Source organism: Mus musculus, chromosome 4, assembly GCF_000001635.26.
Source record: "Mus musculus strain C57BL/6J chromosome 4, GRCm38.p6 C57BL/6J".
NCBI lineage: Eukaryota > Metazoa > Chordata > Mammalia > Rodentia > Muridae > Mus > Mus musculus.
The window spans coordinates 3638625-3897179 of NC_000070.6; the positions used below are offsets into that span (position 1 = coordinate 3638625).

A 258555-nucleotide genomic window follows, 5' to 3' on the forward strand; every position below is an offset into this window, starting at 1 on the left:
TGACTGGATTCTTAGGTGAAGGTCCAGTGACCTCATCTAGCTCCTTCTTTTGAAGAGATACTAACTTTTAACAATTCCAGCTCTAATTATTTTAAGCAAGCATATCTAGAGTTATTATTTAGAGATTTCAGACAGGTTTTGTTTTATTTTGTAACTAGTTTGTGTGTGTGAAGACAGAGGAAGACAACCGGAAAAGCTTAATAAGTATTCTTTATCTTATATAGACCTTAAGTTGTGGAATAATATAAGTATCTGTAACCATTAAACTGAAAACTATAAAAACCAGGCATCTACAGGAACTCTAGACAATATTGGCATCTTTACAGATTTTTATTTTTCTTTATAGATTTTTAACCATATGCAATAAGCTTACAAATCTTAAGGTATAGAGAGTATGTATTTAAGCCTTTTGAAAGCACTTAGTGTGTTCTCTTGGGCTAGGTTTTGTTTTCTCTCTTTGTCCTAGATTCAGATGGCCTTCTAGCCTAGGACAAAGATTTTGGAGAAAATGTTTAAACAACCCTGCTTGGGTCGGGAGAGGGAGGCCATACCCCAACTCCAGAGCCAGCTTTTCAATAAAGTACAACAGCGTAAAATAATATTTAAATATTAACCATACCTCAAAGATGCCTGAATCCCTGAAAAGTTGAATTCAGTGACCAGAGGGGAAGACCAGAGCAAGTAGAATACAAAGAAAGATTAGAAATAAGTAGTTCTGGGTGTGGGCCAGCTGTGGCAGTGCTGTGAGAAACAGCCCATAGAACAAGGACCTACCAGCTTACATATTATGGGAGTGTGCATCACGCCAGTCCAGCTGAAGGGCAAGAGTACAACCAGGGCTCTACGGACAGAGACAGGAGTCAGCTGGGAGATAGATTAATTAGGAAAAAGATAAATTCTTGAGGAGCACAGCAAGGAAAAAGAATTGCAAACAGTAGGGCACAGAGAAATGCCTGCTGTGCCTGCAGAGCTTAAACAGCAGACTTTAGTGAAAGAGACATGGGGCAAGCTTGTAGGAGAAACTCTAGAGCAGGACGAACTAGTGTAATGGCAGCCAGCAACAGTCTGTCTCATGAAAACCCTGAAGATGCAACGCGCAGCTCGGGCAATTCGACTGTGCTCAGGTCTATTGCCATCTTTGCAACGAAGCTTGAAAACACAAATCTAACAGACAGCAGAGAACAACAGCAAAAGCTGGTGAAACAACACGATTGGGGGTGAGGGAGACAAAAACCCAAAACCACAGATGAACTCAGACATGTGATGGCTACCTTCACTCACACACCCAAACCAGGAGGATAGCACGCTGTGCCCTCTGCCCCAGAGCCTGGGTCTACCATTTCATCAGATCTTGCCTTTTGTCTCTCCAAATGTCTGGACTCCAAAATAGAACAGGCCAACTTCCCATATGTCCCAGCTTCAGAAGCCTGTTGGCCAGTATTTTTTACTTTCAATTTGCTTTTCATTTGCAAATTTGGATCTGTCGAAGCCTGAGCTCTCTGGGGCCTAAGAAGGCCACTTGTGACTTGCTCCTTGTGGGCTCTGTTCCCAACCCTTAACTCTGACTCTAGGGTCTCCCTGGAATCTTGCTGGAGGCCTCCAAATGTTATGGCATTGTGACCCATGAGAAAAGACCATAGACTCAATCCAATTATAATCAAAAGATTTATTGATTAGCAGCTAGCCCGTGGGGGATGGGGGTGGGGGTGGGGGACAATCTCTAAGCCAAATTTGAGATTGCCTTGGAAGAGGGGTGTGAAGAAGGACTTTTAAAGGGACTTTTAAAGGGAAAAAAATCACACAGAGCAAGACCTTTAATATCTATGTAAGCAAGCAAAAACTGTTCTGTTCTGCCAAGTTAAATGGTTAAGGCAACTCAAAACAATCTTTGAGTATTTGCATAAGCAAGTAACAGAAGCAAAAAAAAGCAGGTTAGTCATATCATAACAAGTGGATAGTCATGGCTGTACACTTGGGGCGGGGGGGGGGGGGTACTGAGTTAGGGTTACAGGGAATTTATTTTCCAGAGACTGGAGTCAAAGTCAAATAGTTGGTGGGAACCAAGATGGTTGATGTACTGACTAGTTTTGTGTCAACTTGACACAGCTGGAGTTATCACAGAGAAAGGAGCTTTAGTTGAGGAAATGCCTCCATGAGATCCAACTGTAAGGCATTTTCTCAATTAGTGATCAAGGGGGAAAGGCCCCTTGTGAGTGGGACTATCTCTGGGCTGGTAGTCTTGGTTCTATAAGAGAGCAGGCTGAGCAAGCCAGGTGAAGCAAGCCAGTAAAGAACATCCCTTCATGGCCTCTGCATCAGCTCCTGCTTCCTGACCTGCTTGAGTTCCAGTCCTGACTTCCTTTGGTGATGAACAGCAATGTGGAAAGTGTAAGCTGAATAAACCCTTTCCTCCCCAACTTGCTTCTTGGTCATGATGTTTGTGCAGGAATAAAGACATAAAATGGAAATTCTTTAGCCATAACAGTTTGTCTTTTTCTTTTTTTTATTACATATTTTCCTCAATTACATTTCCAATGCTATCCCAAAAGTCCCCCATACCCTCCCCCCCCACTTCCCTACCCACTCATTCCCATTTTTTTTGGCCCTGGCGTTCCCCTGTACTGGGACATATACAGTTTGCATGTCCAATGGGCCTCTCTTTCCAGTGATGGCCGACTAGATCATCTTTTGATACATATGCAGCTAGAGTCAAGAGCTCCGGGGTACTGGTTAGTTCATAATGTTGTTGCACCTATAGGGTTGCAGATCTCTTTAGCTCCTTGGGTACTTTCTCTAGCTTCTCCATTGGGAGCCCTGTGATCCATCCAATAGTTGACTGTGAGCATCCACCAGAAGCTGGAAAGAACCCAGATGCCCCTCAACAGAAGAATGGATACAGAAAATGTGGTACATTTACACAATGGAGTACTACTCAGCTATTAAAAAGAATGAATTTATGAAATTCCTAGCCAAATGGATGGACCTGAAGGGCATCATCCTGAGTGAGGTAACACATTCACAAAGGAACTCACACAATATGTACTCACTGATAAGTAGATATTAGCCCAAAACCTAGGATACCCAAGATATAAGATACAATTTGCTAAACACATGAAACTCAAGAAGAATGAAGACTGAAGTGTGGACACTATGCCCCTCCTTAGAATTGGGAACAGTTTGTCTTTTTCTTTCCCTCTTTCATTTTTTTTTCTTGACAGTATCATGATTTAAGTGTGAAATGTTCCCACTGGTTCATGTGTTTTGAATATTTAGACCCCAACTGGTAATGCTGTTGCAGGGAGGGGAGGAAGGGAGGTGATGGTTGTAGAACCTTTGGGAGGTAGAATTTAGTAGAAGGAAGTAGGTTGTTTAGGAACAGGCCTTAAGGGGTAGAGCCCCGTGCCACTCGCTAATCCAAGGATAGACCACCATACACTTCCACCACCACAGGAGCCCAGACCAAATTGTCTTCCTCAGAGTAACACATTCTGTCCTATGGAATCATGAAATAAACCTTTCTTTCCCCTCCAGTTCATGATGTTCGAGTTTTACCACAGCAGTGAGAAAAATAATTAATGCAGACATCATCTTACTGTATAGCCAGGCTTAAAATTACTTAACTTTAAGAACTCAATGGTAGAGCCGGGCGTGGTGGTGCACGCCTTTATAATCCCAGCACTTGGGAGGCAGAGGCAGGCGGATTTCTGAGTTCGAGGCCAGCCTGGTCTACAAAGTGAGTTCCAGGACAGCCAGGGCTATAAAGAGAAACCCTGTCTCAAAAAAAAAACAAACAAAAAAAAAAACAAAAAAAAAACAAAAAAAAAAAACAAAAAAAGAACTCAAGGGTAGAGAATACAGGCATTCAACCCATTTCCAATCTTCTCTTACTATCTGAGTCACATTGTAGACAGATTGAAGACTTTTTTTTTTTTTTTTTTTTTTTTTTTGGTTTTTCGAGACAGGGTTTCTCTGTGTAGCCCTGGCTATCCTAGAACTCCCTCTGTAGACCAGGCTGGCCTCAAACTCAGAAATTCGCCTGCCTCTGCCTCCCAAGTGCTGGGATTAAAGGCCTAAACCACCATGCCTGGCTCAGATTGAAGACTCTTAAACATCTTGAAAATAAGTAGATGTCAAAAGCAAAGTTGCCTTGGGGTGTTTTCATCTACACTGTGGCTTGGCATTCCTTAATTTACAACATACAGTATATATATATATATATATAGTTTTGTGTGAGGGCTCTGCATTAGTCATGAAATTCATCTTTTGATGGATTTGTAATATGCTGCCATTAATGGGAAAAAGTAAGACACACCCAGAAATCATATTCCTCATCTCCAACCCCACCTTCATCCTCTCTGCTCATAGCTGCCTTTGGTGAGCAGTGTCTACTTCATACTCCCATTGCCACCATGGTCCGCTTCGTTGCCTCGCTGCCTTGCTGCGTGCCTAAAGCAATGGAGCTGGCTAGCCGTGGACTGTGAGCCTGTCAGATAAAAGTATGCATTCCTTCCTTAAACTATTTCTCTCAGACTTGTCCCAGTTACCAAAAGAAGAAAAAAGAAAAGAAAAAAGTGTCTCCCCACCACTAATCAAACTAATGCACTGCTCTTCTTTACCAAAAGAACAGTTTTTTTGTTGTTGTTTTATTTTGGCTTTGGGGTGTGTGTGTGTGTGTGTGTGTGTGTGTGTGAGAGAGAGAGAGAGAGAGAGAGAGAGAGAGGGAGGGAGAGAGAGAGAGAGAGAGAGAGAGAGAGAGAGAGAGAGAGAGAGAACATGCAGATGTGTGTGTGGGAGGCAGGGGGTTGCTGTTTTGATTTTTGAGATAGGGTTTCTCTGTAGCCCTGGCTGTCTTGGAACTCTCTTTCTCTCTGTCTCTCTGTCTGTCTCCCCCGCCTCTCTCTCTCTCTCTCGACCAGGCTGACCTCAAACCAGAGATCCACCTGCCACTGCCTCCCAATTGCTGGGTTTAAAGGCATGCGCCACCACACCCAGCAGAAAATAACTCTGTCTTAATGAATCCCCATTCTTTGTCCTGATACCCTCCTTTTCCACAGGACCTCAATCGTGAACTCCATGAGGGTTTTTGCACATGAAGAACAAGACAGGCAGAATCTCTAAAAGGAAGATAAGGGGAGTGAGCAGACCATGCAGATGGCTTCTATCACAGCCTCAGTTCTTATTAATTTTCTGCTCATAAGCACATATGAAACACTAGACTGTTCCACTTACATACATGACCTAAAGAAGTCAAGTTCATAGAAATAGAAAGTAGAATAGTTATTACCAGGGCTCAGTGAGGTGGAGAGGAAGAAACTGTCACTTCAGGAATTCACACTGAGGTGGTGAAAAAGTTCTAGAGATAAATTGGCTGCATAATTGTATACTTAATGCCAATAAATTTTACATTTTAAAGTAAAATATTATTTTTCAGTAAAAAAAATCACACACACGCACACAGATAAATTCAAATTCAAATTCATGATGGTTCTATGATCTCTGACCTTATGATGATGGAAAGCAGTACACTCTGTAGAAACCATGCTTCAGATGTCATGTCGGGGTCTGCTCGGGAGCTAGTGACAAAGCACCGTGATACTTCTCTCTGTGGTAGACATGGACACTGAGCCGCAGCTCTCACTCACCCACGCAATATGGGGGTGCGGGTCTAGCCCTAAGCACATTGCATTTCTGAAATAGAATGTACCTAGGCAGGTCACTTATGTTTAACTTATGATGTTTTCTGTGTTCAAAGGGGTTTATCAGAACATGTGCATATCATAAACAAAGAAACATCTATGTATGCAAATATGTCCATATATATAAACATTCGTTTTCAAGTGTATAATCATTGTTTTAAGACAGTTATGAGCTGCTATGTGAGTGCTGGGAATTGAACTCAGGCCCTCTGTAAGAGCAGCCAGTACTCTTAAACACTGAGCTGCCTCTCCAGTACTAATCATTGTTTTTAAATGAGGTTTCACTGTGCTGTCCAGATTGGCTTTAAAAGTCCGAGTTCAAGTGTTTTTTGTGCCTTAGCTTCTGGGTAGCTGGCACTACAGCTGAAGACACTATGTGCCTTATGGCTACAATTTGTAACACGGCTTTACCTGCATCACACCCTCATTAAGTGACCTTGTCAACTCAGCCTTGACCTTTACAAGGGACAAACTTAGAGGCAAGCTGTCATTAGGCTCAATGACTAAGTTCTGTGGGACTGACGCCGCTAGTGGAAGATTGTAGTAACTACAGCCAGTGACCATGGCCTACTTTCCTTGATTCACTTGACACTCACAGACCAATATGAATGAAATCAGTGACATTTGTATAGTTTCGCAGGTCACAAAACTAAGGTTGGAATATTAAGTTATTTGTCCAAGTTTGAAGCACTGGAAAGTGGGGTAGCAGAGATTAGAACCTAGGCTGTCTTCAGAGCTACTGCACTCTTCTGCTCCAATAAGGCTAAACACATTGGGGACCCCGTACCTTAGACCTGTGTCTTCACTGATTCATTTGAAAAGTGAAGGTAACACTGATATACCATTAGATATAAGAAAGAAAGAGGGGTTGATGATAGCTGTCAGAGTGTTAATAACAAACCTTGCATTCCATTACTAAAATAAAAATGCATTGTGTTCATCCCTACTTTGGCAAATGAATCAGTTAGAGGCTAGGAAATAAGCATTTTTTCCTTTATTCTCATTAAATTTTGTTATCTTTGTAATCACATTGTTTTAACCAGAAACAAATGTGCTGGTGCTAGGGCTGAGTACTACAGAGGTTGGTTATTAATTAATTAACTAACTAATTAATTAATTATCTCTGTTTTTATTTTATAGCGTTATGCCAGATACCCACTGTAGCACTCAGCTAAACTGTCAGCCCCAAATAACAATCTGATTCAGTTTGGGCACAAACTAATTGTAGACAAGCCACCTGATGCCGCTGCCATGTTTTACTTGGGAATATTTTGTAAAGAAACAGGTTAAGACTCTAGCTCTAGGAAGCCTAGAACTCAGTATGTAGCCAGACTTCCTGTCATTGATGTTGACTTGCTGGGGCTATAAGCATGTGCAACTATGTGCCTAGCTACATTCTTCTTATGAAATGTAAACAGCCATTCCTGCATCACTAAACAATCAGGAAGCTCAGTGAAGAGTTGCTAGTATAATGGCTAAAAAGAAATTCCTAGAGCCACTCGCACTGTGTTTAAAGCTGGCTTCTCCCTGATCCCAGTGAAATGAAAATGGACATAGTTCAGAGTCTCTGAGGGGTCGGGAGCTCTTTGCAGACCCTCAAAAATTAAGAACTATTTGGAGCATGCTACCAATAGTGATGCTATGGTGCTGTTAAAGTGTTAAGAAGGAAATGTAAATTCTGATTTCTGCTACTTCACAAACAGTACTTTCAAGAAGTGCGATGCAGATGAGTCCCGTGGTGAGTAATCCCAGCCTGTAATTACATGCCTGTAATCCCAGCACATGGTGAGTGTCCCAGTCAGGGTTACAATTGTTAGTATGAAACACCACAACCAAAAGGGGCAGAATGGGCTTATTCAGCTTACACTTCTGCATCATAGTTCACGATTGAAGGAAGTCGGGACAGATACTCAAACATGGCTGGAACCTGGAGGCAGGAGTTCATGCAGAGCCCATGGAGGGGTGCTGCTTACTGACTTGCCCCCATGGCTTGGTCAGCCTGCTTTTTTTTTTTTTTTTGAGACAGGGTTTCTCTGTATAGCCCTGGCTGTCCTGAACTCACTTTGTAGATCAGGGTGGCTTCAAACTCAGAAATCCACCTGCCTCTGCCTCCCAAGTGCTGGGATTAAAGGCGAGTACCACTACGCCTGGCCAGCCTGCTTTCTTATAGAATCCAGGACCACCAGTACAGGGATGACACCAATCACCATGCACTGGGCCCTCCCCCATCAACCTCAAATTTTAAAAATTGCCTTACAGCCAGATCTTATGGGAACATTTTCTCAATTACAGTTCTCTTCTTTCAGATGCCTCTAGCTTGTGACAAATTGATACAAAACTAGGCAGCATAGTGGGCTGAAAGCAAAAAGATGGTGACTTCCCTGTTAGCCTGGGCTACACAAGGAATTCCAGCCAACTTGATCCTGCCTCAAAAAATAAATAAAAGAAGGAAGAAGGGAAAGAAGAAAAGAAGGAAGCAGGGAGGGAGGAAGGAACAAAGGAAGGAAGGGAAAGGAGGGAGAAGAGGAAGTAGAAAGTCGTCCATAATTCAGGCCTCTTGCAGGAAGTTTGTTGGATTCTGCCACACAGGATAGAAGCATACCCAGACAGTGACCAGGTGGAGCCTTCAATAGAAATAGGAAAATGGGCTCATCAATGTAAGCTGTTACTTTTCCGTTTTTTTTTTTTTTTACCAGAAAAGCCTGGCCAAATGGAAGGATATCATGTGCTTGTGGTGCACACGATGGAAGCCAAGGTACCATGTGCTATGCTTTCTGCCTTTTGTCTAGTTAGCATTGTACAGAGGTGGTTTGGTTTGGTTTGTTTATGTTGTCACCCTGGTTGGAAACCCTCATGCAACAGGTGGCAGTGCAAGCCCACAAGCCAGCATTTCCTGATGAACTCGAGCCACTGCCAGTCTCTAGAAACCCTTGGAAGATGAGTCGTCACCCTTAGCTGCTGTACCGCATCTAACTTCCCTCTTACTGAGCAGCTGATTTTCAGTTTCCTGTAATTCTAACCAGAGGGCAATGTATGTGAACTTTTCCAATTCTAGTAACAAGTTAGCAAATGACAGCCTAGAAGCCATGGCTCACCATTTGCCTTCTTAGTGTGGTCTGCTTGCTAAGAATGATTTAACAGACCATCCAGGGCTACATAGAGAGACCTTGCCTCAAAACAAACAAACACCAAAAAGACTTAGGTAAATGCTCACTGCAGTACTCTTCTGAATAAAGAATTAAACATTTGAGGAAAGCAAATTTTTAAGTAGATTGTGACATATACGCAGAAGAAACACTGCACATACCCATGCTAAAGAGAGGTTATAGAGCCCAGTGTCAATGCTTTCTGCAGCCCAAAGCTGGTAGACATGATTTGTTGACATTGATCTGTGAGTTCCTCTTTTCAAGACTACTTTCTCTATAATAAGGTTCATCACACTAAGTTACCCTCAATGTCTTCTGCCCCTTGGCTTAGTGTTTGTTATATACATGTGATGGTACAATGGCATGGGCTAGTCATAGTCAATAGACTCCAAAACGGCTTATGGGTATAGCTCAAGGGAGAGCCTTTGATTTGTGGGAACAGGTATCTAGATCTGATGTCCAGCACTGTAAGGAAAAGAAAGTTTGCACAGAAGCTGAATACAGTGGAACATTGTCATCTCAGCTTTCAGAAGAGCATGAAGTTCCACATCATCTATTGATACATAGTGCATCTCAGACAAAAATAAGTCAACCATACAAAGAAGTCATAGTGGTAGACCCCCAACTCTGCCAGGGCACAGCCATCATCATGATCAGGGCTGTGACAGAGCACAGCTCTGTGTAGGTCTCCAACTTTGTGGTATTTTATAATAGTCCTAGAAAACAGAATAATTAAATCATGCTCTGGGGAGAGAGCCCTTCTCCTCGGTTCATTTATCATGGCCATGAACATCTCTTAAGGTCTTCTGACATGTTTGTCATCTGTTTTTCTTGAGGATACTTCAGCTTAAACCTATTTATCTCGGAGTCAGATGTGAAACCTGTTGGATGTTTGTTGATCTAATTTAATAACAAGCTATATACTAGGGACTATGAAAAGGAGGAAGTAAGAAAAAAGAGGGGGAAATTAGCCTGGGGTAGACACTGATGTTGCTGTTGAGTGATTGGTCTAGTTTATAGTTAAGGAAAGACCCAGTGGTACTCCAAGGGTTTGAAAGTAACTTTCATGAACCAATCACATTCACTTTTTGCAACAGCCTGGAAGATGAGCACTAGAAGTGACTACATTTTTGTTCATGGAGAAAGCAAGCTCAGGGCTGTCCCATCACCTTAAGGGTATTCACAACCAGGAGGACCCAGAGCCAGGGTCATGCTGCCATCACTGTGAGATCCAAGCCCACTTGCTAAGATGTATCCACTGAGCTCACCCATGTCCTGCTTAAGAACCAGGCTGTGGCTCAGATCCAGGCTTTCATCCTGTCCCAGCAGCTGAGGAGGCTGGGGTACAATGATCTCTGGAGCCCAGGACGTCAAGGTCACCTTACACAAAGAATGTGGGCTGGGGTGAAGCCCAGTGAGAAAGAGCACTTACCTAACGTATGTCACTCTTGATTTTAATTCTACCGCTAACCCCCACCAAATGATAACAAGTAAACCCACAAACTGAAGGGAATTACAGAGCTTGCTTTCCTTGACTACGCCTTACCTAATGCACCATGGTCCAACACATAAGCAGGGGTCTGTAACTTAGAAAAGCACACACACACACACTTGTGGGTGAGAGGAACATGATGGAGGGGGGTCAGGTGAGGAAATGAAGCCCTGGCTGACCCTGTGTACTCACTTTAAGTTCTCAAAGAGCTTCTGGGGCACTCGTTCTTTTTCCATTCGTGGTTTTCCGGCCACGATGAGGGTGGCTGTGCACTCAGCTGCATTCTCACTTCTCCATTCCATGGGCTTCCTCCTGCTGACCAGCTGCCTTCAGCTGGATGCTCTCACAGACCCAGTCAAGTGCAAAAGCTTAGCAGCCCACCCAGGGCTTGTTTTTGGTGGAGAGGTGAGCTGCTGTTTCTCTCTCCCTGGACTCCTCCCACCCTTTGAGGAAGCCTGCCAAACTTTTCTTATATTACAAACTCAGTATCTACTGAGATACAGAGACAATGGTAGCTGCTAAGAATAAGGAACAAAAAAGTGTCTACATGACCATGAAAGGCTTTCTCTCCAATAACTTACCATCTGGAGGAATAAATGAAAACCAGACTTCTGCTTCTAATCCAGGAAAGAGATGTGAGAACATATTCCCCACACCAACACCGAGACTCCCTTCAATGTGGTATTGTGCCCCCAAGGCACGTGACAAAGTAGGCAGTGCCTACTGTAAAGTGGGCCCTCTAGACCTGACAGTTCCCTAAAGTGATTGTAAAGAAACATTTAATTCATTCCCTCTTGCACATTTAGTTCTGTTCTGAATGTGGGTGGTGCCCACCGGTTATCACTAAATGAATCAATAGCCTCTTAGATAATAAACGACAGTCTTCACAGACTAGTATTCAGAACTGTCTTAGTTAGCATTGCCATTGCCGTGATAAAGCACCAGGACCAAAAGCAACTGGGGAGGAAAGGGTTTACTTGACTTACACATCTCGGGTCTTAATCCATTGAGTTAGGACAAGGCAGACTTCAGAACCTGGAAAGCAGGAGGCCTTGGACAAACATGCTTCCTGGACTGCTTCTCGTGGTTTGCTCAGGCTGTATTCTTACACAATGCAGGCCCACCCGCCCAGCGCTAGGAACACCCATAGTGGGTTGCCCCCAACCACATTGATCATTCATCAAGAAAATGCCCTACAGAATTGCTTACAAGCTATTCTTATGAAGGTATTTTCTCAATTGAGATTCCCTTTTTCCAGATAACTCTAGCTTCTGCCAAGTTGACAAAAACCAACCATGGCCAGAAACATGCAAGAATTCTCAATGTCAAATCTAAAAGTCCTCTCTGCATACATATCTCTTTAAATGGTATTCTACCATTACATGTTCAACCCAATCTTCGCCAACATTATCTGTCATGTGCTACCTACCCTTTGTACCCAGCCTCAATTTCTGGGGCCTTCTTTCAGTGGCTGGAAAGCTGGCTTCTTGCCAAGTTACCTTTGTGTCACCTGTGCTTGGCATGATCCTCTCAATAAAATGGATCTCATCAATGGAGCTGAGCCCGTGATCTTTTCTAACCATCGAATAAAGGGAAGTGGTGTTATAGCCCCATGTCCTTCTCGCTCAGTGTCTGTCTCCGTGGTTTCATACATAGAGTCATCTATCCATACAAGTACACAGTATTTTATATTATTAAACTACAAGCACATGTACCTGATATGTACAGCATTGGATTCAGAGTAATTGCAGAGGTCTATGCACTTAATCTCATGGCCTCATTTGGACTCTTGAAGGATACAGGGCAGGCCAAGATAGACAGGAGGGCAGGAGTCACTCATATGACCTCTTATCCTTTTGGGAAGACAACTGAGGACTTCACAGAAGAGACAAGGATGATCTGAGACAGAACAGGAGTCTGTATGACTTTCATAGCAACCTCCTCTTCCTGAGATCTTCCTGATTCCTGGTTTTCCTCTCAGAGACTAGCATGATCAGCTACCACAGTATCCCAGTCACCCCTGGAAGCTCTGCACGGAGTCACCAAACGTGGTTCTGTTGTTCCCAAATTCAGTGTGAATAAAGGGGTGTTCTTTTTTAAAATTTTTATTAGATATTTTCTTCATTTACATTTCAAATGCTATTCCGAAAGTCCCCTCCCCCTGCTCTGCTCCCCAACCCACCATTCCTGCTTCCTGGCCCTGGCATTCCCCTGTACTGGGGCATATGATCTTCCCAAGACCAAGGGCGTCTCCTCCCATTGATGGCTGACTAGGCCATCCTCTGCTACATATGCAACTAGATTCTCTGATCCCAACTCCTGCTTCCGGAGAACCTGAAATGACTGTTTATGCAGTTTTGCATTGGTTTTCAAAAGGTTGGTGCACAGTGAGGTTTGATCAAAAAGGACTCTTTTGTGCTAAGAAGGGTTACATTTTATCAATTTTGTTTTTATATTTTATGTTGCTTATACCGTTTTGTATTACAATGGGATGTCAAAGGACTTTGATCTACTCAACTGCTTAACATAACGACTTCCTCTATGGTTGACGAGCAGCGTAGTGGTCAGTGCTGTGGGCATACCTGGGATATAATCCTACTAAATGGCCTAGAGAGGCCCCTGGGCTGTTCCTCAGTGACCTGCCTACAGCAGGGTTCCTTCCTCGGTAATTAGTGATTACTCCTCTCCTTTCTTGTCAGTGATTTGCAGCACCCTCTGAGTTATTTGTGCCACATTAAGCAACAGTCCTTGCTTGTAGCTTTGTATTACAAAAGACAAGCCATGGTGTTTCTGGCTTTGTCATTGTTGTTGCACAAGCAGGCATTAAACTCAGGATCCTCCTGCCTCTGAAACCTGAATACTAAATTTCAGGAATTAGCCACCACAGGGCCTTTTGCATGTCTTTCCTTTTAACCTGATGCTATTTGTTTTATTCCTCTGTCTTTCTATCTTTATCAACATTTACCAAGATCTCACTTTGAGAGACCCCAGAATGGCACTGTCTTTGAAGCTCTTTCCAGCATCAGCAGAAAATGCTAGAAAGAATGTCACTGGGCAGAGGCCATGTAGCATCCTAGCTCTTTGTCCTGGTATATATCTCTCTGTGATTCTATCATCACCAGCTCTGGATATCACCTGGCATAAAGTCACTTTTCTTTACGATATCATCCTTGCTGAGCTTGGTGGCCCGCATTTGTAATCCCAACCCTCAGGAGGCTGAAGCCGAATCCTAGGTTCAAGACCAGCCTGAACTATATAGTTAGAATCCATCTCAGCATATGCCAGGATATTTTCACTCTGTATTCATGAGCCACATGAAATTTTGGTCAACATCAGAGCTTTAAGGCTGAGTATTTATTGTTGATCTCTTAAGAACCCCAGAACATATTATATTAAAATGGTTTAGTTTATTGATCTTATTCTGTCTTCTAGGATTGGGCAATACTTTACTCCCTAAAATGCAGTAAGCTAAATGGGTTGGTTTTCTATAGAGAAGGCTTGAGGGAAATAGAAACAATGGGCAAAAGCCAGACTGGACATTTTTAAATTGTGATCCTTATAGAGATAATTACGATCAGAATGTCAGGCAACATCAGAACTCTTCAGCTGTCTTGTCTATGAACTGGGTTGGAGAATTCTCATTGCCATGCTATGAAAACAAGACTGTGGAGATTTAGCTGTCTTCTAATCTTCATCTCTCAGGAGGTCTATACAAAGTTTCTTTTGCTTTATGAGATGGAGTTTTACCCTGAGTAACTCAATTTTTATTTTTATTTTCATTTATTGGATCCAGTATAAGCATTAGTCTAAAACATTGAACTATGATTTTTTCTTTAGCAGCATATCCTATTGACAGTCTATGCATGTTGCCATATGGATGCAGATGTGGTTTCATCTTCTCTTAGTCAAGAAGGCTTCTTTATAGTCAAGCCTTCTCTTGCCAGGAGAAGGCTGTAGCCTGCCTAACACAAAAGTGTTGCTTAAGAGCAATGCTGAGCCCAATAACAGGCACTGCTGGATTACCCTTGTCTGGTTTTATGTCTAATTCAGTTTTGTTTTGGTGCTTATGTTATAGTTTTGCTTATTTATTGTAATTCTTGGAATCAAAGCAAGGGTCTTGTGAATACTAAGCAAGTGCATTGAACAGTTTTGTAAACTGTACAAGAGGAAATTTAGCTTAATGCAATAAGGCTTTCCTGGACAAGTAAGGAGAGATAGAGAATGGCAAGGTCTTAGGACCTGTTTATGATGCTGAGTATCTGTGGAGTCTAACGACATTTAAATGGTCTCTTTCATCTCTCTCTACATCAAAATCTGATAGACAGCCTAAATATGTTTTAACTTTTTATTCAAATTTTTGAGCAGAGTGTAAAGACACCCATGGATTTACATGAGTGCTACAACCATCCAGAGAGGCTGTAGGGAAATAGATTTAAACTTATCTCTGAGAATGCAGCTGTGGGATGATACAGAGACATCCCACCCCAGGCACTGGACACTAAGTTGCTGGCTTGTTATCCTATCTGTGTCAACTGTGTACTTAGTTTTCAGTCTCCTCGCATTGTGACATCTGGGGCCTTGTTTGTGAGAGGATTTCTGATTTCATACCTAGTTAGTTCCTAGCAAGAGTCACTGCTTGACCAGGAAGCTTCGCATTCTTGTTCAAACAACCAATCTATGTCCAAGATTTCAACTCTCCCTCTATGGGCCACAGTCCTTGATCTGTCACCCCAGGTCCAGATAATGGACTAGGGACAACTCTATGTCTTTGAGACTTTTTATCCTGCCCTTCCTATGCCTTCTGGTCCTGCCATGCTTGCTCTTTTCCATAGAAACCATCTCTAACATACATGTTCCTGCTCCCTCTGCCTCCTGACTAACTTGGTGGCTCACTATGTGCCCTACCCACCCCCTCCTAATTGCCTGGCCCTTCCTCTTGGGAATTCACGTATCTTCCTTCTCTCCCTCTCTTTCCTTCTCTTCTTTCTTCTCCTCCAACATCTCTTCCTGAAGCCTCTAATCCTCCTGCCTCAGCATCCTCAGTGTTAGAGTAGTTGGCATGTGCTACCGTGCTCAGCACAACTCTCTTTTCAGTGATGGTCATCTCCCAATCTGCTTGTATGTGCATTTAAGTTATGAAAAGGTCTGCCCTATTCTACCACCCTAGACTACTTCATATACAATTCCTAGGGTGGAGGCTCAGATAGAACATTTGCTTAGCATGCTGGAGGCCTGGGCCCCTGGGAAATCAGTATAAATACCTTTCTCATACCTAAATTAACTTCATGGGTCTTTCAAGGTTTGCCAGTCATCCATTCCAACCAATGTTCTTTAAAACAGAGATCCCAGCATGAGACATCATGGTGAATCAAGGTGTCTCAGTATTAGACTACTGCAGTGTCCCTCTCCTTCCTTAGTGACCTTTGGGGGCATACAAGGCAGTTATTTTACAGAAAGGAGCCTGCCTGATGGGACCTGCCTGATATATCTTGTGATGATTTCTCTCAGGTTTGTCTCTGGCAGAACATAACAGAAGTGCTGCTGTGTCCGGTGGCCTAAAAGGTTAAAGTGTTCCCAGATTGCTTGGTTATTCTGAACTCATGTCTAAACTGTTTGCCAAGTTCTTTTTATTTCTCATTTCTCCTTTATTAGTAGTAAGCATATTATTAAACATTAACCACTTTCCATTTAAATATCAGCTTAGACTCATGGTTTCTAATTTATCTTACAAGTTATAATCTGTTTCACTGTGTGACTTTCATAATTTATATTACACTTGTCTGAGTTGTGACAATAGAGTCCCCTTGAGGGTAGCCTCCTGGTTTTGTCCCTGTCATGTTTAAAGTTCATTTCTGACTGTTTTGACCTTGTGTTGCATTTACTGGGGCCAGACCTAGAAATGGTCTCTTTTCTTGGAGCCCTATGCCCTTTTAAATGATATTTCTTTATTTTTTAAATTATTTTACTATTTTCTGTATATGGGTATCATGTTCTCTGGATCTAGAGTCACAGGTAGCTGTGAACTGCCAAACATGTGTGATGGGAACTGAACTCTGGGCCTCTGAAAGAACAGTGCACACTTTTAACCACTGAGCCATGTCTTGATCCCCACATTTTTCTTCTTATGAGGATACCAGTCACATTGGATTAGGGCTCACTCGTGTGACTTCATTTTATCTTAGTTATTTCTTTAAAGACCCTTCTTCCAAATAAAATCACAATATAAAATATTGAAATTTCAGAGATATCAACATATAAATTTGGGTGGATGTTCAATCAACAAGTTCACCAGTGTGAAGATATAGTAGATAAAACTCAATGTTATTGATCAATTACAATTACATTTTTATAATTTACAATTGATTAATGTAACCAAAAGATGTTAGATTAAACAGGCGTGGTGGCTCAGGTCTTTAATCCCAGCACTCAGGAGGCAGAGGCAGGCAGATTTCTGAGTTCGAGGCCAGCCTGGTCTACAAAGTAAGGTCCAGGACAGTCAGGGCTACACAGAGAAACACTGTCATGAAAAATCAAAAATAACCAAAGAGATGTTAGATTTAAACAAAATAAATGAACAAGAAAATATTCTTTACAAACACTGTCATAGCTCCCACGCCATCAGCCCAAGGTTCCTCACTGCCTTCAGTTCATGGGATTCTTTCTTTTCTATATTTACAACATGGCTGTGTTCAATTTATTTTTACATCTTGAGCAATGTCCCTTTAGAATAATTCATCTGGAACATGTTAATTCATTCACACTGCATTGATTTCGAGGGTAAGCTAAGCAAGTGAGGTGTCTTCACTCAGAAATTCCTTTTTTCACAGTAATGTCAGCTTCAATGTTTGACTGAAAGGTCCACTTAATAACTTTTTGTTATTTAAACTGAACTAGATAGAATCAAATTTATTTTTGATTTATTTCTGTCTTACTTTTTAAAAAAAGATGTTCATTGGACTGAAACTTGTTACCAGCCTCAAACTCAACTAGAAAGTTCTATTTAGAGGGGGAAAAATCCATGTAGGTTTTGTTTGTTTCTAGCTCAGGCTGTTTTTAGATTTGTTTTTGGGTCTTGTCTATTTTGTTTTTGATGGTTGGTTGGTTTTTAGACCAGGTCTCACTCTGTTGCCTAGGCTAACCTTAAACTCCTGGAATGGAGCAGTTCTGCTATCTTACCCTCCTAAGAAGCTGGGACTACAATTGCGTATGATCATGCTAGCCAAAGACCATTCCTCTTACTGTGAACTTAAAAGGTGGTTTACTGTTCAGCCAGGCATTTCACTTAGTTTCTCTCTAAGTGTCATTCTCTTTTCTGTGGCACAATGCTTAAAAACCTCCAGAGAGTTATTTCTGTCAGCTAGGTTTCGGTATTCTAAAACATCAGCATTTGTAATGAAGGAAATTATATAAGGTTAGCGAATTTGGGGGAGGACATCACACACTCATTTGAATTCTGTATTTTACAAAACAAATGTGCTATTTGTTCTTCCTCTCTTACGTCGAGTTTCTGTTTGTCAGGAGAGATTTCTACACAGTTTCCCTGGGTAAGCCCCTAAGCTGTGAGACTAGGCTGAAGCCTGAAGACTGGCGTTCTCTACCCACCCCAGAGACACCCCAGCAAGTTCAGTCTTCATGAGATTCAAATTCCATGGCTAATAGTAGGGATTATTCCCATCCATCAGAGAAGCTAGCATACAGTAAGTGCTCCAATATAACTCTATGTTGACTGAATGTGTGGATTAAGTCATGAAGGTGCTTGCCTGTAATTGCAACAATCAGGAGACAGGCAAAATGGGAAATGGGAGTTCAGCCCTAGGGTTACAAGTAATAAATTTCAGGTCAGTAACAGCTACAGAGGAATTCTCAATTTAATAGCTGAGGGGGTAGCTCAGTCTTTAGAGTGCTTTTCTTACAGACAGGAACGCCTGCATTCTATCCCCAGCTCTCAAGTATGCGCGGGCATGTGTTTGCGTGTGTGTGTGTGTGTGTGTGTGTGTGTGTGTATCAGTCGGAAGACAACCTCAGATGTTGATCCTTACATGCTGGGTAGGCAGAGTAAGGTGAATCCCTGGGGCTTACTGGCCCTGCAACTGCAACTTAGCTTTCTCAGTGAGCTCCAGGACAAAGAGACCTTGTTCCCACCCTACCCCACACCAAAAGTAAACATGTGAGAATCAACACCTGAGGTTGTCTTCTGACTTACACACACACACACACACACACACACACACACACACACATACATGCACGCACATACACACATCCTTCTGAATTCAACTAAGCAATTCAACTATGTCTTAGCTTCTTATAAAGCCACTAATCCTATTACAGATGCCCTGTTCTCAAGACTTCAACCAACCTTGAATATCTACTAAGTAAATTCCCATTGTTCAAATACTGTCAACATACAAACTTACAAAAATGCAAACTGTAAGTATTTTCTGCAGAAGAAACATTTCGTTGACAGCTATACTGACAGAGTAGAGCACACAGGTCACTATTTCTTTTTACTTTATCTTTACTTTGATTTTCACACTTGACTGAGATCTGGTCACGACACATTGCTCTTGGACCTGGAGTTGAATTGGCTGTTCATCCCACAACTCAAAGAGTTATCCTTGGCCTGTTACTGAAGAAAGAATCACCCTGAGTCGACATCCTTGTGGAATGGCTGACTCACTATCCCATGCCAACAAGCAGGTACTCTGTCTTTTCCTACCACAAACTCATTACTTTTATGTCTGGTTATTTATTTATTTACTTACTTAATGCCTTCACACAGATGGAGATGGCATGTGGATAATATTCTGTATCATATTCCCATATCTATGTGTATAGAAAGTGTTATTGCCTGCAGTCTGAAAATGTTCAAACTTAGACACTGAATTAGAAACCCTAAAAATGGACTGAAGAATTGGAGTCAGAAATAGCTCTATTTCTCTACCAAACAGGGCAGTCCTCATAAATCCCTATTTTTTCTCTTCTTTCTCTTCTACTTTCTCCATGAGAATTTTCAGTGAATCAAGTTACAGGAAGTCATTTGTGTTGTTTGATTAAATCACCACATTAGTTCAAGAAAATCTTATTTCCATTTAAAAATAGAGACTTGGGGTTCAGTAACAGAGTTATGTACCAAACATGAGTAAGGCTTTGGGCTCCATGGATAAATGATAGAAACAAAAATTTTAAAATATCCTCAAGTTTTACTGAGTTCATCACTTTCCAAGCTTTTAAGGGCTAGAGTAGATGCAAGGCACCATGGCACAGACATTTAATTCCAGCACTAGAGAGGCAGAGGCTGGTAGATTTCTATGAGTTCAAGGCTAGCTCAATCTATGCAGAAAGTTTCAGACCATCAAAGGCTACATAGTGAGACCCTATCTCACAATTTAATAAGAGATGGAGTAGAAATTTGAGTCTATGCTTTTCTTAGAAGCAACTCTCTTGCCCAAAGGAACCAAGTTCCTATCCTTCATGAAATGGGACTTCACAGCCTGATAATCAGTTTCTTTGTTCTCCCTTTATCTCTAATACCACCCAACTATCAAATAAACCCTTTAGTTAAGCAGAAGTATTGTGGCTGCTGGAATTATTCAAAGTATCTTATGTAGATTCTCCTCCCTCTCTGTCCTACTAACTGTTCTCAGTGATGTCACAATGCTTGTCCTTGATCTGAAGGCTCTGCACAGTCCAGCTTCCACGACTGGTTTAGCTTCTAATATCACAACCCCCCCCCCCACACACACACACAGCCAATTCACTTCCAGAATACTACCCCAGAATACATTTCCCAGTAATAGTCTATGCACACAAGTATCTGCATTTACATGAAGTTAACACATGTGTCTTAAGAGCCCAGTATTTCCCTATATTCATCCATAAACATACACGAGCTTACAATGTTTACTTACAATGAACTTCTACATATACACTCTTACCTTTTAAAAGACCCTTGAACACATCTCCCCTCTCAAATACAAAACACTCACATATCTGTGTGCATTTATCATCCTATACACACTGTGACCTACATACACATACCTTTACACACATACCCACATGCACTCACATGTATTTGTACACATACTACCCTGCACACACACATTATTAGGGTCAAAATCTGCAAACTCATGAAAGGTCTAAAACTAAGTCTAAATTTTATCATTTAGCAATTTCAGTGATTGGACTGAAGGACATTTTCTTTCTTTGCAAAAGTATTTCTTTTCACAAATGATGTGACCTGATGGCACTATTTGCTCTCACCTGTAATTCCAGCAGTTGGGAAGCTGGGCTAGGTGGATGACTGCAAGTTTGAGACCAGCTTGAGCTATGGAGTGAATTCCAGGTGAGTTTGAACTACAGAGTGTGATCCTGTCTTAGATACAGAACAACACAACAATGTAGTTCAGTTGTCATCCTATACTGAAAGTAGACACCAAGATTCTCTGACACAATGTAATCAAGGAGTGTCTGTGTACAGCAGACATTTTAGGCTCCTATAAAAAAGCACACCATTTTAAAAAGAGGAAGAACACTCCTCCACCATGAGCTCTTCATTCAGTTTCATTTCTCAAAGGATTGTAGAATTGACTGCATGAAATTCATTTTTACATCTTCACAATGAGAAAATATGTTGGTCCCTTTTTATGATTATGTGAATGGTTATTATTTTTCAACTTACATTTGTGATTATTATTATTCAACTACTGGTGAGTTTTAAAAGTATATCCCTCTTGTGCTTGGGATTGAACCCAGAGCCTTGAGCATGCTAGGCAAGCACTGCCACTGAGGTACACGCCCACCCACAGCATAGCCTTCTACTGTGGGTGAACGGCTGGAGGCTTTGTAGTTGGGCAAACACCATCCCAGCTTTGGAAGACAACAGTGAAATGCACAGAACTACCTTTTTACACCATTTATTACTCTCGCCTTCAGAAGGGGAGCTGCAGGAACGTGGGGATGCTTCAAAGGCAGTTTAATGTGAGGTCCCCGTACTTTTTCTTATCATCACCAATATGTCTGAAATTTCTTCTTTTTCAAAAAGAAAGTACATCAGAAACCTTTATATTAGGACAAAGATAGCTTGCTATCATCACATCTACGTGTTTAATATTTATGAGGGAGAGGACTGATGCACAATAAACCCATTTCCGATGTGTCATACTGTACAGTGAGTCATGCGTCTGCCTGACCAGATAATGTAACAGGACATCCTGTAGTCGCTGTGCACTTTTGCCAGAACTTCAGTGTTTTGTTTCTCTTCTGGCTCTGCAGAAGACACAAGGGAAACAGAACTTTAGCCAAATACACATTGTATTTAGAGCTTCAATTTCACAAAACAATGATTTAAAAGTGCTTTTGCATCACTACTCTCTCTAACAACATATCCCTCTTTTGGATTTTTAAAATTCTTCTTGTTGTTTGTTGTAGGACTGAATGTCAAGCCTCGTCCACTCAGGTCTGAGGCTCGCCAGCAGGTCCTGCCTCTTGTTTTTTTTTTTTTAATTAGATATTTTCTTCATTTACATTTCAAATGTTATCCCCAAAGTCCCCTATATCCTACCCCCAACCTGCTCCGCAACCCACCCACTCCCACTTCCTGTCCCTGCCATTCCCCTGTACTGGGGCATATTATCTTCCCAAAACCAAGGGCCTCTCCTCCCATTGATGGGCAAATAGGCCATCCTCTGTTACATATGCAACTAGAGACACAGCTGGGGGTGGGGGGAGGGTACTGGTTAGTTCATATTGTTGTTCCACCTATAGGGTTGCAGACCCCTTCAGCTCCTTGGGTACTTTCTCTAGCTCCATTTTTAGGAGCCCTGTGTTCCATCCAATAGATGACTGTGAGCATCCACTTCTGTATTTGCCAGGCATTGGCATAGCCTCACAAGAGAGAGCTATGTCAGGGTCCTGTCAGCAAAACCTTTCTGCCTGCCTCTTGTTTTACAGTGCACCCTCTTCTACTGATTTCCCGTCATCCTCTCCCCACACTCCAATCCTCCCTTATCGATGATTTCAATATTTTCTAGAACCCCAATTCTTGACTTGTGTTTGGTTTCTGGCTCTTAATTTTTATTGTTTAGTTTTGTTCATTTGCCATTGAGATTGAGATCTGGTTCTGCAACCCTAGCTGGCCTACAGCTGGTGATCTTCCTTCCTCTCTCTCCCATGTTATAGGAATGTACCACCATTCTCAGCTCAGTTTTTTACTCTTCATAGAAATCTAAGCTTCTCTGAAAAGGGAGAGAAACAGAGAAGAGACAGAGGGAAATGGTAGATTCTTTGGTTTGTGGATAACTCTTTATCCTCAACTCTCACACCTTCTGTCAATGGTTTTGTCTTCTTCCCAGTAAAATAGGGAAAGAATCGGCAACCACTAGGCAACCACAAAAGAGACCCCAGAAATGACAGCTATATATGCAAAGATTGATAAGAGTAGAAAGAGCCAGGCATGGTGGCGCACACCTTTAATCCCAGCACTAGGGAGGCAGAGGCAGAGGCAGAGGCAGAGGCAGAGGCAGAGGCAGAGGCAGAGGCAGAGGCAGAGGCAGAGGCAGAGGCAGAGGCGCAGAGGCAGAGGCGCAGAGGCAGAGGCGCAGAGGCAGAGGCGCAGAGGCAGAGGCGCAGAGGCAGAGGCGCAGAGGCAGAGGGGCAGAGGCAGAGGGGCAGAGGCAGAGGGGCAGAGGCAGAGGGGCAGAGGCAGAGGGGCAGAGGCAGAGGGGCAGAGGCAGAGGGGCAGAGGCAGAGGGGCAGAGGCAGAGGGGCAGAGGCAGAGAGGCAGAGGCAGAGGGGCAGAGGCAGAGAGGCAGAGGCAGAGAGGCAGAGGCAGAGAGGCAGAGGCAGAGAGGCAGAGGCAGAGAGGCAGAGGCAGAGGCAGAGGCAGAGGCAGAGGCAGAGGCAGAGGCAGAGAGGCAGGCAGATTTCTGAGTTCGAGGCCAGCCTGGTCTACAAAGTGAGTCCCAGGAGAGCCAGGGCTACACAGAGAAACCCTGTCTCGAAAAAACAAAACAAAACAAAAAACAAAAACAAAAAACAAACAAAAAATAGAAAGAATGACTAATTACAAAACAATCAATTAGTTATTTATATTTTGCTTATAAATTGATGAAGTAGGAAAGAGAATTTAGAATCATAAAGCGTGTGTTGTCTGGGAATTTCCACTTCTTCCTAGGAAACTTTGCCAAACTTGTGTAGGGTGTAAATCCTACCACCTCAGAGGGACAGCTAAAATATTTCAGCAGATTCCGGGGCAGGGTGGGGGACAGATTCAGGTGCTCCCATTTCTATTTCCTGTTTCCAGATTTATATCACACACATATTGCATTACTCAATATCTTGTCATTCAGGGAAACTCCTTATAAAAAGTTACTTCAAAATGAAGAAAGATTGAATTTGGCTTGTGGCTTCTGAGGCTTAGTCCATGGTTGGCTGCACTGCTTTAGGCTGATGAGGAGGCAGTGTTTGTTAGTAGCAAGCACATGAAGCAAAGCTGCTCATCTCATCGTCTCCCGAAAGCAACTAGGAGGAAGGCAGGGTCCCAAGTGTCCTCCAAGGACACGCTACTAAGGACCTGTCTTCCTCCACAAGGTTGTCTTGTTGCAGCAACAAAATAGCTGACAAGACCCCAAGGAACGAAAGGTTTATTTGACTTTTACTTCATCATGTCAGGGAAGGTACAGCAGCAGGGACAGGAGGCAACTGGTCACATGACCTCCACCATCAGGAAACAGCAATGAGTACCTATGCTCAGGTCATTTTTCTTCTGTCTAATCAGTCCCAGAGTCAACCCATAGAATAGTACAGCCCACATACATATAGGGCCTTCCCATCACCAGGAACCTAATCCAGATCATTCTTCACAGATTGCCCAGAGATATGGAGACTCTAAATCTCATCAACAGCCAAGAGGACCATCACACCTTCCAAAGGTTTCATGGCTTTCCAGTCTCATCACAAACTAGTAACTAAGCATTTAGCAGATGGGCTGTGGGACACATGAATGCTCAAACCCATATATATATATATGATATACAGGACTAATATATCTACATATCTGTATTTAAATATATATATATTTATGGCCTCTTCATTGTAATGAACTGCCTAAATATTTGAATATTTCTCCTTTCAATAAAGTGAAAGATTTGATTACTGGTTTATTTGATTATTTTTCAATCTTTATTCAAAACAGCCTTAGGTTGTTTTGTTGTTGTTGTTGTTTGTTTTTTAAGCAACCCTAGCTAGCCTTTACCTTGTGATGTTCTTGCCTTAGCCTGCCGAGTGCTGGGATTACAGCTGTGCTCCTTAAACTTTACTCTAGGTTGCGATGGTTTATTTTCTTGGGCAAATGCTTTGAACTGACAATAAAAGGCTTCACATGTTACTGTACAAAGCACCGAATCTGAGAACTGGTTGTTATTACAGAAGCCACTGAACCAAGCCCCACTTTACAAAATGAACAAGCCAGCATTTCACAGCTGAGAAACCATGAAATTACAACTGACACAGAGACCTTGGAGTTTCTATACATGTTTCTTCTCTTCCAAAAAGATGATTTGTGTGGCCAGATTTCTCTAGAATTTAGGTTGTATTTGTTCCTAAGAACAAAATATTATAGATATAATTGTCCATATCCTGAACAATTATATTTACCTAACAGTCACTGGATGCCGGGTGCCTTGGGACTCACTGTCTGAGGCATGGGCAGGCGAAGAGAAGCAAGACCGTCAACTTGGAGATGCATGGAATCCTGAATGTGGCCCTGTAGCATCAGCCTGGGATGTGGCCACCTGAGTCTACATCCGGAGTCTAGGTGGACAGATAAATGTACCGTCACTGAATGGAGGCTGAGGTCCCAAGGAATCACAGGTTCTGCATTGACTCCTGGTGATGTGATTTTGAGCATGTCTCAATTTTGTGTGTAAAATGAGTGGCGCTCTGGCATAACTCACATGATACATGAAAAGCCATTTGGCAGAACTGCCTCTAACTATTTATCCTTAGATCCATAGACCTGTGTCGCTTTCAGCCTTGATCAGATTGGCTTCTTTTTGTGTGGCCACTGGTTAATTCAAAGACTCAAAAGTGGTCAAGTAACTATACATGCTCAGCCTTAGGCAAGACATTTATCAACACTCCTCCATCTCCCACTTCTCAGGCTTAAAAAACACAACAGGAGAGGGAATGGAAAGAGGGAATGGCAGGAGGCTAAGTGGGGGAAAGAGATGTAAAATGCAGACCTAGGGACATAGCAGCCCTTGTGCTCAGGAACTCACAGTATCTGTAGGTATCTACACAAGAGCCATGTAATATCGAGCCAGTGAACATTACATTTCCAGCATGAATACAGGAGTAGCTTATGAGCTCCAACCCCTAACTGGGAAGCTACTGGTAATTAACCTTGATGGTTGCTGGGAGATGAAGGGTCATTTTCTTTGGGAGTGTGACCACAGGTAGGCTGCCCATATCCTAGTGGCTGGTCCAACACCCATACACATATGGGTTTGAATTGGACTCAGTAGGTTATCAAAAATAATAATTAAAAAAGGGGAGCATAAAATTTGGAGGAGGAAGTGTTAGGGAGCTCTAGGGGGAGCTGGAGGAGGGAGTGGATATCAGTGAGATACATTGTGAAATTGTATGAAGTTCTCAAAGAATAATAAAATAAAATAATGCTAGGTGCATTCTCCATGTAGAAAAGGAAAGCCCTGTAGCTGTACCTTCTCCCCCAAAAAGGGAACTGAGCCCACGAATGCTTCCAGCCTATAATTCAAGTATCAAAACCCTCAAGTCCCTATTCAGATTTGGGCATTTTGTAGATTAATTAATATTTTGTTCAATAGATTTTTATGAAAATCAGATTATCTTTCACATTGTAGGTGGGTCTCACCAAACCAGCTCAAGAGTTTAGGGGAAAAAGACTGAAGTTTCAAGAAGAAAACAAAAATTGCTGTCATCAGAGTGCTTCTGGACTTGAACTTGCACTGTAACAGTGACATATCCCTAGATTTCCGATATAGTGGGTGGTTTTGCAGATAGCATGTGTTTCAATCTTTCAAACTCTCTAATCCCACACATCAACTCCTAGGAGTGTTTCCTTCTCAGACCGACAGACAGAGAGAGAGACAGAGAGACAGAGAGACAGAGAGACAGAGAGACATAGAGACAGAGACAGAAACAGACAGAGACAGAGAGAATATTGAATATATAGACACACACAAACACACACACACATGCATGCACACACACATGAACACACAAACATGTATTCTCTTTACTCTGCTTCTCTAGACCTTTGAATGGTCCATATACCTTTGAATACAAGCCGTCATTATCCAGGTCAGGGAACAGTCTGCGTTTCATTCATTTTTCATCACTAATTTGCATATACTAAACTCCACTTGTTCTCTCAAAAAATGGTTCTGAAAATATTAGGGCTGATCCTGTAACTTCTGCAGAGCACATTCGTTTGGAATCAGAATGCGAACATGCTCTTGGTGGGGGTAGTCACTGCTGGAGGTATTCCTTGTGATCGGATGGAACCTTGGCAGAGGGTGTGCAGAAAGGAGATGAGGCATGGGAGTGTGCAGTGAAGGAGGGTACAGGTGGGCTTAGTTAAACCTCCAGTCAAATTTTGGTTCTATCACTCACTATTGTGAGACCTTGGAAACTTCTTAATTCCTTTAACTCAATTTTAGAGAATGTAAGATGATGTAAAAAGAAAGTGTTTTTTAAAAAACCTTCTGTGAAGTGCAAAGATTTGATGTCCACTAGTGACTTACCTAGCTCCTGATACAGAACAGAGACTAAATTACTATTAGGTTTTCCCCAGGAGCCAGGAATTGTTGAGGTTTTATCTTTTACTGTCTATTCTAATGCTACATTTGTGACCCCAAGACCTGGAGTATGTAGCCCCTGGAATCCTGCCCCAAGTTATTTCTGATTGGTGAATAAAAATGCCAACAGCCAATAGCTGGGGAGAAGAGACATAGATGGGGCTTAGGTTTTCTGGGACTTGAGGTTGGAGGAAGAGGAAAAGAACATGTAGGAGGGAGTAGAAGAAGATCCCATGGGTTAGCTGAGCCATAAAAGCATGTCCCTGTGGGCTAGCCAATTGGAGTTAAGAGCAGCTCAAATGAAACATAGTAAGTAGTCAGTGATAACTCGGGGTTATCAGTAGGAAAGTAGATTCTATTAGCATGGAGACTAGGTATCTTCCCAACTCCTGTGCAGCGTAAGGCTTACTGTAAACATAAGGCTGAGAGTGTGTCTTTCATCTGGGTACTTCAATAACCAAAGGTGGGATAGAAAACCCAGGCCAGGGTTTTACTAAAACAGGGCATGGTGGCACACGCCTTTATTCCCAGAACTCGGGAGTCAGAAGCACGTAAATTGGAGGCCAGTCTGATCTACAAAGAGAATTGCAGGATGACATAGAGAGACCCTGTCTTAAAACAATATAGGTTCCCCTATGAACCAAAGCAGAAAGTCACTTTTTTGAATATCAACATAGTAGTAATAATCTCATATATCTTATGCTCAATCATTTAAAAAAAATTACGAGTACATTCTGCTAATGTGCATTGAGTTTAAAACTTAGGTTAGTAAATAAAAGAGATTGGTTTACCTCTTCATTGTTTGGTATGTGAGGGCAAACATCAAGATTAGAATAAGGATAAAAAGTGACTACTGTTGACAAGAAGTAAAGGCAACTTACCACAGGTTTAAAAAAAAACAAATAGTGATGCATTTGGAAAAGGCTTCTTTTATAATGTGGCATTTAAACTAGTCCTTGAAAAGTGTGTAGGACTTGGACACACAAAGACAGATGGCAAGGAAGACATGAATGAGAGCAAAGATGTAAACATGAGTGTCAACATGGTAAGTCTCACAAAAATACCCTTCCACTGTTAGGCTCTCTGAGCACTATTGACACATCCCCCCCTCTGTGTTTGCCCACACTGTGACACCACTGCTCTATTGCTTACTATTCCTGCTGCTTCACTGAGGAAAGATTTATTTGGGCTCATAGGATTTGGCTGGAAGGTATTCTATTTACCACAGCCTGGAAAGCTTGGTATAGGATGCTTCATGGTGCTCCATGCAGGGCAAGCATATGGAGACTGCTTGCCTGCATCTCAGGGAACCAAGAAACAGAGCTGAGCTATAAAGGACTTCAAGGACTGCCTCATAATGACAACTACCTCCAGCTACCCCGCTTCCTCCTTCCCACCTCTTACAGGTTCATAACCTCCCCAGATAGTACCACCCACCAGACACTATGTGTCTAAATATATGGACCAGCTGGGACACTTTACATGCAAACCATAACTTGCTTCTAGCCCCACCTCCACCCTGGTCATCTCAAAATGCATTCACCTCAAGTCCAAAAGTCTTGAATTTTCAACATTGTTTGAAAGTCCAGAGTCACTCTGAGTCTCAAGACAAACTCATAGCTGTACCAGTTCTTAAAAACTGTTGTATATCTCCAACATGTATTAGAGAAGAAGAGTCAGAAGGTAACAAGGAAATATTGGGTCAAAGCAAGACCTAGCAGGGCAAACACAAACCCCTGCAACTCCATGTCTGGCATCTTGGCTTGTGATGAAACCATCTGGCTTCTAGTCATCTAGGGAAGATTCGTCCTCCAGCACTAGAGCATGAATCTTATGTGACCTTTTGTGATCTTGGTTGTCCACTAGCCATTCCTGAAATCAGCTAATACCCAAGCTACTGAGCATTCCTATGTGGGATTTGCTTGGTCAGATTAACTGAGGCAAAAAGATCCACCCTAAATATAAGGCACACCTTATGGGAGTAGCTCACATAAAAGGACATGGAAAAAAGAAGCTTTTGGGTTTTGTCTTCTGCCTCTGCCTCTAGCTGGCAAATTTACCCATCCTGTCATTGCAGCATCCCATTGCCCATATTTTAGAACTAACTTCTTTGAAATTCTAACATATACCTAAGATCATCAGCTCTCCAGGGATCTTCTCAGACTCCAGTGGCAGATTGAGACCGCTGAGACATGCAGGCTCATGGTCAAAACAGCTACCAGGTTCTTAACCTTTCTGTCATAAAATAGCTGTGGTTGGACGTCACTAGCCACAGTCAGCAAGCCAATTTAGTAAAGTTGCCTTTAATGCATACGTATATCCATTTAATCAATTTTGTCCCCTTAGAGAACCCTGACTAATAAAGCTCTCTTACACTAGCTGTTTCGAGCCTTCAGCTTCCTTCCTTCAGTGAATATCCTAGGGTCTACACTATAACTTGGTTTTACCATCAGAGCCCCATGCACAGCTTATTCAGACACTGCACATGAGTTATACATCTTAGCTTCACTCTGTTACACATCTTAGCTTCAGGAACCTGGGTGCAAGGCTTCATGACACCTTTACACTTGCATGTGTATGCTTCACTGAGCACAGCAGAAAGGATATCATCTGCAGACTGGCTTTCCTAGGCGGCTGTTTTCCAGCAGGGTACATGGAAGGCTGGATGCTTTCAGGCACTCCCCTTGCGAATGTACTTGCATTGTTACAATCTTGGAGCCTCCAGTGAGGAAGATTTCATCCTCAATGCACGCTTGCTAAAGTCCGGCATTATTCTGCAATAATCCTACTCTCTTTAATAATTACAGAAACTTTCTTGTCTTCAGCTCTTTTCTTAAATTTAACTGGCTTAAAATTCCTTTCTTCATGAAACTCTGTAGTTTTCATATCATTCTACTCTATGTCATGTTAAATCTGGGCAAATGCGCTGGGCAGTGAGATGGTTCTTCGGGTAAAAGCATCTATCACAAAGCCTGATGACTTGATTTCATCCCTGTGCCAGCATGGTGGAAAGAAAACAAATTCCTGCAATTGGCCCTCTGACTTCCACAGGCCCACACAGACATGAAAATGTAATTTCTGGTGGGTCTCTTTACGCCTTTTGCTCCCAAGTAATGACGGTGTTTGTACACTTGCTCTGGCCTGTTTTAGCTCCCAAATAAAAAACACTGAGACCTAAAAAAGAAGTATTAACAAGCTTCAGGCACTAAGCTAGGCAGATAATCATTTATTCTAACCCTTTAAGGCTGCCAACTTCCTGTCACTTCCCAGCCACTTGGTGTTACCTGCCATCTTTGTCTTGCCCTGGCTGTTCCTGCTCCATCCATCTTCTCCTCATGGTGACCTCATGGGGAGTTCCCGACCATCTGTTTAGGGTGAATCTGCCTCTTCTCTTCTTCTTCTTCTTCTTCTTCTTCTTCTTCTTCTTCTTCTTCTTCTTCTTCTTCTTCTTCTTCTTCTTCTTGCTTTGGACCGCATGACTGGGATCAGAAGTTGCACCCTATTTTCTTCTGACCCTTCATAGGCTGCATCAGCTCTTTATTAACCAGTCACAGGTGAAGAAAAGAAGTTTTACGTATCCTTGAGACAGGGGATGCTCCAAATATCATGACAATGCCAATGTCTGGACTATAACCAGATCTCTGGGTACAGCAATCAGCATCTGAATACACAGAGAAAAACCATTTCCCAACATAAGAACCTGTGTACAACACACACACACACACACACACACACACACACACACACACACTTGCACATACACACAAGTAAGTAAATGTAAAAAGTAAATTCAAAACAATTAACCTTTGCTGTGAAGGTTGTTGTGCTGGCAACTTGACACAAACTATAGTGATCCCAGAGGAGCAAACTACAATTGAGAAAATGCCTCCATAAGATCAGGCTGTGAGCCAGTCTGTGGAGCATTTTCTTAGTTAGTGATTGATGGGGAAGGTTCATCCCATTGCAGGTGGAGCCATTGCTGGGCTGGTGGTCCTATGTTCTATAAGAAAGCAGGCTGAACAAGCCACAGTGAGCAAGCCAGTAAGCAGCACCCCTCCATAGCCTCTGCATCAGCTCCTGCCTCCACATCCCTGCCCAGTTTGAGTTTCTGCCCCGACTTCCTTCAGTGATAGACTACATTAAGGAAGTATAAGCCAAATAAATCCTTTTTTCCTCAACTTACTTTTGGTCATAGTGTTTCATCACATCAATAGACACCCTAACTTAAGACAGTTGTTGACATCGAAAGTATACTCCTTTTATACTGAGAATGTTAACAATGACATGCATAAGGCCTAAGCCTATATAGTCTTCAAGTATGGCCTAACTCCTTTCTGAAAGATTTTCTAGGAATCCCACAAACAAGACTGAACTTTTTGCTTACAATGAAATCATTTTGGGAGCTGGAGAGATGATCTAGTGGTTAACAGTACTGGCTGTTTTTTCAAAGAACATAGATTCAATCTCCAGCACCCACAAGGAGGCTGACAGTCCGGTGTAACTCACCTCAGGAGTGTTACACCCTCTCCTGGCCTTGAAGTACACTGTATACACATCGTGCACAGAATACATGCAGGCAAAACACCCATATACACAAAAAAATAACATAACATTTTAAAAAACTTAAAACTCAACTTCCTTTATAATCCTTGTGACCTAAGGATTTATGATATGGTCAGCCTTAATCCTATCCAAATCACAGGGGCTGCCATACTGTGTCATTTAGGTTCCAGCAACCCTTAGAGATATAACATCAAAGCCAAGAAAAAAGTATTTATAGCTACTGTAAATACATTACATTGAGACAATGAGAAGCCCATACCCTTGGTATCAGCCCTTTCTTCCAGGGTACCTCTTTCTCTTGACCTTCATGCTTAAAACCTATATTAAAATCTCTTTAATAGCCCCCAGATATGTTTCATATTGCCATGAACTGAAATCCCCATTTCAAGGGGAAATACTTTCTTTTTATTCATGATTTGAGGGGCTCCAGTTCTTCCTGGAGTGAAAGGTAGCAGGCAGTAGGAATGCATGACAGCTGCCTGCTCACATCTCAGCAGTCCAGGGGCAGGGGAAGGAAAATGCTGGCGCTCAGCTGCTCTCTCCCTTTTTCCTTCTTATTCATTGTAGATCTGCAGTCCATAGGATGGTGCTGAAGCTTTCAAAAGTTGCCCTTCTCATTGAGTCATCTCTGGAAATGTCTTCCCAACCACATGAAAGAGTGTGCCTCACTACAGCCTAGACATCTCTTTATCTAATCAAGTTGACAGTCACGCACTAGCCAATGGGTTAGGAAACTGGTTGCTCGACTCCCCAGGACTTGTACAGGTTTGATAAGATTCTCTACAGTGCACAAAGTCAAAGAAATTAAAGTTTATATAGAATAACCTCTTCAATAAGCTTTGGGTCCTAAAAATTGCTACCCAGTTTCAAAATCATGGTAGTTTAGTCAAGACTTACCTGTTGTGAAGTAAAGGTCAATAAGAACTGTCCGAAATTCTAAGTTTGTGATGGTTTTTTCTTCTATACCTTTGAATTTACCTATAATCATAGCTGGAGATTCCCTATGTAAGATCCAATGGTCAATTATCACAGGAGGGTATAGTTTTGGAGGAGTGACATTCTCAAAGCCTAGCAATAAATGATTAAAACTTACAGGGTTTCTGGGGAACACATGCATACAAACTACTTCAATCTACATAAAGATACACCCAGAGTCAGAGAAAACCATAAACCCATCCTGGGAAGAACTCTGCCTCCTAGAAGGCAGCAGAGATTCTCCCAAGAGCCCTGGAAGAATGTTCAAAGCTCCGTAGTTTTCTGAGTAGAGCTAAGGAATGACAGGTGATCAGAATGAAGCCTCACTGGTCTCCATGACACTTTGCTGGGTGCATGACATCACTAACCATGTCTGCCATGCTCTGGGGACACAAGCCACTGATACTCAGGTTAGAGCACATCAACATTTACCACGCAGCTAGACTCTATCAACTTCTGAAGTATGCTTTTTCTCTCACATCAGTGGTGGCCAAGTGCAAGAACTAGTATTAAACAAAGCATGCTCAATGGGCGTTTGTCTTTCCTGAATTTATTTGATGTCTTTTTTTTTTTTTGGTTGGGTGCTTTTTGTTTCTTGAGACAGCACTTCTCTGTGTAGCTCTGGACATCTTTGAACTCAACCTGTAGATGAGGCTGGCCTTGAGCTTACAGAGATCAGCCTGCCTCTATCTCCTCAGTGCTGGTGTTAAAGATGTGGGCCACTACCACCCACTTCATTTGATGTCGTCTAACTGTACAAAATCATAAGTGCTATAAGATGCTAAGTTTATTCAAAGATGATATAGACTGGGAATCTGAACATTCAAGATGGGCAAATACAGACACCTGTTATATATATATATATATATATATATATATATATATATATATATATACACACATAAATGTTATAACACTGTCCAATGAAGATAAAACTATTAAGATAAAGAAAGTAACTATCAACATTATGCCAACATCCTCAACTGGCCATGTTCAGCTGATAGCTGTCCACAATTTTATTTAGAATTGAATACAAGTTGGATGTGATAACTCATGCTAACTTAGGAAGATTGTCGTGAGTTTAATCCAGCCTGGATTATGCAATTAATTCAAGGCTAGCCTGGATTATGTAGTGAGATACTGTCTCAAAAAGAAAAAAGAAAGAAAGAAAGAAAGAAAGAAAGAAAGGAAGGAAGGAAGGAAGGAAGGAAGAAAGAAAGAAAGAAAGAAAGAAAGAAAGAAAGAAAGAAAGAAAGAAAGAAAGAAAGAAAGAGGGAGGGAGGGAGGGAGGGAGGAAGGGAGAGAAATAGAGAGAAAGAGAAAGAAAAAAGAAAGAAAGAAAGAAAGAAAGAAAGAAAGAAAGAAAGAAAGAAAGAAAGAAAGAAAGAGGAGGGAGGGAGGGAGGGAGAGAAATAGAGAGAAAGAGAAAGAAAGAAAGAAAGAAAGAAAGAAAGAAAGAAAGAAAGAAAGAAAGAAAGAAAAAGAACTTAGTATTACCCTCGTCTTGCTCCAGGCACACAGGAGGCTCTTAATGAGTGGACATAGGGCTGCCTGAGAAGATGGACCCATGAATGAGAGGCAGCATTAAGCAGACTCTAAAGGCTATCAGTGGCTCAACATGAAAGGTTGTTATGAATGGACATGGTGGTTTATGCCTGTAAATCCAGTACCTTGGAGGCAGAGGTAACAGAATTACAAGTTTGAGGATATCTTTGGTTATGTCACAAGACCTTGTCTCAAAAAGCAACAGGCCAGGGAAGCATCCTCTACCAACAATGACCAAGTATCACAGAGTCTATTTGAGATTCTGTAGTTTCAGGTTGTATTGCCAGTTTAACCTCAATAAATGTGAAGTTAAAAACAAATGAAACAAAAATAATAACAAAAAACTATTGCTATAAAAATTAACATCAATCTGGAGTCACCCAATCTCAGGGCAAAAGGCTGGACTTGTTTTCACATTAGGGAGGGGCTTAAGCATCCACGTACATCACTTCTGAACTATGGTTGAGGTTAGTTTACTGCCATATTTTTTATGACCAAATAGTATCAATTAGAGAACAGTTCTTGGCATCTCAGACAAGATGCCATGCCAGTGCCAAGTGACAATGATTTGTGACAACCCTTTCCATTCTTGGGAAAATATCAGAGAAGTGTGTCCTCTTTGACAGATGCTCCTAGGTGCATCACAGCATGCTGGTGGTCTGGCACATGAACTGAGTCACACACATGCTAAGACCCCTGTCAAAAGCAGAACAGTATCACCGATTTCCTGCTAAAAATCAGCATTTGATAAACTCATGAATAAACATTGTCTTAGTCAGAGTTATTATTGCTGTGATGAAGCATCATGACCAAAGCAATCACTGAGAAATCAGGACAAAAATCAAACAGGGCAGTGACCTGGAGGCAGGAGCTGATGCAGAGGTCATGGAGGAGGGCTGCTTACTGGCTTGCTCCTCATTGCTTGCTCAACCTCCTTTCCTTCTTTCTTTTTATAAAAGAGTGATTTACTTATTTTATGTATATGAGTACACTTTAGCTGTCTTCAGACACACCAGAAGAGGGCATCAGATCCCATTACGGATGGTTGTGAGTCACCATGTGAGTGCTGAGAATTGAACTCAGGACCTCTGGAAGAACAGTCAGTGCTCTTAACCACTGAGCCATCTCTCCAGCCTCCAGTTTCCTTTTTTTATAGAACCAAAGACCACCAGTCCAGGGATGGTACCACCCATAGTGGGCTGTACCCTTTCTCATCAATCACTAATTAGAAAATGCCCTCCATGAGAATGTTATAGAGGCATTTTATCAATTGATGTTCCTCCTTTTAAATAACATTAACTTGTTCACATAAAACTAGCCAGCACCGAGATATTTTATAATACTTATTACAAAATTTTTGTAGTTTCTTTTAAAAAATAATAATGCTCTGCATCTGTAAGTAATTCGTGCTAAACGATTCCTGCTTTTCCTGGAAACAAATACAGGTTTGTGTTTTCCAATTACTACCATGTTGGACATGGGTAAGTACACACACATTCTTTCTAAGAAAGCTGTCCTGCCCGGCTGCAAACCTGTGGGTGGTGGTTAGGCTCAAGGATGACAGAATGCTCTTAGATATTTGAAATTAGTCTCTGAAATATGAAGTAAAAGGGGGACAGAGGGATATGGATAGAATGCAGACAACTGCGTTTTTAGAACTGAAAATAACAAAAACAAAAAAAAAGAGCAGCAGCCAGGAGGCTTATGATGAGGGCAAAGGATTATTATTCCTCTAATTGTCAGATAACAGTTCAGATCATTTATAGGCAGAGAGATTGATGGAAGAGAGGGAGAGATGGAAAAGTGCTAAGGAACAAAAAAGTATGGTTAAATGTTAATAGCAGGGGAACTGGGCAAAGAATATATACTATTCCATGTGTTACTTTTGATACAGTCCTGTAATTCTGAAATTACATCTACCTAAAAATTAAAAAGTGTTTCTAAAGACCATAAGGCCACTTAGAAACCACTTTTGGCATTTGTAGAATTTGAACTGAGGATAGAGCAGATACCTAGGTTGGGAGGCCAGCTTGTTAAGGAGAGGAGAACGGAGCGTCCATGGTGCAGATCTGAGGTCAGTGGAGCCTCCTTCCCTCAGAGAGAACAGAAACATCATCTCACTGGTTCTTCTTACCTTCCAGACAGCACCTGACAGACCTTGGAAACCTCTAATCTGACTGTATGAGGCAATTTTTAATGTGTAGTTCACTGTTTTGGTGTAGTTACTGTGCAGTACGCTTCTGTGTGTCATCAAATGGCAGATTAACTTTAATAAGATTCAAACAATAATTATGTAATTGGTGTCATGATCATTACTATGTGGCTCAATTGTAATAACATATTGTTTAGGTAGTTTGTTTGCTCCCTCACAATGTCAGAGAACTAGCATGGTTTGGAGCTGGACTTCCCTGTTTGCTTTGGGAAACAGAGTAGGACTGGGGCTTCTTAGCCGAAGCTTTGTCTGTGGCATCTCAGACTGGGAAAGTGACTGAATAAAAAGCTTCAATGTCACCCACACAGTACAAGGTTCAAATCCAACACATTGACTTTACAGAGGGAATTCAGGCAACCTGCCTATTAATGTTGAGCCTTTTTTCCCTACGTAGTGTAAAGGAGGGCATGGTCTTGAGGACTGAGTAGGAGTCTCGTTAAAGAGCCTGCCCAGTATTTTGGTGGTGGTTATGACAAAGAAGCCACTAATCACCTCCTTCCCAGAAAATCTGGGTGAACGCCTGGTTCTCGTGGAAAATTCTCCCACACCCTTCCAGCAAAGTGAACTTCTTCATCTTTGAAGTACAGTTTTCTAAAACCAACAGGTTTTATGCCAGTTGTACCAAAATGGGCAACTTGAATTTGGCTGAGGCTCTCCCAGTGGTTCCCAATGGCATCTCGATACTAGAGCGATCTAGGGAGCTTGAGAACTGTTGGGTTTTCCTCCAGAGACTGACTGGCCTGTCGATGCTGCTCTATGGTATTGCCATTTGGATCACAAGGATCTCTAGCCAGGCTTGCAACATTCAAGGGAGTCTCTGTGTCCACTCCACCCCTTCTCACAAAAGTCAAACAGCAGCTTGTGCAAAGAGTTTTTTAAAAGTACCCATGCTGGGCTCAGAAATCTAGATCTCTGGAGAAAGGTTCCCAGGAGAGTAGAAGGGACAGCAGTGGCAGTCAATGCCAAATAACTTAATCTTATTCTTGTTTGCTTCTTAGAGTGCCCCCATCACTAAGCCACAGGAATAACTCCTCAAACAAAAACAGTAGGAAGGTGGTTATTCCTATAATGAACAGTGCTACTGTCACTGTCCTGCTGAAGTGAGTTAGCCAAGACTTCAGGGGCTCAATGTAAGAGTGTTATTACTTACAGCCAGTGTATTGAAGAGGTCATTCAGAAAAGCCCAGAACATGAATTCTCAGATGGTGAATTCCTCCTAAGCAGTGGTTCCCACCCTGGCTAACACTGTGGACCTTTCATACAGGTCCTCATGTGGTGGGAACCCTCAACCTTATAGTTGTTTTCATAGCTACTTCATAACTGTAATTTTGCCACTGTTATGAACCACAGTTTAAATATATGTATTTTCCTGTTATCCCCATGAAAGGGTCATTCAAACTCCCCCCCGCCCCCCCCCCCCACACACACTCCCAAGAGGGTTGGGATAACAGGTTTTAAACTACACTGTTCTATACGATACTTGACAGATAACAGTTCATATGCACCACAGATTCCCAGGCTAACACACTGGCTACTCTTCAGCAGGACAGTGACAGTAGCACTGTTCATTATAGGAATAACCACCTTCCTACTGTTTTTGTTTGAGGAGTTATTCCTGTGGCTTAGTGATGGGGGCACTCTAAGAAGCATGCTCTTTGGTGATTTCGTCTTCTGGTAGACATCGTACACTCACTTAAACCTATGTGCTCCAGGTCACTCACTTTATGTCCTTTTTGATGCAATCAGGAGTCATGGTCCACAACGGTAGAGAGGACTTGTTGGTATCAGCATCATCACAAACGCTGTAGATCTGTCTTGCACTGTCACACTGAAAGAGCTATGACAGCTACGACACCACTAAGTGATACAGATTTTTCAGCTCCATTATAATCTCTGGCACCATCTTCATAGTCCCTGGTTGACTGAAAAATGGAGGGGCCAGGAAATGCTGGTGCACACCTTTAATTCCAGCACTTGGGAAGCAGATTGCTGGTTTCAAGCCCAGCATAATCTGCAGGGTGAGTTCTAGAACACCCAGGGTTACAACGAGAAACCCTGTCTGAAAAAAAGAAAAGAAAAACAACAAAACTGGTGAATCAGTGTGCTCACAAATGTTAGTCTTCCTTCATTAGTAACAAATGACAGCTGTACTGGACTTTGTTACAAGGTACCTGTTCTGACCTGTTGAACTGCAATTAGGGAATCCCAGAAAACAGAAGTCAGATTAGCATAAGTGGGTATCATAGTGACTGAGGCTAATTGCATATCTTGGTTCAGTAAGGGGCATTTATCAAGTCAAAATTTGGTTTGAACAAGCAATCTTACAACACACACTGGTTATGTACCTACAGTATGCCAAGTACTGTGTACACATAGGAACACAAGGACACAGCATTTGTTAGGAATGCAGTAATGTTACCAGGACCACATGCTAATCAATGCGAGCCTGCTACAGAGGACAGTTCTTGATAAGTAGTCTTAGCTCCATTTTCCTGGAAGCTTTCAGCTATTGGCATGCCCTTTAACTCCATAGCGAGTTCCCACTCCTCATTCCAGTGAATATCTTCAGCACTCCTTGTACACCTTTAAGGAATTTGATGTTTTGATTGTTAAAGCAAAGATTCCCCCTCGCCATACCCTCCAAACATCTACTCGCTGATACCGGTTTTTTTCTCTCTGGAAGCTCCAAACACACACAGAGAGTGCTGCTTCTGCTCCCAAGACACAGTGCATTGAGGAGTTGGGTCCTAAGGAACAGTGAAGTAAGGTGAACGTTTTCCACGACCCTCGAGAACCCCTAGATCTTCCACGCAGCCCTGGGGAGAATGTTGTTTCCGAGGCTACCGCCACTCTCCCAACTTGCGGTCTGGGTCTCCAAAGTCTGTTTGCTTGTAAAACCCTGAGCGATGGCTACACCAAATACCAAACCTTGGACAGGAACCAAACGGTCACTTCCCCGCCCTCCCAGCACAGTATGCAAATTCGAGCACCAGGAAGTAGCTGGGACCTCTCGGCCGAGCCCAGCGACAGCCAGTTCCTCTCCCACCGAGCCGGGCCTGGGCGCCTCCCGGCCAACGTTCTGCAGCTAATAGGTTGCTGCAGGCCGGGCACTGTTCCCCGAGCAGTGTGCCCGCAAGTCCCGGTCACGCGTCCTAAGACACCGGCCCGCAGCTGCTTCCCAGGCGGGCCCCGCAGGGCTATCCCGTCGCGTGAACAGCTTTTAACCGAAGTCACCGTGGAGTTCCGCCGCCCCGAAACTTCCACCACGAGCGAGTAAGTCCGGGGCTTGAGCGCAGGGTGGGTGCGTAGGGTGGACCGGGCAGGGACCGGGGCTGGGTCAGAGACCGGATCACAGGTCGCTTTCTTGGCTTGGGACTCCGGGTTTCGGTGCAGCCACGGCGCCCGCAGCAGAGGTCGCGCACTGCTTCTTGGTGGCGCTCGCGCTGGCCCCGGGTGGCGAGAGCATCTAGACTCCTTCAGCCTTGGGAGACTGTGACTCGCCGGGGCGATCGAGCGGGGACGCGGGGGCGGCGACTCCGCAGGTGTCCGCAGCGGAGCGGCGCGGAGGCGTGGTGGGCAGTGCGCACAGGGTGGGCGCCCCTGGGTCCTTGGCGTCAAGTCTCTCCCATGCCCCTCTCCAGCTTCTCTTGCCTGGCAGAGAGAAGTGGCCTGAGTCCACTCCGAAAGGGAGCGCGGTGGGGATTCCAGAGGGAGTCATCTGGGATCCAGTATTTAGTGTCCAGATCGGACCTTGAGTCCCCAGGGATGAGAAGGGGGGTTTGAACCCAGCCCCTCTCTAAGGTTGGCTGACAGCTGAGGTCCCTGTTGACTCGAGGCAAGGTGGTGACGTCGAACGGCTGCCACAGAGGCTGTAGCTTGACCTCCCGCGTAGCTCGACTTCTGTCAGCCCGCAGAGGAGTAGTCCAACGCCTTGGCCAAGAGGAAGCTAGAGTTATTTTAAGAATTCAGGGATGCCTTTCCTTCTGAATGGGGGAAGGGTGTGTGCGACAGTTCCCACTTGCCTGCCTTATCTTGGCTGACTATAGTGACTTCCCTATGCTGTTGGTGTAGTGTTTTTTGTTTTTTGTTTTTTTTCCCAATAGTCCCCGCTACTTGGGGTGCTTGTGGTTGTCTCTTTATTTATTGGAGTACCGGTGTTTTTGTTAATTATGCTAATCCGCCCAACTTCTTTGCTGTTCAGAATCCAGGTGGGAATCTAGGCCCTGCATTCTCTCAGTGACTGCGAATTATTGAAGTTCCCGGTTTGGGTTTCCGCCTGATTGACTATGAACCTACTTCATAGGTTTAGTACACTGAAGGTCCTTGAACATTATATGAATATAATGTTATATGAAAGTTACTTGGTACAACTGATCATCTATAAAATCGGAGGCCTTTGGTGGTTGGCAGTTTGGCGATTTTTAAACCCGAGACCACATGTCTGAGTGAGCTAGCTGACTTGAAAATCTATCTAATAAAACACCTGAAACGTGTGCTGTGCTGCCTCAGAGGTTCCTGGGATTCCCCCAGTTCAAGAGATCTTAAGACCTAACGTGGAAGACGATGGACTCTTTGCTCCGAAGCTCGGCTATCTGTAGGGTGTTTTCTCTCTGTGGAGTTAACACCCATAACATGTTTTAGGGAAATAGGCTATGCCCTGTGGGTTCAGGAACTTCCTGGTCCCTTCTCTTTTTTTTTGGGGGGGGGGGTCGAGACAGGGTTTCTCTGTATAGTCCTGGCTGTCCTGGAACTCACTCTGTAGACCAGGCTGGCCTCGAACTCAGAAATCTGCCTGTCTCTGCCTCCCGAGTGCTGGGATTAAAGGCGTGCGCCACCAAGCCCGGCTTCCTGGGCCCTTCTTAAGTGAAATGAAACTCTCCTCCCCTCAGGATTGCTGCCTATCCAGGTCCTCATTTGGAGAAAGGCAGGGTGATTTGGGGGTTTTGTTGTTTTAAAAATTCAGCTCCCAAGAGCCTTGGTTATGATCCGTTTGGGCTATATGTAAGTGGAGTAACTTTCTGAGCCTTGAAGAGGACAGTAGATGTGGAGGAAGAGAGCTCAGGAGGTGTGTTGTAGGCACTGTTTGCCAGAGCTGAAGTTTTGGACCAGTCACTTGGGCCATGGACTGAGTCAGCATTCCATCAGGGCAGCATCAGTTATATTGACATATTTCCATGTTCACGGGCTCTTCATCCAGACAATGTCAATGCCAAGACAACAACGTTATCTCTCTTGTCCCACATGAAGTCCTAGTGCCTGGTGCCTGATAAGTAAGTGCTCAGTGAAGATGTCTTAGAAGGAGGAAGGAAGGTTGCCTACTGGACACATGGAGTTGGGGTCTTCTGTCTTGGTTTCTGTAACAAGGGTAGGAGGACATTTTAGAATGGCACCGGAACCTTCAATGGAAATCCCTGGTCAGGACTGTTCTCTGCATGCCTTGGAGAAAACACAACAGTTTCTGTAGAGGCAGTCACCCTAATTTATCTTAGAGTCTATGGTTGCTTTGTGATACTCCCCTTCCATGGCCAGTGTCTTCCTTTTAGCAGAAAAAGTAGTCTTGCACAGCTTGGCAAATCAGAGACTTTCAAGACCTCCTAGTTCCTGCAGTGTTTCTGTTCAGAAATAAATTACAGGAACACTTGAGATTAGAGTTTGTTTTTACAGAGATACTACTTGGAACCATATAAGAAACCTTCACTGATTTCATAAATAGGAATACAATATGCACACGTATACAGCATAAGACATTGTTACAGCTCACGGGGACCAGTGATCCCTTGGATACATAGATTAACACAACACTGAAGGACATTAACCGGTGACATTGGCAATGGAACCAGTCTGGAGTCTTTCTGAGCAGTTCTGAGCGATGAAGATGATACTTTATTTTATTTGTTTGTTTGTTTGCTTGCTTGCTCAGAAGTCATTGTTTGTGACTTCTGAGGCTTTCTCAATGCTGACTTCATTTGAACCCCCTCATGGATCCCCACAGGATAGGCCAGGGCAGACATGAAAAAGAGATTCAGAAGTTTATCTTAGTTAAAAGGTTAAATGGTCTTTGGATATTATAAGTATGTTTTTCCTACTTTGCCAGTAGTTAATTACTTAAAATAAATGTATTATTTAATGCACATTTGTGAAAGAGAACTATGAAGCAATTTTCTTTACTTATTTGGCAAGTTTTTTTTTTTAAACTAAGTATGAGGATATGTAGAAGTAGGTCTCCAGGAAACCATCTTCTATATTTTCAGAAATGTGTCCTCTTAGCTGTAGACAGTCCATAATATTTGCTATGGTGAAAACCTGTATATCAGCTGTAACTGCCTTGATTATAACAGTAAGTAGTTAACCAGAAATGTCCAAGGACTAACTGTCAAAAGAATTCTCTGACATTGCTAGAAATATCTTGGCCACGAACTCTACCAGCTCTTCATGCTTGTTAGAATAAGAGCACCATTCATGATGAAGATAGAAAACCCTTAAGACCCATGTAGAAGACCATATGTCTGACTTTCTGGGTGTCTGCTGTGGGCAAGCCAGAGTCCCAGGATTCATGTATAGTCATTGCTTCCTATCTTTTAATGAAGAGAAGGAAATGGAAGAGGAAGCTGCTTTTCCAGTCAGAAATACTGAAATATTTCTACAGCTGCCTAGTTTCCTGATGCTTAAATTGTGAAACTGAACTCTGTCGTCATTTCTAACATTTAAGTTCCCATTTGAGGGGAGCACTCAAGTGTAAGAACTGGGTGGCTACTGAGGGATTAGAAGTGTGTAACAAGTCAGTGTCAAGACTGATGCCATCTCTTATCTTTGTCTTGAGATAACTAGAAAAACTTTCCTATAATTTTGAATAACAAGTTTACATAATTATAGCAAATTTTGGCAAGTATAGTCTGCCATAGCCTTAGTTCTTCATTCTTAGTCATTCAATCTTTTCTTCATTTTGCTCCGGCTCTCCTTCTCCATCCCTCTTATTGGATAAGCCGTTGAATTTGTTGTTTGCCATGAAACTGCTTCTTGAAAGTTGTCTTCACAGTTGGGACACAGTTCTCTGGAAGTTCTGCTGACTACCGTGTTTTATCAACTGTTGATGCCTTTCCAGGGTGACTCCTGCCATCTTACAAAAACATTCTTCTCCCCCTACCCTGTGATTGGCATGATGCTAGTTGACCATTTATGAGACGGGATTATATTTGTGCTCATTATTGCACCCACAGACACTGGTACCCACAATTACAGTTCATGAGACTGAGATCCCTAATTGGTGTTGTTATAAATAGTGTCATATAAAACCACACAGATGCGAAAATACAATCATTTGTCTTGTTTTCAAGACCTGATCTCAAACATACCTCAAACTCACTATGAAACTGAGGTTGACCGTGAACCCCTGATATTCCTTCTCTCCTTTTAAGTATAGGATTGCAGGTGTGTGACACCATGTCTGGTTCACACATCAGTTTGAGAGACAATTTCTTAAATATTTTATTGACCAAGGAGGAGTCTTTCTATGTGTGTAGCTTGGACTATTTTTCTTTCCTACAGTTTATACTTTAAAGTCATTATTTTCCTTTGTGCTCAATCTCACCTTTTTGTAGGCATCCAAAATGTCCCTGGTCACCTTTCTGACTCCAGGCCACCTTGACTGGAAGCTACTCTTAAACATATTTCCTCTAGTTCTCTCCTCACTCTTTACTAGTAAAACATTTGTAGTGAATCTATACCAATTTGAAGGTAATACTTTTGAGTGCAGAGTCCACAGGGGAACTGCAGAGGTGGGTCAGTGTTCACTCTGGTTCCTGAAGTCCTGAAGGCTACTTGGTTCTTGGTCCAAATAGGTGCCCCACTCTTCCTGTAAGTGTTAACTCCCATGAGGCCAAGGGAATGGAGAAACTGGTCTCTGTGAGGCTCTCCGAAGAGGGAGGACCACTTCTGCTTTCCACGGGAAAGCTGAATTGCTCAGCCGAAGGGAGAAGGCACAAAGGAAGTGATACCCCCCACACCCTGCACCATCCAGTCATTTGCCTGTGGGGGCCCCTCCCTTCAAACCACTCAGAATTGCTTTTCCCTTGGGGTTCCTTTTACCAGCCTTGCTTAGTCTGCAGGTTCATTGCCAACTTTCCTTGGAGGGAGACAAGGGGATGAATGGAGGGAGGGAGGGAGGGGAAAGAGAGAGAGAGTGAACAAGAGGGGGAGAGGGTGCAGACTCTTCCCAGGCAAAGACCTCCAGCAGGAAGTTATATATTTTGAAATATACAGTCTTGATTCTTCCAGCACCAGAAAGATGTATGTTTCGAAATTTCCCCTCATGGGAACTCAAATGAAGATTTTGCAACCTTCAATGTTCTCACTATACAAGATCATGAGTATAGTACTTTAAGGATGTTTTTAAAGTTCCTGAATTACAGTCTTTTGTTAAACTCTTGGAATGCAGCAGTATTTTCAAACCTCCACAAGCATAATCTCTGTCTTAGAAATATACTTAGCTTATGTCTATAGCACATAAAAACCAAGCAGACAAACAGATGGACGTTTAAAGCATGACTGAGGGGCTTTTCTTTTGTACCAGGGGTTGGGAGTCCTGCGCCCTCTTCAAGAGCTATATTGGGCTGCAAGTGAGCAGAGGTGAACCTGGGTCTGGATGGAGATGTAGTAAAGAAATGCAGATTCAGCTGGCTAGGGTGATACAGACCTGTAGTACCAACTATTCAAGAGGCTGAGGCAAGAGGGTCATTTGAACTTGGAGTTTAGGGCCAGCATGACCAAAATCATAAGATTCCATTTAAAAACCAAACCAAGCAATCCAAATACAAATTAAGAGGCATGTGTCCATGTACCGTGTAGTTTTTGCTACCCTGCTTTATGTTCCAGGCAAACAGTGCTTCCAGCCCCACCCAAGTTCCCTTGGATCTGTAGATGAAACACACACACACACACACACACACACACAAACTTATTTTTCAACCTGCCTTATGGCTCAATTGCTGGCGCTTCTAATCTCCCTCTGCTTATGTGCCCTTCCCAATATTCTTAGCTCAGCACCTGAAATCTGCCCTAAACTTTACTCAATTATCTTCTCCTTGCTCAGCATGCCACAGCTTCCCTCAGCTTTAGCTGTGTTTCTAATCTCTGCGGGAGAAATGGCCTATGGTTGCTCCACCCGAGATCTCAACATGGCTGGTCACCTCTTCTCCCTCCAAAGCATATTGAAAATCTCCCCCTTCTCCTGCATCTGTTAGCTTGCCTGCCAGGACCTGGAACTCCAGCCTCTTTCCTTCTGCCCAGCAATTGGCTGGTGGCATCTTTAGTGATCAATCAAGAGCTAACTGGGAACAGGACCTTAGCATCAGACCCATACAAGGGCAGATGTCTCCAAATGTAAATGCCTCAAATAGCATTTGATTATGGTTCCTTTATGGCAAAATGCCCCTCACACCCAATCATGTATTTGTGTGTGTGTGTGTGAAGTGAACATGTATGGAGGCCTGAGATTGGGACTCTGTATTCACGGTTTCTATCATTCTTTAAGGGTAGGGTCTCTCAGTCAAACCCAGAGCTCACTAGTAGAGGTAGTCTTGCTAGCCAGCCAGTGTCTTGGGAATTATGTCTGCCTTTCAAGACTGGAATCACATGTGTGTGGACTCTGTGGCTCCTTGTCTCAGCAGCAGCTGCTTTAGCCATGGAGCCATCTCCTCAGCCCCAAGGTGTTCTTTAAAAGCTGAATACAACTGAGGAATGTTGAGAGTGGGAGAAATAGCCTTCCAGGGAAAAGCCCCCTAATTGCTTATGTAATACCAGCAGTAGGCCCTGAGATCAGATGCTTACAGATAACATTATACTGACTGAGCAGGTTGCATACACACACACACACACACACACCACCACCACCACCACCACCACCAACAACAACAACAACAACAATAATTAAAGAATAAAAAGTCATGAATTTGAGAGCAATGCATGGTAGGCATTAAAGGAAGGAAAGAGGAGGAAATGGCGTAATTATATTATAATCCCCCAAAAATTATAAAAAAATAAACCTTAGAGCAGTTTTAACTGATACATTAAAATTGTGTACATTTGTGAAGTAGCCTGAGATGTTTTAATATAGGTATGCCTACATTCTATAGTGTTTAAGTGGGTATGAATCTGTCCATAATTTGCATTTGGGATGCTCTCTAAACTCTCTGTGTTTAAGGCTTCACGCCCAGCTTGCTACTGTGTAGAGGAAGTGGGAATTCCCAGAGGAGGAACTCATGGGAGGTCTTGAGGTCATTTTTGCTGCACTAGTAGAAGCTGCAGTTGGTTCTCAGGCTTCCCTCTTCCTCTGCTGTATTTCACAGTGATGAGATGAGTGTGTTTTCTGTGCCACATGCTTCATCCACAATATGCCTCTTTGTCATAGGCCCAAAGCATAGGGGTCAATGGATCATGGACTGCTCCACTCCGAATTAGATACCAAAACAAAATGCTTCCTTTCATAATAAATAAATAAATGAATAAATGAATAAATAAATAATAAGCTAGCTAAATACAAACTGATAGGTAATATGATAGCATTCTTTAAATAACTGATTGGTGAAAAATAGCATTTAAAAGCTCTGCATATCAATTTTTTTATTCTAAAGTCTTCATAGTGATCTTTTTCTGGAGGATGAATGAGTCATTTATTTATTTATTTACTGTGGCTAAATCTAGGGCATTGTGTGTAGTAAGCAATCATCCTACCACCTACCTATCTTTTCCAACTTTTATCCTTATTTTGTTTCACATCTATTTATTTACATATTTGTGTGATACAAGCAAGCATTCTATCACCAAACCCAATCTCAGTCCCTTTAAAAATCCTCAGAGGTGATTATATTACTCACACAAAGGATCTCCTTCATCCCTCCCAGAAAAAGGAGGAGAGGAAACAGAAAAAAACCCTGGTGCAGAGCTCCAGTTTCTGCTTAGAAGATGGATGTGAAATGCCCAGGATGCTGCTAAAGCCCACACACAAAGGGTAGCCTGCTGTGTTGTCTGCTCCACTGCCTTGTCAGCCTATAAGTAGAAAAACAAGGCTGACAAAGGATATTTTTTCATGACAAAAAAGGAGTAAAAATACCCCAAATCAGGATAATGGGAAACCCTTTCAATAAATGCATTTTGGGTTAATAATATATTATCTTGAAAGTGTCTCTCTAAGTTGCCCAGGCTGGCCTTAAATTGAACAGAATAAACACAATTTCTAACAAATAGCAGTACAAGGAACCTCAGACACAGTGACTACAAAAGGTAGGGAGATCAGGGAACTAGAGTGGCCTGCAGGCTGCCCTTAAGGATGGCGCTGTTGTCCTTATTATCTATGGATAATTGGTTCCAGGACTGTTGTGTTTATAAAAAGATAAAGAGAAAAGGAATATGTTCTATAGAGGGATGTGGTGAGGTATGGGGAAAGGAGATGTCTTAGCGAGTCCATGCTGAGGCATCCCTTCCCCCTGAAGGACCAGTCATGGTATAGTATAGAATAGAGTTTATTCAGGGCATGGGGAGGGGAGTTAAGAGGGTAGTAGAGCCAGATAAAGGCAGAGAGAGGGAAAGAGTAGAGAAATAGAGGCTGGCCATGAACACGTGGGAGGGGGAGAGGGGCGCAACAGGAAGGGGGGAGAGCAAGAGCAAGAGAGAAGCAAGAGATCAAGAGAGGGACCCTTTTATAGTGGGTCAGGCCTACCTGGCTGTTGCTAGGTAACTGTCAGGTGGAGCATACCTGGCTGTTGCCAGGTAACTATGGGGTGGAGTTTAGAAAGAAATCTAACAAGGCCCACTCAAGGATGTGTTTGTGTGTGACCTCACTTACTCTCTGGAGTTCACGGAGCCATCTCTAGATTACATATTATGCCTAAAACAATATATAATGTGAAGATACTTGTTAGATGATATTGTTTTTAAAATTATTTATTATTTTATGTATATGATTATATGTAGCTGTCTTCAGATACACCAGAAGAGAGCATCAGGTCCTGTTTCAGAAGGTTGTGAACCACCATGTGGTTGCTAGGAATTGAACTCTGGACCTCTGGAAGAGCAGTCAGTTCTCTTAACTGCTGAACCTTCTCTCCAGACCCATAAAAAAAAATAGTCTATACTTGTTCAGCAGTGCCATGTGAATATTTTCTGTCAGTAGTTGGTTGAATCTGCAGATGTGAAATCATGGATATCAAGGCCGAGAGTAATTGTGAGCTACATTCCAGAAATGTAAATATGGAGAATGTTTTCTTCTCTCCATCCTCCCTCCCCTCTTTCCCTGTCTTCCACTCACCTTGCTCCCTCCTCCTCTCTTTCCTCCCTCTTCCCTCTTTACTTCCTCCCTTTGCTTTTTCTTTCCTTCTTGGAGATAAAGTCTCCAAGATACCCTAGGCCGCCTGCAATTAGATTGCTGTCCTTTCCCCCAAGTCCTCCCATGTGCCCAGATGATAGGTTTGTACCATCATGTCCTGCTTTAGGAACAGACTGAACTTATTTTTATTTTTTGATACACATCTTTCTATATATCCTAGGCTAATCGTGCACTTGCTGTGTAGCCTAACCTGACACAAATATCATTACCCTTCCTGCCTCAGCCTCCTGAGTTCTGGGTTTATATGTGTGTGTCATCCTGACTGGCCAGAGCATTTCCTTAGAAAGTTCTGTGATGTTCAGTGATCCATTTAGCTAACTTTTCTGGAGTAACTCCTGGGAGTCCAGATGGTGTTGATGGAAATACACATGGCCGGGCGGTGGTGGTGCACGCCTTTAATCTCAGCACTTGGGAGGCAAAGGCAGGCAGATTTCTGAGTTCGAGGCCAGCCTGGTCTACAATGTGAATTCCTAGACAGCCAGGGCTACACAGAGAAACCCTGCCTCAAAAAAACAAAAACAACAAAACAAAACAAAACAAAACAAAACAAAGGAGGAAGGATTGGATCCTGAGGAAAGAACGGTCCAGCTCTGTCACTAGACCTTGTCCTAGAATCTGTAATAAGCCTTGACAGGAGAGTCCCTGACTAAAAATGATGGCTTTTTAAAAAGGAAAGGAGAACTTTTAGTAAGGAACAGCCCCTTTCAGTTAAAGGCAGCATCCTGACACTCTTTTTAAAGCATCTATCTATCTATCTATCTATCTATCTATCTATCTATCTATCTATCTATCTACCTACCTACCTACCTACTTATCATCAATTTATTATCTATCTATCTATCTATCTATCTATCTATCTATCTATCTATCTACCTATCTACCTACCTACCTACTTATCATCAATTTATTATCTATCTATCTGTCTGTCTGTCTGTCTGTCTGTCTGTCTGTCTGTCTGTCTGTCTAGGTTTCTCAACAGGGTTTCACTGTGTAGCTCTGGCTATCTTGGAACTAACTCTGCAGACCAGGGTGGCCTTAAACTCAAAGAAATCCATCTGTCCTGTCTCTGCCTCCTGAATTCTGGGGATTAAAAGCATGTCCCACCACTGGCTGTAAGAAGATATTTATGATGTGGAAGAAAGAGGCAGCTAGCACTTCCATAGATTTAGAGAGGTGGGTAAGTAACTGAAAGACTCAAAGGGTGTTCCACAGAGGTTAATTCGAAGCTAGAAAATATCTGTTGCTGCTTGTTTTGAGAGCTATAGACTTTACCTGGGATCTGCAAGTTGATATATGATAGCCACTCTAACTATTCCAAGTAATGTTGGCCTTGCTCAAAAGTTTGTCTACATGCCATTTGAATAAGAGATCTAGATTTTGGGGCAGTCACCAATCTTTGCCATTCAGTTTAAAGGAGAGACTATTGTGATGTAACAATCTGAGACCAGTCCTATAATTTATATCTTACTAAGATCATCACCACAACTGGGAACAGTAGTTGGTTAAAACTAAGCAACCACTTACATAATTAGGTGTAGTGTATTGAGCACCCACTGCAACTATTACCTGTGAGATTCTTTTCATCTTCAACTGTAATAGAGTTTGGAGTGTCACTCGGATGATGCTGGGGCTGACCCTTCCTAGCTGTATGTTGCTGGAAATTTACTGGCCATGCTAGCCTCTGGGAGCTTACGTTAAACCTCAGAGATTGCTGGTAAGGGATCCAGGTTCAGTGCAGGGTAATTCAGAATAACCAAGGAGCAAAGGGCATTGTGCTATACATATAGCAGGCTATTCTGCCTAAAAGGGAAAGAAATGCTGGTCCTTGATATAACATAAACGAACCCTGAGGATGTTTTCATAGTGAAACAGGCCAGTTACCAAAGAAAAAGTACTGTGCAATTGCTCTTATATTCATGGACTAGTCAATCCACAATGGACTAACCAATAAATAGGATGGTAGCTTCCAGGGGCTCTGAGGAGGTGGGGATGGGGAGAGATTGTTTAATGGGCAAATTTTCAAGCTGAAAAGGGTTCTGAAGATAGATTATAGCAATGGCTGTACCAGAGAGTTACAGCCTTAAAATAGTTCAGGAATACATTTTATACTATGCATATTTTTGCTAAAAAATTCTAAAGAACAATTTTAAAAAGTTTATGTGCAGAAATAAGGACTGAGAGTGGTTTTGAGGATCCTTCAGTGAGTTTGACAAATGATCTTTTTTCTGACTCAGACTTGCCTAACAAGCTGGTTGCTGTGTCTGTCTTTGGTGTCTTAGGGCTTCTATCACTGTATAAATAAAAAAATAGAAATAAAAATAAAAACCATGACCCAAATTAACTTAGGGAGGAAAGAGTTTATTTCACTGTATACTGCCATATGACAGCCCATCATCATAGGAAGTTAGAGCAAGAACTCAAGTCAGGAACTGAAGCAGAGGCTATGGAGATTGCTGCTTACTGGCTTGCTCCCCATGGCTTAGCCTGCTCTCTTATGCCATGCAGGACCATTTGCCCAGGGATGTCACTGTCCACAGTGAGCTGAGCCCTCCCAAATCAATCATTAATCAAGGCAGTACTCTCACAGACTTGTCTACAGGCCAATGTTTTGGAGGCATTAAGTCTCTCTTTCCGGTTATGTCTTGGCTTGTGCCAAGTTGACACAAACCAACCACCACAGTGGAACACTTGATCACCTCATTCAGTGTAAGACCTTGCACATTTCTGACAAAGTAGTATGCTGGCAATGAGTAGAGAGAAGTTAGGATAATGAGAAAGGTTTACTATAATAGAGCCTGTGCTGTAGAAGGTAAGGAGAAAGGCTCTTTCCCTTTTTATAACAATCCAGTTTGTTTGCAGGCAGCTAACCTGTGAAATAGAGCGTCTCAGTCCTTAGAGGTTCATCATGGATTTCCCTAGAGAACCCTGTAGAGTTCATTGGGTTAATGGCTTCTAAAGGTACTTTCTGACCTAATGATTCTACTGTTTCTCGTTGACTCTATTCCCTCCTCTCTGGTAAGCATTTCATTACTGACCTACATGCACAGCTTGAAAAAATGCACACACACACACACACACACACACACACACACATTCTTATTATTTATTTGTTTATGTGCATTGGGAGGGGTTCATTGCCCATCGGTGTACATATGGGGGTCAGAGGTTGATGCCAGGTGCCCTCCTCAAACATTTCTCCATCTTATTCTCTTAAGATAAGAGTCTCATTGAACCTGGAGCTCATAGTTTCTGCTAAATTGGTTCATCAAGAGTCTTCTTGGCTCTGTTTCCCCCAACATTGGGGTTTCAGGGAAGTGTTACCTCACCTGGTTTTTCTCATGGGTGCTACTGATATGAACTCAGATTCTTAGGAGTGTACAGAAAGATATCCAACCCCTTGTTGGAAGTCTTCCTCATAGATTTCAGGTTTTTTTTTTCATGGTGGAGCATCTTATGTTACCTCAAACAGTGTAGAAAAGTACAGAAAGAGATGTCTGGTGCAGTGCAAGCTTTGGGGCAAGGACAGCCTGACCAAGAAGCTGCCATGCTGGGATGGAACTGTCCATTCCCACACAGGACTGCCTATCTGCCACAGAGTTGTCTCACAGGTATCTACCTTCCTGCTTCTCCTTTTAGTTCAGTTTTCAAGGCAGGTAGATTTTTAACAACCCAGTGTAAGAAACTGAAAATCAAAACAAAGCCAGTTGGTCTCACAAAGAAACAGATTTTCACGCTGTGTGTCTGGCTGATGCCAGAATCTCTGCATGTTGGGCTTACTGCCATTTGAGAAGAACGCAGGTCTTGCCGTGTTATACACTCTGGCTTTGCAGTTGTATTTCTCACACTTCAGTTTGATCTGTGCCTTATTTAAATGCTTTTTATTTATCCATTAACTAGAAAAGTTAGTTGGCACCAGCCGTGTATGCATAGGTTATTCTCCTACCCACTTCTCACAGTGAAGCTAATTCCCAAATGCAGATGTGCCAGTGTGATGGGTGGTTTCTACTGACTCACTGATATTAGGCATCCTGTGAATGACACAGTGCCAGTGTCTGCACTAGCCTTTGAAACTCTGTGGATTCAGAAATTCTCTTCTGAGGTTAAGTTGGACCCATATTGTGATGTCAAAGAACATAGCATCTTCATTACTGGTGTTCAGTTTCTGTGTGGGCTACTTTGCATATTTGATTTCACTGGGGAGAGAGAAGCATAATTTAACCTGTGGAATTTGTTAATCCATGAAGCTGTGCTTTATTTATTCATCATTCAGAAAACATGTCTTGGATGCTCGGCACTCATAAATATGCATGTGATTAGCTGGCAGTTATAGCCACTGGTTCTCAAAAGCAGAGTTGTTCCATATATAAAGCCAAGCCTCCACACCCTTGCCTCTGTATCTTCATTTGTAACCAAATTTGGATTGAAAATATTTTCAAAATTTGCTCTGGTACAAGCAACTACAGCTCTTTTGGTTGTTATTCCCTGAATAACACAGTATATTAGCTACTTACACAATACTTACAATGTATTAGGTATCATAAATAATCAAGAGATGATCTCAAGTACATAGTAAATGTGCATAGATTATAACTATGTTATATAAGAGATTTGAACATCCACAGATTTGGGCAACTATAGACTTTACACCTTGTTGTCCCACTGATGTTAAGAGATAGCTGTACTCAGAAATTAAAGTGTTTCTAAAAATTAAATGAAAAGACTACATTTTCATTTCAAATAAAATATGTGCATACCAGACAGTGGGATTGTAGGGAAGCTATTTTTTCTGGGCAGCATTTCAAAGTGACAGCCTGCAGGGGTGCTGAGCCTGTGAATGGACAGCTCACAGCCCTTGACTTCAGTTCATTTCTCCGCTCTAGAGAGACTGAGGTTCAGCATCTGCATTCCGACTGCCAGTGCCTGTTGGCAACCACAGATGCTGCGGCCAAGGACTGAGCAAGGAGTGAGTCCTTGGAAGAGAGGAGAGTGTGGGACCCAGGAGCCTGAGCAGAACAGAGTTATTCCCAAGGGAGAAAGTGAAGCCTCAGTTGCGTATCAGGAAGACAGCAGAAACAGCAGCTTAGTTGGATTCCTGCTTATCTTGGCAAAGACATAGACTAATACTAAGATAAGTTGTGATAAATGTCCATTGTCACTAGGGTGTGTGATGTCAAAGCTGAGATTCAGCAACTGAAGTATGGTGCACAGTTTTCCAATGTTGGAATAGTGACTGATGTTTCTTTAACTCTCCAGGCTTCGTTTTCGGTCATAAAAAATAGTACTAACAGAGGCTTGTCTGCTATTTCATCTAGTAGTTATAAAAGTGTTATGAAACTATGTGAACATCATCTTATTGTGATAAAGTACCCAAAGTATCAAACTTACACACAGAATACACTACTTTACTTCCTGAGTTTGATGTCATTGCTTGGGTCTCTGATGAGGCTGAATAGCATAAGAGGAGTACATGATGGACCAATCACACCTCATGAGCCAAGCAACAACGAGAAAGAGAGAAACAATGTCTCATGATCCCCAAGTGACCAGATGACCTCATGGAAGACCCAGCCACCTAAAAGATCTATATAACACATCTCAATATCACCACCCTGGGGAAGAGGGCCTTTGGGGGACACTCATCTGAACTGTACTAATTTCTGGGAGTTTTTTGAGGACTCTTAACTTACGACAAACATTTGGCTATTGGTTGGTTGGTTGTTAGTCAGTTGCTCTGTCTGTCTGTAGATGGGCTGTGTGCTGCCTAAAGTGTTTTGGAATTCTTGGACTTAAGCAATCCTTCTGCTTCGGTCTCTTAGGTTCAGACTACAGGTCCATTCCACCATGTTTGACCAGGTGGTTGTGGTTTGATTGAACTGTAGTATCCCCAGCCTTTTCTCTATTGTAACCGTCCCCCAACTCCCCCTTGTGCACATCACCTTGCCCTGTCTTGCATTTTTACATCATAACCATTCTGTTGAAGAAGTTGAGATTTATGTACTTCAAGTGAAATTCACTCTTAAAAAGTTAGGGCAGGTTAGATTCAGTCTATAAAGAAAGCATGAGGAACTGAATTTAGATCCCCAGAACCCAGGTAAAAACTGGCCCGCCATTACACTTCAGCAATCTCAGTGATGAAGAGACACACAAATGGATCCTGAAACTCACAGGCCAGCCAGCCTAGCTAGGCAGTGATCTCCAGGTTCTGTGAGAAGAGAAAGAAAGGAGGACACCTGATGTCAAGCTTTGGTCTCTGTGGATGTATGCACATGTGCCAGCACGTAGACATACACTCGCATGAACGTGTATACATGTATAGTCCCCCCCCCCCACACACACACACAGCAAGGCAGAAGACAGACTGGGGACAATTAGAGGTGTGGGCATGTGTGTTGTGTATGGGGATCGATGGAGTTGTTTTTGTCCTTCTACTTTATGTGGCTTTTGGGGACTCAAACTCAGGTTGCCAGGCTTGTGTGGCAATCACCTTTTGCCTACTTACCTACCATGCAGGCCCTTTTTTCTTTTTTGGTAGAGTCTCACTAGGTAGCACAGGCTGGCCATAAACTCAGGGTCCTCCTGCCTTAGCCCAACAGCCCTGGGATTGCAGATGTGTCAGCAAGCCTGACAGGAATTTTTTCTGTATAGGAAAGTGTATACAGACAGACACACACACACAGACACACACATACAGACACACAACCTTGCCTAATATAGCAAAGGTATACTCCTAGGCTCCTCACCTCTATTTAAAGTAGTTAAATGTAGAACCATGGTACTTGATCAGAGAATTGGCTTTACATAAGTTTAAGGACCACATAGACTCTGATTATATACTGACCTTAACCAATTTTTTTTCCTCACAAAGTGATAAAGAACAACCATCAGTGTATTAAAGTGTATTTGAGACAGGCATGGTGGTACATGTGGGTTACACTGATCTACAGAGCTAGTTCCAAAACAGCCAGGGCTCCACAGAGAAATCCTGTCTCAAAACAACAAAAACAAAAACAAAAACCCAAACAAAAAAGCAAGCAAGCAAACAAAAAAGACTCTGGTTCATTTTATTCTTATTGTTGTTATTTAAAAAAAAATCAGATTTTATATGGAGGAAAGTAGTATTTTTCTATTGTATCTTTTGGACCTCTTTATTTCATGTGTATAGTCATTGTGCCTGCATATATGGCTGTGTACTGCTTGTGTGCCTGGTGCTCAAGGAGGCCACAATAGTGCACTGGATTCCCTGAAAATGGAGTTAGCCACTGTGTGTGCTGGGAATTGAACACTGGGTCTTATGGAAAAGCAGCTAGTGCTTCTAACAATGGAGCCCTCTGACCAGCCCCTCTACTGTGAGAGCCCAGACCTCTCCATTTCAAGTAAAGAACACCTGAGGTGTCGCATCTGAGCAACCACTTAGGACCAGAGTGCTCTGGAATTTTGAAATATATGCACCCATGAGACACCTTAGAGATGGGCTCTAAAGCCTGTACATGAAACCCATTATGTCTGATGTGTGTCTTATATAGCCAGGAGGCTCAGTGGGCCTATGTTGTGACTGCAGCCTATCACCTGAGATCAGGGCTAACATTTTCTTCTTGTGGCTTTCAGTGGTGCATGGATATTTCAGATTTTGGAGTATGTAAGGTTCATTACCCTGTTCATGCTTCTTAAAATGCCATGAGACTAATGTTCTACAGAGAAAGCCCACATTTGCGTCTCCATTTGGGTCTATTTAGACATCAGGCTTCCTGTGAGGTGGCTCTTGGGGACTTGACTGTAAAGATCCTGGTAGCCTGGCCACAGTTGACTTGTATTTCCTTCTCTATTATTCTTCAACTCTGATATCCCATGATTTAAAAGGAAAACCAATGGCTTCATAACACTACAAAATACTCAGTTTACTGAAGAGGCATACAATATTCTAAACCTCCAAAATCACTTTCAAAAAAAAGTTTTCTTTTTAATTATGTGTGTATGTGTCTGTGCTTAGGGAGTTTGGGCGGGTTGTGAGCCACCTGACATGGGTTAGGAAACGCTGGGGTCTTTTGCAAGAGCAGTAAGCACATTTACCCACTGAGCCATCTCTCTAGCTGCACAAAATAGCTTTTTACTGTCCGTGTGTTAGTTGCTGTTCTTATTGTTGTGATAAAATATCTGATGGGCACAGTTTAAGGAAGAGATGCCCCATGGTTAGCCTGTCCACCATGAGGGGAAGAGTGTGTCAATGAGGGAGTGAGGGAGCTAGGGAGTGGGGAAGTGGGAGAGTGGGGGAGTGGGGGAGCTCTGTTTGTGACAGATGAATACTTGGCTCAGCTTCTCCTTTTTATTCAGTCCAGCATCACAACCGATGGGAGAGATCTTCTCACAGAGGTCTTCTCTCCTGAGTCAAGCCTCTGGAAACACCCTTCTGGGCCCTGGGGTGTGTTACCTGGGTTATTGTAAAAATATGTCAACCTGACAGTGGAGATTAACCATCATAATCAGAAAATAGAAAAGAGTAACAAAAAGAAAAAGGATATAGACTTGATGTTAAGAAATAGCAATATTTTTTCTGGCTTTGTTCTTTCAATCAACTTTTACATTTTCTTAGATAAGCCAGGTGTCATGGCGCTTGTCTCCTAGGCTCATCTACCCATAGGACCTTTGAGCCTGGAAACGCCAGGCAAGTGCTTTGAATGATTTGTTCACCGTTTCTGATGTTTCTCAGATTGAACTATTTCTATTGTAACTCACTTAACTTTGCAGACTTTTGAGGTGTAATTTATCCTGTTTTCTGGAAACCTTGTTGGGAGCATGGGGGAAACTCTTATCACATCCTCCATTAAGCCAATTACTTAAATTCTTTTCTCTTCATCATCTTCATCCTTTAATATATCAAAAGGCAGTGTGGTCTACTCCAGAATGAATATCACTAAGAGGGAAGGCCTCTTGCAGGGGAAACTAAGTTTTCAGTTCTTATGTGGTGTTGGACATGAAACCCAGGACTCATTCTCTACCTTGGAGCTATGCCCTCTGTCCCAAACTTAACTCTGAAGGCAATTCTATTGTCATCTTGTTTTGCCACATTCTACTGTCCACTTGTGCTGTGGGGGTGATGGCAGTGATGTCCCTCCAAGGTTTCCTTTAGATGAGGTATTGCTGAGCCTTGGGGTCCCCACCTAGAGAAGAGACTGGTCCACAGCTTCTTGGGGATTCTCACAGGATACAGAGTGAGGGCTGCCTGATACTCCTTCAAAGCCATTTTGTTCTCCAAAAGCTGCACCAGGGAGGTTCTATTAGGTAGGTACACACCAATCTCAGACCTGACTCCACAGTTAGAGGCACAAATTCTCACTATCAGAGACATATAACATTAGGCAAGCCACTGTGTCACATCTTCTGTAGCCAGGTAGGATTTGGTGATTAATGACAGACATTCATTTTGAAGTTTTTCTGTGATTCTGTGGATATTTCCAAACATTACAGAGGCTAGATAAACATTTAACATTTACTTTTGTTTTTGTTGAAACTAGTAATTATTAAACCATAGAAGTTTTTGACTGGGCTTTTTTTGTGTAGTTCTGGCACTTTTACTTTTTATTTCTTTTCTTTTCTTTTATTTTATTATTTACCAAGGTCTTGCTATGTTGCCTGAGCCACTCTCATACTCCTTGGGCTCAAGGAGTCCTCCTATCCTTTCTGAAGTAGCTAGAACCACAGCCACATGCCACTGTGCTTGAGCAATAGTTTTGTTTTGTTTTGTTTTGTTTTGTTTTGTTTTGTTTTGTTTTGTTTTGCTTTGCTTTGCTTTGCTTTGCTTTGCTTTGTTTTGTTTTGCTTTGTTTTGTTTTGTTTTGTTTTTTAATATTGGGGCTTGAACCTAGGGAGGGCCTAATTCATGCTAGGCAAACACTCTATAACTAATCTAAGTCCCATCACCACAAATTTTCATTTTTTTATCCATCTACCTTCTTTCCTTCCTCCCTCCCTCTCCCTCTCCCTCTCCCTCTCCCTCTCCCTCTCCTTCTCCCTCTCCCTCTCCCTCCTCTCCCTCTCCCTCTCCCTCCTCTCCCTCTCCCTCTCCCTCTCCCTCTCTACCTCTCTCTCTCTCTCCCTCTCTCTCTCCCTCTCTCTCTCTCTCTCCTTTTCTTTCCTTCTTTCTTAAGTGCAGGCTCTCACCCTATAAAGCCAGGCTGACTTTGAGCTCCTGATCCTCTTCCCTACATCTCATACCTTCCTCATTTGCACAAAATAAAGCTATTTTCAAGGACCATAGTGGTCTGAGCCCAGCTGTGTGCTTTGACTTGAGCTGCCATTCTATTTTGAAATGTTTGCTAAAGGGAAAGGATGTTTAGACAAGCCACGATGGACAAGGGAGACCTGCATTTGTTTTCCATGCATTGTTTAGTCTCTCTAGGAAGTGAAAGGAACTTTCTGGCTCTTAGGTCCTCACATCCTTCCCAGAGGACCTGAATCCAGCTGAGGAGGCAGGGTACTCCTGCTTCCTCTCTGAATACCAGCTGATGGAGAGCGGCATGCAAAGTCTAGATGAAGCTCTCTCCCTCCATGAATGGTTATTTTTCAAGGAACAAGAGAACAAGGGAGCCACAAAATCTGATGACCAGAGTACAATCCTTGGAGCACACATGGTGCAAGGAGAGAGCTAACTCCTATAAATTGCTCTCTGATCTGTGCTCTCTCTCAGTGGCAGAAAACACCTGTTGAATGAATGGATGAATGAATGAATGAATGAACGAATAAGTATTTAAAAAGGGAAAAGAAATGGGATGAAACTAATCTATCCAGACTCCAGCTGAGGAGGGGATGTAGCCTTCAATGTTTGTTCAATGATCTCTCACCACCCATGAGCAATGCATCATCCTGGCTGGGATACAGGAAAAGTATACACAAACAGGTAGAGGCTGCTGGTGGAAGACCTTTGCAATTTTCATGTAAAACTCAGCAGACCAGCCCTCACAGCCAATTCTCTTCCTAGAGAAATGAAAGCACACATCCACAAAAATGTATAATGCTACAAATGTCAGCTTCAGTCACACTAAAAACATCACAGACATCAGATTTCAATCATTGGAAGTGCATTTGAAGAAGTTTGAAATATTCCTGATGTTCACATGAGCAGAAGCTATTGAATTCCATAAGCCTTTTGTTCAGCAAAATAAGTCACACGGGAGTGAATACAGCTGCTATTATTCCACATGTGTGGAGCTCGAGACTGAGATTCTAGGGAGGACGAGTAGGCAAGGGAGAGAATGGGAGCATGGGTGATAGCAATGTGTGGCTTGTGTGTGAAACACGGTTACGTGGGCTTGTATACACAGCAAAATGAGTTCCAGACAACAGTCTGGGCCTGTGCCTTCCACCATGTATACATTTTGGAGACTAGGAAAAAATTTTTAAAAATTAATTTTACCCACTTGTAAGTGTGTGGTTCTGAGGAGTGATTCAGTACACTCAGTGGTCTGCAGACATGGCCACCACCCATGTGAAGAACACTGCACCTACCTCAGTGGGAAAGCAGACAGCACCCAAGTGAGGTCAATTAACCAGCATTTGAGGCGTTAACCCCTCACCTGTTGTGTGGGCAGGTTGCACCTGAGGTGCCTGGTCAGTGCTCACATGGGTTTGCCTGTTTCTGCTGCTTCTCCTCGGGCTAAGCATAGAGCGGATACTGCCTTACATGCCTTCCCTGCCCTTGGGCGTGTGGAAGCATGGAGAGTTCGGTGACAGCAGAACCTATGGTCAAAGTTTTCTCAAAGAATGCTATACATGGCTGTTAACAACCTGGAAAACTGAGAACCCCAAAGCATTTAGTACAATGTTTCTCAGAAACACTCAACATGAACTTATCTCCTGCTTCCGTCCAGACCAGCTGCCCCATTTGAAAACCACTCATCTGAACAAGGCCTCCATGTCCGTATCAGAGTGCTAGGAGGGTGTAAATCCTGGAGTCGGCTGTGTACCTCAGACTTTGGTCATGCTGCCTTTAACTGTGCCTGGACCTTGCTGAGGAAGTCCCTTCTTCCTTTGTTGGCTTTTGCTCTATTTTTAGCTCTCAAGCTAATGTGACTTTGGACCATTCCTTAGAACTTAATCCTTTCTATGCTGCTTACTATGATAGATTCTCATCTAGGAGTAGTTTCAACCTATAGAATCTGCTCTTTGGTCTTTAATGTTAATGCTCTGCCCCTACTCCTACAGTAAATATATCAGCTTAAGTCAAAGAAGTGTTTCACTTAAGGCTATGGAGCCTCTGCTGTGAGCCTCTGATTTCTATCTTATGTTCTATGGAACATAGGTTTTCTATAGCGTGCATATCAATACCTTGGATGTTGACTTTCTACTTGGGTCTCAAAATCAAAAGGTCAAAACACAATGATGTGTTCAAATAGCAAAATCATGTTCGCATTCAGACCAGATGGCAATTCTGTTGACTGAGCTTCAAGGGTGGTAAGTAGTAGCATCATACAACCAGTGGAATGTGTGCTCACAGCTTGGTGGAAAGAAGTCTGGATTTGGTATAGGAAGGATTGTTTTAGGAATGCTGACATATGAAAAATGGAGCACGCAAAGTGGAAGTCTGCCTAGAGCAGAAGGAAATCTCAGTGATAGAAGGCACCATTTTTCATTGATCAGCAAAGAGATCTTGCACTGACTAAGTGTCAGATTCAGATCTGGGTGCTCCTGAGTCAGGGAAGATGCAGGGCAGATGCTGGCGATATACTACATATATATGTTTTCAGAATGATTAAGGGCTCAGAGGAAAGTCACACTGAGTCATAGAAAGGGAGTATGTAAGCACCGTAGATGCTTCTTTAGCTACTTTGATTGTGTGTCTTTGAGCTATGATCTATCTAACAGAGGAGGAGAGGGTTCTAGATGGGTACATAGCAAGTACAGAGGTAGAGCTAAGCTTGAGTGTCTGCTGAGAAGGTTTGGTTGACTGAAGTTGGAGTACAAAGAGGGTCTCTACCAGCTGCTCCTGCCCTCTCCATCCAAAGAGCGAGATGAGCTCACTAACTACAAATATTAAATAATATTAAAAATCATGAAGAAAGCCTCCAATTGGTTTTATTTTGATGTGTGAAAGATGGATCCCTGTGCTTCACATGTTATGGACAAGCACTTTACCCCTGACCTTTAAGTGGAAGGGTTTAGAAACGTATTTATTTTACTTTTTTCAAAATTGTGTGTGTGTGTGTGTGTGTGTATGTGTGCACCTCGACAATCCCTAGAGCTAGAGTTACAGGCAGTCTTGAGTTTTGAGCCACTCACGTGGGTGCTGGGAATTGAACTCTGGTCTTTTGGAAGAGAAACACATTCTCCTAACTACTGATCCATCTCTTTAACTAAAGAGGGTTAGTTAGTTGAAGTTCAGCTGTATGGAGAAATCAGGAGGCAGATGGAGTTTCCATATTACCAAGGACACACACACACAAACTATGCTGTTAGGATGCCCTTAAATTTTCAGGTAAGCAATTGTGCTGATTAATTTTTGTCAACTTGATACTAGAATTCTCTCCATCAGATTAATTAACCTGTGACCATGATTACTGAGGGTACTGTCTTGATTGCCTATTAATGTGGGCGGGACTAGCCCATTGTGAGTAGTCCCATTTGTGGGCAGAGAATCTTGGGCTACAGGCAGGCTGTGCAAACTGTAGAGAACAGGGCAGGAAGCAGCACTTCTCCAGAAGAACAAGGTAGGAAGCACTCTCTCTCTCTCTCTCTCTCTCTCTCTCTCTCTCTCTCTCTCTCACACACACACACACACACACACACACACCATCTTAGCTTTAGTACCCACCTCTAAGTTCCTGCCTTGGCTTTTCTCAATGAAGGATGACAACCTATAAGCCAAATAAACCCTTTCCTCCCCAAGTTTTTTGGTCACCAACAGAGAAGCAAACTCGGACAGAAATGAAAACTTCTTAGTATAGCCTATGTAGTGTTGGTGAAAGACTTCTACCACAAAGTGATTTGTTGTTGATGTGCTATCCTCGAAGTGTTGGGTGTCCTGTGTTTATCTGACAGTGCTTCGGTGGTGCCCCGTGAGTTACTGAGCAGGGATCTGGAAGATTAGCATCTACAGTCTTTGGAAACATTGCAGACAAATTTGCGGAGGGAGGAAAGCAAAGATCAAGGATTCTTTCTAGGTTTTGAAACCCTCAGCACTGGGTGGTACTCTTTACTGAGTTGGGGAAGATGGAAAGGGAGTGGGTTTGTCTAGTTATATCTGACTTAAAGGGTGTAGTAGATGTCTCATTGAAGATGTTTGAATCACTGTGGATCATTCCTTGTCTGCATGTAAATTTTTTAACCCAAATTAAGAATTCTTCCTATTTATTTATTTATTTATTTAGATAGTTAGTTAGTTAGTTAGTTGGCTAGTTATTGTTGCTTTGAGACAGAGTCTCACTATGCAGCACCAGCTAGCCTTGCTATGTAGACCAGATTGGCCTTGAACTCACAGAGATCTGCGGCCTCTGCCACACAAGTGCTGAGATCAAGGGCATATGCCAATAAACAAGGCTAAGAAATCATTTTGTTATGAAGAAAAATAAAGTTTCCATGAATACTATAATATTACATTACTTGATATAAAAAGAAATAATTTCAAATATATAACTTTTTACTTTTTAAACTTATTTTTGTGTATTTGATTTTTATTTTTTTGACACAGGGTCTCACTATGTAGTTCAGCTGTGAATCTGGAATCACTATATAGCCCTGGCTAGACTTGAACTCATACATATTGCCTCTGCCTCCTGAGTGCTGGAATTAAATGTGCGCACTACCATGTCTAGCTTAATTTTAAGTATGTGTATTTATGTGTGTCTCTGTGGGCATGTGTACTTCTTAAAATTAATTAGAAGAATTAATAAGTCTCTTCCATAAAATGGACCTATTATTAAACATTTATTCATTTTGACTTTATTCTGTTACAGTAATTAAAGTTTGTAGCTCATAGGTGTTACTTGCATTTAACCATTGAGAGCACTCATGGTGTCCTATGGCACAAGTTACAGATCCTCTGGCAGAGTTGGTGGAAGATCTGCCTGTAGGGGAAACACTATTAGACGAGCTTTATTTTATGTGTAAGAATGCTTTGCCTGCTTTTATATCTATGCACCATATGCCTGGTGGCCATGGAAGCCAGAGATGGCATGGATCCCTAGGAACTGGAGTTACAAATTGCTATGAGCTAACATGTAGGAGCTAGGATTTGAACTCAGGACCCCTGGAAGAGCAAACAGTTCTCCTAACTGCTGATTCATCTACAAGCATGTTGATTTCAGAAGGTTTAGATGAAGAATGGTCTTGTTACAGAAAATGGTCTTCTACCAAAACTCCAGACAGAACCTGGTGGGACGCACCTTTTCTGTCCTCATCCCATTGATACTGTTTAAAAAACATTCTTTTATTTTTTAATTAATTATTTTTTACTTATTTACTTTACATCTTTCTCACTGCCCTCCTCTGGGCTACCCCCTTCCACAGTCCTCCCCCACATCCCCTCCTCATCTCCTTTGAGTGGGTGGGGACCCCCCTGGGAGTCCCCCTACCCTGGCACTTTTAGTCTCTGTGAAGATAGGTGCTTCTTAAAGAGCATTCTTGAGCAGTTCCCATTAAAGTGTAGACAGGTGATAACGTTTACCAAGTTTCTCTCTGCCAAAGTATTCACAAAATATCAAAAATATCATCTAAAGTAAATCAGCATGTGAGTTGCCTTGTAGGCTCAAGATTGCAGCAGAGTACATTAGTTTTGTCCAGCATGCATACTGACCTAGGTTCTGTGCCCCCAACTCAGTCAAACATATGAAATATATTGTATAAGTCACCTGACAATGAGTAACAAGGGAGGAATATTTTTTTATTTAATTACGTTTAGTTAGTTTGTGCACAAACAAGGTGTGTGGACCTTGGCAGTGTCCGAGCTACTGAAGCTACTTGGTGAAATTAGGTACAAAATACATGTTCTACATAAAGTATAAGGGATGTGTGCTGTTGCCAGGGAATTAGGGGCAAGTTCCACAGTGGATGTGGTATTCAAAATCGGTTATCTGAAAGGACGGAGGCTGCTTACATTGTGCGGTATTCCAGGAAGCTGGCAGAAGCTGAGCTGTGCTTCCCATGTCTGCTTCCCTGGCGGGTTGAAAAGAATGTGCAGTGTATAACTAAGCAGAAAGCCTTTACTGTGAACAGCTGTCACCAGTCCCATTGTGGGAGCCACAGGCTGGGAGGAAACGGAGGAGGCAGAGGGTTGGAGCTGGTCTAAGGAAAGATACTGGCTTAGCAGTGACCGTAGGGAGGATTGGTGTGTATGTTGGGTAATGATTCAGGAATGCCCTAGGAAAGGAGGCTGAGGCAGTGTGTTTTACTCAGCATAGTGATGACATAAGGAATGTCCTGAGGAATGTCACTGGATGCTCAGGGATAGTCTCTCTGACAGGCCGAGCAGGTGTACAAGAATGTGTCCTGAGGAGGCCAGACCAAGGAACTAGGCTGTTTCCTAGGAACAGTTTATATGTTTGATATGAAACACAGTCCAACGCCCTATTAATCTGTACAATATTTATGGGTTTATGTGTCAGTGTAAAGAAGAAAGAACTGGGTGCTTCGGTGGTAAAGAGCACTGACTGTCTTCCACAGGACCCAGATTTGATTCCCAGCACCCACATAATGGCTCAACAACCATCTTTTACTCCAGCTCCAGATGACCTGATGACCTCTTCAGGCCTCCAAGGGCACCAGGCACATGTGTTTTACACCCACATACATAAAATAAATTCGTCTTTAAGAAAGGGCTATACTGGCACAGCTTCTGGTGTTCTGTCAGTGTGAGGGCTGAGGAGGCAGCAGAGCCGTCTGCCCATTGCTGTGTAATCTCAGGTCCTTGAGAGCCCAGGACTCTGCATGCAGCTGCCTGGCCACAGCCCCGCCACCACCATTGTGCCCTGATGTTCTGTGCACAGGACTCAAGGCCTTTCTCCCAGACCTGTTTTACCAGGAACTAGGGTGGAATTCTGAGGGCAGGATCACCATGTTATTCTCGTTCTATTTCCATCTGCCTTTGTCATTCCAGATGTGAGGACCTCACTCCTTCAGAACTCCCACTTGTGGACTTCTCAACAAGAAAGGCTGAGGAAGTAGCTGTTCTCTCAGCTCCTGGCTCACGGTTCTGTTGTTTGCAGTGGTGGAGCCAAGTTCCAAACAAACGTAGAAAAAGTGAACACTGCAAATCTCAGTCAGGGACAGCTGAACTTGAACCATCTGTGAATCTGGTTTCATCTGCTTTCAATTAGGATGATGTAATTATAGTCAATCAGACTGGGAAAGTACAAATAACTTTGTTAATTAGATGAAAAAGTGACATTTTATAATTCTCATCCAGTTAGCCATAGGTTGATGACCAGTAACTGTACTCCATCAAAGCCTTGTCTGTTGTCTGCTGCTCCTTTCGAAGAGCTGCTTTCTCATCTGTGGCCTGTGCATCCAGCCAGTCTGCCCAGTCTAGAATGAGAGGCTGGTACCTTCCACTGGGCAGCTCTTTCCATTTTCTGTATGAGATTTTATGAGCATGCACACTGAAGTTGTAGCTAATAAGCCTGTAGTCTCCAGGTTTATGTCACCTATAGTTTGTTTAAATATATTTCTTATTAAGTTTGGATTTTTGGAAAATGGATACTGCTGTGAATCTGAAAATTTGTGAGAAAATTTGCTCTCCTAGATTCACATCTTGAAGGCTAAAGTTCTGTGGGTCCTGTGGCTGGACCCTGGTCCTCTTGTCTTGTCTGTAAACCAATGATGTGGAACTTGAAGTTGAGCTAGCCCTATGAAACCCCTGAGAGTTTGCTCAGACCCACATTCTGGGGTGCCTGAGAGCTTCCATTTCTACCAGGCTCTGAAGTCTTGCTACTTCTGTAGGCTGGATGACTGCCAAAGCCATCCCCAGCTCCCGTTGCTCTCTCTTTGCTCTCCAGTGATGTTCTTGCCCCAGGCCTGTATCCTCACTGTTTACACTGTATCCACACTGTATACATTGTATTCCAACTGTATTTTACCCTTCACCTTCACCAGGTGGGCCCAGTGAATGTTTGTTCCTGCTCTTGTCACCTACTTGGACCCTCACTTCCATAATTATAATTTCCTTTTTGGTTTTTCAATATTTTCTTTTATATGTATGAGTGTTTGCTTGAATGTATGCACACATGTGTACCTGCTACCCTCAGCATCCAGAAGGCGTCGTCATATCCCCCAGAATCAGAGTGACAGACTTGTGAGGCACCATGAGCGTTCTGGGCATTGAACCCAGATCCTCTGGACTAAGCAGCACTCTTAGCTGCTTACTCATTGCTCCACTTGTCAGCCAGGTAGGGTTTTGTTTGTTTTGAAACAGAATGTTTCCATGGGGTCCTCAAACTTGCAGCCATCCTCCTGCTTCAGCCTTGCATCACCACACCCAGCCAGGGCTAGTTTGGATTAGAAGCCCAGCACAGCATAAAATAGATGAGGACTTGCTCCCATAAAGCAGGTGCCAGGCTTTCCCCTTTAAACAGGAAAGAGATTGGTCTGCTTCTTACTCATGACTATTAAATTTAACATTAATAATAAGCAAATTTTCCTCAGCTAATGAATGGGAAGGGCTGGGATGTTAGAATTCTCGCTTACTATGCATGAGACCCAGTGTTTGGCCCTAGCACTAATTTTTTTAACTGTTTATTGATTCACTGTGGATTTCACACCATGTACCCCAATTCCAATCATCTCCCCATCCTTTCTTATCTGCCCTCTGCTCTTGCAACTTCTCTCCCCAAAAGAAAATAAAAAACAAACAAACAAAACATCTCCTGTGTAAGCTGTGGTGTGTCACAGTGTGTCCCACAGAATTCCACTTAGTCCACACATCTATACTTGCAGATGTTCCTTGCAATGAGTCATTGGTCTGATTCAAGGCTTCTGGCTTTTGCTACACTATCAATACTGGATCCTCAATGATACTCTTCTCAGATATTCTGTTGTTACTCTGTGTCATAGAGGTCCTGCATCTTTGGATTTGCAGGGCCAGTCCCTTCATTCACTCTAGTAGTTCATAGATAAGGTAGATTTGGGGGTGGGTCAACTCAAGGTCCTGGATCTGGGCCTGGGTGGTAGCTGAGTTGGTCAGCCTACCAGCTTTCCATACCACACCAGCATATTGAGCTCTCTAGCACTGTCCCTGCTAGCTCACCCAATACTGCAGTCTGTGAGAGACAGGGTCAGCTCTCTCATTCTCATGACCCCAGGGCCAGCTCTCCCTCCTGGAGGGGAAGCAAAACTAGTTGTGATATCTAAAATAAATTGGGTAAGCATGCATTTACTCTTTTTTTTTTCTTCTGTGAGCATCCACTTCTGTATTTGCCAGGCACTGGCATAGATTCAAAAGAGACAACTATATCAGGGTCCTGTTAGCAAAAATTTTTTTTTATTATTTTATTGTTATTTTTTATTAGTCATTTATTTCATTTACATTTCCAATGCTATCCCAAAAGTCCCCCACATGCTCCTCCACCCACTCCCCCATCCACCCACTCCCACTTCTTGGCCCTGGCATTCCCCTGTACTGAGGCAGATAAAGTTTGCACGACCAATGGGCCTCTCTTTCCACTGATGGCTGACTAGGCCATCTTCTGATACATATGCAGCTAGAGACATGAGCTCTGGGGGGGTACTGGGTAGTTCATGTTGTTGTTCCACCTATAGGGTTGCAGATCCCTTTAGCTCCTTGGGTACTTTCTCTAGCTCCTCTTTGGAGGGCCCTGTGATCCATCCAATAGCTGACTGTGAGCATCCACTTCTGTGTTTGCTAAGCCCCGGCATAATCTCACAAGAGAGAGCTATATCAGGGTCCTTTCAGCAAAATCTTGCTAGTATGTGCAATGGTGTCAGCATTTGGAAGCTGATTATGGGATGGATCCCCGGATATGGTGGTCTCTAGATGGTCCATCCTTTCGTCACAGCTCCAAACTGTGTCTCTGTAACTCCTTCCATGGGTGTTTTGTTCCCAATTCTAAGAAGGGGCAAAGTGTCCACACTTTGGTCTTCATTCTTCTTCAGTTTCATGTGTTTAGCAAATTGTATCTTATAACTTGGGTATTCTAAGTTTCTGGGCTAATATCCACTTATCAGTGAGTACATATTGTGCGAGTTCTTTTGTGATTGGGTTACCTCACTCAGGATGATGCCCTCCAGGTCCATCCATTTGCCTAGGAATTTTATAAATTCATTCTTTTTAATAGCTGAGTAGTACTCCATTGTGTAAATATACCACATTTTCTGTATCCATTCCTCTGTTGAGGGGCATCTGGGTTCTTTCCAGCTTCTGGCTATTATAAATAAGGCTGCTATGAACATAGTGGAGCATGTGTCCTTCTTACCAGTTGGAACATCTTCTGGATACATGCCCAGGAGAGGTATTGCGGGATCCTCTGGTAGTACTATGTCCAATTTTCTGAGGAACCGCCAGACTGATTTCCAGAGTGGTTGTACAAGCTTGCAATCCCACCAACAATGGAGGAGTGTTCCTCTTTCTCCACATCCTCGCCAGCATCTGCTGTCACCTGAATTTTTCATCTTAACCATTCTGACTGGTGTGAGGTGGAATCTCAGGGTTGTTTTGATTTGCATTTCCCTGATGATTAAGGATGTTGAACATTTTTTCAGGTGCTTTTCAGCCATTCGGTATTCCTCAGGTGAGAATTCTTTGTTTAGCTCTGAGCCCCATTTTTTAATGGGATTATTTGATTTTCTGGAGTCTACCTTCTTGAGTTCTTTATATATATTGGATATTAGTCCCCTATCTGATTTAGGATAGGTAAAGATCCTTTTCCAATCTGTTGGTGGCCTTTTTGTCTTATTGACGGTGTCTTTTGCCTTGCAGAAGCTTTGCAATTTTATGAGGTCTCGATCTTACAGCACAAGCCATTGCTGTTCTATTCAGGAATTTTTCCCCTGTACCCATATCTTCGAGGCTTTTCCCTACTTTCTCCTTTGTAAGTTTCAGTGTCTCTGGTTTTAGGTGGAGTTCCTTAATCCACTTAGATTTCATCTTAGTACAAGGAGATAGGAATGGATCAATTCGCATTCTTCTACATGATAACCGCCTGTTGTGCCAGCACCATTTGTTGAAAATGCTGTGTTTTTTCCACTGGATGGTTTTTGCTCCCTTGTCAAAGATCAAGTGACCATAGGTGTGTGGGTTCATTTCTGGGTCTTCAATTCTATTCCATTGGTCTACTTGTCTGTCGCTATACCAGTACCATGCAGTTTTTATCACAATGCATGTATTTACTCTTGCACAAGCTGTTGGATATGTTTTTTTGTTTTCTTATTTTTGAGACAAGGTCTCATTATATCATTCCTTCTGGTCTGGAACTCACTATGCAGACCATGTTGACCTCAAACTTGTGTTGATCCTCCTACAACTATATTCGAATAATGGAATTATAAGTGGGAGCCATCATCCTTGGCTAACGTAATTATAGGCTTACAGCTCAGGGTATCTAATACTCTAGTGTCCTTTTAAATTATGCATAAAATAATGGTGTAGTGATCAGCGATGCTATAGGTCCAGTTAAATGTAGAGCTCGGCACATAGTTTCTTGTGATGGCCTCATTTGTTAACTAATTTTTCAGAAAAAATTTGATTATTAGCTTAAAATTATTTTTGGAGGGAAAGGTTAAAGAAAGATGTATGAATTTTTGTTGTTTTATGTGGCTTTGAGGCATGTATTCAGTGTTAATGATGTGTTTAATGTTGAATGGAACATGTATGTTCCAAATTCTAACATAGTATGGAATTTTCCAGTTTTCTAACTTTAAAATTATGCTTAAAATACTACTTTTAGAGCTATATCTCCTACTTCTGAAGTTTGTCAGACTACATGCTGTGGGTGATTCCTCACAGTGTGGTCTGAAAGGTGTGTATGAGCACAGACCTTCAACAGGGAGGGCATGTAGTACAGTCTGTGACTTGGACAGTTGCTCCAGATATGTATCCTTCCTTTGACGATAAATCCCAAGTGCCAGATGTTGAGGAAGAGATAAATCCCTCATCATGTTTGCTTTTGGCAATATCTACCCATTGCTCATGCTGGGGCAGAGCACAGGCAGACCTCTGTTGGCTCCAGTCTAGCTATCCATGAGAATGGTGAACCATACTGAAGTGCAGCTTTGGGTTGTGTGCGTGCAGTTTTTTTTGGATATGGTGACAGTGTGTTGACCTTTTAGCTCTGATGTGATGTAAGAAAAGAGTGGAAATCAATCGACCTGATGCTCAGAGGTGTGGCTGTAGGGAAGTACATAGGATTTTGTGAGGCTGTCAGGTTGCAAGTCCTGGACTCTGGTGGCTTTATAAAGAGAGAGGGAGGGAGAGAGGGAGAGAGAGGGAGAGAGCTACATGTGGTCCATGTCTTCCACATTCTGTCTCACATTTGGAGCTCTGGCAGCCAAAAGACCATGACCAGATGTGGCCCCTTGACATTGGACTTCAAGGATTATAAGTCAAAATTAGCTTCTTTTCTTCAAATGTTACTCAGCCTCAAATATTTCATAGTAGTAATAATAGAGGAAGAACTATATAGGAGCTGTGTGTGTGTAACATTAGACAGAAAAGCAGAATATCAGATTGCTGCTAATTTAGAGTAATGATCAAATCAGAGAGATTATTATTCTGAAAGTTCTCCTTTGATGGAGGTGAATAGTACAACCCAATATGCAGAGACTAGCAAAAGGGGAAGAAAAGGAATTTCTCCGTCTGTATACTGTTTATCCTCCACTTACTGGAGTGGTGATGTCTTCACCCATCTTTTGGGTTTTTACTCTATGTCTTCTTTTGTGTCTAAGAAGTGAAAATTACCCCAGACGCAGAAATCCAGAGACTTCTGAACTGTAAGGGATGGATGGGTACTAGGGTCACCCAGTTGTTTTGCAACTTTTAGACTCTAGAAGTCAGGATGTGTTTAGATTGCTCAGAGGTAAATCTGTGAGAGATTCCCCAAGCCTTATAAGTTGAAGTCACCAGTTTGTCAAGTACAACTGTGCAATAAAACTAATTTAAAGGAAATGATGTGTGTACCCATAAAAGGCCTTTGGGTTTCTACCCAAACCTCCCCAGGCTAGCTTTAGAGAAAATGAGGAATTTATTGGAAGGAAGCTGAAGTTTTGAACACAATTGCACAAAACTAAAGGAAGAGCTGACCAAGCAAGACTGTGATGGGAAAGGACTGGCAGGTATGGGGTGGTACCAGAGCTCTTCAAGCAGATGTCTCTGTCTCTCTGATCTAAATAGGAGACTGTTGTTTCCTTCCACACAGGCCTCAGCATAAGCAGGATGTGCTGAAACAAGCCTCTCCCACCAAGGCATCCCCAACACACCATCCTCTTACCCAAATTTATTTTGCCCTATAGTAGAGCCAGGGCTTGTGCGTTTATCTTTAAAGATCTGGTGTAATTGTGATTCAGGGCTAAAACAAAGGCTTGTGGTCTTCTGTACTCACAGAGGGTGTTCTGTTTCAACCAGGTTGACTAAAAAAGATGTTTCAGTGGACTAAGGATAATAAATCTAGCGAAGATGAATATTTGCAGGCCAGTGCATATAAGACATTCTCAAGAATTCTCCCAGATTGTGTGCTCAGTAGATGCTCTGGGTATATATATATATTTTCCCCAGTCCTGGTGGAGTTGGTAGCAATATCCATACTTTCCAAATGAGTCAGCTGAGGCTAGAGGATTAAGTGTCTTCCCAAAGTTTAGGATTTGCGATTTAGCCTTTGATCACAATTCTCAGCATACACAACCATTGCAACACCCAACAGGGTTCTGACCAGTCACTCCTTCTGGTTGGTGCCCACAAAGGACTATGCGGTAGCTTTGGCAAGAATTCTCTGCCTGCGTGGAGGCTAATACTAGGTGTGCATATTTCCACAGCCAGACATTTCTTGATCTCAGACATTCCTGACAGCAAGGATATTAGACATGTGGCCAACAAAGAGTGCATCTTTGTGGAATCCATGGGAGAAAAAGAATTTCAAGTACAGGAAGAGAGATAGGCTATGCTGGGTCTTCAGGGCTGATTAAGGACAAATATGAAAAATGTGTGAGTGTGGTTAGCTGTAGGGTTTTTTGTTTGTTTGTTTTTTTAAGAGGAGGAAGAGTTGGGCATGCAGTTCATGGTAGAGTGCTTACATTGCTTGCATACATCCAGAGTTTCATCTCTGAGAATAAAAGACCAATAAATAAGTAAGAAACAAGTGACATTTTTATTTTTGTCTTGTTGGAAATGATACAAACTCTTTGAGTTTGTATGTTTCTAGAGTTTGGTGAGTATAGGGTAAAATGTAAATTTGGTGACCTGGTAAAAGCATGCTTTTGGTGAAGGCATTGGGACAGATGGATGGATACAGAGGTAGAGTACCTGCTAGCATGTTGAAGCCCAGATTGGTTCCCTTGTAACCTCCACAGAGAAGAGAGGAAAAAGATAGGCTTCACTGAGACAACTAACAATCTTTCCTTCTGCCTGAGTGATTTGTAAATGGGCTGATTTTAACACAAAGGGGAAGGGTGGACAACAGGCAACTATGAGTTCTCTAAAGAATTAATCCTTTTGGGCTTAATCATTAGGCAAATTTAGCTTCCTGGTTTCAAAGAGAGAAAACATACCCACACAAAAAAAAGAAAAACTGGAGCCCCTGGGAACAAGTAGCTTCCTCCTCTTAGGGCTGCTTGAAAAAGTCCCTTCCTGCTCAGCGTGAGGCATCTGGGGAGTAGGCCAAGAAGCCATGGGGTCCTGGAGAGGGAGGACATGCCCTTGGGGGTGAGAAGCTGAACACACTGGCTGAGGTGGCAGGCTTGGAAGACTGAGGGCTGAGAGGCAGCTTTGTTCATTCCACATTCACAGGAGAAAAGGGACGGCTCTGGGGCTGGGCCTCCTGTCTCCCCTGCTTCTTGATGCTGAGGGGACAAAGTAGAAGTCTATTTTTTTTCACTTCCCCGTGGATAGAATCAAGAAGAAATGTGAAAGCCAATTGATAAAGAACAATCTGTAAACATGAAATGTTTTCCTGCCAAGTGTTTGAGCATGGGCTGTAAACATAGGGACAGGGACACCATGCAGCAATAGAGTCACCTAGAGACAGTGTGAGCCAAAGAGCTGAAGTTTCAACCACGCAGTTTCAGGAAGAGGAACTGAGGGTAGACTGGGAACATATTCTGAATCATTAAGTGCTGGGATTGTCAAAGTGCTGCAGTTGTTAGTAGCATTTTCTTTCTTCAGGCATGAAATATCTCATTTCTAGACACTTTAATATGCGTGTAATTGACAATAAAACTATTAGCGTGTTTTTGTTGTTCTTGAAAAATCATTTTATTATTTGATGTATTTGGATGTTTTCCCTTCATGCATATGCCTGTACATGTGTGCCTGGTGCCCTCGGAGGCCATAAGAGGGCGTCAGATACCTGGAATTGCAGTTACAGATGGTGGTGAGCTTCCATATGGGTGCTGGGAATTGAACCCTGGTCTTTTGGGAGAGAAGCCAGTGTTCTTAACCACCAGGCCATCTCTCCAACTCCAGTATATGGTGATTGTACAAGACAGTAGATTTCACTATGAGAGAATGTTCCCATCATGCATATTCTTTCCCTTGCTGTCTGTCCGCTCCTTCTTTCCTGACCCTACACCAACTGCTTCCGCTTTCCAACGCCCTTAGCATGTTACATTTAATGATTTTGTTTGTTCAAAAAGTCACCGGAGCCTCTCTTCCGTCAAGTGTGATTAAGTCACTCTACTCTGGCTTTCTTTGCTGTAGGGGACAGGGAAGGAAGCTGGGACACAACCATTGTTTACCTGCCATTTAAGAAGCATTTAGCATCTGGTATTTTACTTAGTTCTCACAATAGCCTTGGAAAGAGTGGAATTATCTGAATTCACAGATGAAGTAAATACCATTACATTAAGAAACTTTTCTGGTGTTTATGTGTCTACTAACAAATGAAAGTTCCAGGTGGGACCTGATTTCCCCATACTATGGCCTTTTTCTGCTTTACAGCAGGAAAATGGTTGTTTTAAAGCAAGAGTCTTTTAGCCAAAATCCTTCGAGTTTTTCCCGATTCTTAATGAAGTAGGGTGGGGTTTGGCTCAGTGTTTGGTGTAGCTATACCTAAAAGTAAAATAACTTTGGGAATTAACATTTATTGATAATTTATTATAAACCAAAAAAATATGGCCATAAAAGTATGGGTTCTACTTATAAGCTTTTTATAAACCACGAAACATAGTTCATAGAATTTCTGAGTCTGCTTTGATTCAGTAAATGGTGCTTGGCCACTGCCTTGGTGACAGGTAGCCGTTGTGGTGGTGCAGGCTGCACGGTCTCCTTTCTCTGTTTAAGGTACCTGCAAGGAGCATGGAAGCAGACAATTGTTTGCCCAGAGACCTAGAAACTAGTGATTTTGTTTGTGTCAGAGTTCAAGATGCCTCTCTTCACTTAAGTATGATGATGTCACAGAGGTGACAGAGGTGACAGAGGTGAAGTTGCGCCTGCCCTCAGGGTGTGTGCAGTGGGGTTAAGGAATAGTTGCACCTGTTTCCAATACTGAGGGCTCAATGCACACGTAAAGTCACATTGTGAGTTATTAATGTTGGTACTTGTGACTGAGGAGAGAAGAAATACGAGGCAGAGGAATGTGTGAGCTGTGGAAGGCCAGCTGGCCAGGCCTTGCATTTGGTTTGGAGGGCTGGTTAGATTTGCCTACATGGGAAGAGCTTGCTCAAGTAGAGATGAGGAGGCAAGATGACCGCATGTTCATGGGTTGAAATCTCTGCCTCTGACAGAAATTTTCTGCTGGAGCCATGCAGATGATTGACAGTTAGGCTGGAGAGGGGTATTGTCAGACTGTGAGCAGTACGGTGTCTATGTGAGTGTGTACTGCTCACAAAGAAAGGCAGGACTCTTTGATCTAATGAGAGGTGATTGTAAGGACAGTACTGAACACTTACTGCCTATTTATCCTACCAAGTAGCCTTTATTGTACAATAGCTATGCAAGGTTTAGAATGTCCTTCATTGACAATTCAGTACTGTACACTACTGACAGAAAGTGTGGCCTTCATGGACCTACATTTACATGAGAGATAGATTGATGATAAAATAGGTAAATTCTCGGGCTGGCATTAAGGAAGAACAAAGAGAGCTGTGAGCTGGGAGGACACTCGGAAGAGAGCATCACATTTTCAAGCTTGTTTCTCTGTGTGTCCTTTGTATTAAATCGGGAAGGTAATAGATGGGAGGAAGTCTCTGGAGAATTTTAAATGTAAAATAATGTTCCTAGTCATAACCATAGTACAGGGCAGAGGGAAGACCAATGCCACGGGGACCAACTGGTGGGCAACCGCACCTCTACATAGATCCTGTAATCGTTGATATCATGTAGGTCTGCTGGGGGGGAGGGGATCAACGTGGGGAAGAAAATCAAAAATTACCATTTTCTCATGCATGCCTTCCCAGAACTCAGAACCCAAATGTAAATCTCTCACAGAATTGATGGGACCTGAGGGGACTGGATTTGACTAGGAAATGACAACACTGGACAGCTGTGGTTTCCCATGCTGAGTGGACAGTGTGGTGAGGAATTTAATTAAAAATGAAAATTCGGTAGAATTTTGTGATATGCTGTTGAAGTACATACATAAAGTAAATAATGTCGAAGTAGTGTCAGGAGTAGTGTCAAGGCATTTAATTCTAGCACTTGGGATGCAGAGGCCAGTCTGGTCTACAGAGTGACTTCCAGCAAAGCTAGAATGACACAGGTAATCCCTGTCCAGAAAAAAAAAAAAAGAAGTTTTCAAACTTCCAACATACTACAGAGGTACAAAGTATTGTATTTTATTTTAGCGTTGGGATTTTTATTGTAATATTACATGATGTTTGCTTGTGTTTTGTGTTCTTTAAACCTTAAATTTTTCCTTTTAGTTTTATCTTACTGATTTTTACAATGCATTTACTTATGTATTGCTTATGAGCCAGGGCCTTCAGTTTAAGTAGCAGAAGATGACACTGAACTGATCCTCCTGTCTCTACCCCAGGTGCTGGGACCACTGAGCCAATTTTACATTTTATATATATATAAAAAGATATGGTCTGAAACTGAGTGACAGCCTTCCCTAGAGTATTAGTCCCCTGGAAAGCCAGTAGTGTCTCTGTCTGGACTCTGAGCGATGTAGAAAGTGAAGGCAAAATTGCTAAGTGCCAGCCACTGCCTCAGTACTGGCTGGTGGTCACATGCTGTGTGTTCCTAACACCATACTCAAGATGTATAGCCTCTGCCAGCCTCACCCACACAGACTAACCCCTGGCTCCTATTTCTCCCAAGTACTGAGTCACAGCTTCTCTGGCACTCTTGGTTCATGGTCCTCCAACTACAGTTTTTTTTTTTTCTAGTAGTCCTAGAATGGAAGATATTCTGCGAGTAGTGAATCCAAAACTGGAATACATTTTGGATATAAGGACACAATGCTGTTTGAAAAGATGTCATACATTAGAAGGAAGAATCCTATTTCTGTTATATTTTAATAATCACAGTCACTCGCAAATGGGTCAAGTGTATCTTGACATGAAACTTCTCAAACTGTCCTGTTTCTGTTCCATTGATTTGCAGTTGACACTTGCTAGTTTTGAATCACACCAGACACAGCCAACCTGGTTTCACAAAGCTAAGATGTGAGGGAGGGAGGTGTACATAGCTGAGCCAGTGCTGGAACAAGCCTTCACCATGGCATATCCCCTGAAAGCTTGAGGTCCCCTAGAGCATTCTGTCACTTGGTGCCCTGAGGTGGCTTGACCCCCAAGAGCCATCCTTTTATATCATCTCTTCTTGGCCTCATTTTTAAGAGGAACAGCTCTGAATCTGCACTGGCTTTTGCTTCTTATTTCTCATTTTAAACTCCTGGGGTCTGTTAAAGTCTCTCCAGGACACTTCATTGTCCTGCAATGTATCGTTTAGCCAGTTAGTAAAGTGTCTTATTTGTTAAGCTTTGAGAATCTTGGGCCAGGTTCATGTGGAGTTAACCTTTAATCTCTGTGAGTTTGAGACCAGGGTTTTTTGAGACAGAGTTGGCTATCCTGGACTCATTTTGTAGACTAGGTTGACTCATTTTGTACACTAAGCTGGTCTTGAACTCACAGAGGTCCACCTGCTTCTGCCTCCTGAGTGCTGTGATTAAAGGCATGTGCCACGCCACACCTAGCATAACCATGTTTTTACAGGAGTAAAACATTGTAGCTTATGTGGATACCTTGATAATGAAAAAAAAAGAAAAAAACAACTGACCTATCATGGAAGAGTAAGGGTTAAAATGTTTGTTTCGATTTCCTTTGTTCTTAACATGCCTTGTAACCGTTTTATAAAAACATAATGTAAATTAAAACACTTTTGGACAAAATTCATTATTGTAAATTACAAATATAATATTTTATATAATTATATAATTCTTTTAGCATTCTTAAACATGTATCAATATATATAGTACCCCACAAATAAGAGCAATTTTTATGCTTTGCGTATTACATTAATTTATTTTATTATTATTATTTTTATTGTTAGGAATTTAACCCAGGACCTTGAGCATGTGGAACACCACTGAACATTCCCAGCCCTGATAAAATTAATTAGAAAGTAGTTCCTAGATCTGTCAAAGGAAAGCTTGCACATAATTTATATATCAGGGACCAAGGCGATGGCTTAGTGGATAAAGTGTCCACACAAGATGGAGAACCTGGGTTCAGATCCCAGAATCCATGTAAAGCCGAATGCAGTGATCCTTGTCCTTGTCTGTAACCCCAGTGCTCCTACATCAAGATTGGACGCAGAGACAGGAGAACGGCCAGAAGCTCATGCCAGCTAGCCTGGGATCCAGAGCAAAAGAAACATGAGGCTCTGTTTCTAAGGTCTTCCTCTGACTTCATATTCACACACACACACACACACACACACACACACACACACACACACACACACACAGGACAGAGAGAGAGAGAGAGAGAGAGAGAGAGAGAGAGAGAGAGAGAGAGAGAGAGATTGAAAAATATTAGAACAATAAACCAGGCAGTGGTGGCACAGGCCTTTAATTTCAGTACTTGTGTGGCAGAGACAGGCAGATCTCTGAGTGAGTTCCAGGACAGCTAGGACTACACAGAGAAACTTTGTCTCAGAAAATTTTATATATATATATATATATATATATATATATATATATATATATATATATATATATATACATATATAGTAGTTGCTCTGCCAAGTTACATACTGCTGATAAAGTCCTGTTCACTATGTGAATTTGTTGATTATATGAATCTCAAGGCTACATTAGCAAACATACTTTGCTTTATTGTTTTTATAAGCCCTGTCTAATTGTATGTTTATTACAAACAACTATGAGCATATTAGGAATAGTGACTCTCATTAAACATTAATAGCACTCCCAGCCCTTATCAGGCATTTCCTCAAGCTAAAAGTGTAGACATTTGAGAATTGTCTCAAGAAGATTCTGTGAAATTCTCCTTCGTCCCTCCCTTTCTTCCATTCTCTCCTTCCCAACCCCTTAGACTCTGCCTAGGGGTTTCAGAGCAGGCTGAGTAGCCCTGAGAGCTTGGAAATTGCAAAGGCTGTTGGGTGTTGAGGCTCATGCTGAACTGTAGAACTTTTCTTGTAGAAATGCTTAAAGTTAATAGTCTTTGTAAAAAATCATTTCTTTAAAAATTGATGTAAAAGTTTTCAGATTGGAACCTATTCTGTCACAACACATTAAAAGCATTAGTGGAGTGAAGGCCAGTTTTAGAATTGTAGAAACTTGAGCAGAAAGCACAGAGTCCCTGTACAGCCCACGCCAATCCTCCTCCCCACTAAGCAAATTCCCATAAGAGCTTCTAGCATCCCTGCAGTGCCTGCTACTGTTGATGGGCCGCTACTGATGCAATGTTCCTGGAAGTCCACAGTTGTCACTTTTGTTTGGTTGTTTGGTTGTTTCCGTTTTTTGTTTTTGTTTTCCCTCTCCCCCCAAAGGGCTTCTCTGTCTAATAGCCCTGGCTCTCCCAGAACTCACTCTCTAGACCAGGCTAGCCTCCAACTCAAAGCGATTCACCTGCCTCTGCCTCCCAAGTGCTATGATTGAAAGCATGCACCACCATGCCCAGCACAACAATTGTCATTTTTCATGTTATATATCCTATGGATTTTGAAAAATACATAATAACATGTCTCCACCACAAGCTCCATGAAATGGAGCCAGCAAAACATCCCAGTTCATCTGCTCAGCACTTTGTCCTCCCAGTCCTTGATAAACACTGACCATTTTCACTGTCTCTGTACTCTACCTTTTCCCAACTATCCTGTGGTTGGAGCACACATTAGGGAGCCATCTCTAGTCTCTCATTGGCTAATTTCCCTTAGTAATAAGCAGGAACAGCACCTCCATGGATATCTTGGTTGCTTCTGTATTGTTGTCAATTATGAATAAAGATCCTATTAACATTCACGTGCCGATTCTTCAGCTCTTTAGCATAACTATCAAGGAGTGTGATTGTTGGACTGTACAGTAAGAAAAACCTTAAAACTGTTGCCCAGAGTCTCCAGCTTGTTCTCTATGTCCCCAGCAGTGAATGAAAATTCCTGCTGCTCCTTATCCTCCTGGGCAATGAGTAGGGTTAGTATTTTAGGAGCTTTTCAGTCTCATACATGTATGTATATCTCACTGTTATTCTAATTCTTAGTTCCCCAATACATAATGTGGAATATCTTTTTATGTGCCACCTGTATGCCTCTTTACTTTTTAATCACACTTTTTATTGGCAAGGGGAGCTCTTGAAGGCTAGAGAAGAACTTGTGGAAATCGGTTCTCTCCTTTCATCACATAGGATCAAAGCTCAAGCTCAAGTCTCCAGGCATGTGCTTTTGCTCATTGAGGCACCCTGCTGGCCCCAGGAGAGCTTTATTTTATTTTATTTTATTTTATTTTATTTTTTATTTTTTGAGGTGTTTGCTAAAGTCTTTCATATATTTTAAAAAATGGGTTGCTTGTTTTCTTTCTTTTTTTTAAAATATAATACTGTTTATTTAACTTCAAAAACATTTCAGCATTCTAAACATACAAATGTGTTGCAAATTGCGTTTAGGTCCAGAGGGTTCGTGAACTTCCATTGATGCAGTAGTTCTTTGCTTTGCTGACAACGATGAGTTCTACAGTTTCTTTAAAAAGTTTAAAACCTATTGCACTTAACTAAAGAAAAAACTCCAAACACTTCTCATGCCAGCCAAACCCTCCCCACTTTCCACAACTAAGAATGTTAGCAGAATGCTATGCCACTATATAAAAAAACAAGACAGCCTGAAGCTAAATGGATGCCCACCGCAGTATCAACAGGTCCAGCCTCACAGTGCATGCCCTGAGCTACGGCCCCTCCAAAAGGCATCTTCCCCTCACAGCCTCCACACCAAACAAGGAGCATCAAGAATCTGTCTGGGTCGTTTTGTTCTCTTTACAAACTATAGATATGTACAGTTGACAACTCGGGATTTCTAGCCAATAACCATATAGTTAGCACTACCTTACTAGTTGAGAACAAAATGCCAGAAACATCTTCAATTGCCTTGTCACACCAACAGCAAAGTGCACTGAGGAGGATGTGAGAGTGCCTTTTCATTTTAAAAATGTTTGGAACTATTTACAACTTTCATACAGTTTCACGGTGCTCCGGACACCCACGGCCACTTCATGTAAACCACTGACACTTTGAAAAACTAAAATATGATCGTGATAAAATTTTGTTATTAAACCTAACAAGGGCAATAGACACGACTCAAATAAGAGATGTGTCAATCACAGCTCTCTCCTACTCCAAGGTATTCACAAGGAGACAGAGTTTTTAATTCATCTTCCTCCTCCTCCTTCTCCTTCTCCTCCTCCTCTTCTTCCTCTTCCTCTTCTTCCACCTTTTTCCGGGCAACTTTAGCAGGACCCTTGGCACCATCAAACTTCCCTTTAGACTTATAGTCAGCAACATCCTTCTCATACTTCTCCTTCAGCTTTGCTGCCTTGGTGATGTAAGGCTGCTTTTCACAGTCACTGAAGTTATTCCACATCTCACCCAGCTTTTTTGCCACATCTCCGTTGGAGATGCCAGGGTTTGTGGATTTGATCTTGAGGAAGAATTCAGAGCAGAATAAGAAAATTCCAGATGGAGGTCTTTTGGGGGCATTTGGGTCCTTCTTCTTCTTGCCTCCTTTGGCTGGTCCATAATCTTTCATCTCCCAATCATAGCTTACTTTGTCTGCCTTTACCATTTCATCAGACTTGGATTTCTCTTTGCTAGACATGGTCTTCCACCTCTCAGAGCACTTCTTGCAAAACTTCGCAAAATTGACTGGAACCTCTGGGTTTTTCTTCTTTTGTTTTTTCCTGCATGTCTGAACAAAGAAGGCATAAGCAGACATCTTGCCCTTTGGTTTCTTGGGGTCACCTTTAACCATCCTAACTGTATTGTTTGCTAGTCTTACTTGTTTTCTTATTATTGATTTTTTTAAGACTTCCTTTTATAATTTGATTGCCAGTGTTTTATTAAAGAAAAAACTTTTAAAAAGACTTTTCTTCCTTCCCTTTCTTTTCTTTGTTTCTTTGATCTTTCTTTTTTGAGATAGGATCTTACCAAATCACCCTGGAGCTCTTTAAATAACCCAGACTGGTCTGGAAGTCCCCACGATCCACCAGAGGGTGCCTTCTTAGTGCTAGGATTAAAGGCATGCTCCTCCCTTTCTTAACACTGGTGTTTACAGAGCAGAAGTTTTTAATTTTAATAAACTTCAAATTTTTCCTTCTGTAGATCTTATTTTTAATTTGTATATTAAAATTTAGCACCAACCCATGTTCTTCTGTATTTTTTCTGTTATCTTCTTGTTTTTGCATTTTGCATTAGATCTGTGACTGAGACTGGAGTAAGGGTTAAGTCTGGGTCATTATTTTTGCCAGCCCCGTTATGATGTTCCGTGTGGCTGTTCTGTTGCTCTGTACTGTTTGTTGACAAGATTGACCTCTGTTTATTGAACCACCTTTAGTCCTCTGCCAGAGACCAGCTGGTTATGTGTGTGTGATTCTATTTCTGTCTACTATGTCATTTTAAATGAGTTTCTTTTAGTGAAAACGAAATCCAAGTTGCTAATCTTGGTTTGGCTTTGGGGGCCCGTAGCCGTGCTCCGAGTCATTCATATGCACACTGGGTCACTCATACTGTTCCATAGGTCATTAGCCCTGAACTACTTTATATTTAAGGCCACAGGTAGGCTGGCAGTATTGTCACTGAATGTTTCAAGGTTTGTTTCAGCAGGCATCAGGCCTGTTTATCTTTTTTTTAATATTTATTTGTTTATTTATTTATTTTGGTTTTTCGAGACAGGATTTCTCTTTATAGCCCTGTTTATCTTTTTTTTAATATTTATTTATTTATTTTGGTTTTTCGAGACAGGGTTTCTCTTTATAGCCCTGGCTGTCCTGGAACTCACTTTGTAGACCAGGCTGGCCTCGAACCCAGAAATCTGCCTGCCTCTGCCTCCCAAGTGCTGGGATTATAAAGGCGTGCGCCACCACGCCCGGCAGGCCTGTTTATCTTGAAGACTGTTAGAGTGTCAGATATCTGTTTAGACAGGTCCTCTAGTCATGTTTCTTCTATTGGCTATATTAAAGCCGTGTTTCACTGAGGACTAGGAGAGTGTATGTGTTCTGCCCAGACTATAACATAAATATTAATACTTGAGGGTTTCTATCATTAATAAGATGCCAACTTTCTGTCAGGCAGGTTTTATCACAGGACATTAGGCAGTGTCAATAGACATTTGTGACTGTCACAAGTGGTAGTGGGGTCCGGGGAGAGCTATAGGCTTCCAGTGAGTGAAGGCCAAGCTTGCTACAGACAGAAGGTCCTACAATGCATAGGACTGCTTCCTCTCCAGTCATTGTCCTGCGTGAACTGTGAATATTGCAGAGGTTGAGAAGCACCACTGGACTGTAGTTATACCCAGACATGTTTTCCTCATTGCGTTGGCCTCTAGATAAGTGTGAGTTGTGTAGATATGCTGTCTACACCTAACAACTGTGCAAATGCCTGCCTGTCCAAAGTAACACCCAAGTCATTTTTCAGGTTGCAGGAGTTCAGTTTCCCTCTTTCCTGATCTCATGTTATATCCATTTTATGTTATAGTTTAACTACTTTAGTGAGACAGAATCAACAGTTGTGTATATTTATAAATGTAGACACCTGGGTTGTGGATCATAACGTCTGAGTCTGGAAACAAACCTGATGCTCAGTGGTGCTTCTTGGTTTGTGTGATTCTGGTCCTGCCTTTAATTTCCCCCTGAGGACCATCAAGGGGCTCATTTCCCTATGTGTATATGTTTCCGTGAACTCTTCTTTTCATTTTGTTCCTTTTTGTTAAGAGAAACAAAAATTAAAAAAAAAAAAACTTGGTTTCGGCAATCCACTGTTGTCTTCCTTAGTGAGATTGCAACACAGAGTTCTGCAATCAGTGTAAGCCAAGTGGGAGGGGCTGCTTCCTGCACACTGACTGGGACCATCACTCAGAACTGGGCTAGGTCTGTTGGTAGCTGTACTCTGTCATGCGCTGTCCTCTGCCTATGCCCTGGTCGGCTTTTCTGCAGCTATACCAAGTCTCCCTCTCCTCCTTAGCTCACTCCAGGCTGGAGGCTTTTGCCTGGCAACTTGTTTTCTCTATGGTTCCTCCGAAATTCCCTACTGGAGCCTCTCAGCTTTCCAGCGCACGCTTGGGCTCATTGCCACTGTGGCCAGAGATTTTTCTTATAACTAGTAACAAATCATCACAACTGAATTTTGTTTTCTTTTAAATTCTCAGCAAGGCCTACAGCTCCAGCTGCATTCATCCATCCCAAGTTGTTCCATCCTACAGACTACCAAATACATTCTCATTCATATTATTTGATTAAAGATTTAATATATTTCCATTTAGCTATATATAAAATATATAGTGATCTATATAGTATATAAGATATAGATTGTTATGTAACTTGTATATGGTATATATAATACATATATATAATATAGATGCTATACATGTATGTATTGTGTATATAATCTCTCTCTATATATGTATGTATATATATATATTATATTCACATAAAATTTGGAAAGATAAAACTCAAAACTTATATGGGTTTCAGTGATCAAAATCAGAGCATCAAGCTTCTGAACAAGCACATGGACTTGCTGGATCCAGGCTGCTGCTGCTGATTCTGCTGCTGCTGCTGCTGCTCCTCTCCCTCCTCCTCATTCTCCTGCTTCATAAGAGATTTTTATTCATTGAGCACTTCACACATGTGTCCAGTTGTTTTGATCATATTCATCCTCCACTCTTCCCCTAACTCCTCTCATATCTCCTCCCCACCTTCCTGACCTCCTTCTTCCTTTTGAATAATCCACTGAGTTCAGTTGTGCTACACATACATCAGGGGACCCACAAAGTTTGGCTGACACAGGATGAATATCCTTAATAAAAGATCCTTCCTGCCCCAGAAGCCATTGTCTGCCAATAGCTCCTCAGTTAAGGTGGTGGCTTGTGAGCCTTCCCATCTCCGTATTGCAAGGTTGGCTGGCTTGGTGTTCTGTAGGACTTGAGCAGACAGCTATAGTGACTGTGGACTCATGAGTGTGTAGTCCTATCATATCCAGAAGGCACAGTTTGGCTCTGGTGCTTCCTGTCCTCTGGCTCTCATATTCTTTCCATTCCATCTTCCATAAAGGTCCCTGAGCATTGGGGAAGGAATGTGATATAAATGTCCTATCTGTGTTGAGCATCCCACATCCTAACGATGCATTTTAAAGGTACTTTGCCCAAAACTTCAAATGGGCATGTCAACAGAAAATATATATTTTATCAGTGAAAAAAATAAAATTTTAATTCAAATTTGAATTTCTACTTAGAAGTATTAGAAGGAAACTGGACCAAAGAAGGAAATGAACCAGAAATTTCCAACACAAATCACATGCTGAAACTTAGGTTTACAGAAGGAGACGCATTTAATCCCAGCACTTGGGAGGCAGAGGCAGGGAGATTTCTGAGATCAAGGCTATCCTGGTCTACAGAGCAAGTTCCAAGACAGCCAAAGAAACCATGTGTGTGTGTGTGTGTGTGTGTGTGTGTGTGTGTGTGTGTGTGTGTGTCTGTGAAAGAGAGAGAGAAAGAGAGAGACAGAGACAGACAGAAAGAGAGAGAGAGAGAGAGAGAGAGAGAGAGAGAGAGAGAGAGAGGATAGTAAGAATTTTCTGGTGTGAAAGGTTAGCTCTATCCTGAGATGTGGAAGGAAGTGAAAGTGAAATGAGGAACAGGACGAAGAAGCAAAAGTCTACAGCTACATATACAGTACAATCACACAGTCCTAAAGTGAGAGCATTAGAAAGATTACAAGTCCCAAAACGTGAGACTGGATCCAGTAAGAAACAAGCTAGTAATCGTAGAAATTAGCAGCTCTCACATGAATACTTAAACTACAATTGCTGTTAAGAATTATTAATAAAGCCCTAAGAAGGCCCAGTAATCATTAACGTCTTTCTTTTTGTTTTGTTTTTGTTTTGTTTTGTTTTGTTTTGTTTTCAAGACAGGGTTTCTCTGTGTAGCCTTGGCTGTCCTGAAACTCACTTTGTAGAGCAGGCTGGCCTTGAACTCAGAAATCCACCTGCCTCTGCTTCCCAAGTGCTAGGATTAAAGGCATGCGCCACCACCGCCTGGCTAATCATTAACTTGTAAAAAATGGAAGATTCTAAGCCAGATATGGTGGTGCACACCTATGACCCCACACTTGGGAAGCATTGTCTGGGCTATGTTGTGGGCTCTGTATTAACCTCCACCCAAGAGACATTCAATAGTAAATATCACAGAAAGATTCAAGAGAACATGGCCCAGCAGTTAAGAGCATGAATCACTTCAGCAGATGACCTGAGTTCAGTACATAGCACCCATAGCAGCTCACAAACTGCTTTTAATTCAAATTCCAGGAATATCCATTCCCTATGGCCTCTGTGGTCACATATACACACATGTACACCCTTACACACAGACGACACACACTCATATACATAGTGATTAAAAAATAGACAAGAGCTTTTGAAAATTGGTTAAAATTGATAAGATAACATTCTCAAGCTATTAAAATAATGACAACTCTCTTGCGTCGAATATGAAAGTGCCTAAAACTTATAGTTGAAAAATACAGGCATTGAACTGGTTGTCTTATAAAACAAAATCCTAAAAGAACGACTTTTATTAAAATGAAGTGTAAGAACTGGTCTGCATTTCTATAGCTAGTGAGCAGTTATCTGGCAAGTGATTTCTGTATGGTATTGGAAATAGCCCCCACAATAAATATTCTTTACACTGAACATTGTGTAATTCACCCCTCCCCCAGGAATTTTCTTAGGAATAATTTATCCCTAGAATTGTTCATGTCTGGCTAAGAAAGGCCCACATTCTATTGGCCAATCTGACCATAGCTCATTTGTTGCCTCCTGCCATTCCCAGAAATCACTTTAAGCTGAAGAAACAAGAGTCTGGAGAAGAGTGAATTCCATTGTAGGTGACACTTAAGCTGGATGTAGAATTATTCACTATCCTTTATTCCTTTGCTCACCCCTCTCATGAATGTCTCGGTGTCCCTTCTGGCCTCCAGGATGGACAGCTTTTTCTTTTGGACATTTGTTCTTGAACTCCTTCCAGACGACCAGTGAAGCAGTGCTCCCAGGAATTTGTTAAAGGTTGTGATGGGCAGACGAGTTGCTGTATTTATGTGCTATAGTTTCAAGCTGCCTCAGCATCAGCTCCTGTAATCTGTCCACGGCATAGCTAACTGCACAGTTCTGGATCTATGGCTCTGTGTGAGGCCTGTGACACAGAATAAAAACAACAATTTCAAATTCGACAGACTCTACTCTAGAGAGAAGATCTGGCTTAGGTATAAAAACCTAAATTTTAAAGAATGCATGGAACATGTACAATCTTTGTCAATTGCAATATTTTGGAATTAAAAGGAGACAAAAATAAACTGAAAATGGTAGTACCCAGCTAAAATATAATCCTAGCATTTGGAAAGTAGAGTCCTGAGGATCACAAGTTCAAGGTCACAATCTCACAACTCTCTTTCCCCAAACTACCAGTACTGAAACGCACACACACACATTCTAACACTAAAGATAAAAGTTTATTCTAGAGCCAAATTTGAGTAACCATGACCCAGAAACATGGATTTAGGTTACCCCAAATTCAAAATTTTGATGTTTTACAAAACCAAGAAAGTCATAAATCAAGGGCAATTTGTACCTCTCTGTGTACATCAGAGAGGTAGATAGCACAAGCTGTGGCAAGCCTTTCAATAGATCTGAGATGCTATCTGATGACGTCCATAGCTTTCAGGTTGGTGAGTAGTCTGCTATGTTAATACATTCCAAAAGGTTTCTACCTGTAAGTCAAAGGATGTTCGTTCCGATACAGAGGTGGTCCAGGGGCTAAAGCTGGAGATAAGACAAACCTCTGGGCCTGCGGCCTTCCAGCCTCTGGACATCACTCCAGCTCTGTCAGTCAGTCCATCTCTGCAGACACGGCTTATTCCTGGAATTGTCACCAACACCAGATACTCAGGAGAACTGCAAGTTCACGGCCACCTTTCATTCCAGAGTTCAAGGCCACCTGGGGCAACTCAGTGAGACACTATGTCAAAATAATAAGTAAAGAGTACAGAGGGACATATGGTTCCCGTGTTGACAGACAGTTCCAGAGAATCAGAGCTGTTAAACACCCAGGCGGTTTCCTTCAATGAAAGAAATTGTCATGGGATATCCATCCAGAAGACAGGTAATAGATTTGTCAATACCTATTGATCTTTGCTATTCTGCAAGGCCAGCCCTTACCTAATCCCCCAGAATCTTGAGCACTGTTTTCCAGTCATTTGAATCCATCCTCAGATTTATTACAAACCCTCCCTCTTCAGTCCCAGGCTCCGGAGCACTGTTTCTCAAACAGTCCAAGCCATTCTCGGTGCTCTCTTTTAAAGAGAAGTACCGTGTTGTGATAATTATCATGAGGAAACTTCTTTTTCCAAAGTTTTACTGTGTTTTAATGTGTAAAAGATAAACCACTTGGAGTCAGACTCCAGAAGTTTTGGCCGGGCAGCAGCTAATTAAGTCAAGATGAACCCAGCTTTAATTCTTACCTCACCTGGATTGTTTCCCTGTTGGCTGTAACACTTGCAGGAACCCCTGCCCTCTCCCACCACCAAGAAAAGGAGGATTGGAGATGAAACTAGAGTTACAGCATTTTCTTGGCATACCTGAAGCCTTAAATTAAATCCCTGGAATTACTAAAACAAAATAGATATAAGCTTCACTGAACCAATATCTCATTTTAAGGTAGGGACATTTAAAATATATTTGTTTTATTATTTTCAGTTATTGTTACATGGTTGGATTTGTACACATGTGTACAAGTTATCTTGGATGCCAGAAGCCAGGGTGGACTCCCGGAGCTTCAGTTAAAGGTGGTTGTGTGTTGTCTGACATAGGCATTAGGAATTTAACCAGAGTCCTCCCCATGAGCACCAAGCACATTTAACTGCGGAACCATTTTTCCTTATCTCTGAGGTGGGGGGGGGGGGCATTTTTAAAGTCAAGTTTCCTTCTGAAAGTTCTATACAGAGAAGCTGGTCAATTTGAAGTATCAAATTCTTGAGGCCCAGCAATTAAGAGAGGCTGCCAGCATCCATGTTGGGCTGCTCATGTCTCCCTGTAACTCAAGCTTTAGGGTATCTGATCCCCTCTGCTGGCCTCTGAAGGCACTGCACACATATCTACACAACACACACGTACACATACACAAAAGTAAAGTCTCCTGTTCAGTAGGTTTTAGTATATTTCCCACAATGCACACCATCACCACTGCCTAATTCTGGAGCCTGTTGCGTTTTCTGTGTTGCTCTCTACAGGAATTTATACACTGCAGTTTAGCATCAGGAAAAAAAACAATGTTTCTTGTGAGTGTGTTCTCTCCTCAGCCCTTTGAGTAGCAGACAGTGGGGTAAGTGTCTTAATTTGTCAGGGGAGTCTTTCAATGGACCTGGGCTGTTTTCAGATGACTCCAACTCTGTAGGAGAGCAGCCTAGTCCTTCAGGCCCATTCTCAATCTGACACTTGCTCAATTTGACTCAGTTGCTTGCCAATCTGACACTGGTGGCTCTCACACTGTTTGGGGAAGAAGTCTCAGATTCCTCCATGTTTTGCATGTTCTATGCTCTTACTGAGTTGGTCTTGGACATAGAGTGGCTGCTGAGATTTTGCTGAGTACTGCTGATTTGGGGGAAGTTGTGTAGATGCTGGGGACCTCTGGATTCCCCTGAAATACTTCCACAAGCTCAGTGAGGAGAGATGAAAATAGACCCCGGGTCTTGGTCTTGACATTCTTTCCACATTGTGAGGAAAGAAGCAGGCACTACTTGAAACTGGGTTACCTCTCTTTTCTGTGTAGATATTCTTTATGCAAATTCCTCTCTTGATCCCTTTCCCTACTAACCACTAATAGAAACAGTGTGTGGCATAATCCTGTAATTCCAGTGCTCAGAAATTAAGGGAAGCATGATGTGGTGGCACATGCCCAGCACCAGGAAGTAGAGGTAGACAGATCTCTGTGAGTTCAAATCCAGCCTGGTCTACAGAGTGAGCTCCAGGGCAGCCTGAGCTACATAGTGAAACCCTGTCTAAAAACAAACAAACAAACAAGGAAACAGAGACATAGAGAGGGAAACATAGAGATGGGGAGAGAGAGAGAGAGAGAGAGAGAGAGAGAGAAAGAGAGGAGAGAGTTGGTTAAGGGAGAGGAATTGAAAATTTGAGGCCAGCCTGGACTAAACAGTAAAAACTTGTCTTAGAAGACCCAAATGAAACCAAGAAATGGTGGGTGTGGGCTGTGGGAATGCTCTATCCCAACCAGACACTCTTTCCTCTATTCCTCCCTTTCTCAATTCTGTAAGTAGCAACTGCCTCTATTTTCACCCTCACTCACCTTACCAACACTATGGCTCACCTCCACTCCTCTACCCCCAACCTAGCCCATCATGGTTCCAGCCTACTCTTCCTTCACCTACAGCACTTAAACCCTAGGGAGAGTCTGATGTTGCAACTGGACAAACAAAAGTCCAGTCACCTATCTGGATAGACTCTAGCTTTGAAGGAGGAGCCCCCTCTTTTTCTCTTGGCTTCCTGTCTCATGGGAGCTGGGAGGCAGTTAAGAAAGGGAGTTTGTCACTGTCCAGGAGCTTCTCTTTTTGCTTCTGTGACAGTCCTCAGGAAACACAAATTTTCTCGGTGTCCATTTAGCATCCCCATCAGCAGAGCGATACCAACAGTTACTTCACAGCCCCAACTCACCCATCTGACACTGCAGCCACTATGGCAGCCCTGGTTTTCTGGGATATGGATGAAAAAAAATCAGAGACGTTTGGAATGATTACTGGGTTACATGAAGAGGACCTATATGCTTTACGGCTGTCTCTTTCATGTGGGGATTAGGAACATTCTGTCGGAGGGCTTGTTCTGGTGGGGCCTGCTGCTAATAGGCTGGTTGTATGTGCCTTTCTTCCTCTTAAGTTTCATTTCTGAAAGTGAGGTAGAAACAATGGAAGGAGGATGAGGATAGGACCTTACTGTGGTGATCGAGTCCTGCCAGTGACGCTTGAATCAAACTTAAACCTGACTTTTGAAGGATGAGATCTCTGCTTGGGCTTCTGTCTTCTTTTCCCATCTCTGCTAATTCAGGAAACTCTCAGAAATGAGGCCTGTCCAGGCAGGCACCGAGGCTGTGGTGGGTGTAAATCAAATGCAGATTTGAAGCCAGATGAAGCAAGTTCTGAGACCTTGGATGACCTGGGATGGGTTCTCTGGGGGTTGGAGTGGCCACCCCCCCTTTTTTTTCACACCTTAGAACCTTGTTTCCTCCCCTGCATTTGCATTGAGGCAAGTGTTTGCTACAGTGCGAGGTCAAGTAAGAGGAAGTCAGACATCAGGGCTCCTGAGGAGCCCTTAGGTGAGAACTGATCTCAAACTCTTGACCTTTCTGCCTTACCTAGTACAAGGCTTTCACGTCTGTGCTACTGCAGCTAGCAACACAGTTGGTTTTATATTAGTTTATAATGGCATAATATTTAAGTCACAAAAGGTCAAATTCTAGTGGGTTTGTCTTTAAATTTTAAGTTGTAGGATTGTATAAATTCTTCATAGAATCATATTTGGTTATAATACTCATGACTGTAAAATGGAATAGACTAGAATACGATAATAGAACTAGAAAGAAAAAAATCTAGGATATTCAGATCTCATTTCTCTCTCTCTCTCTCTCTCTCTCTTTCTCTCTCTCTTTCTCTTTCTCTCTCTCACACACACACATACTCTCTCTGGCTCTCTCTTTCTGACAGGGTTCATTCTGTAGCCCAGGTTGGCCTCAAACTCAGAGCACTCTTTTTGCTCCAGCAATCTCGTGCTAGGATTATGAACATGAGATAACATACACAGACTGACAGATTTCTCAAGGGGGAATTGACATCCCATTTCCTATTTGGGGTCTAAGTTCCACTAATATGAACAATGGAAAAATTGCCAGTTTGCCCTAATGTAGTGAATTTCCCTAGTGGTGTCTATTGGTTTCTGTTTAGAACACAAATAAAGTTGCTGTGAACATCCTGATGTTCTCTAAGATTGCTGGAGATCTCAGAAGCAGAGCCCAAGGTGTCTAGATGACACAGGTGTCTTATCCTCTAGACAGCAATCCTTAGTCATTATTACAGATAGAGCCCAAGGATACAGGCTGATAACCGGGAGTTACAGTCTAGTTTTCTACAATATTGTCTTTGGTTTAAAGAAAATCATTCATTTACTAGTCTGTTTTTTAACTGAGGACTACCTATACTTGTTCTCATGAAAGAGTCTTCTAGCGAGAGACACCATCAGCCTACCAGTTCTTAGGTGTTGGTATATGCTCCTGTGTGAGCGAAGGCTGCCTATCCATTTGCGTCTCTAGACCACAGAGCTGAGCTTTTACAGGGAATCCAGACTTGTCTTTTGGATGTGTCAGACCCTGAATGATAAGGAGTTTTAAAACACACACTTTTGATTTATTATTTTAATAATATCTTTTATTTATTTATTGACAGTTTCAAACAATGTAACTTATTCTACCCACCCCCAGGTTCTTTCCTCCTCCTTTCCACAGACTCCCCACCCCCACCTCCCCACCGCCAATAGATCTTCCTCCCACCTTCATGCCCTCTCCTTTCTTTTGGAACCCACTGAGTCTACTTTGTGAAATATTGATGGGTCTTCTTGACTCAACTCGATTTTATGCAGGTAACCACAGCTGCTAGGAGTCTCTAGAAGGCCACGCCATCCTTGACCTCTGACATTCTTTCTACCCCCACCTCCATGGTGTGTTCTGAGCTGTGGAGAGGATGATATAGACACCCTATAAGGTGTCTATATCGCCTTATGGTTTAGGGCATAAGTCATTCAACTGTCACTCAGTCTCAACACTTTGACTAGTCACCAGTCTTAGCATTGTCTGAGGCACTCTGCAAAAACAAGCTTTTCTGGCCAAGATTGAAAATAGCACTAAGCATAAATATTTTGAAGACAGTTTGAAAACTTGTCCAGTTAGCAAAACAATAGGAGTACATTCCCTGACTTGGGCCTATGAACCCCCAAGATGTGGGCTTTTGACCATTTTTATAGCACTAGATATAAATTCCCTGTTGAGAAGCAGAAGGATCTTCCTTACCTCACGGCCTACATTCCACTTTGCACAAGTGGTAGCACCTGGTAGATTGGAATCGTAGCATTCAGGGTTCACCACTGGATAAGCCAGTGATGTTTCTTCTCCCTTATAACAATGTCTGGCACTGTGAGAGCTAACCAGGATAAAGAAAGATTTCAGGTCAGCTCATATATTTCTCTATGTCTTGCACCCAAAGTGGGTGATGTCTCAGCAATAGGATTTTACATGTAGCTATGGTAGGCAACCAAGAACAATGACTGTAGCCTGTGCCTTTTGGGGGCCTTCTGGGACCTTCTTGACAAATAACTCAGAGGGAAGTAGCTCATGCTAGGCACTAAGTAGGAATTTTACTTAGTAATTAATATTTCCTGGAAAAGTACTACCTATCTTTAGCAGATAGGTAAAGCATTCAGAATTGCTTTTAAAAAACATACTCTTTTTATTACATTTTTAAAATTCTGTGTGCTTTCATGCTGCAGCATACATATAGAACTTCTCTCACCATGTAGGTCCCAGAAGTGAAACTTTGGCTGTCAGGCTTGGGGCAAGCACCTTTGCCTTCTGACCTTCTCTATGTAATTATTATATTTTCAAATTGCCATACAAAGTATACTTTTTTATAAGCATTCTTATCTATTCTCAATTTTAGTTAATACCCCCACTCCTCATGTAATTAATTTTAAATAAAGTGTCTGCATATTAAATGTGCCTCTATTTACCATTAGAAATGACATGAGGCAGACTTGTGTGTCATAGTACTTGCCTAAAATCCCAGCACTGGGGGACCTTAGGCAGGAGGATTGCAAGTTCAAGGCCAGCCTGGACTACATAGTATGTAGTGTAAAGTAAAAATGTATAATACCAAGAAGTAATGCACAGAGCATCATCTACCAGATTTAATTAGGTCCATTGAGTACAAACTTAGAATTCTTGCTAGGGACTCACAGTTTTCCTGAATAAGGCTTGTCCCTTTCCTCTCTCAGGGTGAGTCGAATTATCTCCTACGTGAGCATGCAGCTGGGCCAGATAAGTCACCTCTGGCAAAAGCAGGCACATTGTGTTTCCCTCTGTTCCCTGGCCTGACTCTCTGATTTCATTGTATTAATCTCATCAATTCTTTTTTTTATAGATATTTTCTTCATTTACATTTCAAATGCTATCCCAAAAGTCCCCTATACCCTCCCCACACCCTGCTCCCCTACCCCTCACTTTCAATTCTTGGCTCTGGCTTTCCCTTGTACTGGGGCATATAAAGTTTGCTAGACCAAGGGGCCTCCCTTCCCAATTTTGGCCAACTAGGCCATCTTCTGCTACATATGCAGCTAGAAACATGAGCTCTGAGGGGTACTGATTAGTTCATATTGTTCTTCCACCTATAGGGTTGCAGACCCCTTCAGCTCTTGGGTACTTTCTCTAGCTCCTACAATGGGGGCCCTGTGTTCCATCATATAGATGACTATGAGCATCCACTTCTGTATTTGCCAGGCACTGGCGAAGTCTCACGGGAGACAGCTATATCAGGGTCCTTTCAGCAAAATCTTGCTAGCATATGCAATAGTGTCTGATTATTGGATGGACCCCCGGGTGGGGCAGTCTCTGGATGGTCCATCCTTTTGTCTTAGCTCCAAACTTTGTCTCTGCAACTCCTTCCATGGATGTTTTATTGCCTATTCTAGGTAGGAATGAAGTACTACTAGTTGGTCTTCCTTCTTGATTTTCTTGTGTTTTGGAAGTTGTATCTTGGGTATTCTAGGTTTCTGGGATAATATCCAGTTATCAGTGAGTGCATATCAAGTGACTTCTTTTGTGATTGGGTTACCTCACTCAGGATGATATCCTCCAGATACATCCATTTGTCCAAGAATTTCATAAATTCATTGTTTTTAATTGCTGAGTAGTACTCCATTGTGTAAATGTACCACATTTTCTGTATCCATTCCTCTGTTGAGGGACACCTGAGTTCTTTCCAGCTTCTGGCTATTATAAATAAGGCTGCTATGAACATAGTGGAGCATGTGTCCTTATTATCAGTTGAACATCTTCTGGGTATATGCCCAGGAGAGGTATTGTTGGATCTACCAGTAGTACTATGTCCAATTTTCTGAGGATCCGCCAAACAATCTCATCGATCCTTATGGCGAAGCATTGTATAACATTTTTAGAGGCAGCCTATGAAAATGATCTATTTTAGTGTAATTAACATACACTAAAATAGTGTTGCGTGATTTAGTAAAATACCTATTTCAATCAGTTATCATGTGGGAAAATGGCAAGCACACGGGTGCTCAGCCTGAGGCTAGCCTGAGGTCATACAGAGGGCAAGCCCTGCTGAACCACTCCCCTGCTGCAGCTAATTGCCAATCTTTAACTTCTCCCAGAGCCAGTTCTGGTCTCTATAAAGGGAGCATCATAATGCTGAGGACGGTGAGTTTCTTCAGGGATTAAACAAGAAACACTAGCACATTGTACATTTAGTAAAATATGTCAGAGGTGCAAATCAGCTTGGACTGCTCAGATTCTGGGGAGCTGTGTGACAAAGCCAGGGTGGTTTTGGCAGGAATCGATTGCTTTGGGGGTTTTCTGGTTCTTTCCTACAGCACAAGGAGCTGCAGGACCTGGTTGGGTTTGTATGCAGGAGCCCAGTCCCGAGCTCTGTGCTTGCGGGCTCAGTCCAGGCCCTGCGGTGTCTTTGGTCTTTCTTTTCACTTTCTATCCACCAAGCAGAATGAACATTTGGTTTTGGGTTAATTGTGGGAATGATGGGCTGGGGAAATCACAAAATACAAGCAAATAACAATCTGACACCCTGCACTCATCCACTTTCTACTTTATGTCTGTCTTCCACTGGCAGCACACATCACTTCTTTTCCAGGTCTTCCTCAGGTCAAATTGCCTGAAGAATAGAGTTCCCCTGCTAGTTGTGAGCCCAACTCAAATCTTTGTCATAAAGTTATATCAGAAAGAGTTCTCCATATCTCTGTGTCAGTCCAGTTAGAGAATTCTGGTGGCTTCCTTCTGGAATGAAAACTGGGCTGTGGTGAGACTGTTTAGCATGCCACAGGAATAACATCGACCAGCAAGCATTCCTATAGCATCTGTGCATGTGCACACACACAGACAAACCACTTATTTTTTAACATTTTGAAATCAGTACACTTTGTTCTGTATCTTCTTGTTTCCCTTTTTGATACAGGGTTTCTGTGTGTAAACCTTGCTGTGCTGGAACTTGCTCTGCAGACCAGGCTGGCCTGGTTCTATACCTGCTTCTGACTCCTGGGATTACAGGCGTGTACCAGCACCATCTGAAAACAAACAAACAAACAAACAAACAAAAAACCAAAAATTCTCAATGAATTTTATATATCTGTTTATAATAGCCACCTACCAAATTTACCTGTTTGAAAATTTCAAATCTACAGAAAAGAAAGGCATGTCCTTTTGAAGATGTCCTCATTTTCACGAATCTGTATACCATCTCTCTCCTCCAGCTCCCTCTCACTGTGGGGGAAGGATGTGGAATTGCAAAGACTTTAGCCTTTACTCCTGCATGCCTCTCATCCTACATTTCCAAGGTACCTTTATCAAATCTATAAAACTGAGACATTCCTAAGATTGTTCTGGGACCGACACACTTCCCCCAGACTTTTCTGGCTGTGCACACTGTATCCCCTCAGTCCCCTCCCTGGATTTGGTCAAGGTCCACATGCAGTTCTTGTGTCGTTCTAGTCTCTTTCTGCAGGGCTAGGATGGAACCCTGACCCTCACGGGTACACTAAGCTATGTCCCACCCCCTAGTCCCTTTAGTATGGAGTAGTTCTGCCTTCTTTTCTCTAGAGAAGTTCAGGCCAGGCATTTGAGAACAGGACACATTTTAGACTTCTCCCACCTAATTTGTCTTCTTCCCCTCCCATGTTTTCTACAAACTGTTGTGTTAATTCTATTCTAGAGACACTTTTGTAAAAAAAAATTAATAATTAATTTTTATGAGACAGATTTGCACACTGTGGATCAGGCTCTATCTTTCTATCTTGGCCTTTTGAACTTTGAGATTATAGGTGAGCCACCATCCCTGCTTCTAAACTGCAGTTTTGGAAAGGGCTGTCTAGAGTTTTTTACCACACATGCTGTCTCCCATGAAAGCAGAGTCTAAGAAGGGTTTCATCCTGTCGTCCCTTCTGATGCTTCTTCTCAGCAAAGATCCACACGGTCTGTCAGCACAAAACTTGCCATCTGCAGTGGTGCACCTATGCCTTCTCTCAGTTGCAGGCTTTAGCTGGGTGTGACTGCTCACCTGTAATCCCAGCTTTCAGGAGCCAGAAATGGCAGGCCACTGTGAGTTTAAGGCTAGCCTTGAGGATAGAGTGAGTTCCACACCAGCCTGGAAGACAGAGTAAAACCTGGCAAAAAAAAAAAAAAAAAAAAAAAAAGGAGGAGGAGAGAAGGAAGGAAAGGAAAGGAAGAATGGGTCTTGAACCCCGCCTGGAGCAGCAGTGCTGTTTTGGTGTTAGGAGCAGCATGGCAAACTTAGCAGTAGGGGTGGGAGGGCTGGGGGTCCTGTTGGGATCTGAGAAGCCCACTCTCTGGAGCTTCTGTATGCTCAGGGATACAGGGCTTTCCTGTCACCACGTATAGGACATCATCATAAGGCATGGTCAGTAGGACAGCAATGTTGGGAATGGGTAAAGTGAAGAATAGACAGGGGAACAAAATTATGCTTATTTACAGATCAACTCAAGAAAATCTCCATTTCAGAAACTTAGGCTATGAAAAGAAGAAGAAAGTCTGTTTTGAAGTAAAATGCTCACTTCCCCTTTGTTCTGAGAACTACTGCTTGCCACTTTGCTAGTTTGAGAAAGGAGTGGCTGTCCTTCTGAGACTTCTCACCCAGATTGTTGAAGAGATGTAAAGGCTCAAGTCCCCACAGCTAGCCAAAGCCTGTAGGGGCAGGACAACGTCCCGAGCTACACAGGTTCCACTCCTGCTGCCTGCCACATAAGAAACTAGGGAGCAGAGGCCAGGATTTGAATCATGAGGCACACATTATTCAGTGAGCTGGTGGTCTCAGAAGACAGTGGGTTAATTAACATCCTGGAAAATCTCTTCCATCTGATCTCCAGCCAACAGATTGGAGAAATGGGGTTAAACAAAGGTAGCCAGTCACCCAGAGCTCAGTCCTGCTGCATTGGTCCAGTTGGCAGCCAAGTTCCTGAGATATCAGTGAAGTCTCCACCTCTTGCTCCCATCTCCACCCTCTCCACCCATTCTGCGGCTGTTTGCGACCCACAGGCACTTCTCTCTCTCTCTCCTTTTTTCTCTTTTTAATGTTTTTTTGAGATTGTAAGATATAGATAATTTTGGGCACTTTCTCAAACAGCAAGTCAAATTAGTTTCTATACAGTCTTGTACTCCTTTGGGGGCATCAGGTCTCAGGTTGGGGGTTAACACTGAGCAAACAAACCTCACCTCTAAGTTCTAGCTGTAGTCATGGCTTGTAGGTGATGTCACTGTGTCTTAAGTTCAGCCACCTTTTCTGGTTTGCAGGCTCAGATATCTTAATAGGGATCCTAGCACACTGGATCATCTGAATTATCCTTCAAGCAACTTTACTCTCAGACCTGTGTCTCTTTTATTTCCAGTCTTGACAAAGGTGCCGCCATTTTGTAGTTTCCCAGTCCCCACGCAGTAGACTCCAGCTGGTGAAGCCTCAAGTCCTTTATCTCTCCCTTGCACACTCCAGAAAGGATGTGCCAGTTGTCTTTAGGGAACACAAACGAAACTGATATTGTCATACTCACCGTGTTCCTCTCTCTCCATCTCTGACTCCCAGCCTTTCCTGCCTGCTCCTTAACTAAAGGGCTACCTCCTCTTGCACTACTTCTTGGGACCAGATTATCCAGGGTCACAATGGCTGCATCTGAAAACTCTTCTCAGAGCCTCTTTGCCGATTTGGTACCAGATTTAAATCTGTCTCATATCACTCCAGGAGCTTCCTGGAGCATCCCTTTCTCTTCTTGCCTGAATTAGAAGTCCTTTCTTTTATTGGGACTCATGTCCTGTGTCATAGATTTGCCAGACCATACTCTAATGCCGATTCTCATTTTCTATAGTAGGAATTGTGTTGGGTTGATGTAAAGGAAGGAATTTTAAATAAGTGAAACAAGGAGCAAATGAACAACCGAGATGTCCTGCTTTCAAACAGCATCCACCTTTGAGAGTATTAACTAGTGTGTAACAATGAATAAAAGCACATTCTTTTTGCTCTTCTTTAATACAGAGATTTGAGTGGCTTTCATCCAATTCTGATTGATTAAAAAACAATGCCATTGCTTTTCTATTCCAACAGGAAATATGGGATGTATTAAATCAAAAAGGAAAGACAATCTCAATGACGATGAAGTAGATTCGAAGACTCAACCAGTACGTAATACTGACCGAACTATTTATGTGAGAGATCCAACGTCCAATAAACAGCAAAGGCCAGTAAGTAGACTAGTCTCAGGGGAGAAATCCCACAGTAGGATCGGAGCATGGCTGTGCAGCCTAAACCCCAATCTTTGCATGCCATATATATATACACATATATAAATTGATTACAGAGACCCCAGATAATTTTATATGCTTTATAACTTAATCCTTGAAAAATGTGTAGAGATTTTAGGGATAATCTGGCTACTTACTAGATGATAAGTAAATCTTGAGTTGCATTTTCAAGTATAGAGAAAAGTATCTTTAATGCTGCTAATGAAAAGACCCCAGACCTCTGTGACTCAGGATAGATGTTCTGGGGACAAAGGATTTTCTGGATTTAAACCAGAATCTAAAACATATGCTAGCTAGTGTGTCTTTGGGGTATTACAATTTATTCTTTATCTCCTTTTCTTCAACTGATTTAAAATAGTACAAAGACATCATGATGTGTTACAGTGGAGTAAAGGTTAAGAGAAAGCATGTCTGATTCTGCCTCAACACTTTATACAGGTGTCCCCATTAGAAACTTTATGAGTGATGTGCCACCTGCTGTACTTGGAAAAGAAGTGATGCCAAATCTTAGGGACATAGGGGAACTCAGAATTTAGGATAGCTATAACCAAATCTGCTTTACTTTGGAGCTTGTAACCTGGCAAGCAATTTCCCATAGGATGTCTATATGCATCCTCTTACCAAGTTTTCCTTTTTTTTTTTTTTTTCTTTCCTGAGACAGGGTTTCTCTGGCTGTCCTGGAACTCACTCTGTAGACCAGGCTGGCCTCAAACTCAGAAATCCACCTGCCTCTGCCTCCCAAGTGCTGGGATTATAGGTGTGTGCCACCACCGCCCAGCTCCATTACCCAGTTTTAATGGACTGTCTTGGCATTTAAACTGAAAACAAGCTATTCCAGTTTAGCCCAAATGCCTTTATTATCAGTTTGGCAGGCATGGTGGTATACACCTGTAATCACAAGTTGGCAGCAGAGGCAGGCAGATCTGTGTGAGTTTGAGGCCAAGTCTGGTTTACATTGCAAGTTCCAGGACAGCCAAGGAAGGCTATAGAGTAAGGCCCTGTGTCAAAAAACAAAACAGAATTTGCAGTTTCTCCAGTTTGCCCTATGCTTTTAAATGGCTTGGCATTTTAGAGTACATTGTCATTGTATAGTGCTGACAAAGGCTATTGGCTAGTCCATCACCCTTAGCTATAACCTATCAGAATCAACTATCATCGCTTAGACTGCTAGGTCAGAGTTAAAGAGAAGTGATGATTGATGACTTCACTGTGCTATTAAGTTCTTTTATATAGTTCTTGTGTATAGATGCATTATCAATATATCATGTAAAATTGAACATAGAGGAGTTGGAGAGATGACTGTGATTATGAGCAATGGCTGCTCTTCCAGAGGACCTGACTTCAATTTCCAGTGCCCGCATGTCAGATCACAACCATCTGTAGCTCCTGTTCCAGGGCATCTGACACCTCTTCTGGCCTCTGTCTGTACCATGCACACACATGGTGCACAGATATTTGTGCAGGCACAATGCCTATCTCATACAAATGAATTTGAAAAAGAAGTAAAGAAAATGTATCAACACAAAGTGAATAAGATTATTAAGAGTACTAGTAATTTGGTGATGCTGAATACATACCAATATAAAATTTAAAAGCAATTTATATAAATATGGATATAGAGTTATATTCTTAAACAAATGTGATGAATGGAAGGAAATGTAAGAGTAAAGAAAAGGCAAAAGGTAGTTTTCTTATAGACTTCAAAGTTCTATTTATTTCTTGTAGCAAATGCTGCAGTTTTTTAATGTACTTTAAAAACCTAAAAAAAAATTTTTGTTTTGTTTTGCTTTTTTTGTTGTTTGCTTGGATCTGGTTTTTTATTTTGATTTGTTTTGTTGGGTTTTGTTTCTTTGTTTTGTTATTTTTTCCAGGTGTTATTTATTTAGGAAAGCAAAGGAGATTAATTTTAAAAAACTCAAATATTCAGTGTAAAAAAGATTACAAGTAGATTGGAAAGCAACAATGAGTGTATTTAAAATCTTTCAGTTCCTTGATGCTCACCAGAAAAAAAAAAAAATAGTTTAGGTCTCCTGTGGCCATAGGTGCTCTCCATGGGCTGCTTAGCTTGGTCTCATCCTATGACCATAAGCAAGACTCTCAGCCTTTGCACATGTGAAGAATATATGCTCCCAGTTGACTACAAAGGGCTCTACAAGGAAGTGAAGTGCAACTGTTCAAGAGAGAGCTAGAGTGATGTCCTGAAGGCCACATGTACGTGTTTTAGTCTTACAAAAGTGTTTTAAGATGGGCTGGAGAACTTCAGGGCACATATCTCAGGACCAGCGTAGCCAGCCAGCAGGTCGCATATAAAAATGTGCTTTGCTGCATTGTAGACTAATCTCTCTAGTATTCGCAAATCAGCTTGCTGCTTTCAAAATTATTTAATTTCTTATCTAATTGTCTCCTCTAATTCATATAAAATAGAATGTCATTCTTAATTATGCAACTGTAAATGACTAAAACAGCAATATACAACTGCTTTAAGTCTTGCATGTTAGTATGGATCCATGATTGCCCACTCCTTCAGTCCCTTCCCTCAGTGAATTTGAGATTTCAGGGGCTCACTTTCTGCAGAAATTTATATTTTAGTATAAACCACTTTGGCCGTGTTTTATTAAACACTCACCAAAGTGTTAGTAGCCACTCAAGGAGAAGCAGAGGGATAAGGTGGATTAAAATCTGAGCCCAGGCAGGGCCTCCTTAGAAGAGGTCACCAGGCCTTATATACCCCCAGCAGTGCTCTTGTGTGGAAATGGTTTAGAATATAAGGTACCTCGTGTGATGCATCCAGCTGCTGCCATAACTGGGGGATATCCCTGGCCCTGGACAGAGTCACTGTCAGACAAGAAAGCCTAACTCGGTTGAGCTTATGTTTATCTGTTAGTGACAGGTCTGATCAAATGTTTAACTAAGTTCAGGAAACGTGAAGATGGGCTGCTGACAACCTCTAAATGTCACCAGGGTCCTGTCACTCCTGTGTGTGCTTGTGCTGGCCCTTCCTACTGTTTGGTTTCCATAACTGCTGTGTCTCCAACATTTCGTTCTTTCTAGGCACATTGTACCAAGGTCCTACCCAAGCAGAGAGCTTATGGAATGCCCCTCCCCCCTCCATCTCAGAGGGCTGTGAGTCTAGAAGCAGGGACCCCACTGGGCAAACTGCCACCCCAAAATATTAGTCTCCTGTTAAAAACATGAGAAACAATCCTTGTACAAGGGTTGGCATCTAGACCCATCTCGGGAAGCCCTACCCACTCAGTCTGCTGACACAAACCAAGGGCTACATGACCAGGAAAAGCCCTGAAGCTGACTTGCAGCTAGGACCCTGCTAATGACATCATCAAGCATGAGAGCCTAGCTAGGAGCCCTGGCATCACCCTGTAGGATTTTTCTGTTTGGCTCTTCTTTCTCATTTCTTGGCTGCACATCTAAACCTCACTTGCTGCTGTTAGGAAAATGATATGCATGCGAGAAGAAAACTATGATCATGACTTTTGTTCCTCTAACAAATACTCTTCCATAGGTTCCTGAATTTCATCTTTTACCAGGACAGAGATTTCAAACAAAAGGTATGTTTCCTAACCAACATAATTCATGTTTTGTTTGTCATTGCGGAAAAATACACACAACACAAGTTTATCACAGTTTCAGTCACTGTTTTCAATGTCAAGTTCTGAACAGGAAGTACACATTGCTGTGCAAGCATCACCAGTGTTCATATCAGGAGGTTTTCATTATTCCAAGTGGAATGCTGTCATTAAACACTCACTCATTGCTCTCCTCTCCCTTCTGCTCTGGGCAGCCACCATTACACCCTCTGTCCTTATGGATTTGATTCTATGTAACACATGCGACTGGAAATATGGTCTTTGTCATTTTGTGCCTGGCTCATTTAACTGAAAGTTTTCAAAGCTCATCCATAGTCCATTGTGTGTCAGAACTTTAATGCTTTTTAAGGCTGACTAGACTGTGCATATGTATATTCTATTCTGTGTATATGTCATATTTTGTCCATTCCACTAATGGATACTAGAGTGGTTTCTGCCTATGGAGACCATAACAGTGTTGCCATGATCGTGTGTACGTCCTTTCCTAAGCATGGTTTTGAAGTTATAGTAGATTGCTGTGGGTATTGGTATACATGGGATGCACCACATGTCATTTACAGGTGGGAAGCACAGAGCTTCACTCCATGGCCCTCTCTCCATTGCTTCCTCTCTTCTTTTGTGTTTATGTTGATAGGTTTTGAAGAGCTCTTCTTGTATCTTTTGTTCTTAGATCCAGAGGAACAAGGTGACATTGTGGTGGCCTTATACCCTTATGATGGCATCCACCCAGATGACTTGTCCTTCAAGAAAGGAGAAAAGATGAAAGTTCTAGAAGAGTAAGTGTGTCCAGGTCCCAGCAGCAAGTAGGTCCCAGCTCCTGCAGGCTGCTTGCTTCAGCACCAGAAGAAGCAGAGCAAAAGGAACTTCCCTTTTGAGTGTGGTGGTGGGCCCTTCCTATTGGTTCTTGCACCAAGGACAGGCACTGTTTCTTTCTTTGCCAAAATGCTACTTAAGACGTTTGGCTGTGTGACATGCTACTTAAGATGGCCATTGTAGAGTTTGAGAGATAGCTCAGTCATAGCCTGAGTTAGTTCCCTAGCACCCACATTTTAAAAAAGAAAACGTTGGGAATGGTGGCACTTGCTTGTGGTGGTACAGCATCGGGGAGGTGGTGACAGCTCCCTGCAGGCTCTCTGGCCAGGAAGTCTAATCTGCTCGGCAAGATCCAAGCCTATGGAAACAAATCTATACCAATACCTAATCTATGCCTATACCTAATCTATGCATATACCTAATCTATACCTATTCCTATACCTATATCTATACCTATACCTATCCATATCTATCTATAGCATCTGAAGAATGACTATGAGGCTCTCTTTTGACATGTACACACATGTTCATATGTGATACATACCTGCAAACACAAGTGCAAATACATGAACATGTATACACACACACACACACACCATACTCACCACAATCCTGTGACTTAGATACTGTCAGTTCCATTTTAAAAGTTAAAATTCCCAGGAATAGACTGAGTGACTTTTCAAGGTCACAAAGCTATCACAAGAAAGGAGGCACGTTTAGATGCAACTTCACACTGACACTGGGTCAGCACTTGGTGCCTTCTCTTCAGTAAGGGGTCTCCAGTCTCTCCCTCTTTGGCAGGTCAGGGTCACAGCTGCTTTATGCAAATTCAGTACAGAAAGGAAGTTAGACTTAAAGTGTTGACTTCCTTGTTCTCCCTTCTCACTGCCCTGTGGCCTGACCAGGGTCACACAGGGGCCAAGGAAACGAAACATCCAAGCAGTTACAGGGAATCACGGAAGTAGCTGAGCAGGACTTTCCAATGTGACTATAGTATCACATCCTTAGAAATCACATCACCTGGCCCATGAGCCTGATCTATGCTATATAACCGCCCTCCGTACTTCAAACCATCTCTGGATGACTTCCCCCATCTAATACAACATGGTTGTGATTGTTATATGAATAGCCTTATGCTGCACTTAAATGGACAATAATAACAAATATAGATATAAAAGTTTTAGGTCCTGAGAAGGTAGCTCAGTGGGAGAAAGCTTGTCTAGCACATGCAAGGTCCTAGGTTCAATACCCCTACATATATAAAAAAAAATCAGTCTAAATATTTCAAATAATTCCCATCTCCAGTTTGCTCAGTTTAAGCAGCATACATAGGCTGCCTGTGTGGGTAAGCAGTTCACAGGTACAGCTCAGATTTAGTGACAGACTGCTCTGTGTGCAAGCATGGAGGCTTTCAAGGACCAATTCCATACCACCTCTTCTGGAGCTCACTTGCTCCTTCTGGGCCTGGTCCTTCCTGCTTCTCCTTCCTTTTGACCTCTGGGTCAGTATGGTATTGTGCAGTATCATTTGAGGAGTCTTTCTTTCTTTTAATTACTTTTGGTCTATTTACTTATTTTTGTTGTTGTTTTTTATTCTTGGTGCCTATCTCTGGGTAAAGTGGATATTTGTACAAACAAGTTTATAACACATGAATTTTAAAGTCTCTATTCCCTTCACTCCCATTGCTATACGGATCCTTTAAAACATTTCTTAGGCACCTGGGGAAAGAAGTGTTTGGCTTCGATAAGGTTGGCCATTTTGCCAATTCTCTTCTATAGGGCACTGCAAGCCATATTGAAGTTGAAACGATGTTTTTTTATTTTTGCATGTGACACTAAATACATTTTTCTATGAAAAGGAATACACTTTTACCCCTGGGTTTAGGGGTTTCAGGAATGCTCCCTCTTGTTTTCAGTCTGCAAAAGAAAGACCTTAGGACAATTGCCGTTACAACTCTTGACCTTGACTTCTATTCCAGGCATGGGGAATGGTGGAAAGCTAAGTCCCTTTCATCAAAGAGAGAAGGCTTCATCCCCAGCAACTACGTGGCCAAGGTCAACACCTTAGAAACTGAAGAGTGAGTTCTATTACATGGCCATCCTGGTGTTTCTAAACGCTACATAGGATTGCTTATTTTTGTATCCCTGCTGCAACCTCTATGAAATGTGAACATGTCTTCACAGGTGGTTCTTCAAGGACATAACAAGGAAAGATGCAGAGCGACAGCTTCTGGCACCAGGGAACAGTGCAGGAGCTTTCCTTATCAGAGAAAGCGAAACTTTAAAGGGTGGGTACGTGGTAAAAGACCATACAGAAGCCTGCTTAGGGGTTTGGGCAATCTCCTTAGATATAGATCCTAGGGCCTTGGCATGCTAGGTAAGAATTCTGCCAGAGGTACAGCCATAGTCACAGAAAATCATTTGAAAAACGATTCCAGAATGAATAAAATAAAGAATACAGTAGGTTCTGGGAATGAAGGGGTTATTTGTGTTTGGTTTTGAAACAGAATCTCCCTATGCTTGACTTACCTGTAGCTTAACAGGCAGACCAGTCAATAGGTAGACCAGGCAGGCTGCCTTCAAACTCAGAGGTCCCCTGCCTTTGCCTCTGGAGTGCTGAGATTAAAAGCTTGTGCCACCTCACTTAGATGGTTTAACTTTAAATTTGTTGTTGGCATTAGTGTTATTATTATTTTTGTGTGTGTGCATGTATGTGTGTGCGTGTGTGCATGCCTTCCTTGGGCAAGGTTCATATGTGGAGGTCATAAGGCAACTTTGTGGATCAATTCTCTCCTTCCATCATAGGCTCTAGGGATTGAATTCAAGTTTTCAGGCTTATACAGAAAGCTCTGTTTACCTGCCTAGCCATCATGCAAACCCTCTGACAGTAAAGTTTTGTATTTTGATAGCAAATAACAACTCAAATGATAAACGGAAAACTGCTGTAATTATGGCCAGGTCATACTTCCTGTTTTGTTGTGTTATTATGAAAGTGAATCCTAAGTGTCAAGAGGAAACTCAAAATAATTGTTCTATTCAGCTAAATGATTTTGGAAAACTACGGTGAAGAAGAAAAGTGATATATTGCCTACTTGTCTAGCAAACAAATTGCTATTGTCATTTATCAAGTCAAAAATTTAAAGTACCTTGTATTTTCCCTTTGAGGCCTTGGCTAGCCTGGTATTAGCATAGATTCCCCTGCTTCTGCCTCCCACGTGCCTGGGCTAAAATCATCACTGCACAAGGCTGCAGAGCTTTCATGTGATGAGGTTGTATTTGTATGTTTCATGGTAAAATGGTTATCACAGTGTGGTATAATGTAGACCTTATTAATAACATATAAACATGCCTTCTCTTAACTGTTTTCCACAGGAAGCTTCTCTCTTTCTGTCAGAGATTATGACCCTATGCATGGTGATGTCATTAAGCACTACAAAATTAGAAGTCTGGACAATGGTGGCTATTACATCTCTCCTCGCATCACTTTTCCCTGCATCAGTGACATGATTAAGCATTACCAAAGTAAGTCAAAACTGAAGGCCGGGAGAGGCAGATTATCTTTATAATGATTAGTGTAAAGTGGCAAATGCTACTTTATAGAAATTGTTTCCTTCAGGTAATGCCATGGGTAGTACTCTACAAGTAGTTCTAACTTAATGTAGATACTCCTTGACTTCCAGTGATCACGTGTTCTAATATGTCCATTGTGACTTGACATATTATAAGTTGAAAATACATTTCATTCGCCCTATCTTCTGAACACCCTAGCTTAATGTAGCCATCAGTGAGTGTGCTCAGGTACTTACATTTCCCTACAGTTGGACAGAGTCTATCCCCTGTATAACCTCTGTGTGCTAGTGGCTCATGCAAGCTGCCAAGTACTTGGCTGGGGATGAACACAGGTTGGTTGTGTAGGCACAGTTTCATACCGTGGTAAATAGAAAACATTGAGCAGAGCGCTGTAAGTGGGGGCTATCACCACATTCACAGTGAGATTGCTGCTGTGGTAGGCAGGGCCTTCTTTCTTGGTGTGAGTTACTTAATGTCTAGTGCTCCCTCCTTCCTGCAGAGGAAAGTTTATATTATCTTTGCACAATGCATACTCTTAATGTGTGTAAATATTCAAAGTACAAGATATACAGATCCATGTCTCTGAGTGTAATGCATGTATGTAAAACTATGTGCCCATGGTAATTGTGCATATCATAGCACTATGGGAATATTTAAATGTAGAAAGTGAATGCCTCGTGCCCAGTACCTGTATCTGCCAGGTGAAACTCACCTATGTGGCCTTAGGTGCATTCATTTTGGCTGTCCTGGGATGTGGGAGCTGCTACTGTGGCTGGTTCCTCCTGCCTGTTCTAAGTGGCTCTATGAGAAAGCTCATTGAGGATTTACTTAGTCCCCAAAGCATGGAGCAATGTGCAGTGTGGAGAGTACAAGGGTCTGGTTTGTGCAGTCCTCCCTTCCTCTCTCACTTCCATTCACTTATGCTCTGACTGCGGTGCTGGGGGGAGGGGCAGGGGGTGCAATCCTGTGGGTCTGTTCTGAATACTGGGGTAGCCTAACTACATTCTTGGCCATGTACCACTGAGCTTATGAGGACACAGGAATCAGAATAACTTCTGCTAAGTGTGACAGTCCATCACTGTCTTTGCTGGTTTTGTTTTGGTATGCTGGCAGCATTAATAAATAAAATAAATATTTCAAATTGTCTTCTGGTAATTTTTAAAGTTGTGATTAAGCGAAAGGTATCCCCATTGGCATTTTAGATGGTGTCAGGTTGGACATTATAAAAATAACGGCTTATTTAAGATTTCCTATATAGACACTTGTAAAATAAAGAATGTACAATATTGGTTCTTCATCAGAACTCAGCCAGCCAAGTGCCTTCAAAAGTATCTGTCTGAGCATATGCAGATGACTTCCTTGTCATTCCCTGAACAATACAGGGTTACAACGTGGTACTTACATTGTATTTGATAATATAAGTAATCCAAGTATGATTTAAATAAGGTGTGCACACAAAGTATTACATTATTTTATATAAGGGACTTGGCTTTGGAATTTAAGGAGACGCTGGCATCCATCTGCCATGACTACAGACTATATTGCTTATATTACTCTTTTTCCTTTCTCCTTCTTTTTTTTCTTTTTCTTTCTTTCTCCTTTTCCTTCTTTTTACATTTATTGTTTGTGTATGTTGGAGAATCCAGGATTGAACCTAGGTTATTAAGACTTGGCAGCAAGCTTTCTTACCTAGTGAGGCATCTCTGCAGCCCAGCATGCGTTCCTTAATATTTGTTCTTCCTTTCACCTTAGAGCAGTCTGATGGTCTATGCAGAAGACTGGAGAAGGCATGCATCAGTCCCAAACCTCAGAAGCCATGGGATAAAGATGCCTGGGAGATCCCCCGGGAGTCCATTAAGTTGGTGAAAAAGCTTGGCGCAGGGCAGTTTGGGGAAGTCTGGATGGGTGAGTGTTCAACAGTGTCCCACTCTGGAGGGGATGCTAAAGGGTTCTAGCCTCTGCCAACCACTGAACCAGGCCCTGGGCCACTCAGGAGCATAATTTCTTGCTTTCCTGCCTTGAGCCAAACTCTGTCTGCTTTGATGCTTGCTCAGTGCTGCATCAGATGTGGAACTCAATACTTCCTTTCAGGATAGGAACATGGGTATTTGCCCAAATCCTCTCTCCTCTCACATCCATCTCTCATCCTCACACTCTGGGCAAACACTTGAAGTCTCAACTCAGTGAAAGCTACACTCAGGCTTAGGACCTTTTTGTTTCTATAAATATTTTTTGAGATAATTGGCATTCAATATGATTGTAAGAAAGAACACAGAAGGGGCTGGAGAGATGGAAATATCAGAGGTGAAAGAACACTAAATACTCTTCTAGCAGACCTGGATTAACTCCTAGCACATGGGGCAACTCTCTGCTGTCAGTAACTGCAGTTCCAGGGAATCTGATGCCTTCATTCTGGTCTCCTTGGTACCAGTCATGCAATTATGTATAGATATACATACTGGCCAAACACCCAGACACATAAAATAACATTAAAAAAAAAGGAGAGAAATGCCAGATCAAAGTAAAATAGCAATAAAGTTAAGAAACAAGTTCAATTAACAAAGAGAAAGAGAGGGGGGTGGAAAGGAAGGGAGGAAGGAAGGGAGGAGGGAGGGAGAGAGAAAGAGAGAGAGAGAGAGAGAGGAACAGAAGTGAAGGAATATGCCCCACAAAAGCCTGAACAGGAACACTCATGACTGCATTTCTCATAATAGACAGGAAAATGGTGTAGAATCCCAGCATTTATGAGAATAAAGCAGGAGACCTTTAAATTTGAGGCCAGCCTGGGCTGCATGGCAAAACTGTCTGAAAAAAAACAAAACAAAACAAACAAACAAAAAAAAAAAACAAAAGGAAAGGCAACCCGAATCTTTACCAAAAAAATAATGTATAAGCAACAATTGTTATAGCCATAGAATAAAAACTGGTATTCATGTAATGTAGATGACCCCTCAGAAGGAGCTGGTCACATGGCTGGGGAGGGGTATCATTCCATGTACTCATAGAATGTGAAATGCCCAGAACAGGCAAAGTAGGTTCCTGGCTGCTGAGGGAACTCTTTAAGAATTAATGGAAATCTTTCAAAGTAGTTTATAGTAACAACTTCACAACTATGACTAATTGTATGCCTGAAATGGACAAATAGCATGACATATGAGTTCTGTTTCAACAATGCTAGCTTGTATGTGAAATAAACAATATTGTGAGCTTCCGGGTACCACTTATCCAGTCCTGAATAATATCTCATGAAATTCTTGCAAAATATCACTACTAAAATATTGACATCAATAGTTTCACTCATTCATTCATTCATTCATTCATCTGTGAGACAGTCTTGCTGTCTATCCCTGCCTTGTCCAGAATCCACTACATAGCCCAAGCTGAGCTTGAGCTCATATCAATCCCCCTGCCTAGGACTCCTAGGTGATAGGAGCCAAAATGAAGCCTAGTTGTTTATAAATTATGTTTTCAAGAGAGGGAGGGAGAGAATGAGAGGAAAGGGCAGGGGAGGAAGAACAAGAAAGAGAAAATATGACCTGAATGTGAGTTTGGCATCACCGCAGCACCTGGAAGATTTCATCCTGCTGAACTTTAGCAGGTAGCAAGCACTGGGAGCAAAGCCAAAAGAAGAGTGAGTGGGTGCAGGTGCTGTGAGTGTCAGCCGTCAGAGGTGCCCTGCCTCACCCCTCTGGGCATCTTCACACCTCCATCCACCCATCTGAGCCTGTCTCTCAGTGAGACTATAAAGTTGCCCAGATATCGTTGGTTGGTTTTGTTTTTTTTTTTTTTTAATTGTTTGAATTGTTTACTTGTATGAATGTTTCCTTACATGTATGTCTGTGGAACTTTTGAATGTCTGATACTTAAGAAGGTCAGAAGAGGGCACTGGATTTCCACCCCCACCACCTCAGCAGGACTAACAGATGGTTGTGAGTGCCTGTCAGTGCTGAGTATGGGACCTCTGGAAGAACAACAAGTGCTCTTAACTACTGGGCCATCTCTCCAGCCCCCAGGTTTAGTTTTTCATCCTCAAGGAACATGGGAAGTAGTTTTTCACATGGGTACAAAACAAAATCCAGCCAATTAAAATTATATCATTGTTAAGTGAGTAAATTATAACTTTTGTTAATCATAATGTGTTATTCACAGACTGCCTCTCACATTAGAAGATCTGAAACACAGGGAAGAGATTCTCAGCTGTAACCTGCCCTTTGCAGGAAGAAGGCTGTTGGGATAAAAAGCGAAAGTTGTCTCTGCCTCAAGCTGTTTCCTCTTGTTTGTGTGATATGTGCATCTGCTGTGGGTGCCTTGTTTCCCCTCTGTGTTGTTAATATTCCCAGAGATCTGACTGGACAGGGAGGAGGGAGAGGAAGAGACTTCCTAGAGCTTGGTCTCTGGGAGGCTTTATTTTAAGAAGTGAAAATTTTAAATTGAGTTTTGTTTGATTAACTCTTTGATTTGGGGGGCTGGAGAGATGGCTCAGCAGTTAAGATCACTGACTGCTCTTCCAAAGGTCCTGAGTTCAAATCCCAGCAACCACATAGTGGCTCACAACAATCCGTAACGAGATCTGACACCCTCTCCTGGAGTGTCTGAAGACAGATACAGTGTACTTACTATAATAAATAAATAAATAAATAAATAAATAAATAAATAAATAAATCTGTTTAAAAAAAAAAAAACTTTGGTTGGTTCGTTTTCTGAGACAGGTCTTACTATGTAGGCCTGGCTGTCTTGGAACTCACTATGCAGGCCAGGCTGGCCTTGAACCCAGAACTCCACCTACCTTTGCCTCCTAACCACTGGGATTAAAGGCACACACTACCACTGCCTGGCTGTCTTTTTTTTTTTTAAGAGATTGATTTGTTTTTATTTTTTGTTTATGAGTGCTCACTGTGTGCATGTATGTTCACTATGCATATGCCAGAAAAGAGCTTCTAGCCCATGGAATTGGAGTTACAGATGGTTGTGATCTGCCATGTGGGTGCTGAGAACAGACCCTATGGCTCTAGGAGAGCAGTCAGGGTCCTGACCCCCTAAATCATCTCTCAAGCTGATACATTCTTATTTAGAGGCAATTTAGTGAAAACTAGTCATCAGCCAACTTCCCAAATCAATTAAGTTTTTCTGAGGTAACTCTCCATCCCTTGGTATATGTATACCTTTTAGCAAGCCAGGAATTGCTAGAATTGAAACTTTCTCAAGTTAATGTTTTCTTTTGTTGTGACAAAGTGTCACTCCACAGAAGTTCTTTATTATCCTGCCTTTTTTTTAATCTATCTAGAGCAACAATACAAATGCCTGTGACTCTAATGGAACCTTCAAATGACTGGCTTTTGGTGGGGTCTGCTGGTGTTCTGGAGCTGCAGACACAGCTGTTAAGTCATGGCTGAATCCAAATTCCTTATCAGCATTTTCAATGCCTTTAGCAGCTGCAGTATTTCCTGGCAACTTTTGCTCTGCCTCTGGAAAGCATATTTTTCATCATTTCAAAGGATGTAACAGTTTCCTGGCTCCATTGTTCTCGGGTTGATGAGTGGGAGTGACTTTGTTTCTTTAACTTTGATTCTAGAGGATGTAACAAGTCCACAGAAAAGCTATGGCAAGGATAGTAAAAAGTAATTACAAAGTCCACAGAAGAAACTTGTCAGATCCTAGAGATCCTCTTGTCCCTTCTCTACCACAGCCTCACCTGCCCCCAAACAGCTGCTGTTCTGACCTTTGTCATAATTCCCTGACTTTCCCCCTAGGGTTCTGGAAGTAGAACGTGTGCATGCAGGCAGTACTGCAGTGCCTTTTATATATACTCTGACTACTTTTATGTATGGTACAGCATGTATCAAACAGAATAGTCCAGCTTTGTCTGGGCTTAATATTAATGGGTTATGCTGAATGTATTCCCTTATTTCTTGTCTCTTTTATTAGACACTTTAAGGAATTTGTCCATGTTTTGGGGTGCCAGAACATTTAATGCATCTTCGTTGCTGTATAGTGTTGTTTGTATATGATGCAACAAATATAGAATTTTCTTCATTCATTTCTACATTCACTGGTGAAGTCAGAGTGAGTCTGGGTTGTGGCCACTGTGAACATTGATCTTATTGCGGTTTTGGTGGTGCAAGTGTGCATGAATTTTTGTTTTTCTAGGAGTAATGGATTTTCCAGTCAGGCCTCCATATGTGTGGGGTCAGTCAATGTTGGACAGAAAATATTTGGGGTGAGGGTTGCACTTACATTGAATAGGTACAGTTTTTTTTCTTTATACGTAATAATTACAGTCTAACAACTATGTACATAGCATTTGCATTCTACAAGGCATCTTAAGTTACCTATGTGATTTAAAGTATCCAGGAAATGTGCACAGGTTGGATGCAAATACTGTGCCAATTTATGTGAAAGACATCCTTGGATTTTCATATGCTCCAGGGACCTAGATCAATCCCCTGTGGACAATAGAGCTGGACCAATCCCTATGAATTATGTAGGGAAGATCACTTATGAATCATTGCTCTATGAATACTATCCACAGGGCTCAGTTCCACCTGTTCCTAGCAATATACAATAGGCCTTCTCCTGAGCAGAGGACTTGTGCCAACCGCATGGGTCCAGTGTAGCACCCCCTGTGGTGACTCAGAAGGAGGCTACTCCATCAACCTTTGGGATTTCATCACAAAGCTCTGCTGTTAGCATTCAGTAGTACCTGGAAAAATAGCAAAGGCAGGGACTGAGGGAGCTGCCATGCCATCCCTCACTCACTCCCCAGAACTTACCTACAGTCATTGTCACACTGTTTGATTTGGGTCAGGCGGGCTGATTTGGAGGGTTTCTTTTGCATTTCTCTGATTACTAATACAATGGATTTCCTTTTGTTATCCGAGCCACTGTAAGGTGCACCCAAGCACTTACTGCTTTGCTACTTAACTGACTCGTGGGAATCACAGATTCGAGATACTAGTGCCTTGTCAGTTGTTTAAGTCATGGAAACTATTCTCATGCTCTGCCTCTCCCTCTCTGTGTGTGTGTGGGGGGGGGGGGGGGTTCAGATGTTGATACTGGGAATCTTCCTCGTCGCTCTCCACCTTATTTATTGAGTCAGGGGAATTACTGCACATTAAACTAGTCCAACTAACTGACCAGTGAGCTCTAGGAATCCTATCTCTGTCCCATCAGCACTGGAGTTACAGGGCTCTGCCTAGCTTTTAAACGGGTGATAGGGTTCCAAACTCAGGTCTTCATACTTCTAAGCATGTATTTTCTTACGTTTTGCTACCAGTATAACTGATAATATCGTATAACTGAGAACTTCTGTATAAATTAACAAAAATTTCATAATGGAACCTGTGATTCAGTGTAATTTATTTTTTATATATTTATTTGTTTCATTTAATGTGTGAATGTTTGGCCTACGTGTATATATGTGTTCTGTATGCAGACTTCATGCTCCCAGAGATCATGAGACAGCATTGGATCTCCTGGAACTTGAGTGGATGGTTGTGAGCTTCCATGTGGGTGCTGGAAATCAAACTTGGGTCGTGTGCAAAAACAACAGGTGTTCATTACCTCTGAGCCCCTCAAATATAATTTAAAAGGCTAATAATGAGATCAATAAAACTGCTCTTAAGGTACATAAAAAGGCACCATTTTCACATTAAAATGGCAAATCAACACAATTTCTTTAGCACTCTGTGATGTTTCGGAGGTAGCTTTTGTTACCTTTCCTATCACTGTCTTCAGTTAGTTTAAAACTTATTTCCACTACATTCTTCATGTTTCTTCTACATAGTCTTAATTACACTTGTTGATCTTATTACACTATAAAGTGTCATGTAGTATAATCAAAAGGAAATATTTTAATAGAGATCAGCCTCTGCCTCCTCTCTCTCCCCCTCTTCCTCTCCTTCTCCTCCCCTTCCTTTCTTTGCAAGGCTGGGGATGGAACACAGGTCGTCACATATGGGCATTAGACACGACCACTGAGCTACACTCCCACCCGGAGAACTCATTCTTAATGGTCAGAAGAAAATCACCAGCTAAGGGTACTCATAGAAATTAATGCTTTTTTTTCTGCTCCTTTTGAAAATACTTTTAAAATAGTAATAATACTTCCTTTTGTGAGAATATGCATATTCATTGTTAATTTTATAAAAACGGAAAAGATAAATAAAACTATGTAGAAGCCCAAATGCTGTTACCCGGAAGTCACTGTTGTTTGAGTCTGCTGCTTACCACAGCTGATTCACTAGCCTATGAAGGGGTCTATCCACTCCCAGGCCACTCTCTGGTGGCTGCAAAGGCCTGTCACACCAGGTGACACCCCAGCAGATCATTAGGGTACTACCAGCTCAACATCCCTTCTCAACCTCATTTGTCCACACTTCCAAGAGAACTATGTAAACAGACAAAGAAAGGGGAATTTTGCTTATCATTTTTATTTTTACTTTTCCAAATTACTGAAAAGAAAGAAGGGCTTTCTAAAAAAATATGCATTAAACCTAGGCACTTCATTGAAGCAGTTTCCAAAACAGTGAGACCTTTACTTTTAAAGTACATTAAAAAGTTGGCATTCCTCGAGGGTTTCCATGAGCCAATGTTCCTGAGGGTGTGGGAAAGGCTGCTGAAGAATTCCGGTTTCTTGCACGAAGAGCTCCTGCAGAGGTGACCAGGTGTGATCCCTGGCTTTCAGCAGTGGACAATCTCCCAAGACCAGGCCTTAGAAAACCTTGGAAAATATTTATTTGACCCTGGGATATTATGCTTTCAAGCATGTATATAAGCAACTTTAATAAATACTACACTTTTTCCTGATTGTAAAGGTGATATAAGCCTGGCATGGAGACCCACACTCAAACCACAGAAATCAGAAGATGGGGGTAGGAGGAACACCAGTTTGAACGGAGGTTACATAGTATCTAAGCAAAACAAAACAAAACCATCTACTTATCCACTTTATAAAATTGTCTGTATTATTTCATTAATAAAAACAGTGCTTAATGTGTGTTGATATATTTTCTTTTACACTGTCCCTTGCATGTTCCCCCCCTCACACACACACAAACATACACACACACTTTTATTGTAAAGTTTTAATTTTCTTGTTTATTTTGCCTTGAATAACATTTTATTAACTAGAGGGAAATATTATTCCTCATGGTAAAATGCCTATAGAATTTTCACAACTACTGTTTTACAAAACCTTTTAGATTTTGCAATAAATTTTAAGCATTTTGTGGAAGAGTACGAAGAATTCCCACATGCCTGCCAGTCATTGTGCCCTTGGTATTTAACACCACAGTGTGTTTTATCTTCAGCCTTCTCAGTCTGTAAATAAGCTCTCCAGCTCTGCATTTAGGAGGTGCAGTGCTTGAGTTCTCTGCTTTCTTTTGTCTGCCCAGGTTACTATAACAACAGCACAAAGGTGGCTGTGAAGACCCTCAAGCCCGGCACCATGTCTGTGCAGGCATTCCTGGAAGAGGCCAACCTCATGAAGACCTTGCAACATGACAAGCTAGTGCGGCTGTACGCTGTGGTCACCAAGGAGGAGCCCATCTACATCATCACCGAGTTCATGGCTAAGGGTGAGTGGCATCACGAGTCTGTACCCCTAAAGGAGGCAAGTCCCAAAGCAGAGAACAGTCAGCTTTAATGGGAAGCATACTCAGTACTGGAAAGTTAAAAAGTAAGAGAAAGAGTGCATTTCACAGTCATAGCCTGGGGACAGCATTTTTCTTCCATGCTTAAAATCTGAGTAGTCACAATTCTAAAACGGCTGAGATTTCTTCTTCAGCATGATTTAAACTTCTGAGTGTTGCTTTAAATTGTTAATGCAGGGTCTGAGGATGCGAATGAGGTGGAGAGCTTATGTAGCACACAAATTTAGTTAATGGTTTTTATTCCCTGGAGGTGAAATCCCCGAGGAAGAAGTTCTAAGCAGCCATCTTTCCTTCTTAGCCCTTTGAGAATGGCTATCAGTCATGATTTTTTTCCTTCACCATCAGTCTGGTAGTGATACTTATAACTCTCACAATTTTTTAAGTCTTTGGGAAATTGAATGTAGGGAAGAAAGCAGCATAGGTAATAATCCTAAATTAATAGTTGCTCCTGCAAGTCGGATTAGAGTGTGCTGAGATAGCCAATATGTTAGTAATTGTTTCTAATGCGGGAGATCATACCTGGGTCCTCACTCATGGTAGACAAGCACGATGGCATTGAGCTAACACATCGGAAGTCCGATTAGCCAGCAGATTAGAAGCATGAATATTACATATTTCAACTTGATATCTGTTAGTAGTTGCTATTCAGAACAGCGTTTACTTAAAACATTCCCCAGAAGGGGACATGTGCTGTCCTGTGTTATGCTTTTCCCAACGCTGGGTAAGTGCATTCTCATTGAGCCATGTCCTCCACCTCAGAGAGATTGTTAAAAATATAAATAAAACTACATGGCTTTTGTTGATATAACGGAGAAGCCATACTCAGGGCTAGGTGTTTTCTCATTTATAAGTGTGACAATAAGGTTCATTGAGTGCTTATTATCTATCACTTTGGCCAGTGACTTCTGTGTCCAAGGACTAAGTGCTATTCTGTGATACTAAGCACTTAGCACCCGCCAAGCCCCATAGTGTATAACTTAAATCTCCTTGCTTACATTCTTACAAAAACTCCTTTAGAGCTACATGGCCCACTTTGCAAAGACTTGATGATAAGAAGTAAAAGCTGCCTGTGAGATAGGTGCTTGTAGTTCTATGGGAGAAAAAGGTCTCATAGATATGAAACCAGAGGAAGTGGGTGGGGGCTGCAGTCAGCGCTGTATTTAGGGAACTCCTTGTCTCTGGTATAACAGCTCTCCCAGAGCCTCGGGCTTCTTCTGAGGTCTGTACTTTTGCTGGAACAAGTCAGAGCAAGCCTAGCCTGATGCCTGCAAGGGAAAGGCCTTCCATGAGACATGCTTCCTGTCTTTCTGTCCCAGACAAGCCAACCAGTGATCAGGCAGCTGCAGATGTTAACACGCTGGTTAGTTCTCTGAAACATGATTTCACATAGCTATAGAGAAAAGATACCACCATCTTCCCCTGTACCCTGAGCGTAACAGCCTGAAAGATATTGAGTTTGACCAGTCTCAGGAAAAGGTTTTATAACTATCTAGAGCTACAAAGCCCATCATTTTATGGGGTCTTCTCCCTAATGGCAGTTTTCTTTCTCAGTACTGGAGATAAGTCCTAGGGTCTTGAACATGCCAGATAAGCGCTCCACTCCTGAACTTCACCTAAAACCCCTTGATGGCATTTTTCTTTGCTCATGTGCTTGCGTTGCATTGACCATTCATGGCTCTGTCTGCAGGTAGTTTGCTGGATTTCCTCAAGAGTGATGAAGGTGGCAAGGTGCTGCTGCCCAAGCTCATTGACTTCTCGGCCCAGGTGAGGTATTAGAAAGCCCAGTGGATGTGTGCTCTACAGTTAGAATGTCTCTTCCTGGGAGAAGGAACTCCCCTTGAACGTTCCAGAGTAGTGTGTGTGTGTGTGTGTGTGTGTGTGTCTGTCTGTGTTCAGACCTCCTGGTATATCACATTCTGTGAAGCAGGTTAGCCTCTTTATTCTGGATTACTTTCCTATAATTCATAGAAATGGTGTTTAGCATTTTGAAAAGGCAATTCCGTATTGTGTAAGTACAGCAGGTTTTAAATCATGCATGTGTTTAATCAAGTGTGACTCTAATATACAGATTCTTTGGAGTCCTGGCATTCTTGAAGGGAGAACTGTGTTCCCTGCCTGTTCTTCCTCTTAGGCCCTTATTGTATGTCTCTTTAGGAGTGGGAGATTCTTTCGTTTGTAATGTTTCCAATACTAACTCAAGAGTTAACTCTATATTTTAGAGTCACATACTTCCTGAAGTGTGCTTATAAGCCAAGGCAAATTGCCCAGGATCCAAGCTATATATGTGCTTGGTGCCATAAGGAAGTGTACATTTGAAGAGAGGAAGGGAAAGGAACCAGAGCCCCTGCCTTCATTGCCATCCTTAACTCCTATCCTGGCCCTGCCTCTGGGGTGCCACTCCAGGGCTCTATACTTTCAGGATGATAGTTTGAAGATGACTGCCCTGCAGTAAAGGCAACATGGCTGGGTGCAGCCGTGAATCCCACAAAGCTAGCAGAACAGGAAGTGGAGAAAGCAGAAGTCTGATAAATGTCTATTGCACAGAACACAGATAAAGGGCCTCTACTTTAGTGGATGTAGGGTTTCCTACTAGGCTGGAGATTAGAGGACCACAGTAAAGGTTTGTCCCATGGTCAGGGATAAGGAGGCATGGCACATGTGACCTGAGGCCTACACAGACTTTCTCTTCATCCTGACTGAGGGTCAGTTTGTGCTCATTGCTCCTCAGACTTTATACACAGCAGGGTTTATGCTGAATCTTTCTCCTTTTGCATGGCCATCTTTCTCCTTTTGCATGGGTATCTGTGTTTGGTTTTTTACATCTTATTTGATTAAACATTATCTTGTAGCTGAAATTCTAAGGTCTAAGTCTGGGTGTCTGAGGCTACCATATAAAGGGTAGTTTTCACTGACTTACAAGACAAGGGAATGGTTGCTTTCTGAGACTTCATAGTTTACAGACATAATATCCACAGAGCCTGCTCTAACTGTGGCCATGCACTGGATACCAGGCCTATTTCCAGGATTTCACTTTAAGTAGCCTAAATTCTGTTGGTGATTGGAGAGGCTAGAAACAATCAAGACATCACCACTGTCCTTTCCAGCTTGTGCCAGATGAGCTCTTATTTGCATGTCCCAGGGTATTTTTCCTGGGAGGTTCCCCCTGGGAAAACTGCTGAATTGTCAAGGTAAATGTGAAAACCACTATTACTGAGTGTGTCACAGTCAGCAGCAGTCTGGGATAGCCTGAGCATCCAGGCTTAGAACAAATTCACTCACTCCTTCCTTCCCTCCTTTCCTTCCCTTCCTCCGTATTCCTCTCCCTCCCTCCCTCCCTCCCTCCCTCCCTCCCTCCCTCCCTCCCTCCCTCCCTCCTTTTTCTCCTTCTCTCCCTTCATTTCTTCATAGATTGAACCCAGGACCTGTATATACAAAGTCTGTGTCTGATACTCAGCTACACCCTCATACCTAAGATCTAGCTCCTTCTGAGTTCATATTTACTAGGATCACAAGCCTCACCCAGACTCTCCCCTGTTCCTTCCCTTGGGGTGCAGCTGGCGAGAGCACCTGCTTTCCCTCCTTCATTATTATTTGTTCCATTTGCTTGTGACTCTTCCTGCTGAGACTGAGTTGGTGGGCTCAGCCCTGTAACAGTGTTACACACTGACTTCTACAATGTTCCTGCTGCCACTGTGATGCCCTGGGTTCTGGTTCTGGTGGTATTATGCAATGTGTTGTCTCGTCTTTCATGTGTTGTTCTTAAAGTCTCCATACTTCTCAAGGCCTCTTTTAACTTTTCACCTGCCGCTAGTTAACTCTGTCCGTCTCCTGTGGTGAATCACACAAGAACAGTGAATATTAGTGAGACTAATCTAAGTAAACAGTTGGTGGCCAAGTACTTAGATAATCCATGCCTGCACCCTGTATCTTTTCCTCAGCTTATTCCTTAGGGTAGAAATTGGATGAATCTACTCAATATTTGAGCCCTAACTTAATCAGTGAGCAGGGTGTACAATATGTCGATGTTTTTCTGTCCTGTTACCATTGTCAAATATGGTCAAGAGTGGAGAAAATTAATGTTCACCATGGATACTGTTACCACCCACAGCAAAGGTTGGTTATCAGGCCTGGAGATGGGTGTGCTAACAATCATAGCCTCAGAAGAACAAGGAAAAGCATGAGGGGGCAGAATCGGGACTTCCCCATGACCTACTTCTCTTCTGCTTTCTCTTTCCCACTCTCCCTGGGTGTCCAGTTGAGACAGGAAACCCATGGTGCACATGGCCACCAATTCATGTGAGAGCTGATTTCATCACTTCCTGTCTCAGGAAAGCTCTGAAAAGTCTTATGGGGCACAAGTGTAATTCGTGCTCTCCAGCAGCACCACCCCCTTCCCTAAAGCCTAAAGCCCATATACCTCCTGCTCACTGGGTAGAGATGAAGGGATTTTGACTGGAACAGATTTCCTCGTAGCTTTTCTCCTTGCCATTTCATGCTTTTCTTTGCTACGAGAGGAAAGTGGTGCCTTAGCAGACGTTTGACATTTCTGAGCAGATTGCCTTCACCTAAATTCCAAGTGATAGACAAAAATTACTTGGCAAAAGAAGTTGAAATTAGTTGGGAGCATCCTGGGACAGAACCAGATATGAAGTCACAAGCTTGTAAAACTGAGGAGAAAATAGTGTACAAAATTTGAAGGAGCGTAAAGTGGTCAGATACAATCCCTTTGTCTTTCTGACCCAGTGAAGCAAAGCATATTTTGCTACTTGGCATCAACATCTCTGAAGTGCAAACACAATTTGCTCAGAGGCAAGTGGAAGCCTCTAGAAGCTGGCTTGGCTTGTCCATCTGCTGGGAAACCACAGTGATTTCTGCTTTCTTAGTCTTTCCTCTTTCCTGGGATTTCTCATGTGTGCCTTTCTATTGCGGCCTTTGCTCTTGTATGTCCACTTAATGACAACAAAACGGGAAAGATCAGCAAGGAAGTGGGCATTCATTAATACCCAAAGAGTACTGTGATCTGAAAGGTACTGTAGAGAAAGGGGCCGTGGTGATCAGGACAAGATGTCTCAGTATGCATTGTTGCTTGGGAACCATGACTCCCAGGGCATGCAATCCTGTGTAACTGGTGCTTGCCTAGTCTGGTGAAGCAGAAGACTGCCGCAGTTCTGTAAGTAACACCCGGTTAGGTGTTTCACTGTGTCAGCTTTAACATTCCATGACACCAAAATTTTTTTTTCTACTGAGACTACATGAGCTTTCACTCTTTTCTTTAATAATTAATTATTTTATTCATGATTTTATTAATACTAATAGTTAATATTAATTATTAATATAACTAATGGTTTTCATGTTCTAAACAAAGGGAAATAAATACATTATATTATTTTAGTAGTCAGATTGAGGCATCGCAATGTTCTCTTTTCAAAATTAAAAAAATTGATAAAAATTAATTGTGCATATTTATAATGTACAGTGGGTTTATTTTTGTGCATTGTTTTTGAGACAGAACCAGGCTGTGTAGCCCAGGCTGCCCTCAACTCACCATCATTGCGCCTCTGCCCTAAAAGTGTTGGGATTACAGGCATGTGCTATTGTCCCAGTTCAGTGTGACTTTAAAAAAACTGAACACATTTTTATTGTGTGTACATGTTTGTGCACGTGCATACACGTAAAGTTCAAAGGATAATCTATAGGAGTCTGTTCTCTCCTTCCATTGTGTGGGGTCCCTGCATCCAAATCAAATTATCTGGGTTGGCAGCAAGCACCATTATCTGCTGAGCCAGCTCAGTAGACATTCAAAATTCACTGCCCTACCTGTTTTGATAGACATGATACTGGTAACTGTTGCTACCCTTCCATACTTTAGAACACTAGAATTCATTCCACAGGGTTTACTGTAATTTGGTCCCATTTCTCTTTATACATTTTGAATAATGAGTTTCACATTTTGAATAATGAGTTAACACTTGGGGCATGAAAACTTACAAAAATGAATGAGTGAAGCTGGAGCCAATGTCAGAATTTTGAAACTGGATAATAAGCAGTTTTCTTCTAGGGGAAAAATTGAAAAAAAAAAAAACACTTAATTTTCAGTTAAAAATATGAGGCTGAGGAGTATGGCCAAAGGAGCCTTGTCTTGTTTCTTTAGGTTTTGTTATTTTGTTTTCGGGGTTTGATTGTTTTATTTCTTTATTTCTTCTTGAGAAAGGGCCTAACTCTTTAGCCTAAGCTGGCCTCAAACTTTCAATACCCCTGCTTCCAGTTGCCAATGCTGGGATTAAGGTGTGTGATAGCACATCTGTCTATCTGTTTGAACCTGGTTGGAAATCATCCTAGTCCCAGAAAGAACCTGTGAGTCAGATAGGCCTCAAATCTTGATACTGTTTTGTCCAGGATGATAGTTGCTAGTTTGTGTTACCATAAGTCACAATCCAGCTTTCTCTTTGAGATGTGTCTTGGTATCCCACCGGGCCAGACTTAATGGAGTGAGTAGCTTGGGATCAGTGAGGGTCCTCACCAGAAAGATGCATTCAAAACCGAGGTTGAAAGCATTTAAAAAAAAAAAAAAAGCAGATATGTCAACCCTGGTCAGCCTTATTTGGGGTTTATCTGCTCCCTTTTTACCTCTCCATGTGACTCTCTCTCTCCTCTCTTTCACCCACAGTGAACAGGGAGCACAGCATGCAGGGAGCACAGCCTGGCTCCTTGCTAAGGATGGGATGAGCAAAACACACGCTGTCTCCCAGAAGAAAGTGGCTTATTTTCTGAGGCAGGTGCATAATGTGTGAGGACAGGGTTCGGCACCAGGAATGTGGCCAGGGCTGTCTGATTAAGCACCTTATGTTGCTTTCAGAGTACTATAGACAGGGAGGCAGGAATCCATTGGAGCAGGAGAGCTGGCTTTGGAGACAGGATCACTCCATCAGCTTGGGAAGGGTTGCAGACTGCAGAAGTGAGCTTTGACTCCAGGGAGTTGCTGCCTAGAAAAGAGGGCAGGAGAACTGCAAATGAAGCATGTGGTGAAATGAGAGATGTCAGTGACCAGGACATAGGTGCTAAAGAATCTGCCCGTGTCTGTCAAACTCAGTGAGCTATTTTGTAGTTAACTCCAAGGTGCAAAGCTATATGTGAACAACATGAGCCAGTGTGCTCAGCCAAAGGTCTCTCCTGGACCTGTGGCAGTTTTGCTCTCTTCGGTAATGTTTTGGTTCTTAGTGACTAATAGATGGTGTTTGTGGTCACTATGACAACCATGTAAAACTCTAGCCAGGTGGGTTGCTGGTGATGCCACAGCATGCTGGCTTCTGAGACATGAAATCATGGCAGGCTGCTTGCTGTGACTGCTCTGGGAGTGACAGGAATTGGCTAGACTCTGCAGCAGGGATGTGCTGTCAAGTCTGGCCTTGACAAGCTGGATACAGGACTGAGTAGAAAGGAAGGTCCGTGGTATGTGTGCTACTTGACTGTGGATGCCAAGAGCCCGTGGGTAGTGAGTGTAGATGTGAGCACTTTAAGAAGTGGGCTTGCCTGGGGAATCACAAGACTGCCCCTCCTGCACTCTGGTTTCTATTTGCCACCATGACTAGTATCTGAAAGAAGTGTGCTAAAGAAAAAAGGGGGAACTCTAGCCAGGCGTTTCAGTCCGTGGTCAGCTTGTTTCGTTGCTGTGAGCCTGTGGTGAGAGAAAACACCATGCTGGTGAGAGCGCCTGTCAGAGCAAACTTGCTTATTTTATGCTTGCCAGGAAGCAGAGGGAGAGAACTAGAAAAGGCCCTGAGGGTGTCCTTCAAAGATATCCCACAGAGACATCTAGCCAGGCCCCCACTTCCTAAGTTTCCCTCACCTTCCAATAATTAAGTGCACAGCCATTGTGAGTTCGGGGCTAGGGACTTGGCTCGATGGCAGTGTATTTGCCCACTATACACAGTACTGGCATCCTGGGTTTCAGATGCTTTGCTATGGGGTCTGGGACTTGGAAGATGGGTAGGACTGAAGAGCTCTGTGAGGTTGGGCTGTAGACAGACATAAATAGGGTTTCAAGAGAATGGGTGAAGAGGTAGAGGCTGAGCCTGAAAGGGATGTACAGAGATGGGAAGAGAAAGCAGGCATAAAGTGGAGCAAGAAAGGCCACAGAGCCAGCTCCTCATGAAGGGAGGAATGACTGAGAACAAAGAAACTTACATTGCATTTTGAGGCAAAAGCGCCTTCGCCTTTGGAGAATTTGTTAGAGCCTTCTCAATGCACTGGTTTGGGGGAAAGTCCTTCTTGGCTGTTTCTCTCCCCTATTCCTAGACTTCCTCTCTCCTAATTTCTGCCTGTCTGTTCTTTCTGGTCTCCCTTTCTTCACCTAGTCCCTCATAACCCTCCCCAGGTCACACTGTACTTTCTGCTTGCACAGAAATTATACAGAGAGAACTGTATAATTTTCATTTCTTAAGTAGGCTTATATTAAGTCTTAGGAAGGCAAAAATGGAAATGAGATTAGTGACAAGTTAATTGTTGGTCTTTATAATAAACAAGCAAACAAACAAGAAAGCATGTTGGCTTTTGTGGAGAAGAGCATTCTTCCTCTGCCCCAGATCATCATCTGCTTCAAGACATCTGTGCAAGTAGCCTCTTGGACCCCAGGGTTTTGGAAAGTACAGGAAAGTGGAGACACTGAAAGTAGCCTTCACTCCAGTTTAAGGACCACTTGACTTAAACGTTTAACCTGAAGTCATCTTGTTTCTCTTGGATATCCTTGAGGTGTAGTGAGAGCGTGGGAGGTGTGGGGTATTCCTGAGTTCTGCATTTCCCTCTGGAACATTCTTTCTGGACTTTACTGCCATTTTGAGGCAACAATCGGAACCCAGCACCTGACACACCACAACAGCCTGCCTATGCCCTTCTCTCCCCATCTCCCCTGTGCTCTCCAGTCTCTGCAGCTGACATACTACTCTCCACAGCCATGAAGTCACTTTCAGTTTGCACTGTGAGAATATATGGCTTTTGTCTTCAAGCACTTGAGGTGATTAGTATGCTGATGGGCTTGACTTGATCATCACACATCGCATACATATAATGAACTATCACTTTATACCTTCAAATGAATATAATTATGTGTTTTAAAAATTAAACAACAAGGTCATTAAATATTAAACAACCCAGTCAACAAGTTGCTTTAGTTGGGGTTTAGACTGCTATGATGAAACATCATAAAAAAAAAGCAACCTGGGAAAAAAAGGGCTTATCTTATCTTATCTTATCTTATGCTTGCAAGTATACATCTAGTCTTCATCACTGAGGAATACAAGAATAGGAACTGGAGGCAGAAACAGAAGCAGAGGCCATGGAGCAACACTGCTTTCTTATACACACAAGACCATCTGCATAGTTACACTCAAATCAAAATAAAGCAGAATTCAATGATATAAGAAGTTCAGTGTTTGATATCTGATACCAACTCCTACTCTTCTGAACTCTAAAGGACTTAGGCAGCAGAACTTCTTCTGCAGCACACACAGCTAGACTTAAGCCAGCTCTACTCCATAGCTGCTGCTGTCATTGGTTGTTGTCCCATGGTACCACATCTCCAAGATACTGGGGTCTTCACTGCAAGTAGGTTGCACTATACCAATAGCTTCTCCTGGGCTTTCATCAGGGACTCTGACCTTGCCACATAGTGCCAAGCGTCAGTTGCTCTCCATGACTCCTTTAGTCCTGGGAATCCTACTTCCAGAAATCTGGAGGCAGGAGCTGAGGCAGAGCGCATGGAGGGGTGCTGCTTATTGGCTTGCTCCACATGGCTTGCTCAGTCTGTCTCTTATACTCCAGAATTACCTAACCAGAGGTGGCATTGCCCAGAGTGAGAAAGGCCCTCACCACCAACAGTGGGGTGGGCCCTCTTTCATCAATCACTAATTTTAAAAGTGGCCCACAGGCTTGCCTACAGGCCAATCTGATGGGAACACTTCTTCAATTCAGGTTCTTTCTTTCCAAAAGACACTGGCTTGTGTCAAGCTGACCTAAAACTTGGCCAGCACCCATAAATCTCAGACAGAAAATTGGCTGACAGCTCTTCTTTCTTCTCTCTCCTCAGCTTCCTTCTTTCCAAGTTTCACTGTGTAGGCAGGCCAACTGGAGGGGTTTCTCTTCTCTCTCGGCCCCCTCTCATCCTCTTCCTCCCCTCTCTTTTCTTTCCTATTCTTTGATTTTTCAAATATGGTGGTTAAATAGGAGCTTGAAGATGGCTTGGTATGTACATCATTTGCCTCACAAGCAGAAGAATGAGTTCAAATCTCCCAGTCCCATGTAAAGCTGAGGTGGAAGGCAAGGACACCTGAGCTTTCCCTGTGACCTCTACATGTGTTGTATGGCATGTCCATGCCCTGTCCCCATACACATCAGACACATACACAATTGTGGTTAAAATATACATAGCATCAAATGCAGCAGTTTAGTCATATTCAGCACTATCAGCAGCATTAAGTGCATTCACAGTTGGAAAACCAAAAGCACTTCCAGAGCCAGCTTCCCCCATTGCCCTCTCCGTGATCCCTGGCGGTACCCTTCTGTGACCCTCTATTACTCATATTTCTAAGTCTGCACACTGTCTGTATCTCACCACGTTTCATGCCTGATAACTCTTCTCCGTGAGTTCCAACTGGACCTGGAGCAGTGGTCCACAGCACCCTCCTCCTCCTCAGCTCTGCAGCTCACAAATGCTTCCTGAGCTCAGCACATTTCCCAAATTTTCCTTCATGGCAGATGCTGTCCTTTGCCTCATGCCCACATTCTTGCTAACATCTGTCCTCCCACCTGAGCATTTTCCCCTCCTGCCTGCTCCGTGGCTCTCGATAGTCACCTCTGAGCATTTCTTCCATAACATGTACAATATATTTCAATGAGTTCTTGTTTGTGTTCGTATCATCAGTGCATAGAAGAGGTGCTGGGTAAAAACTTGCTGAGTCATTTATTGACCCTTAAATTAGAGCACACCTGTCTTGCTTCACGTAGCTCTGAACTGGTGACTGGAGGAATGTGTGTCGCCTTGAAGGTTGTCTGAGGCTCAGGTGTGAACAAAGCATTTTCATGTTCCTCATCTTCTGTGTGTTTATTTCCCTGCACAAAACTTGCCTAATCAGTCAAACAAAAGCAAGGGAAGAAGGAAATAGAATGTGAGTATCTGGACTGTTAGAGAAAACAAAGAGTGGCTTTGTATCACATTCCTTGTGGCATAAAGAACACCAGGAAGAGTGAAAAACTATAAATGAACTGGTTGAAACTGCAGCAATGGGGGGAGGGATGCACAGTGGTACAGATGGTTTTTCCTCTCTTGGCCTAAGTCAAGGACTTTCTGGGCCTTTCCCTTGGCACTGAGCACACACCTTGATTCTGGAATTAATATGCTGAAGGAACACTTCTCTACAAAATTAAGATTTGTAGGTGGTAGAAATTTCTCCAGCTTCTCCAAGTCTTTTTCATCATTTCCAGGGTCATACCAACTCCTTGTTCCTTTAAGATGATATGTCTACTAGTACACACATGTTTCTTAGCTCAAGTTTTCTCGGTACGTTCCTACTCGGTGTGATCCTTTTGCTGACTGTAGACCCTTTGCTTTATCCTGTGAGCCCTAACACCCTTGAAGGCCTCACCCTCAGTCTGTGCTTGCTGCAGTCATCCTGGGGTCCCTGGATGCTTCCCTCACTGTGACACAGAGCACTGTCTCTAAGCACATCTCCCATTGTTCCCAGCAATCCTCCCCTTCAAATTCAGTCCTGTGTCTTCCTTCCTGTCCTCCAGGACTCTGTCTCAATCCTCACTGAGCCCTGGGCAGTAAGAAATGCTTGTTGGACCTTTGGTCCTGCTGTGTCTCCAAAGTTCTCTTTTGTTTTAGTGTTGCTCCCTCACACATTATCGGTGCCCACAATTCCTCCACCCTCATAGTCCCTTCTTTCTGCAAACACACACCTCTGTCACACCTTCCTGGTAAAAATCTTTCCTGGCCTTGTGCAAAGCCAGATCTTCACCTCTTCCACCATTAACTTTCAGCTAGGCACTGTTATGGCAGTGAGCTTTCTGCATTTCTGATTAAGGACCACGAATCTGTGGGTCCCACTACAAGTTCCAAGCCCATACCTTTTCAGCTCCTGGACAACCGTGTTTCTCTTTCATCTGCACACTGCCCACCCCCTTGGGGCTCTTAGTGGACCTCCTGACTGGGCCTTTCCCTGAAAGCTCTTCCCCCATTCAGCCTCTGTGTCTTAGTCAGGGTTTCTATTCCTGCACAAACGTCATGACCAAGAAGCAGATGGGGAGACAAGGGTTTATTCGGCTTACACTTCCACACTGCTGTTCATCACCAAAGGAAGTCAGGACTGGAACTCAAGCAGGTCAGAAAGCAGAAGCTGATGCAGAGGCCATGGAGGGATGTTCTTTACTGGCTTTTGTCCCCTGGCTTGCTCAGCCTGTTCTCTTATAGAACCCAAGACTACCAGCCCAGAGATGGTCCCACCCACATGGGGCCTTTCCCCCTTGATCACTAATTGAGAAAAAGCCTTACAGCTGGATCTCATGGAGGCATTTCCTCAGCTGAAGCTCCTTTCTATGTGATAACTCCAGCTGTGTCAAGTTGACACAAAACTAGCCAGTACAATATTTCTCTCTTAGTCAGGGTTTTACTGCTGTGAACAGACACCATGACCAAGGCAAGTCTTATAAAAACAACATTTAATTGGGGCTGGCTTACAGGTTCAGAGGTTCAGTCCATTATCATCAAGGTGGGAGCATGGCAGTATCCAGGCAGGCATGGCACAGGCAGAGCTGAGAGTTCTACATCTTCATCCAAAGGCTACTAGTAGAAGACTGACTTCCAGGCAACTGGGGTGAGAGTCTTAAGCCCACACCCACAGTGACACACCTATTCCAACCAGGTCACACCTATTCCATCAAGGCCACACCTCCACAGCGTGCCACTCCCCAGTCCAAGAATATACAAACCATCACACTCTGTCTGCCTGGCTTGATACACTGGGTTAAAAGTGTAACTCATTGAGCCCTCACCTTTCCTGCTGTTTCTAGACATTCACCTCTGGTGTAAGTACAAGTTAAATTCCTATGATTTAAAGCTGAGCAGCGGCCTCAGGAATACAATAGTTCCTTAGGATCACCAATTCTTTCCTAGGCTCTTCCAGGTTCTGGTGGTCCTGGCACTCCCTGATTTGAGGCAGGGTTCTGTAAGACCTGTGTCTTTGCCAAGACTTCTCTGCAGGAGAAGCAAAGGCCCCCTCTGTTGTTTTCATAAACGGCCATCAGACATTGGACACAGGGTCCACTCTGAGCCTAGAATGGCATTTCCTCTCAAGATCTTTAATTTATTAAATCTGAAAAGATTTTCTTTACATCAGTGGTTCTCAGCCTTCCTAATGCTGCTGTGACCCTTTAATACAGTTCTTCATGTTGTGGAGACCCCCCAACCATAAAATTATTTCATTTCTATTTCATAACTGTAGTTTTGCTATTATAAATTATAACATAAATATGTTTCCCAATTGTCTTAGGTGATCCCTGTGAAAGGGTCGTTCCACACATACCCCAGGGGTCATGAGGAACAGGGTGAGAACCACTGGTTTACAGGGTCAACTTTTGCATTCTGAAGTCTTTTGGGGACACTGTAGATGTAGTGAGACTATCCAGCTTTGAGCACTTTGTAGCTCCCGTCTCCAGCTCCAATGGCTCCCTCCAGTCCACTGCTTTCTTGGCTTCTCCACACAGATGTGTGTTCATCACATCATACTCATCATGCCCAGGTGAGCTGCCTTTTCTTCCCGCTCCTGAACCATTCCCATTCAATGGCTGGTCCCCTCACACTGATGGCAACATGGTCCTTAGAGTTGCCAAACCTTGACCCTCTCCTCAGTCCTTCACTCAACAAAGTCCTACACAGGTGACTCACATGGCCACCTCCACCACCTCCTCATGACTTATAGAATAACTGCCTGCCACTCTTTGCTTCTGGTTTCCCTGCTCCTGAGCCCACTGGTCACTGACCAGAGCACTGGGGGATGACAAGAGTTGACTCACCATGCTCAGAGACTGGGGGATGACAAGAGTTGACTCACCATGCTCAGAGACCTCCGGTGCTTTGTGCATTGCTCAGGACAGACTGAGCCCTGATAAAGGCCATTGGTCTGCACTTTAATATATGATGTTTCAGGCGTACGTATGTGTCTGTTATTTGTTGGGAAAACTGTTGCAGAGTCTTCCATACATACGGTATCCCAAGTCTCCTCCTAAGTGCTTGTTTAAACTTATGTACACCTGTAGCTAATAACAAGCTTCAGGTGTCCTTTGGGCTCCCGTGAGCCTGGGAAGGACTGATGGGAAGTTCCTGGGTAATGCTTTTGTGGGCCGTCCTGCCAGAGGCCCACATCTGTTCCTCTCTGAGGCACATCTGCTGGAGGAACTTGACTTTTGTCATACTCATTAAGTCAGGGAAGCCAAGGAGTTGTCTGCCCAATCCCGTTGGTTCAGGCAAATTCTAACTGGCTAGGGGACAAGTTTCTCTCAATGTCACTCCAGCCTCCTTCCACCTCCTGCTTCATAAGGGAAAGCTGGAGTGGTGGAGGGAGACCTTTAAAGGCTTCATCCCTAAACACAGATTATTTTGAAAACTCACTTCAAAGGGGATGAAATATAAATAGAGATGACCCCGACTCTGTTCCTGGAATTTATTAGATCTTGATACAAGCTTCCCTGAAGCTCATCCCAGGGTAAGTGAGTTAGTGATTTTGTGTAGAGCACAGTTTAACCAACTGAAGTGTAGAGAGGCAGCGATCTGTTTCATAGTGTCTGGCTTGGTGTCTGTTTGACAGATTCTTGCTTTCTGTCTCCTCATTAGAAAGTAAACGTGACAGACAGGGCTCCTCTAGGAGACTTCTGCCTTGAGAACAGGATGGGGCTTGAAGGCAGGGACAACCATGTCAGTGCATAGATGGATGGGTGGGTGGATGAATAGATGCCGTTCTCTCAAACAAGGAAGACTCCCGCCTCTCAAAGACCTTGACCTTCAGGCCTTTGACACTCTAAGACCAAGCTACTATAGTTCAATTGGTTTCAGTCCCAGCAATAACAACAGTACTAACAACAACAGCATGCTGAGGCTGAGTGTACGTAGGACGTTTTAGAGAAGGTATGGTGCTTTTTTTTTCTGTTTTCTATTAAAAGTCTATAAATGCATGTGTACTTATCACAATGTAATCTTTTCCTGACCACTTCCTTTGCATTTGCCTAGAAAGAGTGCTTGGGCCATGCTCAGTTCTTCACTGGTCAGCAGCAGCACAGAACACAGCTGTTGCACAAGGCTCTGCTGGGCTGGGCTCCTTACAATGGAGGGCAGCTGTCTTAGTTCTTGTCAAAGTCATAGTTCATTCCACTGAGCGTTTTCAGCCTTGAGCTGAGGGAATTGTTACTTGCATGGAGGCATCAGGAGTCCCCTGAAGGGTCAGTCCACAGTGCACAGTGGAGTTGTTGGAAAACTGCTTTCTCAGTGGTCTCTGCTCACTAGAGACCAGGATTCGGGCATTTCCACCACTGCTGTGGCAGTGAAAAGATTTCTAGTATGTCTGCCACTTTCTGCTCTATCCTGGGTGTACCAAAGTGATAAGTCATTTCCACGAATCAATGGTAGCCAACCTGCATGGCCAGTGTGCCTGAGGTCAGGCTGTGCCCACCTGGCCTCCCACCTGGCCTCTCCAGGACCACATCTACTGTTTATAATTTCACTGCTGTGTGTACAGATGTTAGTCATTTTCATATCAATAAAGTGCAGGGCTGAGGGTTTAAGCTTAGTATGTCAGGGCTCTGGGCTCAGCATGCAGCAACACACACACACACACACATTCAAAGGTTCAGTGATGGTAATACAATCACTATAATAATTATTCAGGCTGGAAAAGTAGCTCAATGGTTAAGAACACTTGTTGCTTTTGCAGAGGACCCAGGTTTGGCTCTGAATCTGCGTGGTAGCTCGGCTATCCATAACTCCAGTTCCAGAGACTCTGAGCCCGTCTTCTGACTTCTCTGTGCAAAAGTGATACGTATACTCAAACATACAGGCAAAGCAGTTATCACATAAAATAAATAAACCTGAAAATTTTAAAGTAATAATTATTGTTCACTCCCATCTGCCATGAAACTAAGGTTATCAGTCATGTAGCAAGCACTTTTATCCCCTGAGCCATCCTGCTGACCCAGTTGCAGTTTTGAGACCGGACTGAATGAACAGTAAGAGATTCTCTTGGACAATTTCTTCTAGGTCCCGCCCTGCCGTTCAGGACTTCCACATGGCCTGTCACTCTCTACTTATGTCTGGTATTAAGCACTTCCACACTGCTGAGCCACCAAGTCTTTCATTTGACACCTATTTCTAACTCTCCATATCCCTTATATGCCCAGTCCGCTAACCAGCATTCTGCTCTATGTAGGTCTGAATTTGACCATTTAAAGCTCCTAACTTGTTTCATTTAGATTCATCTCTATAGGATTCATGTGTGTTTTAACATGTATCAGATTTCCTTCCTTTTGTTAACTGGATAACAGTCCATGATATGAAAATACTGCACTTTGTTTACCTGTTCAACCACCGGTGGATATTTGGGTTAATCTATTATTCACTACTGTGAATAATGCTTCTCTGAACATAGGTGTGTGTTGTGGGTTGCCTTGGTGCTGTTTGTATTTTGATGTTAATTCTGCTTCCTTAAGAAGGGCTGCCATATCCAGGGATCCATCCCATAATTAGCCTCCAAACGATGACACCATGGCATACACTAGCAAGCCTTTGTTGCAAGGACCGTGATATAGCTGTCCCTTGTGAGACTAGGCCAGGGCCTAGCAAACACAGAAGTGGATGCTCACAGTCAACTATTGGATGGATCACAGGGCCCCCAATGGAGGAGCTAAAGAAAGTATCCAAGGAGCTAAAGAGATCTGCAACCCTATCGGTGGAACAACATTATGAACTAACCAGTACCCCAGAGCTCTTGACTCTAGCTGCATATGTATCAAAAGATGGCCTAGTCGGCCATCAATGGAAAGAGAGGCCCATTGGACTTGCAAACTTTATATGCCCCAGTACAGGGGAACGCCAGGGCCAAAAAATGGGGAAGGGGGGGGGGGACTTTTGGGATAGCATTGGAAATGTAATTGAGGAAAATACATAAAAAAAAAAAAAAAAGAAGGGCTGCCCCTGCCGGGCAGTGGTGACACACTCTTTTAATCCCAGCACTTGGGAGGCAGAGGCAGGCAGATTTCTGAGTTTGAGGCCAGCCTGGTCTACAGAGTGAGTTCCAGGACAGCCAGGGCTACACAGAGAAACCCTGTATCAAAAAACAAAAAGAAGAAGAAGAATAAGAAGAAGGAGAAGGAGGGAGAGGGGGAGGGGGAGGGAGAGGGGAAAAGGGAGGAGGAGGAGGAGGAGGAGGAGGAGGAGGAGGAGGAGAAGGAGGAGAAGGAGAAGGAGGGCTGCCCTTGATGAGAAGTAGATTACACACTCAGGTGACCTCACTAAACCTTCTCCTCATTCTGACTTTGCAAATAAAGGCTAGAGCAGATGACTGGACAATGGAAGGGAAAGGTGGGACTGGAGGTCTCAGGGAGGGCGGGGGAGGTGGGGAGGGAGAAAGAGGGAGGGAGAGGTATAATGATAGATCTGCCCAATGTAGGCATATAGCTTATAAATATAATAACTGGTATATTTTTATATGGGCTTAATGGTGTAAAAAAAAATTACCGCAACAGATGTACAAGTATATCTCAAGACCTTACAATGGTTTCTTGTGTGTGTGTGTTCATGTAAGTTCAAGTGCACATGTACAAGTATGTGTCTGTGTGTGTGAAGGGCCAGAGATAGACATCATATGTCATTCCTTGGGAGCAGTTTGGCTCCCTTTGAGGCTGGGTCTCTCAGTGACTAGGCTGTCCAGGGATCATGCTGTTTCTGCCTAGTCAGCACTAGGATTTAAAGCACATATTGCCATATCTGGCTTTTTTTAATGTAGGTTCTGGGAGCCAAAGATCTTCCTTCCTTCCTTTCTGTCTGTCTGTCTGTCTGTCTCTTTTTAAGAAAGAGAATTTCTGAAACATGTAGCGATTCTATTTTCAATAATAACAGCCCACCATGCTGTTTTGCACAGCATCTGCTCTGAGCCCTAGCCCCTCACTAGTCCAACTTGCTCTTTTCTAGTGTGTTCACACAATTCTCAGCAGAGTGAAGTAGTCAAATGTGGGCTATTGTGCAAGAGAAAGTCTAAGAAAAATAACGGACAATTCCCCTCTACCGGCTAATGAGAGTGATTCCTTTTCATGGGAACATACTAATTTAAATGCAACCAGTCCCTTGGTGGAGCCACCTGTGGAAAGCTGTGTCCCTGAGGAATCCTTGTCTGTTGTTGGCTGCTTATATTCTGATCCGTCACAGATGTGGCTTTCTTTGTGTGTGTGTGTGTTCCTCTCTCCTCCCTCATCCTCAGCAGTGAGGACAGGCTGACAGACTTCCGGTTTTGTCTTGGCTGGATTTTGAATGACCTCATCACCTTCTTTCTCCTTCCCTTCTTTATTTGGTGAACGCTTTGCTTTGAAAGTCAGAAGCCAGTGTGCATAAGGAGGATCCCACTAGATATGGCTTCGAATCCTTGTCTTCCTTGGAGCAGACCCTCTCTGGATCCTGGATCCTCTTCTCTGTTATGAGTGGCACCTGTTGCACAGGCTAGTTTTGGCTGTTTTAAAAGTCTAGCAGGGTCAGGGTGAGGAGAAGCTAAGATGGCAGCTGTTATCATTAACATCAAAGCATAGATCATCATGTCTAGCTGTGTTTTCTTGGGGAAATATTCATATTATAACTAAGTAAAATTGAGTTTCAAGAGACTCAGCAGCAAGGAGTGGGCTTTTTGATCCATGCTTCCTCCATGCACATTATAGATTGCAATGTAGAGACCCAGTATGGAGAATCAGTGGCCATTACTGCTATTGTTTCTGTGGCAATTGAGAGCCATGAGACAAATGCTGCCCTGTTGGAGACACAGAGAAACGTGGATCCTGGTTTTGCTTGGTTTGCAAACTCTGTTTTCTGCTCTTATCATGACACCTTCTCCCCGTTAGGAAGGACTTCTGAGATTGTGATGTGCAGCACTTATTGCTCATATTTCCCTTCCACTTTACTAGAGTCATCCTTACTCCACGGGCTCTTGGGACATTGGGGTAGAACTAACCCTCTGAACCCTTTGCTCAGCCATAGGAGGTGAGCAGCACTCTAGAGTGTGGGGTGAGCTTGCCCCACAAGCAGGTAAGGCAGCAGGGTGGCAGGTCCCTTCTTCCTGCCCTTTGGTGGCTCCTTCTTTAGTGTCTCTCTTGCTTGTCTGAACGACTGTTATTCCCACAGCCCATTCCAAGGCAGGCTGCTGCGTTTCAGTTCCGGCTTCTCATTCAGGCTGAAACTTACTGGGATAGAGTTTAGCTTTGCTTGAGAGATCACATACAGCTTTCCTGAGTTCCTTTCTCCCTGAGTCAGCTGACTCTGGTGTGGGTGTTTCTTATTAAAAACAGAAACAAAACCTTTCTCCTGCTATCTGCTAATGTGCCCAAAAGCTGTAGTAATTAGTGGACATAAACACTGGAGCAATAGTTGTGGAGCCCAAGTCACTGTGAGACACTTCATTAGCTGTCCAAAGCATCAGGAAGTTGGGTGGTGACATCTGAGTCAGTGTCCATGAACAGATGAGCACCACAGTGAGGAGCTGCCTGGATTCCAAGCATTGTTGTGGGAACTAGCTGAAAGCTACACTCTGTGGGGTGCTGGAATGGACCAGTTCTACACAGGGAGGCAGACGACTGACTTGGGAGCAGTTTTCACTAGTAAGTCAGCCACCCGCAAGGAGAATTATTTGAGTTCTGCCTGGGTTGCAGACATAATTGATATTTCCAGCTAGAGTTAAATCCCCAATAAGGAAGGCTTGTTGTGTGTCACTGTGGGCCTTCGATGTTCTCTACACAGATGTAACTGCTGTGAGCCACCAGCACGGCACTAAATATGTGCAATGGTGACTCAAAGTTCAAGTTCATTAGTGGAGAGGGACCAGAATTGCCTTCCTCAGAGCTATTCTGGCACAGTGAGGCCTGATAAGGCAGATCACACTGTGCACCCCTTGTTTGTGGAACAAGAAGACAGACTTTCTATGTAAGCATTGTTAGTGGGTGGGAAATTCATGTGAGCATGCCCAAGCAAGATTCTTCTAATATCTTTAGTCTGATTTAACACCCCTGATGTTGTATCCTGGGAGAAAATTATGTGCAAAGTAATAAGACCCTGCAGTTTATATTCTATCGCCACCCAGCCCACCACAAGTGTTCATGTACATCTAAGGCTGTTGTGCTGTGAGAATCACTTTGCGTGAAAAACCACCCATGGTTACCAAATTCCAATGCTGTGCCAGCCATTGACTGCATACACAACCGTCGTCTCAGATTATAGTACCTAGTGATGATGTCACCACCTTAGGCTATGTAAGTACAGCACACAGTGCTTGAACAATAGCAAGATCACTTAATGATTGATATCTAAGGATGGGTCCCTACTAAGGCATGACAACAGGCTAGCAGTCCACAGTAGCCTCTGGGATGCTGACTACAGTCTAAGGTCCAGCCCTGATCCAGCACACCCTATACACACACACACACACACACACACACAGCCTACACGAGTAAGAAGCAATATTCGGTTTCTGCATGCTGCAGCTCCTGACATGACTTCTGTTAGAAGCTGATACTTCTCATCTCTGACTTGTGTGCTTGGCCAAACCTGTGGCTCTGGGCTTGTGGGAGGGCAGGCTCTTCCGCTGACTGGTTATTGAAAATAATCAGCCAGTTGGCTGTTACTTGAGGAAAGTCTGGCTGACTGGTGAGTGAGTAAGAGCATCCCGGAAGCCTCTCTTCTTTCCCAAGGTGCATCAGAGAGGCTACATCTCAGGACTCATTTCCTGACACTGCAGGGCTGTTTGTCAACTAACAAGACAAGGCAGCCCTTCACCCCAGGTAGCATCATAATCTTCTGTGGCTAGGTTGCTAGGCTGATGTGGACCCCGTGGCTCACAGACCTCCACCTTGCCTGGTAGCTCTGCCTGTCCTCCCAGGAGAGCAGCACACTCAGCAAGGGTGTGTTTCACAGCATTTGCTTCAGTCAGAAACATTTTCAAGGCACCATTCTGGACAGAGCTTGGTCACGGGCTGTGGTTGTCATGTACCTCCATGGGCTTCCTTCACACTGCTGTTTTCTGAGGCCTTTATCTTCTCTAAGCTTCATTTGCATGTGTTCCATGGGAGTAAAACCTGCCTAGTGGTTGTTATTAGGGTCAAACATGAATTAAGTATAAAATCTGTAAAACACAGTAAATGCTGAACTAGTAGTGGTTACTATCTCTCTCACTACCTAACAGTCGCCATCATAATCAATACCCACCACCAGTACCACTATTACCACCACCATCACCATCGTTTAGAAGCTGAGCTCGGAAAAGCACTCTACCTGGAATAGAAAGCCAAAGTACACAAGGCTTGTTCAATACTGTTACTGCTTCAGAGAATCGCCTCCAAACGCTTTCAACAGGTGCCTAGCTTGAGTAGGTGTGTGTGGAGCCCTCCTAGCAAGTTCTTGGAATGTTCTTCAATGAGCTGACCCTGGGAATCCATGGCAGAGCATGAGCCCTTGCTGTCTGTGATGCTTGTATCTGTGTTTCCCACACAGGTTTCTAGTTAACTGAGTTTAGGCCTAAGTTGGGATTATTTCCAGCCTCAGCTTCTTTGCATGCCGTGCCCAGGGTCTATATAATTATTAGACTGTTAGCTAGGTGTGACCAGCATTTCAAAAAGGCAATAACTAAGGAGGACTGGAAACGGGCTCAGAGACCATCAGTAATGACCACACAGTTGTTTGTATCCCGCTGGGGCTCTAGAACCTGCCTCTGGCTCATTTCAGCAAGGGATCTCTCTGTCTCCTTAAGCCAAACATTCCATCCAGTTGTGTAACAACTGCTTGGCCCATTCTTCTGCTTAGTCCCAGCACGCTCTGCACTCTTCCACTTTCTTTGGCTTTAGTAAGTTTGCCTAAGGTTGGTGTGTCAGCGCAGTAAGAATAACTGAGGCATGATATATAAAATAAATAAATAAATCTTAAAACAAAAACAAAACCTTAGCTCATTTTACTGAGGGAGATTAGTAACAGCAGCAAAGTTGCACTAGATAAAAGTGAAATAGAAAAGATATACAGTGCGGCCTTTGTCTTAGAGGTGTTTATTATCTGGTTGCCGTGACAACAGTAAGCACCTGAACAGAATAAAAACAAAGGTAAAGCTACAACCCTTAGCTGCCAGTAGTGTTTGTGCAAAACAACACTGTAGAACAGGAGAAAGGTTCAGGGTGGGACTTGGTTGACTCTGGAAGGGGACCCAGGATGAGGCCTGGAAGGAAAGGAAGTGCTAAAGAGCTGCTCCTTTGCTGAGCAGTAGAGGGCAAGGGACTTGAGTGGGCTTCACAGCATGATGTAATGAGGCTGCTGCTCACAGTGATGGAGGAGTCTGGTCCTTCCAGATGAGCTGCTGCAGTTTAAGGCAGAATCTGGGGGGCAATGGACTCTATTAGAAGTAATCCTAATTGGAAGTGACTTCTAACTCTCTTAAACACACACACACAAACATACAGACAAGCACACACAAACACACACACACACACCATAAGCCTGCACACAAGCAAACACACGTAAACACACACACAAGCACACACAAACACACATCACAAACATGCACACAAACAAGCAAACACAAACACACACCACAAACATGCACACACACAAGCACACACAAACACGCACCACAAACATGCACATAAACAAACACAAATAAACACATACAAGCACACATGCACACACACCTTCATTCCTTATCCTTGACTGTAATTTGGTGGAACAATCCTCTAATTTATTTTAGAGCTCTGCCACACTTCCTGCCAGCACTAAGTGGCACCTTCTTCTCTCGAGGTCATTGTCTATTGGAATCCTTCATTCTGCCTCATGCCCTTGCTTTGTTGTCAGAGTATATTCAGTTCATCTTGAGGGACTGTGCTCAGAGGCTCTGGAGAGCTGGACCTACAGCTCTTCCTTAGCAAGATCTTGATAGAGTGAGTCTTACTAACAAGCACAGCCCTCATGTCCTGGTGCCTTATAATGAACTTGTATTATTAAAAATTCAATTTCTTCACTTCTTTTGTCTTAGTTCTGGTTTCTACCACAAATCATCATGGACTGCATGGCTCACACAACAGGCATTTACTTCTCAGAGTTCTAGGGATGTCCGGGAGGAAGTGCCAGCACATTCAGTTCCTGGCTCAGGCATGCACACATGCATGCACACATGCATGCACACACACACATTCTCCCTTAACAGCTATGGCTACCCAAGGTGGAAGGGACCAGGAAGCTCTCTGTGGTCTCTTGTGTAAGGACACCAAGTCTTCCATGATGCCCTGACTTATTACTTTACAACTGCCAACACATAAGGATCATATTGAGGGTCAGGGTATCAATATATGAATTTGGGGGCTACAACATCCAGAGAATAGCATATATTTCCTCACTTAAGAATCTAAGATTATGCCGGGCAGTGGTGGCGCATGCCTTTAATCTCAGCACTTGGGAGGCAGAGGCAGGTGGATGTCTGAGTTCAAGGCTAGCCTGGTCTACAAAGTGAGTTCCAGGACAGCCAGGGCTATACAGAGAAACCCTGTCTCGAAAAACTGAAAGAAAGGAAAAAAAAAAAAAAAAAAAAAAAAAAAAAAAAAAAAAACCAAACCAAAACCCATTACCATGGGGCTAAAAAGATAGCTCAGTAGTTAAGACCACAAACTGCTGTTAGAGAGGGCCCAAGTTCAGTTCCCCGTTCTCATGTTGGGCTGCTCTCAACTGCCTGCAACTCCAGCTCCAGGGGATCTGATGCCCCCTTCTGGCTTCTATGAGCAACTACATGCAATGTTTACACTGTCACACAAAAGATGCACAAACACACACATACACATATGAACACACACAGAGACATACAGATAATAAAACCTTCTTTGAAGTTATCATCATTGTAGATGTTAGGGACAGATTTTAGAAAGGATTCTAAGGGTGACTTTAGCACTATCTTAAAAATGTGAACAACAGGAATAATAATACACATGAAAGAATCTCAAAAGCTCAAGTTCTGTGTTTGTGTTTGTTTTGTTTTTCTTGATGGCCAACCATGACAGCCTATCTAGAATACAAGCCTGAGCCCCTTCTATTTGCAGATTGCAGAAGGCATGGCGTACATCGAGCGGAAGAACTACATCCACCGTGATCTGCGAGCTGCTAACGTCCTGGTCTCTGAGTCACTCATGTGCAAGATTGCAGACTTTGGCCTCGCGAGAGTCATCGAAGATAACGAGTACACAGCAAGGGAAGGTATGTGTGCTGGGCCACAGAGGCCATCTCACTGCAGGCTTGTGCTCTGCTTTCCACACTTTGACCCCCGTGCCTGATGCCCTCCTGTTTCTCCACCCCCAATTCCACCAAGTGTTCTCTCTGTTCCCACAGTCCTCACGTCTACCTTCAAGACAGGGGGTTGCTGTGTAACAAGATTCATAAACAGTAGCAACTATTTTCTTCTTCGCTGTTTCTTAGATAAGGGGTTGTTTTACTCTTTGGTACTGGGGATCAATGGACTAGGGCCTCGTGCTTGCAAGGGAAGAGCTCAACCACTGAGTGGTAGCACGGTCTTGCTGTGTAACCCAGGCTGGCCTCAAACTCTAAATCCTGCTGCCTTAGCTTCCCAAGTGCTGGGATTACACAGGTGTGTACATCCAGCCTCGTATTTCAATTCGTCAAACTAAAACAAAACTGAATTGGCAAAATTAAGATTCTTTTTTTTTTTTTTAGCCTGTCAGGTAGATTTTTTCTCTCAATAATAAAGTATGTGTGCTTCCCTGAACTGCAGAGACGTTTGTTACACTCATTCAATGCTGCAGACCACTGATGACAGACCTCAGCTGTTCTGCAGCTCTAGAGATCACTCTGTAAGGGGCTGAGTCTGGATCCGCACCAGAGAATCCGGCTTCTAAGTACATGAGCAAGAACCGAGTCCACTGGTTTGTTGATACCAGCAAGCAGTGAGTCTTTGAAAAATACCAGAAAGGTACAAAGATCATAAGGAACATGTTAGGATTGAACCAAATAGAAAGTGGTAACATGGAGATGCTCTCAGTCTCTGCATCTCTGTCCTCCCATCATGCAGCACTGCTCCAGACTGTCTGGCAATAGTCCAGGAATCAGTGATACGCTCCAGCACACAACAGGTGTACACAACTGTCTTTATTGCTCTTGTAGGGACTTCCAGTTTTAGTAAGGCACTTCAAAAGAAAACTCATGCAAAGACATAGTAAAGGTAATGTCTTCAAGCAATGGCTATGAACCCTTAGCAGTTCCATGAATGATCAAGTTACAGTCTGTGCCAAGTCTTGCTTTCCTTTAAGGAAATTATATATAATTCTGGCTGTGGATATAGTTCAGTGGTCAAATGTGTACTTAGCATTCATCCCCAGCACTAGAAGTTAAGTAGGCAAATTTAAATGAAATATAAGATGTATCCATGGAAACTTAGAATGGGCCCATTAAGGAAAAACCTGAACTGTTTTATAGAGGTTTGGTTTGACATTTTCATAGGTTTGTTTGGTTTGGGTTTTTGAGATGTGATCCTGCATTGCTTTCCAGGTTAGCTTTAAATTCCTTTTTTTTTTTTTTTTTTTTTTTTTTTTTTTGGTGTTTTGAGACAGGGTTTCTCTGTATAGCCCTGGCTTTCCTGGAACTCATTTTGTAGACCAGGCTGGCTTCGAACTTAGAAATCTGCCTGCCTCTGCCTCCCGAGTGCTGACTGCTGAGATTAAAGGTGTGTGCCACCATGCCCAGCTCTAACTTTAAATTTCTTGTACCAAGAGATGCTCCATCCCTCCGCTGAGAATACAGGTGCATGTCAGCATGCTAAACTCTAGATAAAAATTTCAACACATTTGAAAGGCCAACAATATAAGAAAATTGTATTTGCACTGTACACCATGCCCTTTTGTGTTTAAAGTTGAACTGGCTACAGTGCCCCATAGAGGTTCCAGAAGAAACTGCTTCTAAGGAGGGGAGGACCCAAAAGGGATATGCAAGAAAGGGAGGTGAACAAATTTGACACCACATCCATTTTGATTGTATCTTTTCTATTCCAAGTAAATTACTTAAATTTCAAAAAAAAAAGTCAAAGAAGAAAATTACTCATAACCCATCATTAGCTTGAACTCTGAGTAGGAGCCCACATCTTCCTCCTCAGGTGCGAAGTTCCCTATCAAGTGGACAGCTCCAGAGGCCATCAACTTCGGCTGCTTCACTATCAAATCTGACGTGTGGTCCTTCGGAATTCTCCTGTATGAGATTGTCACCTATGGGAAGATTCCCTACCCAGGTATCATTTCCCTACACCCCACTCCATTGTGAGGGGAGAACAAGCACCCCAGAGACAATAGCTCTGTCTACCCAGATCTGTTCTTCTGACAGAACTTAGGTCCTTACCCTTTATGCAAATCTTACTGAACGATGCTTAGATGTTTCTACCTCACTCTTCCTTCAGTGAGTTCACCACTTACTACATTGTGCACCTGGCGCTGCTCCTGGTGTTTCAGTGAGGCAGATTAGACACTAGTGCCCCTCTGCCAAAGCAGGGTTCCAGATGGGGCAGACCATGTCCAAGGAAGGAGGGTCTTCAATGTCTTCTGCTAGTTGTGAGAACTGTGGTAGTGGCTCTTACCCTCTTCAGGGGGTAGTTGCTACTGTTCAGCACTGAAGGACTCTTCTGATCTTAAAGGTAAATCTTTAGTGGCTTGAGAGATAAGTCATCAGTTGAGAGCACTGGCTATTCATGCAGAGAACCTAGGTTCTAGTCCCAGAGCCTGCATGGCCCCTCACAGCCATCTACCAACTCCAATCTCAGGGGATCCAACACCCCCTTCTGGCCTCTGCAGGCATTGCTGGTACATAATGCACAGACATACATGTAGGAAAAACACCCATGCACATAAAATTTAAATTAAGAGGAGAAAATTGCAGTTAAATCATTAAAGTTACTAATTGCCCTATTCATTTAGAAATACCTGGGCGCATGGTCCATACCCAAGGCCAGAAGGAGGGAGGTTCTCCACCCTTCCCTTCATGGGAGAAACTGATGCTTAACAGATGATTTCCGCTTGTGGTGGGGTAAGAGATGCTGGAGAAAGCATGTGGATGGCTATGGGCTACCAGGAATTCTTGCAAAGAAGGGATCTACTGTCTTTACCCAAGGGCTATTAATGTCTGAGACTCAAAGGCATGAGGGAAGGAGGCTTGGAAGTTGAGAGTTGAGCATCCCACAGTGGCAACAGCTAGCTTTGGACTTGGGCCACAGGAAGGAGGCCAGTGTGATTTGGACCTTACTTGATACCTGATGAATGAATAATGGACAAATGAATGAGTAACTCAGGAAGGCTAAATAACCTTAAGACAGTCTCCATACTGTGGATGAGATACTAGGAGGTCAGAATATCAGAGGAAGCAACGGACCCAGGGCCAGAGAGTGTCACAGGCCATGGGCCTGGGTTCAACAGAGTACTGATGACTGTAGGAGAGCCTCCTGTCACACTCAGCTTGTCAAGATGGGGAGATGGTGGTGAAGTTAGTGATTTAACACCGCTATAAACTAGGAAAACTATTTCTACTTATCCACAGTATCTAAACTGACAGACATCATTCTGTACGTAAGCCTATATCTATCTAACCCTACAAATATATATCTATCTACCTGTACAAATAAAAGATTACATATTCATATATATATATATATATATGATACCTGACATAATAATATAATATTACATATAATGTGTGCATTATGTGTAATATGTTGTTACGTGTGATATTCCAGCCAAGACCTCTGAGGCTTGGAGAAAATGACAGGGCCCAAACCAGTGGCAAAGGTGCTTCTAAACTATGGCCGAGCACCTCCTAAGACCTTCTGCTTGCCTATCGCTTTTGGTGTTCCAGATTTGGAAGGATTCTGTGTGACTGAGTGAGTGAGTGAATGAGATCACAACTCTGTGTGTGTGTGTAGAGTCCACAGCATTCTGACCAGAACTACTCTTAGCTCCTTAGAGGACATGATTCATAGACACAAAGAAACAGGCAACATTGATGACTGAGAAATCTCCACCCTTTTGCAAAGCTGCTATGTAGAGAAAGCCCTTGTGATTGGGTTGTCTGTGACCTTCACTACCCAGAAAAGTGTGTGTGTGTGAAGATCTTTTTTAAAAGGTGTTTTAATCGACTATGTGACTATTTACAGAATAAAAAGGGAAGAAGAGGAGAAATAAGAAAGCCATGAATAAAAAGAACATAATTATGTGGCAGGGGGCTGAAAATGTAATTTACCAAAATGCTATTATATTTAGGCAAAGAGATAATAGAGTAGATTAGTATTTCTTCTTGGCAAATTTCTGAAGTTTCCTTTCTTCTTTTCTTTCTTTCTTTCTTTCTTTCTTTCTTTCTTTCTTTCTTTCTTTCTTTGAAGTTTTTGTATTCTTTAAAACTACTTGTTATTAAATAGTTTTATTCTTGTCAAAAATAATATATGCACATTAGAAGCTGGAGAGATAGTTTAGCAGTTCAGAGCACTGGCTGTTCTTCTGCAGGCCCCAGGATCAGTTCCCAGCATCCACCCGGTGGCTCACAATTGTCTGTAACTCCAGTTCCAGGGGATCCAGTGCTCACTTCTGACCTCACAGTCACTGCACACACATGGTATACAGACATACATGCAGGCAAAACACCCATATACATACACTTTAAAAATAAAGGGGGAAATGTGCAATAAAAGGTCAAACTTTCTAATAAAAGATTCCCATTCTTCCCGACCCATAGATGGTTTTCAAAGAAATTGCTCTCAGAGTCTGGCTACTTAATGATTTGCAGCTCGCAGTTCTAAACATGTTTTTAACTTTCAGTAGTGTGGGAGCTGTCCATCATGCTTATCATTAAATAAAATGCTCACATGGTCCCAAAATCAAGAAATAGATAGCTATAGAGTGAAGCATGTCTCCCCTCTACCCTGAGCACACAATTCCCAGCCCACGGACAACCTTTTGTACCAGTTTTGAAGCCAGAGACCCACAGAAAAGAATTAACCGCTTTCTGTTCTCTGCTCAGCATGGGTCCCTTGTCATAACATCCTCCAGACCATCCACAGTGTGACATGTGCCATGGTGTCTGGCTCTTGTTCCTGCTGTCCAGCATTCCTTCCCCACAGTCTTGCTGGAGCGTTCTCTATTCAGCTCACTCTGGCTCCTCTCTGTTGGTAGAGCAGAAGGCTGGGCCTCCATACAGGAAGTAAGTGTGTTGCTTTTGACTTCAGGAGCTTGCTGCTGTCAGGTGGAGAACTACAAGGTGAGAAGCAGAGAGGCAAGCAGGCTCATGCAGAATGAACTAGGTCGTGGGGATGACACACTCCCTAACATCTCTCTCCTAAGAGATTTTATGTGGGCCCTCAAGAGCAGGCACTGGCTCCTGTGAGAAAGGCTTCCATCTTCCTTAATGACCTAGCAGCCTTCTTTTACAGAGGCCACCTCACAAAACTTTCAGAAAAAACATCCAATCTTCAGCATCAGTTTGGGGAGGGCACACCATACTCAGGTCATTCGCTGTGTTTGCAGCAGTAACACAGCACAGCCAGGCTTGTTCCAGGACTGTGCTTCTGTAGCCTCATTATGGTTGTATGTGTATGGTTTTTACAAAGAGAAGAGAGGGTCTCAGCGCAGGGTCCTTCACTTTGCTTTACTCTTATAAAGAGAAATTAGGCTGAAAATGAACAAGTTCTGACACATCATGTCTTCTCTGGCTTTTTCCAACCATGTGTGAATTCAAAGTTAAAAATTCATCCTTCTATGACTATCTGTCTTGATCTTAACTGATGCTTAGAGAAGACAGTTCACCTTCTTATAAGGTGTATTTTTGCTTCTTCTCCACTCCAGTACCCCCTTACCCAGAATAACTGTACACAGTAATGTTCTATGGTCCTGCTGGGTCCCCTCCCCTGTCAGCCACCCCCAGTTTTTTTCTTATCTCTGTACCACATCTTCCTCTTTCTCATGCTTTTTGACCAGTTTGTAGTTTCTGGCACTTCCTAGCCTCTGGATATCACCTTCTCCATCCCCAAGTCAGAGGATCTTTCTGACTGGGCTATGTGTCACTTGAGGACAGCTCTCCATGTTAACCATCTCACTGGGTCCCTCAGAACTCCAGGCTGTCTCATGACTCACAGTGATTAGTAGTAAGCACTGTGGAAAGATTGAAGGATGCAACAGGAAGGAGCTGAAGGCCTCCAGCTAATGGACATTTGCATACTTTAGCCTAGCCATAGACTAAGTAGAAACCCTGAGTGAGTTTAGGGTAAGTAGAAGTATATCTCCCATCTCCTTTCTTCTATAAGGCTTGTCATATCATGGCTTGCTTTATGTGTTGGTTCACTCAAAAATAAAAAGATGTGTTTAGATTCTTTCTTCTTTCTTCTCTTACCAAAGCAGTTTTCCCAGGCAGGTTAGACATTCCTGTCCTTAGTCTGCATCACTGAGTGTGTTCTTCAGAGTTAAGAGAATATACAAAGAGCTCCTACAAAGTTTATCTTCTATGGGCATCTGATCTCCTATGTAGCCAAGGATTCCTCAGGAAGGAAGTAAAGAGATTCCTAACCAAGCTTGCATACGCATGTCTGGTTACACCCTCCTGTGCATTAAGTTCCACCAGCACCCCAGAACTTCAAGGAGACGTAAAACCAGACATTTCCTCAGCAATGTATCTAGGAGTCAGAGTTACATAATTTTATGGACACCAAAGTTCCAACTAAAGAAGGTGATGTCGATCTACTCGTTGGCTGGGCAGTGAGAATCAAGTGAAATCTTCTAGTCAGAGGATTTCAGTAGACAGATTTGAAAGTCGTATTTCATAAGTATGTTTAGGAAAGTGAATTCACCAAGTAAACAACTTGAAAGGCATACAAATGGAGAGATGGGTCATTGGTTAAGAGCACTGACTGCTCTTCCAAAGGCCCAGGGTTCAATTCCCAACACCTATATGGTAGCTCACAACTGTATATGACTCCATTCTCAGGGAATTCAATACATTCTTTGACCTCCTCAGGCACTGTACACATGAGATGCCACAGAACATACATTTGGGCAAAACGCCCATACACACAATAAAGAAATGAAATTTTAGAAAAAAAGATACAAAGTGTTACTAAGTTTATTTTGATTCTTCTTATATAGAGACAAGAGCTCCTGCACGGCAGGAACAACAATCATTCCTCAGAGGTTTGCGCCAGGAGAGACTCCTTAGCACCTGTCTTCTCTGAAGGAAAGCTAGAACGGCAGAGTGTCTGGGAGTATAAGATGTGTGCAATATAGTTTTAATTTTTGGATGCTAAAAAGAATCTTCCCCACCAAGGAAGGAGAAATTAAATATTGGGCTGGTATGGTTAACTTAAAAGGTCAGTCAGGTCTAACATTGATTTGTATGCACGTTGATAACTTTTCAGCCGACCTGTGCAGATTTTTCTGCTGGTCATGGGATCTGAGGACCTAGAAGGATGGGGCAGACTACAGTCTGATGCGGTAGAAACCTTATGTCAGTTCAGTGTATTTTTATACACAAATGCAACAAAAAAGCAACAATCCAAGGAAGGTTGTCTGAGTTCAGAAAAGCATGTAAATAAACATCAATAAACACATACTGAATATTAACAGAGTAGCCCTTCCCCAGAATGTTCTTAGGACAGACCAATTTAAACACTATTTTTTAAAGATTTATTTATTTATTTATTTATGTATTTATTTATTTTATGTATATGAGTACACTGTAGCTGTACAGATGGTTGTAAGCTTTCATGTGGTCATTGGGAATCAGATCAACCCACTCGCTCATGTCAACTCCGCTCACTCAGTCTCTCCTTGATCCGGCCCAAAGATTTATGTATTATTATATCTAAATACACTGTAGCTTACTTCAGACGAACCAGAAGAGGACGTCAGATCTCATTACAAGTGGTTGTGAGCCACTGTGTGGTTGCTGGGATTTGAACTCAGAACCTTCAGAAGAGCAGTCAGTACTCTTACTCACTGAGCCATCTCTCCAGCCCCTAATTTAAACAGTATTGACTGGGGCTGGAGAGATGACTCAGCAGTTAAGAGCACCAACTGTTCTTCCAAAAGTCCTGAGTTCAATTCCCAGCAACCACATAGTGGCTCCAACCATCTGTAATGGGATCGGATGCCCTCTTCTGGTATGTCTGAAGAGAGCAATGGTGTACTTATATACATAAAATAAATAAATAAATCTTTAAAAAAATAAAATAAACACTATTGACTGGCACCTACTATAGAGTATATCTGAGAAAGCAAGGCAGAAAGCTGTATGTAGAGTCAATGTATACTGACCAGATTTGGTTCTATAGCTATGTTCTGCATCATCGTGTCATATAAATTGAGTGTAAATGCTTAACACAGTAGACACAAAATCACATCCAAGAACAATCTAAGGAACATATATGTGCATGTTAATATGAAGGAGTTACTTACAAGCACGCTGGTGCATGTGTGTGTGTGTATGTGTGTGTGTGTACAGGTACACATGTATACCATGCTTGTAGAGGACAGAGGACAGCACTAAGTCTCATTCTTCAGTGTCTATTGATTTTGAGATAGTCTCTCAAACTAGAATTTGCCAAGTAGGCTAGGCTGACTGGCTAGTAAGCCCCAGAGATCTATCTGCTAGTCTTACTTCCACTGCCTCCCAATCCCTACTGCCCTGAGAGTTTGGATTACAAGTATGTACCACCTTGCTTGGCTTTTGATATAGGCTCTGTGAATTTGGGGAGAACATACACCAACCTGTAAGTAGACTCAAGGAAACTTCTTTTTTCAGTCTTAGCTGCAGAATGCTGGTGTCAAGCCACCCTGCAGTGTTCTGCCACTGAGCAGGGCTTCTAAACTCTACAAGGTTGCTTTTGTTTGTTTTGGCCTCAGGGAGAACCAACGCAGATGTGATGAGCGCACTGTCACAGGGATATCGAATGCCACGCATGGAGAACTGCCCAGATGAGCTCTATGACATCATGAAAATGTGTTGGAAAGAAAAGGCAGAGGAGAGGCCAACTTTTGACTACTTACAGAGTGTCCTGGATGACTTCTATACAGCCACAGAAGGGCAGTATCAGCAGCAACCGTAGTGGGCATGGAGACTAGCCTATTGTAGGTAGTTGGAAAAGCAGCCTTGGAGGAGCTAACTATCTCATGCCAGGACCCTCTGTGTTCCTGGTTCCTGATGGACGTGATGAATTAACTCAGGAAGAACACCCTGGATGCTGTTTCTTAAATGGGTGGCCGCTGCTCAATGGGACCACAGTCAGAATACAAACACCCTCTCTTTCTAATATGCACACTGGCTCTACAGGGGCCGAGTGACTCAGGTTCAGAGACTGTTGCAACAAATTCCCAGATGCAACAAGAACTAAACTCACTTAGCAAAAATAAACCCCATGCTGAGCAGATGCTCCCGTACCTTCTCAATGCTTTGGCTTACATTCTTAAAAACTACTAATCCAGCCTGTTAGATTTTACAGGTGAAGCCACAAGCTTTAAAACACCTTTTCTAAATTTGAATTTTTTTTTTTTTTTGCTTTGGAAATTTGATTCCTCCTCACCTTCCGCACAACCCCCAGAAAATGAGACTATTGAACATTTTCCTTTGTGGTAAGATCACTGGACAGGAGGCAGCACGTGCTCACTCTGCTGGAGCGCTGTGCATGGGCACACAGAGGGACCACTGCTGAACTGGAGCCCTTTGGAGCTACACCACTGCCCAGACCTCCCTCGAAGGCAGGAAAGCCTCAAGCTCTAAAGGAATGTTTTTAATGGTCCAGGTATTTCAATTATGGGATTCTCTAAAGGCTTTCCTGATGGTGTCCTTTGGGAGAAATGTAAACATCCATCTAATCTGTCAGGACTTTATGAGACCTTCCAAGAATACAAAGCATTTCTCTCATTGCCTCAAATGACTTGAACATTTTATAAATCATATATTTTAGTTATACTCTAAAAAAGTTAAAATGGCATATTTCGGGTTATTCTTGTGACTCGGTAATCTTTTCTAAAATGTGTAAAGTGTATGAGAGACTATTTACATGTAGGAATCAGGAGTCATGGAAAAGCCTCTGGTGACCAGAGCAGTTTTGTTACCTGAGTTGCCCACTGTCAACGCTGATTGGAAACTGCTGTGTCTGCCCCTTTCACTTATGCTACTGTGTACATACTTAATATTTTGATTTTTGATTTTATTTTAATACACCCAATAACATCTTAAGATTTTTGTCTTGTGTATCAGATTCTCAACTCTTGTCCATGTATAAATAAGAGCTGGTTGGTGGGGGAAGGGCAGGGAGTCATTCTGTACAGTCTACTGCATGAACTTGTGCAGGCTGCACCTCCACAACTGGAGCATTTCAGGTTGGAGGGCTGAGGAGTTGATGGCCTGGGTAGCCACAGATCTGTTTTTAACAGGCTTTGCAGGCACCATTAAAATTGAAATTTGTATGTTCATTTGAAGATCTAGATGACTAGGCGAAGGGATTGAATATCTCATTTTTTTCTCAATCTTTGTCTTTTCCATGATTTTTTAAAATAGTATCATTTCAAAATATTCTAAAGCCCTTTATATCCGAGTGCCTATTTCCAAACGCAGCATGTGTACATTTATTCATTTGATTGACAATAGTGGGATTTCTAAGGCCCTCCAGTCCCTACTCTCATTTCAAACTCACCTGCATTGTCTACTTTATTTCATGGAAAGGAAGTGCGAAGAATCCTTAAAGAAATCACTAAAACATTGCTAAAAATTCATTTCCATCTTGTCTTACTTCTCTCACTCCTGCTTCCATTTTCCATTTGGCATTCCCCTTCTATGGAGTATTTGATCTTTCCTTCAGATGCTTGTGTCATCAGGAGATATCAGGTGTGCTGGGAGGGAGGGGGCTCAGTGGGTAAAATGCTTGTTAAGGCTAAGGACCTTCCTTCACAGCCCCAGAACGTGTGTACTTCCTGCAGTTTCAATGCTCCTACTGGGAAGTCGGAGTCAGACACTGGAGAATCCCCAGACGCTTGAGGTCCACCTAGCCAGGCACATGCAGCAACACACAAGAGACCCCAAAAAGACAGACGCTTGAGGTCCACCTAGCCAGGCACATGCAGCAACACACAAGAGACCCCAAAAGATAAAGGTAAAAAGACCAGTACCCAAGCTTGTCCTCTGACCACTCAAATGCACACACACATCCATAGGTTTTATACACACACACACACACACACACATCTTACACACACATCTCACACACACATCTTACACACACACATATCATACACATCTCACACACAGAGACTGTGAGAGAGACTTCAAAACAAACAACAACAAGATGTTTTTAATGTTCACATAGTGGTTACATCCATGGCAAAGAAAGAGTTACAGTTCATTTCCATCCTGGATCCCTTTATGGACAAGAGCTGCTAAGATGTTTACAGTGGGACACGCCCTCTGCAACTCCGATGAATTAGATGAAGTGCTTCTCCTCCTGCAGCCTCCAGCTCTCCTGTTTTTACCACCAGCATCCACAATCAGCTGAACAGTCTCCCATTTCCCCAAAGGAAACTGTCCCTCAGAGGACACTGCTTTCTCACCTCCTGTTGGCTCCTTCCTTCTTTCTCTTCACCCAGTGGGATGGCAACTCCATATTTTCCTGCAGAAACCTTTTAGATTAAGAGCTGGCAAGCATTGCTATTTTTGCTAAAGGAAATGTTGATTCTAATCACATCTGCCATTTAGTCAAGGCTTTTTTTTTTTTTTTTAACTTTGGCACTTTATCAAAATTTTCTCCAGTTCACACAACAGCCCTGAAACTTTTGAAAGATCTAATTTCATGACTGAGTGATCTGGTGCACTCAATGCTGAAGGACTAGATTGGGGCTTGTTTGTTTGTTTGTTTGTTTGCCTGTTTGTTTGTTTTCCTTGTTTTCTTGTGAGATAGAATGAGCGCACCTAACTCTAACCTCTAGGCCACTGGGAGCGTCTACTTATAAAATCAAATCCTGAAGAACTTTGGTAGCAGATTAGCCCTGATTCCAATTGCCAAGGATATACATTTCAAAAGGATCCACTAAAGTCCACATAGATATGAGGAGAAATTTCCTTAAGTAACTTTTTTGTGTATACAAAATATCATGCAAGCCACACTTTTAGGCTAGACTTGGCTAATGTCTTTTTTTGTTTGTTTGTTTGTTTTTTTTTTGGTTTTTTTTTTTTTTTTTTTTTTTTTTTTTTGGTTTTTTGAGACAGGGTTTCTCTGTGTAGTCTTGGCTGTCCTGGAACTCGCTCTGTAGACCAGGCTGGCCTCGAACTAAGAAATCCGCCTGCCTCTGCCTCCCAAGTGCTGGGATTAAAGTCGTGCACCACCACGCCCGGCGGCTAATGTCTTAATTGAGGTTTTATTCCTGTGAAGAGACACTATGACCATGGCAACTCTTATAAAGGAAAGTATTTAATTGGGACTGGCTTACAGCTCAGAGGCTTAGTCCATTATTACCACGGTGGAAGCATGGCAGGCAGACATGGTGCTAGAGAGGTAGCTGAGAATTCTACATCTCAGGCAGCAGGAAGGGAGAGTGAGCCACTGGGCCTAGGTTAAACTTCAAGAACCTCAAAGCCCACTCATGGTGACAGACTTCTCCCAACTGCGCCACACCTCCTCCAACATGGCCACACTTCCTAATAATGCCATTCCCTATGGGCCTAGGCATTGTAGTCAAACCGTCACAGCTACATACCAAGACTCGGCCTCAAAGTTATATTATGGAAAAATTAAGCTCACCAATATACTTTTAAAACACAATTTGTAGGGATTATAGCCTTCAAAATTAAATGTTTTGATAATATTTTGGTCCATTTTATGAGGGAGAATATATTAAAACTGGTAACATTTTTTTCAGTAAGTTCTAGACCACTATGTCGAAAGTTTTCCCGCTTAGTTTCCTATGCTTTGTGTGTGTGTGTGTGTGTGTGTATACATGTGTGTGTATGAATATATGTGTGATATGTATATGATGTACATGTGCATATGTGTGTGTGTGATGTGCATGTGATGTACATGTGCATATGTGTGTGTATATGTGTGTGTGATGTGCATGTGTGTGCACTCGAGAGTATGTGTGATGTGTGGAACAAGGGCCATGCTTTGTGTCGAGGTCAGAGGACAGTTCTGTGTTGTCTTCTTCCACCTTTTCCAGGTTCCAGAGATGTAACATCAGTAACCAGGCATGCACCATCCAGCCCCAAGGACCTTTAAATGCTGAGTGACTCCACTGACCCTGTTTCCTGTTAAGTGCTTCAGATAGACATGTTAATTGTACCTAGCATTCCTGGGATGGCCACAGCATCATTGCACTTCCATGCGTGTGGAAACGACAATCCAATTCCATGGACTGTCTCTAACAATCCTCTAGATTGTTGGAAAGACCATTGGAATAATCTAGATTGTCAAACTATAGTCATAGAACAGAGCTTATGTGCACAAAAGGAGATGCCATGTCAGGAAGCCCAGATAATTGCAAGTTCTATTTACTTTTAGTCTTATCCCTTAGGTTCTAGAATAATTTGGATTGTCAATTTCAGGTTGGTTTTTTTTCTAACTTTTTATTGGTTCTTTGTGAATTTCACAGCATGCACCCCAACCCCACTCATCTGCCCTCTACTCATACCTACTCTCTACCCTTGCGTCCTCCCCTAAAACAGAGAAAAAAATCTTACTGTGGAAGCTGTAATGTATCACAGTGTGTCCCACAGATCCCACCCTTTTATTCACACTTTACTTGCAATGTTCATTGCATTGACTCCTTGGTCTGGTATGGGTACTCTGGCTTCTGCGACTCTGTCAATCCTGGAGCCTCACTGGAACTCCTCTTGGATATCTTGTTGTTGCTCTGTGTCACAGAGATCCTGTAGTTTTGGATCTATAGGAGTGGTCCCTTCTTGCACTCCAGCAGTTCATCAATGAGATAGATGTTGGGGTGGGCCAATCCAAAGCTCTGGATCTGGGCCTTAGAGGAATCTGAACTAATCAGCCCATTGGCTCTCCTGCTCTCATGCCCTCAAGCACACCCTCCTTATTTCCCCCTTCACCAACAACCAGGGCCAGCTCTACCATGCTACCCAGGGGAGGTACAGGGTCCATTCTCCCAAGTGTTGCAGTTGGCAAGAGATATGGCCAGTTATCCCATTCTCATGACCCTGAGGCCAGTTCTCCTGCCTGCCATAGGTGTTGAGGGATGAGGGAGGGGAGGAGGGAGTCTCTCTGCACCACAATACATAAGACAAGAGGCAGGGCCAGCTCTCCTGTGCTCACATCCTCAGGCCAACTCACCTGTAACCCCCATGTCCAGGGCCAGCTCTGCTGTGCTGCCTAGTCAGGTGTAGAACCTACTCTCCAAAGTGCTGCAGTAGCTGAGGGGCAGGGCCAGCTCTCCCATTCTGATGACCTTGGGCCAGATTCCTCCCTGCCATGGGTGGCAAGGGCAAGAGAGGGGTATCTCTCACTTGCCCATACTACCACATGGCAGACAAGTGACAATATAGGGCCAGCTGTCCCAAGCTCACACCCTTGTGGTCAGCTTATCTACATTAGGGTAACTTCTACTATGATGCCCAGGTAAAGTGTAGGGCCTACTCTCCTGAGTGCTTCAGCTCATGAGGGAAGAGACAGCTCTCCTGCTATAATGATCCCAGGGCAGGTTTCTCAGGGGCAAGAGCGGAGGAGGGTATCTCTCATTTGTCTATACCATCATAGGGAAGATGATTGGCTGGGCCAGCTCTCCCACACTCATATCCTCACCCAAGATTCTTGAAATGTTGGGAGCTTCTCTCCAGTACTGCAGGTGGGTAGGGGTGGGATCAGCCATCCTGCTACCCCAGGGCCAGCTTTCTCTTGATGCCAGGTGAGGTGTGGGGTCAGATCTGCACAGCCCTCAGACATCAGCATGGCCCTGGGCAGCAGCCCAGACCAGATATGTCCACCTAGCCTTTCGTAGTAATAGACCCTGCTGTTTCAGGGCCATGGACCCAGACATGGTCCCTGGTGGCAGCACAGGCCAGGACTCCACTGTGGTCTCAGGTGGCACCAATTACTCATATCAGGCTGTTCCTGGCTACTCTCGAGTCTCCAGTTCTGCCTCTTCATTATGCACACATCCTTCTGTCTATCTTTCTCTTCCATTTCTCCACCACTTACTAGCTCCTCCCCTTAGAGGATCCTGGGGTCTCTGAGTGTCTGGGGTTTCAACGCTGGTCTCAGGAGTGCTATGCCCATTTGTTCATTGTGGCACCAGGCAAGGGTTATCTCAGGCAAGGTCTGCCTGACCCCCAAGGCCTGTTTAGTGCCACAATGGTGATTACCACAGGCTACTACCCTGTCGGTGCCCCATGGTTCTGGTCTGGTGGTTGGCCACCCAAGTGTCCCCATGCAAGGATACTGCCTCAAGCTATGGAGATCCAGGCAGGATCTTTCTAGTCTCTGGCTAGTTTCTTCCCCTTGGAAGTTGTCTGGGCCTGTGGGATTTTGGACTTGTGATCATATCTGGCTATTTCCCTGTCTGGCCTCCTGGTAGTTGTCTCAGGCTTGCTTTCTTTCAGGGAATATTAGACAACTAATCATTCCGATGTTCACAGGTTAGAACACAGGTTGGGGCATAGACAAAGCCTCTCTCCTCTCTGCCACCTACTGAGGTACATGTGACACAGCACCCACGTCTGCAATGCTTCTAGGAGCAGCACGTTGGTTTCTTGTCTTTTTGTTTGTTTTAATACAATTAATATACTGAATATTTACTGGTAAGACTTTTGCAATCACTTCAAACTTTTAATGAAATAAAACATTTCGGTGGGGAAAAGTCTTTGTAGACATTCAGAATAGGTGGCATGAATGTAGCCTATAGGTAGATTCAGATCTGGTTTTGCCACCAGGTGAGTTTTTGGCAACCTTTTTGTTTGGGGGTTTGGGGATTTCAGAATTATGAATGAGGTACGGGCCTGTTCCTCGGCACCTTGAGGGGCACAAGAGCTTTAGTGTCAGTGCCATCCTGGAGTCAGACGGAACAACCAGATGTTGGATGCTCCAAACCATCTGAGTTAGCCATGTTCAGAGATGCAAAAGTTATGCTCCTCTGAACCAGCATGTTCTGTTGTTACTACAATGAAGGTTCCATGAGAAGTTTGATCTATAGCTACAGATCTACAGGGGACAATATATAACACAGATTGACCACACGCTATCTCTTGGGAGCCAAGATGAAGTGCAGGCCCAGGTCCCAAAGGAACTTGAAAGGGCTGCATACAGAGACATGCTTTCTGTCACCTCAAGGCAGGCCACAGAAGAGTAAGTGTTCTGTGCTGAACATGTGCTGGCAGGACCATGGAGGGTGACTGACCAGAATGGATAATTGGATTTTTCTGAAGGGATAGGGAGCCACTGGAAGCCACAGCACAGACAGCCCTTGAATGCATTAGCTGGAGCAATGAAGTCTTTTTTAAGATTTATGCCACATTGTTTTGAATTTTTTGTGCTAAGAAATACGTAAATGATCGCCCCCAATCCTCTGATTGTGGATTAAATGATTGCCCCCAATCCTCTGTGGATTAAATGATCCCCCCAATCCTCTCACTGTGGGTCTCTCTGAGCCAACGGTACTCATTCAGCACTGTGTCAGCAGACACTGCTTCCCTGTGGATGAAACCACGGTGGATGTATGAGAGGCAGAAACATTTAGCCTTAACTTGCTTAAAGGTGACAAGCCCAGCAAGGACAAGATAGAACAAGAACCACAGGGATCCAGAGTGCATAAGAGGAGCTTCGGGAACAAGACAACAGCAGTAAGGGAAGAGGCACAGCAGGGGAGGTAAACATCAAAGACAGGCACCACCTTTCAGAACTTCCTGGCAGGCTCCTTAAGGTGGCTGGCTCACTGGGTCTCCTAGCTCCTAGCTCTAGAGTGGCAGCCATGGCGCACCTTTTTGAGACCTGCAAGACAGGTGCTTAGAGGCTCAGAAGCCTGGATCAGGCCATGGCTCAGAGAATCCAGGCTAGGAGTGGGCATTGCATAGACCAAGAGGTGGCAGCACTATCTGATGGAGAAGCCTCCCATGCCTGCAGCATGCACTGCAGCCACATTGCCAGGCAGAAGGAAGGAAAATCTGAGCATCTGTAGGAAGTCAAGAAAGCAGGGAAAGGCTGTGCACTGGCTACGTTGAATCTTTGCAGAGATTTCCCACTGCTGGAGACTATTCCTAGTTGTCTAGTACTCAGCCCTGGGTTGTCGCGCCCGCTCTCGACCAGCAAGAACGACGCGACCACCAGTCCTTCTAACAGCAGTTTATTCAATCCTGATTCTTCTTGTTTATATCTCCCCCGAACCCTGGGCCTCTCACTCCTTTTATACTCTCTCTCATCCACGCACCGCAGGCCACGCCCCCTCACCAGTCACGAGGCTTCAGCTAATCCGGGCAGCAGGGGCAAATCTTCACCAAATTGGATTCACCTGTATCCTGGTACACCTGCGCAGCACTCAGGATGTTTGTGTCTTATATGAGGAAGTCAGGTGCAAGTCATATGACTTAGCTGCAGTCCCTGGCGCCTTTGGGACTGCCGCCACACCCGCTCCCCACACTGGGTGGGTAGGACATGGCATAAGCTCCTGCTTGGCTGGTCTGCATATTAAAGACCAGCTGGAGTTGAAGGGAGATGTGGGGTTCTTCTGAAGGTCTGACCCTGGGAAGGATATTCCCTCTAAGGTTACAGAGGCCCCAGGTGTCAAAGCTTTGGGAACAGAGAATTAACACGCATGCTGAGGCCCAGGGTCAAAGTCAACAGCAGGTTGGGGGAGGGCTACAGTACAAACAGGCAGAGTTAGACAGTGTTTGTACATTCTAAAGAAGAACCAAAATTTCTGGAGACTAGGAGTAATACTGCCCTGGTTCACATCCCAGCAGCCAAGACAGCACTTGGAAGGGAGAGGGTGTTTCCTAATGAGAGACCTGTAGGGAACACAGAGAGGGCTCTGTTTGTGTGGCAGGCAGCAATGCAGCATCACAGAGGCTGTAGACTCTAACCTGAACACAATGCAGAGAACACAGAGGAGATGAAGTCATTGTAACAGAGACAAGCGAGCTGAAATCCTAACTGGCCTGTCAACTGGCTCACCAGAAGGCCAGCCATGGGGGCCATGGGGCTCCAGCAGGCACCTCCTTCCTAAGCCTTCTCCATAGTTGCTCTCAGAGAATATCAAACAGCCATACACCACCAAACTTTGGAAATGACCTCTGGTCACCTCAGAATCGAAGCCTGTCTCAGCTTTCTGAATGCTTCAGGTGTATAGAATGTGGATGAAATAAAGGACTCCTGCCAAGGCTAGTTGTCTAGCAGCCTTAGCAAAGGCTGCCATTTCAAAGTTGGAGGACTTAGAAGAAGATTTTTCACCACTAGGAGGCCAGAAGCTATTATCAAGTCGTGGCTTCCTCCTAAAGCCTTTGTCTGGCTGAGAACCCTTGTTCCTGTCTTTGCCTGTTCTCCTCACTGCACATACCAGCATTCAAATTCCCTCTTGTTATGTGGACATTAGTCTTACTGATTTAGAGTACACCCCCATAACCTCATTTATCCTATCTCTGTAAAAACTCTATCTCCAAATACAATCACATTGGGAGGTATTAGGAGTAAAGACTTCACTATATAAATTTGGAGCTGTGGTTCAGCCCATAATGCTCTTGGGAAATAGAGACTATGAGCCAGGATTGACTGAAAAAGTAGAAGAAGAAGAGGAAGAAGGAGAAGGAGAAGAAGAAGGAGGAGGAGGAAGAGGAGGAGGAGGAAGAAGAGGAAGCCACATTGACAGCAAGGAGCTCAGTTAGGAACTGTCTCAATTCTGGTACTCAGCCCTACTAAAACAAAGGCATAGTCCAAAACTGGGTTGTTTTGCTGCCCACACAGTGTTGGACACAGCACATAGAAACTGGGCCTGATTAAGCTGTACACAGCTTTGTTGGCCTCCCTTGGCCTTCAAACCTTTCTATTTCTGAATTTATTCACAGTCTACCTGTGGTGGTTTTAATAAAAATGGCCCCCATAGGCTCATAAGGAGTGCTGTTGTTTAGGGCATGTGGCCTTGATGGAGGAAGTATGTCACCAGGGATGGGCTTTGAGGTTTCAGAAGCTCAAGACAGGCCCAGTGACTTACTTTCTCTTCCTGCTACCTGCCAAGGTGTAGAACTCTCAGCTATTTCTCCAGCACGTGTCTGCCTGCATGCCACCATGCTTCCTCCTATAATTATAATAGACTAAAACTTTGAATGTAAGTGAGCCCCCAATTAAATGCTTTTCTTTTAAGAGTTGCTGTGGTCATGATGTCTCTTCACAGCAAAAGAACATTATCTCAGACACTACCCTTCTGAATGTTGGAGCTAGTGCCTCCCAACTGGGGGGAATATTTAAAAGTACAATCTAGTCTGAAACTGGCCTGGGCGGATCATAATAAGTAGGAGAGGCTGTCATCAAAACCACTGTGCAAGGCTAAGTGCTCAAGCATGCATGAGACCCTAGGACTAGTCCTTATTACCCTGCAGACCCTCCCAGAGCACCTAGATGAGCCCCTCAGTCACAGCTATTTCTGCAAAGTACTAGAAAAGAAGGTGAAAAGGATGTCCCCCACCCCCCGCACATATACAAAACCACACAGACTGAGTGTGGTGGGAGGCCTTAGTAAGCAGGAAATAGTGGAGGCATATGCAGGGGCTGCACTGGCTACTGCATTGGACCAGAAAGACATAAGCAAAAAGCATCGAAATGAGGGGCAAGAGCAGTTGGCTCAGTAATTGTAATGGTTTCTATATGCTCGGCCTAGGAAATGGCACTATTAGAAGGTGTGGCCCTGTTGGAGCAGGTGCGGCCTTGTTAGAGTAGGTGTGTCACAGGGGTGTGGGCTATAAGACCCTTATCCTCGCTGCCTGGAAGTCAGTATTCTGCTAGCAGCCTTCAGATGAAGATGTAGAACTCTCAGCTCCCCCTGTGTGGGACTGTGATAGGCAGCCTATTTTGCTTGAATGAGGCTTGCTCTGGCCACCCAGTAGAAAATTCTACAAGGGACAGAAGAGCGAGCCACGTTCCCTGAATCTGGTGCCTGACACCACAGAGCCCCCAACTCCATGATTCTGTGACTATAAGTCACACACATGTCCAAAGCTTCTGGCATCTGGCTAGACTCCACCCCCACAGTTACCTGACTATAGCCAGGTATGCTTCTTCCCACAGTTACCTGATAGCCCAGCCCACTCTAAAAAGGTCTGCTTGGCCCCTCCTCACTCCCGCTCTTTAAACTCTCACCCTTTTACTCTCATCTCTAGCCCTCCTTCTCTCTCTCCCTTCCCCCTCTCTCCACATGGCCATGGCCGGCCTCTCTCTCTCTCTTTGTATCTCTTTCTTTGTACCTTTCTTTCTTTCTTTCTTTCTTTCTTTCTTTCTTTCCTTTCCTTTCTCTCTCTTTCTTTCTTTCCTTTCTCTCTTTCTTTCTTTCTTTCTTTCTTCCCTTTCTCTCTCTCTCTCTCTCTCTCTCTCTCTCTCTCTCTCTCTCTCTTTCTTTCTTTCCTTTCTCTCTTTCTTTCTTTTCTCTCTCTCTCTTTTTCTTTTCTTTTCTTTCTTTCTTTCTTTATTTATTTATTTTGGTTTGTTGAGACAGGGTTTCTCTGTGTAGCCCTGGCTATCCTGGAACTCACTTTGTAGACCAGGCTGGCCTCAAACTCAGAAATCCTCCTGCCTCTGCTCTACCTTCTTTCTTTCCCTCTGCCTTTCTACAATAAAGCTCTAAAACCACAGACTGTCTCTGCTCATCAAGGCCTGCTGTGCTTGAACTATGAGATAGGCTTTCTCCTAACGAGCCATGTCTAACCTCCTGCCAGAAGGCCTTCCTATGCTCCAGCCACAGACCAGACCAAAGACTCTCGCCCATGTGGAAACCATCTAGCACTCCTCTTCCTCTGCCCTCTCCTCCCTTTGGCCCCGGGGCTGATGAAGCTGCCCCCGGGGCCCTCATTCTGTTCTCAGCTCTTCCAAGGTGTCCAGCGTGAGATGCCCAAGAGTGAGGACCTGGTACCTAAGACTGCCCCTTGTCCACCACCCACGGAGCTGGGGTTTAATTGCTTCACACAGCCAGACACCCACACGGGGCCACATGGGAAGCATTTGGAAGTCCTTCCACATCGGCCCGCCCAGAGCACCGGAACTCTGGCAGAACACAGACATTCTCCCACTCCCTCTTTCCCCCACACCCACTGCCCCTCACCCCTGTACCATGCCTCCCTGGATTCTGCCATGTTCCTGCCTTGATGATAATGGACTGAACCTCTGAACCTGTAAGCCAGCCCCAATTAAAGGTTGTCCTTATAAGAACTGCCTTGTTTGGGCTGGTGAGATGGCTCAGAGGGTAAGAGCACTCACTGACTGCTCTTTCCCAGCAACCACTTGGTGACTCACAATCACCCATAATGCCCTCTTCTGGCTCGTCTGAAGACAACTACAGTATACTTACATATAATAATAAATATATCTTTGGGCCAGAGCGACCAGGGACTGGGTGAGTGGAGTTGACCAGAGTAAGCAGGGCTGACCAGAGTGAGTGGGGTTGACTGGAGCCAGCAGAGGTCCTAAAAAAATTCAATTCCCAACAACCACATGAAGGCTTAAACCATCTGTACAGCTAGAGTCTACTCACATCCAAAAATAAATAAATAAGTAAATAAATAAATAAATAAATAAATCTTTTAAAAAAAAAAAAGAATTGCCTTGTTCATAGTGTCTCTTCACAGTAGTAAAACGCTTAGACAGTAATTAAGAGCACTAGCTACTCTTCCAGAGGACCTTAGTTCACAACTGTCTCTAACTCTAGTTCCAGGAGATCTGATGCCTTCTACAGGCTCCCATGGGCATCAGGGATGCATGAATTGTATAGGCAAAGCGCTCACACATATAAAGTAAAGTGAAATTAGAAAAAAAAGGGGGGTGGGGGCAGCAGAGCTTCAGAGAGTCCTCAGGCACCGTAAGCACACATCTTGCCCAGCCAGTCCTGCTGGGCCCCACAGTTCCTTAAGCAGAAGATCAGCATTAGGAGAAACATTTCCTGGCAAAGGACAACGAAACTCATCTCGATTCTCATGATGTAAAAATATATTCTGCACTCAAGCTCTTAGCTCCATTTGTGTGCACATGCACACACCTGTCTAACAATCCCATCAAGAAAGATTATTTTCCATTTTTATGCTAATGGACACATAGGTATGCCAAGGTCAAGTTCTGTTTAACATAAAATAATTTTAGGAGACAGAATTTTTGCTGCTACTGCTGCTGCTGCTTAGAAACAAACTCTCCCTGATGTTCGTTGTTATCTATAATCCTTGAAGACTTTTCTTGTTTCATTGTTGTTTGTTTATGCAGTGCTAGATTGAACCCAGGACTTGTACGTGCCGTATCAATTCTTGGCCCCTGAACCATACCTGCAGCCCAAGAGTGTATTGTTCTATTGCTGAAGCTGTTATTTAAACTCATTTCTTTCTTTTAAAGAAACCAGAATTTGGGAACCAAAAATAGGAGTGAATTTATTCTCAACTATGAGAATAAATAAGTATATAAATAAATAAAGTAAGACACTAGAATCTCACTTACTCATTTATTAAATCAGTCATATTTACTAATCGTCTGCTGTATAGCAGGCACCAGGTTACGTGCATGCATAGGGTAGCTGAAATGTGAAGATTATCTGGGCATAGGCCTCACCCTCCCAACACGCCCTTAGACCTTGTCATCATCTTTCTCAACAAAGGGCCACGTGTGAGCATCAGTGGTGAGGAGACATCGACACAGCCCCACGCTGTCAGCACTCAGCACTCAGCACTCAGCAGCATGGCGAGAAGCTCCCATAGCCTCTCAGGAACCTCAACTCAGGGCCAAACTGAGACGCACAGCTTTGACTCAAAAAAAACTAAAACAAAAACAAATTAAAACAACAGCAAAAAAGACTTTCAGGTGTATAGAAACCAGAGTTGGAGAGTTTATTAAAGATATTTTAATATAGACTCAAACATAGGGATTAGGAAGATGACAGGTGCCTAGAAGGAGAGACAGCCAGGTATAGGTAGCTCAATGGAGTCATAATTAACTAGCCACCAATGCCATTTAGGTGGTTCTCAAGTTGCATCTAAAAGGGCTGCAAAGAAACCCTTTTCCCTCTTTTCCTTGACAAGCAAGATTAGAACTTAAATCTGGCCGGGAGTGGTGGCGCATGCCTTTAGTCCCAGCACTTGGGAGGCAGAGGCAGGCGGATTTCTGAGTTCGAGGCCAGCCTGGTCTACAAAGTGAGTTCCAGGACAGCCAAAGCTACACAGAAAAACCCTGTCTCGAAAAACAAAGCAAAACAAAAAACAAAAAACAAAAAAAAACCAACAACAACAAAAAAAAAAGAATTTAAATCTGAAAGAATGGAAGCAGAAGCCATTATGCTTGTACAACATGCTTAGTGGTTTTTTTTTTTTCCTGGAAATGTGATGTCTTGAGCAATTTGTGGGAAGTCGCAGGTTTGCAGCTGCAATGTGACCAAGGCTCTGAACAACTGTCAGACCTGCTTCTTGCTTCTCTCTCTCCCACTGCCAAAAACTTCCCTGTCTTTCTATCCTTTCTTAGTAGGAATAAAGGCAAACTATGAAAAATTCAATAAAACTCTTACTTTCAGAGAATGGGATCAAAAACCCATTTTTCCTTATTCATCAATAATATAACAAAGCATTCCTTTGGGAGATAAATTCACGTGTGGATAGAATTTTAGAACAAGGGCAAGGGAGTACAGCTCAGGGCCACCTTTTCTAGCCCCCGGCATGAGGCCAAGGAAGAAGTTCAATAACTATTTACAGAGAGTTGGAGGGTGATCAGCACCTCCTGGCCTAACAGTCAACTGTTAGCTGCATTCAGAGGCTTGGACTATAAATGCAATGAATGGTCCCACAAAGCACCTGCAAAATAAGGACTGGATAGGCCTCCCTGGAGGGAAAATATTTTTAATGCTTGAAAAGAGCTAAGACTCCATTTTGGGTCCTATCAGCTGCAGGCATTTTCTGGTGTGTCCCAGCAGAGACGTTAAGTGAACCTGTTGGGTGGGAGAACAGCACAATTAAGCAGAGGCCCAAGGGAAGAATGGAGGCGTGACAAGAGTGGTCCATGGTTGCCATGTGGGTGGTGGCTGTGCTGCCCTTAACAAGCCATATTTTAGGTGTTCAGGATCTGAGTTAGACTTATTGTTTGTAGAAAAAAATTTACTCTTGCCAAGCGTTCATGGCGCACGCCTTTAATCCCAGCACTGGGGAGGCAGAGGCAGGTAGATTTCTGAGTTCGAGGCCAGCCTGGTCTACAGAGTGAGTTCCAGGACAACCAGGGCTACACAGAGAAACCCTGTCTCAAAAAACCAAAAGAAAATTTTACTCTTCATGAAACAGCCAATTTTGTTTATATTCTCAGTAATATATTTTTACATCCTCTAAGCCCCTCTGCTATTTGTATAATCTGCATATATCATTTTTTTTCCTTTCTGTGCTTTAGCCTCGTGCCATTTAGTCAACTTTGTAAAATCTAATTGTGTATGAAAAACTTTAAAATACTAATTGGACCCAGTGTGACCTTCAGAAATCTTGTATGCAAAATAAAGCAAAAAGCCTTAAATAACTCTACATGCAAGACATAGCTCAGCAGTAGAGTTCCAGTTTAACCCTCAGGGAGACACACACACACACACACACACACACACACTGTTGGCATTTAGTCTAGGCTCTGCCCTACAGTTACCTGGCAACAGCCAGGTGTGCCTGATTCACTATAAAGGGGGCTGTTTGCCCCCTCCTCTCTCTTACCCTCTTGTTCTCTCCTCTTGTTCCTGCTCCCCCTTGCTCCCCATTCACCTCCCCGGTCTTTCTCCATGTGCTCACAGCCTGCCTCTATTCCTCTCCTCTCCTCTCCTCTCCTCTCCTCTCCTCTCCTCCCCTCCCCTCCCCTCCCCTCCCCTCCCCTCCCCTCCCCTCCCCTCTCTCTCTCTCTCTCTCTCTCTCTCTCTCTCTGCCTTTCTCTCTTCTACTACCCTCTTTTTTTGTTTGTTTGTTTTGGTTTTTTTGTTGTTGGGGTTTTTGGAGGGGGCGTTGAGACAGGGTTTCTCTGTATAGCCCTGGCTGTCCTAGAACTCACTTTGTAGACCAGGCTGGCCTCGAACTCAGAAATCTGCCTGCTTCTGCCTCCTGAGTGGGATTAAAGGCATGCGCCACCATGCCCGGCTGCCTCTACTACCCTCTTAACTCCCATCCCCATGCCCTGAATAAATTCTATTTTATACTATACTGTCCTGTGGCTGGTCCCTCAGAGGGAAGGGATGCCTCAGCATGGGCCTTCAGAGTCACTCCCCTCCCCCATAGTGTACTGCACCCCCACCAAGCATATACTTCTTTCTTATCTTTTTATAAAACACAACACACACAACTTGTAAATAATTAATTTATAACAATACAGTGCACTCAAATTTGGCTGTGCATCCAGAAGTGTTCAATGCAATTAGAACACAGATCACGAGCAGGGTGTGATGGTGCATGCCTTTAATCCCAGAACTTGGGAGGCAGAGGCAGGCGCATTTCTGAGTTCGAGGCCAGCCTGGTCTACAGAGTGAGTTCCAGGACAGCCAGGGCTACACAGAGAAACCCTGTCTCAAAAAAAAAAAAAAAAAAAAAAAAGAATAAAACACAGATCAGCTTAGTATAAAAAGGGAATAGAATCATGTAGAGCAATGAGAAATTGAGGCAAAGTGCATGATCCATTGTTAAAATATAATCAGAACATCTAATTATTTAAAGAATGTACAGAGTCACTTTAAAAAGACATGTGAAAATGCGTAAAATAATGAAAGTGCAAAAAGCAAAGGAGAAAAAATGTCAAAATATGTCAAGAGAACACAATAAAGTCATAACATTCATGTATCTCTAGTTTTCATTTTTATAGATTAACTTAAAGACAAGAAAAAGAAGATGCCCAGATAGCACTAATGCTAGATCCTATTAGAAGAGTGAGAAAGAAGTCTGCATATTAAAAATTAAACAAGTTGCTAAAACAAAACAAAAAAAGAAAAGGAAAGGAAAGAAAAAAAAACCCTACAGGGAATGGAGTATGCATAAGAAGATCTGAAGCCAAGTGGAAGAGTGGAGGATCCAAATGGGGACAGTATAAGCAACAGAACAGCATAATATGTTAGAGCATAACCCTGGGGCAGCATAAATACTCCTAAGTCCACACTGGAGGCAAAATAAATACCGATGAGTCCACACTGGGGATAGAATAAATACCCATAAGTCCACACTAGGAGCAGAATAAATACCCATAAGTCCACACTAGGAGCAGAATATATATCTATAAGTGCACATCGGGGTTCAATAAATACCCATAAGTTCACAATGGGGGTACAATAAATATCCATAAGCCCACAATGGGTGTAGAATAAATACCCATAAGTCCACACTGGAGGCAGAATAAATACCCATAAGTCCACACTGGAGGCAGAATAAATACCCATAAGTCTACACTGGAAGTAGAATAAATACCCATAAGTCCACAGTGGTATGCGTAAATGAGTCATCAAATAAACAGAAGAGGTAATTTTCTCATGACAAATAATTTCACATAATTTCCCCAGGTAGAAGTGAAGCCCAAGTCCCCACAAGTGTTCACTGTATACCTCCTTCTGAAGAAGCACATGAGAGCAGGAGGAGGAGGTTTACAGTGGCGACACCTGTCAGGCATCCCTTTGTTGAGAGTTAAGGGGCGGCATCAATGGTGACCATATGCTTAGGTGGTGGTGTGACCTTCAAGCTATGTCTCTGTAGCCTCATGTTCACTGAAGAAGACCAACTTCTAAAGAAGGGCGAGTGGCCAGACAAAGAATACACAACACCTTCAGGTTTACTCAAAACCAGTTACATTGAGTAGCTAACTGCTATGGGCAAGGGAAAGCAAGGGAGATGAAAACAACAGAGAATATGATATTTTGGATGGGGTTCCAAGACACTGAAGGGCATAAGAAGAAAATTAAGCAACTCTAACTAAATAAGTGTGGACTTGAAAAAAATAATAATGCCTTGTATTAGTCAGGGTTCTCTAGAGGAACAGAACTTATAGAATGAATCTATAAATAGATGAGAGAGAAAGAGAGAGATATTTATTAGATTGGCTTACAGACTGTCTAACAGTGGTCCAGCTAGTCTAACAATGGCTGTTGACCAATAAGAAAGTCAAAGAATCCAGTAGTTGCTCAGTTCATGAGCTTGAATGTCTTGTCCAATTGAAGACTGGAGTTGGTCTTCAGTATATGCTGGAATCCCAAGGAAGTAAATTCTAATGTCAGTGAAGGAATAGGCTTGCCAGCAAGAGTGAGGCCAAGCAGGCAAAGATCAAACTCTTCCTTTTCCGGTGTCCTTTGTATAGGCTGCCGGCAGAAGGTGTGGGCGAGAATAGAAGTGGATCTTCCTCCTCAAAAGATCAAGACTAAAACTGAGTCTTCCTACTTAAATTACTTAAGAAAAAGTCTCTCAGGCTGGCAAGATGGCTCAGCGGTCAGCAGCACTGACTGCTCTTCCAAAAGTCCTGAGTTCAAATCCCAGCAACCACATGGTGGCTCACAACCATCCATAATGAGATCTGATGCTCTCTTCTGGTGAGTCTGAAGACAGCTACAGTGTACTTATATATAATAATAATTAAATCTTTGGGCCAGAGTGAGCAGAGACTAAGCTAGCAGAGTTGATCAGAGCAAGCAGAGGTCCCAAAAATTCAATTCCCAACAACCACATGAAGGCTCACAACCATTTATACAGCTATAGAGTACTCATAAAACAAAATGAATAAATCAAGAAAAAGAAAAAGAAAAGAAAAAGAAAAAGAAAAAGAAAAAGAAAAAGAAAAAGAAAAGAAAAAGAAAAAGAAAAAGAAAAAGAAAAAGAAAAAGAAAAGAAAAGAAAAGAAAAGAAAAGAAAAGAAAAGAAAAGAAGAAAGTCTCTTACAGGTATATCCAGCAATTTGGGTTTTAACTAACTCCTGAAGTGGAAGTTTCTGGGTATGTAATGTGACGCTGACTCATGTGATGTTTTGCTGATGCATACTCATGTGTTTTGCTGAGGTAAGACCTGTGGGGGACACATAATATTTGGAGAAAATATAAATAGGGTTCAATGGAGAGTGACATTAAGCTTGCATACTCTCTTTGCAACGCTTCATTGGTCTTGCATTTTCACTGATCTTTGATTCATTAATAGAGACACAACAGAGAATTTCTGACATTCCAGCTGATTCTGGTCAATTCTGCTGACTCATGCAGACTTGGTGGAAGCCTGGCAGTTTCTGCCGGATCACGCCACTGCTGCTGATTCCTTTTGGTATTCTGACACTACTGAACTGGATGCCCGTAACCTGACAAATGGAAATTGAAATCACCTCAAAGAACTACTTTTAAACAGGTCCATATCCCCTTGTCCTATTTACCATCTTTTCTCCCCTACCTTTGAACAGTGGGCTAGAAGGGAGTGGAAACATTTGAGAACCCTTAGTAGGTTTTTAAAAATCAAAGCCTAACCCCCCCTAAAAAAAAATGAAAAAAGAAAAAAGAATCCAGGCAGTGGTGGCACACACTATTAATGCCAGCACTTGGGAGGCAGAGGCAGGTGAATCTCTGAGTTTGAGGCCAGCCTGGTCTACAGAGTGAGTTCCAGGGCAGCCAGGGCTACACAGAGAAACCCTGTCTTGAAAAGCCAAAAAAAAAAAAAAAAAAAAAAAAAAAAAAAAAAAAAATCAAAGCCTACAAATTTCAGATGTATTCAAGTTAACAACAAAGAACAGCAAGTGCCCATAGAGATTCATGCTATGCATTCAGGATTTGTGTACTCCTGTTTCAGTTCTGGGAATGGAATCCAGGGCTTAGCACACGGAAGGCAAATGTTTTACCACTGAGTTGAGTGTGAGTGTTGGGTGGTGTGGGAGGTGTTGAACCTAACATCTCTTGTATGCTAGGGAAGTTCTCTACTTCTGAACTATTTTGGATTTTATTCTGAGATAAGGCCATATGAATTTCTCTGGCTGAATTCTCTCACCACTCTCCTGTCAGCTTTCTGAGTAGCTGGGGTTATAGATATATATCTAATAACAGTAGAAACTATGTAGAGGTTTTGTGAGAAATCCCTGCACTCATCAGTTTTCTGAAAACCTAAAACTGTTCTACAAAATCAAATTAAACATAACAGCAAAACCCAAAAGTCAATTTGTCCTATGAGTTGGTTCCTACATAGAAAAGCATACATACTTTATTCAAAATCCTACTCAACACACCACTTATTCACTGGGACCATTTTCATTTTAACTGTGGGGATTATTCAGAAAGTTAAACCTTCACTAAGTACAAAAATAAATGTATTTTCCTCACTTCTGAAAATGCAATAAACCCACCTCTGAAGGAGGCTTTAAATACTAGTCAGTTCTTCTTAATTCCTCACGAAACAGCACCATCTAGCGTCCTGTTGTATGAATAACCCACAAAAGGCTCTGGCTACGTCCTAGTTCAAAACCGAAATGGCTCATACCAGGTATCTGTACGTGTGAAGATAGCACTGTAAATCCCATCAGCTTTTGAAATGTGTGTTCATAATTATAATAAAAACACAAAAGGACAAGGAGTTGAAATCCCATATCCCTTCTAAAGAGCACTCACAATTATTAAGGATTCCTGAGGAATTAGATTTAAACAACTTGATTATAATTATAAGTTCACTCCAGAATCTCTGTCTACAGACATGCCTATTTTTCAATCTCCGAGAAATGCAATCCAAAAACAATGTTTATTAAGGATATTTTATCTGAAACACACACTCGCCAAAACACCTAACAGGTACTTTTTATTTTAAAGGTAAAAATAACTTAGGCTCTACAAAACAGCAGATCTCAATTCCAAGTGTCAGTTCAAGAAAACCTAGAGCTATCATTTCTTTTTAATCCAACAGCTACATGTGTTCCTGCCTGTGTTTGTGTTTGCTTTAATATCATAAAATAAATGTCTTTATTAAGAATAGCTAAAAAGAGAAAAACAGTATTCACTGAAGATTAGTATTTGAAAGTGAAAAAAAAAATCAAATAATTCCCTGAATCTAAATGATTCTTCAAAGCATGGCTTAAAAAGAAAGAAGCAGATGAAATAAGGAGTGTTGTCTACAGCCACTAAGTCACATAACAGCCTGTGATGTCCATGGCTAGCCCTAGCTCTGCCAATCCCCAGTAGGACCAGTGCAGAGCTAGGGAAGCTCTTACTATTAATTTTAATGCCACTTCTCACTCTCTTATGACTAAAAAGATATTGCTCTCATCATTTCTGGGTAAGAGGTATATTCTTGCTTTAAGACTCTGCATGATCTCCTGAGCTTCGATCCCAGCACTCCTGCAGCAAAATGTAGGAAAAGAAAGGAGAATCTCTGAAGCTAGCTTGTTGTGCACAGTGGAGAACCTTTTAAAAACTGTGTCAAGCAAAGTGCAAGACAAGGACTGATACACGAGGTTGTTCACCCCCAGTCAGTCTCTCTCTCTCTCTCTCTCTCTCTCTCTCTCTCTCTCTCTCTCTCTCTCACACACACACACACACACACACACACACACGCACACACACACACATGCACACACACACACTATGACATGCAGACACTTTCATTCACACATATGAACACATAGACACATCATACAGAGGGGAAAAGAGACAGTAATAGAGAAAGAGTAGACAGAGGGGGGGGGGGGGAGTCTGATCTAGCTTCACAGTGAAAAGTACTGATAACTCTTGTAGAGTACCTGAGTTCAAATCCCAGCTCCCACATGGTGGCTCACAACCATCTATAACTTCATTTCTATGGGATCCAGAGCCCTCTTCTGATCTCGAGGAGCACAATATATACGTGCAAAACAGGCACATAAAATAAGGATTAAAAAATAAGTAAATAAAAGACGTGGTTTGCAAGGAAAGATCAGATTTGTAATGTTTTGTTTGTTTTTGTTTGTTTGTTTCAAATGTTTTGGTGATTTTGGCTTTCCAAAAAAGCTTCTTTTAGGTTTGGGGTTTATACCCTTTCCCGAAATCAAACAAATCACTGCTGAACTTCAATGATGCTACCCGAGGGATGATGTATCTACTGGTAATTTGCTCCATTAATTGAAATCGTTGCCTGGAAATATTAAACTAATCCAACATTAAAACACACTGAAGCCAGATTGCAGGAAGTAAGCACTTAAGATCCCAGAGCTCTGCAGGCTGCGACAGGAAGTATGTTAGTTTGAGTCCAGATTAAAATACATAGTGAGACCTTGATTAAAGGAGAGAGAGAGAGAGAGAGAGGAAAGGAGGGAGGGAGGGAGGGAGGGAGGGAGGGAGGGAGGGAGGGAGGGAGGAAGGAAGGAAGGAAGGAAGGAAGGAAGGAAGGAAGAAAGAAAGAAAGAAAGAAAGAAAGAAAGAAAGAAAGAAAGAAAGAAAGAAAGAAAGAAAGAAAGGTGTTGGGAGCTATTAAGGCAACGCTATTGTCCTGATCTCTGAATTGGACCTCTCCCCCCCACCCCCCCAAAGGAGACAAGGGGGTCAAAAGCAGGCCACCGACACACCGATGTCCTGACCACACCCTGATACTACCAAGTTCCTGCTTCCCCGTGTAGCTGCCAAAAGAAAAAATTTCTATTGCCCCCTCCCACTTATAAGTACTTCTCCTTTTGCTTGTGCAATTCTATTGCCTCATCCTTCCTGCTGAAAGGTACTTCCCCTTTTGCTTGTGCATTTAAGCCTTGAGCCTTTCTCAATACAGTGGGATCTTGATGCAATTCAGAACGTTTCCGTGTTGTTATTCGTACAAGACCCTCGTCTCTCTCTACCCCCCCCATTTGGTTCTTAGGAGAAGGTCCCCTCGAGACCCTCAAATAACTGGACCTGCTGGATGGGTCAAGTGGCACCAGACATGGGGCACGAGGTACAACCGCCCTCCGGACAACGAATTAAAGAGGTACCGTGCAGACAGTGAGACAGTGGGACAGTCCCCTGCCACTTCGCTTGAGTGTCGTGGACAGACATCGGAGAGGTAAGCCTAGGCATTCAGTTGTTATCCCATTAACCATGGGGAAGGTTCTGTCCAAAGAGGCAGTTTTTATTCAAGAGATGAAGGGTTCTCTTAACGAGAGAGGGATAAGAGTAAAAAAAAAAAAAAGGATTTAATAAAAAATTTTTGTTTTGTGGACGAGAGATGTCCGTGGCTGGTATTGAATGGTTCTGAAATACACCCTTTAACTTAGAATAAAGTAGACAAAGATATTAATGCTTTGATAAAGGAGAGGATGTCCCTGAGTCCTTTTTAGCAATTGGAGAATCATCAGAGCTCTCCTTAAACAGGCAGAAGAGGGCGGAGAAGGTGCTCGCCTCTTAGCCCTTACTGAAGATTTTTTAGAAAACTCCTGATCGCTGTCTCACAAAAGCGAAACTAAGCTGCCAGCAAACAGTATCTATATTAGAAGGTTTAGCAGGGAAAGGCTACTTGATACCCAATGAATGGAATAAAGTTGTTCAGTCTGTCCTCACTAGAGGCCAATATTTAACTTAGAAGTCAGAGTTTAGGGCTGCCCTGAGAAGTAAAACCAAGAGTTTAGATATAAATTGTATGATCAAGCTTTGAAATGAGGTAGATGTGTTTTCTCAACAAGTTTCTAAGTCTATTAACCTAGCCATTGGGGCTGCTCTACAACTAAATATAGGAGAAAAAACTTGTTATAGATGCAACCAACCTGGACATTTTGCTAGAGAATGCCCTACACAAAGACAGAACACCCTAGTAACTGTGGTCCAGGGAAACGGCCAGAGGGCCCCCCCTACAAGGCCCGTCTCCCCTAATAACAACTGCAGACAACCCCCTAGCCCCCACGGGAGATTGTGCAGGGTTCCAGAAGAGAGCACAGCGAGCTCGAGAGTGTGGCCTTCTTCGCCCCGAGCCCCTCATGGCCTCGGCCCGTGCCAGGTGAGCCCGAGGGGCCCGGGAGCAGCCTCAGTCCCTACCCTGCAGACGCCAGGAGCCCTCGCCCTCGAGGCAGCCACCTGCTAGACCTGAAGGCCAAAGCTGGGCCTTCGGAGCTTCTGCGGCCTGAGGCAGCGGGTCTGAGCAAGAACACTCTGCCATCGCAAGCCCGCCCGTGGCCGAGCATGCAGACCTAGATGAACGGAGGCCTGAACGGAGGCCTCGGTGGGCCTAGACTAAGGTGAACGGGGGTGGGGGCCCTCTTCCACTGATTTACTGTGGTCTATATTAAATGCTTCTGCTTTAGCCTTGTTGGATAAGACACAAAGAGATAATGCATCAGAATTTGAAAATTGTTGGATTTGCTTTTCTGCTGACCCCATCCTTTTATGAGGGCATAGCCTTATTTGAAAATTTTACCCTGCTTTCAGATGCTAGGCAGCTTCCCTTTGAGTCAGTTCAGCTTACCTTGACAGAACTCTCTAGGGTAAGAAGTTGTGTGTTAGGCCCAGGCATGCTTCCGCCGAGGCACTTGCTAGAGATTTGCAATAACACGTTTAGAGTAAATAAAAATGGGTTTTAAAGAGACTTCATAAAGGTCAAAATATAGCTCAATTCTTACTGTTACCTTATTTACAACTCCCCAATCCTACATTGTGTCAAAAAATTCATAGATTAGGTTTTATTGGAAGTTAAGAAATCATTTCCTAAAACATATATAATTCATTTTGTCGGTGGTGTTTTTGTTGGTTGCAGAAAATAGAGAGCGTTTTTGCAGATGGCTATAAAATATTTGACTAAGTGTGGACTGATAATGGCTTCAAAAAAGATTTAGCATGGTAAACTTTTAGGCTATTTGAGACATTTAGTGTATAGAGATTGTGTGTTTTCTCAAAAATTTGCCCTCAGAAATAAATAAATTAAAAGTTTTGGACACTTGCCAGAAGCTGTTAGAAAATTTTGGATTTTAATCTTGGTTTCACAAGCTGCCTCTTACAAACAGGAAAGGAAAGGAAGGAATAGAGAAATGGATTTTAGAACTCCTCCAGGGACAGAGAGAAATCGTGGGATGCCCTGTTTTATTCTCTCTGGCTGGTACAGGAGAAGTTCTCTACCCTCTTTCTATTGTCTATGTTTGGTGCACCAATCACATGTCAATTCATGTATGTTTTTGTTTCGTTGTCTGAATGATTGTTTCATTGTCTGAATGACTAACTGTTTTATGTTTCATGTTGAAAAGAAAATAAATAAATAAATAAATAAATAAATAAATGGTTAAAACTTTACCTGCTGAATCACTCTCAGTTTGCACAACTGAGGCTGAGAGGCCCCTCCCTTTAGCCAAAAATCAAGCACAGCAGGAGATCTCCTGCTGAAAAACTTGTTTTGAAAGAAAAGGAATCTGCAACCTCTTAGTTCTAAGGCAAATAAGCTGATAGTTGTTTTTTTTTTTTTTTTTATAAAAAATTCTCTACAATTTTGTGATTATTGTGTTTAGCAAATGACAAGGTGTGTTTTTATCTTATAATTATAGCTATAAAAAGTAAAATTCTTTGATAAGATTCATGTAGGCACTTCATTTGGTTTTTGACTGGCCTTAAAGGTATAAATATGATCTGTATGTCTTGGTCATAGAGAATTGGCTTATAAGTATTTGGGTATGATTAAAAAGGTATAACACTGGTTACAAAGTTAGCTTAAAAGTAGTAACTCAAGGCTAGAGTAATTTTCAAACAAAAGCACCTGGCATAAACCAGCCCAGAAAACTAGTCCTCTAAAGATACTTCTAAATTGAGATAAAATTTTGTGTAATTCTTATCCCAGAAAGTAGACTTATAGAGATAAGATTTTAAAACAGTGTCTCTTTAATGGAACATTAACATTTGCACTGTCATGCATTCATGAATTGGCAGCCAAACTTTGTAACGTGATAGTGATGTTTCTAGTATTGACTTTAAGGAGAATAAATTGTTTAAAATTGGGTCTTGCTTTCCAAAGGTTATAGATATATTCTAACATTGCAATGGAAACTTAAAAATTATGGTTAAAATTGCCAGTGTTCCATTGACTGCAGCTTGCAGTTTGATTTCAAATTTAAGATCTTTAATTCACCTGTATATTGTAATTAAGATAATTATAAGAGTAATCATTTTATGAGAGCGCTAATACAGCTCACTTCATACAAAACTGGGACAGAGTTATCTAGATATGTTTGTCTTTGTGCATAGATTAGACCCTCAGATAATCAGTCTGGCAGAAAATTGCAATACGGACAATTTTTTCACAGTACAAAAGTTGTGAAGAATGCTTTAACTGTAAGTCATCTTAAGAAAGAGTATCAAAAATTAGAGACATAGACAGTTAAATTGTTCCTCTAAAATCGGTCCTTATTACAGGAAGGCCAAAATGCTCAGATTAAAAAATATTTTACGTTTGAGTTAATACAGGGCTCAAGGCAGCCCCAGGGAAGCTTGTTACCTTCTTTTATTTTGCAAACAATGCCTGAGAAAGTTTCCCCTGTGTTCAAGGGAATTTCTTTTTAGCTTTGTTGCAGATCTATTCAGATGTTTAAAAATAATGCTTAAATTCGAAGAGTTTTGCTTTTAATGAACTGGTGATAACTAGATAATTTTGCCTGTAGGTATGGCTAACATAGCTTTACAATATGTAAGAAATTTTTATTGTCTGCTTCAATACAAGAAACAAAGTTTAAATCTTTCAGTATATATTGTTCCCTAAGTGAAAAGTATTCTATTAACCAATGCCTCTAAAGGGAAGTTTAAAGTTCTGGGGAATAATTGTTGATCCATAAGATTCAGAAGCAATATTTTTAATATTTAGGGTTTTAGTTATACTGGAAAATTGTGGTATAAATTTGCTTCAAAATTTTATTTTCAAAAGCTTCCAGGAGATGTTAATTGGCTAAAGACCTCACCTTAAACTCACCACAGGAGAACCTAAGCCTTTGTCAGGTGCTATCAAGTGAGATTCAAATTAACTGGTAAGAACCAAAAAGGCTTTAACAGAAAGTAGAGGAAACTTCTATAATCTATTGGTATCGATTATAATTGGTGGTAATCAAATATTAGCTACATATTCTAGTTATTGTTATTAAATGTGTCCACAGCTATTCTTTGGCAAGAAAAAACATTAATGTAAAATCATTCTTCTTCACCTTAAAGTTTTAACATCCTATTATAAGGCTGCTGTGGTGCTAATTAAGAATTAAGAATTCCTTGTTCCAAACAGCAATTCGTTATTGCAAAATATTGATATTTGACCTAAAGCTACAAGTTTGGGGACGGAGGCTAGGAGGGGTTGGTTTGTGGGCTCCACAAGAGATGTAGGTAGGAGGGAGGGAAGGCTATATAGCTCCATTCTGTTGTCCTTCATGGAAGGAGACTGGAGGATTGGGTTTGAGGGAACAGAGAAAGAAAGACAGTGGGGAGAGGTCTGCTGCCAGCCCACCTGGTTTTCTGGCAGGCATGGCCTGTGTTTTAGCAGGTATGCCTGCTGGAGTTGGGAATTGGGATACAGAAACAAGAAGGGAGAGAGAAGTTAGGAGGGCATGGTCTGTGGAATCCACTGGAGCTGTAGGCAGGGTGTGGGGAGGAAGGCTGCTGCTGTGTTCTCGTGCAGTGCTAGAGATGAGACTAAGGGATCAGGTCTGCAGGAACAGAGAAAAATTTAAAGGAACTTCAAAAGGGATTTACCGTGGATGAAGATGATGGTTGGGAGAGCCAGGACTAGTCTTTCCCAGGACTAAAGACCTCAAGAGGGTGCTTGAGAGTGATGGCATACAGAAGAGAGGACTGTGTGGGCAGGGCTGAAGCCAGGTAGTGTCAAGGAGAGGCTCCATTGTCAGAAGCACAGCTGCATGCTCTGACTGAAGGAGGATCTGCTAGGAGTCTTGAGGAGCCACATGAAGTCCTGTGATGAAGAGCCCTTGACAAAGCTGAATTGTTCCTAGTCTTACAGATGTGCTTTCTTCCCAGAGGGTGTCAGTAGAGAGCTGGAGAGTGGGCAGCGGTGCCTTTGGGCTTTCCTTCAGTATCCATGAGTGAAAAAAAAGAGGTCAGACTGTGTTAATGGCTTATCATTATGTTCTTATTAGAAAAAGAAACAGGTTATAAACGCTACCAACCTACATATCTACCTACCTATCTACCTACCTACCTACCTACCTACCTACCACTCTCCTCTCTCCAATGACTTGGGGATGAAAAGGAACCTTAAAAAACAAAACTGGACAGCCATGCTAGGCTCCTGTCTGCAAGCACAACATAGCATCAGCAATACTGTAAGGGTTTAGTGACCACCTATGAGAGAGATCCCAAATTGGGCTAGGGAACTCTGGGAAGGGAGGTGGAGTGGGGCAACATTTGGGATATAAAATAAAATAATTAATTTTATAATAAATAAATAAATAAATTTCTACCCTAAAAACAAAACAAAAACTGGAAGAATAAGGAGAAATGTCTTAGGGGGAGACTGAGGAAGTGAGGCAGGTTCTTGATATTTAGGCCACGTTGATCTTGAACTTTTAGTTCTCCTGCTTCAAGCCTTCCAAGGGCTAGAATTATAGGCTTCAGTCAACACACTCTGCTGGGAGTTCATTCATGAAGGGTACCCCAAACTGCAGCAGGCAGTCTCCTGTGTTTTGGAGAAATCAACTCTATGGATCATGAATAATAGAAGTTTTAGATCAAACAAGGAAAAGATGAGCTTTCTTCATGGTCATGATAAAAATGGTGTCCAAGGTTAGCTTATCTGGGCGTTCTCAGGGTCATACAAGAAAGTCAAGGAAAGACAGCCTGGAATATGTCTGTGTGTCTGTTTATTCTCCTCTCATATACTATATCCTAGGCACAGTTCCCCTACTCTCCTCTCCTCCCAGTCCCTCCCTATCATTTCTCTTCTCCCCATATCATGAAATAGAAGGAATATATAGAGTCAGAACATGTTAATGCTATGTACTTGATGGGAATGATAATTATTACAAGGGTTAATGCCCATGTATACACAGTAATCTTATATACTACCATTCCCAGTGTAAATTACTCAGCCTCTTTAATCTCACTTAAATGTACACAATGATGGCTTTGTCCTTTGTGGACTAGTAGAAGAATTCAGACTGTATAAAAGAGGTTGCAAACAGCTGACTTCTAAGACATGAAGCTGTCCTCTACCTTAGCCTACAGGAGGAACGAATCTTACCTCTTTGGCTCTGTGATAGCCTGGCTAGGATCCCTGACTAATGTTAAGCAGAAAGTCAGGACAAGTCACATAGCAAAGAGAGAAGACTCTGTCAAACTCTGTGCTGCTTCTGGATTTGAATCCCAGCTAATGCAAGGCATGAAAAGCCAACTGTTTCCACCAGCTGGGCAGTGTGAGAATAGGCCTCCATGTCTGTGTCTGCTGCTTTGCAGGTCATCTGCTTGTTCAGGTACCATTGTTCTCAGGCTCAATTCCTCAGGCCCAAGGAGTCTCGAGGAACCTCTGCTTTTACTCATGCACAGCATATATAAATGTAAAACAAAGTCACAGTATCTTTTCCAGCCTATTGCCCTATGCTGGCAGATGGAAAGTGTAAATTACAAAGCCTTCATAATCTTTTTTATGGTTAAGGCTTTATGTTAGAAAGGAGGAGCTTTTCATTACAAAGGCCATTGATATTGTTGATGCCTTAATTGCAAAGCAGATAGGTGTGGTTACACACACCTATTATCCCAGTGCTCAAGGGGTGATAGCAGGAGAATCACGAGTCTGAGGCCATCCTAGGCTAAACAGTGAGACCATTTGTAATTCAAAAACAAAACAAAAATATTGTACAATGATTTATAAACCTCATCTTTTTTTTTTTTGGTACAATTGGTCTAAACTTAATTTAGTGACTCTAAATCATATTACCATAGCAGAGCTTACCTTTTTCCATTTATTTATTATTTATTTTATATATGAGTATTCTAAAATTGACTTCTTAATAAAAATATTAAGGTGCAGTCAGTCCAACAAATGAGGGGGTGCCTAATCTTGCAGAGACAGTTTTGTGACCCAATGGAGTCATGCCTGGTAATCAGACACCTTGCAATGAAGCACCGTGGGGGCAAAAAAAAAAAAAAAAAAAAAACAAAAAAAACAAAAAACCTGGGGCAGGACAAGTGGATTTAGGACTCTATGGAAGATTACTCAGCTTGATGACAGAGGGTGTAAAGTTCTCCAAGCTTTCTCGTACCCAGCAATGGGGTAGTCACAGTAAAGACTGTGGTTTGGGGTGTGGAACTGAGAGAAGACTTGGGGCACTGGGATGGGTGAATTTGGATTTGTTGGATTCCACTTGAAGACTCCCAAGTGTGACAAAAATTCTTGGGAAGAAGCTGTGACTACAATGGCTTGTTGACTAGTTAGAACTTCAGTGATGTGTTAAGGTTGGAATGCTTCAAGTCCAGACCCCAGGCCATCTTCAGCCTCCTTAATAGTCAGTTATTATCCTCCTGTGTACTGGACCTAACATCTGTGTGGCCATTAGGTAAGTCCTTCAGAATGCATAAACAGACCCTAGCTCCCACCAACCAGAAGCCTAAAGGTGCTGTCAGATAGCATCTGTAGCTGAGCTTCCCAGTTTTTCTGGAAAATGTCAACCTCATGTTTCCATCAATGAGTTTAAAAAAATGTCTTGGTCTATAACTTCCTTTGTTCTGTTACTATAAAACTGCATGAACCCAGGACAGTATTGGAACATGGCATTTGGGTAACGTGAATCTGTGTTCCTGGACCATGGTCTCTCATGTTTAGTTCCAGAATAAATTATCCTTTGAGGTTAGAGATTGTTTGTTTGTGGTTTTTGTTTTGTTTTTAATTCCTGACAAACAAAGAAGAGTAAAGATGGAGGCAGGAAGCCTAGACTGTGAGGCAGACATGCAAATGAGGGCAATCCAGGCTAGAAGCAAACAGCAAAAGTTACACTGAATGTGTTTAATTAAGGGATTTAATGTGTTTAATTGGGGTTGGAGAGATAGCTCATTGGTTAAGAGCACTGGCTGATCTTCCAGGGGCCTGGGTTCAATTCCTATCAGCTCACAGCTGTCTGGAACTCCAGGATCAGACCCCCTGACACAGATATACATGCAGGCAGAACACCAATGCACATAAAATAAATAAATTATATGTTTAAAAAAATAAATAAAAATAAGTTAGGTCAGTTTTTAAGATGGATTTGATGTTATTCTTTCAATCTAATGTAAAATTTTCTTTTAGTTGATGTGTTTAGCACTTCAGAGTTAAAATGTTATGGATATGATTGGATTAATGCCAATCATCTTTGTGCTGGGGAGATAGTTCAGTCCGTAAAGCCTTGCAAGGATGAGGGCCTGAGTCAAATCCCCAGCACCCACATAGAAAACAATGGGGTGGTCACACATGCTTATAATCCCAGTGTTGAGGCAGACAGGCAGACCCTGGGGCTCAGTGGCCAGCTAGTCTAACCTACTTCAAAAGTTCTGAGAGGCCCTGTCCCAGGAAAAAAATAGATGTTATCTGAGGAGTGATACCCAAGGTTATCCACTAAGACACAAGTGTGCATGTGCGCGCACGCACACACACACACACACACACACACACACACACACACACACACACACACGAGTACAGACAATGAGAAGGCTAGGTTGACTCCATGACAGGCTTCTAATTGGCAATTCAGAAAACTAGACCTAGATCTGTTTCCAAGAACTGGGCAAATCCAGGCAAGTCTAGGTTTCAGAAGCTGCCCCACCAACTGGCCTGAGGCAAGGACAATAGGTCAGCAGCAGTTTCCAGACTTCCCCAGCAACAGTTTCCAGACACGTGCATGCACACACACCAGCACACCAGGCCCTAGCAATGGTTCTGGTATATCTCTAGAGATAGAGCCAAGATTAAGATAGAGGTCTCCCATGCCGGGCGTGGTGGCACATGCCTTTAATCCCAGCACTTGGGAGGCAGAAACAGGCGAATTTCTGAGTTCAAGGCCAGCCTGGTCTACAGAATGAGTTCCAGGACAGCCAGGGCTATACAGAGAAACTGTCTCAAAAAAAGAAAAAGAAAAAGAAAAAGAAAAAGAAAAAGAAAAAGAAAAGAAAAGAAAGAAAAAAAGAATAAAAGAAAAAAAAAGTCTCCTGCCTCTCTCTGAAATTCCCCTAATGTGCTTTAAACTGGCCTGCAAACTCACTTCAGAGTCTCTCTATCATTGTAGATGATGGGTGCTGGAACCGATGAGACAGAGGCTCCTACTACTCAAGGGAGCTTTGGTTGGTGATGCTAGCCAAGGGACTCCTGGCTCAGACTCTTAGGCCAGAATCAACACAAGGTGCTCCTGACCAGTCTAGCTGCTCTTATAGTCCCTAGCACCCAGCATGCTGGACTTCTCCAGAATGAAACACTCTTTGCAGTTACATACTATTTGAATCCAGGAGATCAATATTCAGCTGATCATGGACACTTACATTGTGGGCTTTTGTCTGGGATTCTCTGGAGACCCCCTGACCCAAATAGTGGATTGTTTTTCCAATCAGTAAGTTTGGGTGCCTGGTTGTCTTTTGTCCATCTCTGTGTTTCTGGTTTGGGTTTAATCTGGAGGCTGAGAAGGACAAAGCAGATGCGTATTTTGTCAACTGGCCAGGGAACGCTCCAGACCCCCTATGAGAAACAGCAGAAATGGCTAGTTCTCCTCTGAATGCTGAACTGGCTATGTCTATAGGCCTCCCATGCACAGGGAGGAAGACTGTTGGTTTTGGTTTTGTTTTCCCAGGAATGTCCTTCTGTGTCTGTCTGTGTGTATTCTGTTTGTGCATTTTGTCCTTTTGTACAAATTTTTCTTTGATTTCTAGGATGGGACAGGCACAAAGCACCTCACTGGGCTTGGTCCTGAATAATTTTAATGACTTTTGCCAAGACTCTGGTCTGGTTGTTTGTCTAACCATCTTTTGCAGGAATGAATGGCCCACCTATAAAGTAGGATGGCCTGAGGAGGGGACTTTCCATCACCCCTTCAATTAGAAGGTGATGGTTTAGTTTACAAGGCTTGGGGCCCACCAGGACCAAGTGCTATATATCACCACATGGCAACACCTGGTCAAGAAGCCCCACCACCACCACTCCCCTGTTTGGATGAGACCCTTTTTGTTACAGGTCTCGCTGCTCCCCACCCTTCTTCCTCTAAAGGAGGGCCATTCTTAGCCCCTTGCCTTGGGTCTCTGTCTGCCTCCTGTGTCCTGTTCCTGCTGCCACAGCTAGAGGGAGGAGCATCCCTGACTACCCTGATTCCTCTGACTCTCCTGACACCACTCGGAGTTCACTTCGGGCCCAGAGGGCTGACTCTACTATGGCCTTATACCTCCAGGCTATGGGATGCCCAGATGCTCAGAGTAGACAGTTTATGATATATGTGTCATTTGCCAGTAATGATGTTTGCAAGTAGAAGTTGCAGAACTCCCCATTTTTAGAAAGACCATCAGCTCTCACAAGTCTTCTAGATTCAATCATGCTGAGTCACCAGCCCCTCTGGGATGACTGTCAGCAACTGCTCCAGGTCCTCTGTAACTTTAATTTTCTCAAATTCTATTTTTACTGATGGTTTTTTAACCTTCCTTGTAGCCCATCACCCACCAGAGATAATATAAAAGAAAGGATATGGAGGAAGTGAACCTGTTTAGAAAGGTTCTTTAGAGCAATTCCCGTCTGTATTGTCTGGAAATCACATTTCAGCTCACAGGTCAGCAGGCAGTGGCAGCTTGATCTATGCACAAACACTTCATGGATACCCCAGCAGTCCAGTAGAGTCCAGTAGAGTCCAGTAGAGTTGGCTTAGCAACAGCAGTGACAGGACCTAGCAGAAACAGCAGGTTCAGCCTCAGCTCAAGTCAGTAGGAGGGATCAACAGGAACATCAGAAGGTCTCAGCTGTGCCTCTACCAGGGAATCGAAGATCACCAAAGACTCAAGACCCACAAGCATTGCACAGTTGGCTGTACCAGTAAGCCAAGCTCTGTCTCCATCACTCAGTGGAGTCCTATTTGTACCCTCCAAACATCATGTGTCCTCCACGTGCCTTGCCTCAGCACGTGTATCCAATCAGCCCCAGTCCTTGGAAGTGGCAACAAACTGCAGCACAGCACCAGGAGTTTTTTGGTGCATTTCTCTCTATGGTGTCCTGATAAATGCAGCTCAACTACGCAATGTAAGGGAGACCAATATCTAGGTGTCATAACCAAAGAATCTTCCATCACATGTCTTTTCATGTGTTTGCTTTAGCAGAGCATCCTCTCTCCTGTGTCTTCTTCAGCAAAACGTTCCTTTGTGAGTCTGCCTTAGCCTTTCACACCTGTGTCCACTTTAACAAAACATTCCTTCACATGTTTGCCCCAGCAAAACACCATCCCACTTGTTTCCACTTCAGTCCTCTTCATGACAAGAAGCTGCCCTGAAATTGGTTCTGGGAGCAAATGGGCTGCCTACTCAAGTCCATGCTGATACTGATGCAGCCTTTCCTTTGACTGGGCCCAACTGGGATCTTAACACTGCTGAAGGTAAGGAGAGGTTCTGAGTCTACTGCCAAATTTGGATGGAGGACCTCCAAGAGTCTACCAAATGAGCCACAAATTTATCTAAGGTGAGTCAGGTGATACAACAGTTTCTAGACTTCTCCAGGAACAGTATCCAGCCTCCCAGTCTCCAGCAATGGTTCTAGCATATCCCTAGAGACAGAGCCAAAATTAGGATAGAAGTCACTTGCTCCTCCCTGGAATTCCCCTAATGTGCTTTAAATTCTGCCTGCCAGCTCACTCCAGAGTCTCTCCATCTTTGTAGATGGTAGACCCCAGCACAATGGACTTCTACAGAATAAAACACTCTTTGTGGTTACATACTATTTGAGTCTGGAGTATCAATATTCAGTGACTCATGGACCCTTACAACATGTACACAGGCACCCAGGGAGCCTACCATATGAGGTTTCTACATATACAGTTGTTCTATTTCCTTTCCTCTTCTCTCTATGTCTTGTCTGGTTTTAAATGAATAAACCTGTAGCCAAGTTTCAGTTCTGTTTTCTGGCATGTTGCTCATGGCTTTTAAAAACATTTTAAAAGCCAGGTGTCTCAGAGGCTCAGGCCTTAATCTCAGCCTTCAATATCAGTCAGGTCTACAAAGGGAGCCCCAGGCAACCTGGGCTAAGGGTGAGATTCCTTTAAAAGAAAGAAGAAAGGAAGTCGAGCAGGAGGGAAGAAAGACAGAAAGGCAGTTCTAAGGACTGCCTGGGTTAAAATGCACTTTTGTAACCAATTTAAACCCATTTTTTAGCCTCCTGCAAAATACAGATTCATCAGAGCAATGTTCGCAGCTCCTCCCTCCTCCCCCGTATTTGTTTTTTTTTTTTTTTAAGATTTATTTATTATATGTAAGTACACTGTAGCTGTCTTTAGACACTCCAGAAGAGGGTGTCAGATCTCTTTACTGATGGTTGTTGAGTCACCATGTGGTTGTGGGATTTGAACTCAGGACCTTCAGAAGAGCAGTCAGTGCTCTTAACCACTGAGCAGTCTCTCCAGCCCCCTGTATTTGTTTTATTTACCCAGGTGTTAGAAACAGCTCACAGGTTGTCCTGTTGAAATTGTGTGTGGGACCTATTTAGTTTTTGTTTAATCCTCTTTTCACATGCTTCCTTGTTTTTCATGGATCTGCATTTCTGAACTACACTATATGTGACAGGCAGACCTTGAATTGAATGTTGAGAGTACAGGCCTGTGTATAAGAGCCTGCTGTAGTGGTATATACCTGCAATCCCAGTACCTAGATTGGAGTTTGGAGGCTGACTTAGGAATTTAAGGCCAGTCTCAACTATAAAGGGAGTCCCAATTCAGCCTTTAATCTTAGCACTTGAAAGGCAGAGGCAATCAGATGTTTGTGAATTTGAGAACTAAAACAAGAGAAAGATCCTCATAACTACATATCGTAACGTCACTCCTATCAATTATATACTTAAAACCATAGGAGGAGGTTAGCATGAAGCCTAAGGTTAAGAGATTTAATCAAGTTGTGATCAAAGTACATTGTATACATGTATGAGATTTTTAAAGAATAATTACAAATATATTTGAAAAGGAAAAGAATCACAAAGGGTCTGGAGAAAGGACTCAGTAGGCAAAGCACCCACCTTGCAAGAATGAGCACCTGAACTCAGATCACTAGCACCTGGGTAAAAAAGTTGGGCCTGGCAGTAAGTACCTACAATGCCAGTGCTGGGGGCGGGGTGGGGGAGGGAAGAGTTGGTCAGCCACTCTAGCCAATCCAATTAGTGAGCACCAGGTTTATCAAGACAAATAGGCAGAAAAGGCATCCTTGACCAACTTCAGAAGGAAGAGAGAGAAGGAGGGAGAGGAAGGAAGGGAAGGAGGGAGGGGGAGAGAGGGAGGGAAGGGGGAGGGCAGAAGAGGATCAGAACCTGTTAGAGTTACACATAGATTGTAACAGGGTTGAAGGGCATTTGACAATAGCCAACAACCTATGAAACCACGGCCTATAATTACTGCCCAGAGGAATGAAGTATCTGGCCATTGGAGGATATCTTGAACTGCCGAGAAGGTCACTAGTAATTAATTAATTACCTAAACCAACTTCTAGGAACCCGACCCTTAACATTCAGTAAATTTTTTTTCTGGAAAAGAACAAAGACATGTCATTACCCCTCCTTTAAGGGTCAAATCAAACTGTCCTGATAATCACCTGGACAGGAAAAACAGCTCTCAGGGTTTCTCTGAGTAGCCCTGGCTGTCCTGGAACTCACTTTGTAGACCAGGTTGGCCGCCTCGAACTCAGAAATCCGCCTGCCTCTGCCTCCCAAGTGCTGGGATTAAAGGCGTGCACCACCACGCCTGGCCCATGGCAACTCTTATTAATGAAAAGATTTAACTGAGGCTGGCTTATAGTTTCAGAGGTTCAGTTCATTTTAATCATGGAGGGAAGCATGGCAGCTTCCAGGTAGACATGATTCTAGAGAAGCTGAGACTTCTATATCTTGATCAACTTCTACATCTTGGCAACCAGAGGACTATCTTCCGAATTGATCGGAGACTTATCACAGGAGACATCAAAGCCCACCTACACAGTGACACACTTCCTCCAACAAGGCTACACCTCCCAATAGTGCCACACACTATGGTTATGCAGCCAAACCACCACGTGTGCTTTCCAACATATCCTGGCACTGTGCCAACAATTGAATCGATTATGAAAAACAGCATTCATCGTTTAACAGTAGCTTATATCTCTTTTCTCAATCTTAGAGAAAATACTTATTGTTCCTGTTCCTTTTGTGAAACTTAATAGTTTTTATCTTTGAAAAGATTTAAACTACCAGTGTTGAGTCTTTTCAGAAAAGACTTGATACTTGACCACAATGTGTTAAACCTTAAGGGAACATAAGTGAAAGACTGATGCTTTTAAAAACTTGACATTTCAAGTCGGGTGGTGGTGGCTGCGCACGCCTTTAGTCCCAGCACTTGGGAGGCAGAGGCAGGTGGATTTCTGAGTTTGAGGCCAGCCTGGTCTACAAAGTGAGTTCCAGGACAGCCAGAGCTACACAGAGAAACCCTGTCTTGAAAAAACAAAAACCAAAAAAAACTTGACATTTCAGTATGCTTTTCTTGGTTTTGTTTTCAAAATTGCAGTTTGATGCCAGACATGGTGATATATACCTAAAGTCCCAGCATTCACAAGTCTGATGCAGGAGAATAGTTAGTTTCAGGTCAGACTGACTTATATAGTGAGACTCTGCCAAAAATATTTTTGTATAGTTTAGTATAAGCATACTTTTGCCAAATGTCTTAGCTTCTTTTTGTTGGGCTTTAAACAGACGAAGTTCCTAACTTTCCTCAAGCTGTGGCTCCAATAATGTGAAGAGGCAGTGATTAGAAAACACAGGAGGAAACAGATGTTTGGAAATTGTTTCATGAATGTCTCCTTTCTCTGTAGTTTCTCATGCTTCTATTTTGGATGAAATCATTTCAGTTTCTACTAAGATTCCTGAATGTTTTGTCAGGGCAAATGTGTTTCATTTCCTGAAATTTAGATTAATACACTTTTAAATATTTATATAGCTTATGTTCTGTGCCAGGCAGTATCTTAAAAATACTTAAAAAATTAACTCAGCTATTTTTCAGGCAATTCCACAAGGTACTTTTCTTAGTTTACATATAAGAAAAGTGAGATACAAGAGTAATGAATAAAAGCCGGGCGTGGTAGCTCACGCCTTTAATTCCAGCACTCAGGAGGCAGAGGCAGGCGGATTTCTGAGTTCAAGGCCAGCCTGGTCTACAAAGTGAGTTCCAGGACAGCCAGGGCTATACAGAGAAACCCCGTCTCGAAAAACCGAAAAAAAAAAAAAAAAAAAGAAAAAGTAATGTTTTCTCCTTGCAGTTGCGGGACACACCTTTGGGAGACAAAGGTAGGGAAGTCTCTAGGTTCGAGGCCAGTCTTGTCTATAGAGTTCCAGGACAGCAAGGTTACACAGAGAAACCCAGTCTTGAAAAGTCAGGGGAAAGAAGATTAATAAGTAACTTAAGATGCATAACAACTGGAGACACAGCCAGGAAAGCCTGTGTTTGGGATTGGCAGTCTAACAGAGTCTGGCCCAGGAGCCCTATGGTGGTGAAACACCGTGCTACTGTCTTTCAGTAAAAAGTATTCTGGATGACTGTTTATATAATATATAGAAACAATGCTTGAGAAGTTTTAAAATAAAATTTCAGCTCATGATAATACACATTGAAATGCCATGTAGAGAAAGCAAGAAATAAAGCTCTGGCAAAAAGAACATATAAATAGACGGTGGGTGAGTTTCACCACAATTCTGGAATGCAGAAAATGAATGTAGGGTGAGCAAAGTAAGACAAAGGATGAGAGTGGCTTCAGCATACTAAATATTAACTTTTTCTTATTCCCTCTTACAACTAAAGTAACAGTAAGAGACACTTTTATGTTTTCATAAGCATTTTACAGGTCATGGATTAATAATTTTCCCCAAATCATTTTGACATTCTAAGATTAAATGGTCATTTTCTTTAGTTTAATGGGTTACCAATACAACTGTAAGGCGTACAACCTCATGGGAAAGCTGCATAGATATATTTAGTGATTTCCTAGGTATGACACCAAAGGCAGAGTCCTTTCATATATACAAGTCAATAACTCAGGCCTAGAGTTATTGACTTATCTATTTTCTCTAGCACTCTGAAAACTGAGCCAGGAAGAGCAGTAGTAGTTCGAGCCAGCCCTGGCTATCTAGCAAGTTGAAACCAGTCTAGGATATACAAACAAGACTCTGGCTCATAAAACAGAAACAAATAAAGAGAAAACAATACAATTAAGTTAACCGAAAACAGAATGAAAAACAACCTACAGCGTTGAGTGGGTGCAAGTTCCAGGAGATCCAGAGCTTCACAGAGAAATACTGTTTTGAAAAACCAGACCAAAGCAAACAAAAACAAGAAAAATTTATATCCCTGGTGAGAATGTAAAATGATACAACAGCTATGGAAAACAGCAGAGATTTCTCAAAAATTAGAAATAGGAAGACCATACACGCTAGCAACCTCACTTCCCATCTGACATACACAGTATGAAAAGCTGTATTTCAAAGATGTATCTGTATATTCATTAGACACATTAGCAAAGATGAGTGCAACCCAAATAAACCAGAAAAATGGATAAAGAATGAGGTGCACACAGTTTCCTAGCTTGGTAAAAGCAAGGAATGATGTCACAAGCTTCGAACTCTAGAATTCCCGAGACTGAGGCAGGAGGATTGCCAAGAGTTTGAGGCCAGCCAGAATTAAACAATAAAACTTTCCTCAACTTCTGAAAAGAAAGAAAAATTCCTGCCATGCAAAATGGACGGACCTTGATGACATTATGATAAAACAGAAGCCTGTGACTGCACCCATATGTGCTATCTTACAACAGTCAAACTCAAAAAAATAGGAAGTAAAATGATAGGTGCTAGGGGCCTAAGGATGGATTTAAGGGTTGAGAATTGTAGTTGTAAGAGTTTTGGGAATCTGCTGCACAGTATTACAATTATACTGAACTTTTAAAAATTATAACTTCTCTATAATTTTTGAGATTTTGATACACATATACAGTGAAATACCGTATCTAACCCCTATTTTCCAACTCCTTCATCTCTCTCCCATCATATTCCCCTCCCAACCTCATTTTTTTTCTTCTATTTTTGGCTAACCTACTAATAAACCCAGTTAGTCCATGAGAATGGAGCCATTCACTGAAACATGCGGAACCTACCAGAAAAAAACTCTTAAGAGTGATTCTCCTTCCCTCAGCAGCTATCAACCGCCAACAGCTCCTCAAATGGGGGTGGGGTCTGGACAGTATCTCTCCCCTTTCTACTCAGGAATTTTGGCTAGCTTGATCTTGTTAAAGGCTTATCTTTCAGTGGCTGGGGGGCTGACCTACTAGTTGGGAGCACTTGTTTCTCTTTCCAAGGGTTAGGGTTTAATTGCCAGCAGTCTCCTGGCAGCTCCAACTCCAGCTCCAGGGATCCACCGACCTTCTCTTCTAGCCTCCAGGCACATGTGGTGCACAGATATTCAGGAAAAGCTCTCTCACCCATACAATTAAATGTTATCTTTTAGCATATATGCTAAAACATTATGACTGAAATTGAATTCAAAATATTCTGAGTAAAGTGGATAGTCATACATGAAATACAAACAGCAGCAACTGACAATCTTAAAGCTAAGTTATAACAGAAACTATTATAAAGCTAAGCTATAAAGAACCATTATAGCATTCTTTGTATGTTTGAAGCTTTCAGTGAGATATTAAAAAACTCAAGACAATGATTGTTGTTTAAAATAAATGATTGATGTTTAAAAATAAATCAACAGAAATGATAGGCAAGACAGTTAAGAAAATCTCCGCCTGAGAGTGGCGATGGTACAGGTCTTTAATCCCAGCTCTCAGGAGGCAGAGGCAGGCAGATCTCTGTGAACTTAATTTCTAGGTCAGCCAGGGCTACACAGAGAAACCGACTCAACAAAACAAAATCCAACCAACCGAAAAACAAAAATTCTCTGAAAAAAACAAAATAAAACAAGAAACTATAAGGACTCACGGAAGCAGCAGTTTAGAAGGCAACAAAGTTGAGGTTAAGATGGAGCAAACAGATGGCAGAACTCAAAAGAACCATCTTGTGTATATTGTGTATAGAACAATGCCTTTGCACTCTGACGTTGGTGGAAACATAAATGCAGTCAGTCATTTAAAGCCATTTTTTTTTGGTTGTTTTACTGAAAATTTCCTCTTAAAATGTTCCAGAAAAGTGTTCACACATGAGCAACTAGTATGTTTATATTTTTAAATGGTTAATTTTTATTGCACTATTTATATGTGTGCAGAGGGCCAGATAACTTGTGGGAGCTGGGGTTTTTTTCTTCTACCTTATAGATTCTGGGATTGAACTCAGGCTGTTAGGATTGGCAACAAATGGCTTTTACCCACTGTGAGCTACTTTCCCAGCCCTATTGTGTACACATCTACAATGCAACAAAAATTCAGACTTCTAGAAATACTTTCTTTACACATCCAAGTGGAAAGATGCTATTAAAAACATTTTAATTGAGATTGTGCTTTGAATAGCAAACGCCTACAAAATAGTTAAGAAGAATGAGGTTAACTAAGGGACATTCAATGTAGTCATTGCAAATACAGAAATATGCTACAGATATGCAACCAACAGTAAAAATAACAGACTATCCACATACCAGTATTTAGGCAGAAAAGTAAATTTTAAAAAATCCTCGAATTTCTGGACACATGGATAGAACTTGAGGACAAAACAATGAACCAGGCGCAAAAAAAAAATACTGCAAGCTTTCTTGTGTTGAAGCTAGGGTCAATCCAAGAAGAGAGAATAGGGCCATACGTGGCTAGACAGGGAAAATAGAATGAAAATAAAAATATTGGATGAGCACCAAGTTGTGATACTGGAGTAAGTTCTTACAGAATAATGTGACTCAGTTTTAGCAACACAATTGAAGGGTGTATGCTGTTAATGAAAATGGTAACTACAAAATATGAAATAAACTGTTTATAGGAATTGAACAGAAATTTCATTTGATGTGTGATTTAAAATATGCTAGTCCAAGGACATAGATTCACTTAGTTTCAAAAGATAAAACCTCATTTGTGCCATGCTCTCAAATTACTGCCCCACTTTCCATTGAGCATGATCTTTAAAAACCTCACAGCTGGGGACTAAGATTTCTCAGAGTCCTTTCAAGTAACTCATACCATAGGCTAGCATGTCCTCAGGAAATCCATGCCCATAGCATGTGAATCTTGGCTTCACTGGGACAAAAATAACCACATACACTTTTGAGGCAGATACTATTAGTATCCTAAGTCACTGAAGAATTTAGTCATAAGGAAGTCTTGTAATTTGATCTGGCATTTGATTTGATCTGGTAATTGATTTGGAATTTGATTCTGAAGCCAAAGCTTTCCACTCAACATCCTTTCGCCTGTTTTATTTTACACCCATAAACCCCACACAGTCCCAGCAATGTCAGATGCAGAAACCTGAGACTGTAGTCAAGTGGCTTCAATGCCTTTGGTAATTACTAGGTCGCATTTCTAAAACAGCAGTGCTCTCAGAGGAAGTTAATTTCTGCCTGTAACCCACTCATACAAGATTCACAGAATCAATGACTCGTGGTTACTACCTGGTTAGTTATCCTTAGATTCAAGTCTCTAAAAGTGGCTTTCCAAGAAGTTTTGATTTCCAAAGTTTCTTTTTTTCCCCTCCAAGACAGGGTTTCTCTGCGTAGCCCTGGCTGTCCTGGAACTCAGAAATCCCAAAGTGCTGGGATTAAAGGTGTGCATCACACCCAGGCAAGTGGGCTTAAGACTGTAAAGTATCAAGCCAGTAAATGTAATAAAGACAGTCTAATCCAAAAGCAAAAGCCTAGGCCCATATCCAAAAGCATGTACAAAGTGCAATTCATGTAAGAAATTAAGTAACTTGCATCTCTATCATAACCATTCAGGAGATAGAGGCAGATTTCTGATTTAGAAGCCAATCTGGTATAGAGCTCAAGCCAGCCAGGACTATAGAGAAACCTCAAACTATTTCACAAATAGTATTATTTACATATTCACTAAGTACTACTATAAAACTGTTCTAATAGAAAGGTGTTCATATACCTATCCAGAGTACAACCTGTAGGAACATTTAAAAAGTTCTATGGTAAGCATTTCCCTTTATGGTCCTCCCCTTAGAAGCAGTTTCTTCTGGAACCTCTATGGGACACTGTTGCCAGTTTAACTTTAAACACAAAAGGGCATGGTATACAGTGCAAATACACTTTTCTTATATTATTGTCCTTTCAAACAAGATGAAATTTTATCTAGAGTTTAGCATGCTGACATGCACCTGTATTCTCAGCGGAGGGATAAAGCATCTCTTGGTGCAAGGAATTTAAAGCTAGAGCTGGGTGTGTTGGGAGGCACAGGCAGGCAGATTTCTGAGTTCAAGGCCAGCCTGGTCTACAGTGAGTTCCAGGACAGCCAGGGCTACACAGAGAAACCCTGTCTTGAAAAACCAAAGTTCTATGGTACCTAAGCCTAGCCTCAACACTAGTTCAACTCAAACACAGCTTCTACATCACTAAAACCTGCTTTGATGTGTACCTGAAGTCAACATAGCACACTCTAGGTTATTTTCCAGTTGAACACATGACTGAGATTTAAAAGTTTTAGATGGAATTAAAGATTAGTTCAGTTGGCCAAAGTGGCACATGCAGGCTCAAATCCCCTCAACCTAAAGTTGCAGATATGTTGCAACATGAGTAACCCAAGTAGTGTGACATGGGAGAGGCCACCCTGCCTTTCACAAATCACCTGGAAAAGCAAAATTTTCATACACTAGTCTTTGGACATCTATTAGTAAGTAAACCAGGCATAGTGGCTCATGCCTGTAATTGAGAAGGCAGAATTTTGACCAAGTATGGCCTGCAGAGTCCATTTCAAATAACTCAGAATGGCTAATACAGTGGTCCCTGCCTTTAATTCCAGTACTCTGGGAGCAGAGGCAATCAAATAAGATTGATATTTAATGAGGTCAGCCTGTTCTGTGTTGGGACCCTATCCCAAAACAAAACAAAATCCCCAGGCTTAAAAGATCAAGGATGCAATCTGCTCTTTTCTAACCCAACTTAGTCTTTAAATTGGCTTAGCGCCCCCTGCAGGAAACCTAACGTCTCTTTTTCACCTGACCAATCTGTTAGCACACCTTCATTTTTAAAAGCAGTTTAATGCTTCAGTACTTGCTCAGTGGTTAAGGAACCTGTTCTCTCCGAGGATGCAGGTTGGGTTTCCAGCACCTACATGGTGGTTCAAAGAACATCTGACACCCCTGTGACACACACATTTACACTCATAAACATGAATTAAAAAAAAAAAACCTGAACAAAAGCCAGCAAAATTTGACCATTAAGACGATTTATTCAGTTGTCTTAGGCATCTGCAATGGTGACTTCAACCTCAACTCCCGGCTCAATACTGATGGAAGTAATCTGCTTAACAATCTCAGAAGGACTATGTAAATCAATGAGTCGCTTGTGGATCCTCATCTGGAATCGATCCCAGGTCTTGGAACCTTCACCACAAGGTGTTTTTCTGGTAGTGATTCTCAAAGTCTGCAATAAAACAAAATTAGTCCATTTCTGAACCATTTTCTCTGTATGTTAACAGGTTTCAGCAACCTTTACTAGAGAGTTTTGGAGTTTGCTTTAAGAAAGGTATCATACTCAATCGCCACCAGACATTTGGCCCCTAATAACTTGTATTCTTAGGAATGTAAATTTAATCTCTGAATTTATTTGGCAATCAAACTCTGACCTTCCCCCTCCCCACCAGTCTACCAGTACTCGAGTCTACCTGTCCCTTACCTTGGTAGGCATGCGCACCGGTCCTTTCACTTTCAGATTCTTTTCCTTGGCGCCTCTGATCAAGTCCGCACAAACTGCGGGTTAAGAAAGCATGGTCTTTCAGTTAACTCAGAATGACTCGAGGCGTTTTAAACAAGTTCGCCTATCGGCTCAGAATAGCGTATAAGAAATATCACTATAACTCAATACGGTTGGTATCTCCTCATCGCCGACCGCGCCCCAGCGATCACCAAGCCACCCCGAGCATCGTACTGACCCTTCTCCAGCGACTTCACGTTGCGGCTGGTGAGCGTGATTCGAATTCGGTGAATCGCCACTTCGGGCTCCACGGGCGTCTTTCCGGTATCTTTAAATGCCTGTTATCACCCAGGCGGGAAAAACAAACAGCGACCCGTAAGTGGAGGCCCACTCCTACACAACCGCCATGAGGACCCTCTCCCGGGCCCTCGCCGCGGCGGGAGCCCTCTCCCGGGCTCTGCGCTCCCGGCGCCCCAGCAAGTCGAGCCCCGCCGACGCCCCAGGCCGCGTGGCGACGCCCCCCACCTCACCATGGCTGAGGCGCGGCTTCCTGACCGACTTGTTCCTCAGCAGGAGCGAACAGCGGTGAGTCAGGACGGAGCAGGCTGGCCGAGCTCCGTAGCGCGCACCGCCGGGGCTCAGAAAGGAGGGGCCGGACGGCGCCGGGCGCTTATAAAGCACGTGCGCATCCGGGTGCTTTGTGACCCGGAACAGGAACCGCCCCGCCCGCGAAGAGGTCGCCGTGGGGGAGGCCGGGCTGCGTCCCCGCCTAGTTGGCGGGAAAGGCGAGGACGCGCGCGCGCCCTCTGGCCTCTCGGCGGAGTCCCTGTCCTGACTCGGAGGACAGACGAAGCTGGAGCGGAGAAAACTCATGCCAGGTGCTCTCTGCACAAGCACCTACGGTCTTTACAGTGCGAAATATGCTTCGCATGCATACTCGATCAGCTTGCTTTTGTCTGACAAGGGAAGAGTTGTTTTGAGGTTAGCTGACACGGACCTTGGGGAAGAATGATCGTGACAGGGCATTTATTTACTTGGTGCTGAAGACAGAAGTCAGGGCTTAGCAGGAAAACGCACTCCATCCATGAGCTGACACCCTGAGTTCAATCTTGTGAATCCTTGTAGAAGGAGATAGTGGTTTTCGGAAACTTGTCTTCTGACGAGAGCTGTGGCACCCCCCCCACACACACACACACCCCACCTCCCCCCCACCCCCCATTAATTACTAAGCTTATATTCTAAAAATTATTCGGAAACTGCTTTTCGGAGCTGAAATGCCCTTTTGTGATATTTTGGCTTTGGGCTTCCAGGAATATTGGAAACGTCTATATCTGCTGGAAACCCAGGTTTAGCTTCAGTTAGTTCAATTAAGTGAAGGCAGAACTCTAGTCCCAGTGCTCTGTGGGGTCACAGGGCATTGTACCTGCAGCCTGGCCTGGAACCCATCTACCCAGTTTTAATATTCTCTTCTCTATGTTGCGATGGAGCTCCGTTCTGCTATGTTATGATGGCTGAGACCTCCGGGGACTCCTTAGAACGGAGCAGTTGTTCATAATAAAATTAGTGTCTGCGTACAGCAGAAAGAAAGCCAAATGTCCTCAGGTCAAATGTCCTAGGACGCAGAGGATGGTGCAGATTAATCTACACTACCCACTGCGCAAGGTCAAATAGAATGTAAGCCTGGAGGTGGGTTACAGACAACACAGGAGGAAATAACATTATTTTGTAGGTGAAAGTTACTTGCTCCGAGTTGCCAAACCCAGAGCACTGATTCCCCTCCAAGGAGAACTCCCTAAGCCATGTTCTTCTGAGCTTTGGGAGCGCCAGCACCGATTCACTTGCTTGGTCGGGATTCGACCTAACTAGGAACTGGCTTTCTGACTCACAGTGTACATGAAGTTTTGCTGTCATTGAACAATTAGGTAAGTGTTAAAGTTAGGGGAGTTTTCGAGTTCAATTATTTTTAAATATAATCCATTGACCTCTTAGACTACTAGTAGACTTAACATCAGAAAAAAGTCTAACTTTGTTTTTCTTTTCCTTTCTTGACTATTTGTTTTGTTCTGCTTTGTTTTTGTGTGAGGTAGAGTTCCTTTGTGTAGCCCTGGCTGTTCTGAAATTATTCTGTAGACCAGGCTGGCCTGCACCCTGAGATCTACCTGCCTCTGCCTCTGCCTCTGCCTCCTGAGTGTCTGCTTTTTTTTTTTTTTTCTTTTTTTTTTTTTTTTTTAAGACTTTAGTCTGGGCCGCTCTGGAATTTACAGAGATCTTCTTGTCTCTGCCTCTAGAATACTGGGTGGGATTAAAGGCATTGGCCACCACCATAGCTAAAACCTGCATTTTTATTTTATTAACTGTGACATCAACTTTAAATCTGCATAATGTATCAGTAGGATTATCTGGAACAAATAAAGAAATGCAGTCATACTGCAGCTTCCTGAGATGTGATCTGTATTCATATTAATTACATCTTCAGAGGCCTGAACAGCAATGCTCCGAGGCTGTCCAGAGATTGAACAGGGTTCTTGAGAAGGACAAGTACATACACACACCACACCACACACCACACACACCATACACACTGAGGCTGGCTCCAAATTTAAGATCCTTCCATCCTTCTTTTTCCAGTGCTACAGAATTACAGGTGAATGAAACCACTCCCAGCTAGAATTATTGACAAAAAACAAACCTTAGACATTCCTTACTTCTTAAACATGGTCTCGGTGGCATGGGTCTATAATCCCAGAGTTGGGCGATCAGAGGCAGGGGGCTCTCATGTTCAATATCAGCCTGGACTACATAGTAAGTACCCATCTCAAAAACAAACAAACAAACAAACAAACAAAAAACAAACATAGAAGAAAGAAAAAGAAAAAATCTGGGCATGTGGCTTAGCAATGGAACCTCTGTCTAGTATGCCCAAGGTCTTAGATTGAACCTCAGCACCACACAAAGAGAGAGAGGTAAAGAAAGTTCAATGATAAACAGGTAAAATACACCCCAGGTTTATGTGAGTGGACTTAATCTCAGCGCTTGGAAGGCAGAGTCAGGTGAATCTCTGTGAGTTCAAGGCCTACCTGGTCTACATAGTGAGGGCTTTGTAGAGACCTTGTCTCTAAGAAAATGAAGGAAGGAAGGAGGGAAGGGAGGGAGGGAGGAAAGAAGGAAGGGAGGAAGGTAGTTGGCTCAGCAGATAGCCTTGCCATTCTTGAAGAGGAGCTGATTTGGTGTCCAGCATCCACATGGTGGCTCACAGTTACCTGTAATTCCGTTTGTTTGTTTGTTTGTTTGTTTGTTTGTTTGTTTGTTTTTCGAGACAGGGTTTCTCTGTATAGCCCTGGCTGTCCTGGAACTCACTTTGTAGACCAGGCTGGCCTCTAACTCAGAAATCCGCCTGCCTCTGCCTCCTGAGTGCTGGAATTAAAGGCATGCGCCACCACGCCCGGCTCCAGTCACCTGTAATTCTTACCTCCTGGATACCAGGCACACATGTGGCACACATACACACTTGCAGGCAAACAATTATACAAAAAAAGACGTAGATCTTTAAAGAAGAGTCATTTAAAAAGAAAGCAAGGGCAGTTTTCCTTTAGAAATTGTAAGTATGCCTGAGAGTATAGTTGACTGAGGGCACTAGCACAGCATACAAGAGCATTGGTTCAACCCCATCACCACACTAAATAAATAAATCCATTATATGTCCTAGAACTCCCACCTTTGTTTATCTGTTAAATCCTTATCTCACAGCTAAGTAGATGCTTCAGCAATTAAAAGCACATAACTCAAGGGTCCCAACTCATGCTTGGAGGACTCTTAATTAGCTGTAACTCCAGCTCCAAGCCATCCCTCCTCTGACCTCTGTAGCATACACTAACAGACACATGTTCATAACTAAAAGAAATTATTTTTAAAGTCAGTATCTATGGTGGTTTGAATATGCTTGGCCCAGGGAGTGGCACTATTAGGAGGTGTGGCCTCACTGGAGGAAGTGTGTCATTGTCAGCCTGGGCTTTGAGACCTTCCTCCTAGCCAGATAGGAGCAATCTTCTCCTGTTTGACTTCAGAACAATGCAGCACTCTCAGCTCTTCCTGGACCATGCCTGAGTGGAAGCCGCCATGCTCCCACCTTGCTGATGATGGACTGAACCTCTGAACCTGTCAGCCATCCAAAATTCAATGTTGTCCTTTATAAGCGTTGCCTCGTAGTGTCTCTCCACAGTGATGGAGACCCTAAATGAGACAGTATTTCAAGGAGGTACTGTGTCATGTTCATTGCAGTGTTATTCACGATAATCAAGATATGGAAACAACTTAAGTATCTATCAACAGATGAGTGAGTAAAGAAAAGAACACACACACACACACACACATAGATATGATGGAATATCACCTGCTCTTAAAGAAAAAAAAGAGGAAACTCTGATGTATACCAGTGAGGTTGTTGGCATTGTATCAAACAATGCATGCCCTCAGGGACATGGCATCTTAAAGGTCCAACTCAAAACAACTAAGAAGAAGAGTGGTTTCCAGGGACAGCAAGCTCTAGAGAGATGTTCAGCAACAATCATTATTTTAAATTTTATTAGTTTTCATTTCAAACTTCTTGCCGTGTTTTTCTCTTGAAAATTAGCAGTTACAGTGCCCCCTAAATTTCCATGTAAAAAAATCAATTTTCTATGTTATTATGTAAGGTAGTCATCAAAGGAAAAGTAGAAATTAACAATAATTAACAATAACAATAATAATAAATAATAGTAAGCAAAATGCTAAAGGAAAACGCACATTTTCACCATTCCAAAATAAGCAATTTACACCGTTAGGTATGTATATATCTTTTTAAACATATGGCCTATATCCTATGTACAATATGATTCAAAGACTATTTAATTATAATATGTATATTTCTGTCTCATTCTTTTTATATTTTAATTAAAATTATTGCTATAATAATTATTAGTGCATATCTGTATGTATGATGTGTGTCTATGTGTGTGTGTGTGTGTGTGTGTGTAGGTCAGAGAACAATTCTCTCATTCCACCTTTATTTTTGGTTGTGAGTCCACACTTTAATGGGTGAGCCATTTCTCCAGCCTTCATCCCACCTTTATTTACATTGGATCCAGGGGTCAAACTCAGGTTGTCAGTGTCCAGCAGCAAGCACCTTTACCTGTTGAGTCATCTTTGCCAGCCCCATTTCATCTCTTTTAATGACAATTGCCATTGAAGTCTCCAAGGAAACCACATCTGTATTGAAGACCAATGGCCTGACCCTAATTTTGCCATGAAGAAATGCAAGGTTACAGATTGAGAGCCATTTCCTTGTGCTCCCTTTAGCTCCTTAATGGCCATTTGCGGCCAGTCTATATCTCTTCTAGCAGTTTTGTGACTCGTAGTTAAAACCTTTTGACTGTGTTATTTATCTGACTACTAACTTCTTCCACCCCTAAATCTAAAAGTTATAAGGTAGCATCAGAAGCCTATAGAAGAGTCTTCCCCGACTCTGCTGGACTTGACCACTTAATGTCCCCATCAACATGTCTGGTCAGTGCATTGATTTAGGGCTTTTTAAAACTTTGTTCTATGGTTCTAAAACCTCATGGGATCCCCTAAAGTGGTGCATGTCATTCAGTGACTGAGTCGGCTTTTCTGGGTTCTGATCACTGCTGTGTGACTGGGGAGAAGCCTCTCTCATTCCCTTTGAAGCAAGAATTGGGCTTTGCATGAACACTATAGGTCATGAATTGTGCAGGGGATGCTTTCCTAGTTTTGAGTCAGGGGGTTTGTTTTCCCACTTGTTTTACTCGGATAAACAATCCCAGTAGGTGTAGGGCTGTATATTGGGCCCCTTTACCTCAGTATTTACATGTGATGCTGGGTTGGGGGCTGTATGTATATTGCAGGGTAATTAGTCATACATTTGCCCTTTGTCTCTTGTCCCCATACCAACAATAATTTGTCCCCTCCAGCTGTGACATCAGACACAGGTCCAGATACTGGCCATTGTTTCCTGTTGGGACGTTGTCAGGACCTTCCTTTGTACCACTGAGAGCACTATTACAGATAAGTCGTTATCTCATATCTAATGCTTTAGATTAGTTTGCTATTACTAACTTGCTTTCTGAGGAGGTTGTATCTAAATGCACCCTTCAACAATAAGAAATTTAAGTGGGAAAACTGATTTAAATGTACATTTCATTTTAACTTATGAAACAGTCTGGAGATAAACGGAAAAAATGTTTTCAATGTCTTTCCTTGGTCTTTTTTTTTTTTTATGCTTGTGAAGAGTTGCACTATACATTCGAGTTGGTCTGTGAAATGCCACCTACTGGCAATGACAGTATCATCCTATTCCTTCCAAAAGGAAAGGCAGTTGAAAACCACTTAGTTCATGGAACACTTGTATATATTTGTAAAAAAAAAAAATGATGAGGCTAAATGATCACACTAGTATTAAAGAGTCTGTGTAAATAGTAACTTCTTTGTGAAAATTTGAGTTTAAATAAACATTTTAACTTTAAACTTAATCAGTCTGAAAATTAAATGCCAAACCTAAAAAGATTTTAAAGCCTCTGTGACTACCCAGGGTCAGGTCAGGGAGTGGAGCAGAGAGTTCGTCATGGGTACCTAGGATTGCAGGTGAGGATGCAGAATGTCGATGAGCAGGTCCCAGCAGCACCACTACCAGAAGTACTCTGTGTTGGTGTCAATCCATTTGATCCTTATATCAATATTAGGGGACATTCTACTTAGGAAGGAAGGAGCTAAGTGAGATGAGCAGCTCAGGCTAGGAAGGAGTCAGTATACATTCAGTATGTAAATACACACACTCACACACACACACACTGTGGCTGTCTTCAGGCGCATCAGAAGAGGGCATCTGATCCCATTGCAGAGGGTTATGAGTCACCATGTGGTTGCTGGGAATTGAACTAAGGACCTCTCGAAGAGCTGTCTTAATTGCTGAGCCATCTCTCTAGCCCTCTCTCTAGCCCACCATATATATTTCTGTGGTTAGTTTAGATAATTAAAATTTTTCTAGAACAGCAATTCTTGAAGGTTTTGGTCTAAGGTACTCTTTGAATGCTTAAAAGAAGCTAGGGGCTACAAAGAGCTTTGACCTGTATGGGTTATTACTATTGATATTTGCCATGTTAAAAATTAAAATAGGCCGGGCGTGGTGGTGCACACCTTTGATCCCAGCACTCGGGAGGCAGAGGCAGGCAGATTTCTGAGTTCGAGGCCAGCCTGGTCTACAAAGTGAGTTTCAGGACAGCCAGGGCTACACAGAGAAACCCTGTTTCAAAAAAACAAAGAGAGAGAGAGAGAGAGAGAGAGAGAGAGAGAGAGAGAAATTAAAATAGAAGCATTCAAAGTTAACTTCTTTTTAAAATAAGAAACACACTAACTACTAATGTATTTATAATAAGAACACTTTCCATGAAAAAAAAATTAAAATATCTTCCATGACAAAACGACTGGTGAGAAGGGTAGTATTGTCTTTATACTTTTGAAAATTTCCTTAATATAATTTGCAAAAGACAACCCAGTTTTCATACCTGCCTCTTCGCTCAGTGTCAAGTTGTTTTACTGTGGTAGAAATAAACTTTATGTAGAAGGTTCTGTGAGCATAGCTATGTACTTGGAAAAGAGAGGAAGACATAATAACCTATTTAGAAAGCAATGAATACTTTTTACTTAAATTACACTTAAACTGTATGTGTGGTTACTGTGAGAATCTGGAAGTTTGTGTCCATGGAATTTACTGTAATCTCTTGCATTTTAACAGAATACTATTCATCAAGTAAATATTGAATCCCGGAATGACACAAATCTGACTGTTGACATATTTCATGGCATCACACTTAAAAATCACATTTTTATCATCTCTATGATTCATAGGAGGAACGCTTTGAGTACTAGGCAACTGGTAAAGTCAGGGTGCCATGTGCATTTTCCAAATGCATTTTCAAACTCTAAATTGAGTTTGAAAGCTCAAATTTTATAGTCAGAAATTGCCGATTACTTGACAGACTCACGCTGTGCAAGTGTGTGTGTGTGTGTATGTGTGTGTGTGTGTGTGTGTGTGTGTGTATTGTGTGTGTGTGTGTTATGTCTGTCCCTGAAAGAGTGTATGTGAGGGCAAGACCTCAGCTGTCTTTCTTCTGGAGCTTTTGGCCTTGGTTTTTTGAAACAAGGTTTCTCACTAGGACCTGGGGTTCACTGGCTGGTCAGTGAGTCCCATGATCCTCCTGCCTCTACTTCCCCAGCACTAGGCTGACAAGTGTGTACCACTACACTTGTTTGGTTTGGTTTCACACGGGTCTTGAGTTACTTAGCCCCTCATGCTTGCACAACAAACCCTCTAATGATACTCCGCACTAGGCATTGTTGAGGAAATGTTTCAAATACATACTGCTGCTGGAACAGTCATAGTTCGTCAGGGTTTTTTTTTTTTTTTTTTTTTCCCCCAGTGAAGAATGAGGCTGGTAGGTTCAACTAGGCATCCCTATGCTTTTCCTCTTAAAGTTCTGTGTGTGTGTGCTATGTTAGCAAGGTTAGGCATGTTGACTGCTATTCCCTAACCTTAGAATCCACCCAAAGGCTTGTTTCTCCCAGTACAAGTGTGTTAGGTGCTGCACAGCAGCTCATTTAGGAGCCACTTTCTTTCCTTTCCTGTGGGATATTTATTGATATTCTGCACTATCTCTCTGTTAGGTCACTGCTACTTTCTGTACAGACTTGGTAAGAACTTTCTCTCACATAATTGGCTCTCACTTTGTTTGAGCTACCATCAATCTTTTCTCCTCTGACTTTGGGGTCATGTTTGTCTCCAGCAAAGTCTGTAAAAGCCCATGGTTTTGTTGACTATTTTCATTGTTTTGCTGATTTCTTTGCTCATTCTAAGTTTATTCTGATGTGTTAAGGGGGCTCAAGTTACTTTTCCCAGACAGTTACCCTTGTTTAACCCTTAAAAGAATACTATTAAAATTTCCTGATCTGTCTTGCACCTGTGTGAGCAATAAGGTGTAGTGGCAATTTAGTTAACCTGCTTTGAGCTCCCGGTGGTGCACTGCCACCTGCCAGAATCCTCTGGATTCATGGGTGAAAGACACACACACACCAGTTAATTTTGATATGCCTTGGCTAGCTCAATGGTTGGGTACTTCTAATCTTCCACACAGCTAGCATATATTTCCCTCTCGTAGTCCTGGCTTAACACCTTCTAATTCTGTTTTATTTTTGCAGCCCTGTTACCTTCTGGGCAGTTCCCCATATAGGGCCACTTGCCACTCAGAACTTAGCTATAATTTCTTGCATTGATACAGAATTTATATATATTAATATAGAATTAATGTTTTCATTGGTATAAACATATATATTGATACAAATTTTGAAATTAATATTGCTACTTTTAGCTAGGCCTTGTGCCTATGCAACTCATTTATGAATACAAGCCTTTGACCCAGACCTTCTAATAGCTGCTATTAAAAACTGTTTATAAGATGATTAACAAAAGTTAAGGGCCAGATAGTTAATTCATGGTTATATTACATTCTGATTTAATTATAATAAAGTATTTTCAATTTACTCAAGTAGAAATGGCTGAGTAAGGTTTAACAGTTCAGATATACTTTACGTAGATAGTCTTCAGAAACACCAGAAATCCACAAAATGTGACATTTAATGTTATTTCATTATTAAGGACTATTTAACAATGAGACGTGTCTGCTCCTGACATCTTCCCCATTTCCCTTCAAAGAAGAACTTAAGCATCAAAAACTCATATAGAGGTGCTCCAGTTAAGGCAAGGTAGCTACTGGACAAAAATTGCTCTATTCATCTACAGACAAAATATTGTCCAAGAAAGGACCCAATGAGGGACAGTTAGCATTATGTTAAATAACTAATCATATTGGAATTCTGTATGTGCTAAATGTTCAGTAAACATTATTTTGATAGACAACAAATCCTGGTAAGGCTGTGCATAAAGAGGAACCTTTATGCCTGGCAGTGGTGGCACATGCATTTAATTCCAGCACTTGAGAGGCAGAGGCAGACAGATTTCTGAGTTTGAGGCCAGCCTGGTCTGCAGAGTGAGTTCCAGAACAGCCAGGGCTACACAGAGAAACCCTGTTTCAAGAGCGGGGGGGGGGGGGGGGGGGGGGAGGAGGGACCCTTTACTCATTGACAGTGGGAGAATAAAATGAGTATAGTTGTTATACAAAGCTATATAGTCATTTCTCAAAACAACAATAACAACAAAAAAGAACACAGTTACCATATGACCCAGGAGTACCACCTCTGAGTATTTACCTAGTGGACTCCTATCACAGAAATACTTCACATGCACACATCTATATATAGATGTGTGTGTGTGTGTGTGTGTGTGTGTGTGTGTGTGTGTGTGTGTGTATCATTTACAATAGCAAGGAAATGAAACTAGCTAAGATGTCCATCAACAGATAACTAGATAAGGAAAATGAGGTAATACATGCCATGACATTATTCAGCTATAAAGAAAAATGAAATGTTAGGGAAATAAATGGACAAAGGAAATAGTATATTAAGTGAGATGACAGACTCAAAGAGGGGTTTCTCATATACAAATATAGCTTATAATGTTTATATGAATATATATATAGGTAGAGTGTGTATGGATATGAGCTATGAAACTAGGAAGGAAGCCATGAGAGGGAGAAAAGAGCCATTAAGACAGGTAGAAGGGAAACATAGAACACACATGAAGTGGAAGCAGAAAGAAGGCTGGGGGGGGGGATGGGTGGGCACAGGGGAGCAGAGGCATGGGCAATAAGAGGGAGCAAAGGGAGTCAACAAAAACTGACTTGGTTTGAAAATGCCATAATGTGGACCAGCAAAGTGGCTCAGAGGTTAACAGTGCTTGTTGTTAAGCCTGACAGCCTGATTTTGATCCCCAGAATCCACAGTGGAAGGACAGAACCAACTCCCAAAAAATGTCCTTTGACCTCTGCATGTGTGCCGTGGTATGCACACACATACACATTTCTCTCTCTCCCCCTCCGCCTTGTCTCACACTAGTTTTAAAAGTGCCATGATGAAATTTAATATTGTGAATGCTAATTTAAAAATAATGGCAGGCTGTAGTGATACATGGCTTTAATCCCAGCACTTGGAAGGCAGAGTCAAGTGAACATCTGTGAGTTCAAGGCCAGCCTGGTCTACATAGTAAGTTCCAGGTTAGCCAGGGCTACATGGTGTGATCTTGTCTAAACTTTTTTTTTTTTAAATAAGGAAAACCCATTTTGAGATTGTTATCATGCCTAACTTGTACTATGCATTCAGAACTAATTGTAATGAATAAATGAATACACATTTCCTTTTCTACTCTTGAGTTGTTTCAAGATACCTTGCTTTTATATCTTTCACAAATATAACTCATTCATTCCTTCTACAGATGTTAATTGAACATCAATGATATATATCAGATCTCACTTAAAGTTAGATAATATTGAGGCTACTGTTTCTTTCAGGGAGTTTACATTCGTTGTATTAATGAAGAAGGGGAAATTATTTTATTTTTTGAGAAAGATAAGGGAATAGATGTGGAGAGTTTAGGAGGGGACACAGTTCCATTGGTAGAGCTGACCTAGCATGTAGGGGCCTTGGGTTCAGTGCCCAGCACCACATAAACATTGCCGTCGGTTCACAAGCTGTAATCTCAGCATTCCAGACTTGGAAGCAGGAAGATGAAGAGTTCAAGGTTATCTTCAGCCTCAGTCAGTTGCTGGCCAGCCTGGCCTGTATGAGATTCTGTCAAGATAAATAACATAACCATAAAAAGAACATATGGCAACATGATTGATATCAGAGGAAAGAATGATACAGGGTAAGTGTGCATGCTGCCCTTGAGAGATGGCCCAGTACTGCTTTCCTAGAGGATCCAGGTTCAGTGCCTGGCATCCCCGTGGCAGTACACAACCACCTGTAACTACAGTTTCAAGGGCTCTGACACCCTCTCCTGGCTTTAGCAAGCACCAGGCTCATACATGGTACACATACATACATGTAGGCAAGATGCTCATGCACATAAATTTGTTTTAGAAAAATGAATAAGTATTTAGAAAAAGAATATCCAGGAAAGACAGCATGAACTGACATGAACTTTGAGAAGGAGTCAGCAGTCCTTGGGCAGGATGGTTGGCATCCCCCACGTCTGTATAGATGTAGATGTAACTGGGAGGGTGAGAGGCAAAGGCTACCGTGCAGTCAGACTCAGACCGTGAGGGTTCTAGGCCACAGCAAGAGGACTGAGCTTTATTGTGATGTAATGGAGAAGGCAACGGAAAATTGAATGTTTATCTCTAGCTTCCCATTTCTTTTGCCCCTCCTCTCTTGACAACCATCTTTCTACTTTCTATTGTTGCTGTTCTTAAAGGATTTTATTTTGCTTTTATTCATGCATATGTGTGTGTCTGTGTGAGTGTACGCTGTGTGTGTGCAGGTACCTGTAAAGGCTACAGAGGGCCTTGGTCTTTGTGGCTGGAGTTAGAGGCTGTTGTGAACAGTTCCACGTGGATATTCAGAGCTGGACTCAGGGTCTTCTGCATGAGCAATAAATGCTCATAAACACTCAGCCCTTGCAGTGGCTGTTCCTGGTTGTCAACTTGACTATATTTGGAATGAACTACAATCCAGAATTGGAAGGCTCACCAGTAACCCTTATCTGGAGGCTTGGAGATAGAAGTTTCTGATCTGGATCTTGGTATGGAGATCTTGAAGCATAGTGGCTATGGATTCCACAAGATTAAATCTCCGAGTTCAAGGTCATCTGGGATTAAAGGTGTGATAGAACACACCTTTAATTTGGGCTACACCTTTCATCTGGGATTAAAGGTGTGGTGGAACACACCTTTAATCTGGGTTACACCTTCTGCTGGAGATAATGTAAGGACATTGGAAGAAGGGAGTCTTGCTCTTGCTCCTTCACCTGCTTGCTGTGTGAGACTGAGTAACTGCTAGATCCTTGGACTTCCATTCACAGCTGCGACTGAACCATTGTTGGGAATTGGGCTGCCAACTGTAAGTCATCAATACATTCTTTTACTATATAGAGACTATCCATAAGTTCTGTGACTCTAGAGAACCCTGACGAATACAGCCCTCATTCCAGACCCTCTACTTTCTGTTTTCACCTACTCACTGTACTTCTGTGTTTGTTTCATTAGATCCCATGCAGAAGCGAGATGGCGCTGTGTTCTTTCTGCATTCAACATTCCACTTAGCACAAGATCCTCTCTCTTCATCTCTCTCGTTACAAAAGTCTCTTTCCGAGACTGAATGATATTCTGACCATGTTAGACACTGATGCCCTAGGTTTTCCAACTTTAAACTGTCTGTTGCATGTGGTCCTAGGGAAACAGGCCGTTTGATGGCTATCACAGGCATTCACTAAACACAGGTGGAGTGGAGTGATGAGGGGCTTGCCTGCTGGTCCCAGCCCTAGTTAAAGCAATAGATGGGGTGGAAGGAAGTTCTCCTGGTCATCCACAGGCAACTTGTCAGTGCTTTGGGCTGGGCTTTACCAGCAGAGATTATGAAAAGTTGTTGGATTCCAGATGCATTTTTTGGAATGTAAATGATAAGATTTGAATAAAAGAAGATGTAGAACATCTAGCTTTGAGCAAGTTATAGTTGAACTATTCACAGAAAATGCAGAAACATAAGAGACAGTGGGGCATGCTCTGAAATCAAAGAAGAGTTCGGGCCTGGAAACATGACTTTGAGGGCTCATTACCCTGGATGCCAGCCCAGGACAGGATGTGATCACGTAAAGACATCCAACGACCCCACTGCTCTCAGTGCTTAGGATGCAGAGGGGAAAGGAAGCAGGAGGCAAAATAGTAAAGATGTACCAAAACAAGTAAGTAAGAGTGTTTTCAAAAAGACGGACTTTGAAAACTATGTTAATGTTGGTGGAAGGCTAGGTAAGAATAAAGACAGGCAAACAATGTTTGTTTGTTTTTTGATTTTGGTGTTTGAGACAGGGTTTCCTGATGTAACTCTGGCTGGCCTGGAATTAGGTCACGAGACCAGGTTGCCCCTCAAACTTAGAGATCTGCCAGCCTCTGCTTCCCTGCTGGGATTAAAGGTGTGTCCCTCCATGCCCCGCTGAAGACAGTCAGATATTAGTGAATCATACCATACAAGCAAACCCATATGATTAGACAGGCAAGGCAGTGAATGCTTGTAACCTCAGCACTTAGAGTGTAGAGGCAGTGGGATCAGGAATTCAAGGTCATCCCTCAGACATAGCAATTTTAAGGCTACATGATGGGGTTACAGGAGACCATACCTAAAGCAAAACAAAACACAAACAACCAACATAATTATTTTAATAGACAATGGAAAAATATTCCTTCCTGATAAAAGCACAATAATCTGGGGAAATGGACCCACAAGAGGACTTTCTCATCAGGGTATTCTATAAAGAATGTGCAACAAACATTCTACTCAAAAGCAAAAGAGTAAAAACCTTTACGTTCAGAAACAAGACATGGAGGCTACTCTTGTCCTTTGCATCCAGCATGTTACCAGAAACATTCATCAGAGTAATCAGATAAGAAGAACAAGTAAGCAAGATCGAAGCTGGAAATGGTGTCCTCTGAATTTGCACCATAGATAACTTCATAGACAGACAATTCTAATGAATATACTAACAACACTGCAAAAGACAGGTACTACGGGTACTGTATCATTTGCACACAGGAGTCAGCCATGCTGCTCCCCATAAGTAGTAGCAACAGGAAAACAATAACATTTGTAACAGCATCAATAAGAATAAATTAATTTAATGTGAGTTCCATAGAAGGCAGCCCAACTGCCATACTTGGGAAGCTACGAACCATTGATGAAAGAAGTGTAGAAGACAAAGATACATGGACATATAGCTATGTTCATAAATTGGGAGACTCAGTGCTGGGTGATGCTGCTTGATTGGCCTGCAGTCAGTGCAACTTCTTTTAGCTCTCAATTGACTTCTTTACTTGGAGTCAAGTGATTCCAAAAGCAGCTAACCACAACGGCTGCAAATTCCTGAGCACAGTAGCCATGCCATGTCCAGAAGACAGCATCTTATAGCCTCTTCCCCATCCTTGGGCTCTGCACTGCTGGTCTGCTGCACAAAGAAGCTTCTCTGATCAAGGCACATCACTAATCTATGGGATCAAACAGAAATATTTAGAAGAGCATTTGACAACATGATCATTCAGCAATAGCAATAGTAGGTCCCCACTGTAGCTTTCAATGGACTGGGTTCACAGTAGTAGATATAAATTCCCTGCTGTGAAGCAAACCTCAGATCCAATCAGGAAGCAGTTGCTCACCCCATATTGTACCAATGAACACATCTTGCCTGGTGTGTTGGAGTCCAGCACTCGGTTCTCTATTGGGTACCAAGAACTTTTCTCCCCCAGTAGCCTACACAGCACATTTGGGAATTATGAAAGTAGTCAGCACTGAGGAACTTTTCAGGTTTCTTCCAGAGTGATCTCTTTCTTTACCTTTACCTTTACCTTTACCTTTACCTTTACCTTTACCTTTACCTTTACCTTTACCTTTACCTTTACCTTTACCTTTACCTTTATCTTTATCTTTATCTTGAAACCAACTCATGCATCAACAATAAGATCTTACCATCTAGTTCTGGTGGTCAGCCAGGAGCAATAGCAATAGGCTGCATTGTTTTGGAATTCTCCCTGACAAATAACTCATGGTTAACACTGAAATTTTTCATTTAATAACCAATGTCTTCTAAGGAAGTATTGTCTACCCACATAGTGGTCAAACTTATGCTTCTTTGATTCTTTGTGGGTTTTTTGTTTCCATTTCATTAATTTCTGCCCTGATATTAATAATATTTTTCTATACTGATTTGAGGTCTAGTATGCTTTTCTTTTCCTATTTTCATGAGGGGGATCAATAAATTCTTTATTTGAGGTCTCTCTGTATTTATTTATTCACTTTACAAACCAATATCAACTCTTCCTCTCCTCCCAGTTTCCACCTTCCCCTTTCCTAATTAACACCCCCCTTAACAAGAACATCATGAACATGCCATCACCCCCACCCCATGAAGTCACTGTGGGACTAGGTGCATCCTCTCCCACTAAGGTCAAACAAGGTGGTCCATTTGGGGGCACTGGATCCACAGGCAACAAGATCAGGGACAGTCCCTGCTCTAGTTGTTGGGGGACTCACATTGAAAAGCAAGCTGCACATCTGTTACATATGTCCAGGGGGCCCAGGTCCAGCCCCTGCTTGCTCTTTGGTTGGTAATCCAGTCTCTGGGATCCCCCCAAGGATCCAGTTTAGTTGACTGGTCTTTTTGTGGAGTCTTTGTCCTCTTCAGGTCCCTCAATTTTTCTCCCAATTCTTCTATAAGACTCCCTAAGCTCCATCTAATGTTTGGGTGTGATTCTCTGCATCTCTTTCCATTGGCTGCTGGGTGACCATTATACTAGGTTCCTATCTGTAAGTATAACAGAGTATCATTAATAGTGTCAAGGAGTGCTTCTTACTCAGGATATGGGTCTCAATTTGGGGCAGCCATTGGTTGGCCATTCTCTCAGTCTCTGCTCTTTTTTCCTGCGCATCTTGTAGGCAGGACACATTTTGGTAGCAGGTTTTGTGGTTGGGTTGCTGTCCTTATCCCTCCACTGGGAGTCCTGCCTGGCTACAGGAAGTAGCCACTTCTGGATCCATTTCCCCTACTGCTAGGAGTTTCAGCTAGGGTAGCCCCCATATACCCTCTGGGACCTCTACCCATCCCAGGTCTCTGGCACATCCTAGAGACTGTCCAAATCCCCAATACCGATCTCCTTTCTCTATCCCCTGCTTTTCCTACATAAGATTTCCCCCCACACCCTGCTGCCCCACTTCCCTGCCCATCCCCTCTTCTACCCAATTCCTTCCTACTATTGACCTCCAATATCTTGTTCCCCTTCTGAGAAAGATTCAATCACCCTCCCTTGGGCCTTCCTTGTTATTTAGCTTTTTTAGGCCTGTTGATTATAGCATGGTTATTTTGTATTTTATGGCTAATAGCCACTTATAAGTGAGCACAACATACCATGCATATCCCTTTGGGTCTGGGTTACCTCACTCAAGATGATATTTTCTAGCTCCATCTATTTACCTTCAAAATACATGATGCCTTTGTTTTTAATGACTGTGTATTATTTCATTGTGTAAATTTTCTAAATCTGTCCTTCAGTTGAGAGACATCTAGTTTTTTTTTTTCCAGTTTCTGGCAGCAGAATATAGCTGCTATGACCATAGTTGAGCAAGTGTCCTTGTAGAATGGTGGAACAGCTTTTGGATACATGCTCAGGACTGGTATAGCTGGGTCTTGAGGGAGAACTAGTCCCAGTCTTCTAAGAAATTGCCAAATTGATTTCCAGAATGGCAGTATAAGTTTGCACTCCTACCAGCAGTGGAGGAGGATTCTCCTTGCTGCATAACCTTGACAGCATGTGCTGTCCTTTGAGTTTTTGATCTTAGCCATTCTCATGGCTATAAGGTGGAATCTCAAAGTTATTTTGATTTGCATTTCCCTGATGACTAAGGATGTTAAACATTTCTTTAGGTGCTTCTTGGCCATTCAAGATTCTTCTGCTGAGAATTCTGTTTAGCTCTGTATCCCATTTTTTTTTTTTTTTTAAGAAACTGAGGAAACTTTAATACAATGGACAGAATTGCCCCTTCTAACCCAAGTGCTCTGGGTATTTATTCTAGGCTACCTAAACACCAAGCTTGATAACAACAGGGGCTTAAGTGCTTTGATGCTCAGAGAGAGTCACAAAACCAAGCTTTAGTTTGCTCAATAGGATGAACTACAGGAGCTACAGACGGAGCTCTGGATACTGAGCAGCTAGCTCATCCTTAACTCCTCAGCACGTGGCTTAGGTGATATATATATATATACATACATATTAGATAATTTCTTTATTTACATTTCAAATGTTATCCCCTTTCCTAGTGTCCCCTCTGAAAATCCCCTCTCCCCTCCCACCTCTGCCTGCTCCCAACCCACCCACACCCATTCTCAGTCACCAGACACAAGCAATTATTTCAATTTTGAAGTAATTGTTGAGATGTTTTGTGTACTAATATATGGTTTGTTTTTTAAATAATATTTTATTATTTATTTAAGAATCTTATACTATGCATTTTATTATATTTACCACCCAGCTCCTCCCAGATCTACCTCCACCTCCTACCCACCAACTTCCTGTTCTCTCTCCACCTCTCTTTTTCTGTCTCTATTTCTGCCTATCTCTGTCTTTCCTTCCCTCCCTCTAGTATTTTATTTATTCTGGAAAAGGGTCAATGGAGAAGAATAAATTCTTCTCCAGTGTTTTGATGAAATGGTCTGAGGCTGTCTGTTAAGCCCATTTGATGTATGGTGTCGGTTGGGTCATACATCTCTATTTTTTATTAGAATGACCTGTCAGTTGATGAGAGTGAATGTTGAAGTTGCCTCTCCTCCTGTGCTACGGCTAATTTGTGTCTTCTTGTTATTTTATGAACTTGGGTGGACCTATAATTGGGGCATAAATATTTCCTGCTTTTTGATCCAATCTAGCAATCTGTGCCTTTTGAATGGGGAAATGAGATCATTAGTTGTTCAGCATTATAACTGTTATATAATGATTCTTGACATTTTGTTGACTTTGTAGTGTTTCTCCTCTACTCCCTCTTCCTCTCTTGCTTAACTATTATTCTATGTGGTTTATTCTTTTCTGTGGCCTCATGGATTTTTTTTCTTCATTCCTTCAAATAGTTTCTGTAGCACTGACTTAGTGGTCATGAATTCTTTTAGACTATTTTTATCATGGAAAGCTTTTATTTTTCTTTCAATTATGACAGTAACTTTTTGGAGATCACAGTTGGGGTTTGCAGTTGTCTTGTAGAACTTGAAATACCTACTCAGGCTTCCTGGCTTTTAAAGTTTCAGTTGATTAATCTGATGTTATTCTGATGGGCTTGCTTTTCTATGTGATTCGATGTTTGTCTGTTGCTGCTCACAATAATTTTCCAGTATATTTTGTTGGGGTTTTTTTTGGTTTTTTTTTTTTTTTTTTTTTTTTTTTTTTTTTTTCGAGACAGGGCTTCTCTGTGTAGCCCTGGCTGTCCTGGAACTCACTTTGTAGACCAGGCTGGCCTTGAACTCAGAAATCCGCCTGCCTCTGCCTCCCGAGTGCTGGGATTAAAGGCGTGCGCCACCACACCTGGCATATTTTGTGTTTTAATTATAACGTGGAGTAGGTTGGGGTCCTTCTCTGATCATGTCTGATTGGTGTCTTAAATGTCTCCTTTGTCTAGATTGCCATCTCTTTTTCCTTTCTTTATTTTTTTTAAGATTTATTTATTTATTTATTTATTTATTTATTATATGTAAGTACACTGTAGCTGACTTCAGACACTCCAGAAAAGGGTGCCAGATCTCGTTACAGGTGGTTGTGAGCCACCATATGGTTGCTGGGATTTGAACTCATGATCTTCGGAAGAGCAGTCAGTGCTCTTATCCGCTGAGCCATCTCACCAGCTCCATCTCTTTTTCTAACTCTGGGAAGTTTTCTGTTATAATTATTTTAAAAATGTTTTCCATATCTTTAGGCTCAGTGAGATATCTCTGTGCATAAAGGTTCCTGCTGCCAAACCTGATGACCTGGCCTCAATCTTGGGGAGACAAATGATAGAAGGAATAAACCAATTCCCAAAAGCTGTCCTCTGGCCACCATGCATGCCTTGTGGGTGACACTCTGACTTTCTTTTATTTCATTCTAAAGAAATAACATTTTTAATGTTTCTTCTTTTCCTTCTATGGTTATTATCTGAAAATTTGGTCTTTCCAAAGTGGCATATATACCTTAAAGTATAAGTTAATTCAACTGCCTTTGGAAGCATTTTTTTCATAGTTTTTTTTAAAAAAAGAATTTTAAAATTATTATCACTCAGGCTCTAAGTATATACTCTAGAGAAATGAAAACATTTCCCTATAAGAATGTTTGTCTGGGTTATCATATCTGGATTGTTTATAGTATCTCCCAAAGGAGAAACCGTTCTCATGCCCGTCAGCCAGTGACCAGATAAAATGTGCTCTATTCACAAGGCAGAGTCTGGGCCATGCTACAAAAGGAATGAGCTTTGCAAAGAGTCAGCTGTCAAACAAGCTAGTCACAGGCGGCCATACATTATGCAATCAGATTATATGCAATGTCAAAACTAGGCAATTCTGTCAAGACAGGCTGGCTAGGGAGTAGAGTGGCTGGGAAAGTGTGGTAACCATTCTAATGTACAACTCTGGGTACACTGAAAGCCATGGGGAACATACTTTCAATAGGAGAATGATCACATCGGGGAACAGGAAGGCTGTTTCTTAAAAGGAAGAACAAAGACATGTTTTTTTTCCTTCTTTGGTCATGTTCATTTTTAAATATTATATCCTTTTTTTTGTTTTGTTTTGTTCTTTTTTTAAGTTTTTTGAGACAGGGTTTCTCTGTATAGCCCTGGCTGTCCTGGAACTCACTTTGTAGACCAGGCTGGCCTTGAACTCAGAAATCTGCCTGCCTCTGCTGGGATTAAAGGCACGCGCCAACACCGCACGGCTTATCCTTTTTGATATTGTAAATGAGACTAGTTTTAAAATCTCTTTCTGGTTGTTCATTACTATTGTGCAGAGGCACTAGTAATTCTTTGCTCATTTATTTATTATGATTATGATTATTAGTTTTTTATTTTTTTGAGACAGAATTTCTCTGTGTAGCCCTGGTTGTACTGGAATTCAGGCTGGTTTCTGCCTCCCAACTGGAGTTAAGGGTATGCATGCTCCTGCCTCCCTAATTCATTTATTTTTTTAACACTATTAATTCTTTGTTTCAACATGTACCCCAATCCCACTCATCCTCCACTCCCCTCACACTTGCCCCTCTACCCTTGCAACCTCCCACCAACAGAAAAAAAAATCTCATTATGGAAGCCGTAGTGTGTCACACAGTAGACCCTTTTGTCCACACTTCTCTGCTTGCAAATGTTCATCTCAATGACTCCTTCATCTGATACAAGGCCTCACATTTTTGCTACTCTTATCATTACTGGAGCCTCACTGAGACTCCTCTTGAATATAAGATATCCAAGAGGATATAGAATATATAGCCTGTATCATGGAGATTCTGTAGTTGTGGATCTGTAGGACCAGCCCCTGCATGCACTCCAGCAGTTCATCAATGGGGTAGATGTTGGAGTGGACTGATTCAAGCCCTGGATCTGGCCTGAGAGGAATCTGAGTTGGTCAGCCTGCTGGCTCTTGTACGTTCACATCCACAGAGCCAGTTCACCAGCAACCCTTGCAACTAGGGCCAGCTCTATTCTGTTGCCTATGTGGGGTGCTCACTCTCCTTATTGTTGCAGCTGTTGAGGGTTATGGCCAAGTCTATTCGCATGACCCTGGGACCAGGTCTCCCACCTGCCATAGATGGTGAGGGACAAGGGAAGGGAGAAGGACACCTTTCCCTCTGCCACTGCCCAGTAGGCAAGAGCCCAAGAGCCTCTGCAGGCTGGCTCACCTGTAACCACCCCATCCAAGGCTAGCTTTCTGTGTTGCCCAGGCGAGGTACAGGGCCCTCTCCCCTGAGTGCTATAGTGCATGAAGGACAAGGTCAGCTCTTCTGCTTTCATGATGCCAGGGCCAGGTCTTCCACCTGCTACAGTTGGTGGGGGTCAAGGGGAAAGGATGGTATCTCTCCTTTGTCCATACCACTGTATGGGAGGCAAGTGGTAGGGCCAGCTCTCCCATGCCCATATCCTTGGGGCTAGCACACCGGCAATGTGCAGAGCCTGCTCTCCTGAGTACTGAAGCTGGCTACGGGCAGAGTCAGCTCTCCTGCTCTCATACACTCAGGGTCAGCTCTCCCATGATGCCCAGGTGAGGGGTGGGACCAGTTCTGCACAGCCCTCAGACATCAGCATGTCCCAGAGTGACAGAACAAACCAGAGACATCTGCCTGGCCTTCGAGGGTAACAGTCCTGCTGCTGCAGGGCCACAGACACAGATGTGGCTCCTAGTGGCAGCACAGGCCAGGACCCTACCATGATCCAGGTGGCATCACTGGCTACTCACATTAGCTGTTCCTCATTACCCTCCAGTTTTGCCTCTTCATTATGCACACATCCTTCTGTTTCTCTTTCTCTTCCATCTCTCCTCCACTTACGTGCTCTTCTCAGTGGTGCCTGGGGTCTCCCAGTGTCTGGGATCTTCTCAGGAGTGGTCTCATGGCGCTAACCTGGTGGTCATCTTGGGCTCTATCCTTGTCCAGCCCACCCAAGTGGCCCTTTTTGATGATGGTTGTCTTGGGCTCATGGCCACCTGGGGCTGGAGGTCCAGGAAGGGTGCTTCTAGTCTCCAGCTTGCTCCCCTTCCTTGAAGTTCATCTGGGTCTGCCTGGCACTGGACTGCTAGTTGTCTTAGGCTCACTTTTTCAGGGAATTTTAGGCTACCAATCATTTATAGGTCAATGATTACAGGTCAAAACACTGAGCATAGACATAGCCTCTCTCCCCTCTGCCACCTATTGACATACATGTAACATAGCAGCCACACCTGCAATGCCTCTGGGGCAGGTCATTTATTTTTTAAATAGGTGCTTTTAGGATAATTTCCATGACAATTATAAATTAATACTATTCACCACAAAAAGAACAGAGAGATGGGAAATAGCTCTGTAGGAAGAAGGCTTAGCATTCATGAGGTACTAGGTTAAAACAATGAGAGTATATAACCATCTTTGGGGGCTCACACCAGTAATTCCAGCATTCAGAAGGATGAATTTGAGGCTAGACTGGGCAACAAAGTAACCTCCAGGTCATTCTAAGTAACAGAAAGAGCTTATCAAAAAAACAAAACAAAACAAAAAAACAAACAGACAACTTCAATAACACCCCACTGCCTACCACCACCAAAAAACCAAAAATAAAAACAAATAAGTAAATAATGAAACATATGTTATAAACACACTGAATAGGTCATTTTAATATCTCCCTGACTCAGTTTACCTTGTAAATTAACCATTTCTATGTTACTATAATAACCATCACATTCTGAACCAACTGATCTACGTGGACCATGTTGGGTATTTATGTTATTTTATTTTGGCAGAATAAAGTGGCTTTTGGTGAATATTTCATTAGTTAAAGTTAGTGCCTTACAGACAGATTTCTGAGTACTATGTACTGAGTACTAAATACAAAACCTTTTTAGGGATCTTGTAAATTTTGTTTTGTTTTGTCGAGGTTGGACCTTGCAATATAGTTAGGCTGGTCCTGAACTCTTGGTTGGACCTTGCAATATAGTTAGGCTGGTCCTGAACTCTTAGCCTCCCTCCCTCAGCCTCCTGAGTACTAAAACTTACAGGGTTCTTGACATACTGCCAAGCTGCAGTTGGTTTTCAAAAAGTTGTAGTGACTTAGCCACGTAGGGAAGATCCCGTTTTACCACAACTTCATTAACACAGAGAAATATGTGCACAGTCTTTTAAAATACCTTATTTTTAATGTGCAAATACCCAGGCACTCGAGAGATGACATTTTCCTGTGATTCTTGTTTGTCTCTTAAATGCATTTTCTTTATTTTGTATCCACTTTTAAAAACTTTTCTTTACTCTCTTTTTTTTTTGGGCAAGATGAGTTTTCATTTCCATTTTTATGTTGTTACATTCTAGCAAAACACTTTTCTCAGTCCACGAGCTGTGTTTTATTTATATTTTGATGTTCAGAAATCCTCTCCACTGTGTAATTAATTCTGGCAATCTCTTCTATAGCTTTTTCCATTGCTTTCATACTTTGAAATCTTTTCTCTCTCCGACTTCATAATAACCTTTCATTCTGTTTTCTTCCAGTGTTACATATGGCCTCTAATCCATCTGGAAATGATTTTGGTATGTGGTATGTAAAGTATTTATTGAAAAAAATACTTTTAGTAAAACTGATGTGCTAGGCTAGACTCTGAAAACAGGAAGCATGTTTTATTCACTCTTGGGGTTCCTCGGCTTTCCCAGACAGAAGCATGATTAGCCAGCCTCTGCTTCCTTGGGTCCTATTTAGGAACAATGGCTCTTACAGTCCACAGTGTGGAAGAGACAGTACCCATGACAATCTACATGCGTGGTGTCCCTACATCTCCCTACTAGGTCTTGGGGACACCTTCTACCCTAGGTCTCTGCAGACTCAGGAAAACACTCCTGTAACCCCTGGAGACTTCCTGTCTCTGGCCAGCAGCACCTCCTGGTGCCTCCTTTCTTTTATGTGGGTTAATATGCCACATGGCAAATTCCTCCGTACTTGAAGAGCACCTCCCTGGTTCAAGAGAAACCATTTTCTGGTTGCTTTTTTTTTTTTTTTAATGTCTGTCTGTCTGTCTTCTCGATATGGTGTAGAGAAACTATGGTGGGTGGGGCTGTCAGCCTGGATCCTTAGTGACCAATGCTACGTATGGTCTTTCTGCTACCACACCAATGTCTGGAGTACCAACTGAGCCCTGACAGAGTTTAAAGCAAGGTCCATAAAATGTGCTAAAATTGAATTTATTAGACAAGAAAGACTATGAAATCTTTAGGGAACAGAGACTTTAAAGAATCTAGTCGTTCTTTAATAGTATTTGAACCTAATTAAAGGCAAAAAGGATAGTGCTGCTTTAGGAAATACATTGTTGACTAAATTTGAAACTTTCTCTAACATTCCAGAAAGATGCTAACAAGTATGAGCCAAAGCATGACTACCAAGAAAGCCAAGAGAAACCCGGGAATAACATTCTTACTGCACAGCCAAGACCCAATTCAACTGTCTGGGTGTACAGAATAGCCCTGGTGAGGAATTATTATGGCTAAAATTACAATAGCTGCAAGTCATAAGTAATTATGGAAAATACACTGAAGTAAATCATTAATGATGGCTGCAGGATCTACTAATTCACCCCTTTGCCACAGCATTTAAACAATATGAGAAAACACATACATGATTTATTCTTCAGAGGGTTCTATGGCAGGACTCCCCAGTTCTCTGGGACCTAAGCCTTCCTCAGCATTTGACAAATGTTTTCTTGGACTGCTGTACAGCATGTTCTCCTGTACGTCACTGCTCCTGAAAGCAGGAAAATCTACCTCCAATTCTAAATCAAGGAAGTGCCACACTTTGGCCTCTTGGAAGAGCACAAGCTTCTAGTCCTGTCACCCATGTTCCCTGCCCCCCTGCCTTTCTCTTTAAATGTCTTCTGCATGCCCTCTCCTGTCCCATAGACCCTTAGCTTTCCCTCTTTGTAATCGAATTCCTTGCTCGGTAGTATGCTCCATTGTTTTACTTTCCCCAGCTTCCTTTAGTTTCTTTTCTTTAGAAGAAGGTGTGGGCTTTTTCGTCTTTTAGGCTTTCCCGTAGGAGGGAGTCTGCTTCACGTTAGTAGTATGTGTGTGTACAAAGAGTGGTTATCAGCGCAGCGATGCACACACACCAAGGCCATGGAGAAGAATGCTGTTTGTCTCTGTGGTGTCATCTGTTTCTTAAAACTCACATTTAAGCATGGCATGGTAACAATCTCAACACCAGGAAGCCGGAGACAGGAGGATTGTGAATAAAAGGCCAGCTCAGGACCATCAAGATGGCTCAGTGGGTTAGAGTATTTGTTGCCAATCCCAAAGCCTTGAGTTTGCTCCCCAGAACCCACATAGTAGAAATAGAAAACTGATTCCTGCAAGTTATCTGCTGCTCTGCATGCATGTGGAAACACACACACACACACACACACACCCCACACATTAAATAGATGATTTTTTTTCCTTTTTTTAGAAAAAGGAGGTAGCATAGGTTACATAAAGAGACAACAAAACACTATTTCATAGTTGAGAATTAGAGTTAGAGTTTTCGTGTTGAAATACATTCCTAAGGCACACCTATGCTTCTGGTTTTGTTTTGTTTGTTTTAAATTTACTTTAAAATGCCATCAGTTACATGTAAATACCAGAATCACAGAATTACAATAGAGCATCCGATTCTAGCATGAACACCAGTGCTGCGGGTGCAGCGCTCCCTATGCTGGTTGGTGGCTTTGGTGTCTCAGGTTACCTCCAAGCAACACACTGAAATGAATATCTTCTGACATTTTTGGCTATAATCTAGTGTCTTCTTTCTTTCAAAAGGGAGGGATTTTCCTCATTCCTAAGCAAGGTACCATATATCTGTAATACTAACATCTGGGAGGCTGAGGCAGGAAGATTGCAAGTTTGAAACAAGTGCTTTTAGTTTGTTGGCTGGTTTGGTTTTTAAAGATTTATGTATTTTTATTTAATGTGTATATATGTTTTGCCTGCTTGTATATCTGTGTCCTATATGTGCGCAGTGCCTGTGGAGGCCAGAAAAGGACATTGGATACCCTGAAACTGGAGTTACAGACCGTTGTGAACTCCCATGTAGGTGCTGGAAATCAAACCAGGTCCTTCTGGAGGAGCAGCCAGTGCTTCAGTCACCGGCCCTTCTTCCCTAGCTCTCCCCAGACAAGTTTTGAACCAGCAATAGGCTGTCTCAAAAGTTATTTTTTTTCCTGCTCCTATTTTCAGGAAATCACAACTGCACGGTGTTGCTTGGTCTATGAGCCTGTGTTGAATGGTAGCATTTCTCCCTCCGTCTTTGCTTTGTTTCTTAATGTCCAAACCTTTTGTTTCTCCTAAAGTTAATACTTTTTTGATGCAATGGCTTTATTTTCTTTTACTTATCTTAAATTATCCCCAGAGTGTCTGTGGAAATGTTCTCTCAGTTCACTCAAATCTAAAGGTTCCTTCTTTTCAGCCTGCTTTGACCTCTTCTCTGCTGCTCCAATGCATGATGGACAGCGTCTGTCCATCTGTATCCTCATGTTTCCTTCTGGTGTTTTCTTCTGTCTTGGACCATGCTCTTGTGATGGAAGAATATCTTATGGAGTAGTTTCCTAAGTAAGGATGCATATGAGTAGATTTTTGAGATGCTGTACATCTGGAAAGGTTGTTGGTTAGCCTGCAAAGGTAACAAGGCACAGAGTTCTAAGTTGGACATGAAGAGTAACGTATTTCCTCAGAGTTCTGATGCAGTAGCCGCAACGGCCTTTTAGCATCTTTATCTTTGACAGCTGACTTGTTTTGCTTTGGACCTTAGGACCTAATTTTGGGGCTTTGCCATTGTTTGCACTATTTTTACATGTTATGATGATAGGCTGATTTAGTTTGGATATGGCTTGTGTCTTCTGACAGCCTGTTGGGATTTTAGGCATGGTTTTGAGGAGGTACTCCTAGGAGCTCGTACAAACACCCGAGTCCTGAAGACTGCTAAGAGTTCCTTAGGCTGTTTGGGAAGGATGGACTGTGAGACCTCAGCCTCTCTCTTGACTTCCTATCTGATGCTGTAAGTGCTCCCACTTAAGGATATATATTTGGTAACACATGCTTGCATATAAACACATGGAAAATGATTTTATGATCAGGATGATGTGAATGAAAGGATTAAGTGTCAACTAGGATTATTTTTCACATGTCTCTTCTGTTTCATTTATAGTAAGTGGCTTAATATTTGTACCAAGAAATTTGCCTTATTTTCATGTGAATCAGATATATTCTTTAAGCACTTGAAACAATGATGTTAAAGATTGTTGTCTTTTTTTTTTCTGCCATGACCACCATCCGAGGTGGAAGAATATGATGGTTAGGGACATGAGTTATGTGCCCATCTTTTGTCTGTGTGACCCTGGTCAAGTTATCCTCACTAGGTCTCAGTATCCTGATATTTAAAAGCAAAACAAAACAAAACAAAAAACCCAATGATAGTAAGCAGGTAGTATGAGTATTTACTTATGTAAACACAGCTTTTGGCATATAATAATACATTTCAGACATGCTGGTGGGGAAAATGAGGATTTGCTTGAAGGGTAAAGAAGGAGATTGCAGATTAAGGAGTGAGGGAGAGGACAGTACAGCAGCAATGGCTAAGCAGGACAAACGTCTGTCTCTTTCTCCTTCAGCTGCTGGGATGAACAGCTTGAAACCTGAGGGAAGAGTCAGAGATGGTGCTGCTGGCCTGTTTCAGAGCATGTTTCAGAGAATCTGCTGGCCGGAGGAGGCGGGGGGGGGGGGGCAATGGCAACAGGGCAGGTGTATTGAGACTGTTTTCAGACAACCTTTCACAAATAGGTCTTTGTGTGTAAATACTTTTTACAGTTAAAAGATATTTTTTAAAATTAGGAGATATGGCTCATTTCTCAGATTACCATAGAAGATATACAATGAACAATCTCATCTTGTCCTACCCTTTTCTAGTTTTCTTCTGGAATTTCTATGCAAATGTAAACAAATAGGGACAGTTGCTTTTTCTCTTTCCTTCATAAAAGAAAGCATGCTAGATGTAATCATTAGCCTTCTACCTTGCTTTTAATTGAAAATATGAAGGCTTCCCTGGAAAGTAAAAGCATATTCATTTTGGTCAGTGCATAGGGTTTTATGATAGGCTAGATCATGGCCAGTTCTTTTTGAGAGATTCTTCACTTTCCACTGCTCTGAAGGCTGCAACAGATGAACTTGGTTCTATGTGATATGTAACAGCTTAAACGCCCAGAAACAGAATTACTGGGTCACTGAGGAAGGATCTTGTGACTGTAAATACATGCTTCTAGATCGTTTTCCCTGGAATGTTTGCCCATCTCTGATTGTACTAGTAACATCTGACAGAACCCAACTTGTTATCTTTCTTTTCCTTTTAAAAGCACTATTGATTTTCCCCCCATGTGCCTATGTTCTTCTTGTAGTTGAAAATACCAGTTTTTTGTTGTTCATGTTTGTTGGTTTTTTTTTTTTTTTTTTTTTTTTTTGCTTGTTTGTTGTTTGTTTCTTTAGAAAGATGTTACCACTCTGATGTTTTAAAGGACTTCATACCTGCCTTCTGGGGCTTCTTATGATTTCATACTTTAACTCTTTTTTTAAAAGACTTATTACTCAGAGCTAAGTGAAAATGTGGAAGTGGTTGCTCGTTGATAGTACTACTAACTGCTGTGGGGCTAAACCCTGCAAAGTGGATTGTGGGGTGGGCAAGGTGTATGTGTATACACACAGATTTTCTGGAGCTGAAGTGCCCCACTTTTTATCTCTCATTTTTAGGCATCAGTAACAACCCAGCACCATGGCCTTCGAGGCAAAGGAAAGGTAATGGATCTATCAACACATGGAGATGCCCTAGAGAACCAGTCCTCCAGGCTCTTTAGCTAGTGGGAAATCACTTGGATTTAGAAACAGGATCAGATGAGGAAGGTGAACTGGGACTCATCAAAGAAAGGGGACGCCAGAAAGTTCTCAGAGTTAAGGAACAAACTTCATAAAACTGGGAAGGAAAGCTATCTGAGGAAAGAAATAGGATTTTGATTCTGCTGTAATTTTTGCAAACTATTTGTCTGTCTGTTTACCTAAGACTTAAACATGCTTTCTACATTCTATCAATTTCAGTACATTGACTGTCTGATATTTACATTCTGGCATTCTTCACTGACTGACCTATCACATTGACAGACATCTTTACTAGTTTTTCTGTGGCCATTGTGTCTGTGAGCCATCTCTCCAACCCCTCATTCTTCTTTTTTATCTTTTAAAATAATCTTAATTAGGTTTCAGTATAAATTTCTTTAAAGAAATGGAAGGTTTTGGAATTATTTAAATAGCAAAGATCAATCAGCCTTTAGAAGAAGCTAATGGCACTTGTGGCTTCATTCTTATGGGAAAAATAGGCCAGATGCTGAGTATCTTTATTTCATCCACACAAACTTTGTTTGTATTTTGTGGTCATTGGGACTAGTTTGGGTATATTGCCTATGGTCTTATAGGTGTGGAGTTTTATTTCCAAAGTTATGCAAACAGTATTTTTCTTAATAAAAAAAAATCTTGTTTTGATCTGTAGTCTCCACTTTTGTGACTATTTCTCACAGTGGAATATATGTTGATTTTTATTTAACAATCTTATTTGTTTTGCTTTTTAAAAACTCATTATGTTTGACATTATTTCCATTTTTTAAAATTCTCTCAAGTTTTCTTCTCTCTCTTTTTGTTTTTGTTTTTGTTTTTTTTGAGACAGGGTTTCTCTGTGTAGCCCTGGCTGTCCTGAAACTCACTCTTTAGACCAGGTTGGCCTCAAACTCAGAAATTTGCCTGCCTCTGCCTCCAAAGTGCTGGGACTAAAGGTGTGTATCACCCTGCCCAGCTTTCTGTTTTCTCTCAATGTGACACACATTTTTTTTTTTTATGTTCAGATAAGTTTTAACTCCTCTGTATTTATCTACTAAATACTTTGCACTGTTGGTCTCAAAATTACTACAGTTTTAATTAGTGGTTTTCTCAGCACATAGTTGCACAATAGTTGTGGCATTGAGATGGCTCAGTAGGCTTTCCACCAAGGACCAATGGACTTGAGGTCCACTCCAGGAACCTCTATAAAGGTAAAAGGAGAGAAATAACTTCTCCAATCTGTCCTCTGATCACTACACCCGTGCAATGGCATACATATACTCACACACAACACACAATGAATGAATGGAAGGGAGGGAAGCAGGAGTGTGAGAGAGAGGGAGAGTGGGTGGGCTTTGGGCTGATGAGATAGCTCAGAGGGTAATGACATTTACTGCCAACTCTGAGGATCTGAGTTCAATTCCTGGAACCAATAATATGGAAAGGAGAGAACCAACTTCCACATATTGTTCTTTGACCTCTACAGGATGCATGTTCAACCCCCTTCCAAATCAATATAAATTTCTTTAAAAGCTCTGATTTTGGTAAAATTTACCTTTATTTATATATTTCTTTTTAGATTTAGGGCACAGGTTCTATTTTTGTAATATTATTTGCCCATTTATAATTATCTTACTGCTGGACATCTATTTGCTACATCAGTTAGCCATGATTATAGTTGATAGGTTGTGTTGCAGTAAATCTCCAACCCAAATAAGCCCGGGTAATGAAAACACAACTCAATTAATATGAATACATGCTGTGCAACTAGATTGGACAGATCTACTGAGAGAAAGATGAAATTTTAGGACCTACAATTCATGTAAAATATACCAGAAAGTTGTTTGTGAGCCTAAGAGGCTGCCTGAGACTGAGAACAAAGAGGAACAGGCCCAGGCATGTCCTAGCAGGCCGGTCGTTAAGGTATTCCTAAGAACAGCTAAAGATCATAAGATAAAAGATCCTAAGATCATAAAGATAAAAAAAGAGTGCAAGGACAGAACAAGGCTATCTCAGCTTAGTCAATACCATCTGGCCCAGCACCTCCCTCTGCCCACTGACCTTCTGACTCAGTTCAGAGTCATATATTAACCAGATGTTCCAAGCACCCAGCCCTCAGACTTCCTGATACCCCGATCTATACGTACACTTTTACTAGTGTATAACTATTCTGTTGAAGTTTAAATTGTCCAATTGTGTGAAACCACACCAATTCCTTCCCCAGCCCCAGACCCTTTTCTATAAAAACCCCTAGCTTTCAAGCCTCGAGGCCGACTACCGCTGTCCCCTATGGGAGATATGTATAGGCCCGGAGCTCCGTCATTAAACTACCTCACGTGTTTGCATCAAGACGGTCTCTCGTGATTCTTTGGGTGCACGCCGAATCGGGAATGGGGGTTTCCCCACTAGGCTCTTTCACTACCACTACACTACCATCTTCCCCATAGAAGAGACCCCTTAGAACTTTCAGTTTCTCCAGGCCAGGTGCTTCTGCTCTACTTTCCTTCCTTTTCAGTCATCCCCCCCCCCTCTCTCTCTCCCCTTCCCTCTCCCTCAAAACCTTCAGCTCTACCTTCCCCTCTTTCTCCGTCCAATCACCCGATCTAGCCTTTATTTATAAACTAAGCTGGGAAGAAGGTTTACAGGAAATCACCTGAGTGCTGACTCATTCCTTGCTCACAACCTCTCCCAGGAGAACAAGTTAACATTATATACAATTAGTCCCAGGGCTATCTGCAACAAGGTTGTTTCTCTTCCCTGCCACAACTTGACCCAGTCTTCATTTTATTTCTTAATCTTTGTGTTAAATATGCTGAGACGACTTCTCAAACATGAACATCACCTAACTGGGTCACTATGCATGGGTCACCTGAGGCCCTTGCTCAAACTCAGGATGTTTTCCAAATGCTCAGACTTCCTTCATCTGCTTGCTCCCTTCAAACATGGCATTTCTGCAGGGCTCCTCTCAGAAGCCACAGGTTTGCTTTCTCAAAACAAAGTGGCCTGGGAGACCTCTGAGCCTCTCTTATACTCTGCCCTGCCCCCAAGGTGAGTCTGTCATGTCCAGGAGCCCTTTCTTCTCTGCCATTGTCTGAGCTCTGTGTTGATGGAACATTTAACACTTTCTTTCTTCCTCTACTAACATTTGGAAGCTTAGTCTGCCCTCAGAGTTAATCCCCTACCCAGACACACACACACACACACACACACACACACACGTTTGCACTTCGCGAGGGGCTCTGATTCTATGGGTATCTATTTTTTCAGGTATCTCTAGGACCTATCAATGGTGGGTCTCTTTCCCCCTTATCCCTACACTCTTCCTGTGCAACTAGTCCAGTCTTTGGGTATCACTGCATTCTAGGATTTCTTTCTCATGCACTCATGGCTACAGAATGTACAGAGCTGATTCTTGTCACTTGGAATGGTTTTCAGAAAAAGATGATTTTGTTTGTTTGTTTGTTTTTCGAGACAGGGTTTCTCTGTATAGCCCTGGCTGTCCTGGAACTCACTTTGTAGACCAGGCTGGCCTCAAACTCAGAAATCCGCCTGCCTCTGCCTCCCAAGTGCTGTGATTAAAGGCATGTGCCACCACACCCAGCAAAAGAAGATATTCTAACCTTAGTAGTGACCAAGTTCCTTTTAGAAGTCAATTCTGGATTTTCATGCCTTTAAAACATACCATTGTTGAGGGTACGTTTTACCTCAGTTGACAATCCGAGAATAAGGCATTAATTATAGTTAGAATAATATTTTATCATAGTAGAATGAAACAGGTTGATTGTAATGTATTATATTTTCAATGATTCTATTTAGGGGTTTGCAAACAATAGTTCTTTTTGCTAAAATAAACAGAAGGAACTTTATTTTAAATTAATTAGTTTTGTAGTTCTGGGAAGCTGGGGCCAAGCACACTCTAGGAGAACATTCTACCTGGGTTATTCTTGGGGAGTGAAGTATAGGTGTATGGCAATTTACAGTGGGTTAGGTTCAATAAGGCTATCATAAATTGAAAATATCACTGAAAATTTTCCTGATATACTGACCATCAGCTTCACATAGCCTACTTTATATGGGTTCAGAATACTAACTTGGACTATAGTTGGGTAAAATCATCTATCCTAACAAAATCAATTTAATGATAAAGTATTGACTATCTTTCATATTTATTGAATATAATGTTTCTCAGTGTTCTTGGGTGGGGGGACTAGATCCAGGACCCTCACAAGTTCTTTACCCTCATAAAATGGTACTATATTTACATATAACCCATACATCCTGTTTTCCTTAATTATCTGCCCATTGATTACAATGCCCAGTTTAATGGATGTGCTGTGTGAATATTAGTTATAGTATACTGTTTTGAGAATAATGATACATTTGTACAAATTAGTACAGTTTATCCTGAATATTTGTTTTGTGATCAGATCTTAGTCTGCTGCATCTATAAGCAGAGAACCATGCAGGCACAGTGACTGTGTAGCATGACTGTGACTGGAAGCTGACAGCTGACCCTTACTGATGCTTCCTAACAATGGGCTTAGGGGTCTAGATAGTTAAGACTACCTACTGATAGTTCAGGAAAAGACAAGTGTAGTTTCTGCTTAATGGCTCAGTCCCTACATTGCCAAGGCCCAAACGAGATACAATAGCCAGCCACCTATTTCTTGGCCAGTAGCTACCTAGATAGTAACATTCTTTCAATACTACCTGGTCCTGGATGGCTCCCTTTTGCTTCCTCCAGGAACACTTCTAGACCAGAATATCACTCTGTAGATCCCTCTGAACCACGTAGACAGGAATAGTAGAAGCCCAGAGCCTTGAGCTTCCACTGTGCCTGTTCTCTACACATAGGTACTAGCTCTCGGCCCCACTCTTGCCTCCCGCCCATCCTGGAAGAGAGTTCCCTTTCCTCTAAGGCTCCAGTCTTTCCATAGCTCCATCTTTCATCTGTTTGGTTTTGAAAAGCTCACCAGTTATCTTTGTCTCCTCAGCTTTTGTCTACAAATAAATTTACTTCTTCATCCTAAAAGCAAACCAAACAACCACACACATTCAATGTCTCTTGCCTCCTCCAGGATTCTGCTCCTTTCTGCAATACACATAGCCTCTAGCGCAAGCATGTGCCACCAACTGTCCTAGCCATTGCACTTGCCTGGCCTCTCTACACGTGGACACCGATGTACTCTTCTCACTCAGAGAAAGCCACAGTTGTCCCAGTGACAAGTTCCACAGCACCCAGTGTTGTGACTTCTAGAAAAAGCAATCCCATCTCACTGGTCTTTTCTTTCCAACTCAGCCCTCCCTCTTCATTGGGTTGCTATTTGCCCCCACCACACAACTTTATTTTTGCCATCTGCTTTTGGGCTCAAATCTGAAGCAAAAGAAACCCAGTGTAGAAGTGTTTTTGCAACTTTCCTGCTCATGACAACGTTCAAATGTAAGCTATTACAAGTCATTTAGAATTTTGTTGCTTGAAAACAATTCAATTTGTAAAATTTATGTGGAAGTGATTACAAATGGCCTTTCTTTATGGACTGGAAAGGAAAGCAACCCTTTTCATTTTTGTTTGTTCTGCTTTTTCTAGACAAGGATTCTCTGTGTAGCCCTGGCTATACAGTAGTAGCCTGTAGTCTTGGAACTCATTTGTAGACCAGGTTGGCCTTAAATTCAGAGATCAGAGATCCAACTGCCTCTGCCTCCTATGTGCTGGGATTAAAGGTATGCTCCATCACTGCTGGTTAACAACTGTTCCTTTAAAAAGCATTGGTTTTGTTGTTTTGTTTCAGGGAAACTGCAGCTTGAGTTTAGGTATGTGTTAGGGGAGATTTGAAACATGAAAATTTACAGGGGGAAATGTGGCATTCTATAGTACCATTCGTTTTTGGAAAAATGTTCTTTACCAGTAACTAAGTTTTCAACCCCAGGACAAATGGCTGAAGTGCCTATTTAACACAACAAAGTGGACCTGGTGCCAGGTTCTCCCTGCATCCCTCAATCCCTATCAGTACAGGGTGGTCCTGGCTGGCATGCCCTTCTTCCCCAGCTGTCCTTCCCTGTATAATCCATTTAGTTACTTCTCCTCTTTTGGGCTGCTACACCTGATTCTCCTCTCTTCCTTCTCCCTTCCCCTCCTACCTCTTCTCACATGGCTCAGAGTCAGGTCCATGTCCTATGTCTCCCTTTTATTCACGATAAACTTTGTTCTTCATACCTAGGAGCAGGGATGTCCTCTCCTCCCACCATCACCCCCATTCTTTTTTTCATCCAGGAACAAACCTTACTACAGAAATGATACAGTAGGGCCAGGAACCCCAAAACGGCTTAGTTTACCAGCAGCGATGCCCATGAGATCTGTGGCCCCGTTATGCTTAGGAAAAGCACTTCAGGCTGAAGTTCGTGGTAACTTTATTTCCTAAAAATATGCCCTAGTGGTATGTTTTCTTCCACACCATCCTTACTTCTTTAAAAAAATAAACAGAGACAAAAAGCTTATCTCTACATCGGCTCGATGGAGTCAGCCTAGTGCCCCTCGGAAAGCCTTGAGGTCCCTTTGGAGCAGTTCTGCACCCGGCCTCTGCAGGGCGCGGGCCTCCCAGCAGCTCTGGATGATGTTCTGCAGTGTCTTTCCAGTCAGGGAGGCGGTGAACACCGCCCCTGCCAGTGAGGGGCGCAGATTGTAGGCAACCACTGCATACTGCACGTACTGAGGTTCGCCGGAGTAAGGCACCTCCCTGGTGGTCATCTGCCACAGGGTGATTCCAAAAGAGTAGATGTCAGCTTTGGGCGTGGCAATCTCTCCTTTCAGGATCTCCGGAGCTTGGTGCGTGTACGTGCCCCCTATGTGGTGAGGGGACGCCTGCCGGCACCGCAGATCCTGCAGCTTCTGGGAGCAGCCGAAGTCACTGATCTTACAAACGTCTTGCTCACTGATCAAAATGTTCGCTGGCTTCAGGTCCAAGTGCAAAATGCTTTGTGAGTGGAGAAAAAGCAGGCCGTTAACAACATCTAGGGAATACTTGAGGCACTTCCCCAAACTCAGTTGTTCTCTGCAGCTGAGAGGCTCCGGTGAGCGGGTGGCACCGTAGATGACTTGGTGTAGAGTCACGTTGCCCCCAAACTCCATGATTATGGTACCTAGGCTGTTGGAGTCTTCGGGCGTGCGCGTGCTGGCAGCCACAACCCGAACTATGTTGTCGTGGCGTAGTCTTGCAATGTTCAGTTCAGCCCAGAAACTCCGCTGGGATGCACGTAGGTCCTTGGTGCACTTGTTTACTTGCTTGATGGCCACAGGAACACCGTGGTAAGTGGCTTTATACACCGAGCCAAACCCTCCAGAGCCCAGCCTATGCATCAGACATACCTGTTCCCAGTCTATGGAGAACCAGGCCAGCCGGCGTGGCAGTCCGGGAGCCCGAGGAGGAGTGGTCCCCAGGAAGAGCTTCCCTGCCTTCCTCGGGGCCACCAAAGGAATGCTGCAGGACCGCGAGTCCACCGATGGCGACAGCTCACGAGGGAGGTAGCGACACAGGCTTAGAGGCGAAGGCATTACACCCTCAGATGGGACAGTCACATGAGACACTAGGGAGAAATGAGTAGGAACAGCCAGGGAAGTTTGGGAGCATGGCTGAAGATTGCTGCCTTCATCCCAGTTCCTTTCCCTTCTTCCTTGATTCTCAAAACCAGCCACATCTGTGCTATCACTACTCCACAAGGTGTTTCTTTTTTAAAAAATAAGTCAGGTGGGGTTGGGGGTGCAGATGAAGCCTGGCAGTCTCAGATGAAACGATTGCTCACAGCTAAAGTGAATCCTTAGCAACTTCTTCCCCCGTTAAACAGTACTGGCCTGCCCAAAAGTTCACGTCACCTTCCAACTAATTCTTCAATCACAATACAATGGAAGAAAAAAAAAATCAAGTACATTCTGATGATCATTAATCAGTCCTTCGACTGAAGAGAAAAAAAAAGTACAGTGAACTTGGTGCACACTTTTCAGGCTATAATGATTGTTAGTGCTAGTCTCCAGCTGCATTAAATCACTCCCAGCAGCTATTGGCTGCAAGAGTTGCAATACAAACAGCAGACATTTGTTGAACTACTTGCCAGGGTTATTAGATGCAACCTTTGTAAGAATTAACATCTGTAACTTTAATGTCTTTGATCCAAATACAATCACTTATAGAAGTCAGATCACATACCTTTTACGTTCATCAGAAGGGAGCATTCTGACACTGTATTTGATTTAAACAGCAAGTTAAGACTCTGTAACATAACAACACAGTGACCTCCCAATATCCCTTTCCAAGGCAAGTTAAGCCACCCCATGAGTGTGAGTTTGCTTCAAGACAGATTCTAGACTTCACAGAAAGCAAGTTCCTGGAATTTAATGCAGAGTTGGAGGAAGGAAGAAAGGAACAAAGGTGATTGTGATGACCACGGCTGTAAATATCAGCAAGCGTGGGAAAACAGAGGAAAAGTCAGGAGAAATAGACATGGCTCAGAATCACTGGTACCCATCTATAATATGGAAAAGCAGATGCTGAACACAAATTCAGGGTCTGGCCATCAAACCACACATTCCTCCTTTTTTGTTTTATAAAAATGCGCTCAGTTTTATGCTATATCTCTGGGAGAATGGGGAAGAGCCTTGCTCTGTTTATTCAAAAACGTTTCTCAAAGTGGCTAGGAGTTATTCCTCTTAGCTGCTTGGTAAGGTGTTTTATGCATACAGGTGATAAGTGATCACTTTTCATGTGACAGCTGTGTCCCTTTGACTTCAGAATCACAGGTTTTGAGAAGACAATAAAGGAGAGACATATAAACAACTCAAAGTTCACCAAACTCCAGGTTTCTACTTGATGGTATGATATGATTTAGTCTGCCATCTTGTACATAGTATATAATTGTTAGCACCTCAATGCTTTATGTAAGAAATTAGAATAATTAAAGTAAACATTTTTCGGGAATAAAAGTTGAGTAGCTTTGAACATATTAAGAGAACAAAATATTAAAAATGTAAGCCATGGAATATTTTAATAGAAGCCCCATTCTGTGCACGCATATCAAACCCAAATAAAAAAGGAAAATAGTAAGCAGGACAAAATTTAAAAGCACTGAAATTATACTGCAAATTTGCTCAGCAATCACAAAGATAAGATTATAGTTCAGGACTGTGAATTGTGGACTTCAGGAGCATAAGAGTAATAGGTTGCCTTAAACCTCTGGGTATCACACAAAATACATTACAATGTGATTTATTACTTTGTAATTTTTAATTTTAAGACAACCTCATAAATAATTCACTTCTAAAGTTGTCTAGTATTTATCCAAAATGCAAAGTATTGGTGAAAGTATGAGTCACTGTGTATGCACAAATCTGAGCTCATTCCACTCACCAGCCATCTACTCAAGGCTTTTAATGGTGTACCCACTGCTTTCTATGTGTTTCCTTTTGTGGGTATTTAAAACTGCAGACGGTTTACACCCTGGTAACCCCATCATAGGCTGTAAGCACTGATGAGTGGAAATGCATATGTTAAATGCTTTACCTAGCAAATGTCAGAGATGGTTATTAACCCGAATGACAGTGCTACAGAGGGGCAATCTGAGCAGAGAGGTCTGTTGAGTGCATAAGGATGCCATATCATTATAAAGTTAAAACATTGGAGTTTGGAGTCTTACTATGGAAACTGCCCTTACTCTGAAAAGATCTACCATTATATTAACTTTCTTTCCTTTATCACCTAAGTTCTTATTATGATTTTAATTAACTTTGTTTAATGCTGACTTTGTGTCCACACGTATACAACATTTCAGTATTTTTAACCTATGATGGGGTTAATCAGGGTGTAACCCATTTGTAGTTTCAAATACCTGTAAAAGAAAATAAGTACGGAATAATGGACATGCAATTAAAGCCCTTGGGTCTATGGATACATGGTGGATCTCAAGCAATGGGCTTGTGATTTGTGCATGCAATACGAATCATACTTTCACAAATACCTTACATTTTGGATAAATACTAAACTGTGATTAGAAATGAAAATTTTATCTCAGAAATGGATAAAAGCCTGGTTTTAGAGATAAAGTACAAAGGCTCTGGGTTAGATGGCTGGTGTTTCTTACTGTACCACCACCTGAGTTTCCATCCCTGGAAAAGACAGTAAAAGCACACCCAACCTTACGTTGTGAGAAAGACTCAGAGATTTCAAATTCTCCTTTGCTCCGGATTTATAGTAGATGGAACTTAGCTACTACTTATTTATGAAACTCATAGAAATAAAACTCTGGTATTTGGGGGCTTATACCAGGTAAGAAACACAGACGTGTTAAATATCACTAGCTTAAAATAATCTACTGGGGCTAAATGAATTCATTTTATTGATAAGTTAAAAGTTTAAAGTGTGTTTTCCGGCACTTTCGTTTTGTTAAAGATATAAAAGCACGTCATATTATCCGTAAATGTCCAATCTACAGAATTTTAACTTTAATCTGATCAGATGCAATAAGGCTTTGTGATCTCCAAAGACAAAAGACAGCATTTGAAGGTAACAGGGCAGGTGCGATGTAGGAATTGGTCCTGGCCGCTCCTGGAAGTGTGAACATCTGTTCCTTCGGCTTGGAGATCTGCGGATATCAGCGAGTTTATCAGGTGTGACCACAGATACGGAATCTACAGCTCCTGGGACGCCGGTCGGTGTTGGAGTCCCTACGGGCTTTTCCTTCCTGCTCCGGGTTCCGGAAGTCGAGCGGCGGCGCCTTCGGACCCGCCCGGTGGCTGCTGCCCGGCCCGGGGGCCAGTGGCTAAGGCCCTGGGGTCCCCACAGGCCACCGAGGAGCTCCCCGCCCTTCCGTGCAGGCTACCGCGTCTCAGGGTCGTCGCGTAGCCGTTGAGAGACATTTTTTAAAAAGGCTTTGAAACTCCACAGGCGTCACGACGACGCTCAAGACCCGCGAGGGGTGGGGGTGGGGGAACCGGGCACCGCCACGTTCGCGCACGCGCAGTCCCGAACACAGGCTGCTCAGGGAGCTGGGCGGCCTCAGTGAGCTCAGGTTACATCCAGCCGGATTTCCGAATGGCAAAGTTGGAAGAAGTGGAGCATAGGAGCCCTTGGTGTCCTCCCCCTCTCCCCCGCCCTGCGCTCCCTTTACAAACTCTTATTAAGGTCGAAAACCTTTTGACGTTTAAAAAAGCCCAAACGCTAAAACATAGAAAAAATACAGGTCTTACTAAAAGTTCCAAGGCAGAGATTCGAGTCAAACTGGAAAACACACAACGATTTCTCAATCTACTTAAGGCAAACATTATGCTATTAATATTCTTCTGAAATTTGAATTTTATGCCTAGTGGATAGAACACTGACTTATTTCCATATCTGTGAAGTGCGCATAGAATTATTTCCATTTCCCTGCGCTCAACTTCGAATTTCAGAGACTGATTTACATTTTGTAGGACTGAAGCAAGTCTGAGGGTGAAACTTGCACAAGACTTGGTTCTGTCCCTCTTAAAGGGAGGACCTCTTCCACCTGGGCTGATCACTTGCATTTTTTATTTTAACTCTGAAGATACACATTATCTTGAAATATCTTTTCACCTGATAAGATTTCAACACATTTACTGATTTTGTAACACAACTTGTAATATAGACTATCGAGTTTAATGATACCTTGCAATTTTTTCTCATCTTCTTGGCCATAAGCTATTCACGGATATTTGAAAACTCACCTGACTTTAATTTGGTGATTCTTAATTTCTTCATCACAGCTTAAGGGATCATTTTCTTTGAGCCAGGAAACACTATGTATTTAATACTTATAAAGTCAATTTCTCATTGGTGGTAAGTGAATCAAAATAATAACACATTGATGAAAGGATTCAAAACTGATACAGGTTATTCACTTTATCATGTTTATTCATTTTTTGCATTGTGTCAATATGGACATATGATTCTTTTCATGCATTCAATGTGATTAAATGAACTACAGTAATAATTTTCTTTTATTGCTCAAACTTACCCACTTTGGCAATGAGTGGATCTTGCTCTGTTTGTTTGGTACTGTCTGTCCCATTGACTGGAATTATAACTGTGGGTTGGACCAGGTTCACAGTGCCTTGTAGAATCCATTTCTCAAGTGTACCCTAGCAAAATGAAGCTGGAAATCATGACTGCAGAGGTAACATTACAGGTACGTCCATTTACTTCCTTCTCTTCCTCTCTCACTTTAAGAAACAAAAGTTGGAAAAACATAGTCTTTTTTTAAAGGCAAATATTCCTATTGATTATTTGAATTTAGGTTTAGTAGTATATTTCAAAATTAAATATGTTAGCTATTATTTTTTTCTTCTCATATTTTTAGTCATAGCATCCTGAGTCCAAGAAGATGTAACATAATTGCCGGCTTTTTATCTTAGAAGCTATAAATACAGTTCAAGGTTTCTTGCAGTTACTTTGTCTTTACACTGTAAGTCACAAAATATGTACAGTCAAATTGTTTTCTTACATAATAATTTACACATGACATATAGCATGCATAATTATGGTAAATTTTGGTGGTGTGTGATTGAGGAAAGCACAGAGTTTAACTATTCTCCCAGGTCCTGAATTCATTCTGTAATGCATAGTGGCCTCAAACTTGCAGCTATCCTTCATTAACCTCCTGGGTGCTAGACTTATGGACATGGGCCACACGTCTGGCTGCAAACCATCAAAAATCATTACCTTCTAAAAAAACTACCTGCCTTCTAGTTAACCAGCAACATCTCTGGTACTGTAGGAAACATTTTAGATTTGCTTTCTCTTTTTTTGAGTTTCCTTTATAACACATGCCAAGGTTTTCTCAATTTAATATCATCACACATCACCAAACGTTACCATGCAGAAAACAAAATGATTCTCTAAACTAATTTTATTATAACCCAATGTCAGTCCCCTCCCCACCACACCCACCCTCCTCAAGTTTTTCATTTCTTCTTCTCTCTCCTTGCACATTCTTTTATACATGAAACATTTCACTCAGTGATTCTTCTTCCTCTCTTTTGTCACAAAGATTCAAGCCATTCTCTTTTGTTTTCTGATTTTTGGCAATATAGACTTATTTGAGATGACATTTCATGTTTATCTGTTCTATGCACTTACTAGACAAAAGAGACAATTCTAGTTATTGGTAGTATTTGCCTTCTTAATACCTTGAGGACTTTAGGGCTAATAATTTGGGTTTAATGTGTATGAGATTACGAGGAATATCACAGTGATGTTTGCAGCATCCATGCCAGGCATCTTGGCAAGCCAAGCATTGGGAAATGTGTTAGAACTCCACACAAAGTGAGTTTAGGAGGTTTGGGGAGTGGTGAAGGAAGAAGATGGTTCTCCTTATCAGGTCTTGGCTCTTAGATAGGAGAGACAGCTCAGCTTGCTGCTAAGCCTGAGTTTTATCTCCAGGACTCATATGGTGAGGGCAAGAGCATACCCCTACAAGTTGTTTTGTGAACTCCACATGTGTGGCACATGTGTGCCCTCAACACATAATAATATAAGTAGATGTAAATTCTTTTAATAAAGACTTACTTATTTTATGTGTATGAATTGTTTTGTTTGCATATATGTCTGGGCACCACATGTGTGTAGTGCCTCACGAAGCTGTAAGAGGGTATTGGGAGTTACGGAGCATTGTTACACATCATGTGGTTCCTGAGAACCAAAGCTGGATTCTCTACATGTACAAGTGCTTTAACTGCTGAGCTATCAGTCTGGTCCCACTCTTCTGTCCCTCTTTTCCCCCCTCCCTAGCCTACCCCTCTCAGTCTCTGTGTGTGTGCAAGTGTGTGCATCCAAGTGCACAATATTACGTGGAGGTCAGAAGACAGCTTTTGGGAGTAAGTTTTCTCTTTCTACAATGTGGCTCCTGGGGACTGAACTCAGGTCATCAGACTTGTTAACATGAACCTTTACCCACTGAACTATCTTGCCAGCATCTAACTAACTTTTTTTTTTTTTTTTTTTTGAGTATCGTTGGTCAAGAAATGGAGAAGAAGCTTTATGGAAGGGTTATCCTTAATGCTTATTTTAACATCTTTAATAATTTTGGCCACTCTCTGGGCAATTTGATCTAGAGCCACATCTTTCCATACATATCATCAATTAGTTTATTTGACATGGTGATTTTTCTTTAGCTGTTTTAGGACCTCATTGTTATAGAATTTAAAAAGTGAGAAATTAAAACTTGGGGCACCCTGGTGTACCCAGAAAAGATTCTGATGATTACTTCCTGCTATAAACAAGCACAAATGGAAGAACGCTGAAAACTCCCCACTGTTGTGTGGCTGGGGTATTTTTTTGTTAGTCGTTTTATTGGAGTTTTAGAACTAGTTGAAGTGAGGGTATGAAACCAGAGTAACAGAAAAAAAATCTTAATTTATGAACTATAGCTGAGGCAAGAGGATTACTCAGCATACACACACACACACACACACACACACACATACACACACACACACATAAAATCTATCTATCTATCTATCTATCTATCTATCTATCTATCTATCTATATCTCAAACCAAGACAAAAGGCAGATGTGGGGAGACTCAACTCAAAGGAAAACAGGTTGACAAAAATCAACAGGCTTAGCTGCAGCCTTTTTTTGGATGAATTCCAACTTTTCATTGCTCCACATTTTGTGCAAATAATGATCATGGTTTCCAGCTTTAAGACTCAGATATAGTTACGCACTACATTATGTTGTTCTGGCCAGTGCGAGATGATGTATGTGATGGTGGGCCCAGAGGATTATAATGGTACTGAAAATTCAGTGACATCTTAGCACAGCACAGCACACAGGTTAGTGGTGATGCTAATGGAAAGCAGCCTACTGCCTTCTTAACCACATCAGATGAATGCAATACAGTTAAGTGCACATGCAATTCTTGTTCATATGTATTTGCTATACTATTCTTATTAGTTTGCAGTAATGCCTGTGTTTAAAAGAAGTTTCCTGTAAAATCAATTGGAATTTAGCAAAGAACTAATTCACTATATCTTCAATGCATCAAGAGCCCCTGTTGATCATTGGCCCACCCCATTCAAGGTTGTGTAAGTACATTCTAATGATGTAATCCCCTATCCAGACACTCCTCAGACTATATCTCTGTCCCAAATCAGTATGTGATTCTACTACTAATCTATATATAAAAAGAGAAAATATAGAGGTTCATCTACCACTCAACTACCCAGTATGCTAAGGATCTTTAAGGTTTATTTGAGTTTTTAAAATGTATTTGTGGTACAAATATAATGAAGAAATATAAATAACTTGATTGAATATCTTTAGTGTTCCCTTATTTATTGGAAATCCAGAACATTTCTGATGATGACGTTTCTCTTTGTGAGACTACCATGAAACGGTGAAATCCCTAGTAAAGGGTCTGTGCATCATGGAGAAGCAGCAGAGGCTTAACATGTCTTCACAGTGGACCTCTAGGTCCAGCTAGGAAACCGTGAGGGTACGTTAAAGGTAGGCCCTAACCTCAAAGACTTTAATGGAAACTGGAGTCGGGTTCTAATCCATTAAGCCACAACAGATGGGACACCTAACAAGACAGCAGCAATGCACCTTGGGATTGCTGAGGAAGAGATCAAGCCAGGTAACAAAGCTTCTCTGGGCACACGGACATTGCCCACTTCTTTTCCTTCACAGTTTGAGTATAGTATTTCCTCCACCTTGCCTCCTTTGCTGGTAGTCTTTCTTCTGCTTAGTCAGGTCTGTACTGATTTTCACTGTGTTTTGCATTGGTTCACTGAGTTGTTTTTTTTTTATATCTAGCATTTCTATTTGGTTATTTTTCTATTTTTTGAAACCTCAAGTTCCTTGTTGAGTTTTTTTCCATGCTGGTGGTGACCTTTCCTTCCAAATGTCAACGGTCTCATTCATTTTTATGACTTTTTTTTTGTGTGATTCTGATCTCCATTCCAGGTTCCTGTCCTGACTTTCTTCAATGATGAACAGTGATATGGGAATGTGAGCCAAATAAACCCTTCCCTCCCCAAGTTGTTTTGGTCATGGTGTTTTGTCACAACTATGGAAGCCATAAGTAAGACAGATATATACATATGTTTTCCATATATTATTACAAAAAAGAAAGAGAAAGAAAAAAGTATAAACATAGACACAAAAATCCCTAACAGTACTATGAAATCAAATCTAGCAGTATATAAAAAAGGATAACACCTCAACAACAGCATTATCCTTGGAGTTCAGGGTTTTGTCAATCATTCAAAAATCAATGAATATAATTCGACATATTAGTAGAAGGCTAAATGAGAAGACACACACTCATATTAATGAGTGTATGGGGGCATTCAACAGCATGATAAAAACCATATAAAATACAAACAGATTATTTCCCTAACCTAATAAAGTATAGTTGATTTTAAAACCATGTAATAATACTCATGATATTTTCTTGTAAACCTGGAGAACAAGGCAGAAGTATCTTAAACGACCTATTTAGAGAGTAATCCTAAATTATTCACATTTAACATCACACTTAAAGTTATTTAGGCAATATGCAAGTAGAAGAATTTGGAGGCAGATAGACTAGAAAGTAAGAAATGACACCATCACCTCCAATCTAGATATACATTGAGAATTCCTGGAATTCCCAAGTATAACAGCTTGTTACTTAGCACAGATGAGGCCCCAGGTTTGCTCTGACAAACACACATAGCACAGAGAGTATAATCTGGTAGCTGGGAAAGTATCTCAGAGGTAGAGTACTTGCTTAGTAGACACAAAGCCCCTGGGTTCTAGCTCAATGTTGCAAGAACACAAGGTCACAATACCTAACATTAATATTCACGAGGCTCTTCTGCTCATTAACATAGGACTACAGGATAATCAGTACTGAAGACCTTTGAAAAAGCCACATGAAAACTCTTAGAAGTTTTCGAAAATATGCCCATATTCATATATAACAAAATTTTAAATAAAGTTATCCTGCATGGGACATAATGGCTCTCCTAGACTCTATAGCTACCATACAAAAACACAGAGATAGGTGTGGGTTACCTCTTTTCTAATTGTTGGTCAGTGGGGTCTCACAGACCTCCACAAACAGTACAGGTGATGGTCACTGCTCTTGGTTGTCCTCCAGGATCCTTGATGATAAAAACTTATTGCTGAAGCTGACATGTATTGAGACAAAGAACATGGAGAAAGTTAGCCGATAATGACCTGGAAGCTTCATCCCTAAATGGGTAGCTTTCATAGTGCTAGAAGGTGCTGTGCTGTGTATAGTACTGAGGTAGAGAAAGAATGAACAGTGCTAATCAGCTGCAAATCCTGTGAACTACAAAAAAGTGTATGCTAGTGCATGCCCATAATCCCAACACTCGGGAAAGGCGGACCTCACTGACTTTGAAGATTAGCTTGGTCTACATAATGACTTCCAAACTAGCTAGGTCGACATAGTGAAATCCCTCTTTTTTTGTTTGTTTGTTTTTTGTTTTGTTTTGTTTTTGTTTCTCTGTGTAGCCCTGGCTGTCCTGGAACTCACTTTGTAGACCAGGCTGGCCCCAAACTCAGAAATCTGCCTGCCTCTGCCTCCCAAGTGTTGGAATTAAAGGCATGCGCCACCACTGCCCAGCGTGAGATCCTTTTAAAAACAAACAAAAACATAAACAGATAAACAAAAAACCTAATCAACCAACCAACTAAGCATCAACCAAAAAGATCTAAAAGGTTCTTAACATGTACCATATGTCTTATAAACATGGCATAAAAATGGGTCCTAGAGGCTGGAGAGATGGCTCAGCAGTTAAAAGCACTGGCTGCTCTTACAAAGGATCCAGGTTCAATTCCCAGCACCCATATGGAAGCTAACAGCTGTCTGTAATTCCAGTACCAGGGATCCAACAGCTTCATCTGGTCTCTGAGAACATCAAGCATGCATAGGAAACATAGCCATATATGTAGGCAAAATAACAATACACATAAATAACTAATTTAAAGTGGATCATAAATCTACATTGAAAATATAATACTGCATAAATTCTACAGAAAACTTAAGGAAAAATCTCCATGACTTTACGTTTAGTGATGACTTTTTAGATTGAAATGGAAAAGTACAATTCAAGAAAGAAAGAAAAAAACCCATGTAAGTAGACTTGACAAAATGAGAACACAAGCCACAGACTGAGAAAATATGTGCAGATCACATATCTGATCATGCCTGCAATATTAAAGAATTCTTAATATTCAACAATAAAAATTAATCTAATAAAATATTTTTAAATAGGCAAGAAATCTGAAGAAACATTTTCCCTAATTTTTTTTACAGTTGATAAATAAATAACTGAGCCAGTCCTGGGTATCATTTGTAATTAGGAATACAAAGGAGAACTGGAGAGCTGGCTCAGCGGTTAAGAGCACTTGTTGCTCTTCCAGAGATCCTGAATTCAATTCCCAGCAACCACATGGTGGCTTAAAACCATCTGTAATGGGATCTGATACCCTCTTCTTATTTGTCTGAAGACAGCAACAGTGTATTCATATACATTATATATATATATATATATGTATATATATGTAGATACACATATATATATTAAAGAAATACAAGGAGAATCACAATGAGACTATAGTGGAAGTCTTTACATTCAACACTATCAGAAACCACAAAGATTCGAAGCAGCAAGAACTGTTACTGGGCAACACAAGGAAAAGCACTTTAGAAAGCAGATGTATGGAAATCTGTGATAAAATAATCACAAAAGAAAACACATCCTAAAACCTAATCTTGACACAGAATCTTTGCTACCTAGATGGATTACACAGAAGACAACAGAAACAAAACAATAAAAACTCTAGTTATGCATGTTGTTGGCCAAGCTAGACCAAAGTTACACTCATAAAATCAGAGAAACTTTCCTAAGACCTAAGGATTCAATAGCATTTCAGATGCAGGTAGTATAAACCATGGTAAATAAAACTCACTTTTCAAGTATCAGACAATCTCACGGGCAACTAAAATAGAAAATTTGGTCTTACCTACATAAAAAAATCAGATAGTTTGGAGGAAAATCAGCTGGTTGGTGAGCAAGAAAATCTCAGAAAGGGAAATTCTCAGACAAATTCTTTGCATATACTCTGACCAAATTTCTTGTGAATTCCTGATATGCTCCTGTGTTGGGCAGACTCCAAGCAGCCACAGGTAGGCTAAAAGAACTGTATGAGTAACAACCCATCACTCAAGGGTTCTGGCTAACGCAAACATGACCCTCAACACTTGTTAGAGCAGTGGTTCTCAACCTTCCTAATGCCAGGACTATTTATGGTAGTGATCCTCAACCATAAAATCATTTTGTTGCTACCTCATAAGTGTGACTTCACTACCGGGATGAGTTCTAGTGTAAATAACTGATGTGACCCTCTCGGGTCTCGACTTACAGGTTGAGAATCACTGCTTTAGAGAAAACAATCAAATCATGAAATTTAATTACTAGAAATACCAAGAAACAGGAACCCATGTGCCACAAATAAGATGGCTTGTGGAGGCTGACCCTGGGAAGGAACAGTCAGTAGAATTAGCAAAAGGTTTCTAAAAAACAGTGCACATGGAATGAGCAGCTGTAAATTTCAATAAAGAAAAAGAAATTATTAAAAGATATGAAGTGTTCTAGAACTTAAAATTATACTACTAGAGTGAAACATTTCACAGGCTGGGATGTCAGGTCAGGAAGAGAGCATGCCTACCATGGATGTGACTCTGGCTTCTGGTTCTCAGCACTGACTGCAACTATGTCAGCAAGCCAAACTACTACCATAAATATTCATTGAGAGTTAACAATGTGTTAAGTGGATGCATTGGAAGCATGGGCACTGTGTATGAGGCACAGGAGGTGAGAAGTGAAGTGTGGATGTGCTGTGGGCAGCATCTCCATCTGTGGCTCTTCACTTTTATCTACAAATAAAAGGAAAATTGGGCACGGTGGATGACAAGACCTGGGGATAGGGATCAGAAGTGATGGGTTGGATGAATACTGATGAGAGTCATCAAAATTCAAAAGGGTAAACAGGATGGCTGCCAAAGCTAAGGTGAAAAACACTTACTAAATCAGAGTCTAGGTGTAAGGGGGCTAGATGAGCCCAGTAAACATCAACGATGGTAAGCTACATGTGAGAAGCAAAACCAAAACCAACTTTCTCCCATCCCTTCCCTCCTCTCTCTCCCTTCCTTTTTCCCCACAGATCTCTTCCTCATCTTCCCCTCCTGTCTCCTCTTCTTCTTCTTTTTCCCTTTTGTTTCTTCTATTGAAAATTTTTTCTCATATAATAATATATCTTGATTGTGGTTTTTCCAACCCCTACTCCTCCTAGTTCCTTCCCACTTCCCACTTCCCCTCCCATTCAGATCCTCTTCCTTTCTGTCATTAGAAAGCAAACAGGCTTCTAAGGGATAATAATAAAATAAAATCAAAGAAAAATCAACACATCAAAATTGACAAAAGAAACAAAAAGAAGGAAAAGAGCCCAAGAAAAGACACAAGAATCAGAGACCCACTTGTTAATTCACTAAATCCTACAAAAACAACTGGTAGCTCTCTATCAGATATGTAGTTGGTAAAAATCTTTTCCCATCCTGTAGGCTATCACTTTGTCTAAATTTTGCTGTTCTGTGCCATGCAGAAGCTTTTCAGTTTCTTGAGGTTCCATTTATTCATTGTTGATCTTAGTGTTTCCTTTTGTAAAGTTCAGTGTATTTGGTTTTATGTTGATGCCTTTGATCCATTTGGAGTTGACTTTTGTGTAGGGTAGTATGGATCTATTTGAATTCTTCTACATGCAGCTGTCCAATTTGACCAGCACCATTTGTTGAAGATGCTGTCATTTGTCTAGTGTGTATTTCTGGCTTCTTTATAAAAAAAAAAAAAGCATATATCCATAGGTATGTGGATTTATATCTAGGACTTCCATTCCATTGATCAAGTGTCTGGTTTTGTAAAATTACCATGGTGTTTTTACTACTATAGCTTAGTAGTACAAGTAGAAATTGGGGATGACAATACCTCCAATAGTTCTTTTACTATTCAGGATTGCTGCTTTAACCATCCATTGTTTTCATTGTTCTGTTTTTGTTTCTTTGTTGCATTTGTATGTTTGTGTGTGTGTGTGTGTGTGTGTGTGTGTGTGTTTCAAGGACTGTGAAGAACTGTGTTGGAATTTTGATGAGAATTGTACCGAATCTGATAGTTGAAAGTCTTCATTCTCATCTATACCTCTTATCCTTAGGTTTGGTCTTCTCATTGTATCCTGGATTTCCTAGATGTTTTGAGTGAGGATCTTTTTGCATTTTGCATTTTCTTTGATTGTTATGTCCATGTTTTCTATGGAATCTTCTGCATCTGAGATTCTCTCTTCCATCTCTTGTATTCTGTTGCTGATGCTCGCATCTATGGTCCCAGATTTCTTTCCTAGGGTTTCTATCTCCAGCGTTGTCTCACTTTGGGTTTTCTTTATTGTTTCTACTTCCCTTTTTAGGTCTTGGATGGTTTTGTTCAATTCCATCACCTGTTTGGTCGTGTTTTCCTGTACTTCTTTAAGGGATTTTTGTGCTTCCTCTTTAAGGTCTTCTACCTGTTTAGTAGTGTTCTCCTGTATTTCTTTAAGTGAGTTATTAATGCCCTTCTCGATGTCCTCTACCAGCATGATTTTAAATGTGAATCTTGTTTTTCGGTTGTGTTGGGGTATCCAGGACAAGCTGTGGTGGGAGTACTGGGTTCTGATGATACTGAGTAGTCTTGGTTTCTGTTAGTAAGATTCTCCCATTTGCCTTTTACCATCTGGTAATCTCTGGTGTTAGATATTCTAGCTGTCTCTGGGTAGAGCTTGTTCCTCCTGTGATTCTGTTAGCCTCTGTCAGCACTCCTGGGAGTCCAACTCTCTCCTGAGTCCCAGTTGTTAGAGCACTCTCTGTAGGCAAGCTCTCCTCTTGCAGGGAAGGTGCACAGAGGTCTGGAGCTCAGATCTTCCTCCTGGCTTAAGATGCAGGCCTGATGGGACCCTGTCCAAGAAGCTCTGTTGCTTCTGTGGCCCACGTGCTCTCTTGTGTGGACTGGTCTCTGAGAGACCCAGAATACAAGATGGCACTCTCACCTGAGTCCCTGGGTCATAGCCCTCTCTGGAGGCTGACTTTCCTCTGGCAGGGAAGGTGCACAGAATCAAAAAAGAATTTTAAATCAAGACATTACAACTCTAACTAAGCTGCTATCATTCAACTGCCAGGCAACAATTCTTATAATTCCATCTTCTTGGTTTTCTAAGAAGCTTCGACTTTAACCCAGACCAGTGATCCTAGTATCCTGGGCCTGCTAGGGCACCTGCAGTGTGGAGAGTCCTCCCGGGGACCATGGGACCATCTGCCCAAGGTGGCCCAGATCTGGCGCCAACCAGAACTGATGTCATTGTTTTTAATAGCTGAGTTATACTCAGTACTCCATCCATTCTTCAGGTGAGGGACTTCTAGGTTGTTTCCAGTTTCTGGCTATTATGAACAGAGCATCTATGAACATAGTAGAGCAAGTCCTTGTCATATGGTGGAGCATCTGTTGGGTTTATGCTCAGGAGTGATATAGTTAGGTCTTTAGGTAGAACTATTCCCAATTTTCTGAGAAACTGCCTAATTGATTTCAAAGTTATTGTACTCCACCGGCAAAGTAGGAGTGCTGCCCTTGCTCCATGCTTGTTATTTATTTATTTATTTATTTATTTATTTATTTATTTATTTATTTATTTTTGTCACTCATTTGTTGCTTTTTGATTGCAGACATTCTGATTGGTGTAAGATGGAATCTCCAAGTCATTTTGGTTTGCATTTCTCCGATGACTAAGGGTGTTGAACATTTCTTTAAGGGCACTTGGCCATTAGAAATTCCTCTGTTGAGAATTTTTTGTTTAGATCTGTACCCCATTTTTAAATTGGGTTATTTGGTTTGTTGATATCTAGTTTCTTGAGTTTTTTATACATTTTGGATATCAGACTCTTGTTGGATGTTGGGTTGGTGAAGATATTCTCCACTGTATAGGATGCCATTTGTCTTTTGACAGTGTTCTTTGCCTTATATTGTAAGGGTGTGGCAGCAGTCCCAAGAAGGCACCAGGGACTGCAGCTAAGTCTTATGCCTTGCACCTGACTTCCTCATACACCTGAAAATAAGCTACGACCATTGTGAGAGCTGTACAGATGCACCATGATGCTGGCGGTTTAAACAAGTCCATATTTGGTGGAGACATGCCCCTGTTGCCCTGATTGGCTGAAGCTGCGTGCCTGGTGAGGTGACGTGGCCTGCTGTGAGTGGATGGGGACTGAGAGTATATAAGAGTGAGAGGCCCGGGGTTCGGGGGAGATAGATGAGGAAAAAGATGAAGAGAAAGAGATGAAGACTGAAGTTTGCTGAATAAACTGCTGTTAGAAGGACTGGTGGTCGTGTCGTTTGTGCTGGTCGAGAGCGGACGCGACATTATATAAGCATTTCAGTTTCATAAGGTCACATTTGGTAATTGTTGATATTAGTGCCTGAGCTGTTGTTCTGTTTAGGAAGTTGTCTTCTGTGCCAATGCTTTCAAGGCTCTTTCCTACTTTATTTTCTATCAGATTGAGTGTATCCAGTTTTGTATTGAGGTCTCTGGACCACTTGGACTTGAGTTTTGTATAGGTGAAAGATATGGATCTATTTGCATTCTTCTACATGTAGACACTCAAGTTAGTCCAGCACCATTTGTTAAAGATGCTTTCCTTTTTATATTGTACTTCTTTGTCAAAAATCAAATGTCCATTGTTGTGTGGGTTTACGTTTGGGTCTTTAATTAAATCCCACCAATCAAATTGTCTGTTTTTATACCAGTGACATTCACTTTTTATTGCTTTGTAGAACAACTTGAAATCAGGGATGGTGGTATCTCCAGTTTGTTTTTTATTATACAGAGTTGTTTTAGCTATTGTGTTTCTTTCCATATGAAGTTGAACATTGTTTTTTCAAGGTATGAAAAAATTGTGTTGAAATTTTGATGGGAATTGCATTGAATCTGTAGATTGCTTTTGGTAAGATGGCCATTTTCACTATGTTAATCCTACTGATCTATAAGCATAGGTGATCTTTCCATCTTCTGATATTATCTTCAGTTTCTTTCTTTGAAGATTTGAAGTTCTTGTCATACAGGTCTTTCACTTGCTTAGTTAGAGTTACAACAAAATATTTTATATTATTTGTGGCTATTGTGAAAGCTGTTATTTCCCTAATTTATTTCACAGACTGTTTATTCTTTGTATATAGGATGGCTATTGCTTTTTTTTTTTTAAAGCTAATTTTGTATTCAGCTACTTTGCTGAAGGTGCTTATCAGCTGTAGGAGTTCTCTGGTAGAACTTTGTGGGTTGCTTATGTATAATATCATATCATCCTTGAATTGTGAAACTTTGACTTTTTCCTTTCCTATTTGGATCTTCTTGATCTCCTTTTGTTGTCTAACTACTCTAGCTAGAACTACAAGTACTATATTGAAGAGATACAGAAAGTGTGGGCAGCCTTGTTTTGTCCCTGATTTTAGTATAATTGGTTTAAGTTTCTCTTCATTTAATTTAATGTATGTTATTGGCTTGCTGCATATTACCTTTATTGTGCTTAGGCATGTGCCTTGTGTCCATAATCTCTCCAAGACTTATGAAGGGGTGTTGCATTTTTGTCAATGGCCTTTTCAGCATCTAATCAGATGATTATATGGTATCTTTCAGTTTGTTTATATGGTAAATTACATTAATGGATTTTTGTATGTTGAACCATCCCTGTGTCTCTGGAATGACCACTACGCGAGCATGGTGGATGATGCCTTTGATGTGTTTTTGGATTCGGTTTGTGAGTATTTTTTTCATCAATGTTCATAAGAGAAATTGGTCTGAAATTCTCTTTCATGGTTGAGGCTTTGTGTGGTTTAGGTATGAGTGTGACTTTGGCTTCAGAACACGATTTTGGCAATGCTCCTTCTGTTTCTATTTGGTGGAACAGTTTATGGAGTATTGGTATTTGCTGTTTTTGAATGTCTGCTAGAATTCTGCTTTAAAACCATCTTGCCCTGGGCATTTTTTTTTTTTTTTTGGATGGGAGACTTTTAATTATTCCTTTTATTTCTTTAAGGGTTATATGTCTATTTAGATTGTTCACATGATCTTGATTTAACTTTGGTAAGTAGCATGAATCAAGAAAATTGCCCATTTCATTTTCATTTTTCAATTTTGTGGAATACAGGTTTTGGAAGTAAGACCTAAGGATTCTTTGGATTTGCTCAGTGTCTGTTGTTATGTCCCCTTTTTCTTTTCTGATTTTGTTAATTTGGATATTCTCTCTCTGCCTTTTAGTTCATTTGACTATCTTGTTTGTCTATCTTGATGATTTTCTCAAAGAACCAAGTCTTTATTTCATTGACTCTTTCTATTCACTTTAATTTTTTGGTTTCAGCCCTGTGTTTGATTATTTTCTTCCTCTTGGATTTTTGCTTCTCAGGTGTGCTGTTAAGCCAATAGTATGTGATTTCCCTAATTCTTTTTATGAACTTTCCTCTTAGCACTGCTTTCATTGTGTTCCACAAGTTTGTGTATGTTATGTCTCCATTTTTTATTGAATTCTAAAAGGCCTTTAATTTCTTCCTTGACCCAGTGGTCATTGAATAAAGAATTGTTCAGTTTCTATGAGTTTGCTGAGGTGATGTTTATCCTTTATGTTAAGGTGTGTTCTTAGATGTAGGAGGACTGATCCTGTTTTCACATCCATTCTGTTAGTCTGTGTCTTTTTTATTGAGATCTTGAGGCCATTGACGTTGAGAGATATCAATGAGTGGTGTTTGTTGATTCCTATGATTTTGGTGTGTGTGTATGTTTTGTTGTTTCTTCTCTTTTGATTTTCTGGTTTTGGATTAGTTATTCCTTGTGTTTTCTTGGGTGTAGTCTGTAGGTGTTCTATATGCTTCTTGTAGTCATCTCCTTCTTTGGGTTAAACAATTTTTCTTCTATGATTTTGTTGAAAATATTTCTTATGTCTTTTATCTGGATTTCTTCTTACTCTTTTCTTGCTACTCTTAGATTTTGTCATTGATCCCCAAATGGGAGAAGTCCACTTGTGGGAGGGAATGTTGGCTTCTTGTGGTCGTGGTGGGCACTGCAGCCTGGAAGCAAGAAGTGGATCAGATGAGCTAACAGGCTGGCTCACCAGGACTGCGGTGACTTCTTCTGGGATCCTCCATACACCCAAGCTGCTGTCCCTTCTCAGCAGGGACCCCCGTTGCCTTTACCTGTTCCAGCAGTCATCACGGAATCACCCTATTATCTTTTGTATGTATTTCTATGAAGAATATAATGTTCTTCAGCATCAGATCAACTTATAGAGGAAAAGCATAAATTTTCCCAAACTAGCCAAAGAATATCTTAAAGATATTACTAAAGACATTTCAATTAACCTCAGGAATAAGAAGACACCAATGCCTGCTGTTATTATTGTTTAATATTCTCTTATATTTGGATAGATCTATTAAAACAGAAATATAAAATGAATGACATGGACTTCGAAGATATACAAAGGCATCAACTCAATGACAGAAATACTAATTTTAGTATTATGCAAATTTTTTAACTATTAAGCAATTGACTACTTTTTAATGTCCTAGTATTGAAAATGTAGATGTAAAATGGAAGGACAAAATTTAAATCACATACAAAAGATTTTAACAAGAAATAGCTAATAAATATAGAGAATCTATGATATTTATAGACATCAAACAAAATCTTAAAAAAATGGAGGTCCCCCCATCATCTTGGATATTGATTTACTCATCATGAACTTCTATTAAAACACGCATCTAAATGATTTCCACAATTTGGGGGAAAACAGAGGGTTTGTTTCAATATTAAACAACATATTCTTAAAGGTTTTAGGTTGAGCAAATGCCCATGACCACAGGTAAAAACAAGTACAAAAAGAAGTGCAGATTGCAGATTTGCAACGCTAGCTCTCAGAACCAGGTACAAACTGAATAAGGTAAGGACACCTATGTATACACTAATAAATAGAAGGGTAGGGACCCCAGAACTAGACACCGGCTTACTCAAGTCAGTATGACCAGAACTAAAGGTGGAATAGATAGAAGCAGAAATCACAAACTGGTCAGCCTTTGATGCTACCACTACAGTCTCTCTTCTGGAAGAAATTAAACTTCCATCTGGATCTTACATGTGATAAGCAAACAAATAGGTTTAAATAGTAAATGGAAACAAGTAATTTTATAACAAAATCTGTGAGGCCAGGGAGACACAGATGATTTTCCAACAGAGGAATTCTTTCTTGGGACTGTGTCCCATATAATAATGGTTGGAAATCTAGAGCATAGGACAACATAAAACCCACTTAGATAGAAACTTAAAGCTTTAAGGGTTGGAGAGATGGCTCAGCAGTTAAGAGGACTGATGTTCTTCCAGAGGACTTGGGTTTAATTTTCAACACGCACATAATGCCACCAACCTTCTGTTAGTCCAGTTCCAGGGGATCTGGCACCTTCTTCTGGTCTTGGAAGGCACTACATGCATGTGTTGCACAAACATACACGGTGGCAAACATCCATACACATAATATTAAAAAGTAATAAGTTTTAAAGAGAAAAGCAAGTTCAAAGCTTTAAAATGGTTTCTATGCTGTCTTTTCATGCCAAAGACATGGAAAATAATATTGATGGAAAGTTCAGAAAGCAGATGATAAGATGGTCAATTTTTCTATGTTTAAGAAAAATTTTATAAAAAAAAAACAGGAACACACAAGAAAATGATCAAAGTGTACATAAACAGGTCACAGAAGAGAAATCTGATACCACCAAATAAATATAAAACTGATGTTTAAATCTAATAGTAAAGTTAAGGAAATGAGAATCAGTGTAATAATTGAAATACCTCTGTGCTTCATTAAACTGGCAAAAACAAAAAGGAAAACAGGGGTGGCTGTTCCCTCCTGAAGTTACATAATATTAACTAAAACACAAGCTGGGCATTCCTGTACAGATTTGTCTTGATCAACATTTGAAGCAGAAAGATCTACCCTAAATGTGGGTGATACCTTATGGTGGCAGCTAAGATAAAAAGACGCTGAAGAAGGAAACTTTGCTTGACTGCTTATTCTCACTCTTGCTGGAAATTTCATCTATCCTACTGCAGAGGCATTCCTTCATTGGTCCTAGAGCTCACTTCTTCAGGATCCCAGCATAGACTATAGATCACAGCAATTCAGACTACATTGGGACTGCTGAGACATCCAGCCTCATGGTCTGAGCAACCACCAGACTCTCAGCCTCTGTCTTGTGAGACAGCCATTGTTAGACTCTATGAACCATATTGTAGACGTCAATCTAATGAATTCCTCTTTAGTATATACTCATTCTGTTCTGTTCTTCTAGAGAACCCTAGTACAAATGGAAACCTACATTCTTATTATCTCCCCAATTTTCTTGTAAAGTTCAATTATCTTAATGATGAAGATAGTGACACCCTTCTGGGAAAATAAGCACATATAAATAGTGACTTAGAGAACAAATGCATGCAGACCACCCGTTTTCAACTAAGGAAACTACATAAATGTACATTGGTGTTGCTGTTATGAAAAAAAAATCTGGCCATGTTGATCACAATGGAAGAGGGTTTGAAGAATTCAAAATTCTTTCATGTTCTTTGAATTATCTTACTTGGGGGGGGGTGAGCTAGTAGGTTTTTGTGACTCAATATGATAATTTTTTATGTCGTGGAATTTTCAGTATTGATCACTACTGAACCACTGAACTCTGTGCACTTGTGATTCATGGCAATTTCCTTTTCCTTGGGGCCTTGTGGCTACCCCCACTTTGATGTGGCCTTATGGATACTCCTGATATTATGCATATTATGGCCTAAACCATATGTTGTCTTCTCTGTCTCTGTGTCTCTGTCTCTGACTCTCTCTTTCTCCCTCCTCCTACCCACCCTCCCTCCCTCCCTCCCTCCCTTCCTTCCTTCCTTCCTTCCTTCCTTCCTTCCTTTTTAAAAGTAAGACTCTGAATATAACTGTCTTTTGAAAGGCTCAGGTTCCAGAGAGGCAGAGTTCAGAGGTGAGGAGTTTGGGAAACATGAATTATTAATGCTCTGAGTTTATCAATGGACCAACCCATTGAGTGTTACAAAATTTTATGGCACTATTGAGAGGTGGTAGAAACTTAAGAACTGGGACCTGGTGGAGAAGAAGATCATTGGCGGTGCACTTCTGGAGGATGTATCTTCTCAGATGCCTCTTCTTATTCTACTTGTAAGCCTCCATGAGCTTACCTGCTAGTTAGTGCTTCTACCACGATGTCGTACCACAACATAACAACAGAACCAAGAGACCATAAACTGAAATCTCTGAAACCATGAGCAAAACATAAGTCTTTTCTCCCTGATTTTACCTTTGGTATTTTGCCCAAATTTGGATGGTTTTGACTTAATGATATGTAAGTAATATGCATTTCAGAATAGAAAGCACACTGTAGTTTTAGGGCTGGTGGTGTCTTTCAATCTCCTTTTGTAATGCTGGGCTATAGGCACCAATTGCAGTTCCCAGTCAGGAGGGAAGCAACAGAGAATCTTCAGTGTTCTGATATGCTGGCTGGGCCTTGTGCACTACGGACAGTTTCAATTTAATCAATCAGTGGGATGGGAAAGAACCCCATCCTAACTTGGGAGCATCTGTATTTGGAAACATCCAGACTAGGACTCATGCAATGCTTTCAGATCTCATGAACTTCCTCTACAGATGTGACACAATAGATATTGTTTTGTTCAATGTATTCTCAACACTTGGAGGAATGGATGCACACTAGGTGATCAACAAATGTTTGTAGAACAGGATGGATCCTGTTTTTGTGTGATTCCTATTGGGGCAGGTGTGCTGAGCCACACTTGCCATCAAATCCAGTTCCCTTTGGTTACAGATCTACAGTGTCCTCTAGATATAGATATGCTTCCCAGTTGACCAACAGAAGTAACTTCCTCGTGCTTCTAACCATTGAGCTCTTCCTGTTGTGATGTTCTCCCTGCCAAAGTATTTTGAAGTCTCCTAAACTGTCAGTCATGACAAACCCTTCTTTCCCTGTTTTTGCCATGTACTTTGTCACAGTAACAGGAAAAGTGGCTAGCACACGTGCATTGATTACACTTTTGCTTCTGCGAATTGCTTCTATTTCTCAACTAAAAAGAGCTGAATTTATTTCCCGAATTCTGAGGTGTCTGAGCCCACCTTTTGCTTGAATATCTGTTTTATAATTGAGTTTGAAATAGCCCCAGTATTTCAACCCCTTCTGCTTCAGCTATGGTTGACACTACATTCATTTTCTTTTATTTTTTCCTATTATGTATACAATGTTCTTCCTGCATGTATGCCTGCATGCTAGAAGAGGGCACCAGATCTCATTATAGATGGTTGTGAGCCACCATGTGGTTGCTGGGAATTGAACTCAGGACTTCTGGAAGAGCAGCCAGTGCTTTTAACCTCTGAGCCATCTCTTCAGCCCCACATTCCTTTTCAAATGGCAAATATAACAAATTTATATAGATGTTAGACCTTTATCTTCACAACTCAGAGGTGAGACTTTATGGCTCATTTGAAGTTACAAGAATAAGATATTCAAAGATTCTATTTTCCTAATTCTACAGTGGAAGTGTTCGCTAATTCCTGTCTGAAGAGACTGAGCAAAGATGCAGAACTTGCTTAATTTGATCAAGAAAGCCAGAACAAAAGACGGTCTTATGAACATGAGATTTTAAGTCTAGAGAACAAATTAGGCCAACAATAATAAAACAAATTTATTATTTTCTAGATTCACATTTGAAAGGATAATTTTTTAAAGAGTGCTAAGCCTTTTTTTTTTTTTTTTTTTTTTTAGGCGATAACTGTTACTTGCCTTTGGTCCAATTGTTATGAGTCAATTATCTGCCATAGGTGTAGACAAATGCTTGGGCTGTACAGTATCTGAAGATTAGTAAGGTCTGGAGGGAAATCATTGTCCAGTGGGTGAGACCAGATGCATCTTTATAGAAGAACCATTTGGATGTTGGAAGATGAGTCAAGTTTTAGCACGTGGAATTCTAGGGTAGGAGGAACGAATGATACATGCCAGGGATGAAGAACAGGCGATTTGAAGGGAAAATGTTGGGAAAACTCTATTATAATGACCAGAGAGTTACTCCATGAAATGACAGTAAAGTTATAGGGACAGCAAGAGGAGAAATGGGCAGATATTGTTAAGAATGAAAGAAAATGGGGTACACCAGGGCCAAAAAGTGGGAATGGGTGGGTATGGGGGACTTTTGGGATAGCATGGGAAATGTAAATGAGGAAAATACCTAATAAAAAAGAAAAAAGGGAAAAAAAAGAATGAAAGAAAATTTCTGGACTTATTTAAATCACTAACTTAAAACTCACTAGACAAAGCTAGCATTTAGGAAGACACATGGACATGCTCTTTCTTCTCTATGGCAGAAAATTCACTTTAGTACTAGGTAGTACTTTACCCTTGAAGAAGGTATTTAGGATTGTGTTAAAGTCACCTTGAAATGCATATAGAATGGGCTCATTCTGGTGTAGGAAGGCTGACATGTCTTACAATCTTTCCACAGGGAATCATAGCCAAGACTTAGCCTGATCAGAAAGTGAGCATTCCCAGGACATAAAAAGCAGGCTACAGGAACCTGCTTAGGAAATGCCATCATTACAGAAATTTTATTTTAGTAACAGCAGTTTGCTAATGTTTTCCAGTAAGATGATTGACAGCACAGGCTAGATTTCGAAAGGATCTCCAAGGAAGATTAAAGTTCTGTAAGAATAAACAGGATAGATCAAAGGTAGAATCATTTGGAAAATTTAGTATTATAAATGGAAATGGCTTTGCATCTTTTTCTCTCATCCTCACCAAAGCCTGGAGTCTTGATTGTGATGTTCATTATTATTTATGTGTGTGAGGTGTGTGTATATTGAACATGCATGCCCATGCTCACTCATATAGATGCCAGAGTCAAATGTCAGGTGTGCTCTATCAATTTCTGCCTTATACTCTTGAGACAGGGTCTCTGGCTGAAGTCAAATCTCATTTCAGCTGTGCTGACTGGACAGCGAGCTCAGAATCTGCTTGTCTCACCTACCATTGTTGGGGTTACGGGTACATACAGTTCTCTCTCTCCCTTTCTCTGGTGAGGGTGCTGGGATTTGAACTCATGACCTCATGCTTATACAGCACTTTTGCTCACTCTGTTATCTCCTCAGCCCATTTGACCTTAGTATTGCAATGAATGTATCATTTGCTTTCAAAAAAACATCTGATTCACAGACCTTTTCACTTACATATCTATAATATGCATTGGTGTTTATTCCAAGCACTGAGGAAAGCAGTATATGAATAGGCTGGGCTATTCATGTTATTTTCTTATTAAGAAAAGATTATTTTCACTTGCAGTAATGGCAACGAAGATCAGCACAAAAGGGAATTCTGAGGATTCCTTTGTGAGCACAACCTCCACAAAACACTGCTTTATGTGTTTTCTAAAGTAGATGAAACCTGGTAATTGATGTATTTTGCCACAAGATATCAGAGCAAAGAGGCTCCACTTACTGCATTAAGGTATCCTCTTAAAAAACTGAGTTAAAGCCAGCTGTAATAGAGTTCTACAGGAAAACCAAACTGGCGTGTGGTTAAAGAACCGGCTCATTTTGGGGGCTGGCAAGGACTAATCTGTAGGGTAGATGAGGATGGAGAGCAGGGGAGGAGCTCACATTCCTGACCCAGGCTGATGTTGTCCAGGGACAGAATTCACCGCCCTCCTCCCCTCCGCCCCC

General features: G+C 42.2%; 3 protein-coding genes, 4 long non-coding RNA genes, 3 other non-coding genes and 1 pseudogene across 15 annotated transcripts; 4 read left to right on the forward strand and 7 right to left on the reverse strand.

The window, feature by feature from the left end:
• Positions 1 to 17881: 17881 nt before the first annotated feature.
• On the forward strand, positions 17882 to 24484 carry 2210414B05Rik (RIKEN cDNA 2210414B05 gene). The gene is made up of 4 exons (NR_040643.1): positions 17882 to 18031; positions 18666 to 19034; positions 20610 to 20679; positions 24200 to 24484. It is a non-coding gene; the product is annotated as an RIKEN cDNA 2210414B05 gene (long non-coding RNA).
• Gm42250 lies at positions 19938 to 39484 on the reverse strand. Of its 3 annotated transcripts, XR_881076.3 has the most exons (5): positions 38189 to 39484; positions 36268 to 36343; positions 30457 to 30833; positions 24990 to 25145; positions 19938 to 21602 (listed from the first exon to the last, which is right to left on the reverse strand). It is a non-coding gene; the product is annotated as a predicted gene, 42250 (long non-coding RNA). The 3 variants fall into 3 exon arrangements; XR_003955363.1 differs by lacking the exon at positions 36268 to 36343; XR_001784223.2 differs by lacking the exon at positions 24990 to 25145.
• Positions 39444 to 152988, forward strand: Lyn (LYN proto-oncogene, Src family tyrosine kinase). 3 transcript variants are annotated; one of them, NM_001111096.1, is made up of 13 exons: positions 39497 to 39740; positions 100101 to 100237; positions 103818 to 103863; positions 104573 to 104678; positions 106694 to 106792; positions 106899 to 107002; positions 108087 to 108236; positions 110037 to 110189; positions 117677 to 117859; positions 119622 to 119698; positions 142289 to 142442; positions 144349 to 144480; positions 151118 to 152988. In NM_001111096.1, exons 2-13 carry the CDS (start codon positions 100106 to 100108, stop codon positions 151318 to 151320), a joined length of 1539 nt encoding a protein of 512 aa, NP_001104566.1. In that variant the 5' UTR covers positions 39497 to 39740; positions 100101 to 100105; the 3' UTR covers positions 151321 to 152988. The 3 variants fall into 3 exon arrangements, with proteins under 3 accessions (XP_030109145.1, NP_001104566.1, NP_034877.2); NM_010747.2 differs by having other exon boundaries at positions 100101 to 100174; XM_030253285.1 differs by lacking the exon at positions 103818 to 103863 and having other exon boundaries at positions 39444 to 39740; positions 151118 to 152689.
• 6330407A03Rik (RIKEN cDNA 6330407A03 gene) lies at positions 76340 to 78189 on the forward strand. The gene has a single exon (NR_028126.1). It is a non-coding gene; the product is annotated as an RIKEN cDNA 6330407A03 gene (long non-coding RNA).
• On the reverse strand, positions 81603 to 82426 carry Gm11805 (predicted gene 11805; annotated as a pseudogene).
• Positions 152989 to 157822: 4834 nt separating the features above from the next.
• Positions 157823 to 157959, reverse strand: Gm22781. Its single transcript, XR_003955517.1, has one exon. It is a non-coding gene; the product is annotated as a small nucleolar RNA SNORA17 (small nucleolar RNA).
• A 35000-nt stretch (positions 157960 to 192959) lies between these two features.
• On the reverse strand, positions 192960 to 197031 carry Rps20 (ribosomal protein S20). The gene is made up of 4 exons (NM_026147.6): positions 196860 to 197031; positions 196568 to 196667; positions 196312 to 196385; positions 192960 to 196059 (listed from the first exon to the last, which is right to left on the reverse strand). The coding sequence occupies exons 1-4, from the start codon at positions 196860 to 196862 to the stop codon at positions 195877 to 195879; spliced, it is 360 nt and encodes a 119-aa protein (NP_080423.1). The 5' UTR covers positions 196863 to 197031; the 3' UTR covers positions 192960 to 195876.
• Positions 196455 to 196522, reverse strand: LOC115490074. Its single transcript, XR_003955543.1, has one exon. It is a non-coding gene; the product is annotated as a small nucleolar RNA U54 (small nucleolar RNA).
• Positions 197025 to 226299, forward strand: Gm32823. Of its 2 annotated transcripts, XR_881078.2 has the most exons (5): positions 197025 to 197310; positions 198059 to 198251; positions 220263 to 220308; positions 221106 to 221228; positions 225528 to 226268. It is a non-coding gene; the product is annotated as a predicted gene, 32823 (long non-coding RNA). The 2 variants fall into 2 exon arrangements; XR_003955364.1 differs by lacking the exons at positions 197025 to 197310; positions 198059 to 198251 and having other exon boundaries at positions 217163 to 220301; positions 225528 to 226299.
• Positions 218853 to 218989, reverse strand: Gm24125. The gene has a single exon (XR_003955511.1). It is a non-coding gene; the product is annotated as a small nucleolar RNA SNORA17 (small nucleolar RNA).
• A 5734-nt stretch (positions 226300 to 232033) lies between the features above and the next one.
• Mos (Moloney sarcoma oncogene) lies at positions 232034 to 233481 on the reverse strand. The gene has a single exon (NM_020021.3). The coding sequence runs from the start codon at positions 233188 to 233190 to the stop codon at positions 232159 to 232161; it is 1032 nt and encodes a 343-aa protein (NP_064405.2). The 5' UTR covers positions 233191 to 233481; the 3' UTR covers positions 232034 to 232158.
• Positions 233482 to 258555: the final 25074 nt, after the last annotated feature.

What these genes read in the sequence shown, in the direction of transcription:
- Rps20 (NM_026147.6), bottom strand. An exon ending in CGTGAAGTCGCTGGAGAAGG is followed by an intron (nt 196,386 to 196,567) that starts GTCAGTACGATG and finishes CTTAACCCGCAG; the next exon opens with TTTGTGCGGACTTGATCAGA. An exon ending in CGGTGCGCATGCCTACCAAG is followed by an intron (nt 196,060 to 196,311) that starts GTAAGGGACAGG and finishes GTTTTATTGCAG; the next exon opens with ACTTTGAGAATCACTACCAG.
- Lyn (NM_001111096.1), top strand. Translation starts at nt 100,106, where the DNA reads ATGGGATGTATTAAATCAAAAAGGAAAGACAATCTCAATGACGATGAA. An exon ending in AACACCTTAGAAACTGAAGA is followed by an intron (nt 106,793 to 106,898) that starts GTGAGTTCTATT and finishes ATGTCTTCACAG; the next exon opens with GTGGTTCTTCAAGGACATAA. An exon ending in CGAGTACACAGCAAGGGAAG is followed by an intron (nt 142,443 to 144,348) that starts GTATGTGTGCTG and finishes CTTCCTCCTCAG; the next exon opens with GTGCGAAGTTCCCTATCAAG.
- Mos (NM_020021.3), bottom strand. Translation starts at nt 233,190, where the DNA reads ATGCCTTCGCCTCTAAGCCTGTGTCGCTACCTCCCTCGTGAGCTGTCG.